The sequence below is a fragment of the Pteropus medius genome, unplaced genomic scaffold (genome assembly GCF_902729225.1).
Source record: "Pteropus medius unplaced genomic scaffold, Ma_sr-lr_union100, whole genome shotgun sequence".
NCBI lineage: Eukaryota > Metazoa > Chordata > Mammalia > Chiroptera > Pteropodidae > Pteropus > Pteropus medius.
Window position 1 is genome coordinate 9,996,075 of NW_024342474.1, and position 288,358 is coordinate 10,284,432.

Below are 288,358 nucleotides of genomic sequence, written 5' to 3' on the forward strand. Positions count from 1 at the left end.
CTATTACAGGAAATAATAGGAGGAATAAATATGGCTGTTGTTCATTATAATTCAACAAAATAATCTGGGATGTATAAACACCTTCCCTAAAAAGATGAAATGTGAAATTGCATCAAATAAAACGTGAAGTATGTACAAAATTTCTGGGGAAAGAAATCTCTGCCCAAATATCATGTTTGCTTGCTATTTTATTTTTAAATAACTTTCTTAGTGAACCTACTTCAAATGATATAATAGGATTATAATTGGATGTGATCATTGCCCATATCTTCTGCTCCAGGGGAAATAAATAAAGGGATTAAAACACCTCTTCTCTTTGAAGAGGTCACACAATATCCTGCTGTCAGTGTGGTTCTAGATGACAAGCAAATACTTACTTCCTTATTCCACCAAACAAAGCATAAATCCGTAAGTTAATGAAAAGATAAATTAATGTCATCAGTGGAAGGAAGGCTGAAACTAACATTGGGTGATATTACCTAGATGTTTTAGCATTGACTTGGGAAGAGCATAAAGAGAAACAAAGGTTACTTCTTTTAGCTGGTTTCTCTCTAAGTCTTGAAAATCTGCCTCACTATTTATTATTAAAAAATTAAAATTAGGCCTAGTCTGAAAAAGAGAGTTATTTTTAATTTTTGATTAACTCACAATAATCAAATAGTCACTTAGAGTCAAACTAGTGAATAACCTTAGAATAAGAGTAACTACAAAATGATGACTTTTTGTGTGACTCAGAATCTGTCTTCATAAACAGATACAGAAGCACAATTCCTTTTTAATTCTGCTAGCAAAGAGTTTTTAAAATGTGCACAGTCTCCTAAAAAGCCGTTTTCAGAGGTAGCACATGGTTGGAAATACATGTTTGGATAGTGTAGGGGAGGGGAAAAAAATATTTTGTTTTTAAAACATGCCAGTAATGTATTAAACAAAAAGTCATTAAAATGTTATAAACAGTATGGTGCCCGCTAGGTACTAGACCTATCAGGGGGATCACTCTGTAAGTTATATAAATGTCTACCCACTATGTTGTACACATGAAACTAATAAAATAGTGAATTTCAATTGTAATTGAAAAATTAAAAGACGTTTTAAAAAGTTATAAACAACTTAATGAGTTCATGTAGTCCCATGTAATTAATTCTTGTTAGCAATTTCAAATGTTTTCAGAGAAGAATCAGAGTAAAATAAGAACTATTTGGGTTGACAAAAGACTTTAAATGGTGTGGTTAAAGATCTGATAAGAATTTATTTAAATGTTATTGATTAAAAAAAATTGGCGATATCTGCGACATTTTAAGATATCTGGAATTATGACTGACAGATAACGTTATACCAGGACATATCAGCTTTCTAGAAATTTTATACTATTTCTGGAACACTTAATTAATAACATATACCCACACAAATATAACCCAAGGAACTGTTAAATGTCATTTTCATTTGACAATGTTTCCCATATAATTTAACATACCAAATAAACCTGATTAGTTTAACATTTCTCAATAAGAACAGAGAATAAACCTTTGAGATTTTCCAGAGGCCATTTGGGAGATCTCAAAGTCAGTTTAAAGTCAAAGAGAATTTATTCAAAATTTGATTTTAGGAAGTTATAAAAAAAATCAAAAGGGTTTAACACTGATTAAACAGGATCACAGGTTACTGTGAAAAAATAGTTACTTATTTAATCAAAGTGACAATATAAAATTTCAAAGGCAAGTATAAGAATATTGAGTAATCACAGATCTGGTGAAGAATGTAAATCACAGGTACTTCTCCCAATAAGACACAGAATCTTTGTTTCCCAGGCAAGTTACATACAGGTAAAAAAAAAAAAAATCTTTTACAATAATCCATGAAAACTTTGTCCTTTTAACAGAGAGAGAAAATTAAATTCTAGTTTTGCATAGGCACACTATTGCTATTAAAGCTTATTTTTAAAAACCCTTATAATAAATTAATTCAATTTTCACCAGTTTGATCACACAAGATAAGAATCCCTCCCTTTTTCTTTCTCAATTCCCTTTCTCTCTCTTTTCCTAACTTTCTATACCCATGTAGGTTTTGTCCTTTATCCTCTTCTTTCATAGTCTAAAATAACCTCTAAATTAGGACAAAATTACTTTCCTTTTCCCTTAACAAAAATTCATCCTCATAAGTCATACTTTTCATGATCAAAAACACATCTTACTTTCCTTGTGTATTTGGCATATGTTTTTTACCCATATTATTTCTAGTAGTTTCATTTACATATATGGGCTAGAATTCTTAACCTTTAGTAATCTGAATTTCCAATATAAGTTAAGAAGTAAGCAATTGTGAACTGTCTGCCACATACTAACATTTTGTAATACATTAACAAATTTATGAATGTCATTTTATAATTTCTGGAGATAAATGCCTTTTCATAGTATAATTTTTTAATGTGGCAAAAAAAAAAAAAACATGTTATTAACAGACCCAAATAAGGAGCCAAAAGTAGATAAACCTATGTTTAGCATTTAATGTCTTAGTATTTTCTCCTATTTGGGAATGATCTAGATAGTCAATGAATATTCATCATTTAAGGTTAAAGTTACAGAAAATCTTTGGAAACTATTTTTAAGCAGATATATTTTATAAAACATCATTGTTACAAAGCTCATTTATAAACTTTTATCCCACTTACATCCATTTAATTCAAGTTCTTAATAATTGTGCTTGAATTAACATGAAAATTTCGTGAGACATTACAAATTAACCATCAGTCTAAGTTATTTTCCTTGTTGACAAACCAGATATGTTGAAAAAAATCACAGAAACAAAACTTTAAAAGTTAAACTTATGGCTTTTTTTCCGCAGTGTTGATGTATATTTAGTAAATTGCTTTTATTGTACATTTCGTTCTTAGGTTAAATTTACAATTTTATAACCTCAAACATCTAGTAGAGATAATGTAAACTTATTTGACTAGCCTTAATTTATATAAGTGCTTATATTTTCTTTAAGCCAGTTAAATAGAACTCTTTCATAAATTAGTTTTTAGAAATACCATTTGTAGGGAGAAAAATATCACACACATATATATAATGTACATACATAGACATGCATAAAAATACCGACAGATGCAAACAGAGACTTTATAGCTTTCATTTTTAAAAGTTAGCTACAATAACACAGGTACAATAATGCAAAACTTGCTAGCTTATAAAAGAATTGTTGGATCTAAATGGTGTATCTGGCAGATAAAAAAGTTACCCACTCAGATGGCTAAAGTTTTTTGCCATTATTTGCGGAGAACACTTTAACGGTTTTTATTTGTCTTTAATAGGTAATTTTATGGAGGCTGTGGACTAAATTTTGGTCAAGGGAGCCCATGGAAATACGAAGCAGTAGTTTGTCTTTTAAAAACCTTTTCCCTTTCCTGCATCCCGCCCCAGTCTCAGGAGTTGCTTTAGCCAACGGTTATCTTCTTGGATGCTTACATTTCAAAGACATGATAAAGTTAATATTTCCAAAGGACTGAGATAGTAGGGTTCATCAAAGAAGGAACTCGGGGACATATTTTCCTATTATCAGAAACCTAGCGCAATAACTACTTAAGTTTTTCTTTCTTTAAGGGTGTGAGTCCAGTGAATTTCTTTTTCAGTAGAGGCACAAAATATAGGAAGTCCTGGACCTCGTGGGGCCTTACAGAGTAAAGGACAATAAATCAAGCCTTTCTGTATATTTTCTGGAACTTTGTCAAAGTTATTTCCTGGCTATCCGAATTTATGCAAGTTTTACACATGCTTCAATATCATTTGCTGTTTTTGACATTTGTTTTAAGCCTGATCTCCACCTCTTAATCTTATTTAGGAAGTGTTTTGTTTTGTTTTGTTTTGTTTTCTCACACTAGCCAAGGCAATCTTCTGTATCTATTTCTCTCTTTTTTTCTTCCTTCTTTTCTCCCTTCTTTCCTTTTCTTTTTTCTTTTTTCTTTCCTTTCCTTTCCTTTTTTCTTTTCTTTTCTTTTCTTCTTTTCTTTTCTTTCTTGTCTTTCTTCCCTCCTTTCCTTCTTTTTTTTAATCCAATCTTCTCATAGGTACCAAAAGGACATTTGTTTAGGATAAGAGCTCTTTTAAAAATCTTCTTAGATGTGAAAGTCTAGATCTTCAAAGTTATACCTATTTCAATTTTGACTCCAAACCAATAAGCCTTTTTATGGCCTAACCATGGACACAAGAGTTATCCTCAAAGTGTGCAAAAGATGCAGCCTTCTCAAGATGCAGAGCTGGTCCAAAGATGGCCTAGAAAAGCAAAGACCTTCATTGTCACAAGTGATAAGAAACTTCTAACAAGATGAGACACCTCAAATCACAGACCCATTAATTCGTGTTATCAGAAAGGTGATATTGAGATTGAAATTTTTCCAGCACAAGCAAGGCAATAAAGGTGGAGGTGACAAAAGCCTCTTATATACTAGGACTCTTTATTAAAACAATCTCTGCTGAAAGCTGGCACAGTTGGACAAAGAGAATGCTGCTTGTCACCACACATCTTAAGCTCCTAGCCAGCTGGCTAGCTGCCTGATTCAAGTTTGATATCCTGTGTCCACCTACCCAGCCCCACCAAGTGGCAGAAACCAGAGAATATTCTCGCTGGTCACAAAACCAAATTTTTGGTATATAAAATAAAACGAATAGAGATTCTCGTCTTATGGTTTTCATCTTTATAACAAATGACACAAAAGACAGAGACAAAAGAAAGCATGATTCTGGGATGCTCAGAATCAATAACCTGTGGGTACCCAAAACCAAATTTACAAGAGTCACAATTCAAATCTACTTTTACAAATGTTTTTCTTCTGCCATTATGAATTTGGAAAGGAAAAGACAAGGAGCAATTTTTATTTTCCTCTCTTGACTCAGGTTGGCCACCCCTTTGAGTCCGTAACAGGGACAGCAACCGCTTCGGAGACCGGTCCGGTCTTAGATCTCAGGGCCACTCCCTGAGATCTCTCTGAGGCTTCCAAATGTTGTAGCCGCCAGCCCACGATAGACACACGGACCACCAGAAACCAGTGAGTTATAGGAAACGCACTCTTTATTCAGCCAGCTGGGTCTGCCAGGGGTACGCAGACCCCAAATTAAGCAGCCCCGAAATGTAGAGGTACAGGGTTTTTAAGCCCTAAACCCCATTCTTCATACTGTTTGAACATACACATCTATTTTTCTTCTTTTTACTAACTGTCTACCCACAGGTCGGTTGTGCAAGCGGGGGTACAGAAGCAGAAAGCTTATTGTTAGAATGTTATGTTCCCATGGGCGATAGCCAAGCAGTAATTTTCCAGCCAGCACAATCCCATATCTCAACTGCAGTATTTAGGAAGAGTGAAGCGTTCCAGCCATTTACTGTCTTATCCTCATTGCCAGAACTGTAAAAGAGGAAAAATATATTTGTCCTTGTACTCTTTTAGGATTTTCAGCTGGGGCTCTGTAACAAAAACAGATCAACAAGAGAAGAAAAAACACGTTTATTAACACACACATCTCACGTATACTTGGGAGAAATGCAGGATTGAGTAACTCAAAGAGGAAACTAGAACTTGGGCTTACATAGCATCTTAACCAAGAATGACCCGTTTTTAGAGGAACAATACAAAAAATAGTCCTAGGCTTCCAAGGGCAGCAAACTGTGGGAAGCTAAATATTTAGGAGACTAATAGAAGATAATAGCTAGTCAGTAAAGTTTGTTATGTAGAGTCGTCTGCTGCCGTCTAGAGACTGATAAGCATCTAAGATTGTAGGTGGTTATAACTTTATGTTATAACATTATGTACAAATTTATGTTATGCTTTCAGACAAATAGAGCAGAGAAATATTCGTAGATCTGCTTCTTCTCAATTGCCTTCAGCTCAAAATAATCCTTATGGCAAAAGGGCAGATTTTCAAGTGGCGTATTCTGCTATTCTTCTGTAGATTTGATATAACGTTCCCCCACTTTATAATAACCCCTTATAGTCTAACATGGAAATCTGAGGTAAGGCATTGTTGAAAAGGAGTTGGGAATTGTTCACATGAGGCTTATTTATAAATAAAATATTTATCTAAGTAACAAAAGAAGTTAGAGTAGAAATCTGGCTGAGCAACATGGTGTTGTGCTACATACCTATTAAAACGACAGGCAATGTGCCATGTTCTTTTGTGGAAAGTATATATAAAATGATTTTTAGTGAAAAAGATGAAGACAACATAGTGAATGCACACAAAACAACTTAAGGAAAATAAATGTTAATCCAAGATCAGAGTTCATTTTCAGTTGTGAAAAATGTCCATTTTTTTTTCTTTACAGTTGCTAAAGTTAATAAGAAAATAGTTCTTGTTTTGAAAACATTGCTAATCCCATTTCTTTCTAAGCCAGGTCTTTTAAAAATGTCTATTTTCCTGCAGGTTAATTCTTAGGACATCAGAACATCTTTCTTCAAACAAAAAAGACCTTTCAAAGTCAGTGGACCAAAAAAATAGCTTCTGTTTTCCACATATCTCAAAGGGTGGAGCCTCCAAACCACTAGGAGAAGGAGGAAGTTAAAAGATGTTAAATAGTGGGGACCCTACCATTCTCAGCCTAGAGGTCTGGCTTCCCAGTCAACATGAAGGCTCTCCTTATTCTGGGGCTTCTCCTCCTTTCTGTAACCATCCAGGGCAAGGTCTATGAAAGGTGCGAGTTTGCCAGAACTCTGAAAAGACATGGAATGGATGGCTTCAAGGGAGTGAGCCTGGCAAACTGTAAGTTAACTTTTCTTCATACTTCCAAATAGTCAGGTAGGTGTGGATACTAATAGAGGATGGATAATAAGAAAAGGGCTTTGCGTGAATGGACCTTTTTAAAAAATTTGATGGTTTGTGTACTTACAATGGTTAAAAACATCAACTTGTTTCTTTAGAATCACATATACCAGATGAAGGAATGAGGACATGGGAGAGCAAATTCTATACCATTGAAAATAAACCAGGACCCATTGTACTCTTCTAATGCCACTAAATTTACCAGTTGCCTCAGACTTGGTGGCACATATAGCTGACATTCAAGCACCTGGGGTATCTCTGTCAAGTCTTTGGCACTTGACTCTGGCCATTTCCTGTTTGGAACTTCGGTTCTCCGAGCCTAGAGTAATGCAGTAATTTCCTCTTTTTGAATTCCCCTGCATGACATGGGGTTTTAAACAGCAAAGTTTTTTTTTTTTAAATTATGTTGAAATCTCCATACAAGGCAGTAGGAACCTATTTCCCCTCAATCACTGTTTATGTAAGGATCCCTGAAGTGCAGCATGAAATGACATTTTATTATTCTTACTGTAGTTGATTAACTGTTTTCATTTTCTTCCACACAATCCAAGATGTGTCCCTGCAAAAGTTACTTTATATTTTAGTCCATATTTGTTCATGTAATCACTGTATTTTCCAGATTGAGTTCAAATATTTTCCCTTAAAAACTATTTCTGAATGAATGAGTAAAAGGTTGGATGGATGCATGAATGGATGGATGGATGGATGGATGGATGGATGGACGGACGGACGGATGGATAGATGAATTAGTCTTTCCTGTTCTATAACTCTTGCTTTCCAGATTCTAATTTGATATCCAAATTCACCTTTAGGTATCAGAAGAAAATGACTTTCTCCAAGAAAATCTTTGTTTCTCCTAATAAAAAGCCTTTTTCCATCAGCCTAGGTATCTACCGTTAATTACAAAATCCAATCAACAACTCTGTTGATTTTTCTATTCTAGGCTGAATCTTGCCTGAGGGATAGGAGCAAGGGAAGGATAATAGCAATGGAATATTTTAATTTAGAATATTAATATTTTAAAAAGTATGTTATCTTCCTTCACTAGTATTACAAATGATTTGCTAACAAAAAGATTCTCTTAAAGACCCTTTAACACAAAGTGTTAAAATATTTAACGGTAAAATACATCTTTATATTTATAAAGTAAGTCATTAGTAAAATAGAATTAGCTGAATAGAACTGATTATGGTATGCAGTACTAAGTCATGTGTTGTTGCTATTTACTACTAAAATTAAGTTCTTTTCAGGGGTGTGTTTGGCCAAATGGGAAAGTAGTTACAACACACGAGCTACCAACTACAATCCTGGAGACAAAAGCACTGATTACGGAATATTTCAGATCAATAGCCACTACTGGTGTAATGACGGCAAAACTCCACGAGCAGTTAATGGCTGTCATGTATCCTGCAAGGGTAAGACAAAACATTTGAGTGATAACACAGGATCCATCTGGTTATACTTACAAGAATAGAGATTAAATACAAATGAAAAGTTTTGAGGGTTCATCAGGGACCGAGAAAAAATCTATCTCAACTTCTAGAAACTCTTCATTATCCTCCTCATAATTTCTTAAGGAAGAAATTAAGGAGCTGGTATCATAAAAGGTTGCTATTTTCTAATACATAAAAGTTTTGGAATGATCTATTAATTTATATAAAAGGACTTACTGATGCTTTGTCAAGAAAAATGCCCATTCTCCACACTTACTTGGGGAAGTTTAGGCATCATTTGGTTGTGTGGTCCTTTTTTAAAAAATTGTTTTTACTGTTTATTATGAAGTGTTTAATATATAGAAAATTAAAGATATTGGTATAATAAACAACCATATGCCCATCACATACAGTTGTTAACATTTTTTTATATTTATTTTTTTATGTATACATATATATTTTTTGTTGAGTGATTTCAAAGTGAATTAGAAACATTATGACATTTCATTTCTAAATTCTTTAGTTTGTATCTCCAAAAAGTACAGTTCCTATATAATCATTGTCATCTAACAAGTTAATTAATAAATTTGTTTAATCAAGGTTAAAGAAATGTTCTATTAAACTGAGGTAAAAATAGAAATAACCTGTGGAAACTTTAGTGCATAAAATATTGAAGAAGTATGTAAAATTAATGTTGTTGAATTTTTAAATGTTAAAATTTTTAATAGAGAAGATTAGTCTTAGAATAAAATATGTTTTATATTCAGTTAATTTATCTTTAAAAATATTTTGTAGCATATAATAATCTGTGGTCATTGAATAAAAATTCTTATAACAAGAGACTTATGACCACTGGTAACTTTTGGCATATATTCTTCTAGAATATATTGTCCATCACATATGTGAATGTAAAGCTGTATCATGCACATATGTACCCATGTACAAACATGTAAACAATGTATGTTTTAATAAAAATTCAATTGTAGTATATATACTGCTTTACAATCTGCTCTTTATTACACAAAATTATTTCTATGTTAACAAATACCAATCTTCATAATTTGTAAAGGGTACAAATAGAATTCCACTGTATAAATATTCCTAATTTATTGATTCAACTCTTACTGTTAAGCACTTAGGCTGTTTCCATTTTCCGATTTCATTAATTGCAATGAAACGCCCTGTGCATATATCTTTCAGTGCATTTCTTATTATTTCTTTAGAGAAAGCTTCTAGTAGTAGAATTGCTGATTAAAAATTGTTAGGCCAGTTCCTCTTTTTTTTTTTTTTTAATAATGCCTAGTGTGACGAAATCCTTCTGTCACATTAGTTAATAATTCCAGAGCTTCCAATGACTTTGGTAAACAAGACACAGAATGCTTTGTTTCATGCCAAGTGGGATGGAATGAAGAAAAGTTATTCCTCTAATATTCAGATTCATGGACTCATGGAAAATAATTTTAGTGTCCTTTTCTCAGTCTAAGAGAATAAAACTGGCTTAACCTAAACTTAAAATGAAATTTCTGTGGAAGTTGTTTTCATTCTTCACCACTTGTTTTACAGCTTTGATGAATGATGACATTACTCAAGCCATAGCATGTGCAAAGACGGTGGTCAGTGATAGACAAGGCATCAGAGCATGGTATGTTTTAAGCATTAAAGGGGAAAGCTATTTAATCCTACTGTCATGAAAGAAGTAAGGGATGATTTTCAAAGACCAAAGTGTGCTACTGAGAACTGAAAGTTGCAGCTTTCGACTTAGGCCAAACAATGCATCACTTAGAAATAATCTACTTTAACTAATTCAGAAGCTTCCTCTTTTACTCAATTAATTTTAAGGAATTTCTAGAATTTTTAAGATTCTCCACACTCTACCAGTTCCTTGTCATATCAAAGTGGAATGCACTTTGCAGTGGCTGTTGGGAAATGCATATGACTCAACATTTATGTTCAGCATTCTATGCTTTAGAAAGGGCTTTGGGAAGAAGTGAAATATTTGGCGTACATATCTTAATTTAATAAATAGCAATACCTGGATCTATCAATAGCCTATATTTATAAAATATTTTGTTCTTCCAAAGGATTCAAAGTATATATATATATGACAGTGAAGATAAGAAGATATGCTTTAACCTTATCACCATTTGTTTCACCTTTCCCTACAGGGTGGCATGGAGAAATCATTGTCAAAACAGAGATCTCACTCAGTATACCCAAGGTTGTGGAGTGTAACTGGAACTTTCCTTCTTCAGCTCATTTTGTCACTTTTTCATATTAAGGGAGTAGTAGTTGAGTGAAAGTTTACACTACCATTCTTTCAAGCAAATAATGATTTTACAGAAGCAGGAGCAAAATATGGTCTTTCTTCTAAGAGACTAAATGTTTTCTAATGTGTTTATTATATTAAGCCTACAACCTTTTTCATTTGGCTAATAGAACTAATGCTGGTGAAAATTTATCTAAAATCTTGATTATCAGATACATCTCCAGTAAATTTAGTTCTTAATCAAAGAGATAACCCAGACTTCATCTTGAATGATACAAGTGCTCCTCAATATTTGATAAATATGTAAGAAAAGACTACTTTAAAACACATTGATCTTAGGCAAAATCCCAGCTGTGTAGGTGTCTGATGTCTTCATCTTTCAGTCATCTCCAAAAACAGTAAAAGATAACCACTCTTTGTTGGGCAATATAAAATTTGCAAAGGAGCAGAATGCCAAATGGCTAAAAATGGAGATCGATTGAATTAAGAATTTTGTTTTCATAAAGTGTGACCTTTGGTTTAAGTGTTTTCCTAGAAATGTTGCTTTTATACAGCTTTAAAAATAAACTCACAATTTATATGCCAATCTATTCTAAAGAACCTTTTAAAGAACTCTTATGCATCTTGCTGATCATGAAGGAATATTAAGAAGGATAAGATGAGCTGTCACTGTTTTTTAATTTTATTAGCTTAAATTCATGCATTATGACTAAATCTGGAGGCAGATGAATTTGCAAGTATTGAAATAATTACTAATTAATCACCAGTGTGAAATTATCATGTCGTAAAGAAATAAACATTATTATTAAAGGCTTTGCGATTCATACCTTGTCTTTCTTTGTTTAGACCGATCTAGTGTCTCTGAAGAAACAAATATGTATTTGAAAAAAAATGATTTGGCACTCTTAATATTTCCTTATATCCTTACCAGTGCTGTAAAAAAAATCCACAAGCATGCTGACAGATCACACATTAAGTTCATAAACTTAAGTTCATATCTCAAGTGGGCCCTCAAGTCTGCCATTGTAGTCACTTCTCTGCAATTTTATTTCTCCTCCTCAGAACACAGGCCCGACCACTCACTTTCTACCCCTCTTTGCTCTCAGTAGATGACCTGGCCTCATATTACACTGAGAATAGAAGCTGCCTCATATGAAATTCTCCCCTCTTCATCATCATAACAGCAGTCACACCTTCCTTTTGGTCCATTTTCCCTTCCTTCCCCACTATTTCTGAGATGAGGGACCTCTGCTCCTGCAAATGGCAGTGTATACACATGCAGTCTTGGTCGCATCCCTCTCACTTCAAGTTAGGCTGAGTGTTTCTTGTATCCTTAGTTTCTCCCTCTTTGTTGAATCATCCCTGCCATTGCACAAACTTCCCTAGAAATCTCCCATTTTACAAGAACTCTCCATTGATCCTACATAACTCTCTACCTACTACATCATTCTCTGCTCCCTTTTACAGCAATACTTCTGGGATTAGATATGTATCCTCACCAATTCCACGTCCTCACCTCCCATTCTCTTTTCACCCTTCTGAATCTGGCTGCTGTCCTTACTCTGCTAACACTGTTCCTCAGTGACTTCTCCCATGACCCCTTGTGGCCAATTCCAGTGATCACTTGTTCTCTGTTCATCTTACTTGATCTCTCCACAGCATCTGGCAAACCACTTCATATTTTTAAAAAACTTTTTCTCCTTCAGCTTCTCCTCATTTAAGTCCTGCCTTACTGATTGCTCCTTCTCGGTCCTTCTTGGCTGGCTCTTTTTCTGCTATTTAATTTCTAACTGTGGGAGTGCCCAAGGGCTCAATCCTATAACCATTTGAAAGACTACATATTTTACTTATTTTTTTATTTGTCTCTTCTTGGTGAAATATAACTTCCAGAAGACTTTTTCCCACTTTTTGAAGATGTCAAAATAATCTAAATCTTTCCCAAAATTTGCAAGTACAGTACAGAGTCCTTTTGTTTTTTTCTAAATAGCTTCATAGTAAATTGTCAACATGGTGTCCAGTGGCCCTGAATCATTAACTGTGTAATTCCTAAATTTCAAAGCATCATTCAAATCAGGAACTTAACATTGATACATTACTGCTATCTAATCATCAACAGATCTCATTTGGTTTTATCAACTGTGCCCATATGTTCTTCGTAATAAGATCTAATTCAGAATCATGAGTTGTATTTAGTTGTCTTTTTTTTTTTTTTTTTTTTTAGTTTTCTTCAATCTGGATCATTTCTTCAGTTTTTTTTTCTTGACTTCTATGACTCTAACACTTTTAAAAACCACAGACCTGTTATGTTGTAAAATGTTCAAAGGTTTTTCTGAAGTTTTCTTGGTTAGGTTAGGTTATGCCTCTTTGGCAGAATACCACAAAAGCGATGCTGTGCTCTTCTCACTGCATCCTCTCAGGTGGCATGCAGTTTTGAAATGTTCTGTATGACCAATGATGTTCACCCTGATCACCTGATAACTAAATAGAGCTGGCTGAAGAGAGAAAGCAATGTTTATTGGAGATTTTCATTAGTGTTTTTGATAAAATATTATTTCTTACCTATAGCTGTTATTTCAGTAGAATCAAGTTCTCCAAACGAATTTCTACTCTTATTCTGCGAATGAGATAAAAATCAATATCAATGTTTGATCATTTTTAAAAGAAACTCAATTTCTATGTTGCTTAGTTTCAACTCCAGGATATTATTTGACATGTAGAATGATATTCCAGATGAAAACTGAGCTCCTAATGTGGCACTAATTACAACTAAACCCTAGGAGCACATTTCTTGCACTTCTATTTAGCAGACTCATTTAAAATATATTTTCTTAGAAGTTGCTACAAGGAATTACTAAAAATTATCATCAACAGTGACTAATATCTTTCATAGACAATGTTTTTCAATTAAAAGCATGTCTGTTATGCAAATTATCTTTTTAAATTGTTTTTAATTTTAACAAGTTTAAAAATTCTTAATATTTACAGAGTAAACAGTTTTACAAGGTTTGTTATGAAAAGTATATCTCCCCATATTGCCCCCTTCCCATGCAACCAGTTTCTACTATTTTAGCTTAATATTAATATTTCTATATTTACTTCCATGCTTTTAAATATTAGGTTTATATTGCTCTTTCTTAATTTTTCTTGGATTTTATTATATTGATTTCTCGCTACAGAAATTAAGGATTAAGCTCCATTTTCTCCTTCCTCATCTCCATTAAACATGGTACTCTTCCCCAAAGCCCATTTTCCCAATGTAATTATTTTATTTCTAGTGTATATTATTTTTTAATATGCACTACAAGTTAAATCAATACTACATAGTCATATATAAAATTACTTTCTTCTCTTATACAAAATTTTATTTGCCCTAGGGCTAATAATTGCATAATTCTTAAATGTGCTGTTTTCTGTGTATTTGTCATTATTTCAATTCCCAAACTCTAGGTCCAATATTTAAATCTTCTCTCAAGTCTTCAGATGCAGCTAGAATTTTGTCAATTTCATCTTTCTAAAGCAGTAATTCCCAAAGATTTCTGATCAACTCTAATTGGGACTGGTGGCTGTCCATACCTAATCCATAGCTATCGTCCCGTGCTCTTTCAACATTACCTTGGGTTTCTCTTCTTTTTCCTTCATATTTGAAATTTACTATGTTTCCTGTATTTCATAATTTCCTCCTTCTCGGTTTATTCTCTTATTTTGGTGGATCACACATCCAGAATCTTCCTACAGAAGGGTGCATGAGAGGGTTTGTTTGTTTGTTTGTTTTGAGACTCAACATGTCTGAAATTGTCTTTATTCTATTCATATACTTTCTTGATAGTTGACTGGGTATGGAATACTAAGTTGGAATTAATTTTCCTTCAGAATTTAAGGAACACCGTTGCTCCCTAGATTCCAATGTTGCTATTGAGCAATCTGAAGCCATTCTGAGATTTAAGTCTTTATAACTTGGAAATATGTGAGATCATCTCTTTATCTCCAATGTTGTGAAAGCGAGGATGGGCTTTGATATGGATCTGTCTTCTTTGTTCTGGGTGCTTGGTAGGATCTTCCAGTTTGGAAGCTAACATCCTTAAGTACTGGAAAACTTACTTGAATCATTTATTGATGATTTCTTTCCTTCTATTTTTGTTGTTGTTGTTCACTCCGGAATTTTTAGACTAGTCCTCTGATGTAGTTATGGACTGACTTGTGTCCCTGCAAAATTTATTTGCTGAAGCCCTTCAAAGAGGTAATTTAGAGTAAATGATGTTGTAGGGGTGGGGTCCTAATCCAATAGGACTGGAGTTCTTGTAAAAAGAGGAAGAGACACCAGGGATGAGTGCACACAGAGAAAAGGCCATGTGAGAATGAAGTGAGAAGGCAATCATCTGCTGCCCAAGAAAGAGGCCTCAGAAGAAACCAAACCTGACAACACCTTCATCTTGGACTTCTAGCCTCTACAACTGTGAAAAAAATAAATTTCTGTCATTTAAGCCACTCAGCCTGTGGTATTTTGTTACGGCAGACCTAGCTAATACAGATGTTCTTATCACTGTCTTTTGCTCTACTTTCTGGGAGATTTCTTTGATAATATTGTTCAATCCTTTTATTGAGGTTTTCATTTCTGATATATTTTTAATTTCCACAGAACTTTGTTCTCTTAATGTTCCTTTTTTTGTTTTGTATCACATTTACGATCTTATTTTATGTCAATATAGTAATAATAATAATTTGGGCTTGTTTTTTGTTAGTTTATCTGTTTCCTCTAATCTACTATTTTGTTTGTTTATCCTAGATTATATTTTTGATATTAAAAGCATTTGTTATTTGGTAATCCTTGGTTATCTATTTAAATTTTGGAGCAGGAAAGTAAAAAATTATTTGAAGTTTTGAGGGCCTATGTGGATTTGACTACGTGTACTTGGCTGAAGAATGATCCAGTTGGGTCCAGTTTCACGGGGATTATTAGATTTCTCTAATAAGAATGAGAGGGTTGGTGTCATAGTTGGAGATTTGAGAAAACTAAGGAAAAGTTGAAAATCTAGTTTTAAATAGAACTCCTAGCCAGCACCTAAGTCTTGAATTAAATTGAAGACCATTAATTCGGTCCTGCAGTAAATCTGCACAGCAGGTAGAACCACAGAAGGGCAATGGTGGAGAGGAGATTTGTGTCCAGTTATTCACCTGAATGCCAAACTAAGTAGAAAAGGAAGAGTAGGAAGAAAGGGATAAATAAGAAATAAGCGGTTCAAGCACTGAGGTCCAGCTGAAGACAACGAAAAGTTGTGCGCGTAAGTAGATTTCACGAACTTAATTTCAGAAATGGAATGCTTTGCCAATGACAAGATATTAGCTCCAAAAGCCATTTCTCGGTCATTACAGAGTTAAGGTGTCTAGAGTGGTGACACGCGAACTAGAGAATCTCGCATCGCAGCGTCGCCTGGCGACCCAGGCCCGGCCCCGCCAGCCCGGGCCCGGCCACAGAGCAGCGCCCCGGCGCATGCGCAGTGCGAGCGCGCGCTCGTTGCGCCTGCGCGCGGCGTCGCCGCCATCCCTCGCGCCCGGTTCTCCACCCGCACGGGGTGAATGGACGTCTGGGACGCCGCGCTCGGCGAATAGTCGGCGGTTCCTCGTCTCCCCGCGCGCCAGTGAGTCGCTCTCCCTCGGCCAGAAACCCTCCGCCGAGGCCCGTGCAGGAGGAGCGGGGCCTATAAGCGGAGCGGCGACCCCGCCGGCCTCGGTCTCTTTCCTTGGCGGCGGCGGCTTCTTCCGTAGGACAATATGTTCAAGAGAATGGCCGAATTTGGGCCTGACTCCGGCGGGAGAGTGAAGGTCAGTGCTCGGGCCGCGCCTCCTATCCGGGAGTGGCTCTCTGCCCCGGCTCCTCCCTACGCTGCGTGGGGAGGATGCGCTGTTTCCGTCTCGCGACTGCTTGCCTCGGGCTTGAACCGTGGCATCTAAGGAAGAGAGCGAGTCAAAGCCCTTGTGGAAAAACCAGTGTTTCGTTGGGCCCCAACTTCACAGTGTCACCACGTCCCTTTCATCTCCGCCCAAAAAAGTAAACATAGTGGTGGCTTAGGGAAAGCAGAATAAGGAAAGAAGCCGCTCCAAGGGCTTGATGCTGCCAGCTCGGGTCACTGGTAAGCTGCCACCGTCCTGATTGTGAGGATAATAGCAGTAGCACGTTTACTGTGTGCCAAGCATAGTGGCCAAAAGCTTTATCCAGTTCTCTGATTCAGTCCTTACAGCAACTTTACAAAGACAGTATTACCCACAGTGTTTACAAGTGCGATAACTGAAGAAATGGGGGATAGAAAAGGTCAGAAAACTGGCCCAAATGTTGCAGAAAAGTTGCAAAAACTCAGACCAGCGAGAAATCACGCAGCACCCGGAGGTTTAGAATAACTCAATTTCATTTCGCCAGCGATCCCAGAAGAGCTAGTGCTCTGAAAATCTGGGCCTCGAACTTAAAGGCAATTTTGTTTTTATACTCAGGTTGTTAAAGTTGGCATGGGCTGATTTACAGACCTCTGAAGTTGCTACAGGCAGTTAGAAATCATAGAACTTTCTAACAAGCGTTAAGTAATACATCTTTTGTAACAAGCACCAAAGCAATACATCTTTAGTGGAGGATGAGTTCTCAGTTGACCTTGAGATCTCTGGCCTTACAACAGGCATGTTTACAGAAGCAGAAGAGAGCTAATTAGAAATGTTGGCCAATTAAGAGGTAAATTCCTCTTCACAAATTCATGATGTTTCCAAAATTAAGACTAAGACATTAATCAAGGCATGCAGAGAACATTGCCTGGCACATAGAGAACATAAATGTTAGCTTTTAAAGTTATCATAGAGCCTACCATAACGTTCGAAATTTCCCTCCCACTTTCTTACGTTTCCTAGCCCGTTAATTTTTAAGGCAGGACCAGCTGGTTCCCGAAATAACATCTATTTTCACCCCTTTTTATCTCAGGAAATTTTTTTAAATCACTTGTTTTTGCACCAATCTAGTTAATATAGGTTTTTTTTTAAAGAGTCCTATGTATATCATATTGTTTTCACATGATTTTAATTATACCGTGTTTTACAACTGTCATACACAGTGCTTTAAGATCATATGTAAAGTGGGAGTTTTTCAAAAATTTCAAAACCTGCTGAAATTTAAGGGGGAAGATGCCAAGTAAAATTCATAGTACTAGAAGCTTCGTAAACATATATATTTTGCATAGGTTTTTGGGCAAGGTTTTGGACTGATAGGAAAGTACTTCCAAACAAAGGGTTAAAGCAGATTTTAGAGGAGACCTACAGGACTTTCTATACTTGTAATCGTGTTAGGTTCTAAAAGTTTGTAAATTTAAGTCCAGTGATTTGTGGAGATCAGGCCTGTAGTCCTCAAATGCTTTTCCACCAAAAAGGGGTGTGAGTCATGTAAAGCTTTAAAATTAGGGACTTATTTCTTCTCCATACTGATTGTTATGCTGTCTTATAGGCATCTGTTTCCAATTTAGGTAAATTTCATCCAGGTAGAAAGACTATTGACACATGAGCCCCTTTTTTTTATCATTGAGGAGCTCTAACTTCCTACCAACATGTAGCAGCAGCAACAGGATCTATTATCCACTCACCTGTTAGTCAGCACTCTTTGTCCTCATTCACTCAGGCCTTGAACCTAAGTTCCCATCTGTGGTTGCCACAAAAGTGTCAGACTCTGTGATTAAGTTCTCATGCAAACTGCCTTCTTCTAAACTAACTTTAGGGTGATAGGTATTGGATTTATTAGTTATCCAAACAAGTTTTTCCATTTGTTCACTGCTTTTCCTCATTTTTTTATTGACGATAACATTGCTACAGCACTTTTCACATGTGGTATATCTTGCTCTTTGACTTTCAGATACATTCTTAGTATTGAATAATTGGTCTCAAATTTATGTGCGACATTCAGTATTTTGTCTTCACTTGAATTTTTTTTCTTTTTTCCATAATCTGTTAACACTCACTGCCTTTACACTTACTGGATGTGATGAGAAACATATCCATTTCAGAACTGAGCACAAATGTAGCAAACATGCCATGCCATTGGCCAGTGTCAAACAAGCATCAGTCATCCAAGTGCCACTTCATCATTATCCGAATCCAACTGTAATATTTAACATTTTTATTTAGATCAATTTTTAAAACCCCATTCCTAAGCATTAATGTTTTTGAAATTGTGTGTTTGAATTGCTATAGTTGTGGTTTTTCTAATACTGATTAAACACGTAAATAATAAAGTGAAAAATGTTTGCTCTTATTCTACCTAAAATCCTCTCCCAAACTGCCTTTAATATTTGTACTGTGCTTTGGAAAATACTGCCACGAGCTGATAAATAAGGACATTGCTATCAGGTAATGGCAGTGGAAGTTGGTTCTTCATTCCAGAACCTCATTTTAAAGTTTGTAAATAAAGAGCCTTTTGTGTTTCTTTTCAGAAAAACTCTCAAAGTACTTTACATGTTTTAAAGAGGCATTTCAAAGTGAGAACATTGTAATTTGGTGTTATTTGTATTGATATGAAATGAGGATAATTGTCTAAAATTTTTTTGAGAGAAATTACTGTTATAAACAAACTCAAGGTTGTTAGATTGCCTGCTGTTTCTTAAAACAAGCTTTCAGAGCTTTTATTCTGTTTGGTGTGTCATTACCCAAATAAATATTAATTAGTGTTTAAATTATTTTTCATTTAGGGAGTTACTATCGTTAAACCAATAGTTTATGGTAATGTTGCTCGATATTTTGGAAAGAAGAGAGAAGAGGATGGGCATACCCATCAGTGGACAGTATACGTAAAACCATATAGAAATGAGGTAGGCACTGCTTTTTCTGATAACTTTTTTGAAGGTACAGTTTGTTTTGCTTAAGGATAAATTGTAATATTTTATAGTGACTTTCTGATTATAAAATTGGTCCTTTTTAGAAATGTTACTGATAAAGTCAAAAGAGTAAAGAGCTGTCATCTTCATGTAATTGTTCAGTAGAAATCAATTTCCAAAAATGTTTCCTATTAAAATTAAGTTAGTAACAACTATGCTATAAACACAACATGTATTCTAATCACCATGTCTTAAGTTAGCCTAGTATTTAATCATGTTTCAGGAATAGAAGTTAATTTTTAAGTTATAATTTGGTAATAAGACCACCAGAGAAGACGAAAGGCAAAACTGCTATACAGTTTGGCTGCTGGTAAATTTTGTTTTGTTGCTGAATCTGTAATACTTGGAATGAAGCCAGTACATAATAGGTGTTCAACAGATATTTATTGAATGAATAAACTATTCCTCTATTTAAACCTTTCAAAGCCCACACAAAAAGTTCTATACGAATGTTCATAGTGGCATTATTTATAATAGCCAGAAAATGGAAACAACCCAAAAGTCTCTTAACCACTAAATGAATAAATAAAATGTGGTATATCCATACAATGGAATATTCTTAGGCAATAAAAAGAAATAAAGTATTGATACATGCTACTACCCATGGAGGAATTTAGAAACATGGTAAGAGAAGGAAGCCCGACACAAAAGGCCACATATTGTATGAGTCTATTTTTATAAATGTCCAGAATAGGCAAATCTATAGACACAGATTAGTGGTTGCCGTTGGGTGGGAGGAAGAGGGATTTAGGAGTGAGTGCTAAGGATCTGGGGTTTCTTTTTGTGCGATAAAAATGTTCTAAAATTAATTATGGTGATGGACGTACAACTGTGAATATACTAAAAACCATTGGATGGTACACTTTAAATGGATGAATTGTGTGGTATGTGAATATCTCAAAACTTATTTTTAAAAAAATCCTTCAGTGACTACCTATTGCCCTCATGATAAAGTTAAAACAATCATATTTTAGAAAGTATGCCATAATCTTTCCCTCTACTGTCTCTTCAGCATTATACCTTATTTGTGTTTGCCTCATCATTTCCTTATACCCTACATTCTACTAATATTAAATTACTCTCAAATTCCCCAAGGAAATTAAACCTCTTCATTCATTCCTCTCCACCTACTCTATTCTTATTGTTCCCTTAGATCTTAGTTCAAGTATATTTTCTTTAGAACTACTTCCTTGATCTCCAAAGACTGTTTGTTAAGTGCCCTTCCTATGATCTTGTACCTCATGCTCTCACAACACAGATTACACTGAAATGCTGATTTTTCTGTCCCCCCCACTCCACTCCACAGCGAGATCCTGAGAATATCCTAAAAGATGCTATTTACTATGATGGTATCTGCTACCCAATATTGGTAGTCACTCATGTTTTCAGAAAGAAATGAATAAAAGTATTTCCTAAAGAGTCTGCAAAGATGCTTAAGGAAATCTGCCTCAGAAAAAATGTTCACAATATAATACTAAGTGATAAAAGCAGATATTAATATATCATTATATATAATTCCAATTTAGAAATATATATAGATAGTAAGCATGTAAAAAATTCCTAAAAGCAAATAAAAAAGATTAATGAACATTACTATTGAGTGCAACTTAATGGTTTTGCATTTTACTATTTTTCTAGAATGAATTATTTTTGAAAAAGCCACCTTCACTAGGGGAATCCATTTTACGTGCCAGAATGAATGACTATGCTCCTATGCTTCAAAATAAGAAAAGGAATTTTATATCCAACAGTTCTAGGTTACTTAGTTTAGTTGACCTTAGCTTTATATAATTTTGTTCTTTGAAGTTGCTTAGTTCTTAGATTTGCTTTGGTTTATACAGTTATTTCTATATATTTATATAGTTATTTTTGTGGAAAAATCAAAATTGATTTAGAGTAGTCTATAGGTATAAATATAAACAGGATTTGCAAAATAAGTGAACTGATTTGTATATTCCTATATATTGTGAATTATGAAGGAATTCAGCACAGGCTTCCTTGTTTAAAATAAATCTCAGTATAACTCATGGTTTTTAGAAAATTAGATTCTGTTAAAATGTACAACTGAAACTTACTGGATTTCATTAACCAATGTTACCATAAAAAATTAATTAATTAATTTTTTAAGAAAAAAGAAGAAAATTGGATTCCATATTTAAGGGGAAGTATATTTTATAAAATTAGTTACATGTGCTCAGCGTAGTTCCCTCCTAGTTTTTATGTAGATGAAAGAACTAATTAATTCCTTTGTATTTTAGGATATGTCAGCATATGTGAAGAAAATCCAGTTTAAATTACATGAAAGCTATGGCAATCCTTTGAGAGGTACAGTACAGTTTTTTTATTCTAATTTACAAATTTAAAAAGAGTTAGTAAACTATCAGTAATTTACAATTATAATTGTTTTATTTCTTTGTCTCTTCAGTTGTTACTAAGCCTCCATATGAAATTACTGAAACAGGATGGGGTGAATTCGAAATAATCATCAAAATATTCTTCATTGATCCTAATGAAAGACCTGTGAGTAATGGTTATCTTTGCAAATATAAAGTAGAATTTTTTAGTTGTGAAAATGTAACAATAGTTAATGAAGAGCTCTTCATATATTAACATTTTTATTCAAATATATTTTATATAAGCTTATGGCATGAGTTAAGATTTTTCATTTTTAATGAAGTGTTTTCTCAACTTTTATTTTTCAATATAGGCCATATTCTGCATAGGTAGGAATTTCTTTAGGCCATCTCTCAAATAAGAATTTCATTTGGACTTGCTATCTTCAGTATAGAGAGAGACTTATTAAATGAAATACCCTGTTCAGGTTGGGGTAGTTCTAGTTTTAAGAATGCTCTATTTTAAGCTTCCTTGAACTTTTTATTGATAACTATTCATACATTAATTTTCTTAATTACTATCAAATGTGACATTATTCTCTTGAATAAACATCTATAGCTCATTTAAACATTTTCCATGTGATAAGGTTTCTAGATCTCTTACCATTTTTTATTGTCCTTCTAGCATACCCTTACATTATATTCTGTTTGGCAAGAAATTATTAAATATCTATTATTGGCAAGATATTTTTCAGATATTTTAGTACAAAGATGAAACATTGCTCCTACCCTTAATGGAAATAGTCTATTAGGGAAAATAGAGCACAGAATTCAGCAGATAATTGAGAGAGAGGGAGAAGGAGAAGTCAGTAATGTTACTAGAGCAGAAGCTTTTTTTTTTAACTTTAAGATTGCTTTGAATTCATTTTTGAGAATATGTGGCCTTATCTGTCTGTCTTCTCATCTGTCATCCCCCAACCCCTCCCAGTTGGAAAATACTTTTCTGAAAGAAATCTTTATATCATTATGAGACAGCTCTCAAAGTCCACTCTTGGAAAAGGAAAGTAATGTTATTAAATTATTGAATAGGTTTCTTTATAGATCTACATAGGCCTGAATTTTATTCCCTTAAAGCTGTTGTAGTGTTCTTTTGTATAATAAAACCATTATACTTTTTCAGTAATTGGCTCTTGTAGAAAATAAGTGTCATGAAGATTTATTTAAAATATAAAAGGCACAGGTAATTTGTGATTTACTTTTGTTATCCAGTAACCTTTTATAGGTCAAGCCATTGTGACAGGAATGGTTGTTTCTAAAAGCAAAATGCTAAAATTGGGTTTTATGCCTAGAAATATCTCTGTGGCAAGTATAGGCATTTTTGTTGCTCTAAGAATCTTCAAACCGCTCAAAATTGAAGACACCTGTCTTGAAATTTTTGATTACCTGTATCTACATGAATGCCTCTGGGAGTCTAAATAATAAATTTAGGGCAGGACAGTTTTCTGATGTAGTTTTAAATTATAAAAGTCAGACATGCACATGGTTAAAATAGTTTTTAAAAATGAGAAGTACAAGTCTTTTGTATTAGTTTTCTAGCATTGCTATAACAAAATACCGCAAACTGAGTGGCTAAAGACAACAAATTTATTCTTACATTTCTGGAATCTAGAAGTCCAAAAACAAGGTGTTGGCCATGGTCTCTCCAGAGTTTCTAGAGGAGGATCCTTTCTTGCCTCTTCTAGTTCCTGGTAGCCCTAGGCATTCCTTGGCTTGTGCCAGCGTAACTTCATTGTCTGTCTTTTTTGTCACATTCCCTTCTCTCCCTATCTCTCTATCTCTTCTTATGAGGACTCTAGTCAAATTGGATTAGGGCCTACACTAAAGACTTCATCTTAACTTGATTACATCTGCAAAGACCCTCTTTCCAAGTAAGGTCATATTCACAGGTACTGAGGGTTAGGACTTCATATCTTTTGGGCGTGGGGGACACAGTTTAATCTATAACATCTTTTCTCTCATCTCTGGCCCTTTCCCCAGGAAAACCACAGTTACTGTTTTCAGTTCCTCTAGAAATTACTCCCGTGCATTTCATATATTTAAATACCTAAGTTTGAATTTTTCTATTTTAGATAGTGCCTGTCTACTCCTAATGATGACAGATAACCCTTTTTCTTATCTTTCCAATTTTTTTTTTTTACATTTTGCTAGAGGAATTTCTTAGGAAAGGTTGCCCAAGAAATAAACTTTCAGAGTTCTTGCTATCTGAAAATATCTGTATTTTTACTTCATACTTGATTGTTTGGGTAAAAAATTCTAGGTTCCACAGGAGGATATGCTCTCTTGTCTGTGAGTGAAGGGAAAAGAAAGGAAGGTTTACAGGCCCAGCTACCCTATAGCATTCTTGATTTCTACACTTGCCAGCTTTGAGCTTGAAACCTCTCTGGAGCTCCACTGGGAACACTGGCCCCCACCTCTGATGCAGTTCTCCTAACATTTTCAGGTTTTAGATTTCCCTGTTATGGTCTATCCATTCACATAGTTTCATCTGCTTTCAGTCTATTCCAGATATTTGTCAAATTATCTGCTTTAAATATGGTATGTGATTGATGCATGCTCCTTATAATGATTTTAGCTACATTTTGGAAAAAATTTTGAAGCTTCTGAATCGGTTTCTACAACTTCAGCATGAACTCTGATGTTTTGTCAGCTGGATTTTATTTTGCTCAAGTAATCGCACATTGTGCTGCAAGACTTTTCTTTTGATGTCTTACTACACCTGTTTTTAAGTATTTTGAAGATACGTTGCTCTTGACAAAGTGAATTATCGCTGAGTTTTTGTTTGCTACTTATGTAATAATCTTATAGATCACCAAAGAAATTATTTTTCCCACACTGAGCATTATAGTATTAGTCATTACTTTTGAAAGTATCAAATCTTCCCCCCCCACAGTAAATTTGTAAACTTTAAACTTCACAGAATAACTGTCACAACTGATCTAATTTCGCTTATATAAGTAAAAGAATTTATGTCTTAGCGATTTCCCAGTTTAAGTTCCATAGGTATATCTTATGTTATTTTTATATATAGTCACTCTCTAGAGATGCTTTGTAATAGATTTTTACTTAACCTTCTTCAAAACATTCATGTTCAGTAGATGTGGATGGATGGTAACACCTAACAGGAAAAAAAAGTACAGAATTTGGATGATTTGCCACAGTAAGTTGTAGTTGAGAAAAGATCCCGAATTTGATATGTTTACTGATTCTAGTCTTTAATTCAGTTACAGAAGTGACAGTGTCTCACAGTGATGATGGTAACCATTGCACAGATGCCATGTCTGTTTTTATTTCACAGGTAACATTGTATCATTTATTAAAGTTGTTTCAATCAGATACCAATGCGATGCTGGGAAAAAAGACAGTGGTTTCAGAGTTCTATGATGAAATGGTAAGAAGATTTTAGAATGAGAGTTTTAAAAGCATTTTAAATTGTAGAACTTTGAAGTTATTAGGCTTTCTTTCATTCTATCCCATTAGATATTTCAAGACCCAACAGCAATGATGCAACAGTTACTCACAACGTCTCGTCAGCTAACGTTAGGAGCCTATAAGCATGAAACAGAATGTAAGTGCAATGAGTTCATAATTCTGAAAAATAATATGTTCTGTAATGGTGAAAGGATTGTATGCTTAGTAACTATTACTTTTTTTTTCTAACACTGTATATATGTAAATTTGTCAAGAGCTAAAAAACAAGATATGTATTACTACAGAACATGTAAGAAGGCTATTTCACATTGTTCCCAAAGTAGGCCTACTTTCAAAAAGGTAAAAGACAGCCTCTCACAGTCTCTGACATACTGTTTGTCTTTTATTCCCTAATTACATTTAAGCATAGCTTTTCATTAATCTTGCTTAACCTGTCACTCGGTTTGCTAATCTTTGCTAACAAAATCTGTGTGAAGAACCTTGCAGAACATAATTATACTTTTGTGTACTGTGAACTAGTTTATCTTTTTTTAAAACCTATGTCATTTTACGTAGTTTCAGATTAATGCTAAGGTGGAGAATACTAGAATGCCACATTGATGATTAGTCATGGTATATTTTCCCTCTAAGCTGACCTGATCTCAGAATAGCCTACACGTCACTCCATACAGCTACTGCCATCATTTGTACTTGGTACTCAAGATGAAATCTATTTGCCATCCCTGTGTTAACATTTATATTACCATTCAGTTTTTCCTTTGATCTTTTATTCATTTGCCTACAGTATATATTGAGCACTAGTTATATGCCAGGCATTGTTCTAGGTTCTGAGAGCCCAAACCAGACAAAAAGCCTTGCCTTCATGGAGCTTACGTTCTAGTGGGAGGAAGACAGATTTTAAATAAACAGAATAATAAAGTATAAAGTAATGATTGGGTCATATGGAGAAAAATAAAGCAAGGCAGGTAACACCTTTGGTGGAAGGAGATGGTTAGAGTTTTAAATTTCAAGTCAGAGAATGCTTCCTGAGATTGTGGCATTTGAGCGAATAACTAAAAGAATAAGGAAGTGAGCCTTGGGGCTGTCTGAGGGAAGAATGTTATGTGTAGCAGGAGCAGCAAGGGCAAAAGCCCTGAGGTAAGAGTATGCCTGGCATATCTGAGGAACAGCAAGGAAACCATTTTGACTAGAGTGAAAAAGGGAACAAAGAATGGGAGATAAGCAGAGAAGTTAATAGGGTACCAGATCATATAAGAACTTATGCATAACCATGAGAACTTTAAATTATTAAACTGAAGGACATGAAGTTGTGTGGGTTTTGAGCAGAAGAGTCAAAGTGTATGACTAACGTATTAAAAAGTTCAGTCACCCTGGCTGTGTTTTGAGAATAGACTGTAAAGCAGAAAGGGAAGAAGCAGAGGCTATTCCAGTAATCTAGATATGATAGAATAGTGGGTGGTACCAGAGTGACAGCAATGAGGTGGTGTGAAGGGGTCAGATTCTGAATCTATTTTGAAGATAGGCTCAGTAGAATTTGCTGATGGTTTGAATAATAAGATGTGAGAGAAGGAGATGAATAAAGAATGATTCTTAAGGTGTAGGGCCCAAGGAACCAAAAACTTGTCATTGCTTTTTATAGAGATGGGGAAGTCTGGGAGCAGCAGGCTTTGGGGGAAAGATTAGGAATACAATTTTGGATATGTTGGATGTGGGATGCCTGTCAGACATCTAAGTGGTGATGTTGAGAAGGGAATTGCACCCCAAAGTCTGATATTCAAGGAGAGATATAGGCTGAAGATAAAAATTTGGAAGTTAATATATAGATGGATTTAAATTGTGAGACCCAGTGGTATCATCAAAGGAGTGAATAAAGATAGAAAGGAGGTCCAAGGACTGAGCTGTGAGTACTGCAACACTTAGAGATTAAGGCGATCACCCTCAAAGGAAATTAAGAAGAAACAGTGAATCTGGAGGAAGAAAAAAATAGATGCCTATAATATCCTAAAGCCAAGTGCAGAAAGTGTATCAAGAAAGTCATTAACCATATCCAGTTCTGCTGATAGGACAAGTTAGATGAGGGCCAAAAAATGGGCTATAGCAAGGTAGTGGTCCTTGATGACTTTTACAGGAGGAGTTGAAGGAAAATAGTACGGGCAGAAAATAGTTGAAATGGATCAACAGAGAATGAAATGAGAGAAATTGGAGACAGGCACTATAGACACCTGTGTCTTGGAACTTGTAGTGTGGTAGCAGAAGCAGAATATGGGGTCTAGAGGGTAGTGTTGTCAGGAGGAAATAAACTAGTAGATTTGTTGGCTGAAAGCCAGTAAATGCAGGGGCAAGGAAATTGCTATTTAACCATTATTGGTTATAGTAATTTTTTTTTTTTTGTATTTTTATGAAACGCATGACTAAGTTAAAGTATGTGAATACTCATAATTTTGCCACTTGGTAGTCATTTAAAATTTAAAATCATAGTGTTTTAGAATTTTCATGCTTCATTTTCTATATCTGCAAAAAGATTTACCAGCCCACTTTGTTATGAATATAAAACAGATATATATATGATCACTTTGAAAAGGTAAAAAAGTACTTATATGTTATTTTGTTATTGGTCGTTTCCTCTCCATAGATTTTCTTTCTCCCATACCATAAAATGCGCCCAATTCAGAGAAGAAACTTCTCTTTTAAAATTCAAGTGACCACATTTTTGTGTTTTCAACAAAACTATTTAACTAATAATTCACTTATGTATAATGTATTTAATAAAAAGTCTTTCCTATAAATTATTTTTATGTATTAAAGCTTATATATGGAGCTGTATAACCTTGGGAAGTTTTTATCAGTAAATTACGTGTTTTATATTATCTTTGGTTTACCTCTTAGCAATATCTAATCAGGAAAAAAAGATAATTCCAAAAGAGGTACTGGCACAGTTAAGAAACTTTTGAGAGGAAAATTTTATTTAGATCATTGCTTCATAGTATTTACCAAAACAAATTCCAGTTAATTATAGTTAAATGTGTTTTTTAAATCAATCAGCCTGTTAAAAAAATTTAGAGATATGATTGTCCTGGCTAGGGAAGACTTTTTAAATTTGAGATGTTAGAAGAAATTACATTAAAAGAAAGACAAACCTGATTTTGTAAAAAATATTTAACTTCTACATTTCAAAAGGGCAAAAAAGAAAAATATCCAGAAAATATGGCAAAGGATTAATATCTTAAAAACCCTAAAATGGACAAATTAAATAGAAAAAAATTTTAAACTTTAATTGATAAATGGACAAAAGACATAGACAAGTGAAAGAAGAGATCACTGGTAAATAAAATGGGGAAACATTTGGCCCTGCTAGTAACTTTAAAAATGCAAACCAAACAATAATGGGTGGCCAAATTTGTATTAAATTAGCAAAAGGAATCGTTAGTAATTGTACTAGTAAGGATGTGGTACACTTTGTATTCTCATTTAGAAAAGGAAACTGAGACACAAGGAGGTTAAGTAACTTGCCTGCGTTAACGTATCTAATTAGTGATAGAACCAGGACTACGTCCCAGGCAGTCCTTGGAACTTAGGCTCTAAAACTTAGTAATATTTTTAGATAGTGTAATATTCAGGATAGAGGTTGCTCATTATGAATCATATTAAAAGTTTATAAACATATTTGTGCTTGTAAACCCAATTTTACTGGAAATTTACTTAAGCACTAATGATCTAGCTTTAAATAGTAATAATTGCTTCTATAAAGAATAATTAAAATGGTAGTGAATACTTAATGAGAGCTTCCTGTGTACTAGACAAGCACTTTACATTTCTTAACTTATCGAATACCATAATAACCATAGGAGGAAAGTAGTACTATTAACCCCATTTTGTAACTAAAGATCCTTGAGCATAGAGTTAATAGCTTGCCTCAAATCAGAGCCAGGATTTAAACCCAGAGTCCATACTCTTACCCAATAAACTGTTCTCTGTGTAAAAGCCTTGTGGTCTGTGCTTCAAACCAGCTCTGCAAAAATAATTATTCTTTTTTGGATTGATTTACGCTAAGTTGAGGCTTCATTTGGAAGTTTAAAACAAATGTTTCTTTTTATATAAGCATTTAATATATAGAAAGCAGAAAACTGAAACAAGCTAAAAAGAGTTTTAAAATGTTTTCCCCCAGGATCTCATTGTTAATTAACCAAGGTCTTCTTCCAAATATATTGTGCCCTTTGCAGTCTTACGATTTGTCAAAAATAAAGTGTATCTACAAGACAAGTAATAGCAAGTGTTGGAGAGGTTGTGGAGAAAAAGGACACTTCATTTACAGCTGGTGGGAATATAAATTGGTACAGCCACTATGGAAGACAGTATGGCAGTTCCTCAAAAACTTAAAAATAGTTACCATATGACCCAGCAATCCCTCTTCTGGGTATCTACACAAAAATTTGAAAACATTTATTCGTAAAGATAGATATACCCCTGTGTTCGTTGCAGCATTATTTTCAGTGGCCAAGACATGGAAACAACTGAAGTGTCCTTCAATAGATGATTGAATAATGAAGATGTGGTACATATATACAGTGGAATACTACTCAGCCATAAGAAAAGATGAAAAAATGTAAATCAAACAATAAGAATCTGTATCTACAGTAAATGCTGTCCTAACAAATGAATTAAATCAGTTCTTCCTGACTAGATTTAAAACTGTTACAGTCTTATAGGACTCTGTTGTTTCCCAAATGTACATGTGCTATTTCTGGGGCCTGCTATGTCTTCATCTACCTAATTCCTTTCTCATTCTTTAAAATTAAGTTCAGCTTTTACTACTGCCAAGAAGCCTTCCTTGATACACACATACCCTTTCCTCTTGGTATGAATCCAGTCTGTTCTCATGGCTCCCTGTAATTATCTCATGATACTGTACTGCATTTTGCTCTCTTGTCTATCTCCCACCTCTGTACCCCAGCAATTAACAAAGTGCCTTTCACTCAGTATGTTTTTTCCTCCCCTCTTTAATCTACTGATTGGGAGAAAGTTTTTGCAAATCATATATTTGATAAGAGATTAATATCAAAAAATTTATAAATTAACTCATATAACGCAGCAAAAATATCATACAAGATCTGAATAGACATTTTTCCAAAGAAGACATACAGATTGACCAACAGGTACATGAAAAGATGCTCAACATCAGTAATCAGGGAAATGCAAATCAAAACCACAGTGAGATATCATCTCATACTTGTCAGAATGGCTGTTATCAAAAAGTCAACAAACAGATGTTGGCAAGGATGTAGAGAAAAGGGAACCCTCATACACTATTGGTGGAATTGTAAATTGGTGCAACCACTACGGAAAACAGTATGGAGGTTTCTTACAAAATTAAAAATAGAACTACCATATAATTCAACAATTCTACTTCTGGACATTTATCTGAAGAAAATGAAAACAATCATTTGGAAAGATACATGCACCCCCATGCTCACTGCAGCATTATTTACGGTAGCTGAGATAGGGATACAACCTAAGTGTCCATTGCTGGTTAGATAGAGAAGATATGGTATCTATACATACAATGGAATACTGTTTGACCATAAAGAATGAAATTTTTCTGTTTGTGACAACATGGATGGCCCTCGAGGGAATTATGCTAAGTTAAATAAGTCAGAAAAGGAAAGACAAATACTGCATGATTCTACTTAAATGTGAAAGTAAACACACACACACACTTATAGATACAGAGAACAGATTGGTGGTTGCCAGGGGGTGGGGAGAAGACAAAATGCCATGAAGGGGGCCAAAAGTTACAAACTTTTTTATAAAAGTAAAAATAATTTTACAAATAAAAGCAATGAAAAATTACAAAGAAAAATATGGGTTGTTTTGGCAATATAAATATTTACTTGTTAAAAAATGTATCACAGAAAAAAGGTGACCAGCAGTGAGCAAAATAGGAAAACAATGCATGTTTTAGATGCTTTACATATACATACTATCTTCCCCTGGTATCCGTGGGGGATTGGTTCTAAGACACCCTGTGGATACCATAATCTGCTGATGCTCAAGTCCCATATATAAAATGGTGTACTATTTGCACATAACCTATGCACATCCTCCCGTGTACTTTAAATCATCTCTGGATTACTCATAATACCTCATACAATGTAAATGCTGTGTAAATAGTTGTTATATTGGTTAAGAAATAACAAAAATGTCTGTATATGTTCAGTGCAGATATGGTCATCATAGGCCTGACTGCATATTACACATTAGCAACAACATAACGTTTTTTTCCCCCCAATATTTTAGATCTGTGGATGCAGAACCTATGGATACAAAGGGCCAATATTTGCTTAATCCTCATAAATCTTCTGAGAAATATAAAGCTTTAACCATATCATGTAGAAAGATGAAATTGAGGGAAACTAAGAAATAGAATTCAACTAATAAGGGTGTATTATTAGTTGAAAGCCTTTCGGATTTCAAAGTTTTTTTGTTTGTTTGTTTGTTTGTTTTTCCCATCACCAAACCATGCTACTTCCGATTAGGGATCATCTTGTATTAGCAGAAGTACATACAACCATGCTTTAATAGTCATCAGCAGCAATTACCTGAAATCTCCACAAGATGGAAATGTTGAATAAAGCTAATGCTATACTCTCCAGTGGAATAAATAGATGTAATCTCTTTTGCAGTAGTGATATTTTCTTTAGTTAATTTGTTATATTACTAGCTAGATAGAATGTTTTAAATGTCATTTAATGTTCTTCTGTCATTATAGTAATTAATATGACTTTTTATGTACTAGGTAATGTTCTAGATACTTATATACATAAATTAGCTTTAAATTTTCCTCAACAAATAATAAGATATTTGCTGTAATATTAATTTTAGAAATGGGGAAATGAGCATAGGGATAATAAATGCTTAAAACTGGCACAGCTAATGGTAGAGCTGGAATTCAAACTAGACAGTTATTGTTATCTTTTTTGAAAAAAGATATGGGTTTGTTTTACCAGTGTGATTCTGTTTATGTAAGTTTTACCTGTACATATATTTAAGAACACTGTATGTTTAGTGATCTTATTTGCTGGATATCTCTTGGATTATATGCCCCCTTATTTCCAAATTAATATGTATATGGAGAAAAACAAGAATAATAAATCTTAAAATTTTACCTAAGAATTAAAATATTAGTGGCCAGAATTTCAATCCTAGTTACAAAAGACACCTGAGATCCTCTCTTGGGAGTTCAGACTATCTCACCCACACCCCTGTGTTTAATGTTATATATCCTAGGTTGTCCACATTTCATTGTGGAAACATTGACCTCAGGAAATGCCTTATTTATTACTCTGTGACATATCTTAGACATGTAAGAAAAATTAAATAATTCAATAAAAGTATATGTTTTCTTTAGTTGCAGAACTTGAAGTGAAAACCAGAGAAAAATTAGAAGCCGCGAAAAAAAAAACAAGCTTTGAAATTGCAGAGCTTAAGGAGAGATTAAAAGCAAGTCGTGAAACTATAAATTGTTTAAAAAATGAAATCAGGAAACTCGAAGAAGATGATCAGACAAAAGAGATATAAACAGTTCTGAAGAGAACTTGTTAGTAAGCTAAACTGCAAATGGACTTTAAAGGAGAAATGGATGGCAAATGCCATGATGTTTCTTAGAGGAACTGTATTTATAGTTGTTGACCGTAGATTTCTCAGCAGTGAGGTCAAAGTATTTGTATTTTTCAAACAGTCTTTAATTGAAATATATGTGTATAATAAGAATGAATGCTGTATAGGCATTTTATCAACCCATTTTAGGGTAATTCTGTGATGTTAATAAGCACAATTAAAATTTTTTTATTGCATTGTATGTATAGCTTATCCTTTTGACGGGCATCAGAATTTCATTATAAAATATAACTTGCACAAATATTTCCCTCGTAGTTGGAATTAGTGATAAAATAATGTGTATATTTAATTTCTTAAGTTCTTACCTGCCTCATTCTGATTTGTTTGTATCTGATATGCTCAATACCCAGTAAATGCTCAATACATGTAGTTTACTGATGCTGTTCCTGCCTGGTGATGTGTTTCTTCCTCTTTCAAGCACCTAGAGCTCTCATTACGATTAATGTATCTTCATACTATTGTGATTACACTTCTCTTATTGGCACCCATTGTAACATACAGAAGCTCTTCAATGGCAAAAATCATATCTTAAGTGTTGTTCTGCCTATCACAGTGTCGTTAGTTTTCATGTAGACAAATGTAATCCCTCATGCATGTCCCCCAAACACGTAGGAAACGCTCTATATCAGCTTCACATACTACCCCTAATTTTTCTACCTTTTTCTCCTCAGCCTCTTCTGTTCAGATTCACATGGTGAGCCCTCTACTTTTGGACTCACCTACTATAATTTGACCATTCAGTAGTACTTAATCTAAGATCATGTCTCAACCATCTTGGCAACCTAGGGACAACAATGGATAGGAAAGTATTTTGGAAAACATGTAACATTAACATAAGTTACAAAGCTGCTAAAAATGGCAAACATGCTGCAACAACATGGATGAACCTAGAGGGTGTTATGCTAAGTGAATAAGTCAGAGAAAGACAACTACCATATGATTTCACTTATATGTGGAATCTAAAGAACAAAATAAATGAACTAACAAAACAAACTCAGATACAGAGAACAAACTGATGGTTGCCAGATGGGAGGGAGTTTGGGGGGCTGAGTGAAAAAGATGAGGGGATTAAGTACAAATGGCAGTTGTAAAAGAGTCCTGGGGAGGTAAAGCTTAGAGAATATAGTCCATGTCATAACTATATATAGTGTCAGGGAGCTGTAAGACTTATTGGGAGGGTCACTTTGTAAGTTATATAAATGTCTACCCACTATCCTGCACACTTGAAATGAATATAATATTGAATGTCAACCATAATTGAAAAATAAAAAAACTTTTTTTTTAAATGGCAACCATGCCTATGCCTAATGCAGGGATTCTGTATTCTCTGTAAAGTCCTAACTACCACTCTAGCACTTTAAGACAGTTTTTCTCATGGTGGATTGGTTACTTTTTGCTTTGTTGCTTTATTTTTTAAGTTGTGGCTTTTATAAGCATTATGGAAGTTGTGCAAAGGTCTTTGTGGTCTGAAGCTTCTGCCCAGGACCCTCTGAGGGTTGGGAGAGTAAGACTTCTAATTGTGCCAGGCATCATTCAGCTTGCTTCTACCTCTTACTCCCAGTGCCTACAGTATAGGATAGGGCCTGGGAGTAGATCAGAAAAACTTATGGAGAAGAGTCTCATTCTACTTGAGGAATCCTGACATGGGAGATCATGAAAGATGGAGATCATCCATCTTTCCATTATTCTAGTCAGATTAGCCCCCAGGAATGTATTGGTTCATAAAACTTAAGTTCATGGAGTTAAGTCTGACTTCATGCATGAATGAATACAAGAGTTCAAAATATGTCATCAGGGCTCAGTCTTACCCTCTGTCAACTCTTATTTCTGTGTTGGCTTTAATCTAAGTAGGATTTCTCTTGAATATGCAGAGAACTCATAACTCAAAAGTAAAAAGACAACCCAATTTAAAAATGGGCAAAGGATTGAATAAGCATTTCTCTAGAGAAACACAAATGGCCAATGAGTATATGAGATGCTCAACATGATTAGTCAATTAGGAAAATGCAAATCAGAACCACAAGATACTACTTCATACTAGGATGGCTATAATATAATAATTTTAAAACAACAAATTGGTATGGATATGGAGAAAGTGGAACCCTCCTACATTTCTGGTGGGAATATAAAATGGTATAGCTACTTGGAAATTTGGCAATTTCTCAAAAATCTAAGCTTAGTTACCCTAATGATCCAGCAATTCCATTTCTAAGTATGTACCCAAGAGAAATAAAAACATGTTCACACAAGAACTTGTACATAAATGTGGCAGAATTATGCATAATAGCCAAAAAGTTCCAACCCAAATATCCAACTACTAATGAAGAAATAAAATATGGTATGTCCATTCAATGGGATGTTATTCAACCAGAAGAAGGAAATAAGTACTGATTATGCTACAACATGAATGAACCTTGAAAACATGCTAGTGAAAGAAGCCACACATAAAAGCATGATTCTGTTTATATGAAATGTCCAGAATAGGCAAATCCATAAAAACAGAAAGTTGATTACTTGTTGCCAGGTGATGGGGAGAAGGGGATTTCCATTTGGGGTGATGAAATGTTCTGGAATTAGTGGTGGTGATTGCACAATCTTATGAATATACTAAAAATACTGAATTGTACATTTTTTAAAAGTTATTTCAATAAAATTTCTAAACATTTAAGTGACAAATTCTGTTTAGAATTTAAAAAATTTTTAAATATTCTACAGGTTCTTGATTTCTGTTTCCCCATTCTTCTATAAGTAAAAGAATATTTACCAAGGATTAATTACTTTTGAGATAAAGACTAAGAATAATTAAAGGAAACAGCTAATTACGCAGCGAACTTCTTTAAAGATCAAAATATAAGTCTCATTTTTCTAAACAGTATGGTAGATAGGTAGTGCTCCTTGTTATCCATATTTTACAGATTGATTAAGACTATAGCTAGCTGTTGACTCAAGTGGTAATATTCAGACTAGTAATCTACAGCCTTTCTGAAAGCCTCAATAATAATTATTCTCATGTTCAAAGCATTAGCTCATGCCTAAATACTTCTCAAATCTCTAACTAATTAGAGTAATTTTAAGACTATATCAAATATGAACATCAGGTGGCATGAATGCAAAACATTGAGATAAGAATCTTGCTAACCATTAGTAACATGTAAGAAAGTTCTGGTGTTAAGTCATTGGATGGAATATTAAATTCGAAATACCTTGTAGAAGACATTACAGGTACCTGTTACTTAGCATAACCCCCAATGTTTCTAGTTTCTTTTTTTAATAGTAATGGACTTTAAACTCTCAAGATTGAAACCAAAGAAAATGAGGTACAGCGAGAAAATAAAAGAGTAAATATTTTTTTGGAGTTGGAAACAACTTTTAAAGTACAATGGGAAACCCAGAAATCATAAAGTTCTGGATCTCAAATTGAACAAGTTTAAGAATCTCCTGAGATTTGCTTTAAAATACAGTCAGTCACATGTCACTTAACGAGATACCATCTGAGAAATTCATCCTTAGGCGATTTTGTCATTGTGCAAACACTATGGAGTGCACTTACACAAACCTAGATGGTATAGCCTACTACACACCTAGCCTATATGAGATAGCTTATTGCTCCTATGCTACAGGCCTGTACAACATGTTACTGTGCTGAATACTGTAGGCAATTGTAACAATAGTAAATATTTGTGTATCTAAGCATATCTAAACAAAAAGTACACAAGATTATGAGACTGCTGCTAGCATAACAGCATACTGTTTTACAGCAAACTTTTTTTTATAGAGTACACTCTAAAATGACAATAAAAAATGTAGTATAGTAAATATATAAACCAGTAACAGTCATTTATTATCATTATCAAGTGTTACGTACTGTGAATAATTGTATGTGCTATACTTTTATATGGCTGGCAGTGAAGTAGATTTGTTTTCACCAGCGTCACCACAAACACATGAGTAATGCTCCTACCTTACAACGGCTATGACATCACTAGGCAATTGAAAATTTTCAGCTCCATTATAATCTTACGGGACCACTGTGGTATACGTGGTCCATCGTTGACTGAAACATGATTACGTGGAGCATAACTGCAGATATGTTTATATTACTTACATTAAGGAACAATTCAACCGAGTAAATTTGAAGATTAAATTGGCTTTATTAAGCATTTCATGAATCAGGCAGCTTGCAACCCAGCAACTAAAAGGGCACTCAGAGGGGTTGTACAAAATGGAAGGTTTCTATAGAAAGAGTGGGGCAAGGGAGCTATTAACAAAAGAAAATAAAAAATTATTTTTGGACCAGGACATCTTTGGAGAAGCAAGGAAAGGCAAAGTTTTTATGCAGATTACCACTTCTTTCTATGGAGGAGGGATAATAGAGAGGGCCCATGTGACAGATTACCTCATTGGTGTTGACCAGAAAATTAGAGACATTTCTGGTAAAAGTGGAAACTGCAATTAGGTCATGATCTTTAGCACAAGTGATGCCTTTTGGGGCCTGTGGTTTTCTCTTTAACACCTAAAAATCAATGAAGTCAACTCAATAGAAAAATGGGCAAAAAGTATGATCAAGTAATTCACAAAAGAAAAAATACAAATGGTGGTCAATAAACATTTGAAAAAATATATTACAAGTAATCAGAGAAATGCAAACTAATGCAAGATCATTTCTCATTCATCATTGTGACAAAGATTTCTAATACAGAATGTCACAGAGAGTAAAGAGGAATTGATACTCATGCATTGTTGGTGTGCATAAAGATTAACAGCAATTTAATATCATCTATCGGAATTTTAAGTTAACCAATCATTTAATCAAATAATTGTACTGCTAAGAAACACACTCATGTACATAAGGATGTTCCTTGTTTATAATAGTGAAAAATAGATATAAGCTAAGTGCTTATCAATATATATACAATTTAATGTAAATACTTTAAAAACTTATTAACAGGAGTTACTTTTAAGGAAAACACTGAAATTGGAGTGGATGTTGGAGGAGACCAATAAAGGGTGAACAAAACCTTTTCCATTCCTGCATGAGAATTTGACACTTGGTTAACTTTCCAGCTCTGTTTCTCAAGGCAACTTGATAAAGATAGTGTGTCAACCATGCTGTTAGGCAACAGTGCACATGCAAGAGATGACCCTGTTTGCTAAACTATATCTGTAGTGAGAGAACTATCAGTCCCTGGTGGGAAGTCACATCTTTAGCCTTCTCTGAGTGCTATGACTTGAGTAACTGGTATGTCTCTCACAGAAACCCTGGAAACTATACCTATGAAGTTGTTACAAGAGATATCAGCTCCTGTAGGGAATGAGGCCTGATGAATACCTTGCTTCTTTGAATCTAACTGCACTGCTCAGTGGACTGCTGAGAGCACTCCCAGGAGCACTCACCACACCATGGTGGAGATCTGTGGTTCCTGTGCTGTACTAAAGGGAGTATCCCAGTGTGGTCTACAGTAGAGTTAGAAATTGATGTGTAATTGAACCTAAGAAGACCTCCCCTATTGGGCATAATCGGAAAAGCTTTCATGGCAAATTAAAAATATATTTGTAAGTTAAAAATTAGTTTATACGCACCCTCCATTTCAACCAATCAAATCTTCATGCTATTTCTTAAATGTACCCTGCACTTTCCCATCCCTCATACTCTCCATCTTTGTCCTTTATTAATATATTTCCTTCCTTCCAGGCCCAAACTTCCCTTTCCCTGCGTCCAAGTGAGCTTGCCTTCCTCTGAACTACCACAGGGATTGGCTTGCTTGCTTCTATTTTGTGTTGTAGTCCACTCACCTGAAAAGGGAAAACGGGAACTGATGCTCTCCCAGGTCCAGCTGTGAAGCTATGATGTTAACTCTATATTCATATTACCATCTTTCAGACTTTTCACTCTTGGTAAAGACGGGGAGTTAGTTTTGTTTATCTTGATAATTGTATGTAAAGCTCTTGGCATGCCAAGCATATAGGAAGTGCTCAATGATAGCTGGCATTTTATTGTTTTTTGCCACTTAACTTCCAGCGCCCACACTGGATCTATTCTACACTGAAACACAAGTTTAGTTGAGATTTTTGGCTTTCCCTTCATCTACTCTAGCCTGCCCCAGCGCTAGACACAGAGTCTTGCCCAACCGTGTCCCGAGATATCACAAATAATTACATGTAAATCAAAGGTGAAAACCTGGATTTGACCTAAAATGGGAGCTTTCATGTGGGTCTACTTATGCTGGAGTCGTTCCTATACTTAAGACTTCAGGAGATTAGACACATAGTATGTTTTTATTGAGTTTTGGTAACCAGAACTAAGCTATTTTTATATCTCTAAGAGCAACCTAAATTCCAAGAACTGCCCTGTCCAATCTTCTAGGATAGGGGATCTGCAAACATTTTCTGAAAAGAGACAGATAATAAATACTTCAGGCATTGTGGCTATACTGTCTCTGTCACTGCTACTCAACTCTGCTATTATAGCATGAAAGCAACGATACCTGAACAAATGAACACTGTTGTGTATACATTTAATAACACAGAAATTTGAACATTGTATTTTTTAATTTTAATGATATTGCCAAATTTTTCCTACCCCCTGGCCAACTCTTTGACGATATCTTAGGTGAAAAATATTTCATTGTTTTGATTTGAATTTCTAAATTCTGAATAAGATCGAGTATCTTTTCATACACTTACTGGCCATTTGCATTACTTTTTCTGTGAAATGTCATGTAACTGGTTTAATTTTTGCCTTTTTCACTTAATATCATAATGTGAAACAGTTGCCAAGAGAGTGAATCTTGAAAGTTCTAACACACACATAAAAAAATGTTGTAACTTTTTATGGTGAAGGATAGACTTGAGGTAGGATAGATAGCATAAGGATGCTCCCACGCCTCCAGGATATGGCTCTGGAAATTTTTCCTTTCTTTAGAACTCCCCCATTTTTGCCCCAGCAAACTGGATAAACTGAAACCCGTCTTTTCCAGCTCAGACACTGTCTTTGGCTAAGGCATGACCTTTGTCTAATTATAATATCATTATAATCTCACCTGCATTGCAAATATGATGGCTCCCATCATGCATCTGACACCACGACTGTTCCGGAAACACCATATAACTAAGAAAAACAGGATACTGAGCTCCTTGGCTACTGGGAGGAAACAATGAGGCTACATCAGTATCACATTTACAGGAACCTGGTCTGAACTCTCTAGCAACAGACACTGTGATGATCATTTTGCAGTGTATGCAAGTGTTTAATCATGACATTGTACACCTAAAATTAATATAATATTGTATGTTAATTACACCACTATATATATATATATATATATATATATATATATATATATATATATATATAACATTGTTGACATAAGAAATGTCCAAATCAGTACAGAATTTTTATGAGTTTATTTTAGCTCAAATTGATGGCAATTGCTAGAAAGCAAGATCTCAGTTGCACCAGAAAATGAGTTTTTCAGTTTCTTTTAAGTATTGAAAATTGAAGGAACGTAAGGAAGATACATGAGGGTGGGAGAATGCAAGGCAGGAATTAGTTTACAAGATTATGTGCTATCTTGAGGGTTAATATCTCCTTCGAGGGGTATTACTTTTGGCATTTCAAAAGTGTATTAACCTAGATGCCAATGGATAGGCCTGGTTTAAAACCTCTCACTGGAGAAGTGATAGGCCTGGGGCATGACTACCCACCATGACCTGCCCAGTTAGAAATTTATGATTTATTAAAGCACCAATTTTTCATCCACAGCATGAACTTTATCTAGAGCAGTGATATAAAGCAACATCATCACTAAGGACTGTATATCATTCCATGACCACCATAATTATTCTCTAATTATCGGATAGATTATTTCCAATATTTTCTTAACAGTTATAAATTCTTAGATAAGGAACTATCGGGACTTAAAGATGTGTTTTGTGTGTGTGTTGGGGGGGTGTAAGGCTTTTTGATACACATTGCGAGGTTGCCCAATGAAAAGTTCGTCTCCATTCGCACTCACGCCAGCAAACTATGAGGGTGCCCATTTCCTTGCACGAAGGTATTCATACAAAGGTATTCTGGAGTTTGTATCATGACTTCCACATTCAAGAGGATCCCCTGACCTGCGGTGGCCCAAGCAGTCTCCAGAAATGCAGGCTTGAGGCAACTCATGTCTCCAGCATGAGCAGATTCCTTTATCTATCATTGTGAAATTAAAACTATCGACCTGCCCTTTTTAGTATGGGCTCATTTATTCCACAACTATTTATTGAGCATCTGTTGTGTGTCAGGAGACTTTTTCTTGCCCTGGTGATCTCCCATCAAAAATGGTGAAAGCAACAGTTATGCATAATTAGAAATACCATATTTTTAAAATTTATTTTATTTTTTAATTACAGTTGACATTCAATATTATATTAGTTTCAGGTGTACAACATCGTGGTTAGACATTTATATAACTTACAAAGTGCTCCCTCCAATATTTCTAGTACCCACCAGACACCATACATAGATATTATAATATTATTGACTATATTATCTATGCTGTACTTTATGTCCCCATGACCATTGGGTATTGTAACTGCCAATTTGTACTTCTTAATCTCTTAGAGATATCATAATATTAAGAAACTGCTTGAGTTTTGGAGAAAGTCCAATAACAGACGGTGTGAACTTGGACAGATTGCTTAATTTCTCTGAGCCTCAGTTTTCTCTTACATACAATTGAGATTATAAAACAGATATCAGGGGGCTGATTTAAAAGGCCTTGCACATGTAGGTGTTAGCATATGGATTAAAAGTTGAGCTCTGAAGTTGGACTACGTCGTTTGAGTTGTGGCTCCATTGTTTATTGGCTTTGTAACCCCACAGACAAATTAACTTCTCTGTGCCTTACTTTCCTCATGTTTAAAGTGGGCATAATTATACTTTTACTTTGTTATTGAGAAGATCAAATGAAATGATATATGTAAAGTACTTAGCATAGTACCTAGAACCTAATAAGTGCTCAATTAATAGTTATTTTTAATAATTTTTATTGCAGTATAATTCACATATTGCTATTGGATGAATCGCTTCCCCCCCCCCCAAATTCTATGTTGAAGTCCTAACCCTTACTACCTCAGAATGGAACTGTATTTAGAGATAAGGTTTTAAAGATATAATTAAATTAAAATGAGTTTATTAGGGAGGACCCTAATCCAATATGACTGGTGTCCTTATAAGATGAGGACATTTGGACACACACATGTACAGAGGGAAGATGATGTGAGGATAAAGGGAGAAGACGATCATCTGCAAGTCAAGGAAAGAGGTCTGAGACAGATGTCTCCCTCACAGCCCTCAGAAGGAATCAACCTGCTGACACTTTGATCTCAGACTTTCACCCTTCAGAACTGTGAGAAAATAAATTTCTGTAGTTTAAGGCCCCCAGTCTGCGATACTTTGTTACAGCAGTTGTAGCAAATTAATACACGTGCCATAAAATTCATCCATTTTAATGTATAATTCAATGATTTTTAGTAAATTAACAGAGTTGTACAATCTAATATAAGAATATTTTCACTACTCTTGGAAAAAAGCTTGTCCCCATTTGCATTTACTCCCTATTTACACCTTTAGCCCTGGGAAACCACGAATTTTCTCTCTTTCTCTTTAGATTTACTTTTTCTGGACATTTCATATAAATCATCTGGACATTTCATATAAATCATTTCATATAAATGATCAGGAAATTTTACATATTAAGAGTCAGCCCATTCTACATTGTGATTGGCTATCTGTTAAAAGTTCTTATGAGTCCAAATCTACTGCCCTGTGCTTCTACACAGTAACATATTCCTATTATAGTTCATGTATAATAATATAAGTAAGACAAAAATTATTGTATGTACCACAGAATAGTTGGAATGGGATTGAAATATTCAGTCAAAACGACCACTGTAATTATAAATTAAGAAATTATCAATCAGTAAGGAAAAAGATTGACAAAAGATACTATGAGGCAGAGTGCTTTTTTGAGTCGCAGGAGGATAGACAGCCTGAGAAGGGTTTCAGTAGAGCTGGTAATGAGAAACTCTTTCTCCACAATGAGACCTGAACTGACTAGCTATTCCCCAGAGCTGCTCAGGCACATCTGATAACTAATCGAGACATTCCATCAAGACCACATGTTCAAGGCCACACCCAGACAGCAAAGCATCCAAACTGCCAAAGACAGTGTGGAGGCTGCACAAAGATGGGTCTTTGTGCAATGCCCCTTTTGTTAAAAAGATCCATTTAGATGAAATCTATGTAGGGCATTATGTCAAAACTGCAGAGGAAGAAGTCTTTGCTTTTCTCACCTAGAAGAGTTGCCCCACTAGCACCTCCGTTAACCTTACCAGCCCTCGGTGACTATAAATGGAAAACTATTGCATAGCTGTACATATGCATGCACATGTAACCATTTATTCAAGAATATTTATTAACCACCTCATGTGTGCCAGGAACTGTTCTAAGCACTTGGGAATATATCCATAAATAAAGAAAGGTCCCTGTACTTGTTCTAAGAGAGTACGTCAAAAATAAACACTAAACATAATAATGATAATAAATAAGTTAATTAAAGTGTTAAGTTGAAAGGTGTTAAAATTAAAGCAAGGTGAGAGAGTTAGGCCTGTGGGAGGTAAACATGGACAAGGTTGCAATTTTGTTTTCTTACTATTTTTTAAAAGCCACTTTACTGAGGTATAATTGACATACAGAAATCTGTACGTGTTTAATGTATACAACTTGACGAGTTTGGAGATAAGTATACATCAGTGAAACCATCGCAACTCTCTGTGCCATGAACATTCATCACCTTGAAAAATTTCCTTCTGCCTTCTATTATTTTTCTTTCCCTTCCCTTTCTTCCTTCCCTTCCTTCTTCCCTTCCTTTCTTCCTTCCTTTTCCTTCCTTCCTTCCTTTTCCTTTCTTCCTCTCCTTCCTCCTTCCCTTTCTTTCCTTTTCCTTCCTTCCTTTTCCCTTTTCCCTTTCCTTTCCTCTTTCCTTTCTCATGAGGCTGCAATTTTAAACAGTGTAATCTTTGTAGGCTTTATTGAGATGGTGGCATTAGAGCAAGACATGAAGGAGAGGATAGAGTGAATTAGCAGTTACCACTGGAAATAGTGGGCCAAGCAAAAAGGAATAGCCAAGGTAAACTCCCTAAAGCAGAAGCATCTCTGGTGTGTTGGAGGAACATTCAAGAAGCCAACATGACTGGAGCCAAATAAACTAAGGGAGGGTAGTAGGAGATGCAGTTAGGTAGCTAATAGGTAGTCAAGTCTCATAGGGTCTTGGTGTCCCTTGCAAGAACTTTAGTTGTTATTCCAAGTGAGATGGGAAACCAGAAAAGCAAAATGATCTGACTTAAGTTTGGAATAGATCCCTCCTGTCTGGACTGGAGGGGAGCATTGGTCAGAAACCTATTTCAGAATCCAGACAAGAGATAATGGTGGTTGGGGTCAGGAGCAGTAGACATGCTGTATTTGTGCAACTAGAGATTCATTTATCCAGCAAATGTTTATAGGCACTGTGCAATATGCAGGGATGCTGTGGTGACCAGCCTAGTGACAGTCTTTACCCTATTGCTGTAAACAAGTAATGGTAATGGTTAACATGGAGGGAGGGCTTGCCACAAGTCAAGTCCGCTCTAAGCAGTTGAAAAGTATTCTCTCACTGATCCTACCTCAAGGATTCAGGTGCCACGATAGTCCCCATTTAAAGGTGAGAAAAGTTAGACACTGAGAGAGTTAGTGTATAGCCCAAACTTGCACAATCAGACAGTCAGAATTCAAGAGCACAGGGTTAGGCTCCACAGTGCCCCCTTTAAAAATGGCCGGTGTGATGGGGGTTATAATAGGATGATATGGGAGGGAGGCAGCGTTGAAGCTGAGACTTAACAGGGGTTTCCCTCGGGAAAGTTGGGTGTAGGGAGAAGTGAAAGCAGGGGTGGGAAGGGAAGTGCTTTAGGTATAAGGAAGAACATTTACAAAGACAGACCTAGAAGTGAAAAAGCAGGACCTTGGAAGGACCGAGAAATAAAAAAAAGAAAAACCCACAATGTTGTTAGATCCTCAAATGTGTGAGGGCTGGTGATTTAGAATGAACCAGAAAAACAGTCAGAGGTTAGAACTTCAGTTTAATAAATTTATTGATCAATAATATACTAATTGCACATTTGTCTTTAAAGTTTTCTTCCTGGGATTTCACATTACAACTACATCAGTTGAAAGAGAGTAGATCTTGGAGTCAGAAAAGCAATGGCATCCCAAGAAGTAGCTTGCATTGGGGAGGTTAAAGGCCCCCTGATCTTCATCACCAACTAAATATAATAAGTAAATCAATGAGCTAACTATGCAAACACAGCTTGAAGAAAAGTCCCCTGCTCACATTTCCATCAGATAGCTGCCCCTAACCCTTCTAATGCAAAATTTTAGAGCCTCTGTTACATATAAGCCTAACTGAATGTTGCTCTATCATTTATGAGCTTTGAAATAACATGAGCTATTTCACATCTATAAATTTCATTGATCCATTCTGTAAAATTGACATGTTATTACCCATTTGATAACATTATCATCACTCTCAATTGAATTAATGAATACAAATTGCATATTTGACAGTTTCTATTTATTTGCAAAACTAAAATAGCTGAACAACACTTGTATGTTCTGATAAAGAGCACTTTTTTATTATCTCACGAATTGGACAAATGATTAAGTGATACAGGAATAGAAAAAGGATTCAAATGTTTGAGTTCTATAAATTCTACCCACTTCTGTTCAAAACTTTCTATTTAATTTACTTCAAAATAAGTTGGGAATTTCTTGTCATATCATGTCTGGAAGTAGGAGAATGCTCTGATTTCTTAAGCAGAGAGTACCCTGGACTTCCAGCGTGAGAGCTGGCTTGGCCTACTGAGGAGCACCCAGACTTTGAAGATGGACTGATCTGGGATTAACCAGGGCAATGTCGTTGATTGCTCATCAGTGGCATTGGGAGTGAATTTGCACTACCTTGCACTTACACGCCTCCCTTTCTTGGGACAGGTTACCATAAATTGTTTTGTGAGATATCAACAACTTGGCAAGGAATAAAGTCTTCTACAAAGTATTGCAGTCATTGGGAGAGCAAAACTGGAGAATCCCACCCAGATTCTTGTGGGATGCAGACGAGTGTCCACAGAGAACATAAGCAGAGCAGTTCAGAAGCCATAGAAGCATGCATGGTATAAGACTGCACTCATGTGTGTAAGGAGCAGGACTTTGCCCTCAGAGCCAGGGACCCAGAAGACAGCAAGAGAGGAGCATGAGGACTTGTTTCCCCAGTTGGCCTTTGAACCCCTCCAGTCCAGTATTTCTAACTTAAGTTGTTAAGTGGGCAAAAGTCCAGTGTACTCAGTGATTCCAAACCAATATTGAGTGTCACAAAAATATTTGGAGCTAGTAATGGGCGTAGGTGACAGCGACAATTTCAAAGCAAGTCTGGATCCAAAAATGGGAGAGAAGGCCTCAATGCCCGGTAAATAGTAGTATATCTATGAAAGCCAAGATTGTCTGTGTGTGGGGATAGGTGGTGGAGAAAACATGTGTGCTGGGAGATGACCACATGTGAAATAGATTCTGAAGAGAAAGATGTCTGAGAGGGCAATGCAGGAAGGGAGGGGCTAGGAGGAGACAGCCTTGGGGACAACTGTCCCAGAAGGTCACAGACGGAACAGCAGCCCTTCCTTAAATGTCATGTGCATCACTGCCTGAAGGCGGCATGTCTCGCTCTGAAGGATTCCTATGAAGATTAAAAAGCCTCGAAATACAGTTTTGGAAGGTCAGTTCACATCTGTTTCCTATTTGTCATATTCTGTCAGCACTTCTGTGAGAATAGAGCCATTACACCAGCCTTGGAAGCCAGAAATAGCTGGATCCTCCAGGCCTGGCACCTCTCAGGTCCTTGATCCCACCTCGGTGGAAGAAGAGTGTTAAACACAGATGTATGCCAGCCTCCATTCTGTTGCTGTCACCCTGCTAACTCTCGCCTGTACACCATGCTTCAAAGAGCAAACAGATAAGAAGAATTCAACCTAGTCAATCAGTTGTTCTCCCGCCCATAAAACAACAGAACGACAAACAACTTAGAGGCTTTTCAATCCTCTGATGTGTCTAATTTGTTATCTGACAAGCAATGAAAAGAGAAAAAATTCTCTTGATTTTTACATTTACAGTCCTCTGGCTAGGGAACTGGAGTTTTCCCATGGGCATGTTGCAAAGTGGCCCCAGGGAAAGACCCAGAACTCAGTAACACAGTGACTTAGTGATGTTTATCAGAATGGTGAAGATTTCCAAATGGTACTTATCAGTGTGTGCAGGCACTTATCACAAGTAAGGAAAGATTTCCATTGATTCGGTTCAAAGGGCAGCCCAAGACACACAGTGGGTCACATTCCCTTCCTACCTCCCTGGAAACTCCCATTACCACTGGATGACCTAGGCTGGCTTCACCAGCGTCTGAATTTGAAATTATAAGGCATCTATAACAGTTCACTCCCCTCTCAGGTCAGTGTGTAATGACCGACCTCCAAATCTTAATTTTGATGATAAGAATGCATTTGGAGGGAGATGGATGGTCAGGGTTCAATTAGCAAGATCTTGGCTGGATATCTTTGAAGCTTCTGAGCAGATGACAAAGGATGACCAAGTACTGATGCATAAAGGCTGTGTGGGTGGAAGGCTAAAACTCCTGTGACTATAAATCCTTTGCTTTCAAAGTTTAATTATTTGTGTTCTCCACTCGTAATTCTGTGGTGTTTTAAAATTAGCTTTAAAATGGGGAAATATTTAATTTTATTGATCACTATCCATGTGCTGTTTCTGTTTATTTATTGGAGTTTCTGTGAAAACAACAGCAACCCTTGCTATTGTGGAAACGGTCCCAGTGGAAATCTGCGGGACTTAGTTCAATGTTGGCATTTTTGTTGCATGCCTCCCCAGAAATGTTTGACTTAATATTTTTACAATAGAAAAAAAAAAAAAAAGCAATGAAAGCTTTTGAAGCCAGATGTCCCTTAAAAAATTGCTGATGGAGAATCTTTTCTCCTATAGAAAGATATTTTAGTTAAGATGATCAAGTTAAATCAGTTATCCTTAAAGTTTTCTGGCTTCTTTATCTTAGTCAAATAACGCTGTGTATTCTAGCGAAGAATTCAAAGGTCATTCTTCTGATAAAGGCAGATTCTGGGGATTGTCTTGTGTCAGGGAAGGGCATTTTAGTAGTGACTTCAGCCTTGGCAGGGGATAATGCTGTTCAAATCATGTTCAGAGGATGGAAGAGCTCCAAAATCTAAGTAGGTTTTGGACTGCATATACTGTGCTTGCAATTTTAAAAGGCAATTTTTACTAGTTTTTTGATCTGCATTAAATTTAGATTGCCAACTCTCCCTCTTTTTAAAACGTCAGTAATAAATTACTGCTAGTCTAAAACATTCACCTGTCAACAAAGTGGTGTACATGTTGGAGGGAGTCAACGACCAAGAATTAGAGTGACTTCCGTTGCCCACCCCCTCAACCACCACATATTTCCCTTGGTAGAACCCACCCCTCGTTGACCTGTTTTTTACCAAAATAAAACCTACACAATCTAAATACATTCGAGCTGTACTACCTCATCACCATTATAATTGCCAATAAGTTGTAAAGATAGCTGACTTAAGTTTCACTTCAATCATTCTCCTGCGCATCTCTCCACCATTATTCCTTTAATGACCGATTCAAATGCCACATTCTCTGAGGCCTCACTTTCCCACTCTCGATCACCCCTCCACGAATAAATCCTCCCTTACTTTGCATATACCTCCACTGTGCTCATTGTACTTTAGAGTCACAAATTTATATGTCATTTTCACTGGCTCAAATGAGAACCCCAACAGAGCAGGGCCTCTGCGTCATCCATCTTTGCAAGACAGCACCTGGTTTAGTGCCTGCTATTATAGAAGTCTTGTCTAAATGTTAATTCAAAGGATGCCACATGCTGGGCACTCTTGATGGGATAAAAAATGGAGAAGGAGTCAGTCCCTACTCTCAAGGAGCATGCAGTGTAGTCAGGCCAGAGAAGACCTGGCCGTAAATACAATATAAGAATGTGTGTAACATGTGGCGTTATCAGTGAAACATTTGAGATGGGCCTTGAAGGATGCTAGGAGGACCTTTCAAACAATGAACTTGCATCAACAAAGGGAGAAAGCATGTGGTATCCTCAAGTTATCTGGTGAATTTCAATTGTCTAGGTGACATTAAGTAGGTGTCAGGAAGCTATGGAAGATAAGATTAGAAACTTGATTGAGCCTAGATGGCTGAAAATCATAAGTTTGGATTTCCTTCTTCAAATGATGGAGAACTACTAAAAGTCTCTGATGCGCCAAAACTGGTGTGGTAACGGCGAACTGTCATTGCTTTGAGGTTAAATATAACTAGATTTCTAAGAAAAACGTGGACAGGAATCTCGATTAAATTTCATGTCTCATTGTTTTAGCTACTGAACATAGAGCAGTAGAAAGAAATTATCACAGCAGTGTTTTAGGATGATTTTGCCAGGGTGTAATGAGATTTGGATGAAGGGCAGGAGGCAGGGAGGCCAGGAGGGAGGCCAGGAGTTTTGAGGGCTTAGGAGGTCTGAGGAAAGCAGTAAAGTGATTTTTCATTCTGGGTCACTGTGAGAACTCCATCAACATTTAATTAGTCGGGAGGAACCTGGTTTGGCCAGAGGGAGGGAGTGAAAGATAAGATGACGAGTTGTGTTTCAGATGTATTAAATCTGAGATACTGGAAACACATCTAGGAAGATAGTTCCAGCAGATTGTCAGATATGTGAAAAGAACATGAGGAAGAGACAGAGAAAATTTGGTAGCTCTTCACATAAAAGTATGGGTGGCAAAAGCCACATAACTCAGTGAACCCACAGAGGTAAGTGGGTTTCAGATAGAAAGTTCCAGGACTAAAATTTAGGAAAAGATTTCATCTAGGGAGCAGAGAGAAAAAGCCAGCAAAGTTGGCATTAATGATCTAGGAGAACCAGGAACATAAGGTGCTAAGGAAGCTAAGCTGGGTGTGGTTTCTAGAGAGGTGATAGAGAGATGCAGAAGGTTCAAAGACAATAAGCATGGAGCAAACATCAGTGTTTCTCACTGCTGAAAAATCACCGTTGATTTTCAAGAGGGTACTTCCAGTTGAAAGATAGGGACATAACCAAAACTCAAGCAGAGGATCACAAGCTCAAGTGCTTACAAGGACCTAACAGGTAGTGGAAGTGAGTGAAGAGGGTCAGTGGAGACTGTGATGAGCAGGTGATCACATGCCCCACCCAAAGATAGTGGCTGTGCCCAGATCATTGTTGTCACGTGGAAAGGGTGGCCCAGGGCAGCCAGCTGTCTGATCTTTACAGAGAAGACAGAAATCCTTATTTTTAAGTGAAATTTTCCAATTTAAAACACCATAAGAGCCAAGTGAAACACTTTTATAGGCTTTATCTGGTATTTGAGCTACCAGTTCCAACAACCTCTGCTAGGCTTGAAAGGACAGGAATTTTCTGAGATATAAGTGCAAGACTATCCAGTCTGATGGGTGCTTTAGAGACTGAAGTGCTAGCAGGTGTCGAAGGGAAGATTGATTCTGGGGAGAGAAGTCCAAGGAGAGAGTGGAAGGCATATGAGTTCTCTAGGGAGAAGAGATACCTTTTCCTTTCAGATGAGAGGGATGAAGAGAGTAAGAAACAGAGAAATGTTAAATGTCAGGAATAAGGGTTGAGGTAAATGGGAGATTAAGGACCTGTAACTTAAAGTCATCAACAAACTTTAAGAAGTAGATCCTGAAATTACCTGTTGAGGATGAGGGAGGCAAAGACTGCAGTTGGGCCATGGGAGAATGAGTAGTGTTTGCTACAGTCTCCAATTTCAGGATTTAATGAATGACAAAACAAACAAATAAAGACCTGGTTAAGATTGATAGCATACATCCATAGGGATTTTCCATGTAATCAATAATTTTTAAGTGGCTTCTGCATTCTGGGCACTTGGTTAAGCTCTGGGGGGTTTCCAATCAAGAAAATAGATGAAGAAATAAGAACCACAAAATTATAAATGTCATTAAAAGGAGTATGAAGTGTGCTATTGATAAAAGAAGAGAAACATTCTGGAAGGCTTTCTGAGGAGGGGGCCTTTAAGTCTATGTTTGAAAGATAAGTTGTCGTCTTTATGAAGACGATGGGGAAAGTCAGAAGACACAATATATACAAAACACTGGTGGTAACAACAAGCATGGTGCATTCTGGGAATTTCAGGTAATTCCATGTATCTGAAATGAAGTGCCCTTGGCAGAGTGGGAGATGAAATTGAAGAGTTAACATGAAGAAGTGTGAATGGTCATGGAATTTGGACTTGCCCTATAGACAAGGAAAAGCCACAGAAGGATTTCAAGCATAACAGTTACATCATCAGCTTGTTTGTTAGAGCACACTGACTAGAAGTAAGAAGACCAAGAAAGAGGCCAATTTTGATGTGCAATTCTGTACTTAGCTACAGAGGATACATTTCGATTGATTTAAGTTAATGATGGCAATCTTAATATCTTTATCCACTGGTTGATCTAGGGTTGGGGCATACAAACCTACTTTAGGTTAAAAGGATGTCTACGAGGTGTAAAAGGATGTCTACGAGGAGCTTTCCGGGACACAGTTCTTTGATAAGGAGGGAATGTTTGAGGAGAAAACTTTTATTATCCCTTTTCTTCCTCTTCTTCGGGATGTTGCTCTCTGAAGATGTATGTTTGGAGCTGCAGCAATCATTTTGAGGTATGAGGCAATAAGTCTAAAAATGAAAACCAAGTTGAAGATGGAAGAGCAGAAGAAAGACCCTGGGTTCTCGGTGGTGGAGGAGGTCTTTGAGAGGATGTGACTGCCAGTTGATCCTCAAGCTAGACCTGGGCTACTGGAGACTCCTCACCGCTCCCATGTTCTTAGAATGTATATTCTGTCCTCTGTTTCCATAGTTAAGCTCTTTCAAGGACACAGCCTTGAGAGAGCAATGTGTTGTTGAGATCATCTGGACTATGTACGTGACTGAGCCCCGTTAAGGCCACTATATAAAATCTTAAGATTCTGGCAGGCAGACGTGGAGGTCTACTCATCTTGCTTTGGCTCAAGACAAGCCTTGTATGTAGCTTTCCTTGCTTATTAAAACTTCCACCTACCAATCTGAGTGGTCTACCTCTTTCTTTGGTCTCTCCTTGCCCTCCTTGCATGGGGGCCACTTCTGGATTTCATCCACATTGTGAACCAACACTTGGTAACGCTATTTTGTTTTCCAAATCACTCTAGGATGGCCAGTCTTGAACTTACCAAGTCAATAATGAGTGTCCTTTTGGTTTAAATTACGATTAGCTAGATTTTTTTGTTAATTGCTATACTACCCTATATGTGGCCATTACAGTAGAAAATTTAAAGAGAACAATATCCTTAACTCCTAGAGGGACTATACCCATGTATAGTCCTATTTCTGTGCTCGGGAAATAATATGTATACTCTTGGTTAATCTTCTACCTCTCACCAGCCTTTATCCTTCCCTTCTATGTGTTTTATCTGGATTAGAAAAAGCTGCCTTACTCATCTTTGTTCTCTTCTTTGTAGCTTTTTTTGCTCTCTCCCAAATAGAATTTATTTCTCTCATTTAAAGTCCCAGTGTCTTGGCATTTATTATGTTAAAGTATCATTAATTAAGAGGCCAGAGGTCTTGATTTCTTTGTCTGTATACCTCTGGGACAAAAGCTGGCAAATAATAGATGCCCAAAAAAAAAAAAGTGTTTTGAATGGAATTTTGAAATGGAGGCCTGAATAACATACAAAGAATTCTGGACCTATTCTATATGCTTCCCTAGATTTGCCTCACTGGCCTCCAAGCTGTTTCCTAAATGGAGAGTCCTGGTGGTGGTTACCTCCCCTGGTGTGAGAACTCTCTCAAGCATGGCCTCCATTGCACATACACAGTGGGAGCTGCAGTAGAACCATGAGTTTCAAGCCAGCTCAACCTGACTCATGGAGTTTCTGACTCCTCCCCCAACTTCCAGGCAGCAATGTGGCTTCCCCAATGGCTGTCTGGAGGTGGTTTTGTGTTACAAGCCCAAGAGTGCAAGGGCGTTATCATCCTGTGGGGTCTACTTTGACCAAAGAGAGACGGAAAGTGAAAAAGAATGAGCACATCAATTCCTCTCCTTGCCTCCTTGATGAACCACTGCACATGATTCCATATGGTCTGACCAAGCGACTTACTATGTTTTCTCGTGAAACCATAGTCAGTTGCCTTACACATCATTTTGTATTTGTTATTTCTCCATCCCTGACTGACTTCTTTTTACTCACTCTTGCTGCACTGGAATTGTATCCCCTTCTTTCCAGTAACATTAGCATATACCCTTGCCTCAACCTTTCTGTTCTAGGCTAAGACAGAGAATTAAAGCTATTATTCGGAATTGAGTTTCTTATTGTTTATTTGTGGATACCACTTCAGTTTAAATTCTCTTTCAAACATAGGCAGCCAGGGATGCCAAAACAGCACAGGATTTTTAAAAACTCTTTTTGTTTAAGTAAACCGTTATCCATGAGTGGCATTTCTTAAAAATCAGATTGTTCATTTTTAAAACACTCTTAAAGGAGGTTAAATGAGGTCTCAAGGGCAGCAAGTTAACTCCTAGGAAAAGCAAATATTTAATTGTCCTTGATTTTAAACACCGAGTTGTTAGTTTGGGCTTGATGATTCCTTTAAAGTGATATTATTTCTCAAGGCATCAAGCCTGTGTTGACAAGTTTCTTGAAAGAGAGTTGGAAGAAAAATTGAAAGACACATAATTATCCTTTGCTTGATGTTTAGTTATCTTAATGCCATCTAATAACAATAAAAGCTACAGTAAGTGATCAGAGTATCTGGGTTATTTCCTTTTGACAGACATGGAACACTATATTATTTCTTAAGCACTATTCTATTTATCACAGACATCTTTTTTGATGCAGTTAAATTTGTTTTATATTGAATACAAGTTGGAGTTATTTATAATTAATAGAAATGTCCTCAGGGGAAAAAAATGAAGCTACAATCTCAGTGGCAGGATAATCATCTGGAATTTATGGATGCCTCTACCTGTAGAGGTCTGAAGTCATTAGCCAAGATGAATGAAAAACATAATTTACAATAAAGATATTAACCTACACAATCTTGTCTGAGATATAAGAAACAAAGTCAGAAAATTTTAACATATTGCTATACTACCCAGAACAGAAGCACATGGGCAAACTAAAAAGGAAAAAAAGAATAAATATTGGGTCTATTCTGGAAAAGACCAATGGGAGAGTTGTGCAAGTTGAAAGAGACCCATCAAGAAAAAAAAAGGGATGTAATAAATCTGGCAAAGATTACATTTTTGATAAATTAAATTTCAAATTATTCAACCATACCTTTTTGAGAACAGAACTCCCCTAAATGAGATTGGAAAATAATAATAACATTCATGCCGAAATTCATATATGTTAAACACAGCCAACTCTCAACCATCCTACTAATGAATGAGGGTACGGTGGACTCCAAATCAGTTGGCAAATGTTTGTTAAATGCTAATCATGGGGATTTTGCCTAGAGACCATGTTCCCTGATCTGGAAATTGCCAGCCTCAACTATGAGCTGCTTTGTAACTGAGTTTGCCTAATCACAAAGATCCTCTGCGGGAGAGAATAACAAACAACAAAGGACTGTTAAAGGAGGTAGGATGGTTTAAGGTAGGAGAATCTTTAGAAGACAATAATCTAAATGTTGCCCCAAGAACAAGAGGAATATGGAAAGTTTTTGGATTTACCTAGAAGCGATCACTGGTATTCTTCAAAGAGCAATTTCAGACACTCTATCTTCAGGCTATAATGGAATAATTGGAACTGGGATTACCCTTGAAAAATTAGAAAAATGAATAAAATACACAAAATGACTGTTTTCAGACTTCGGACAACAAGTAGTGGGGGACTGTGATCTCTGAGAGAAGGTGGCCCCAAGGTCATTCTGGCTTTCTACCTAGAGACACGTACCTGGCCATGAAACAGGGTAGGGGATCCTGTGTAAAGCACAGTGGTCTTATTGAGTCGAGGAGATGAAGATCAGAGTCCAGAAGGGCTGAAGCTGCTGGAAGTTGTAGGGCAAAGTTGCAGAGAGAAAGAAGGTACCTAGAAAAAAGAGCTCCAGAAATCTGCATAGGCTCATTTTGAGATTTTGCCGAAGACCGCGAAACTCCACAGTTTGGATAAAGAGAGACTGGGGAGCTGTGAACAGAACAGTTCCTGATCTTATACAAGTCTGGGATTGCTCAAGTTCTGAATAGCAGGGAGAAGTGTCCTTGTTGATCACTAGGGACCTTCAACAGAGACCGTTGTCAACGTAAGAACCTCCAAATCCATAGAGAATTTTTATAAAAATTTGAGATGAACAGAGGATATGCATGGAAGCAAGATCTCAACAGATTGAGAAAAATTCTTCTTAGAATGGTGGTTTGCAGCATCTTTATGCATTTGAATCAAGGAGCAAACTAAGATTACATGAAGGCAGGAGAAAACAAGGCAGGGATTGAATTACAGAATAGTTAACAATATTATGTTAAGGGTGACTTCTGAGGGGTCTGAAAAGAGGCACTTCAAAGGTGTGTTAACCTGGATGCACAGAAACAACGAACAGGGCTTACTTAAGGCAAAGAAAAACCTTTTACAAAAATGTTACATGCCTGGGGCATGTCTACTTACCATGACCTGTCCAGTTAGAAATTTATGATAAGATCACTTGGTAAGGTTATTTTCCGTAGAACCTTTTTTTATCCACACCCTAAAAGGGTCATGCTTTAGCAGTGTTACTAAACTATTCCTATAACAAAGGTTACTTTATGTCTGCCCTAAAAAGGCTTAAAAGCGAGCCCCTAAAGGATACCTTTGGGGTACCTTTACTGCCTGCCACGACAAAACACCAGTCTTTTAAGGAAGACAACAAAATCCAGTTTTACTCAACAATTTAAAAACCACGATATCTAACATCCAATAAAAAATTACTAAATATGCCAAGAAGCAGGAACATGACCTATAACAAGAAGAAAAATCACTCAAAAGAAACACCCAGAAATGATAGAGATGGATAACATTAGCAGACAAGAATATGAAAGCAGCTATAATAAATACATTTGACTAATTAAGTGTAAACAAAGTGAGAGAAATGGAAGACATTAAAAAAAAAAAAGGAGGATGATTCAGCTGAGTGTGGAGAGAGATGCCAGACTGAAAAAAGGAAAGGAGTAAGGAAGGAGGACGAAATGAAGGGAGTGAGCAAGGACCATTTGTTCAAGAAGTATGGCTGCGAAGACAGAAAGGGGCAGCAAGATCTATCAAAGCCCTGGGTAGTGGTAGAAGGAGTTGAGAAAAAAAATATTTAATTGTTAGAGGAAATTATATGAGGATAATGGTTCTAGGAAGCTTTAGGAGAGAAAACTTTTATCTCTAAAGAGAAAAATGAATTTTCCTTGAGATAACAGAAAAAAGATGAATATAAAATAAAGACAGAAATTTCAAGGGAATTAGTCCAGATAATCGATGGAGTTTCAGTAAACAGGAGGCAAAATCATTCACTAAGAAGCTGCAGGATTGGGGAATCCAATGAGTGAAAGACTGAGAATAGGGAGCCTGATCCGGTGACTGTGGGAAGCAATCCTTAGTGAAAATGTAATAGATGAATAAAAAGATTGCAGAGGTATAACCAAAATGGCCCAATTTTCTCAAACATGGGGAATTGATTAGATGCCAGAATTAGTATGAAGGAAATCATCAAATGCAAAAGAGGAGAGATTTGAGTTTAAAGGTTAAAAAGAAAATGATTTTCCTTTTCCTTTTAGTGTGCTAAGTCCTAGTGAAAACCTTCTGGGAGAATAGTGATGTCGAGGAGGTTAGAATTGTGCAGAAACTATAAACTGAGAAAGAAGAATGGAAATAAGTGGGAAAACTCTGGATGAGTTGGACAAGAGTAGAATGGCTTTAATTTTCAGACTACTAAATTTTTATTTTTGCAAAAGTACATTTGTAAACTTGGATAATAAAGCTGCGCGTAAGTGACATTTTGTTGTAACAAAAACTATGAAGTCAGCTATATTTCTGTAATGCATGGTGAGGTGAAAGAGTCAGGCCAGGAGTCAGAAACATAATGTCATGTCTGGTCTCTGGCACCATCTTTGTGGGTTAGTCATCTCATCTCTCAGAGTCTGTTTCTGCATCTGTAAAATGGGCAAAATGCCTACTCTGGATGAATTGGTACAAATTGAAAGAGAATACATGAAAACACTTTGTGTGCTGCTAAATCCTATAAAACACAAGATATATGTTTTAGACCTTTTCAGGGTATCTACCTAGTTCACAATGACTCATTGACTCATCTTTCTCTGAGAGTTGCCTTCCTGTCCACTAGGATGACTCCCCTCCTCCCAGCTGTATTTATTACATCACTTCATCCACCTACCCACACTTGACTAAACCAGTATTGAACACCTGATCTTAGATGGGGCCAATCAGAATTTTCTCTCCTGAGAAAAATTTAGAATTCGGACTAACACTATCCAATTAGGACTGGTCGTTTAAACTCTGGAGCAATGGATTGGTCATCTTCTGCTTGCTGAGGGCATGGAGATGCAGAGAAAGCTGGTGCGCAGAGAGAGCAAAGCTAATAGGCAGGCGGAGGCTGAGAAGAAAGTAAAAGAGAGAAGACTAGTACTCTAATGCTGTTCAGTTCCAGGTTCTTCCTCCTGAGGGCTGACTGATTTGCCGCCTTGGGATGCCGTAAAACCCTGCTGTGTCCTATTTTTCATAATGTGGCTTGTGTTCTGTAATTTTTAACTAGAGTCTTAATGAAAGCGATATAGTGGGCCAAATGTTGCCCTCCACACCCCCACCAAAAAAAAATACGTCCATCCAGCACCTCAGAACGCAACCTTATTTGGAAACAGGACCTTTGCAGATGTAATTAGTTAAGATGAGGTCATACTGAATTAGAGTGGGTTTATAATTCAATGACTGGTGTATGTATAAGAATAGAAAAGGACACAAGAAATACAAACAAAGGAGGAAGTACAGAGAAGGCCATATGAAGATGAAGGTAGGCAGAAATTGAAGTTATGCTGCCACAGGCCAAAGAGTGCCTGCGGCCACCAGAAGTTTGAAAGACAAGGAAGAATTCTTTCCTAGATTCTGCAGGGGCTCCATGTCTCTGCTGACACCTTGATTTTCAACTTTTAAGCTACCCAGTTTATAGTACTTCATTGCAGCGGCCCTATGAAACTAATACAAGGAGTATATTATAGGACAATTTACCTCAAAATTTTTGTTTTCAAGCCTGTTGTTATGGAAAGAGCTAGACTTTACACTAGGAGAAACCCTTGAAGTGCCCTCTAGACCCACAGCCCCCTTCTGAGAAACAGGCCCCTAGTGGTTTGTTCTGCATAAAGTTGTTATATTTCTTGCCATGTGAAACCAACCTCACTCCATCCACACTCGATTGGAGTCAAAGTCCAAAGTCCCCTGGGAATGAGTTAGTCTGCAGGAGGCCAAAAGGAGCTTGGTGTTAAACTGCCTCATAGGGCCATTCTGTATTAGACAGTAACGAATCAACTCAACCAGGAAATATAAATACTAAATAAAGAGTAGGCAATATCCCAATCCATGCTGAACCTTTGTTTTGTCTCTCCAGGAACCTATAGATATCCCTGTCTAGGAAGCTCTGTGAACAAGAATGGCTGCCCAGCTAAGGAGATAGAGGCTATCTTATGCTACGGCATGACTCCTAGCAATGAATCCCATTATCAGGGATCATCTGGGCATGCTTCTTGTTTCAACCTATCTTAGTCTTCCCAGGCTGCCATAACAAAATGCTATAGATTGGATGGTTTAAACCACGGGTTCCCAATCCCCGGGCCGTGGACTGGTACCGGTCTGTGGCTTGTTAGGAACCACGCTGCACAGTAGAAGGTGAGTGGCAGGCAAATGAGCGAAGCTTCATCTGTATTTGCAGGTGCTCCCCAGCGCTAGCATCACCACCTCAGCTCCACCTTGGAGCATCAGGCATTAGATTCTTATAGGAACACCAGTCCCTGATGCCAAAAAGGTTGGGGACCGCTGGTTTAAACAAGAGAATTTTATTTCTCACCATGCCAGTCAATTCAGTTCCTGATGAAAGCTCCCTTCCCAGCTACAGACGGCCGCCTTCTTGCCATGTCCTCACACGGCCTTCCCTTGGTGTCTGCATCCAGAGAGAGAGATCTCTCTCTTCCTCTGCTTATAAGACCACTAATCCTATTGTGTTAGGACCCCAACTTTATGACCTCATTTAACCTTATTTACTTCCTAGAAGTTCTGTGTCCAAATACAATTACACTGGGGTTTAGAGTTTCAACATGAATTTGGGAGGAGTGACGCACAATTTAGTACATTTAGTCCATAAGGTTTAGCAAAACTTAAAGGATCTAACTAATACAGGCTAAGGCAAAGGTACTCATGTATGAATATGATGACCATAGAGATTTAATATACATTTTAGCAAGTAGGGGGAAGCAAATAAAACTTGTCCTAAGTTTTGCCCCCACCTCCTTTACACTCTGGTGATTTCACATAAAATTCCTGGTCCTTTAAGTTCTCTCTTCTAGAATGTATGCCAGGGAGCTTGTTTCATGGGATTAGCCCAGCCCTGCTAGAAGGAAAAAGGCATTCTGGGAGAGTATGCACAGAGTCAAAATTATTTTTTCTCTTTTACATCTTATTAGAATCTTCATCAGACAAACAATGGGCTCATTCATGATTCCAATGCAGGGGTCAGAATGAAAGAAAATTTTGGATTTTTTTTTCTCCTTGCCAAGACGCATACATATCTTCATTTATGTGCTTCTACTTACATAAATGAAGATATGTATATACACATACATATATATATACATATATATGTACACAAATACAAACATGTATATGAATGTGTAATTATATCACACATATTTATATATATATGTATATTTCCTATGTGCCAGGCATTATGCTAGAGTGATATATATATATATATTATATATAGTATATATATTATATATATATTCATTTTATCCTTATAACAATTTCATGAGATAAGTAGTATTATTATACTCACTTAACAGTCCAAAAAATTAAATCACAGAGAGGTTGAATAACTTATCCAAGCTCATACAGTTAATAAGTACTAATGCTGATACTCGACCCATACAGTATAGCTACTTAATGCCCTTAACTACTATAGTTTATTTATAACAAACGACTACAAAATATAAATGAACTACAGTGAAAAATGTGAAAAGTACTATGAATAGAGATTACGTACAAAGAGGTATGGAATTTTACTCTGAATAGAGATTAGGTACAAAGAGGTATGGAATCAGAAAGTAATTATTTTACACTCTTTTGGATGAACCATCTCTCAGCCTACTAGTCTCTATAGACTTTGGCGACCATGTAGTATTGACAGGCCCAGAAGTAAACACAACTTGCCTTGGAATAAGACTGTATCAATGTATGGCTCCATGTGTTAACTTGATCTGTCTCTGGACAGTGGGCAAGCCATATAATATATGTAGAAAGAGACGCAAAGTCTTCTTTGTCACATTCTGCCCATCTGAGCAAAGAGCTTCTCGCTCCGAAGTTTTGTCCCCAAGGCAGAAAGGGAAGAAGATTGTGCTCCTTCCCATCACTCTTACTAATCAAGTGCCCCTGTGTGTTCCAACAAGAGGTTCTTCTTAGCTGGATGAATGGATGTGTAGAGAGGCAAGAGGCCAGGACTTATGGGCTCAAGAATGTGTAAGATTTATTGGAGCTGCTGGTTAGAACACTGCTGTTTTCGTAAACTGGACCAAAACACTCTCACACCAAGCTTTCAGCTATAAAATAAGTAGCCTCAGGTGTCTATCGACCTAAGAGGACCTGCTTGTAGTTGATATACTTGCCAAACCACTCTCTGGGAACTTGACAGATGAGTCCTCTAGCTTTCAATCCAGGATGAGAATTTGCACCAAAAAATAAGACTAATGCTTTTTAAAGAGAAGTACAAATTCCTATTTTCTTAACTTTTCATTCATTCATTGAACAAATATTTATTGAGTGCCTACTGTTAGGCACTGTTCTCAGAGATTGGAATATATCAGTGAGCAAAACAAAGATTCCTGCCCTCATAAGACTTATATTCCAATACGAGGAGATAGATGGTTAGCAATATACATAATAAACAAATTATATAGTGTATTCTAGGAAGCTGTTAGTGTTATGGAAAAAGAAAGAAATAGAGCAGAGTAAGAGGGATTGAAAGTGTTGGAGTCTGGTTGCTATGTAAATAGAATAGTCAGGGGGTGGCTCCATAGTGTAGTGGTTAGCACGTCTGCTTTGCATGCAGAAAGTCCCTGGAGCTGCAGACCATACCCCAGGTGCTCCTGGCCCCAGGTGCATGCTGCGAGCGTGTGGGAGGGGACGCCCTGCCTTCAGAGATCCAGTTCTTAAGGGGAAATGGCAACATCCATGGGTCAGGGGTAGAAGTGAGGGGGGAATTAAAGAGGGGTACAAAAATAGAACAGTCAGGGTAGGTCTATTGAGAAGGGGGCATTTGAGCAAAGACTTGAAGGGATTGAGTGGATCAGCCAGGTGGACATCTGGGAAAAGAGCATACCAGGCAAAGGAAATAGCAAGGCAGGAGTGTGTCTGGTATGTTTGAAGAATAGCAGGAAGTCGGTGTGGCTAGAGCAGTGGGAATTGGAGGGTAGACTGTGGAAGATGGGAAGAGGTAACAAGGACTCAATCATATGCAGGCTGGTAGGCCACTGTCGAGACTGCTACTTTTTACACTGTAGGACTTTTACTCTGAATGAGAAGAGACTCTATTAGAGAATTTTCAGCAGAGGAGTGATACATTCTCTCTTATGTTATAACCAGATCACTCTGCTGTGTATCAAGCTGACTGTGTGAAAGCAAGAGTAAAACAGGGAAAATAGAATGCAATTGCAATTATCAAGAAGGGAGACAATGCTGGCTTGGACCAGACTGTAATAGTGGAGGTGGTGAGAAGTAGTCAGTCAGTTTTGGGGTAGAATTTAAGGATAGAGCCAGTTGGAGCTGCTATGGATTGGATTTGGTGTATAAAGGGGGAAAAAGAGGATGCATGAAATGACTACAACTATCAAGACAGAGAAGGCTATGGGTGGGGCAGGTTGTTAGTTATATGCATCTGGAGGTCAGGGGAAAAGTCTGGGCTGGAGATATAAATGTGGGAGTTGTTGGCATGTAGATGGTATTTAAAGCCAAAGCCCGGATGAGATCATTAGGATCTAGGCCTTCCAGCATTTCAACATTAAAGGGTTGGGAAAAAAGAGTATTCAGCCAAGGGGATCAAGATGAAGTGATCAGAGATGGGAGTAAAACTTAAATGCTAAATTAAGGAAACCAAGTGAAGAAAGTGTGTCAAGGAGTAGGTAGGTGTCAACTGTGTCAAATGCTGCCAAGAATTCAAGTAAGATGAGGACTGATTGATCATTGGATTTAGCAATATGAAGATCATTGGTGATTTAATGGCAAATATTTTGTTGAAGTCAAGGGGAAAATCCAGATTGGAATAGATTTACATGTGAATGGTGCATTTTACTATGTATAAATTATATTTCAATAAAGTTCATTTAAAGGCACAAAAAGAAGGAAAGTATGAAATAAAATAACCAAAACTTGGAAATAACACAAATGTTTATCAACATTAGAATAGATGAAAAAATTATGGCACATTTCTTAAATGGAATATTATAGACTAAGTAGGGGTCAGTAAACTACAGCATGAGAGTCAAATCCAGCACAGCCCTATTTTTTATAAAGTTTCACTAGGACACAGCAACAACCATTTGTTTAAGTATTGTCTGTGGTGCTTTCGTGGGCTATATCAGCAGAGTTGAGTAGCTGTGCTGAAGTCCCTGTGGCCCACAAATTCTAAAGTATTTACTATCTGGTTCTTTACAGAAAAAGTTTGCTAATTCCTGGACTGGAGCAATCAGGATTAATGAACTCCTGCTATTCATAACGACATGGACTAATCTCATAAGTATAATGTTGAGGGAAAGAAGCCAGAGACAAAAGAGTACACACTATATGATTCTATTTGAATGAAGTTCAAAAACAGGAAAACTAATCTATGGTGTTAGAAGTTAGAATAGTAGTTACCTTGGAGTTAGTGACTGAGAGAGGTCAGGACGTGAACCTCTAGGGTACTGATGATATTCTAATTCTTTTTTTTTTCCTAGTTAACATCTGTCACCATAACAACAATTTTTTTTTGTTGTAATGAGAACATTTAAGATCTACTTTCTTAGCAACTTTCAAATATGCAATACAGTGATATTCTCATTTTTGATCTTGGTGCTGGTTACCGGGATTGTTTACTCAGTGGAAATTACTGAGTGCTTAGGATTTTGTGCACATTTCTAAATGTCTAAAAAAAGTTCACTAAAAATTAAAAATTCTAAGAGAGGAACTAGAGACAGGGGTTATAACAACTCTTTCTTGATGTTTTGTTGCAAAAGGAAGGAAAGAAGTGAAGGGTAGTTCCAAACAAAGTAAGGTTAAAGTAAGGGTTTTCTTTTTTAAGTTGAGAGAAAGAATAACATTTTTATGTTTTGATGAAAGGAGATGGAAGATTTAGGAAAGAGGAGAATGCTGGAGTGATGTTCTCAGCTAGGTGAGAGGAGATGCGATCTGGTATACAAGTGGAGGGATTAGCTTTAAACAGGAGCACAGGACGTCCCTCTTTACCAAAAGTACATTTTGGAAAACCGAAGGTACCTACAACCTATCTTTGTACACAGTGAAAAGTAATTCTTGGTTACCAAGGAATTCCTTTATGAGCTTCCCAGAGCAGTTCCGCATTGGCCACTTGGTGAGTAATAATTTCCCCAATAGTCAATACTTCACAGGTGCTTTTACACAGATCTCATTTCACACTCATCTTGAAATAAATACAACATATCTTCTGTCTTTCTGATAAGATAGCGCAGTGCTGCTCGGAGTAGCTAAAGTGATATATCTAGGGTCCCAATGACCAGGCCATGATTGTAACCAAAGTCTCTGCATTCATTTGCTAGGGCTGCCTTAATAAAGTACTGCAAACTGAGTGGTCTAACCACAGAAATTTATTGTCTTACAATTCAGAAGCTGTAAGAAGAGTGAGATCCAGATGTTGGCAGGGTTGGTTCCTTTGGAGGCTGGAAGGGAGAATCTGCTCCATGCTTTTCTCCTTGCATCTGGAGGTTCTCTGGCAATCTTTGCCTTTCCTTAACTTGTAGATGCATCACCCTGATCTGATGCATCACCCTGTGTGCCTGTCTGCTTGTGTCTAAATTTCCCCTTTATGTAGTAAAGACACCACTCAAATTAGATCGGAGGCTCACACTACTCCAGTCTAACCTCATCTTCATTTAACTAATTACATCTGTAGTGACCCTATTTCCAAACAAGGTTGCATTCTGAAGTACAGAGAATTGGAATTCAGCATATGTACTTGGGGCAAGGGGACACAGTTCAATCCATGGCAGTCTTCTAATGCCACATTTAGTGTCAGCCTTAATGGTAGAAGATTAGGCAATTTCAGACCAGGTAGGATTGAGGATTGATGGGATCCAAAAGATCTTCTTTCTTGTGCATCTCTCTAATGCCTGCTAGGCCAATCATGTGAACCTATTGTCTTAGATGTGACTCTGATGTGACTGTTTTGACCTATATTAGAAGCAGAATCTTGAAGAATAAGGGGTAATGACTGGGAAGGTGAAGAATGAAGGAATTTGCAAGGGGAGTTATTCCTCTAAGGTAGCATTTCACAGTTGGTCCAGAACCATATGTATTGAGTATACGTTTGTCTTTTCCAAAATAAAAGCAGCTGCTTCAGCCTTCCTCCCTGAGATTCTGAACCCAGGAATCTGCATTTTAGCATACTTTAAATTAAGGTGATTCAGATGCCATACTTTGACAAAAATTTCCCTAGAGCCTGTGATTAGTGGTGTAGGGAAAATGAAGCAATAAAACACTGGGTTGGAGACAGACTGTGCCTTGCCTTCCGGAGAGAGTGGACAGAACCATAGAACCCTGAGATCTTAGCTACAATGGCTGGAAGGAACCATTGGATCACCTCCTCAGTTTCCAGAGCTGGTGACGCCAGGGCATTTTGAGCACTTAAAAGCAGACAGAAGCAAAAACAGGACTTCAATATAATAAGAGGATTACAATGGATAAAATGAAAAAAGAGAAGAGAAATGTGAGGAACTGGCCCTTAAGCCAGTGTCTAGACTAGGTGATGTCTCATTTTATTTATCAGGTCACAAATATTGTCCAGCTTCAGAGCGAGCCACTTCCTTGCTTCCGAGGCAGGCCTGGGTTCCTGAAGCAGGTATTTGCCCCTAGGATAAAGAATAGGTCTGTTTCTCATGGTTATTTGTTGAGGTTCACTGCTTCTGTTGGCACTGCATTATCCTTAGCATGCAAAGATGAAATAAGAACCCAAGGAAAACACGTGAAGCGTGTGATTAAATTGATTGATGATCTTCAGTTAACTCTGATTAGACTTTGATAGACTTCCTGACAAAATTTTGAGTATAATATCTATATCTGCACAATTTCTTTATTATTCTTTCATCTTCTTGACCTCATTTAGTGTTCACAATAACCCTATAATAGGTATTACCCTAACTACACTGAGCTTTAAAGATGAAAATCAGATCGTGCTCTTTTCCCACTTATAATTCTTCACTGCTTCCTCACTGTCCACCTATTGGCTCATTCATCCTTCCTTGGGGAAATATATTCCAAGTTAATAACCTAAAAGAAAAAAGCAATTTATACAAGAATGTATGTAATAGCTTTATTCACTGTATTAAAAAACTGGAAACAACCCCAAACCAGACAATAAAAGGCGGGGCTAAGCAAATCCTGCTCTATCAATACACTGAATTACCCTGTAATTACTGTAAAGGATAAGAATATGGTCTACACTGAGGCATTAGTGTGTATCTAAATGAGTGTGTCTCAAGGAGGTAAGTGTGATATAAACTTAATAAACAGGGTAATAAACAACCTGATTTTGATGCTGTAAAGATATGCACTGACAAAAATATAGACTGACAAAAGACTAAATAATGACAAAAAGTGACAAAATGTTTAGTATTATATGTGAATCAGACCTTCTGTTTGAGTGTGACATAAAAAGTTAAGTGTGGAAAATAATGCCTTTGGGATTTTCTTCTGGGGACACTTACATAGGATTTTATACTGTGAAGAGAAAACTATAGGTGGAACTTAAAACTTTAAGACCCCAGTACAGTAGGGTTGGCTAAAGACACAGCGATAGATTCATGTTGGGATGTAGGGTTTGGGTCAATTCAAGTCAGAACGGGGATGGGGCTTGGACCAGGGTGACATCAGTTACTGCTGCCACAGCAGTTCAAGGCCAGTGAGGAGTCACAGAGCAGGAAAAAACTGCCCTATTAACTGAGAGGAAAACTGGTTAGACTTGATCAAGTAGAACCGACCCTATGCACAATTTCAAAGAGGCTCCAGGAGCAGTTCACCAAATTCTCTTCTCTTTATTAACGTATTTGTTTTGGTTGAAAGTATAAACGCATAGTGCAGAAGCCTCACAAATAACTGAAGTACCTGAACTTTACTATCTATGCAAATGGGTTAGGTCTCTTCCTAGTCTTTTTCAGGGTTCTTCCCCCAATCTAAATCTCAAGGTATTTACCTTTTGTGCTTTTCAGTAAACAACATAATCATTAACTGAATTCTCTTTAGTTCACTGTGCACAAATGAGTAGGTTGATGGTCAGGAATGATATTGCCTTTCTAGATTTCTCTCAGTTTTCTGTCTTTGTACATCTTGATTCTCATCTTGGCTTATTCTGGCTTGATCAGGCCCAAGAAAGACTGGCTCATGCATCCCAAACTCATGAGAATCTGATTTGTATCTGAAAATCAATTTAATTATTTACAATGAGAAATGTAGCAGCCAAGTAGATCCATATATTTATGTTGGCTGGTTTGCAAGCTCTCTTCCCACAAAGGAAACTAAACAAAGATTTAGAAGTCTGTTGCTGCATGAGAATAAGTTATTAGTACAAGGATGAGGTCCGAGAGAGGTTCGTTTATGAATTGATCTACCTAAAATTCCCTGATTCCCATTGAATGTCTACTCCTCTAAAGGCCCAGCTTATACCTCACCTGTTCTGTGAAACTTCTTCTAGCCCTGAGCCTTTGGTAAAATTAATCACTCATTTGGCCAGGCCACCGTAATATTTATAAATCTCTTATAGCACTAATCACCTTATATTCTAGTATTTCTTGATGTACCTGTCATTCCTGCTGTTTCAACAATTGGGGCAGAGACTCTCTGCATGTTTGTTTCCCCAATGCCTAGCACGTAATAAGTGCTCAGTGTAGAGTTGCTGAATGAAAGAAGGATGAAGGAAGGAAGGAAGGAAGATGGAAGGAAGTTATTGCTCTATCTACCCTGATGACATTTCCTAAATCAGATTTTACTAAATGGATGTGGATAGATATTAAGAGCAGTTGGGGGTGGGCGGTATGTGGAAACAGACAGAAAGAGAGAGGATGCTGTCACTTAACTGTGGGAGACTTGTCTGAACATTATACCATGGGGAACCTATAAAAGCCAGTTATAGGCAACACTCAATGCTTTGCATTTTCACCCAGACCGATATGCTTATCTGATTCATTTATATTATGCCCTGGCCTCACTATAGGCCCTGGCTCATATGTGCCTTAGCTTGCCTTCCTGTTTTAGTGAACAATTTGACCACCTCCACAAGCATAACTCACCTCTCACCCATCTCCTCTGCTCTCCTCTGCTAATTCTCAGGGCACTTTAGATCCCTATTTCTCAAAGGACCAATAGCATCAACATCACCTGTGAATTTGTTAGAAACACAAAACCTCAAGCCCCAGAACTACTGAATCAGAATCTGAATTCTTACAAGATCTTGAAGTGACTTATAGGCACATTAAAGTTAGAGAAGCTCTGCTTTAAATCTTTACAATAACCACTTCTCCTAGCTCATGGTTTTCCTCTCTATCTTGTCTCCTGTTATTCTCAAGACATCAACATTCATTGTATTAGTTATTTATAAAATCACTCCAACTAATCAGCTTAAAACAACAAACATTATTGCCTCACAGTTTCTGTGCGTCAGGAATCTGGGCAAGATTTACCTAGATCCTCTGACTCAGGGTCTCTCACAAGGCTGTAATCAAGGTGTCAACTGGGGCTGCAAACATCTATGGCTCAGTTGGGGAGGAGCCACTCCAAACTCACTCATGTGGTTGTCGACAGGCCTCATGTCCTTCTGGGCTGTTGGACTGCGGGCCTCACGTTCTCACTGGCTGCTGGGGAGAAGCCTCCCTTAATCCTTACCTGATTGATTTCTCCATTGGACAGCTCACAACATGGCAGCCGGCTTCACAGAGTAAACAAATGAAAAAACAAGAGAGGGCAAGCAAACAGAAGCTAATCTTTTGATAACATAATATCAGAAGTGACAGTCCATCATTTCTGCCTTATTTTATCTGTTAAAAGTAAGTAACTAGGTCTAGTCTATGCTCAGGGGGAGCGGATCATACAAGAATGTGAATGGGCTATCTTAGAAACTGTCTGCTATATCCATGTTTATTTTTATCTAATAAATTGGCCAACTAGTTTCTGCTTCAGTTACATATCTGTATAGCCATATCTGGGACCTCAATACCATTTAGAATTTTACATTCTCCAAATTTTCTCCCTCTGTGCTTCCTGTCTTGGCTATGACTTATCATTCCCTGTACTGGTCCCACATTTTCGCTCCCATTAAACCATCCTTCACAACAAACATGACTTCCTATCCTTTTTAGCCTTGTTCTGGTCTATTAATGCTCTTCCAGTTGTAGGCAACACTCAATGTCTTATATTACACTTCCTTTGAGTGGCCAGTTATGTATGGACTTACCAAAAATCTAGAAACACCCACAGTCACCATTCGATTTGTGAGATTGTCATCTTTTCTTCCTTCACTTTAGGGAAAATTTTGCATTCTCTGGTTTTCTTCCATTTACAAGTCTTTGAGCATCCCTGAAGGAAATCATAAAATCATGCAGATTGGATTCACTATAAATGTATGTTATCTAATTTCATCTGGGCAACACCTCTCTTCAGGATTGCATCCCTACAGAATTTATCCACCAGCATTTTCAGAACGTCTAGGGTTCTGTGGCAGGAATCAAAATGCTTCTCCTAACCCTGCTCCTCCCAACTTGTGGACCCACTCAAGCTGCCTCCAGTGGTTCTTTTCCATACAACTGGCCTGTCTTGGCTCATGGTGCTGACTTTCTTAAAATCTCTTAAAGGTTCACAAAATAGCATCTGGCTTTGGCATGTCCCATACCTCTTGCTGAGAGCCTCAAGCCTGGCACAAGCAGCAGCCAGTCTTGGTTCCCAGATTGGCCTCTGGAGGCACCTCTAAACCCAGCACAGGTGGCAGCCATCTGCGGATTGCCTAGAGACTCTTGCCAGATGGCCCTGGGCAGTGCAGAGGCTGTGGCTGAAATTGGCCTGTGGCTGGGCCCCTCCCAGGAGGCCCTTGGGCCAGCAAGCCCGGTGGCCAGAGCTGGAGCACTGCCCAGGGCTGCATCTAAGAGGGACACACCCAAAGGGCAGACTGGGTAGGCACCAGAGCCCTGCTAAAGTGAATCCTGCTCTGTAAGGTCAGCCCTTCACCAGCCAGTCCTCAGAATCAATCAGCCTGAGGGTCATTCCTTCCACTGATGAGCAAACAGCAAACACGGCTCAACAACAACAGAAGGGCACATACAACCCATACAAGGGATACACCTTGGGCACGCAGCTCAGGTGACCAGGGAAGCCTGCATGACTGGACCCCACAGGACATCTACTACATAAAATCACTCTACTAAGACTGGGAGACTTAGAAGCCTAATACACAGGAAGGCAGCCAAAATGAGGAAACGAAGAAACACGTCCCAAATAAAAGAATAGATCAAAGCTCCAGAAAGAGAACTAAACAAAATAGAGTCAGGCAATCTACTAGATTCGGCATTCAAAATGTTTATTATAAGGATGCTCAGTGAACTTAAAGAAGAATAGATGAACTAGTAAGAACTTTAACAAAAAGATAGAAAACACACAAAAATAACCAGTTAGAAATGAAGAATACAATAAGTGAAATGAAAAATACATTAGAGGGAATCAACAGATTAAATGAAACAGAAGATCGAATCAATGATTTAGAGGATATGGTAGCAGAAAACACCCAATCAGAACAGCAACAAGAAAAATAATTCAAGAAAATGAGGATAGTTTAAGGAGCCTCTGGGATAACAACAAGGGTACAACATTCATATCATAGAGGTACTAGAAGAAGAAGATAGAGAGTAAGAAATTGAAAACTTCCCTCAGAGAGTCCCAAGATGAACCCAAAAAGGCCTATGCCAGACATCATAATCAAAATGCCAAAGGTTAAAGACAAAGAGAGAATCTTAAAAGCAGCAAGAGAAAAGCAGTTACCTACAAGGGAGCTCCCACAGGCTGTCAGCTGATTTCTCAACAGAAACTTTGAGGGCCAAAAGGGATTGGCAGGAAATATTCAAAGTGTTGAAAAGTAAGGATTACTCTACTCAGCAAAGCTATCATTTAGAATCAAAGAACAGATAAAGAGCTTCCCAGACAAGAAAAAGATAAAGGAGTTCATCTCCACCAAGCCAGTGTAACAGAAAATGTTAGAGGGACTTCTTTAAGAAGAAGAAAAAAATATATATAAAAAATATGAATAATAAAATGGCAATAACTACATATCAACAACTACTTCAAATGAAAAAGGATTAAGTGCTCCAGTCAAAAGATAGGGTGGATGAATGGATAAGAAAACAGGACCTTTCCATATACTGCCTACAAGAGACTCACTTCAGGTCAAAAGACACATACAGACTGAAAGTAAAGGTATGGGAAAAGAGGTATTGTGAAAATAGAAATGAAAAAAGAATCTGAGGTAGCAACTTAGACTAGACAAAATAGACTTTAAAACAAAGGCTATAACAAGAAATAATGAAGGACTCAGTAATCCCACTTCTGGGTATTTATCTGAAAAAAACTCAAAATACTGCTTTGAAGGAACATGTGCATCTATATGTTCATTGTAGCATTATTTACAATAGTCAAAATATGGAGGCAACCTGGGTGTCCATCAATGGAGGAATGGATAAAGAAGAGGTAGTACATATATACAGTGAAATATTACTCAGCCATAATAAATAAATATAAATAAATAAATAAATAAATAAATAAATAAATAAAATCTTGCCATCTGCAATGACATAAATTGACTTAGAGGGTATCGTGGTGGGTGGAGTAAGTCAGACAAAGGAAGACAAATGCCACATGATTTTATTTACATGAGGAATCTAAGGAACAAAATAAACAAAAAACCCAGAAACAAACTCATAGATATGGAGAACATTTTGAGGGTTGCCAGATGGGAGTGGGGCTGGGAGGTGAGTGAAAGAGGGGAGGGGATTAAGAAGTACAAATTGGTAGTTACAAAATAGTCAAGGGGATATAAAGTATAGCATAAGGAATATAGTCAACAATATTGTAATAACTATATATGGTGTCAGAGGGGTACTAGATTTATTGGGTGATTGCTTCATAAGTTATATAGATGTCTAATCGCTGTGTTGTACACCTGAAACTATTATAATATTGTATGACAACTATAATGGAAAAATTAAAAAAATATTTTTTAAAAGAATACCCCTAGACTTCCTCCTCTGTGGGCACATTGCATATTGGAGAAGGCGAAACCCCACAGTTACTACTCCTCCATGTGCTGTCCATCTCTTAAGATTTTGTTGACCTCTCTCATCTATTGTTGCCTCATTTTACATGTTATTGTACTTACTGATGTGTCTTTTTTCAATTCTCGTTTTTTAGACTGTTGGGAGAAAGAAGAAATAAAGACCTTTGCCAATCTACTTGCTCCACAGACACATCTGAGTGATAGGATATTCTCCCACATCCCTGTGTGAAGGATTAGGGTGACATTAAGATATACCAGCATACCAGAGTGCAGGTATTAATAATTTTAAAAACTCCCCTAGGTGATTCTGATAATCTCTACCAGGACTACCATTTTCATATTAGTTATTCATTGCTGTAATTGCTGTATACCACATTAATCTAAAACTTAATGGCTGGAAAAAAACAAACAAACATTATCTCACAAACAACAAATATTATTTCACAGTATTTGTGGGTCAAGAATCTGGAAGTGGATTATCTGGGTACTTCTGGCTTAGAGTCTGTCATGAGACTGAAATCAAATTGTTGGGTAGGGCTGCACACCATCTCCTTAGATAGACTCTATTTGACAGTATCATAACAGAGGCAATATATCAGAGAGTTAAAGTACAGTCTTTGGAGTGAAAGAGGCCTGAATTTGAGGGATGGATCTAGCATTTTTTCCTGTATGACTTTATGAAATGAACTTTCTCTAAACTCTAGTTTTCTATTCTAAAACATTAGGATTATAAGACCTACCTCATAGAGTTATTGTAAGAACTAAATAAAATGATGCATATAAAGTTGTTAACATAATCTCTTTTTCTTTTTAAATAGATATGCCTCCAGACATCCTTTTCCAAGCTAATATAGATTACCACTACCAGTTTATTTCTTCATAACATTTTTGACCAAATTATTCTCAAATCAAAACCTATTTATTGAAGTTAAGACTCCTTAGCATCCCTTTCAAGATTCTTCAATATAGTCTCAACCTTCCTACTTCCCCTTCTCATTCTATTCTTCTCTGCATTTCTCCTGTGTTTTAGTCCACCTCTACTGGATACTTTTTCTAAAACTCCCTTATGCTTTTACTATCACAAGTTATTATTCATGAGCTTTTCCCCATGTGTGTCCACAGAAACCTTAGCCATCTTCTAAGATATAGCTGAAATTCTTTCTCTGAGAAATCTGTTTGCCTCAGTCAGAAGCAATCCCCTTCTGGCGTGAGTTTCCAGGATATTTAGTATACTACTTTATGATACTATTTATTTAAATGAGCAAATGAAAGTGGCACTTCGTCATCATTAAGAATTGTCATTGAAAGTAGATTCCAAGCTCTCAGGGGACAGAGTTTACATCCTACACTTTCTTCTGTCTTCTATAGCACCCAACACACTACCTGATAAATGAAACGGGCGAATAGATGGGGTAGATAGTGGACAGGGAAATATACTGTAAAATGACAAACAAGATTATCCAAAAATAATTTCAGGGACTCATTATGTGTTGTCTGGAAATGGGTTGACTGGACCACAGGCCCTTCCACCTCACCAGCAAGAAGAGGCTGCACTCAAACCCAACTTACCACGTGTGCCTATCAATTTCCTATTTGCTCTTGGAAGCATCTCCCACCCTTTCCCTTCTCTGTGCTGTATCGCAGGGAACTACATCTGCCAGCCTCCCTTGCCCTTTGGCTTTTAGGTAATTTCAGGTAGTTTTCATGTTTTGTTTCACTATAATTTACTCATTTTCATTGCTGTAAAATATTCCATTGTATGAATGTACCAAGGTTATGTATTTATTCTATTAATGGACATTTGAGTTTCTAGTTTGGGGCTATCATTAATAATGCTGACATGGACATTCTCTTACATGTCTCTTGTAAAAAGACATGTTAGCAATTACTTTTTGGATTAGCACTTATTTCTAGGACTGGAATTGCTGGGTGACGGGTATGTGTGTTTCTAGTATTTACTAGATATTTCAAATCTCCAAAGTCGTAACAGAGTTGTATGAGAGTTCTTGATGCTCTACATCCTTGCTAATGTTTGATATTGTCAAACTTTTACAATTTCTGCCTATCTGATACTTATGAAAAGATATCTCATTCTGTTTAATACACTAATTACTAGGGAGGTTGAGTCCCTCTTCTTAGGTTTATTGATTCTGTGTGTCTTCTGTGAAGTCATTTGTATGCTAATCTTTCAGTTGGTTGTTTTTGTCTCCTTTGACATATAGGAATACTTTATATATTCGGAATATCACACATTGTTAGTTTTAACATATACTTATTGAGCATTTACTATGCTAGAAGAATACAGTAGTGAACAAGACAGACCCCAAAAACTTATGCTTCATGAAGCTTAAATTTCAGTATACGGAGAGAAATAATGAACACAGTAAATAAGCAAAGGTTGCAGTATATTAAATTTTACATACTCTGTGATAAATGCTCTACAGATTCTCCTTGACTCACAATAGAGTTACATCCCAATAAACCTATTGCAAACTAAAAATATCATAAATAAAAAAATTCATTTAATACACTTAACCTACTGAACATCATAGCTTAATTTAGTCTACCTTAAACACGCTCAGAAAACTTATATTAGCCTATAGTAAGGCAAAATCATCTTGCTGCTACTGCCCAGCATAATGAGAGAATATCCTACCATACATCACTAACTTGGGAAAAGATCAAAATTAAATATTTGAAGTACAGTATCTATTGCATGTGTATTGTTTCTGCACCCTCATTAAGTTGAAAAATCTTAAATCAAATGATTGTATGTCGGGGAGTGTCTGTAGAAAGAAATAAAGAAATAAAGGACTTCTGGGGAAGGGTTACAATTTAAAATAGGCAGTCAAGGAAGGCATCACTGAGAAAGTGACATTTGAATAAAACCCTGAAGGAGTTAAGGAAACAGATCATAGACATATTTGGTGGAAGAGCATCTCAGATAGAGAAAACAACAAATGCAAAGGCCCTGCAGTTGGAGCATAAATGGCATATTCAAGGAACAACAAGGAGGCCAGTGTGGCCAAAGCTGAATCAGAAAAATGAGTCATAAGAGATGAAATTTGGCAGCAAGGTGGGGAAGATGTCTGAATGTAAAGGCTGTTGTAGACCATTATAAGGACTTTTACTCTGGGTGAGGTGGGAAGCCATTTGAGGAATGGAAAATTTTGAGCAAAGGAGTGACACAATCTGACTTACTATTTTAAAAGGCCCACTCTAGGGAACAAGGGTAAAAGTAAACTGAGGGGCTTTCAAAATAATCCAGGTGAAAGATAATGGTGGCTCGTACTAAGGAGATACTGAAGAGGTAAAAAGTGATTAGATAAAATTAAAAGATAACCCGTGAGTAACTATGGCTTAGCTGAGGTCAGGTGGCATTTGTTGGTTAGTTACTGATTAATCTGTGTTTTTCTACTCTAGAAGAACTATCTCTAGTAACACATAGGAGCTGAGACTGTGGGTGGAGAAAACAAAGGTAACCAACTTATTGGTATGGCTATAACAGTAAATAGACAAAAATAATAATGACTCAGGCTAAGGTGGCACCAGTGAAAGTGATGAGAAGTTTTTAAATCTAGATTTATATTAGAAGTAGAACTAATAAGATTTATTGATAAATTGGGCAAGAGATATAAGCAAAAGTGAGAAATCAGGGATGACTGAAGGGGTGTTTATCCTAGAAGGTTAGAGTTTCTATTAGTTAATAATGGAAAAACTTTAAGACCAGATTTGGTAGAGAAATTCAGGAAATCATTTTTGGACTTTTTGGTTTGCGTTACCTTTTAGACATTCAAGTGGAGGTACCCAGTTGGCAACTGGATATACAAACCTGGTATTCAGGAGAATTTAAAGGGAGTTTTATTAGTCAACATTATTGATGTAATGAATGAGACCCAAATCTCAGTGGATTACCGCAACCAACATTTATTTCTTGCTCTCGTTACATATGAGCAACAGGTTGATTACAGCTCTGCTCTAGGCGGTGGGCCAACTATGTGTCTCATTCAAATATCTTCTAATTTTGGGCCTAGGCTGAAGAAACAGCCACTGTCTGCCACATGCCATACTCATGGCAGAGGACAGAAGCAAGAGTGGCCAAACTAAACAATATAATCCAATTTAAAGCATTTCCTTACATGTGGCTTAAACCACATGCTTTCATTCCATTCTATTCGCCAAAGAAAGTCACATAGCCCAGCCCTGCAACGAGACAAGGATATATATTGTGCATAGAAGAGGCTTTTCAAGACAAATCCAAAGGGTGTGGATGTATGGTCTTCACAGAGGGAGGGAGCAAATAGTTGTAAACTATCATTCAATCTGCCACAAAGTGAGTATAGACATCGAAGAGAAGAAATCAAAAGATTGAGATGTTCTAGTGTTCAGAGGTCAGGGAGATAAGGAAAAACAAACAAAGAAGACTGAGAAAAATCAGATAGTAAGGTAAGGAGAAAACAGGTTGGAAATCAATGGAATATTATTCAGCTATAAGAAGAGATGAAATACTGCCATTTGTGATAACATGGGTAGACACTGAGATTATCATGCTAAGCAAAATAAGACAGAAAAAGTTGAAAACCACATGATAGCACTTATATGTGGGATATAAACCTAAAAGCAACAAACAAACAGGACAAACAGAGACTCGTGGCCATAGACAATAGACTAGTGGTTGCCAGAGGGTGGCGGGGGGAGGGGAGGTAGATGAGGTAAAAGGGGTCAAATATGTGGTGATATAAAGAAATCTAACTATGAGTGGTGAACATACAATACAATATGTATATGATGTACTGTTCAATTTTACACTTGAAACTTACTGGATTTCACTAACCAATGTCACCATAATAAAAAATGGAAAGAAAAAAAAGGAAAGAAAAGTGTCTCAAGAAGAATAGAGGGAACAACTGAGTCACATGTTGCTAATAGGTCAAGCAAGATGAGGACCGATATTGATCATTCAAGTTAGCCATGTGGAAATCTTTGGTGAACTTGACAAGAAAATTGATGAATGGTGTGGGGCAAAAACTTGATCAATGTGGAGTCAAGAGAGTGGGAGGAGAAAAGTTAAAGATAGTGGGCATAAGCGGTCTGCTCTTTTAAGGACTTTTGCTAAAAGGGGAAGGAAGTAAATGGAGGAGTAACTGGAAGAAACAGTGAGGTCAATAGTATTTTTATTAAGAGACAAGAAATAAAACTGTGGTTTTGTGATGATAGAAAAGATCCAGTGGAGAGGGAAAAACTGGTGATGCCGGAGAGAAAGCAGAGAATTGCTGTATACTGATGTCCCTGAATAGGCTAGAAGGAACGGGATGAAGTGCACAGTGGAAAGCTGGTTTTCACGAGGAGTATGGACTCATTCATAGTAACAGGTGAGAAAGCAGAGCATATGGACATAGCACAGTAGGTGAGTAGATATGATAGTGTTAGCATATGAAAATTCTTTTATGATTTCTTCTATTTTTCAGCAAAATAATATGCAACTCATCAACTGAGTGTGAGGATAGAGAGAAGTTGTCAGAGGTTTGAAAGTTAGAAGAAAATATGAGTAGTCTAGAATGGGAGACTGAATGCACTAGGGAACAATGCTTGATAGGTAGCATTAAAGGCTTACTTGAGGACAGTGATGATTGTGTGATTTTTCTTCTCCTACCACAGTCAGCTGCAGTGGTGTGGGTGCAGTGTTGATTGGAGAACTGGATTTATCAGGGTAACAAACAGAAAGTTATACTTAACCAGAATTTGTCAAGTTAAAAAAGAGAGCAAGAGGGACGAAGCAGTTTAAGATGTCTGCAAGAGGAAGTTGATAATAGTTAATTATGGAATTTAAGTTAGACAATAATAGAAGTAGAGCATGACACAGGATGGGAACAATAAAATGATAGAAGAATTAATAGATGATCCAGGTAAATTTGACAAACTATTGGAATAAGAAATAAGCTTAAAAAGTAGAAAATCTCGGTCAGAGTGTGATCCTGAACATTGAGATTGTGGAGGAGTTGCAGTTATGGATAATGATAAGATCTAGAGCAGCTCCATCCAAGAGAACTTTCTGTAATGATTGAAATGTTCTCTATCCACCATCTAATACAGTAACATCAGGGGTACTGATCACAGGAAATGGGATGACTAAGGAAATGAAATATAAATTGTGTTTAATTTTAATAAATTTTGAATTAAAAGCAACATGAAACTAGTTGCTACCTTATTGGACAGTGCATTTCTAGAGATACAATCATTTTAGTGAGTGGCTAAGATGGAAAACAACAGTAGTAGAGAAGAGGAGGCCAAACTTTATTGGAAGGACCATATCAGTAAGTGAATATTGAAATTACCAAGAATTATGACAAGATTAGTATTGGACTGACAGTGAAGTACCAGCTAAAATCTTTAAGGAAAGACAAGTCTCAGGACAGGAGCATGGGTATAACAAGGAACGAGTGAGTGATATAGTCAGATAACATGTTAATCAAAACAGGGTTTTAGGAAGGAAGAAAAGAAGGAAAAAGTTTAGTAATGCAAAGAGGATGCCTATCCTTTGTCTACGTCCAGTGGTATAATACATGCTTTTATAATGTCTTCTTTCACTGAAAAGAGAAATTTGTGGATTGTCTTATCTCTTATTTATAATGTCTTTCGTTGAGTAAAAGTTTCACTTCTTAAATTTGAAAAGTTTATTCATCTTTTCTTTTATGATTCTGATTTTTGTATCTTAAGAAATCTTTCCCTATCTCAAGGTCATAAATACATTCACTCTCTTATACTTTATTCTAAAAGTGTTATAGGTTTGCTTTTGCACATTTAAATTTTTAATTCTTCTTAAATTTATTTTTATGTATGCTATGAGAAAACAATCTCTTCATATAATCTAATTTCTGAAGCACGACTTATTAAAGTCCACTGTTTCTTACAGTGTTACCATCATTATATTAATTTCTCTAAGCTTTTGAAGTTAACTCTTTATCCTAGTTGATTAAATTTAATCATAATGTAGATAGTTGCAGACTTATTATGATTTATCCTGTGTAGTACTTAGTGTGTGTGTGTGTGTGTGTGTGTGTGTTTCAATTCTACAATTACCTGATTATTATTTCTTTAAGTATTATTTCTTTATCATTCCCCCCATTCTTCTGGAACTTTTATTGAATATGCATTGGAACCTTTCAATCTGTTCATGTTTCTTTATCAACTGCTCTTTCATATATTTAATCTCTTTGGCTCTCTGTGCTGTAATTTAGATGTAGCTCTCAGTACTGTCTTCCATTCAGTAGTCATTCTTTTACTGTATCTAGTCTACTGTATCTTATCTCATTATTAAGTTTTTAATGACTATAAAAATTTATAAATTCTAATGGTTTCTAGGTGCATCTTTTTTTAATATCTAGTTGTTTTTTATTATTTATGTTTATTTTCATAAATTCTTATAAATTTTAATGGAAGTTACTTCTTTATTTATTCTTTGAATATCCTAAAATATTTATTATAAAATAATTGTCAAGTTGTTCTATAAAATTAATTTCAGTTGTAGTCAATTCATGTACCAATTGTTTACATACTTTTTTCCTTAGCCTTAATTTTATTTTCATGTGTTTGAGAATTTATGTTTTCATTTTGAGTAGGAGGTTTTTTTATTTGTGGTTTTTGGTTTGTTTCCTTATTTTTTCCCCCTATTTCCTTTACCTAACAGTTTTCTGGCTGCCCCAACTCGGAGAACGTTTCCTCAATTCAAAATCATGTCTTATAGTGGCGTTTCAAAGTTCCTGTCATACTTTGGGATATCAGGGTTGCTGCAAATCTAATCACTGAAACAGTGGTCAACTTTTTCAGTTCCTAGTACTGTGTCTTTGTCCTTCTACCTCCTCAGGCCCACAGCTCTATATAATACCATAGCCTCAGGAAAAGTCTTGGTATCAGCTTTGTTTTTTAGCCTGTCGTGAGTGGGTGAACTGTAGATTTGGGAGAGATGGGGTATATCAAAGTATCATCTTAATAAGAAATATTTTGGTAGTTTTATAATTTTATTTTATTTTTTGAAAACATCTAAATTTTTAATAGACAACAAGTTGCTCGTATTTACATTATACAGTTTGTATAATACAATTTACATTATTTATTATAACATTATTAACCATCTTTCCCATGCTACACTCTACATCTCAATGTCTATTCTGCAACTATCCATTTGTTCCTCTTAATCCCTTTGCCATTTTTTGCCATCCCCCCCAAACCTCCTCCCATCTAGTATCCCTCAAAATATTCTCTGTATTATGAGTTTATTTCCACTTTTGTTGTTATTTATTTTGTTCTTTATATTCCACATGTACATGAAATCATGTAATATTTGTCTTTCTCTATCCGATCCATTTCATTCAGTGCAATACTCTCTAGGTCTATCAAGGCAATATCATTTTCCATTTCCTTCATTTTAGTCTGTGTGTGTCTTTTAATCTGAAGTGAGTCTCTTGTAGGCAGCATATGCAGGGGTCTTGTTTTTTTATCCATTCAGCCACTCTATCTTTTGGTTGGAGCACTTAATTCTTTTCCATTTGAGGTATTTGTTGATAGGAATGTAGTTGTTACCATTCTTTATTCTTGTTTTTTTATACATATTTTTTTCTTCTTAAAGAAGTCCCTCCAACATTTCCTGTAATAGTGACTTGGTGCTGATAAATTCCTTTAGCTTATTTTTGTCTGAGAAGCTCTTTATCTGTCCTTCAACTCTAAATGATAGCTTTGCTGGATAAAATATTCTTGGTTGTAGATAAGACACTTAAATTTTTAATTGATCTGGAGTTTATTGTGGTTTAGTTTTAAAGTAAGTATCTAACTCTAGTCATCCATATAGCTAACCATTTGCTCCCACTTCATTTATCAAATTATTTATTGTCTTGCTAATTTCTGCCACTACTGTTTTGTACATAGCCTTTAGATCTGTCTTATTCTTTATATTTCCATTGTTACTGCCCTACATGGATATAGCAGACACTGTGGTAGGCTATGGGAAAACAAGAGAAAACAAGAAAGATAAGATTACTTCCCTCACACAACTTATGCTCTAGTAAGAGAGACAGACAATACTTAAACAAGCAAATAAATAAAAACAAGTGTAGCTTGTGTTAGGCAGAGTATAAACAGCTGGATGTGGTAAAGAATAATAGAGGATCCTACTTATACAGGCTGGCCAAGAAATTCTGCTTTGAGAAATTGACATTTAAGCTAAGAACTGAAGAATAGGAAGGAGCCAATAATTTTAAAAGCTGAAAGAAGAGCAAGTACACAATTCCTGAAACAGGTAAGGGCTTGATGTATTCTAGGAACTTTGACTGCAGAGTTGTAGCTGGTGGGATAGGTACATGATATGAAGTGGGAAGCCTGAGGCAGGTGGCCAGATCATGCAGGATCTTTTGGGCCATAACCAGGCACTTTTGGATTTGTTCTAACAGGCTGGAAAATCATAGAAGGGTTTTAAAGAAGAGAATGACATTCTCCAATTACATTTTAAAAGTTCACTCTGGCTGCGTTGATAATGGAATGTAAGGAGGTTACCATGGAAGTAGAGGGACCAGTTAGAAAGCTATTGCAGTAATCCAGGAAAGGTAAAATGGTGGCTTAAACTAGAACAGTCACAAGTGGAGACAGGGACAAGTGAATGAATTAAAAATAAGTTTTGGAAGTAGGACAATTTGGACTTGCTGATGAATTGACTATGAAGGATAAGGAAAAGGGAAAAGACGGAAAAGACTAGGATGACTCCCAAGCTCTGACTTTAGTGACTAAGAGAATAGTGTTACTATTTGTAAAGATAGGGACAATGGGAAGGAATGGCTTGGGGAGGACACAGAGAACTCAAACATTCTATTTTGACTATGTTAAGTTTGAAGTGTTTGTGAGATAACAAAGTAGAGATGTTAAATCAGTGGGTTGAATATTTTAATCTGGGACTCAGATAAAAGATATAGTTAACATATAAATGTAGGTGTCATCAGCATGAAGCCTTAAGAATGGATAAGCCCTCTCAAAGAACAGTCTATGTGGAGAAGAGAAGGCAGTATTTAGAAACCAAGATGCAGGCACTAGATCAGTTACTAGGCGTGTCCCTTCTCCCAGGTCTTCTCATTGGACTGAACTAGAAATATATGCATTCATATACATATACACATAAACATGTATTTACACTCTTACATTTATGTGCATAGACACACACACATTTTCATCTATATTTCTGTACCTATCTACCTATACTGAAAACCGTGAGTTCACACTGACATGTTCCATTCGGTCCCTTACCATAGGGCTCATGTAGCTTTTCTCCATCCATATTTACATCTCTCTTCTTTCACAGTGAAAAACTCGACTGTCATTATCCTCAATATTCTATTAATTTGCTTGATCTCCCTGTGGGTAGTCATCTCTTGACACATTTAGGCTGCCACCTTGCTAGAACACCCTCTGTGTACCGGCTCTGGCTCTCATGAGGATCTTCTGGTCAGGAAGGAAGGAAAATTATTTTCTTTATTTAGGTTCTCTACGTTTCTTATTACATATGCTCTTTGATATTTTATTTGTTTTGTTTCTATGTTGAAAAGGTGTTTTTTTAAAAAATTACATTTCTGTTTACATTATAAAAGGCTACAATATAGTTTCATTTTTTCATATTTGCCAATATGAAGTGAAAAAAAATTTTATTTCATTGCTTTTATTGGTTGTTAGTAACACTGAACATTTTCAAATGTTTATTAACCATTTTAATTGTTTTTGTGAATTGTATAAATCTTTTGTTTTTCTATGGTTATCTTAGAAAAAAATCACCTTTCTTGAGTTACTTATAAATTCAGGAGACTAATTGCCTCTTTGTTGCAAATGTTTTCCAAATTAATTTTTTTAATTTTATATTTTTTTAATTACAGAATTTTAATTTTTTTATATGGCAAAATATGTTGATCATTTCCTAGTTATTTTTAAGTTTCAAATTCCTATGTTTCTCTAGAGGTCAAATATTCACCTATGCTTTAAAGATTTTCAGAAATTTTACATTTTTAGAAATTTTGTTAAACATTTTTGTTAAACATTCTCAGTAATTTTATTAAACATTTCTTTATCCATCTGCAATTTTTGTTATATTTTTAGTCAATCTGTAGAAAATTCTAGGAATATTAATCTTTACCTTTCAAAGCTGTCACCAGTATTTTCTCCAGCTTTTTATTTGCCATTTAAATCTAGCTTATTTTGATTTTTGACATGCAGAAGTTTTCAGTTTTAGTAGTTAAATTTACTGATCTTTGCCCTGGTGACTCCGCCCCTTGCTTTTAAACTTAGAAAGAGATTTCTCTTATCCAGAGATTTAATAAAGATACGTTTAATTTTCTTTTTTCTCTTTCTCTCCTTTCTCTCTCCCCCTCTTCTTTTTCTCCTCCTTCTCCTCCTTGTCTCAAAGCCAGCTTTAAATAAAATGAACCACTAAGCTAGCCCCAATTGCTTTGGTCTCTTGGGGATCTCGTAGACCAAGAAAAACGTAGGGTTGGGATGGATTTCTCTACAACACAACCCCCTCCCTCTCCCTCCTACATAAAAAGCAATTCAGTGTCAAGCTCCCCAATAAGTGTCTGACAATTCATAAACCGCTGAAGTGAAAGGTGGCCTTTAGATATTCTGTATATAAATTTAGTCAGTTATACAGAGAGAATGAAAAAAATATGGCCTGATTCTGATCAGATGCTGCTTGTTTCTCCTTATACCATGGGGTTCTGTTCTATGTCATTTCCTTTGAAGTCAGTGGGAGCTCTGTGCAGGACGGCAAGGCGAACACCGGCCTCTATACATGAAGGTGAGAACTGCCATTACGATAAACTATTCGGCAATGCGGTGGAGGGAACATTGGTTTAACACACTTGGTGGCTACCCTGCAGATCCCACTGTCTGTGAGAGCTTTGTTCACCCAGAGCAAACAAGAACTTTTTGAATCTTGACATACAAGGGCTCATTCAGCAGAGCATCCCGTTATGAGAGGAGGCACAGTGCTGGGCAGACATTGCAGTTTTTAGCCAGCACACTGAGGGCATTTCTCTCACATTCTCTCCATCTGTAAAGAGACTGTTTTCCAGACCCCAACATGGTTTTCTATAGATTGGAGAGATGTATAAATATTTTTACATGTTTGTACTCACATATAATGGGGAACAAACTACAGTCATATCAAAATAGCTAGGCCTTTTCAATAAGAAATAATTCTTTGCAAATTTTAGCTGAGGTTGTTATTTGGTGAAAAGCAGAGCATGTAATAGAAACAACGAGAGGAATTTTAACATGGAGAAGATATTGGAAATGAAGAATCATGTACATTTGCTTTCTGTATCTCAGGGTTGTTATTTTGTTAATTAGCCTATAGAGACTTTCTCCCTTTCCCCACTTTCACAAAGAGTTATGCATCATTTTTTAGGAACTCAAATCAAATAATGTTTTCAGATTGTTATACTACAAACATTGGAATAAATAGAGGTCAAAGAGCAAATTGTGCGAATTGATGGGTGATATTTTTCTACCAATCCCATCCCCTGACCAAAATAGTGATGTCCCTTTACTGATTCCTTCGTCATACCATTCTGCTCCTGTCTCTAGGACTTGCTTATGCTGTAGCAGACACTCAGCTTCAAGGCCCCTCAATTCCAATGGCCCACCCCAGAACAGGACACTAGCATTTTGTATTTCTAATTTCTCCACTTTAATAGCATTAAGTGGAGCACTTTTTTAAACTTATGATTTTGAATTCTTTTTCAGTAAACTTGTATCCACCTCTGCATATAGAATACCCTTTCTTGCCACAGGCCATCATCAGGTGGCCAGCATAGGATGAGATAATCAGGGGAGAAAATATAGTTGGAAGAGAAGAGAAAGGATTAAGTTCTGGAGCATTCCAAATTTAAGAGATTGGGGACAAGAGAAAGTATATTCAGGAGATCATTCCATAATAGTACACAGGGAGCAGCATCACTTTTTGAAATAATACTTGTGTTGCAATGGAATAGCTATAAACTGTTCTATTCTGTGTGAATATGCCCTAATTTATATAAGCAATCCTCTACCGACAGGGCCTTATAACTGTTTCACCTGTGCTCAGTTTATTCTCATTCCAATTCACTCTACATACTGCTTAAGTTAATTTTGGATTATTTTCAGTTATTTGTGCCTGGATGAAAAATGGAAAATTGGGTAAGTAAGTATATTACATTTATGTGATGCAAGACGGTACAATTATGATTTTTAATAAGAAAATAGCTGTGAAATAATGTTGAGTGAATAATGCATAATCCCAATTTATACACAAACATGTACACACACATATACATACAAATATATGACCAGAAAAAAATTCTACAAGTTTATCCATCAAAAGTGTAGCATTTCTGGATGGTGGGTTTCCAGGTGACTTTTATTTTATTTTTAATGCTTTTCTGTGTTTTGCAAATTTCCTTCCTGAAAAAGTTATTCTAAAAGTGTACTTTACTTATGTTGCTTCACAGGCAGGAGACCAACTTTGATTCTTTACTGCCTAAGAAGATAATGTCCAAATATCTTACTTTAGTAGTCAAGACCCTTCAGACTAGAGGCCCAAACTTTTTGTTTCAGTTAAAAGGATCTGCTCAAAGACTTCTGGACGTGCTCTGTACTCTTCTCCCACACTTTTCTAAAAGCTAAGATTCTTTTTATTTCCATCCTTTTCCTAAAATTTCTACAAATCCTTGAAGACACTATTTGTTTCACCTCTTGTCTCTAAGACCATGAATAATGGAAGAGGTCTCCACATATTAGTGACTCTGTTGTTATATCCATTTAGTATTTACCACAGGGTATTTTGCATTATTATGGTTCCTTTTCTATGAGACCATAAGTTATCTCTCCAATTGGCATTTTGATTCTTAGAAGACAGGTTCTGTGACTTAAGCGTCACACTCTGTGGAGATTTTAAAAACAGAGCTCTCCATGTATGTTCTTGGTAACCCTTAACCCCCTGTGTCTTGTTCACAGAAAGTGTGTAATAAACATTTGCAGTCATTTAGATCGAGTTATTATAAATAATATATATAAAAAACATATACTATATATTTATATATGTTTAATGTGGAATAACTCTGGACCTTTCTCTTTATATACATGTTCGTATCTTCTAAGTGCATTGAACTTATTGAAAGAATAATAAAATTTCAGCAGTTATTTACAATAAAGGGAATATTTTAAAGACACGTAGTTATGAGCTATTGCTTAAGCATTCTTTCTTCCTTCACGAAAGGTCATTGGTCTTCTCTTTAGGGAATGTTCTCTTCTTCTTGTCTCTTGAAATACAGTGTAGCTTTACTTTTCTTCTTTATTCTCTGGTCCCAAATATAATCTCCACATGTGCACTATCTTTGTAGGTGATATACTTCCTGCTCAGTGAAATCTAGCTCCCAAATGAATTTCTGTTGGTTTAGAGAGCAACTTGAGGATTGTGCATTTGGCACCATTCGATTTCCTTGGCATCTCTCCACAGTTACCATTTAGAAAGCTTCTGGTCGGCAGGATTCCTCTCCATCGTACACTCTGTGGAGATTAAAAAAGGATTGTATTACATGGGCTTGAAAATGTGATGGAAAATGAAATTTGCTTTACCAAGAAAGGGAGCTTTTGAAACTCAAATTGTTCTAATAGGACGAGGATCGTTCTCAGTGGAGTTAAATGGCAGATATGGTGACAGTTCCTTCTTATTTAGATTTCCGCTAAATAAATATCACTATGTTTGAAATCACTCACACAAATAAAGCAAGTTACAAAACAATGTGATTATATTTATGTTCTAAAAAAAATGGGTGTGTATATACTTATAAAGCAAACTTGGATTAAGATCTTTAGAAAGGTTCTGAGCACTGAAGAGCTTATGGTGCATATGATATGATATCCTATTATTTACTTTAGGATTAAAACAATGTTAAAATTAAATAAGTATAAGGGAGGCCCAACAAATTCTGATTTTTTATGTCTATGCATTTGTAAAAAGATGTTGAATTTTTTATAAAATTTTTTTTCTAGTCTTGGCTTGCTGGTGCCTTAAGTACATACTTCCTCAGCCTATTATGAAATTCTGTTTCATTTATGTGGATGTAAATGCACAGAAGAAAGTCTGGAAAGGAACATATCAAATCATTAACAGTGGTTACACCTTCTGAGAGGAGTGGGCTGGGGAATGAGGAGTATTGTGCTTTTCCATTTTACTCTATTACTCCCAAATATCTATAACTAAAATGTAGTCATTTATTTCATGCACAATTATTAAAAACAAATGAACAAACAAATAAACACACTGGGAAAATAAAATAGTAAAATTCTTCACCTTTTCTTTTTCTATCAAAGTTTAATATTAAAGTGCTTATATTTGATAAATGTTAATGTAATTAGAGAGCAGCTCAAATCATCTCCCAAACTGAGTATTTTGATTTTTCTTCTCCTTCCATCCAACAACATGGTTATATAGCTGCCCACTATTAGTCTTTTTCCAGGTATTGCTGCTAGTCATCATCACCACTAATATTCATGGAGCTCTTACAGTCTGCCAGGCACTGGTACAGAGCTCTATGTATGTTAATTTATTGAACTCTCACAACATTCCTGTGAGGTAGGAATTGTTATTACTTTCATTTTACAGTTGAAGAAATAGAGGTTGGAGAGGTTTAACTATCTTGTGCAAACTTGAGTCACACAGCTAGCAAGTGATGGAATTGAGATGTGTTTCTGGCAGTCTGACTTCATATTCTGCATAGGAAAGAAGGGAGTGAAACTAATCTGTGATTTAAGATTTTTACTTTATTTCATCGTTGGTATATACACTTTTGTCTAACTGGGAGCTGACTAAAGCATCTGGGTCTGGTTGATGTTTGGTTGAAAATTACTATTATTATGAGGATGATTATTATAGCATTTAGTAATTATGCAGTGCTTTATACTTCAAAGAACTGTGCTTTATAATCATTTATTAACTATGACTCACAACATCTCTATGATATAAAAATGCACTTATCCATATTTTGCAGAAAGAGAAACTGAGGCAGAGTAAGATGAGTCACATTTTCATAAGAAAGAGTGAAAGTGGTATGCAACCTCTCAAATTCCTGAGACTCGATAACAGCTTAAATTGGACAGCAACAGAAGTTTAATTCTTTAAACCTCTTAAAGGTAGGTGTCAGTTCCAATATTTTTCTCAATATTTAATTACAAATTAAATGTAAAATATGCTAAAAATTGATGACCATTTCATTCTAGGTTCTCAGTTTTGGAGCTTTTACTGCATTCATGTCTATGTGACATTTTTGCTCAAATTCAACCTTGCCGTCTCCCATTTCTCCACAAGCATAATTTGACTACAGATATTGGTTTTCAGTGTTGATATTATATTGCTTCAAATTGCTTCCATTGCCTTTAAAAGATGCCTTTTGTTCACCACATGCATGGGATTCTTCATAATAACTTGCAGTAAAAACAAATTTTGTGCAAGAATTATTTGGAAAGGAAAGACGTCTTAGATGTCTGACAGTTTGTATACTTGATAATCGAAGATTATAAACACGTCATTATGACTTGGGGTGAGAGAGGGAGAAAGATGAGTAGGATCTCTGTGGGTTAATTATAGCACCCTATAAGGGGCCTAGAAGAAATACATGCACTCTTTGATAAATCTGGTAGTCTCTTTCAGTTGAGAGGCAGTCATGACCATAGCACATAGGAAAGGCTCAATAAATTTAATTTAGTGGTTAAGACTATGACTGTGGAGACAGACTACCTGGGTTCTAATCCTGGCTCCACTGCTAGTCACCTGAACTAGCTGTGCTTATGTTTCTCTATCCAGAGGGAAAACAATGAAGAAAGAAAGAGGATCACACTCCATAAAGTTAGTTATTATGAATTTTATTCAAGTTCTTGCTATTATTTGTCTTTTCTATGTCCAAGGCAGTTGACAAATCACATTAGCTATAACTCCATTTAAACATTGCTGGTAATGATATTTATAATTTGATGTCTACAGTTGCCTGGCTTGTTTAGAAATGGTGCAACATGGTACCCTACAATTTTCTACCCCAGAAAAACAATTTTAAATGACCTCATAATACATTGGAAGAAATAGTTATGAGCACATGTAAAGTTTATAAGACAAAATTTTGTACTTGTTTCTCCAAAACATCCATATGATCCCACACACCAGAGGCTTCAAACTCAGTGCCTATCATGAAGATTTCACATGTGAATGAGGCCAACTCACTATACTACTTGAATAAAGCTGCTGCATCTGAGCTAAAGACACTGATGTCTTGTGGGATGTACATCCAGTCTGCCAGTGTCTAAATTTTCAAGAGACCCCAGAAACTGGGATAATTATTATTATTTTTTAACGTGACATTTCTTAATTTAAAATTTTTGGCTCAATATATTTCTTGTTAAAAAACTGTGTAGGTCAAGCAACATATTTGAGGGCCATTCGTCAAATCTCTGCCAACTGTACTAGTATCTCCATATGAGTACATTGTGCTGTTATTCATATCAGCAAATGCTTTTTAAGGCACTCATACAAGGTGAAGAAGACAAAATATGACAGTCTTTATGAAGCTCACGAATTTAGAGAAGAGACAGGCAAAAATGTCACAGGAGAGAGTGAAAAATGCCATAGCAAAGTGTGAAACCCAGGACTTAAGCTTGGTGCTTTAAGTATTTGATAAGGCCCACTATAAAAAGAACTGAAAACAAAGAATCCCATTATTTGAAAGCTTGACAAATAGTGGATACGCAAGGAGATGGTTCTTTTGTTTAACAAAACACCTTAATGGATTTTAGGGGTGGGAGCTATGCAGGGACAGGGCCACAGCCTCACACAGTTCTAGGGGGACCATTCCTATTGTGGTCTGTGCAATTGGCACCCCTTCGAGCACCATTCAGGTTGTATTCTTTGTGAATGCTAACCCCTGGAATTGTGCAACTCTGCAATTCTGTCAATAAACACAGGCCTGGAGTCTGGTCGGAGAGGAGGATTGAAAGCTAAAACCTACATAATAAAGAGGAATTTTAAGTCTTCATCTAGGGAGTAGAGGCAGGAGGGTGGAGGGGTGCTTATAATGGGGAAAAGGGTTTGGAGGAAACATCTCTAGGATGAAGATGGGTCAGCCATTGGGCAACAACTTGGAGCCTATGAACCTGGTGAAAGATTCCCTGTAATTTTGCAAAAAGCTACATGAAATCCTCTGTCATCTTCTTTAGCCTCCAGGAGACACTGACAGATGAAGTCAAGCGACTTTTTCTTTGACACTAAGTATAGCTTTTGAACCTCTTATGTATAACTTAGACAATAACAAGAAAAGGCTCAGGCTCACATAGCAATACTTGGCTAAACATACAATACTATAATAACTTGCCTTTTTACTGTTTTTCTTCCAAAAGCTCAAAGCGCTTACATTTTTATTTCCTCATTTGTTCTAACATTCCAGTGTGGGAGGGGCAGATTTATGATAACATTATTTATAGATGAAGAAATAGAAATAGAGATTAAATCGTTTACTCAGTGTTGCATAGTTGGGGTGGTGGAGCCCACACTGGAATTTGGTTCTCCAAGCTCTTGCCACGAAGTGGAAAAATTATGAGTTTTGGAATTAGAGGGATCTTTGTTTGAACAATACTGCTTTCTGCCCCTTAATAAGAATGTGGCCTTAAGTCAATTACTTCATCTAAGCATCAGTTTTTCTCTTCTGTAAAATTAAGACTGTAAAACTTCATAGGAGTGTAGTGAAGATTAATTTAGAAAATGCACATTAAGTCCTAGCACGGAATAGTTCTCAAAGAAGATTAGTTCTACCCCTAACCTAGTATTATCTGATTAAATTTTGGTACAAATTTAAAGTAATAAAGAGTCCTACATTAATACTAATTTTTTTCTAGCCTCATCTCCCACTGATGGCAAACCATGAATAAAAATGTTTCACTACGTCATTTAATTCAATGGAAGAACTTTTGCTTCAGTAGAGTTCTTCATGTTGGGGGCAATTTGAAAAAAAGAAATATGTAGAAGACGAGATAGAGTGCAGTGGTTCTAAAACTTGAGAATGTACCAGAATCACCTAGAAGACCTGTTAAAACAAAGATTTCTGGACCCCACTCCAGGGTTTCTGATTCACAAGGTCTGGAATGGGGCCTAATAATTTGCATTTGTAATGAGTTCACAGATGATGTTGATGCTGCTAGTCCAGGGACCAGACCTCAGAGAAGCACTAGCATGGTAAAGTATAATTCTGGGGGTAAGGCCCTGCAATCTATATTTTACTAAGACCTCCAGGTGATTCTGATGCATTCTTAAGTTTGAGAACCACAGGCATAGCGGGTAAAGCATCTGAGAAGACAGACTCACATTCAGATTCTGACTGCACCATTTACTAGTTAGATGACCAGGTTCAATGACAAACTTCCAGCACTTTTGTCTTGCAGGGAGTTTGATAACTTCTGAGATTCAGAATTCCTCTCTCTCCTTCTAAACCCTTGGTGGTAAGAGAAGTTAGTGAGTCCTGCCAATCCAGGCTCTGTTTTTTACTTCTTCACACTCCAAAGTTCGAAAGGCTGCTTAAATTTGGGTATTAAGAAAGTATTTACAAACACTTCTGTGACCACAAAAATAAATAATATAGAGCTGTAAATAAAGCCAAGAACAAAGGCATTGTTTGCATCTTAAATTTATAACAGGTTCTGAACTATTTCCATTTTCCCTGCCTTTTTAAGTAGAAAATTTTAAAACTCTTCCTCCCCCCACAGTTTTAAGAGATGCTTGTAAATTTGTTTTGCAGATACTATGCATGCTAAGACGCTTTATACTCTCCTGTATCTGGCCTGATATAGAGTCTACCTCAGATGTTTGGTGCCTTCCTGATTTTGAGGCATCCCTTCCTGCCTCCTAACCTCATCTCCCTTTCCCAGCCTGGCAACTTACCCTTTGGGTCCTAATATTGTCTTGGCTCACAGTGTACAGGTATCCAGGTTGGCCTCAGGACATTCTTTAGCTCACCTACCTTCATTTTTCCCATTGCAAAAACCTCTTCTCTTTATTTCCTTAACTAACCTTTTCTATTGCCTGTTGTTAATCCAGTTTTCCAAATTACCCCTTGCCAGAGCGACTCCACTGGAAGAGAAATTGGTCCTAGTGATAATGGTCCTAGTGATAATGAGAATTATGAGAATTGTTGACCTTTACTCAGTCCTGCATTGCTATTAGATACATTGAAGTGTTTATCATGCTATTAGATACATTGAAGTGTTTATCATTTTCCTTTTGAATTCCTACTACAAGCCAGAGATGATTATCTATGTATATATACCATACATATCAAATATATTACAAATGAGGAAACTGAGGCTTAGAGAGGTAAAGCAACTTGCCCACGGTGAAGAAGTAAAGTAAATAACAGGATTCAGACAATAAGATTCCAGAGCTTCCAGCTCTTGGCCTCTGCGGAAGTTCCAAGTGATGATGGACTATAAGAACATAATTTGGTCCCTGTACTTAAAGAGTTAAAAATCTTGTTAAGGGGTGTATGAGATTTATACACACGAGATAAAATCAAGAGCCAGCGTTTGTGGTGTTGGGTTTGGTATGTGACTGCTTTCCTCCTCTTCAAGATGTACATAATAGCACCAATCTCAAGAGACTTGGGGATGGTCAACTGAATTAAACACCCGAAGTACTTAATACGGTGCCGACAACGTAGTAAGCGTTCAATAAATGTTAACTATCATTATTTTTTTAAAATGCGGATTGGAGTGGAGAGAATACCGGAGAGAGACGGGAGGCCAGAGTATACGCTGGACCCGCACCCTAGGCACCTAAATTCTCCGAGCCTACGTTTCCTCGTCTGTAAAATTAGGTAGCTGGAATGGCACAACTCAAAAAGCAGCGTTAGCCTGGGCGGGAGGGGTGGGAAGCGAGAGGGCCGGGGCCAGAAAGGGTTATAGACCCGCCCAGGGTGCGAATTTGTGGGAGCCGGACGGGAGAGGCCCCGCCCCGCGCCGCCTGGGAGGCCCGGGCAGCTCCAGCCCACGAGCAGTTCCGGTGCCAAAACCCTTCCCTCCTCCTCTCCCCCGGAAGTGCTTTTCCAAGGTTCGGGCCGGAGAGAGGCCTTGTAGACACAGCCGCAGAGGTTCCATCGGCTCGGAGTAGGGGCTCCTGCCCGGATCGCAGCCCGGGGGTTCGCGCCCGCCGACCCGTGCCCTGACCCCTACCAGTGTCCGGGCCGATGGTGAGTGGCCGGAGGAGCGGACTGAGACGGCCGCGGGCCGCGTCGGGGCTGGTGCTCTCGGGCCCCTGCCCGCTCCGGGCTGCAGGCTGGGTTGTCGCGGTTCGGGGAAGCGGGTTGTCGACCGCGGCGGTCTTTGCCGAACCCGCGGGGAGGGAAGGAGCGGGCGGCGGGGCCGGGGGGTGGGCGGGGCGGAGTTGGGGAGGGGGTTCCCGGAGCTGTTGTTGCTGTTGGGACTTGAGAGTGGGGATGGGCTGGGCCACGGTCCATCCAACCCCCTCTTTTCTGCTTCTCCAAATCTTTGCGCTGCTTTTGGGATTTGGTTTTCTCTGTCCGACGTGGGGCTGGGAACCGGGACACGAGACTCAATCTTGGTCTCCAGTTCCCGACTTTGGCGTTTTCTGGGTCTGTCTTCGGGCTCAGTAATTAGCCCGGGTCTCAGGGGTGTCGTCTCCTCGGTCCCAGGGCGGGGCGTTGCGTGAGTAGATGCCGGGGACCTTTTGCAAAGCGTTTCATCTAGACGCGTTTAGGGGTTGTCCGGAATCCATTTGGACTGCGCCCAGGACCGGTTCAGGATACGTAGGTCAGTGTGGCACCAGCGCGCCTCCTATGATCTTTACTCACTGGAAAGCTTGCTCAAGCTCTTGTTGAAATCACCTTAAAACAAACAACTTGCTTGAGGAAAACCAGTGGTTCAGACAAGTTTCCTTATTTTCTTGCAGATGTGAAAAATGATGCTATTCTCTAATCTGTATTCCTAATTCCTGTGGCTATCTGAATTCACAGTTGTATGATGAGTTCAGTTTGCGGTTGCGCGAATTGATTGCAGAGGATTGGAGTATTATTAGACTTCCTGTTCCCCGAAGTTTGTATACTTTCATATTTGGAACTGTCATTTTCTTAACTTCTAAAAAATTGTTCGCAGTAACTCCCGAATGGTTCCTTATACGGTTACAGCTGTTGCTGCAATGCAGAGGTTCACACAGGTGGGCAGAGGTGATTTGTTCTCTCTCTCTCTCTCTCTCTCTCTCTCTCTCTTATATATATATATATACACACACACATATATATGTATATATATGTATATGTATATGTATAAAACTCATGAAGTGTTTACCTTGGATAAATTGAGAGTTTCTTAGATATTAAAAATAATGTAGATATTTTTAGTGAACGGATTATAGGTACTAAACTACTGCTGAAGGGTTCGTAGGAAATAAAGGTTTTCCACACTTAATAATGATATTTCAGCCATGATTATAAGGGAATGCCGTTACTGCAGATTATGACTATCAGTAGGTGACCATTGTGTTTGCAGTGTAAAGTGTACACAAACCACCTTTGTGAAACCAGTGACACTTTCCTGCACTTCTCATCTTGTGCTTATAATAGGACATACTTTAGTTTTTTGGGTATTTATCTCATCCTCCTCCCACCTCTGGCAGGGGAGGTGATATCATGAATTAGGGAAAAGAGACTGAAATGACAAGTTCAGTGAGCTCTCCTATGCAAAAGAAAATTTATTTCAGGGTTGTTAATCTTCAAGAGGCAAAGAGTCCCTGGAAAAGATTGTGGAGGGAAGATTAGTTGCCTGAAATTTACGTTTAGATGGAAACTTACCGTAAATTCTTAGCCATTTGAAATGGTTAATCGTTTAGAGCACATGGTTGAAATATTGGAATTGAGAGACTCTGGAAAAAGAGTCAAGTTAGATATGGTTATGGATCTGTACTGATAGTAATTAACATATTTTGAAGGGAAATATTTCAAGAATTGTAACAGCAGAAAAGGGTACTTGGGGAAAATCAGATACCCTTAGGCATTGTAAATTTTATTATATTCAAGTCAGTTCAGTAGATATTACACATTTGCATTGTAAGTTATATTATTCTAGTCAGTTCAACAGATATTGAACATTTGCTGTTAGGCAATGATGTAGGAGCAAATAAAGATAATAACCCTTATAATTAAGATTCATATTTTGGCAGTAATTTTCTACAGCGTGTCAGAAATCATGAAGAGGTGAATAATATTGTTCAGTCATATTCAGAACTTTTTCTAATAGGAAGTGGTGGTGCGTACTTTATGAAAAACACTCTTAGGCTTTTTAGGATACAAAGATTAAGTCTTTGGTCATTAGGAATTTGAAATCTAGAAAGGAATGTAATATTTTGTATAAAAAATCTACAACATAAAGAAATATATGTAAATATGACATGAGTGGTTTGACCTAAAGGTTGGAGTTGTACTAAAGGAAAATGGGTTCATTTTTTGCTAGAGTAATGGTGGAGATATAGTAATAATACTTACTAATACTTACGAAGTTAGCTCTGAAGCTATTATTTATTGAGCATATTTATGAAGTTAGCTCTGAAGCTATTATTTATTGTGCATTTAGCACCGGGCTCTCTGCTGATTGTGTTAACATACATTTTCTAAGCTTCACAATATATAAGCATCTTTCTTAATGAGGACTCTTGTGTGCAAATATGTTAAGTAACTTGCTGCGACTATGTAGCTCCAGGTAACTGAATCCTGACTTGAATCCAGATCTGCCTAGTGCCCAAACCTGTGTGTTTCCACTACATCATGTTACCGCCCAATAAATTGGTAACCTGAGTTCAGCATTTAAGAGGGTAAGACTTTTCTAAGACAAAAATTGAGAAATTGGGAGTAGATGGGTGAAGAAGGCTTTTCGAATAAAAGGAATGATGTGAGCAGAAGTGTGGAGGTGGGAGAGTTCATTGTGTACTCAGAAAAGTTAAGTGGACCAAATTACCTAAAATGTAGCGTTCATTTTTGGGAATAAGAGGAGGTTTGAAATTTAATTAGGAGCTGAAACATGTTTAGATGCTGTATTTAGGAGTTCAACATTTGGGAGTTAATGAGAAACTACTAAGGTCTAATAGTGTGTGTAGAATGATTTGTAGAAAGCTAACTTTCAATATAGAGTTGACCCTTGAATAATGCAGGTTGGAACTGTGCAGGGCCACTCGTGCGGTTTTTTTCCTTTAATTATGTACAGTACTGCAAATGTATTTTCCTTATGATTTTTTAAAATAACATTTCTCAAGTTTATTGTAAGAATACAGCATAAAATACATATAACATACGAAATATATGTTAATCGACTGTTTATGTTATTGGTAAGGCTTCTGTCAACAGTAGGATATTAGTTAAGTTTTTGGGGAGTAACAACTTATTCGTGGATTTTGGACCGTGTGGGAGGTTGGTGCCCCTAACCCCCATGTTGCTCAAGAGTCAGCTGTAGTGTAAATACTAGGCAAGCATAATAGCATTGGGGTGATTTAGTAAGTAGATGAGAGAAGGGATTGTTGGGAAAGGTTTGGAGGAAGTGAAAGTTGAAAATTACTCTGATTTTAAGTGTAGATGATAGTGATGGTGGGTGCCATTACTAGAAATATGGGCAAGGAAATACTTAATGAGATTAGTTTTGAATATATTGAGTATGTTTTTTGTATACTTGCCAAACACTGGAAGTGCCCAGAGGCTTTTGGAAATGTGGATTTGTAGCTCATGCAAGAGGGCAGTGATAGGCATGTATTAAACATGGGTGTAAACAGTAATACAAATAGATCTACTCCTTGAATCTGTATACGGAGATGAAAGAATCAAGGGAGAGTTTATAGGGGAAAGGAAAAAAAAACCCCTTTATTTTAGATGGTGTCTGTTTAAAACAGTGAAAAGATACTAAAAAGATTATATAGTGGGTAAATAATTGATTACTGCTCCCTCTTATTGCGGATTCTGGTCGGGTGGAAAGAATGTGATCATTGAAAATCCAATTGGGAATAAAATTTTCTTCCAGTGCTAGCAAGAATATTCTGCTGTCATTGACATATTTCAGGGAGCTTGAACTATATCAGAATCATTTTGTCCAGACTGTCAGACTTTGGTTACTTAAGAGCTGTTTGCTTGTTTCTTTCAGACATTTGCTGGTAAATCATATGTGAGGGTTTCGAAGCAAGTCTCTGATAAACAATACTATTTATTTATGTGTGTAACTTTAAGTTTTGGTTTTAATGTCAAGAACCTCTAATTAATACTGGCTGCTAATAGTGCCTTTCATATGAAATTATTTAATTATGTATTTTTCTTCTAACTAGGTACTTTTGATTAACATGAGTAGTTTCTGTCTTAGAGGGATAGAATAAGATACTTTTAACTGTCATATAACACATATATAAAAACTACATGTTTTAATTTGGAAACTAAGAACTATAGATTTATAGAATATTGTGTGGCTTTTTGTTTATATATTAAATAGGGGGAATCTGTGTACGAATATGTAAAAGATTGTAATAGTTTGCAGAATGAGGCTTAGAATTACAACTTTTTGAGGGCAGGTTTATTAATTTTAGACTTAGTTACCAAGGAAATGTTTTTTCCTTCTTGAAATTAGTACATTCATTTTGTTTTTTAGGAATATGTTTTTCAGTATTTCACAGGCACTTGGGAATGTCCTAAGAGCCCTACGTCAGTTTTGTTGGAGGCAGGGGATTTTGTGTGTGCTTTGTCTGGGCTGGTTGGCTTAGTTGCAGTGAGCCTGGTATTAATGAGGCAAAGGTCAGGAGTTCCATTTAGCTTCAGTCTGAATGATGGCCAGAGAGTACACCTCTCACTCCTGCCAGCTGTCTTGGAAATTCCTCAGTTGTCATTGGTCACAAAGGTGACTGGCTTAGGGTGGACCTTTATAGCATTGGAAGAATATTAGCGGAAACTTAGTATAATGGTTAGGAACTCTGACTCTGGAATTAGACAGATCTGTGTCAAAATTCTTGGTCTGTGACCTTGGGAGAGTCCCTAAACCCCTCCAAACCTCTAGTTCCTCATTATTGAATAGGTTAATAATTGGCATGTCCTACTGTCGTTTTATTTTTCCAAGTGGGAGTTAGTCACTAAAAGATATTTTTTCTAAAATGATCTTTTACCATTTTAGTGTAAAGCATATTCTTTTATGAAATAATGTTGATGGTAATTATTTTCTTTTTAAATGTCCTTGGCAGAATTAAAGGTGGCAACTCTATACTGGTCCCTCAAATTTTTTTTTTTTTAAGATTATGGTTCTGCGGAATCTGATAATCTTGGCTTAAATAGAACCAGGAGGTTGGGAGAGTACTCATCCAACATACTTATGCATATTCAAGTTAGGTTTGTGGTACATTCTGCCCTTATAATACCCTGCAGGGGCTGTATTGTGTTTCTCACCACCATTGAATTGAATTTTGTCAAGTTTTACATTAATACTTATAGCACATTTCAAAGAGCAGTGCAGATTGTTTTCAGTTGAGTTCAGACAAGTTGCTCCAAATTACTTATTTAAGGCTGTTTCTCAGTCAGAGTCCTAGGAGGAAACTGGTGCGCTGTGGGGGCTGCTGGGGGTGCTGCTGTAAGTCATTACTGTGTTGATTAGCCAACAAGATAAATAGCTCGCCTTTGACATAGTGAAGTAGTAGAAATTGGCTTTCCTTTTCACCTCTTTCGTAGGAAAGATCCTTGAAGTTCCAGCGAGAAATCTTTTTTATTTAATATAGCAAGTAAACCTTGTACAAATATCAGCACTCAAAATACTTTATAGAGAAAGAATAGTTCAGCACTTTGCACAATGGGTTATGTAAGTGGAGCCACAGAAGTCCTCTTGGGGGGACACAAACCAATTATTAGCGTAAACGTTTCTTTAAATTACATTCAGTTGTCTGGATAAGAAGCTTATTGACTCCCTGGTTCACTTAGAGTGCGTGTTGGTGGGGTGAGGGGAGTTAAGGTCAAACCTAGCCTAGGTGACTGTTAAATTAAGGCTTAACATTAGTTTTGTTTGATTGTTTTTGGTTAGGTAATTTTAAAAAATTAGGAGTGCTATATAAATATATATAAATGTATGTTAGAATGCCTAAAGCAAAATGTTCATGTTAGGTTGAAATAGCTTAGGCCCTCTTTCACTTTTAAAGAAAATGGGAGGTTTACTGCTTTTGATAATAAGGATGTTATTGTTTTATAGAGTTTTATCTATATATTTGTTTCTGGTAAAAAAAAAAAATTATGTAGGATTCATTTTTTAAACCTGGCTTAAAATTTTTCTACAAAGTGCTCCTAATGGCAGAAATGAGTAGTGTGCCCAGAAGTCTAGCGATACAGCCCAAAGTGCCCTGCTGTAAGTGTTACCAAACAAGGCCTTGCTGCCCAACGAGCATAGAAGCCAATACTATGGCACCGGCTTTTGAGCAAAAAAAAGCTTTTATTGCGAGGTCTACTGGTAAGGAGACAGGAGACAAGGCTCAAATCTGTCTCCCAGGTCCTGGGTTCGGGGCCAGATTTAAGGAGTTTTAGCACCAATCTTCCTGGATAACAGACCGGACTCTGCTTCTGAAAGGGTTCTCTGTTCAGGTTCTCTTCATGTCCCAGTCCCTTGGTACTGTGGCGTGGTGGAGGGAGCAATTAAAGGTTCACAAATATCACTTGTGAGTGATGTATTTAAGGTTTAAACTTTGGTTCCGGGTCTTGTTAGAAACAGGATAGGATGCCCAGTTTGATCTCTTTCTGCGGTTACATAAGTAGAACATTTCATGATGCCTACAGGATTTTATTTTTAAAAATTCATATGAATTTTGCACTTTGCTATTTTATATGTATGTAAACCATGTTTTAAAGACCTGTCAACTAAAATTGGTGCCCCTCAAGAAGGGATGATATGTTCATCCTGTAGATTTTTGTATTCCTATGGCATGGTTTGTATTATAATTTAGCACTGTGCTTAGCTATTTAATTTTGGCTCGTTAAAAAAATCCTTTGTTCTGATGGTTTTGGTGGAATGTAGGGGATGATGAACAATTCCTGACACTTTATATTTTAACAAACAGCAAACTTTAAAAAATACTAATGTAGAACCGTTTCATAGAAATAAAGGAGTTTCGTAGAAATAAAATGACTTTAAAAGGAGTTTTAATCAACTTAAAGATGTTATTACTTTTATATTTAAGGTTATTCAATTATTAATATATTTCTAGTGTTATAAAACTATAGCAGCACTGTCTAATAGACCTTTCTGCAATTATGTAAATGTTCTATATCTGCTAGTCAATGTAGTGATTTTCATATACTGAGCACTTAAAATGTGTCTTGTTACAGAGGAACTAAATTTTAAATTTAATTTAATTTTAATTAGTTTAAATGTGAATAGCCACATGTATTAGACATTGTAGCTCACTAGGGTTAGGAAGGCAAGAGGGAGAAGAGAGGTTAGAAATCTTCATGCCACCCCTCAGTGCAGTTACAGGCAAAAATTAGGCACTTGATAAGTGTTGAATGAAACAATGGATTTTTATTGTTTCAGTTTAAAAAAAAGTTTTATGAAGTATTCTGGATTTTTAAGGGAGTGATCACTAGTCATTTGATTTCTTCTGTGTTGATTTCTTAAATTTACTTTTATTGCAAAAAATATACAGTATAAAAATGTACAATTTAAATAATTATAAAACGAACTACCATATAACACTAACTAGCTTAGAAAATAGAACACAACATCTTTGAAGCCCCTTTATACTCACCAGTTGTGTTCTCTGACATACTTCCTAAATAACCGTCTGAATTTTGTGTTAATCATTCCCTTGCTTTTTAAAAAATTTTAATGTACTTAAAATTTTTTCATTTCTCTCACCAAGTTTGGAATTTAAATTCTAATTTTCCTTTATTTTAATTCTCCCTGTCTCCCCAAAATTAGATATTATTGTTGCTTTGATATGCCTGTCTATTTATAGGTGTCTTTGCTTATCATTTCTCTTTGCATCTTAGATCTCCTGTCTAGGATCTGAGATCATTTTCTCTCTGCTTGAAATATATCCTTTAGAATTTTCTCTAGTGATGGTCTGCTGTTAGAACACTTTTCATTTGTTTGAAAATATCTCTTACTCTCATTCCTGAAGATGGCTTTTCTGAGTGCATTCTGTGCTAGCAGTTATTTTTTTCTTTGTTCATTATTTAACTTTCTTCTTTTCTGGCTTTTACTCCTGTTGAAAATCTGTTATCTATGTAATTGTCATTTCCTTATAGGTATCTTTGTTTCATTACAAGTAGTAGTTTTTGAATCTTTTCTTTGTTCTTGGTGTTCTGCCCTTTCATTTTGGTATGTCTGGAAGTTAATTTCTTTTTATGTATCACGTTTGGAATTCACCAGGATTTGGAATCTGAAAATTGGTGTCTTTCAACAATTTTGGAGAACTTTTGGCCAATTTTCTCCTCGAATTTTATCTTCCATATTTTCTATCTGGAACTTTATTCGAAGTATGTTAGATATTCTTGCTCTGCCCTCCATGCCTCTTAACCTTTTTCATTTATCTTTCTGTATTGTTCTGGGTAATTAGGAAGAAAATCCAGTTAATTCTTGGTTCAGCTGTGTTCAACTAGTTTATTGAATTTTTTAAGTTATTTTTTCACTTTATTTTAACTATACATTTTTTATATGTAAAATGTACATAAATAGAATTTATTATTTTAAGTATTTTAAAGTGTACAGTTTGGTGGCATTAAGTACATTCATATGGTTGTACAGCCATCACCATTATTCATCTTTAGAGCTTTTTTAATCTTCACAAACATATCTGTACCTATTAAGCAATAATTCTCTATCCTCCCCTCCACCAGTCCTTAGCAACTCTTTTATTTTATTGTGAATTTGACTATTTTAGGTACCTCATATAAGTAGATCATGCAATATTTGTCCTTTGTCTTATTTCACTTAACATAATGTTGTAGCATAGTCATTGAGTTTTTAAATATTTTATGTATTATAATTTTTGTTCAGTTTCATTTAGTTCCTTTTTAAGACTGCTTTAAGCTTTTTTTGCAGTATTAGTCATTTTATTGATCATGTGCTCAAGATTTTCTTAAAAATCTATTAAATATATTTATTTTATATATTTGTATCTGATATTTCCAATATCTTTGCAGATATCATTCTGCCGTTTGTTTTGCTGGCTTTTGCTGATGGTGCCATGGTTTCTTGTCTGTTTAGTAATTTGACTGTAAAGTTTGTTAGAACTTACCTGTGTTAATTTTGCAGTGCTTTTCAACAGTACATTAAAATTTTATTGCTTAGAGCTTAGAAGTGAACTCCTAGAGGTAAGTATCTTGTTTTCTTAAACATTTTATTTTGTAGTAGTTTCAAACTTATAGAAAAGTTGCAGGAATGATATAATAGATGCTTCTATACCTTTTACCCATATTCACCAATTTTTAACACTTTGCCATATTTGTCTTATGGCATACACATTTATTTTTGTGAACCATTGAGGACTAGATTGCATGCCTTTTTACCTTTTTATACTTCAAGATGTATTACCAAAGAATAAGGATATTCTCTTATGTAATCACAGTACCCTTATTAAATTCTAGAAATTTATCATTGATACTCTACACTTTATATTACAATTTTGTCAATTTGACCATGTATTTGGTTGCCATTTCTCTTTAGTCTCCTTTAATTAGGAATTGTACCTTAGCCTTCCTTTGTCTTTCATGCAGTTGGAGAATACAGGTCAGATTTTCAATTTGGGTTTGTTTTGATTTGCCTTGTGATTTGATTCAGGTTATTTATCTTTAGTCACTACTACACAAGTGTCTTGGCCCTCTCAGAGTATCACATCTGGATATACATAATGTCCATTTGCCCCTCATTAGTGATTTAATTTTGGTCAAGGTATTACCTGGTTTATTCACTTACATAGTTACTACTTTTTCCCTTGAAACTAATAAGCAATCTGCAGGGAGGTATCTTAGTGTTTTGTTTTTTCTTAATGAAAAGCTAAGTACAGTAATAATATACCTTATATTGTATATTGCTTTTTAGTTAGCCATCCATATTAATGTTTTATGATATTTTAATCTTCATGACAACAGTATCTAATTATAGTTCTGGAAACTAAGACTCAGAGACACAGTTAATAAGATGTAGCATTGAAATTCAGACCCTGCTTTTCTTAAGATTCCAGTTGTCTTTTAAGTTACTAGACAGTCTGTAAACTTAAGGCATGGTCTGTGTCTTGTTCACTTGTTTACTTGTTACATTGTCAGTACCTTGGACTGTTGAATAAATAACAGACATGAGTTGCTATCTGATTTAAGTGTTTTATAAGGTAGTTCTAGTGTAATTGTTTAATTGTGTTGTTTTATATATATTTTATAATATATATTATAATATAATTTATATGTGATATCTATTTTAAAAATATATTTTATAATTATATTTATAATATATATTTAATAATATATAATATGTTTAAGTATATATAATATATATTATTGCTGAGAGCTTAAATCATATGTGGAAGGGGTTTTCGATGCTTTGCATAACTAGCTAAGATTTTTCAGATGGAAAAGTTGAGAGATTTGCACATAGCAAAGAAATTTTGGCTTTCTCAAAAGCATTAGGTGATGAAGATTAGTGAGACAGATTTTCTTATACTAGTTCAATTCTTTTTCTAGTTATTAAACAAGTCTTTAAGATTTAGGTGATCAGAGGAAATGATGTAAGACGTTCCTAAGGCCAGCTTTTACATTGATACCAGGATGTAGTGTTGGTTAATGTAATCTGTTGACCTGGGAATTGGTGGATGCTGGGCCCTATCCCAATTTGCCCACGTTTACATTCTACCTTCTACCTCCCATTCTCAGTTAAAGCTGGAGGAACTTGGGCATTGCACCTTGGCTAGAACATGAATTCATCCATTGACTAGTTGATTCAGTAAATAGTTATTGGGAGCCTGCTAGGTATCAAGAACCATGTAGGCATTGAGATTAAAACGGTGAATTAAGATAGATGTGATTACTGTCATGTAGTGCAATCCAGAGATGATGAACTGTTGTATCCTTTGTCTTTATTAGTTATTTATGTATTTAAGTTGGATATATGTAAGGAAATCTTATTTATATTTGTTGAAACTTTTGTAGCAAGAGAGAAAATTCTGAGGGCTATTGCTTAATGGATTGTATAAGTATACGATTTGAGATTCAAAATCATTCAGTTAAGCATATTCTGAAAATTGACTGGTCATTTCATTTAAATTAAAACTATTTTTTATTGAAGCCTGACCTAGGTAAATGATATTTAATCTAAAGACTGCCATTTGGTTCCTCTGGGGTTTTGTGAATAGTTACTAGGTAGTAGTGCCTTGGAAATTATATATTACAAAGGTCATTTTACATTCTTTTATCTCCTATCCACACACACAAAAAGAGCTCAATATTATACATGCAAGCACATTTTTTTTTCTTTTATTTTGAGGTAGAGATTCATACATAGGAAGTTGCAAAAATAGTAAGGTCCTATATACTCTTCACTCAGTTTCCCCAATGGTGATATCTTACAATATGAAAACCAGGAAGTTGATATTGGTACATTACTGTTAACTAGACTACAGACCATATACAGATTTTACTATTTTTTAAACCTGTATTTCTGTGGGTGTGGGTGTGGGTGTGGGTGTGGGTGTGCAGTTCTGTGCAATTTTATCACATGTATAGTTTTGTGTAACTGCTGCTAATCAAGATACAGAACTGTTCCATTACCACAAAAGAACTTCCTAGTGCTACTTGTGTATTCACACATGCCCCTACCACTAGTTTTGCCATTTAGAGAATGTTACTTGAATGAAATCATACACTATTTAACCTTTTTAGATGCATGTTTTAAAATGTAATTTGTTTTAATCCTAAAAGTAAAATAACATTCAGAAAGATTAGACAATATAAGAAACATATTTTGAACTCACCACTCTAGTTATCATTTTGGAGGTTTTTTTTTTTTACAGCCTTTTTCATCTGATATTTTATGTTTTAGTTATAGAACATCTTAATTTTGTTTTGCTGCTTTTTTTTTCTAACAACATATTAAGTACGCTCTGTGTCAACATTATACTTAATTTTTTCTATTATAATAAATGTTGCAGAAAACATATACATTTCTTCCTATTTTTAGTTATTTCCTTAGGGCAAATTCCCAGATGTGTGATAATGAGCCAAAGGATATAAGGGTTTATTAGTCTTGAAACATTTGGTCAAATTGCTTCTCCAAAGGATGGTATTACTAGTAGCGTTTCACTGTATTTTTGTTAGATTGGATATTAGTGGTCCCCCGCACACTTAATAGGTGAAAAATGTGCTTCATTGTTCCAATTTTAGAGTGTCTTTCTTTATGTAAGTTTTCCATGAAGAGTAAAATTGACTGTAGTGTCAAAATGACATGAACTTTTAAAAATGAGTTTTAGCTTTTAAGTAATTTGGAAAAGCATTTTAATATTTGTGTCAGTGTTCAACAGTTCTGAGCAAGAGGTTGAATTACCAGATTTTCCCCTTTACCTTACCTGTAATCTCTTTAGTTTACAGGTTTGTTACCTACAAAATGATTGCCAGTTTCTGCATTGCTTCTCTCTGGCCTCTGCCATTATCTCCTAGTTATTCTCCTCAGTCTGGATACTTGACCTTTTCCTTTGTCCCCTGTTGAACGAGCCGCTGCTCCCTCCACTGGTACCGCACCAACAAGCACCTCATTCATTTTTCCTATATTCTTGTCAGCTCATGCATTACCATACTGTTTCCTTACAGTTAAGTGTAACCCCGGGAGACTACACTCTCCTGGGGCTTTCAGGAATATTGGACGTCTTCACTTTTTTGGTGGCCACCACAGAAGATATATAGTTAATAATGTATGGAGTATAAATAATTTTCATTAATACAAAAAACAACAAAATAGCAAGGACGTTGTGCACCTTTTACTCTTCTATGTGTTTTCGGTGGACCAATGGACCATTGGGGTAATAACAAAATCCTTAAAGTAAAGCATAAATTCTTAATTGAGTGTTACTAAGTGCCAGGCACTGTGCTTAAGTATTTTATTTAATTTAGCCTTTACAATATAAATTTTTGAGGTAGCTACGTATGAAGATTTCATATGTAATGCTGAGTAGGTAGTTGAAAAGTTGGTTAGGGAATCATAAAAAGGTACATAGTTTTTATTTTAACTTGAATATACATTCTTTCACCATTTTCCCCCAGTAGGCTCAAGGTTTTTCTATGTGGATGGGTCCTTTGGTTAGAGTTCTGGATTGTCTTTTAGTCATAATTTACACTCATGAGGCATTATCTGTTAAGTATCCTAATAGTGTCCCTTTTCTTATAGAAGAGAGACCTAAAAGGCGCTTTTCAGTGTGTTGTGTAAAATCCTACAGTTTTATGCTATTTCCTTATTCTTTTAAAGCTTTTACATACACCTAATTCCATAATAACTTAAAAAAAATAATTAGCCTTTGAATCTTTTTGAAATTTTCAACATAATTTCAGAGAAATAAACCCCTTTCACTCATAGTTTGTCAGTTTACATAATCTTAAATTACATAATTACAATAACAAGTACATTAGGCTTAAACTGGTTTGGGAACAAACAGCTGGCTCTTGTTTAGTGTCCAGGTAATTTGGTGAGAGCAGAAGCGTAGAGACACATGAAGAAAGTGGTCTACTTAGAAGACTGTACCAGGTGCAAGTGATCAACCTGTGGTGGGCATCAGGGAGTGATTTATTGGAGGGATGGGAGAACTGTATTTCTATAAAGTGATAGAGGTCTGTTAAAAGAGTTTCTAGTGAACTATTGTTCTTATTTCCATTTTACAGATGAGAAAACTGAGGCATCAGAGAGTTTCAGGCAAGTAATAAGTGATGGAGCCCCAGGATTTGTATCTAGATCTTTATAGGTTCAAATATAGCATGTCCTCTTACCTACTGTGCAGATGGTAGATGCTTTTCAGGTCATGATTTACCCAGGCATGAAGTGCTCTTGAGTGGACTTCAGTTCATATTTGGGGGTAATGTTCTTTCAGTTATCCCATATCTTGGGTCTTAGTTTCATTTTGCTCCTAATGTTTCTTTTGTACTAACACCATGTAAAAAATGAGGGTACATTCCAAGTTGAATATTAGGCTTATAATTATTTGTTTTATTTTATATTGAACATGTATATATGAGAAATGTTGTTAAGATCTTGGAGTGTTGTAACTGCTGAGGTAATTGTGAAGTAAGAGTAAATGGAAAAAAATGGAGTTGGAGAACACAGACATAGACTCATAGAATCTTTCTTTTAAGTTTCCTTCATTGTTTGGGATCTGATCAGTCATGTTTATCTATGTCATTACTTGTTATTTCGTGAAGCATCAGTTGAGCCATTAGAATTTAAAGAAAAGGACATATATATTTTTTGTAATTCATAGATGTCTTTCCATCCTCACCTAGCACACACAAACATTTTCATGATAAACTTAAACATTTTTGTCAATACCTAGAGTCTGGTATGTATTTTTAGTTTGTATTTGCTTTTTTAGAATATTAAAAAACACTAAACTACTCTATTTCCATTACTTTTCAAGTGTTAGAATCCAGAGGAGTTTTCCCACAAAATAAAATATTTATTACAAAGCTCTATTTCAGACAGTGTATAAGGCTATTAGGCTATTTTTAAATCTTGAAAATAGCTTAAAGCACTCTCAGTTCCTACCTTTGGTGGTCCTGGACTCAGGATTGGAAACCATTGATATGAATTTAAATGTTCATATGTGTAGTTGTTAATCTTTGACATCGATATGATTATAGTTTATATTATGATCTTTCATTTACTGAGGTATATTCTAGACCTCATGAGACTGTAATCGATTATGACAACAAATCTTTAGGCTGTATAGTCTGATTTTTTTAAAAAAGTTATTAAGCTTATAAAATTAAAAATCGTACATAGTGATATAGCAGTGTGCTTACATGGCCAAGTCATAAATTGTCAACAAGAGACATGATAAAAAGATTTTTTTTAAATAAAAATAAATATAATCCTCTTCCTAAATGTCATTGTTATATACTGCACTGCTTCAAGATTTTTTCCCTAGTTTTCTGATTTTATCATGTCAGATTGTAATAAACTTTTGAATCAGAGGAAGAAGGGGACCGGATTAGTATTAGCCACTTTTGTAGTGATCTTATTATCTAGTAGCAAAACCGAAAATCATATTAAATAGCAACATTTAAAAAATACTTAAAGAGTTTGGTTTCTTTCAATTTCTTGAGTTTTAATTACTGAAAGACTACTGTGTTCAGTCTTACTTGGAATTTAAGAGATAAAGAGAAAATTTCTATTAGAAAAATGGTATCTTAAGAGTTCATTGAATTGGAACTTAATTGCAAATATATCTAGTAGTTTAAATTTTAGAGGTGGAATTTCTGTGCCATTAGATACATGCCAATAGACATGCATTTTGATAGATATGCCAAATTGTTCTTGGTGTATTCATTTCAAAAGTCACAATATTTTATAAGGTACTTTTGCAAAAGTATAATCACTTGTGGGTTATATGCTGTTTATTACTAGATTTTGTTATTATTATGTGATTGCAAGCATGGATCACTCATGTTACACAGGCTGTAGGCATTCACTTGTTTACTTTGTTAAAAAGTATTGTTTTAATTTCTATCAGTCACTGTAGATTTACTCTTATATAGGTAACCTCTATCTTGTAAATGGTTATTTAAAAAGGATTTTGGCTGGGGGTAGGGAAAATTGTGAGGCAAAAAGAGGAATTTGGAATTAGGAGCCTATTTTTCCAATAAATCGTATAAGAATGGTGTTTAGCTTATTACTAAGTTAGGCAAAAAAACGATAACCCATTATGTCTCAGTATATTCGAACCCTTTATAATTCTGGTGGAAACTCAGTCCATCCTGCTGTATTCCCTATCTTAGGAAACTGGGTCCACCCAAAATCTAGACCCTTGTTTGTAACTTTCATTACCTGAAGCAGGGGTGGAGGGATGACGTAGGGTGATGATGCCCAAGGAAGAATGCCCAGCAGGAGTGAATGAGTTAGAGGTAACCATTGAGAAATAGCTAAAGAATGAACTTGGTTTATTCCTTCCATTTGTTGCTACTCTGCAGTGCTGGGACAGGGTAAGAGAGGGAGCAGGGAAATGGCAAAGATGGAATTTTTCTTTCCTTTTCCTTTGTAGTAACTTTCCTCTTGTTACTAGTCCCATTCAGGGGGGATCCTAGTATCTGGAATTCAGGTGAGTTGAGATGAATTATGGCATGTTTGAGGTGATGGAGAGGGATGAAGAGTGACAGTGTCCAACTTTGAGGAAGGTTGATAGAGTCTGAGAATAGGGAAATGGAATTGAAAAGATTTCTAGTGATAAGACAAAGAACCATCTATTTGTATGTTAAGCATTTATAATTTGTTCTTTTTTTTTTAAATCTTTTTATTTTTGGAGGCAAGTGGATAGGCAGTGTTGAGGGCATTTTAAGCATTGTTTTTGGGGGAGAGGACAGTAATATCTTGGCTCCATATATATATATTTTTAAAGGTACTCTAACCATTTTCCCTGAAGTGAAAACACATAGAGGCCTTGACTTAAAGAGAAATGTTCTGTCTGTTATATCCCAGTTGGTTTGAAGATATCTGCGCTGGTCTCACTTGAAGTAGTAGCAATAATTCTCTTTCTATTCAGTTGCATGGTAGAGTAAAACAGAGTTGACTATACAGCTGTGGTCCTTCAGACATGTCTCGATTTCTCAGTCTGTTTATGAGCATCAACAACCACTTTGTGCATACTTCTGCTATGGGTTGAATGCGTCTCTTTTCCTTTAATTTAGCTTAAAACTAGTAATGGAATTCCTGAGGTTTTGAGAGGAATAGTGTTGGCAAGTTTAGTTTTGAAACTAAAGGCAAATTAAGATACCAAGCAAAACGGAAGGAGACTATTACTTCAGAAAGGGATGTTAAAACTCTGCTGACATTTGCAAACCTAGTTTCATATTTATATAAGCTTTAGCTAGGAGCTACTATTTTTCTAAAATTGTCGGTTTAAAAATAATTGTTATATTTGTGCATTTTAAAAGTTGCTTCTAACATTTTGGGTATGCTTTGAGCTCAGCCTTTCAGCAAAGGAGTCAGACATTTGGACATCAGCCCTTTTGTTTGGTCTTATTCTGTCTCAGACTATTTAAGATAAAAGATAGATTATGGATGTCAGGAGTTTGATAAGCTTCCATTAAAACCTAATGTGGTTCAAAAAATCACTTAAAATGGCATTTGAACCTATTAAAATAAGCTACCATCATCTGAATTATGAAATTTAGCTGAATATTGCTAAAATGACAAATGTTGTTTTGATGTTTGTTCTTTAAGTGTACTGTTTCATTGCTCTTGGAAGATACTAGCTTCTGAAGGATTATACTAATTAAAAATAGCCCCCCCCCATTAAATCTGTTTAATTTAAATTTTATGCACATCCCATTAGTATTGATTCGTGACCCCAGCTATTTATGAGAGTTTTACCCATCAATCTGTGAGCTTTTTTTGAGAGTCTACTTTTTGTTAAATTTAACTAGGCGTCTCTTACTACTTTAAAATTTCTCTAGGACAAGAATTATGCTTTCACATTTTTCGATATTTCTCTACAATTTAGTTCAATAAATGCTTTGTTGTAACGGGTAGATACTGAGAGCTTATTTGCCCACTTGGCCATTTAAAAGATACTTACCCAATGCTTACTTTGTTCTAGAGGCTGAAGATACAAAGTCCAATAAGGTAAGGACTCTGCCTTCAAGTTGCTTAGATTTTGATAGGAAATTCAGAAAATAAATTATAGTGCCATGTGACATTCATATTTTGAAATTATCATTGTAAGGGCCAGAGCTCTACCTCTGACAGAGATTTCATATTCACTCTGAAGAATGGAAACTAACATTTGTAGAGTGTCTGTCTAAAGGCTTCTGTATCAGTTTATCCTCCTAAATCCTTCAACATAAACATGTTATCCATTTTATACATAAGGAAAGTGTCTTTGAGAGGTTGTATAATTTGCTGAAGATCACTTGGCTAATAAGTTATAGAGCTAGGATTCTCAGTGTTCTTTTATATCAGGGTTTCTTAACTTTAGCACTATTGACATTTTGGACCAGGTAATTCTTTGTTGTAGGAGACAGTCCTCTGCATTGTAGGGTGTTTAGCCATCTCCCTGGCTCTATTCCGGGCCAGGACTAGAGTGAAGAAAGGAAGCATGTAGGGCAGAAAATTTAAGGGATTACTCACTCTCAGGATCTTTAAGTGCTGACCGGGCATTTAATCCTCACAGTATCTGAGAAAGTTCTCCCATACCAGCCTGTTGCTTCTAGGTTTTGATTCAGTATTTTCTGGTAATGATATGAGGACTAAATCTAAACATTTGGATGTTCCTTGGGAGCTGAAGAGAAGTGATGAGCAGGAGGTTTTTGTGTGTTTTGTGTCTTTCATCCCAGAACACATACTCTTGAGCAAAAGTGACTCATAGGAAATGGCATTTATAAGCACTAAGTAAATACTTTCTAAATATTACAGAGCTTAGAACCTTAGGTGATATATTATAGAAGAAAAAGCCAATTGCTTCAAACTAATGAAAATTTAGGGTAAAAACTATATATTGAATATACTCAGCTTAATTTATTTTGTGCCTGGCGGCCTGGCACTTACCTGCTGGTATTGATTTTATACCATTAGAAATTCCATTAATTGTTTCTCATGTCTCTGTTTCAATATAAGTATATCCTCGTATGGTTACATCAGTTAATAATACCTTTTAATTAACTGGACTGTAGCTTGCATCCTAAACACAATCTAGGTTGTTTGTGCAGCTCTCTAGAATAGAGTCTTTCAAAAATAGATATGTAATAAAAACTTGAATTTTAGTAGTAAGAAATGGTTCCTAATAATTAACGTATGCCAGATTTTGAGTCTTAAGTAGTTTTAACTTATATTTAACTTTCTGATAAAGAATTTCTATTTGACTCATGATAATACTATTGTTTCTTTTATTTTTATATTGGTAAGATTGGGTCTAGATTATAGAAGTCCCTGAAAAGCTGGTAGAGTAGGCAACTTTTATTACTATAAGCATTAAAGATTGTTGAGTTTAAGTTAGTAAAGATAGCTTTTCAGAAATATTCTGGCAACTGAATGTTTAATGTTTTGGGCAATGATTTTCACAAAGGTCAGATGAGAGTCCAGGTGAGAGGACATAATGAGAATTTGAGCTAGGATGCTTTAAATAGGAACGGAGAAACGAGTCTGGATAGGAACATTTTTTGGAATGTATTTTTCTTGATTATTAAAAATATAGAAAAATAATAAAATACAGGAAAATGTGAAGATGGTACTCATCCCTATTTGTACCATGTAGAAATCTAACCACTGTTAACTATTCTCAGCCATTCCTTTTCAGGTCTGTACCATTTTATGTCCTGCTGTTCTCACCTGCCCCCAAGTTTTGGAGAAAGAGTCCACAAGGCTACGTAACTCTTCTCATAGATTATAAAATTTTTAAAGAAATGGCTTTCTAAAATGACAGTCTTATTCGTATGTTTGTGGAACGAATGAATTGTAGAATGAATTGATAACTGCTGGAATAATAAATAAACAAACAAATAATTTGGCTAGCTTTTGATGGTGAGGATGGAAGTGATGGTAGTGGTGGGTGATCCAGAAAGAATGAGTTTTATTTGGAAGTATCAAATGTGCTTACACAGTATCCTAAATTGAAATTTGGAGCTTAGCTGGGAATTTGGGATTATCACAGAAGCAAGAAAATCTGGAGAATTGAGTTTAATTTTTTTTTTTAAATGAGAATATAATAAAAGAAAAAATTATCTACAGTTCTGGTCAGAGCATTGTTTCTGACATCTGTTTTTTGAAAACCACCCCAAAATGCAGTATCTTTCTTTAAACATTTCCTTAATATCTTTCTTTAAATGACTCTTTTACTTAAATACATTTATTTTAAAGGGAAACTTTATGTTGGCACTATAGATGGCAGACGAATATCACTTGCTTTAAATAGTTGGCAATGGAAACTTAAAGTGATGACAACAAAATAATAGTATTGAATTTTACCTAGCTACTACTATTGCTTGCTAAATCCTCTGGGCTGGAGTCTACTCAGTTTAAATGGAAAACCAAAATGAAACGAAGAAATAGTAAGACTTTGTAATTACAGGGCCTAGGGGCTTGACAAGCTAATAACTTTCTCATGATGCGATTCATTATACATATGCCACCTACAGTGGATATAAACCCTATGCTTTGGGAAACACTGAGGTATGGAAGAGGTAGAGGAATATGCTGTGGAAAGAGGCAGCTAGTGATCAGACAGATGAGAACCAGGAGACAGTGATGATGTCCTGGAAGTCTTAGGGAGGTGGGAGTTTTGAAAAGGTATGTGTGATGCTGTTGAAAATTCAAGGAGAGGTTCGTGATGGCGTACATATCAAGATGTGTTACTGTCTAATAATATACACCAAGAAGTTTCTGCATTCTGGTGATTCTCATATATTTGAGTTCAGCCAGTTCCCACTGATCAACATATAGGAACTGATAAAATACTTCTTGATATGTTAGCAAGTTTTATCTGGAATATAAATGAGTGAATGAAAATGTAAAGGCATATGACAGTGATGAGGAAAATACATTCCTGGCATTCAGATAAGTAACTACTCTGCAGAGCATGGGATAGTTGGGTAGAAAGAGGCGATAACTTGAACTGCTTCCGTCAACTGAAAATAAATTCCTCATCTTAATTAGTTTTATGTTGGGATTTCATTAAACTGTTTACTAAAACACCATTTTATTATTGTTGACATATTTGCCAGGCTACAAGCATTCTTTACTGAGTGGCATCAGTGTAGACATTTGTAAAAACCGTGTATGAAACAACTATGTATGGAGAAACATGTATCTGTTCTGTTTAATAAGAGAGATTATTTGTTATGATGGACTTTGTTGGATGCAGCATGTCCAGTTGATAATGTAGTTATTTCAGTTCCTTATTCTAAGCTCAAATATAACACAATTTGCTGTGATTTTTGGTTATTGACTATTCATTTAGGAAATATGTATTGCATGCCTGTGCACCAGGCATTCTTTAAGGTGCTGGGTATTCACCAAAGAATAAGAGACATATCCTTGTTCTGACAGAGCTTTCATTCCAGTGGATGAAGCAACAAAAAATTAATATACCAGTATGGTAATGATAAATATGAAGGAAATGAAAGCAGAGCAGTTTCTAAGCACGTTCCCATTACGGTGACCCTTCTTTAGTTTTCAGGCAAATTTATGTTCTGTGTTAGGTTTTTCTGTTGTGGTATTGCTATTGCAATAGGAAACCTACTGCTGCAGTAGTAGCCTACATTCTTTCCCTTCAAAGAGTTCCTATATTAGTTTTCTATTGCTATGTAACATTTTACCATAAACTCATTGGTTTAAAAGAACACCCATTTATTAACTCACAGATTTGTATGTCAGAAGTCTGGATGCAGTGTGGTTGGGTTTTCCACTCAGCGTATTACCAGTCTGAAATCAAAGTCTCACCTGGGCTGAGTTCTTATCTGGAGGCCCTTCCAACGCTCACATTGTTGGCAGTACCCTATTCTTTGCAGCTGTAGGACTGAGATCCCATTTCCTTGCCGGCTGTGAAGTTGGAGCCACTCTCAGTTTATAGATATGGCTTATATACTTTGCCACATGGCCCCCTCTGTCTTCAAAGCCAGCTGTGGAGAATATTTTTCATGTCCAGTCTCTTTTACATTCCAATCTCCCTGACTTCTCTTATTTTTAGACCCAGATTTAAAGGATTTGTGTGATTAGTTCAGGCCCACCTGGATAATCCACCTTAAGTCAACTTTCTTAAAGTTAACCTAATTGTGGGAGTGAAATCCCATCAAATGCACAGGATTTTGTGGGGTATATACACCAGGGAGCAGAATTCTTGGATCTCAGAATACTGCCTACCACACACAGCCCCCTTTATATGGCTGCCAATAAAGTGTTTCAGTTGCCACTATTGTGTGTGAAGAGGAACATCAGTAGCCCTCCTAGGAGGTTTATCTGTGACCAGAGATCATGTGCTGTGGCAATGGTAATAGATTTCCCTTTGGGTTCTCTTCTAAGAGGAGTTTGGGCAAAGTAGTAAGAAATGACCTACCTGGTGGAGTGGTGTCTATATTTGCCTTTCCAGTGTTAAGAGTTAGATGGGGAATAGTGGCTTGGGAGAAAGCAATGTGGAAGAGTAGGTTGAGAAGTCCTACTTCACTTCACTTCTGGGGCTCAGAGCTTAGCTGTTTTACAGAACTGAGAATGCCAAGGGTTACCCCCCCCCCACTGTCAATGAAAATGAGTATAGTTTAATGTTTTTACAAATTTAAAAAAGAAATACAAAGCTTTTAAGGGAATTGAAAGCATAGATCTGAGAGATTGAAATGAGAGTTTATTTAGGAAGACTAATGAAACAAAGTATAAATTGTAGAGGAAAATAACCTCAATCTACTGTGTTAGCAATTACATCCCATTATAAAATATATTTTTTCAGATAGAAGGATTCTTAAAATGTAATAATGTCCTTTTTGTTTAATGCATATTATTGTAACTTTAAAAACATGCGTGTAACTTTTTCTTCTTCCTCAAAGTAGAAACACAGAGCCCAAGTGGAGTATATGGATAAACTTCAGCCTCACACTTTTTCAGTTGTTCACAGTTGTGCATCTGGTTGTAGAACTCTTTTAATTCTTAATGTTTCCACTTTGCATTCCTGAAAAGTATTGGATATCACGTGATACCTAATATTACCAGTGAGGAAATAGAAGCAAAGGAAGAGTCAACTTTCTTTTGTAGTAGACAGTTTTGGCTTAATGTATTGGGAGTCTATTTCTGTGGGAACATTTCCCTGCTTTTACAATGGTGGGAAAGTAGGACTCACTGTGTAGCTAAACTAACCTTGGAAAACTAATTTTATAAAATGAAGAATATACATAATATGAATTAATTTGTTTAATGATAAGATTTAGTGATAAATAAGTACTAACACTGTATTCTCATACTAGGGAAAGATTCAGATTTGTTATCAGTGAGCAATGTATCCCATAAGTTTTGATTTTTATTTTAAAATATACAGGTGGTCTTAGTTACATCTAAACAAGAATACCACTTAAAAGACTTGTAGTGGAGCATAAAAGTTCTATTAGACATGGAGTTATGTTTCTGCCAATAATTCAACATTTTGAGGACAGATAGCATCCCATTTCCAATTTGAGATTGGGTACAAAAATATCGTAGGGCTGAAAATAGGTGTAGTAAATGCACCAACAAAAACCTTTTGTGTATTTGTGGTGGAGAGAAAGTCTTCACTGGGTGTGCATGGAAAAGTTATATAAACTCTATGCTTTAGCACAGTAGGTGGGACCTCATATTTTATGATGATTACTCTGTATGATTGATTTTCAGTGCAGATTCCCCAAATGTTTCTGCACATGAGTTCCTTGTCTTTTTTTATCTTCATCTTTAATTAGAATCACACTCCACTCTCTGTTCCAAAAGTGTTTCATTAATTTTTCTCCACTTTTATCATCATATTTTTTAAATTAATGTTTTTATACTACATTAACCTTAAATTTCCTCTCAGTGCTTTAAAAAATTATTGGACAGTAGAGTTGTCTTCAGATGTCTTTTATTTTCACTCTAACACTGTTTGCGTTGGCTTTTAAGAAGTGCTTATTTTGCATAAATTTCTCTGCATTTCACTTTGAGCATTAACACTTCTGGGAGTTATTTCAAAATTTAGTTTATTATCTTAATGTTAATAAGACTTCCAGAAGTCTGGTATTTGGTTCTATATCCCCAAAGAATATATTTGATTTTGTTGTTTTAATTGGGTTCTGTATCGTTTGGTTTGAGCCTAGTTCTTTCAAAAAGTTATAATTAAAAAGATAATTTTAGTCTTTCTAGTTTATCCAGTATTTTAAAAAAGTACCTCAAATACAGTTATGCTGATAAATTAGGCAAATACTGATGTCTATTCTTTAGGTGAAATAATTTTAATAAAATATTAATACTATTAATAACTTCAACATATTTAAGAAGATTGTTTAATAAATGTTAATATTCTGTTCAACTATTAGATAAAACTTTGTGGTGGCAGCAATAAAAATTATATGATATTATTTTTAGTACACTATAGATATTTGTATAGCCTATTTTACAGTTATCAGTGAAATTTAACTGAAGTTAAATGGTATCTAACTGTCCATTGGGGTATCTTTTGTTGGTTGAATATTTAACTAGTCTAATATATGATCATTGAAACAGACTAATACATGATAGTCCATGTTCTTTGTGTTTGTGTGTGTGCATATGTGCACACAGGAACTGATGCATTTTCAGAGAATTAGAAATAATAAATTGCTGAATGGTTGATGAAATACTTTAGTGAATGTTACTATTCATTATTGATTTTCTGAATATGATTAATAAAACACTGATTTCAGTTTCTGGTTTGCTCTTGATACCCACTACAATTACTTCCTTGGTGATAAAGGCTCAGATAATATAGTTTTATTTTTTTATTTTTTTAATTTTATTATTTTATTATTATTATTTTTTTAGATAATGTAATTTTAAATGTTAATCTAAGACATAGTCAGGAAGATGTGTGCTAAAAATCACATTACGAATCTAAAGGTAAGTGGAAATAATGATCCGTCCTCAACCACATGGCTGCTTAGTGGAGTGGTTAGGAAGAGCATGGCTGTTATCAAATGAGTGGCAGATCTGAGATAAAACTGTTCCTCCACTCCAAGCGGTATATTGCTTTTTCTGCTATGCCATAGCTACTTTATAGAGGGCTGAACGTTGGTTGTTTTTGGTTCATTTGTGCCTCCATTCAAAATTCCTTTTCCTTGCTCCTCCCAATCACACATAAACACATAAAAATATTGGAGAAAAACTCAGTAACATCTTTCTATATACTAAGTAAATGGGATCAGTTAACTCAGTAGTGGATCTCTATGGAAAGGGGAAGGAGGGAGCACTTGGCTACCCCTCAGGGGTGTTTCAGGTGGGAGAGCATGAGACTCTTCTGCCTTTGGGTGTGGGAAAACAGAGAAGGAAGTGAGAGTAAAATAAGGGACCAAGGATTCTAGATGCTGGACCAATGAATATGTTTCAGTTTGCGATGAATGTTAATATAATTTGGAATACACTAATAAACATAGATACCAGTTGTAGATGTGGAAAAACTAATAAGGTCTTATCAATTTAGAGAATGGAAAAATTTGAGTGTTAAAAATAATATTAATGATAATTCCTGAGAAAGCACGTAATAAGTTTGTGACTGATGACCATATGGCATAATAACTTTTGCATTTCATGATTATGGTTATTTTATAGTATTTCATTTAGATATATTAAGTATATATTTTTCTTTGCTTTTCAATTCCTATTTGTGTAGCTGTCAACATACAACCAAAGTAATTTAGCTCAAACATTGAAAAGTGTTATATATGAATTTCTTGGAGCTATGACTTCAGCTCTGAAGTTTGCCTGAGCATCACCCTCTCACCTTCTGACCATTTAGAATGGCCTGTTGGTTAGAACAGTGCTCTCCAACCTTTTTGGCACCAGGGACCTGCTCCTCTGAGAATCTAATGCCCGGTGATCTGAGGCAGAGCTGAGGCAGTGATGCTAGCACTGGGGAGTGGCTGCAAATACAGATGAAACTTCGCTGGCCTGCTGCTCACCTCCTGCTGTGTGGCCCGGTTCCTACCAGGCCACAGACCAGTACTGGTCCGCTGTCTAGGGGTTGGGGACCTTTGGGTTAGAGGACACACTGGAATAATAACATCTCAGTTTATTGGAAAGGCCACACGGTTCTGGTCATAAAAGTTTTGTGGTTTAAATGAGACTCATTTGGCTCTTATGTAATATAGCACACTTTAAAATGGGCATCTTTTTTTAAATAGTAGCTATAGCATTGTAATGTTTTTGTTTTTTATGCGAGATTGAGGGGTGATAATGAAGTAAATCTAGTTTAAAATACTTAATACATAAAGTAGTATGTAGGATAATGGATATTATAGGACTGGAAATAAGGACTTCTCAGCTTTCCTTATGTAGTTATGTTGCTGAGCAAAAGTTTTTTATCAGTTTCTTATTGTGGAAAAATGGAATTGTAATGCTTATACTCTTATTCTCCATCAAATAATGGAAGGAGGCTAATCAAAATAATGTGAACATTTATTGATTCACAGGATATATGGTTGTTTATTTTTTTCCCTTTTGTTTTTGATTTTTTGAAGTTGTGGATAATTTTTCCTGTTTACTACTTCATTTATTTTCCCTTTCTGGATCAGTTCTCTTTCAGATTATTTTCCTTTTTCGATTTTACTTACATTTGCCCCCAGAATTTTATTACGAAAAAAATTTAAGTATACAGCAAAATCTAGAGGGAGGGAGTGACATTGATCTTTCTGTCATTCAAATGCTTTTCTAATTTTTTGAGACCCACCCAGTTCAGTGCTTACTTACTCTTTCAAGCCTGCTATTATCTTCCTCTACTCAAAATTTATAATTATCCTTCATATTTTGTAGTTTAGTACTCAGTCATTTCACTGTTTTATATTGCTTGAATTTTTTTTTCATGTCTTACCCTTGGCAGCCCTACCGCTACACACTTCTTACCCCTTCTCTTGCACTGCTAAATTTCAGACTCCCTGAATGCAGAAGTCTTTTCTCCTGTGCATTTCTCGCTCATATTTTCTGACAGGTGGACATTTAGTGATAAATACTTGAGGTTTCTTCAGTTGCTGTATCTCTAACTCTGTTTCTTGTTTGATTATATGGGTGTGCAGTGTAAAATATTTTAATGCTTTTAAGGCTTTGTAATAGTTTAATTATTTGTAAATTTGTTACATAGTCGATAAGTGCAATTGAGCAACTGTGTTGTAGATCAGCACAGTCCATTAGTACTGCTGGAAAAGCAAACTAAGTCTCAGTTTTTATCTTTATATGAAAAATTCATTAATTTTTTTAAAAATTCAGTAGATTCTGATATAGTTGCTCATGGTTTTAATCTTGTGCTTTGAAGGGTTCTTTTTTTTGAAGGGTTCTTTTTTTTTCTTTTGGGAATGAAGTTCTTGGTTTTGACTGTATAGAAGAAATATGTTAATTAGATTATATTTAGTTTGTGAATTTGCGCCCACAAGAATGTGACTTTTAAAAAGTTGCAAGTTGCTACAGTTCTTGCAGATAAGATTATTTCCTGTTTTCTTTTGCATATTTAGTACTTTGTATATTTTTCCATGAGGTAGCCTTTCAGTTTGTCCATTTGTGTAGTTTGACATTCAGACTGTAATAAGTTCAGCTACCGTGGTGCTTACAAATGCTAGTCATTCAAAATGTCAAAATTTGGATTTGACCCAAGAGTTACAAATAATATAAGCTTTTATATAAATACATCCAAATATATGTTCTTAGGGGGAAAGGAATAAATAAAATACTGTTTTTATGGAGTGGTTTTAAACAGTTAGGCTTTAGAATTGCTACATGCCCAAAGTATTTCTCCAGTGAATTGCATACTGTATCAGTTCATGAATTGTGTTATAAGTAGTTAGTACTGTTGATTTCAGTACTACTGATAATTCTAAGAATTAACAGAAATCAATATATAATAGTTTGGGGAAAGTGGTATATACTCAGTTTAGATAATTTTAGATTTTTTAAAACATGGCAGTCTGCTTTACCTCTTTAAATTTTTATTTATTTTAAAATTAATATTTGTACATACATAGTGTTAAAAGTCAAATAATTTTTCAAGGCTTACAAAAACAACAGTTCTCCATCTCTCTTCTTACTACCTCCAATTCCCAATCTTTAAGGAGGCAGTCAGCTTCAGTTTTTTTAGCTATTTATATTGATATGTTTCTTTATTTTTCTAAGTCAGTTTCTTTTTGTTGGCTTTTCATTTTAGACAGTAGCTGTTGACTTCCTTTTAAGAAAAACGAGGATGTCATCTTAATCTTCCTACCACCTGCAAACATTTACACATGCTTCCCTTTCTCCCCGCTTCTTTTTATAGGATACCAGTTTGGGGGATAAATTCTTTATTTAATATTTAAGTTATAACTGTGCAAATACTTTTCACAGCTGAGTCAGAAAATTCACTGATAATATTTTCTTGCTTGTCCAACTTACGTTGTTTGCCCAAATAACTTCAAATTTAAAATTTTATGTATTTTGCGCCTGATAATATATAATTCTCTGACAAATCTAAAATATCTGTCAGCATGGTTGGACACATCAGGTAATCAGTCTGTCAGTTCTGTTTTATTTTTCCATGCCTTCTGTGTCATCCTGTTTAGAATCATTTTCACATAACTCTCCCTTTTTTTTCAGTAAGGCATTTGTCTTGCATTCAGTTGACTTGTGTTCCTAATACCAGGGTCTCTGGTCCATCCACTCCAAAGGTGCATCTGTAGACTTTGATTGGAGATGGACATAAGGTTCATTTTCAGGGTGAGGCCACTTAAATGAACTTGCAGCCAGTCATCTGGTTTTCAGCCCCATCTTGCATTTTTGTCTTCATCATGCTTCCAGTACGTGGATCTCTCCAGCACGGGTCAGCTTGTTGCTTCTTTTTTTGTTGTTGTTGTGGTAATGTGGTAAAATATACACAACCTAAAATCTGCCATTGTAACCATTTTAAAGTGTATAATTCAGTGACATTAAGTAGATTCACATTGTTGTGTAACCATCACCACTATCAATCTCCAGAACTTTAACATTATCCCAAATGGAAATTCTGTAACCTATTAAACCATCACTGCCCTCACCCCACCACATCCAACCTCCCGGGCTTTGGTGACCATTATTCTACTTTCTGTCTATATCAGCTTGCCTCTTGATGGCTGCTGCTTCTCAGGTTTAGGTTTCAGCCTTAACACATTTTTTCCTTTCTGGCTTCCAAAATATTGTTGACTTCTCTCATTTACTGTTGCGTCTTTACCCATTCTCTGTATTCTGTGGGTTTTATACTTCTAAAACCGCCTTTAACCTTTTAAAGTGAGGTTTCAGGAAGGTGTCAAGGTCAGTCATACTTTTATGAAGGTCTGCATTCCCCCTACATTCCTTATTATAATTTTTTTAAATTTAGGGATTTTAAAATTAGGAATTTAAATAAAGATATGCCAAACAAATAAAGGCAGTTGTACAGCTATATTCGCTCTATAAACTTGATAGATGGGCTCCATCTCTGTCACTGGTTGCCATTGTGTTGGCAGGGATTTGATTCCTCAGACCTGTTGCAACCCTGTAGTCCCCTCCCTTCTCTCCCTAGCAAACCTTCACATGGTGCCACTTTGCTAAGACATGTTCTGTGCTACTGCAGCAGTTTTCATGGCAGTGAGAACCTGGCCTTTCCAGGTGATTTTGGGAGATGGACTGTTACCAAGAAATTTGGTAAAAGTCTTTTATTCAAGCCACAGTTGAAGTATTTCCTCCTCTGTGCAACTTCTGTGAGTGCTGTAGGCAGAGTTAATTACTCCTATGCCAGGACACCTATGGATAATTCTGTTTTATTCTGTGTTAGATCTAGCTATCCACACTAGGTGTCTAAATTATATGATCTGTCTTCATCTTTCTTAGACCTAGTGTTTCTCAAGGTTTGGAAAATACTCACACATGCTGGTAGTTTTTGGTCCACAATAGGTAATAAATAATAATTTACTAAATGAATAAATAATCCACCTGGATTGATTGCATTTTCTGTTTTCTGGCAAGCATACTGTCATTGAGCCCTTCATCACCAATGTCCACTGAAAGCTGTGCCAGAAACTGTTAAATGCTTTTGTATGTTACTGAGAGTCAATTCTGTGTAGTGATTTGAGGTGTGACCAGAATGTCTGGATTCAAAGAAACAAACAAGTTTCTTAACCTCTCTGTAATTCAGTTTCTTTACCTATAACATAGAGATAATAATAATAGCTACCATGTAATGTGAGGATTAAATTAATATACCTAAAGTGCTAGATCATGCCTGACATGTTTGTAATGAATCTTTTTCATCTTTATCGGGACATTGCCTTCTCTAATGGCATTAGAACCTGATTATAACAGATGATGATTTTCGATAGAAAAAAATTTGGATCTAGCTATTAAAATATTTAATATTAAAATATTTAGTTCTTTAAACTTTGTATATGAGCATGTTCTTAAATGAGCCACATGGACAATGACAGATTATGGCATTTAGATCATAACTTAAACTGAGAGAAAGAATGTCTTCTGTTTGTTTTATACCTATTAAATACTGTATTCATTAAATGTAGAATATCCAAACTCTTTTAAACATATGGAAATATATTGAATGGTAGTGTTTATTTTATGCTCTTCTCTCTCTAAGAGTTTTATGCAGCCCATTATGAACTTGATTTTGACATGATTTTTGTCTTCTAATTGGGGAGAATTTCTGTTTAATTCTCTATTTAATTCTCCCTTCAGACACTGTGCTGAGGGGAGAGAAACCTTCATTCGTCAGTCATTGAACGTTTGCTCATGTGCCTAGGCATTGTGAATATATAGGAGAATAAGGCATAGTTGTTTCTTTCAAGGAACCATCATCTCTTCATCCTTTCGGTAATATTAAAATCAGATGTTCTGGCAGAATGTATTCGCAACTCTTTGACCCAGAATTCCATTTATAATACTTTATAAATGGAATAAAAATGCGCACAGAGATTTATATGTACAAGGTGTTCATTAAAATATTAATTATAAAAGCAATAAAAATTTATAAGTTTTAATACATCCATTATATTTCCAGACTTTAAATTAGAAACATGGTATTACTTAAAATATTAAAATTTTATTTTAAAAAATCTGTCCTGGTGGATTTACATTGGTGGATGAATAGAGGGTTAGGTCAGTTGAATTCCATGATCTATCAAAAGGAGTGATAAAGTGCTTGTGTCCACGTTAGAGCTCCAGTTCCACCACTTATTGTATGTATGACTCTGGCAAATTAGTTGTTTAAAATTCTGTAAACCTCAGTTTTTTTCCTGTATGTAAAATGGGCATAATAGTAGTTACGAAGTTTGTTGTGAGGATTAAATGAATGAGTGCATGTAACCTGGAAATATAAGAAATAACTCAGTAAATATTTGAGGCTCTTACTATTACTGTTTTTCCTTATACCCATACCTTCCTTAATGATGTTCTACTTAACCTTCCTCCAGTCAGTCTAAACCAGGAATGGCAATGTTTTGTTTGGTCTGAGAATTCCCATTGCTTTGTTATAGCCATCTAGAGGTTTCTGAGGCCTTTGCCAAGCTCCACATAGCTGTCATCTATTACCTATATTGACTGATTTTGGAAGAGGAGAAATAGAAATACATGTGCATTGGGGTTGCCATACTTGCTATAAACCTTGTGTTGTCTCTTTATACACATATTCTCTTCCCGTTCTCGTTTGGGTTTCATGTACTTTTTGTTCTTGTTCCTTATATTGCTAGGAGTCTCATTAGCTTTTTTTTTTTTTTTAAATAAATGTTTTGGCTGCTACTGTTGCTGTTTCATAGCATAAATTAGGGTAGTAATCCAGAGATAGCCTTGGGTCCTTTTTAGCCCTGCTGCTTCTAGGCCTCTCATAAAATGCAAATATAGCTAGTTCTAAGGCTGAGTTGGCTATGCCTCATTTAAAGAAGAGTTAGATTTTTGTGAACTTTTTCTTGTTAACTGCCTTGAGTTGAAAGCTTCTGCTGTATAAGGTAACCGAATGCAAAGGAACTTTTCCATAAGGGATATGGTGTCCTTTTAGGGCAGATAGATTATGACCCCAAAACTTTTTTTTTTGTTAAATGGCCTAAAGTTTTAAATTCACACTGTTTAGGTGTAAGTTTTGTTCTGAGGGCATGCAGTAGATAACAACCAATAAACTATAATGAGTAATTAATTAAATAGCTCTTAACACATAGGCAAAATGGTTTTACTTTATAACACATTTTGTGTATTACATATAATGAACTATGGACACCATAAAAGTTTGTACTTTTCTTGATGACTTTGTGATCTACATTGATAAGTCCATGGTATTTATAAATTATCATAAATCAGAATTTTATATTAAAGAGTATAACAGTTGAATTTTGAAATCACTTGTCTTGGATTTAGTACTTTTTGTTGTTATTTTAAATCCAGGAATTAATACCATATGGTGTTCAGTTAACTTAATTTTGACTCAATTTGAAGGACAAGCTGAAGATATTTTAATGATATCACCCAGCTAGAAATCAGATAATAGGTTTTTTGAGTAAGTTGCTTTACTCTCAAGGCCTGAAGTACTTCTGTCCTTTGGCCAAGTTCTAATGCATGATTGTCACGAACCCTAAAACTCTATGGCCTTTTATTCCCCACCAAATTTCTGTCAACACTTAGGTTTTTTCTGTTGAATTTTTAATATTTGATATATAGTGGACATCAGTATACATTTCTAGTGCTTCATCTTTTTTCTTAAATTTTAATCTGAAAAGGTTGTCAATCTAAAGGTTGGTTTTCTTTAGATTGTTCTTTTATTCATTAAGACATAGTTTCAATTCTATATGGTAACTTGGTCCTGAGATTTAGAAAAAAACACATTTAATCCCCTAGTTTCACCCTCCCAAAAACTTTGTATCATTTTTATATTGACAACTAATAAAATTAACAGACTTGAGCTTTAACATTCTAGGCAGTGGAAAAAGCATTATTGAACTATAAAGTAGCCCTGAAGAGAAATCTGGCAGAGGAAAAGGAATGTTATATACTGAAAAATCAGCCTACAGCAGTCAGGCACTGACTTGCTATGTATGTCCTGTTTTAACAGAGAATTGAACAGTTTTGTTATATAGTTAGTTTTTGAGTTATTTGTTGAAAGACGACTATTTGAGTTATTTGTTAAAAGAGGACTATTTATTTTTTGATCATTTAAAATTTTTTACTTTAAAATGACCCTCAACAGGCAGAGGGAGAGAACTCTTTGGTTATAGAACCTCAAGTGAAAAACTCCTGCTGGGAAGAAAGCTGTTGGGAATACACAGAGGGTGGTTTTAGGCATGTTGGAATAATTTCTGTTACCTCAGTGATAGTTACTCTTTGCATATAGGTATTTTTCCGTGTCATCACTTTACTGTGCTCCTTTGAACTAAATTTAAAATCGTTACACATTTCTCATATTCTAAATTAGGAAACTTTATAAAAACTTAGTTTTCCAACACCTCACAGGATAAATTCATTGATTAAACAATACTTTTGTGGTTTCTTTAGAGAGATTAAAAATAACCTTTTTTTCCCCTGTGGGGGTGGGACAGGTAAGAATCAATGTTACCCCTACCTGATGTGTCAGTCAGAATTCTTGGCAGTAAAAACCAATTCAAGCATACTGTATATTTTAAAAGGATATTGGGTGGAGCTCTGTTTAATCAAATTGTTGCAAGAGTTAGAGAACCAGATTTAGGACTAAGCAGCCAGAAACAATGCCCTAAATCACATTGCACAATGATTCCCATGAGGATGCCAGTACCGTCTAGAGACAGACTGACAGACGCCACAGCCTGCCCCAGTGACACTAGCTCTGGATGACTCTAAATGCTGCCACCTCTGCCCTGGACTTGACCTTGCTGCAATTACTCCACCATTAGGAGAGTTCTTTCTGGTCTCTAATTTCCTATTTACTAGTTGCCCATTCCTAGTCTGGGCTAGGCATGTGTGTTTGGCAGAGCCCATGTCCTAGATGTATGGGACATGTGGGAAAGGGTTTGTCCTTTTGAAATCATAAGATGAAGGGAAGTTCTTAAATTTAAGATGTGGGAAACTCTTTGACCTTCTGAAGTCATGAAGTGTGAAAGTTCTGAAACTGAAGAAAGGAAAGTTCAGATGTTAGACACACAAAAAGAATGAGACATTCCCTGCATCTGATATTTTAGATGAACCTTCACTATGTTGAACCTTCACTGTGTGCTAGGCACCATGCTAAGTATCCTGCAGGCATTATTGCAGGTCATCCTCACAGCACTGGACATGAGGTGATAGGCCAAGAGAGAGTAAGTAACCTACCCAAGATCACACAGTTAATGCAGAGCTGGGACACAAACTCAGAGCTATGATTCTAAAGCCTTTGTTCATAACTTCTTTATTAAACTGACACTTAATATTTCCCCCTGATATATTTAACTGAAAATCCTGTAAATAAATCTGTTAGATTGACTCCACTAACTTTTTAAAAACCTTATATATGCAATTTAAAAGAAGCTGAAACTTTGTGACTTTAATTTTATCCATTTTTAACTAATTGCATAATTTTTTATTCTTTTTCTCATTTTGACTATTACTGTAATTCGCTTTGCCACAGGCTACAGCCTGATAAAATGCTTTCTTTCTGAGTATCAGTGCTTGTAAGCCAGTTATTGAGTGTAAGAGAGACAGATCAACAAGGAGAGGGGACATAGAATGACCAGGATCTATGCAGAGAGGGAGAAACATCATGTGCACACATGCACACACACACAGGCAGGGACACAGACAAATGCATATGGAAAGAATGGGAACACACACATATCCTACACCGCAGCATTCTTTATATCCTTTGTTATTTGTAATGGTAGGTTGAAAAACAATGAAACTCCCCCTTTGCTTCAGGAAAGTCATTAAGGCTCCCCCTCACCCCCTTTTTTTTAAGTTGGAATGAATGCTGTCTCTAGAGTAAACAGTAAGTTTTAAGTCTTTGTACCAGTTTTCATTTTAAATTGATTCATGTACTTCTGTTTTAAAGCTAAAAAATGTAATATCTAGGAGTTATAAACAGGAGCTATTATTTAACTTGGGACATATCCAACTTGGTTTTAGGGAAAAAAAGATCATAAAGACAAGCTCCCATAGTTACTATGATTTCAACCAAGCTAGAGTATTTCTTCATAAACCACAACTCTTGTTAATTATTCTTTAGTACAAGTCTGTCTGTCCTGCAGATTTTTCTGTTACCAAAGCAGCACTTTCTAATAATGTTATGTTATTCACTTGTGCTTTGGGGACTAAATGGGCAGCTATAATTTTTGTGAAAGTGAGTAGATTAAGTGCCCTTCCACACACATACTGTTGTAAGTAGTCTAAATGTTGGTTGGGTGCTAGAGAAAAATAGCTGATATAAGCTAAATGTCCATGAAATTAAAAGTGATTTTTGTCTGCTTTAAGCATTACATTTTTAATATTGAATATACTGTGATTTTTGTCCTTACCTCTATCTGATCTTTCTTAGGATATAAATTTTAATTTGAGAACTCTCATTTCCATATGAATTTTGTTTTTGGTTCAATGCAGGCTGTAGACAAAGGATTTTTGTATAAATGCAATTGATGTTGTATACTCTGCTATTCTACTTTACTTGATACTTATGCCTCTTTTATGAACTGTTTTAGTGGACCAGCAATCCTCAAATGGGCAATAGTCCTTTTATTAAGCTACCACGTTGAAAACAGGATGTTGGCATATACATAGTTGCTTATCTTTATGGACGTTAACTAATGAATTTAATTAGTCAGCTCTATAAGAAATGTCATGCTGGAACAAAGCAGTGATCCATCCAGCCCAGACTGTCCTAAAGAGCTACACCAAGAAAACAGGTTACTGACTGGAGTTCTGTCATTTCTAAAGGACACATGGGCATTTCTCATTTCTCTTAACTCACTCAGAATTCATGCAGAATACACACTCAGAATTCATGCATTCAAACTCTTCGACATTGAAGTCTGTTCTGGTTACGTATGTATGTATTGAGCTAAAATACCTATTAAGATTCGTTGGAATCAATAATTCTGCAGACAGATAGCATTTATAATGTGAACTCCAGTTCTTTCCTTGCTAATAAGCTACTTCAGTTTCTTCACCTGTAAAATATAAAACAATTTTACAGGTTTTTTCCCCTTTTCTCTCTAAATCTGTTCTGTAATTCTAATATGGTCAGTTTATGAGATTTGTCTTTTTTGTCCTCATTCCTAGCCTTTTTCCCCCTACATGCTATTTAAATATAAAATATGAAGCAAATTCGTTATGTATAATGAAGGAGGCATAAATTATGGCGGGCCTCTGAATTCCTTTGAATTATCTGATGGCTGTAACTAAAGGTTTTGTGGATTTTAGGAGAAACTATTTCATAGCTGTAGTTCAGAGAAAACAGATATAGCTTGTATTGACTATTTGGGATATGGATTTATTGAAGATCTGTTTATGAGACATAATTCTACTTTTCAGTTTGTTGGAAACTGGTTGAAAACATTGCTCATTTCTCCTTTTATTGTCTCTTATACAATGTCTACCATGAGAAATTATCTTAAGAGTTTGGTTGTGGGGAAATGTCTCTGATACTCTGCTGAAAAAAATTAGAGCCTACCAGAACTATCAGAGAATGAAGACATGAACGGCAGATGAGTGAGCAAAACTTTATTTGTATTTGCAGCTGCTCCCCAGCAGTCGCATCACTGCCTCAGCTCCACCTCAGATTGTCAGGCATTAGATTCTCCAGTCCCTGGTGTCAAAATGGTTGGGGACCGCTGCCACAGGTGGTGCCCCAACATTGATCTTTATTTAGTCTTAGTGATAATATACAGAGTGTTTTGCTATGAAGAAAGGAACACCAAAATCCTAAAGGTTTTTTGTTTTTTTTTTTTTAAATAAGGTTGGTGTCTTGGTGAGTATGTTCTCCCTTTCTCTCTGCCTCTCTATCTCATTCTTAACCATCAATACAATGAATTACAATTGTGAGGGAGATTTTTTTTTTGTTGTGTTAACTTATGCTGAGATTTTATAGGACACAGTCAAGTACAGGTTCCCCCCACTATCTCAAAGTAGAGCGTTCCTATGAAACCTTTTGTAAACCAAAAAGATGTACAGCGAAGAAACAATTATCATTAACTTATATGGAAAAAATTTTGAGTGTTCACAGATCCCCAGAATAGCCCACCAAATCATACCAAATAATATGTAAAACCTAAAATAACAGTAACATATAGTAAAAGCTGGAATGGTATAAATATACCCCATGCCAGGGGGCTGGGTAAAGGGATTAAGGGATAAAACATTGCTAATTACAGAAGTCACAGGGATAGGGAGTACAGCTTGGGAAGTATAGTCAATAATATTGTAAAGGCTATGTGTAGTGCCATATGGGTGCTAGACTAATCGGGGGACCACTTCATAAATTGTTTAAATGTCTAACCATTGTGTTGTATACTTGAAACTAATATAAAATAAAATAAAAATACATGCCATGCTTTGTACACCCATAAGTCCAGTCAAACAAGAGACTTTGCATTTATCCATTATTGAATACTGACTGAAGGAGACCACTTCGCTCCTAGCAGAACCAATAGTTACTTGGGCATCTTTCAAAATTCTTTCTCTCTGAGTGTAAATAGTATGAAGGGTGGATGCAGGCAAGTTCAATACACATACAATGTCTGATTTGTTCACTGCGGTTGAAACACCTACTACATGCAGTTTTATGTTGTTTAACACCCTTATGAACTCTGTTAGGCTTTTCTGAAACCTTAGGACACATCTTGCTAATGGATGCACAAAATAAATTGAGATAAAGCACAGATGCTCACAGATGCCAAGTGTGGTTTCCGGGGAAGGAGCTTGGCGGGGCCACTCTTGCCACTCAGGGTGCCAGTTGCCTCTTTCTGATGGCTCTCTTCAAAACAAATGCTGAATGCTATTTTACTTTTTTTTTTTTTTTTTTTTTGGTAAAAGTGAAAACCCTCTTTAATTTCCCTTGGTAAGCAGGTCCTTGAATGACATTGTTTTCTTCAAAATCGTTTGTTGTAACATTTATGAGATGCTGTAGCAACTTAACTCTTGTTTACATCAGTTAGTTTGTGGTAACATTGGTTTGTTGTATATTCTTTCACCACAGTTTCAAGAACTTATCCTCAATGATAAGTGAGGACTTAACTGCACTAATAATGTAAGTCTTTCAAAAAAGCAAAGTGGAATAACACAAACTTTCAAAAAGCAGGGGATACTTTTACCTAGAAGACTTACGTATGCATATTTAGGCCTTTGGGAAACTTTAAATCATCAGTCTTTTGAGTCTCTCCATAAAGCAGTAAGTTGTTTAAGTGACATGTTTTTAGTCAATGGGGATAATTTGTTCCAAGGAATTTTTACTTTCTCCAAATAACTGAGGATATTAGTATAGCAGGGCTGTATTTCCTGGGTAATGTGTGTTGATAGTTAAATAATCGCCTTTTTATTTTATAATAAGGATGTTAACTTTTACTGCATGATAAGCAGTGCAGGCATCTAGTAATAAGTTTACAATTTAGAAAGAAAATATCCCTATAAAATGATTTTTTGATTAATAACATCTTAAAAATCAGATTCTTTTGAGTATAAAGGCCAATAAATTTTATTCCATAGTGTTAGGAACTAAAGTGTTCCACGTTAAAGAATTTTCCAGAAAAGGAAAATTAGTAATTATATCTCTAATTATGTTGTAAATTTTAAGAAGTAAATGGAATACTTCAATGTGTGTATGTATATTTATCTATATATTTATTATCGAGAGAAGTATTTTAAACATCTAGAAAAAAATACAGAAACTATTTTGATAAACACCTGTGTACCCATTCTGTTAAATCTTAACATTTCTTCCCTGACTTCCCAGTGTGTATAGAATAGCCATCACTTAGAGGTGATTAAGGTTAATCATGCATGAATACTAATTAGTAAACTGTGCTATGCCTACCTTACTCTTGTTCAGTTCCCTTAGACCTAAGTGTAGCATATTCTTCTGGTTTATTCCTTAATGTGCCAGTTTTCTTAACAATGAACCTTCCCCTTTTGTCCTCTTATCTAAAGCAACTTTGGAAGAATGGAACAAATTTCTTAAATGAGCAGCCTATATTTATGTTACTCCTATGGGGTAAATGTAATATTTGTAACTAATAATTTTATTCCAGATGATAATAGTGAAAAAGGAAGATTATAGTTGTGAAAAAGGAAGAAAGATTTTGCATCCTAGAGATGTCCCTTTCTGATTTGTACAAGTTATTCAACCACTCTGTTATTTGTTAGCATTCCCATAGGAAAATCTTGTGAATTAAGTGAGCTAATGTAAATATCTGGCACACAGAAGTTGCTCAGTAAAGGTTACTTTAATATCACTGGCTTTCTTTCTAGTGGGTGGACTTGGTGAAGTCTGATTTCCAAATGAGTGGGGGCATTTCTGCAAAAAATACTCGAGTTCCCCCCAACCCTGTCCCCAAACAAAGCAGATTTAAACATTATATTTCATCATCCAGCCCTTCAAACCCCTGCTAATTGTTTTCATTGTACTTTTGGGGAGGGGGCGGGGGTTGTACCTAAGGTCTGATAGGCACATAACAAGTGGTTTGTGAACCTTAAACTAAGTGAAAATAAATTGTTCAAATGAAAGATATGTGGATAAGTCAGTTTGGGGGCAATTCTAGAGAACTCTTGCCAAAACTGGTATCTTTGTTTCGGTCTTCAGAGACTATTAAATGTGACCACTGAGTCATACTTGCTGTTTTCTCTGTCTCTGGCTATCTCTCTTAAGACCCTGAAGCTTGCCAGCCACAGTATGTTTAAAACACAGAGTAGGTCTTAACCCAGGGGGAGTTTGTTTATTTAAAGAAAAATAATTAAGTTCAAACATCCCTACCATGTCATAGCTAGTCATGTTAGAGTTAGTGAGTTCTTTTGATTCTTTTGTTGGTCATGGTGTCTAAAGTAGCAGATACATTTGAAAGTAGTTAAACTTTTCCTGAGATTACTTGGAACTTTATAATTCCTAACAGAAATCCTTAAAGGAGTGAGAGGAAAGGGAATGCCATTTATTTTTCTAATTGTTTTATAATGGGACTCATTTAATTCAAATCTTTAACTGCTCCTTTCTCGTGTTATAACCAAAAAAAACAACAACAAATAAACAAACAAAATCCTACACACTGGAGTAGCTATATCTTCATTAATTATTTGAAGTTAGAATCATAAGAATCTTTTAAAAGGGACAGTATAGTTCTATAGACATTTATACACAAAGATATGAAAATGACTTCTGTCTTTCAAATAATTGTCGTCTCCAAAATTTATTACTTATTCTAGCATATTCTCTGCCAGATAAGAAAATCTGAGGCAGATGTTTTGGGCTTTCCTAGGATACCAGGGCATATCTCTTGGATGAGTAACTTGTAAAAATTGAGTCCTAAAGGAGGTAGAGGAAGAGTAAGTCAGAATGAGGTCTAATGTGCCAGGCAGAGGGAAAAACAAGTCCTGAGGCCCTGAAAACATGTTTGATGTGTTTAAGCAAAGTAAAGAGAACAACCAATATAGATAGAATGGAGTGAACAAGAGGGAGAGTGGAAGGAAATTAGGTTAGAGAGTTGGGGAAGGGAAATACCAGATCTTAGTCCTTATGGCCTTTATAAAGATTTGGCTTTTAGACTGGTGAGATGGACTCAAAGGGTTTGAGCAGAAGAATTACATGATCTTTCTTTTGAAAAGGACTTATCTGACTGACTGTTGAAATGAACAAGGGGAGAGGCTAGGAAATCACATAGAGAACTATTACAGTGATGCAGATGACAAGTAAGGTGGCTTGGACCATGGTAGTAGGAGTGGAAGTGGTAAAAGGGGAAATATTATGGATCTCATTTGAAACTGGAGCTCCCAAGATGAATACTTAATGGATGGTGATGAATACTTCTGCATGTAATGTCTGGTTGACCCGTTTTTAATGTTGGTAAGATTAATCACTGGGTTCAAGTTTTGTCAACCTGATTTATCCATTATAAAGCATCTTCTCATCTTTTACTCAGTGGTTTTGACAACCACTGATCATTTTTTTGGATTCATTTTTTTACTAGGGGTTAAAAAATGGGTGATTCCTACTATCATTCTTTCGACATTTATTGCTTGAAATACTATAAAAAAAGGCTTTCATGTATTGATTGCTTGGTTATCCTTGGGTGTTTTTCATATAAGAAAGCCAGGATAAATGCTTGACTATTTCTCTTTATCAATTTTAAGGTAATAAGTTAGTGCCCTAGCAACTTTCAAAGATGATAATGAATTTTTTTATATGTTTAATGTTTCAATCAGTGGTAGTCATTATCATTTTTTTAATATTCCAAATATCATCATTTGGTGTTCATTTGATCTTAAAACATGGTATATTCCGAATAAGAACTATAAATCAAGGTGTATTCTGAGAAGTCTGTCTTCCATTTCTGTCCCTTCCACTTTGCTCTCTCTTTTTTCCATAGATAACCATTTAAAAATTATTTTGGTTTATCCTTCCATTGCTTCTTTTTGAGAGAAAAACAAGTCTGTATTAGCAAGTCTGTATTCCCCCAATTTTTTACAAAAAGAGTAGCATTTTGTGGAATACAGATTTAGCTACAGGATGGGAAGTAGGGAACTACTGGGTTCCTTGAGAGTTATTCTTGAGAGTGTCAACTTTTCATTTTTATGAAAGATTTTCTCTTATATTCTTAGCTGTCTTCACAACCAGTACCTCAAAGAACACATCTATTTAAAAAAGAAAAAGACCCCCAAACCCCAACTTACACCATTTCTCAGTATTTAGCAAAATTGCACATCCAGCAGTTCTCCTTCTCAGAATCTTTCCCAGAGATTGCAGTAACAAAATTATGAAGTGGTATCTGCCTTTGTTATGTTCCTTGAAGGCTAGGTTCATGTATTGATTATCTTTTAATTATGGGCTATGTTTATTGAGGAACAAAACAATAAAGACAGTATAGTTGGCATGAACATCAATGGTATATGTGTGGGAGAAATGTCATTTTGACACTGCCGATTTGAAATACTGTCAGGGTAGATATCAATTAAAGTTAAATCATTAATTTATTCATTCTTTTAGTAAATATTTACTAAGCACTTAACAACATGGCAGTCATTGTCTTAGGTGCTTGAAAGATACCAGTAAATAAAACCAACCAAAATCTCTGGACCTCACTTTCTAAAGGTGTGAAGAAGAAATAGTCAAACAAGTATAACAAATAGGCAATTAAGTTATTGGTTTCAAATGTGCAATTTTAGGGCTTCTCTTCTACCTCTTTTCTTTTTTCTTTTTCCAATCTATAAATGGCATTTTTGGGAACTATAAGACCCCAGTGGATAAAAGGAATTGAGGACTGAAAAGATTATAGATTTTGATGCTCAGTATATCTAACATAACTATAGAATTCTGATCCTGTGGGATGATAGCCTGCCTATATTGCATCCCTCCCACCTTAGCCTCAGCTCTGTTACTGTTTTTATTAAAAATTGCTCAAGAACTCTTGATAGTTCCCTCTAATCACTTAAGTATAATTGTCCTTAAAGATTTTATGTTTTTGTTGTAATATATTCTTAATTACTACATCTTTATTTCAGAAATGACCATTAAGAAGTAGATGCCCAGATGCAAAAGTGATGAAACAGTCAATTTGTCATAAAGTAAGATGCAGCTGTGGCTTTTCAACCAGATTAGTAAGTGTGGCCAACATTTTTTTTAACTTTCTACTTATTTTATCTACTTTGAAAAACATTTAATAAAAATATAGTGGACATTTCTTAAAGTGTCAACTTGTATTTCTTTTTTAACTGTAGATTATAGTACAAATTCTATATAGTTCTAGAAAATGTATGATGTCTGTGCTGTACCTTTTAAGAACCATAAAGGTAATATTCTAAAATCATAGCTTTAGAGGAAATATATGAAAGAGTCACTATAACGCCATTATCCAAACACAGCTACTCTTATAATTTTTGGATATTTGTTTTCCTTACCAATCTTTGTTCTACACATTTAAAAAAACATAATTTTGATCATAGGTATTGTAAAGAGTATGCTTCTTGTAAATCTTTTAAAATTAAATTTCTTTCAGATGTCTCTCCCCCAGGGAAAAAAAATGTACGCTTCAATACAGAGTTTTTTTATTGGGGCGACGAAAATATTCTGGAATTAGATGGTGGTGATAGTTACACAACTCTTTGAATATAGTAAAAACCACTGAATTTTACACGTTAAAGGATGAATTTTACAACTTGTGGATTATACCTAAAAAGTACCATTACCAAGAATATCAAATCTTGACTAGAGTAAAACCCAATTGAGTACTGATGTTTTACAATGTGAAAATATGCCACACATCATTATGTACCTAGCAAAATGATTTGATCTAGTCAGTAGAATAATACATATTTTTGTAATGCTGAAAATAATAAATTTTATAATATTTTAATAAAAATAATATACTTTTATTATTAGAGATTATCTTTAAAAAGTTTTGGTAATACCAAATGTCATAATTTCTGAATGTACTATATTAGCATTTTGTAACCTTTCATTTTCAAGAGATTTTCTATTTTAAAACTAACATTTTAACTTTTCTACCTGAAATTTTTTAGGATCAAAATTGTATCTATTTTTCTCAGAAGAGAATTCTACAAGGTAAGAAATTATTAATATAGCAGTAAAACAAATGTAGTTGAATATGGCCTTATATTGCTCTTTTTTTAAAAAAAAATCCTTTCCCCTATATTTATTTCATGTCTTTTCTTGATTATTACAAGATTCTCATAAATTTATTAGCAAATCTTTACTACCTCAGAATTTGCTAGCAAGTTAGGATTAAAAAGGTATTGTAAAAGTAGTCACTGTTGAAACACAAATATTGCTTTTCATGGTCAGAGCTTATTCCTAGTGTCTTTAGAAGTGGGTTTGTTCATTTGAGGAAAAACATTTGTTTCCGTTGGGGCCCATTGACCTTTTACCTCAGTGGTCATTACCTAAATGACTTTGGGGAGTAGAGGTTTCATAGAAGCTCTCTTAGGGTCTTTGAGTTCAAATTATTTAGCAATGGAAATTGTATAACTCCTATATTTAGTTTAGAAAGTGGAATGCTTTTTACCACGTAGATAATACAAGATTTAGTAACATCCAGTATTTTTTAAAAAAATCCTGAATGATCACCTTTACAACGAATTTAAAATCATCAGTGATTTACATTATTATACTCTTTAGACTTCTGAAGGACGAAATATGTTCAAGTGAACAGATAGTAAAATCTTATTGATGTGCTTACCTAGGTGAGGAACTTAAAATCAATTGCTTGGCAGCGTTAAGAAGTTAACTTTCGTTAGTTATATTTTCTTAGGAACTTTTTGGAATAGGTAGAAGTGACAACTACAGATTAATTCGGTTTGTCAACTAGAAATGCTTATAAAGTGAATTATTCAGATCAATAACTATTTCTCATTTATTCACTTTTTCCAATATCCTTGGAAATTGAGAACTTGTGTTCTCAAACTCATCTTTTCTTCCTAGTTTTGAGACTGACACAGATTTAGTTAATCAGGTCAATTTTTATCTTGATAACTGAAAACAAAGGGTTAAAATAAAGGGACTGATGAGGAGTAAGGGAGGTCAAACCACCAGTAGTTTTCATAAGTTTCTTGTGAAACCCTTTTTCCCTATTTTTTCTTCTTCTTCTAGGGAGTTAAAGAACGTGGTCCTGAACCTGTTTGTAGCACTATCTTATCTTCCAGGGCACTGCTTAGAGTTTTCAGGAGAAATCTAGACCAAAATGCTTAAAGCAAAAACAGAAACTTCAAAAGATTTAATTTTAGCAAACTTGGTCTGTTACATCTTTGTCACTGTTCTTCGGCAAATGAACTTTAACTAAGTCTTTGGCATTAATACAATGTTTGATGCAATGACGATGGATCATAGTGTTTGGTACACTTAGGGCTCCCAATAAATGTTCAGTAGATATTTATTTTTACAGATACCCAGGTGCTTTTATAATTTTTTCAGAGTAGAAAATAATCAAGATTATTCACATTTATATAATATCACCCTACTCTGCTACACAAAGGTAGTAAAAGGACAATGACAACTTTTAAAAATTGTTAACCGTACACATAAAAATGGTTGAAATGATAAATTTTATGTATATTTTACCATAATTATAAAAATTATTGTTTAAATTTTGGGGCAACTTTGTTTATTGTGAAAGAGGATGGCTTTGGCTGAATTATCAGTTTCCAACCTCAAGTACAAGAGTGTTTAGTTAATGATGTTCCTCAGTTTGTGTCATACCCATTGTCATTGGTTCATTAAAGGACCATTGTTTTCTTTTATAACTAGTCCTTATATTTAATGTGTTTGATATATATCCTTTTGTTTGTGTCTTATAAAAGGTTTTATTTTATTTGCCTATATTTTAATTTACATTAGGTCTTAATCTAATTCTTGTAATCCCTTCCACCCTCCTCTCTCTCCTTTTTTTCCTAAGATCTGGCCGTGTTGCTGAGTGTTCCTCTAATTTGTTTTGTCCTACTGGTGCATTGTATTCTAGGTTGTTTATTAAAATGAAGCTGTTAAATTCCTAAATATATAAGGCACATTAAAATGAGCATTTAAGAACAGGCCAATTTGTGCTCATTCTTTATATTAGAATTGAAGTTAAAGAATGTATTAGGTGCTATGGAATATTTGAGGAAATACAAACATCTGTTTAGGAAGGCTGTCTGAGTCTCTTAGAGAAAGCAAGGGAAAGAATTGTGGGATGTAACAAAAGCATGTGTTTTTTCTTAACCTTAAGGCTCACTAAAACATTTATTTTTCCTTAATTAAGCATTTATTAATATGGATTTTGTCTGCCACTACTGTATAGAAAATTATTTCATAAATATTTCCAATTCAGAATGAATGTCATAAATTTAGATATTTTTTAGTTTTGAACATGCCTATATACTTTCCTTAGAGGTTAGCTGTCTAATTTTGATGGATGGGAGATTAGAATCCCTTTGTGAGTATGGAACAAGCAATTAGATCCCACACATTTCAGAATATGGTAATACCTTTCCTCCAAAGTATTTGTTTGTAGTATGAAAATCATGCAAACTGTATTATAAACCTGTATCTTTTATCCCAAGAGACTTAACTTTTTCAAGCCCAGTTTTAGCGATATAAGCATTAGATCAAGATTGGTTTTGAGTAATCCAGTGCTATTCTAGGTCATTTTAGATCTGTGGAGTCTTCAGATATACTAGCCATTTGGTTTCAATAGCTAGTTTACATTTGAGTGTGTGGGAAGAGTGTGAGAGATTTTACATGTAGGTGATGGAATAAATCCATTGACTCGTAGTTTATTGCAGAGGTCCCCAACCCCCCGAGTTGCAGACCGAGTTGAGTTGCGGACCGTGGCCCTATAGGAACTGGGCCACACAGAGGTGAGCGGCATTGCAGCCACTCCCCAGCACTAGCATCACCGCCTCAGCTCCACCTCAGTTCCACCTGAGATCATCAGGCATTAGATTCTCATAGGAACACCGGTCCCTGGTGCCAAAAAGGTTGGGAACCGCTGGTCTACTGAATATATTGGAGTTAAAGGACTTTGAAGTTAGCAGTGTTTTTGTTCAAGCATAGACTCGGTTGTTAAAAAGACAGGCCTTCTGACTCTGATTTCTTATTGTATATTAAAGCTTCAGATGTTGTAGTTCAATTTAAGTAAATTTGAACTTTCAAAAATGTGGCTAGCTTTCTCGTTTTTTAAAAGAATCTAATTATTTCAGACACCTTTATGTTTGATGTTCTACTCTTCCTTAGAATTTTATATGAGCTGCCTTGATTTTATTTTTTTTAGCTACTTGCTTTTAGATTAAAAAAAAAAAAACAGCTCAGATTTAAACTCGACACAACTTACTGCCACAGAACAAAAGTGCTGATCAAGTTAAATCAACCCCTGTAATGTGTATTGAAAGGAAAACCTCTCCTCTCTTCCCCAATTTGAAGAACAAGCATTTTCCCTGCCAAGAAGGGCTGACTTTAAATGGACCAGCTGTCCATATTAGGAGCATAGGGTTGCTAAGGTGACCATGGCTGTTTGGAGAAGAATGCAGCTGAGAGGGCAAGTTCTTGATGTGTGAGCTGAGGGAAGGAATGTGGTGTGATTGTGCATCATTCCTCCTAATCACATGCTCACAAAGTGCTGTGTGGGCAGCACATAGAAACTACAAGTCTGAGTGCTGGAACTTGTGTGGTTAAAATCATTTTGTTTTCATGTGAGCCAGAGGCTCACAGTTTAGATTTTCCAAAAACATCTACCTTGTATGTATGTGTGTGTGTTTGGTAAAGGGAAGGGTGTTTTGGTGGTGTATGACATGGGAATGAATTTTTTGCTTGATGGACAAATGCTTTCATATTGTAAAAAAAAATTATCTTAGGATAAATGTTCTTTCCAACTAATTCCTTTTAGTCATATATACAGTGTTAATAGTTTCCCAAATGAATGATGTATTGTGCTTATTTTTTTGGCACTTTTAATTTTAGAATTATTTAAAAGTCTTAAGAATATGTCTGTTTGCTCTATTTCTTGCCTTTTCTTTCTTTCTTTCTTTCTTTCTTTCTTTCTTTCTTTCTTTCTTTCTTTCTTTCTTTTTCTTTCTTTCTTTCTTTCTTTTTTCTTAAGTTCTTACTCTTTCCAGTGGAGCTCTTATCTTAATATATTAGGTGTTTCTTCCTTGAAGCATCCAAAGATTGATTCTGGCTTTGGTGAAAAATATGATTTAAGGAGCAATGGGAAGGGTCAAATCCACACCCCACTTACAGGAAACACTGTTTAGATTTTACCACAGGCATCAGTGCTAATATTTGAAATGAGGTCTAGCCACAGATATTGATGTCGACACTTACTGAACCATGAGATTCTTGGGGTTTTTTATCTTTGTTAACAAATCCCTAAAATAATGTGCTGATCTTAAACGAAGGCATAAATGTGTAATATATTTAAGATGTGAAGTAGTTTTAACATTGGCAGCTGTGTATTACATTAGTATCATTTTTTCTTAATCATATAGTCTACACTTGCTTAGCATGATTGCTGTTTTATTTATAAAATATGGAGGGAAATTAAAAGATTAGAATAATTTTATCTTTGAATTCAGTTGGTTATTTGGCACATGTATACCTTAACAACTTCTGATGGGCATTCACTATCAACTAAAAGCTTTATGGTTTTGCTTTTCACATTTAATTCTTAAATCTCCCAGTAATTGATTTTTGTGTGAGAGAGAGAATATGATTCACTCTTCCCATGTGGATAATTGGTTATCCCAACATTATTTATTGAAATGAATAAATAATCCTCCGTGATAGGAAAATCTCTGTGTCACAAATCAAATTTTCATATATGGGTAGTTTTATTTCTGTAATCTCTCTTCTGTACCATTGGTCTGTTTTTTTACCCCTGAACCATTACTGTACTATCTTAGATACATTTAGATACTCAAAGTTTTATTTCTTGTCTGTTCACAACATCAAAGGAAATGCTGTTGAATTTTGCCATTTAAAATGATACTTGTAGATTTTTTTTAGGTGACCTTCATCAAGTTAAAGAAGTTTTATTCTAATCTTACCTTGCTAAGAGTTTTATTTTGTTTGTTTTAAATCATGAATATATGTTGAGTTCTATCAAAAAAGGCTTTCGTGTAACTTTAGTGGTGATCAAAATTTTTTCTCGATCTGTTAATGTGATCAGTTACATTGATTTTCAAATTAGGGTAAGAAAGCATTCCTGGAATAAACTCAGTTTAGTCATGATGGATTATCTTTTTTGTAAATTATCGAATTTGGTTTACTTACATTTTGTTTAGGATTTTTACATCAGTGTCCATGAATCAGATTGGCTTGTAATTTTTTTCTCATAGCGTCCTGGTTGGTTGGCTTTAAAAAAAAATCTTTATAAATGATTGAAAAATTTTAGATTGTAGTAAAATACACCTAACAAAATTTATCATCTCACACATTTTTAAGAGTACAGTTAGGTAGTGTTAATTTTTTCACATTGTTGTGCAACCAATTTCCAGAACTTTTTCATCTTGCAAGACTGAAACTCTGTACCCATTAAACAACTCCTATTCTCCCTCCCTGCAGCCCCTGGCAACCACCATTCTACTTTGTTTTTATGAGTTTTATTACTCTTTGATTACTTTAGTATCTCGTATAAGTGAGAACATACAGTATTTGTTTTTTGTTTTTTTGTGTGTGTGCCTGGCTTATTTCACTTAGCACAATCTCTTCAAAATTTATTCACGTCGTAGCATGTGTCAAAATTTCTTTTTTAAGGCTGAATAACTTACCATTGTATGTATAAACATTTTGTTACCTGTTCATTTATTGGTCAGTGGACACTTATGTTACTTTCACCTTTGGGATATTGTGAATAAAGCTGCTATGAACATAATTGAACAGGGTCTCTTTGAGAGACCTTGCTTTAAATTCTTTTGGTTATGGATTCAGAAGTGGTATTGCTGGATCATATTGTAATTCTATTATTTATTTTTTGAGGAACTTCCATATTGTTTTCCTCAGTGGTTGCCCCACTTACATTCCCACCATCAACATACTTGGGTTCCAATCCATTTGTCCACATTCTCACTTAACACTTGTTTTCTGTTTTTGTTTTGTTTTGTTTTTGCTTTTGGTATTAGCTATCCTAATGGATGTGAGGTAGTATCTCATTGTAGTTTTGCTTTCCATTTGCCTAATGACTAGTGATGTTAAATATTTTATGTGCTTGTTGGCTGTGTGTGTGTGTGTGTATGTGTGTGTGTGTGTGTGTGTGTGTGTGTGTGTTTGAGATATGTCTGTTCAAGTCATTTGCTCATTTTAAAGTCAGGTTTATTAGTTTTTAATTTTTTTTTTGTTGCTGAGTTGTTGTAGGAGTTCTTTCTATATTCCAGCTATTAACCCCTTGTAAGATATATGATTTGCAAATATTTTCTTGCATTCCATAGGTTACCCTTTCACTCTGTTAATTGTTTACTTTGATGCACAGAAATTTTTAATGTTGATGTAGTCCTTTTTATCTGTTTTAGTTTTGTTGCCTGTGATTTTGGTGTCATATCCAAGAAATCATTGCCAAAACCAATGTTAGGTAGCTTTTCTCCTGTGTGTTCTTCTAAGAGTTTTATAGTCTTAGGTCTCTGTTTAGGTCTTTAATTCATTTTGAATTAATTTTTGTACAGGTGTGAAGTATGGGTCCAAGTTCATTCTTTTGTATGTGGATATTTGGTTTTCCCAGCACCATTTGTTGAAAAGACTGTCTTTTGCCCCATTGAATGGTTTTGACACTCTTGTTTCCTGTTTGGATTTTGATAGGAATTAAAAAGTGTTTTTCTTTTTTTATTATTCTGTAGAAGAATTTTTTTAAGGCTATAATTATTTGTTGTTCCTTGACTGTTTGGTAGCACTTACCTGTAAGACTATCTGGGCTTGATAATTTTTTAGTCAAAAGATTTTAAACAGCTGCTTTTCACTTTCTTTAATGATCATTAATCTAGTTAGATTCTCCTATTTTTTATTTTTAAGTGGTCATTTGATTTATCTTTTAAAAATTAATATGTAGTTCACATACCACAAAATTCACCCCTTTAAACTATAAAATTCAGTGTTTTTTAAGAGAATATTTCAAAGTTGTAAAACCATCACCACTGATTCTAGAAATTGTCATCAACCAAGAAGAAACCCTGTACTGATGAGCAGTCACTCTGCATTCCCCTTCCCCTATCCTCTGACAACCAGTCAGTCTACTTTCTAGTTCTAGATTTGCCTATTCTTGGCATTTCCTACAAATAAAATCATATAATATGTGGCCTGTTTTGTATGGCATCTTTCACTTAGTGTAATGTTTTCAAAGTTTGTTCATATTGTAGCTAGTATCAATACTTCATTCCTTTTTATGATAGAATATATTCCATTGTGTAGATGTTACCACATTTTGTTTATGCATTAATCAGTTGTTGCACGTTTGGACTGTTTCCATTTTTGGCTGTTATGAATAATGCTTCTGTGAACCTCCATTTACATATGTTTCCATTTCTCTGGCGTATATACCAAGGGATTGAATTGCTGGGGTCATAGGGTAATGCTGTATTTAAATTTAACCTTTTTAGGATCTGCAAAATTTTTCCAAAGGAGTTGCACCATTTTACATTGCCATGAATAGTATGTGAAGGTTCCAATTTCTCCACATCCTTGTCAACACTCGCTGTTGTCTTTTTTATTATAGCCGTTTTAGTGGGTGTGAAGTAGAATCTGTGGTTTTGATTTGCATTTCTGTAATGACTATTGATGTTGATCATCTTTTCATGTGTTTGTCATTTGTGTATCTTCATTGGAGAAATGTATAATCACATCTCTGTCCATTTAAAAATTGGGTCATTTGTCTTTTGTTGTTGAGTTGTAAGAGTTCTTTTTGTATTTTGGATACTAGACTCTTTTCAGATACATGGTTTTGAACATTTTCTCCCATTTGGATTGTCATTTTACTTTTTTGATAGTGTCCTTTGAAGCACAAGTTTTTCTTATTTTGATGAAGTTCAGCTTAGATATTTTATTCTTTTATTGCTTGTGATTTTGGTATCATATCAAAGAAACTTTTGCCTAATTCAAGATAATGAAGTTTTATGGTTTTAGCTCTTACATTTAGGTCTTGATCCATTTTGATGTATAATATTCTTGGTTTTGTTCATTTTAAAAATAATTATTTGTCCCATGCATTATTTCAAAGTGTACACTTAATTTCAGATATACAACTTTTATTAAATATTTTGTTATTTGATTTTATTATGGTCAGAGACCATAATATAGTAACTTATAAAGATTACCTTTAAGACCTAGCCTATGGCTAGTTTTCACACATTGCATGTGCATTTGGAAAGAATGTGAATTCTCCTGTTTAGTACAGTGCTACATATATTCCATGAGCTTGTTAATTGTTCTATTCAGATATTTCATGTTTGTCTAGATTTTGTTTTGGATTTGGGTTTTTTATTTTTTTTTTTGGAACTTCTGTTTTTCTGATGAGAAAGACATATTAAAGTCTCTCACCTGATGGTAGGTAGACTTGTCAGTTTCTTCTTCAGTTTCTTCTTGTAGAGGTGATAAATTTTATTTTATTTATTTTGGGTCTTTGTTAACTACTTATAAAATTAGAATTGTTTTATTCTTCTGTTGAATTGAAATTTTTATCATTGTGAAAAGGCTTCTAAAATCAAAATTTTTAGCCTTATGGCGTTTTGTTGTTGGCTGTTTTCTTGGATTAATACAGCTATTCTAGTTTTCTTTTGGTTAATAGTATTTTCCATTCTTTAGATTTCATTGGTTTTATGTTTTGGTTTGTGTCTTGTAAATGGTATAGTTGAGTTGTGTTTTTGTTCTGAATGACAATCTTTCTTTTTTAACTGAAGAATTTTAGTCACTTTCGATTACTAATAAATTTAGGTTTATTTCTATCTTCATATATGTTCTGTTTGTTTTACTCCCCCGTCTCCCTTTCTTTCAGTCTTTTTTATTGAATTGTGTGTGAAGCCTTCATGTAGACACTTTTTTCCTCATTTTATCCCTACCCCCAACACCTTGTACGTGTGCACACTTCATATTCTTCCAGTGGTTACTCTAGTTATTTTAACGTGTTATTTTTTAAAAGGAAAAGACTCAGTCAGTATCTTTAATCCACCTTTGAATAACAAAATACTCTGATTGTCCTTCCAACCTGTAACAGTATTGTCTGTTATTTTAGCATATTTCTTTCCTGCATACATATAGATTTTTATACAAACTATTTTAGATAGTCAATACTTGTTTAAATTTATTTACTGTTTTCTTGACTGATTATCCCTTTTTTGCATCTGAGACCTTCCTTATGAGATACTTTTTTCTACCTGAAGTACATCCTTTAGAATTTCCTTTAGTGAAAGTCTTTTGGTGAAAAAGACAGATTTTTATCTGAAGATACCTGGAGTTCATCCCCATTCTTGAAAGATGATTTCTCTGTGTATAGAATTCTAAGTTATCTCTTGAAGACATGATTCCAGATTTTTGACTGTCATTGCTGCTGCTGAGAATTAAAATCGCCCTTCCTTTGTAAATAATCTATCTTTTATTTCACTGTTTTCAAGCTTTTTTCCTCCTCCCTTTGGTGTTTTACATTTTATATAATACATCAAGGTGTTCCTTTTTTTCATTTCATTATTTTATTATTCGTAAGTCTACTTGGGATTCTTTCAGATTTCTGGATCTGAGTCTGTCTTTGAATAATTATGTTAAATTCTTGACCATTATCTCTCTGAGTAATGTCTATTTTATTTTCTTTATTAACTTTTTTTTTCTTACGAGGACAGTTTTTCTTCAGTCTTTAAAGACTCAGCTCCTTAATATGGGCTTTGGCAAAAGTCATGGGGCATTATCTGCAGGTCTAAATAAGTGTGAGGGTATTTGGTCCCTCTGTTCTTCATGAGAATGATTTTTGACTTCCTTGTTGTGAATGGTACAACTCACACGGTAATGTTGTTCCACATACAGTTTGGGAACCACATAGTCATTGAAGACACTTGCTTTGGGAATGTTTCCGAGGCTTCTAGTGTGTTTCCGCTGAGGAACTTCTGAATGGCCTGTTCTTGGGCACACATTGGATGCAGTTAGTGCAGTGAATAGGCTGTACGGGGCTGTAGTTCTTTCTGGCACGACCATTGTTCCTTTTCTTTTCTTGGTTGTCTTGGAAGCAGGAACTCTAATTAGACCTATATTAGACCTTCTTAATCGATTTTCCGTGTTTCTCACCGTTTCTTTCCCCCATCTTTTTCCTTCTCCACAAACTCGTTTAAGAGCTGGCTTATAGTTATAAATTCTCACAGGGGAATTTTTTTCTTTCTGCTGGCACCAAGGTCAAGCAGGCAAGTTTGCTTGCTGTCACCTGCTACATAGGTTTACTACTCATTTAGATATGCTTTGCAGGGGTAGCCTTTTCAATTTTCAGCCATATGAAAGGTTCTTTGATTACATTCCTCATATTGAGGAGTCTCAGAATATATAGCCTATCTCCAGCACACTGTAGTTTTCAAAGCAGCATTATGAGGTTACCTTAAGGTCAAGAACCATCTTCCAGAGCTGCTTTGCACATTTGTGTCAAATTAAGAAGTTTAAAAACATGTTTAAAAGAATTTATTCAATATTTTAGATTTAGGCAATAGAGCCTATCTGGGCATCTAACGTACCATGTTGCCAGAAATGGAAATCCTTTATCCATGTTAAATAAACATACATTTTAGGTGAGATTTATGTAAGAAATATGGCACAAAATTCCAATCAGCAGGCACCCATTTAAAAAGAAAAAGTCTCTGACACACAATTTAAAAAGAAAAGTCTCTGACGCACAATTTCCTGATTTAACCAACTAACTTTCAGGGCTGTTTTGAATTGGATAAGATGGGTTTCACTGAACTTAGTATCTGTGCCAGTGGAAACAGTGCTTCCTTTAGGTAGGGAGCCCTTGTGTGGGTACCAACGAGACAGGGGAGAAAGTAATCATACCCAAGTATTCTGAACAATAGTAAAAGAACGCTTGGTTGTTCGATTCATCTTTCCTTTAATGCAGATGATTAGTAGTGAGTTGGAGGCCAAGATTGTAGGCCATCTTCGTCTTATAAATTATTATAAAATTTTGTTACTAGACTGTCAGAACAGATATATGAGGGCAACACCAAGCATTACTGCATTTAATATGAAACATAAAAGAAAAACTTGATTAGGATTCTTGACCCTAATTTTTTTTCTTTTGGAAAAAGCGATAGTAGTAGCACCTTTGTGATGCAGAGGCTTCTTTCTTTGGGTACTGCAGCTTGATTTTTCCTTGAATGCAGGTACTAGTCTTTTTAGTCTGCTTGAATCTCCCCAAACAGCCTTATAGCTTTCTTTACCTGTTGAGAGAAAGTTCTGAAAAGATATCTCTTCTCTGAATCTATTAATAATGATATGATTTTTTTTCTTTTGTTTATTAATGTGGAGAATTACTTTACTTTTTCTAATGTTAAACCAGCCTTTGAAGCCTTGTATGTTACTGGACTCAGCTTGCTGATATTTTAATTATTTTGCACCTATATTTATTAAGAACATTAGCCTATAATTTTATTATGCTGTGCTGTCCTATTGATGTTTTGGTATCAAGGTTATACTAGCCTCAGAATGAGTCAGAGAGGGTATCTTCTTTAACTGTTCTCCAGAATACATTGGGCAAAATTATTTCTTTCTTGCGTGTTTGACAGATTCATCTGTGAAGCCATCTGGGCCTAGAATTTCTTTATGGGAAGATTTTTTGATTCCTGGTTGAATATGTTCAGATTATAAAACTATTCATATTTTTGTTTCTTCTTGAATCAGACTTGATATTTTTTTCTAGGAATTTGTTTTACCTAAAATCGCTAATCTTCTGGTATGATACTGTTGTAATATCTTTGGGATGTCTAATTTTGAGCAGTTTTTAAAATATGTTTTGTTGACCTGTGTGGGTCCCTGAGACCAGGTGGTCTTGGAGCTCAAAACTAATTTCATAATACAGAGTTTTTTGTCTTTTTCACTGTTGACATTTGCAGTGATGCTGCAAAAGCAATGGTGGGTAAAACTGCTAGCACCTTAGCACAAATTAAGGTGATGGCACCAGACTGAACTATTATGTTCTTCATTGCCCTGCATTCATAGTTATTTTTTTTTTTAATTATCTAGTTTCATTTAAGAATGTCCTTGATGAAGCAATAAAAATTAATTTTATTAGAATTTGACTTTGAATATATGTCTTTTTTATATTGCGAGTGACAAATGGGAAGGATTTATAAAGCACTTCTGCTGTATACTGATGTACAAACAGTTGTCTTCAGAGAATAGACCTGTTCAGTTGAGTTGTGAGTTGAATTAGCTGCTTCCATCTCTTTTTTAACTTGAAAGAACAGGAGAGGCAAATTTTGGTTTTTTAAACTTATGTATTTAACATTTGTTTTTCTCAAAAAGGAATTGAGTGAATCTATCACTCTGATATAAACATCTGTATTTGTAGCCAATAATTTTTTTAAAAATCAAGTTTCAAAATGAAATTTACAATTTTGGAAAACTTCTATCTAACATTGTGAGCTTGACAGCTTCCCAGATAGGCTTTTCTGGTGAGATGGGTAATGATATTAAAGAATAATTTTTTTTCTTGATATTATATTCCAAATTGCCAATTTGGAACATTTACACAATTTAGTGAACCAGTATTTACCAGTTGACCAATGTATGATGTTACAAAATCACACAAAGTACAAGATAAACCAATGGATTTTTTTTTTTTTTTGTAATAGCGTGCAATATGGTTTTAGAATTCACATTGTAACCAACTTTCAAGAAACTACCATTGATCAAGTTTAGGTATAGTATCAAAAATATCGACAGTTATTTGAAATGATTACTAAAATATTGTCTTTTCCAACTATAAATCTGTGTGAGGCTAGATTTTCTTCATATCATATGCTTATATACTTTAACCAAAACAACATATTGCAGAATCAGTCATAAGAATCCATTGTCTATAAAGCCAAACATTAAAGATATTTGCAAAAATATAAAATAATGTCACTTTTCTCACAAAGTTTTTTGGAAAATAGGTTTTTTATGTTAATGTGTGAAAGGCTTATTATTCTTTCAAATAAATTAATAAAAATTTTAAACGTTTCTCAGATTTAACTTCTGATTTGGTAAATACCAATAGATAGAACCCAGTTAAACAAAAGCTCTTCGAAAAATTCTCAAATAATTTTTAAAAATGTAAAGGGGACCTGAGACAAAAAGTTGGTGAACTGCTTGCTAATCTACAGAAACAACAATGTTTCTTTTTTTAATTCCTGACGTTATTCATTTGCCCCTCTTCCTTTTTCAAAAGAAAAGAGAGTGTGTTCCAGTCTTATATTTTAAAAAAGTGATTGTCTTTATATTTTTAGATTAAGTATGTTCAAAACACATCTATAAAAAGTGATAAATATATCTCCAGTTGAATTAATTGATTTTAAAACTCAACAGGCCTAGTCTAGTATCTGTAGGAATTTATTTCTATATTTTATATGCAAATTCCTCACAAAATAACATCAAATTTAGTTAAAAACTGAGACCCTCCCAGAAGCAATGACATCCAGCTGCAAGAGCACAGGTAGATCCCAGATCTTGATCTCTGATACAATGTTCCAATAAAAGGAACCAAGACTACTTGGAGAAATGGCTGATTCAAGGACTGAGGCAAGGAATAGATGTTTAGCCTGGAACATCTTGTAGTGCCAAGAAGTATGAAAATGCTTAAAAAACCCACAATGATGGGAATGTGTCAAGGGGACATAGGCGCCGACTGAAAGAGCTCCCAATGGCCAAAGTTGGAATAATTTGAGCAAGAAAATAAGTATTAAGTAATATTGGATTATAACCCAAAGTATAAAACACCCATGGCTCCATACTGATTAAGTAAATAAATGGAGAAGAGACAAGTCTCCTGTGAAGAACGGCAAATAATTTATGTTGATACTCTGTCTTCAACAAGATGGAGCATAACCTCCCACTCAAGTGTGGGCTATCTATAATGACTTTCTTTCAAATAGTACACTAATGAAGGAAGATTAGGAGTAACTTTAGTAGAGAAACCTGACAAAAATTACCTCAGCCAGGTGATATGGATTAACATCAACAGTCATACTGATAATGTGCTTAAAGCAATATGATGTGATAAAGATGGCACTTTATCTCTGTGCTCTTCTTCCCCAAAACCCATAACATAACCCCAGACTAATCATGAAAAACCATTAGACAAATTCCAGTAGAGAGACATTCTACAAAATACTTGACCAGTATTCCCCAAAACTTCCAGGGTCATCAAAAACAAGGAAAAATCTGAGATACTGTATAGCCAAGAGGAACCTAAGGAGATATGATGATTAAATGTAATGTGGTGTCTTGGATAGGATCCTAGAACAAAGAATAAGGACATTATGTAAAAATTAAGGAAATTTGAATAAAGTATGGACTTAATAAGAATGTATCTATATTAGTTTATTAATGATAACAAATGTACCATACTAATGTAAGATGTTAATAGTAGATATATGGTAACTGCTTATGGGGTATATGGAAAGTCTGTGTTATCTTCTCAGTTTTTCTCTAAATCTGAAATTGTTCTAAAGAATAAAGTTTATTTTAAAAAGATACTGAGTATCCTAAGTATTTTTTTAAACCCAGAAATCATGTTCTTCATGACTTTTAACATATTTTTTCCTCATTTTAATTTTTAATATGTATTACTCTTGGAGCAACCCAGTTTTTAAAAAATTTGGTAATAGAGTAATTTGCTTGAGGGTATTGCATAACTGGTTCTTGCAAAACAGGCCCAACATTTATTATGCTGCATTTGCTGCCAGCTGAAGGTCTACTTACAAAACAAGCTGTGTTTATTATAATCTTAAGTTCTTTACTGTCATTTAAAATTTTTAATGAATTCAGAGCAACCAGAATTCTTGTAAAAAAAAAAAAATTATTGACTATACCTTTGAACATAATTTGTTACTTAAAAGTTCTTTCTTATTCTTTGATATAATCTTAACACATTTTTAATAATTTAAAGAGAGAGATTGATTTCAGATAAGTAATTCTCTATTTTTCAAAATAATTTTGTCTTAGACACTTGAATGATTGGTTTTATTTTCATTACTAAAGCAAGTGTCTCCAAAGCCATATATTAGGAAAAGAGCATTTATTGCCTCCAACCCAGATATTTTCTTGTGGTAGGAGGTTGTAGTGTGTTCTGGATATTTTTCCTTACTAACAGACATACATAGTATTGATAAAATAAACATTAATTTGTAGAATTTTAATTAAAAAATGAAAATGTGTACACTAGCAAACACAATCTTAAGTGAAATTTAAAGCCTTAACTTTGTTAGATTTACCTTTGGTTTATTTTTAGATGAAAGAAGAGAAAGATGAGTTTTTTAATTCCTTAAAATTTTAAACATTTTTTAGTAAATTAGTATAAAGAAAGAAAATATTTGAAGAAACTAATGGTATAATAGCTAAACCATTATTTTAGCCTGTGACGTTTCACACGTGTGCTTTCCACTTACATAATCATATTCCTGTTTTAGCTGAAATAACTATCAAATAACTAGAGCAAAGAAGTACCAAATAATTAGATCAAATATGTTGGTGTTGGAATTGCAGGTAATTCAAATGATATTCAAAGAAAATACTAGTTAATATTAGGCACCTTTTAAGGTTAAATTGAAAGAACTTAGGGAGAGGATTAGGATCAGAAATCCAACATAAACAGTCTTCTAAGAAATGGATTTGTGAGCAAACACCTGAGCAGTTGAGGGTGCAAGCTCTGTGGGTATCTGGTAAAAGAGTGTTCCAGGTAGAGGGAACAACAGTTACAAAGGCACTGAGATAAGAACATGCTTAGTATGTTAGAAACAGCAGGGAGGACGGTGTGGAGTGGGGAGAGTTGTAAAGTGCATGAGATCAGTTGTTGAGCTGGCAGAGTAGGAGACAATACCAAAATACTTAGGGCCTTATAGGCCAGGTCATTGCAAAGTCTTCAGTTTTTACTTTCAGGAGAAGAAGAGATCCGTGCAAGATTTTGTCAGAAAAATTGTGAAAGACTTCTAAATCGGCAAAAAATGATGAATGAGTGTCTTGTCTTGCTCATCCATTGTTTTATTTTCTTTGAGTTGTTTTACAGTTTTGTACTTTTTAAAGAGCTGGTGAAAATGCACATGAGTCTTTTCCATAGTAGTGCACATTAATCATGTCTAGCGGATTAATAGTAGTGCACATTAATTGGGTCTAGTTGATTATTGCCCTGAATAAGAACCATTTTACATCTATTTGTAAATTCATTTCAGAATTCCTCATTCTCTTTGCGGTTCTTGGAACTTTCCTTTGAACCAATTGTAACATTGTAATGATTCCCTCATCAGTTAATGAGTTAAATAATATCTTTGACATATGTTCATTTTACTGTTTATAGGAGTCATGATTTTTACCAATAAAAAATATATTCAGTAGCACTTTTCAATGGAACTACTCTGGTTACTCTATTGAGAAAAGACTGGAGCTGGACAAGAGCAGAGGCAATAATAAAGACTATTGCAAAGATTCAGACAAGAAATGATGGTACCTTAAACTTGAGAAGTAGTGGTAGAGATGGTAAGCAGCTGTTGAATTTGGAATATATTTTGAAGATAGGTCAGAAAGGATTGATAGATTGGATATGGGATATGAGAGTGAGGTGTCAAGGATGATTGTAAGATTTGGGGATATTAACCTTAGTAAAATTTACATATAATGCCTTCCTTTTAACCATTTTAAGTTGATAATTTTTATTTCCTATTCTTAGAGAGGAATTTAGTTAGTTTGACTAAGAAATGTAAAGGCTGGTGATCATGGCTCTTTTCTCATGAGGTATTTTGTCTATTGGTTATAGTGTAATATATTACTATATTGAAAACATCTGTAACAACCTTATCAGTCAGGATTCTGGCAGAAAACAACACTGTCTAAAACAGTGTTAATAGAAAAGAATTTAATGAAAGGATTATTTGCAGAGTGGTAGGCAGGTTAAAGGAAACCAGCAACCAGTGATGACCAAGCTAGCTAGCAACAGCAGGAAGCTGTTGCCACTTCTGTCTAAAAGGGACAGGGGAAGGGAATGATCACCTGAACCAGCAAGAGCTATAGGTATAGGAGAGGAGTTCCCTGATAGAAGACAGTAGTAGAGAAACTTCAGCAGGGAATGGAGCCCCAGCCAACCTGGTCTGCCAGTGCTCCTTGCAAGTTAGGCTTCTAGGGCACAGAACAGGGTGGTTCTGGAGGGTCAAATGGAAAATATCCAGCACTGCAAATAATTTTTATAAACTTTCATAAAACAAAAATAAACATTAAATAAGCAAACAAACTGATGTTCCTGAACTTCAAAACAAAGAAAAGAAAGAACATAAATTTTTAGTAGTAAAAAGTTATAAAAATTCAGTTGGGTGGGTTTCAATGACATTAAACAGAAGTATGCATTATAGCTAACATCAACCATAAAAGTTTTTATATCATGTTAAGTGTTTTACTTTAGACTCACAAGTTTATAAAAATACCTTTATCTTTATGTATTTTACTTAGAATTAATTGATTCTAATTTTTAAAACTTCATAGAATCATTACTTTATATTTTAAGTATTTAAAAGCTTTTTTATTGTCTTATTCTCTGTTCTTTTTTAACATAAAGTGTTTCAGATTTAATTTGGTTCTTGAAATTTACTTCAATTGAAAGAAAGCTTAAGTCCTCTCATCCAGCTTCTTAACTAGTAGTAGAATTTACAGAACATTGCTAGTGATGGGAGCTCAACATTTGAGAGTGAACTCGACTTTTTGTTACATAGATGTAAATCTGTTTGATTCTCATAGACTTATATGGTTTGTTCCAACTTCTGTTTCAGGAGCAAGACAAGTCTATTCTATAAAACAGAGAGATTTGAAGACAGCTGATTATCTCTGCCCCACTCTTCCTTACTGCTAAGTATTATTTTCTCCAAACTAACTTTCCATTGTTTCTGCAGTTATGTCTTACTGATAGTGTTCTTATTCATCTCACCTTGAGTTACTCTCTTCCCGAAGCCTCTCTGAGACCACACTCTTGGGGATTTTCTTCCTGTTTCTTGGACAGTGCCTATTTATTTCCTTTGTGAGTTTCTCTTCTGCCGTTCCCTTAAATGTTGGTGTTTCTGAGTTTCCGTGGGTCTTATTTCTTCTCACTGGGCAGTCACTTTTTGTCCTTTGCCTTGCATCCATAAGCCTATGACTGTCATATCTATGTCTCCAACTCAGATCTTTCCCCCACCTCCATACCTATATTTCTGTTTGCCTGTTGACCATTTCCACATGGATATCTTACAGTCACCACAGTACATTTAAAACTGAGCTTGTATGCTTCTCTAAACCTTGTGTCCTTCCTATGTTCCCAAGCTTAATAAATGTATTGTCACCTAAATGGAAAATAGGGGTTTGTTTCTTGACTCCTGCTTTCCTTCCCAGACTAATTAATATGAGGTGTTATTGATGCTAACTTCTAAATATTGCTCTAATCCTCCTCTTTTCTCCATCTTCATTGTTTGCTACCCGAATTCAGGCACCACCACCCCCCATTTTATTACTGCAACAGCTTCCAAACCTAACAACCATAATGAGGTAGGTAGTGGTGGTGGTGTTTTTAATGCACCTATGAGGAAACAAATTAAGAGAGGTTAGATAAGAGCTCAGATCTCTCTAGCCTTGCAGTGAAGCCCATTATATTTTTATGTACCATGCTGCCTTGCTGGTATTATCAGAAATTCATATTGCCTTCTACTGGAGGAATTTAGAATGCTAAAAACAAAGCCTTTTATTTTAGATTCAAATATGCTGTTTTAAAATGCATTTAGATAGCAGAGCTGTTATAGGCCATTTATCAATTATATGAGAATTAAAACCTTGCCTTAGCCACATTCTACCTTCTATTTAGCAGGGTTAATAGTTTCGTTGAATTCAGATTTAGAATTTGCATGTGGAAAATGAAAACTGTTAAGGCTTTGATAAGAATATTTTATGTACATAACTTTGAGACCAATATTCTTTGTAGCCAACTGTTGAATTAAGTTCACAGATTTTTTTTTTTTTTTTTTTTTTTTTAGAGGATTTAAAGTAGATAGCATTCCAGCCAGTACTGGTAAAGAAACAATTTGAAAGTGGGACAGAGTAAAATATCATCTTAGAAATTCTGGCTGTTTTCTGTAGAGATTTTTTTCCCCACATTTTTCTTTAAAGAAGAAAGAAAGAAAATATTTTCACTGTTGCTTTCAAATTATAGTTTATCATAAGTTGTGCTCAGAGTGACTAACCTCAGTGACCCTAGCTGTACTTTTGAATATAGATCTTCAGAATTACCTTCACCATAGATGATTGATATAGTGAGTTTAAAATCAAGATAAGTCTGAAGGAAAACAAACCATGAAATCTTTAGGGGAACAGTACATATTGTCTTTGTTAAAGCAATAGACAAGGAAACTGAAAATTCTAAATTTGGCTTCCAGTAAAATGTCGATTAATTTTTTCACTTCATTTCCCCTTTTGAAGAATGGTGAAAACAATATCCAGCAGTCTACACTACAAGATCATTTCCTAGACAAATATTTATCATGGATCAGAAGAGCACTGGGTCTTAGACACTCCAAAGTCCTATCACTTGGTTGTAACTATCTGGGAAGGAGCAAGGGAAAGATTTTTAACATCTTTTCATTAGTGTTATTTGTAATGAGTTCTTAGTTTTCATTGACTGCATACTGTATTTCATCGATCTAAGAGATGTTCACTGAAATTTAGGTATATTTTGCAATTGGTGCCATGTCATAGTTTAATTGGTTAATTTTTTTTCTTAGTGGTATATAAAATGTCTTTAAAATCAATTGTGTCTCATCTTTGATGATAAACAGTATCTGTCTCCATTAGTATTCAAAATAACAACAGTAACAATGTAGTAGCCTCCATACTTGAGGATCACTTTTTGATTGAGTGTTTATTTTCTTAAACATGATTGTGAACTGGAAAATAAGCAAAAAAGGCTTCTGATGCTTAAAATTGCTGTTATGAAGTTAATGAAATAAAGATTATGTACTTTTACAGTATTCCTTTGTCTCTGAACATAGGGCCTTATTTTGCACCTAATCTTAATAGGCTTAGGCATCTGATTACAGAGTCCACAAGGAGTCAAAAGAGTAAACTTAAAAAAACAAACAAACAAACAGTAAAAAACACACATACACGTTTATTAAGTGACCATTCTACTCTCTGCTGTACAATCAGCCGAGAATGAGGATGACCGACAAAGTAAGAATTAAATACTATTTTTAAAGAACAACATAAAACCCAGAACTGGCCACGTAGCCCTGTTTTAGTAGGGGCAAACAGCCCAACACACATAAATCATCCTGATTACAGCTTGGAAGAGATTCTATATCAAAATACAGCCTGTCTGACTCCACTAGCACTTTCTTTAAGGGACAGAATGTATTTTATCTTTTCACTTTGATTGGGGAACATTTGTTGTTGATTAATTTCCCCCTCTCATGGCTTAATAGACTTACTAGAACATATTTTACCCTGAAAGTGTTAGGGGGAAAACCCCAACTTTTGTGATAACTGTCAGATATCTGAAATAGGATTTGGTTCTATAATCCTAATGGTCTCTGGACTCTGATCATCTACCCGTGTTGATAAATGGCCGCAGAGTGCATTTTTAGGTCCTAGGGCTAAGGACTTGTAGGAAGGTATTAGAGAGGAAAGAAGTAATGGAGGAGAAAAGGTTAGAGAACACTGTGTTTCTAAAGAGTGTTTCTAGAAGCTGTCAGTGGGCAATTCTGCACCAGATGGCCAACTGCATTATTTTTGTTTGGAATAAACCCAGGCTATGTATATCCATAAATTCTTAGTATTAGGGACTTTTTGAGACATTCCCCTAAGACATGTGAATTCTGAGAATAACTTTGCTGGCTGCGATCACCTTTAGCCTGAGAGTGGATGTTAAGTACTATGTTTTGGCAGATTTCCAGCATTTACTAATTAGGTTTTGCCTACTTAAATTCTCCTGGCAGTTTCCCTTGCCACTGTATTTTTCACACTCTGCCCTAACCTGTTTTGTATGTAGTCTGCCTTTGGGCTCTGCTTAGACGTTTATAGCTTTTCTTTCTAAAGAAGCCTTTAATAAAGTATTGATTTGTATGTTCTTCAGCTAATAATTTATTGTTGCTTATAAAAGCAATTCACACTCTATAGAAAATATAAAGAGAAAAATGCTTTTCATCCTGCCACCAAGTGTTCACCAATGTTAACATTTTAGTGTGTTTTAGTGTAGTTTTTTTTCCCCTTGTGTTTATGTATTTTGTGTAGGATTGGATGAGAAACAAATATGTGTGAAGGTTATTTTTTCTTATAATGAGAATCTTCTCAAATTTGCTGTTGGTCACTAAGAGTCATTTTTAAAATAAACATTTTTCCAGAACAATTTTAGAATCACAGAAAAGTTGGGAAGATGGTACAGAGATTCTCATAAACCCTTTACCCAGCTTTCTCTAATATTAATCTTATATTATGGTGCTTATATTATGGTGCATTTATTGAAACTAAGAAATTAACTTTGGTACAACATTATTAACTAAAAAACTACAGGCTTTATTTGGATTTAATCAGTTTTTCCACTAATGTCCTTTCTCTGTTCCAGGATCCAATCCAGGATACCATATTGCATTTTAAAAGAACAGTTTTGTCTTTTTTTTTTTCTGTTTATACCATGACCATCTTTCTTTGTCATTAAATATTCTTTAAACATTGCTTATTAATGGCCTCAAAAGTAGATCAAATAGATAGATGTACTCTGATGTAAATATTTCTGATTAACCTTTTTTTTTTTTGGCATTTCGTAAGGGTGGGGGGTGTTAGAAAACACATATACATCAAACATTTCTATTAGTGGTGTATTTGTAGCATGTAAGTTTAATGCTAGATTGTAACAGTAATTTTGAATGCATTGCTCTAAAAGTAGTAAATGTTTTTTTTCCTTTGCGAGTATCTTAAAGAGCATTTTAGAATGAGTTAAATGCAGAAACTGATGAGTTATTCGTGAAACAATTTGTTTTGAGGGTTATTTAGAGTTACTTGGTGTTTGGCTTTACTTATTTTGTGCAGATTATGCATTTGTGTATGTACATTTTATACATACACAGTCAAGTTTTAAGCTTTTAATATGAGACTAGTAATGAGTGTGATAACTACCTGAGTTTAGGAATACAGATTTATGGAATATTCTACCTATACACTTGTATATTCAGTTTTGAAAATTACCCTTTTATTTACTTTTCTGTTATCCTTAATGTTTATTTAGTTCTAGGTTAAGCATATTATATAAAAAGTGAAGATGCCTGGAGATTTTTCTGCATGTCTTGTATTCTTGTGCTGATTGTTATAGTTTGACTGATATTGAATGAACATGAAGTGTGAAGTCAGAGTTACTTGCATTTAGTGTTTTGTTGGTTTAAAGAATAAAGCCATGAAGCCAAACACCTTTAAAGAATTATTAGGTGTACCATACTAAGGAAAATACTGTAAAATTCATTCTTGGGTTTTACCCCTTACTGTCTTCTAGTTCAGTAAAACCTCATAAGCTAAATATTTATTGTGCTAGAGTTTAGTCTTTGCTAGTGGACTGTTGTCTAATAGTAAATTTATAAACTAGAGATTTATTATGAGAGTTGAGCAGTCATTTGTTAATTTGACACAATTATATGGATTAATATATAGAAATAATAACTGAATTGAAGAATCAAACATGGGATTCTGATATATAATACAGAAAATTGAATGTGCTGTCTCCATAAGATCACATATATTCGTTCCAGTTTTCAGAGTTAACAGTAAACACTTTCAGGAGAATGCTTGTACTTTCTTCTGTTATCTTACAATCACTTGTCTTTTTATGGTGTAGTCTGTGAACTTTTAGTGGAGAGAGCTCCCTTCATGAAATCACTTGAGCCTACCTTCCCACTTATCTCCTAATGTTTTCCCATGCATACCCTACATTCCAACTATAAGGAACTACTTGCTGCTTCTGTCTACAGAATGTTCATCACTTTAATGTTGCTGGAAGGACAGTATTTGATTTCCTTGTACATATTTTTACATTGCAACATAAAGCACTAAATTAAGAGTTTCTTTGAGAGTTTCCAAGGCTGCTGATATTTTTCCCTGTGATGGAAAGTGCTGGGATCATTGCCATTGGTACTGATTACATTATTGAATTAGCTGAGACAGAGTGACTCATCTGCTGGGTTTGCATATCTGTAGGTGTCTTTTTATATCCTAGGGCAGAGATTATGGGCACTCCAACTTAACTGTGTAAATTTTCATCACCAGTGTTTCTGGCTGTAGGTATGTTCCAAGATTATAGATGATTCTAGGATTGAATTATGACCAGTATTATTAAAGGTGGAGCTGTGTTTTAAATCACCTTCTATTGCTTTCTCTTGTTTTATTTTTAGCAAGCCATTTTAGTAGTTTCCTCAGTATTTGCTAAGTACACACAATTGTTGACTAATAGATTGTTATATGATAGATAAAGATATAGATAGATATAGATTCTTTTATTTGTTTCTAAAAGCATAAGATGCATGATTGAAAGTGACTATCAAATTCATTATGAAATATGAGGTTAAAGTAGGTGACTTTTTCCAGATCTGGAAGGAGTATCTGAGATTCAGGTCATCCATCCTGCAATGACACTCATTGCAGGTCCAGATGCTGTTGAACATTTGTGTTTGTAAATTGATACTGTGACTTATAGGCTAGATTTTGGGTGTCATACAATTAAATACCATTAATTGTATTCTTAGAAATTAGAAGTTCTTCTTGTATGTACTCTAGATTTTTTTGCCTCTCTAAGAAAGTATTTCGGTTAGTCATTAGTGTGATGTCTCTGATTATAAAGGAAAATGTGAATTGCCCTTCGTAGTGCGAACTGACCCTTCATGAAATCACTTGAGCCTACCTTCCCACTTATCGCCTAATGTTTTCCCATGCATACCCTACATTCCAACTATAAGGAACTACTTGCTGCTTCTGGAACAAGCCATGCTCTTTTGGACTTCTGTGCTTTTGCATGCACTCTTCTTGACCTGGATTGCCTTTGCCCTAGCAAACTCTCATCCATCTTTCAAGATTTGACTTCTCTAAGGAAGCTTCTCTTGTCACTTCTCCTTTTTCTTCTACACCAAGTTAAATGTTTGATGGTACTGGCACATGGGTTTGCAACTCTGCCATGTGTTCTTATTCTTTTCTGTCTGCCTCACTGAGCAGTAAGCTTAGACTAAGGGAAGTGTTTGTTATCTTTATTTCTAGCATTTAACTCGGTGCTTGGCAAAGAGAGTTGGTGCTCAGAAAATACTTGTCGAGTGCTTCAGTGTGTAGATGGAGAAAAGAATGAATTTATTTTTTATTCTCTCCTTAATATTGATAGCTTTTACAAATCATTTTTATCTACTAAGTAAACTTGTTAGTTTAATTCAAACAACTATGTCTGAAATACAGAAATGTTACTTTATTAATATTTTAGATTTATCTATAGGAAAATGAATTGATGGCAGTTTAAATAAACATAAGCATGTGCTTAATCTTTCGTGATCATCCTGGTTTTACTTGTCTCTTACAGAGAAAACAGAAATGAGAGGAATCTGGTTTAAATTGCAGTACAAAGAATTTAGATTAGACATAAAGAGTTTCCAGAAAATAAAGTACCAGATTTTGAAGAGATTTGTAAGTAATGTAATTGATTTTTTTGAGACTTAAGAAAAGGGGGGCTGTGTGGATAGAGGGTTATGGATTGCAAAGTGGTTCACAAACATTGCCCTTAGTAGAATAAAAAACCTAAAGGAAGAAAAATATTTGGGAATATGCAGATATAACCATATTCATGGATAGATACTTAAAAATAGTTGGATACTTTTTTGATTTTGTGTATACATTTGTACTGTAAATTTTCAACTAACAAGAAAACTATGTTGCAGGTGTCCTTTTCACAGGACGACTTCAATCTAGATGACTAGCAGAATATACTGAGAAATCACCCTCCTTCACTTTTTTTTTTAAAACTCTTGTTCCTTGGAATAATATAAATAATGAAAAAGCCTTAGCAGTGTTAAGAATAAACAGAAAACTCATCTGAAACTAATATAATATTGTATGTTTTGTATATTTTAATAAAAATCTTAAAAAAAAAAAAAAACAAAACTAATGTGTACCAATAAAAAAAAACTACCCAGTAGTTTAAAAACAATGGAGCCAGACCATTGACGCAAAGAACAAGGTTTTTGAATGCCATTCTCTTCATTGTTTTAATGTAATTAAACACGGCAGTTAGCTGTGGCCAAAATTTAAGGTTATATTGCTATGCTTCTAACTATAGATATTCTGTCCTGGCTATATTTGAACAGAACTACTGTAGTATAGGCCAAATTCACCCTCAGTGCTAGTCAACTAAAAGAGCAAATATACCTTCCTGAGCACCAAATTTATAATCACACTCATGAATAGAGTTCAGTGTTCTTTCTGCTTGTCAGTCTGCAAGGATCATATTGGAATAATTTAGGACAGCTTTACTAAATTTATTAATGTAACTCTTGTTATGAGGATGGTGCTTAAGTTCTAGGATTCTGTACTTATAATGCAAAAGGCTTCTTTGTGATACAAGAGACAGGATTTTACTGGTAGTGTGATACAATAATACTTTGTCTTTTTAAACACTGTATATTTTTCTAAACATCTTTATAGCCAGAATTTATTTTGTTTTCAGAATACCTCTGTGAAGTAGGTGTCCTAATCGTATAAATGAGGAAATTGAGACACAGAAAGTTTAACCAACTGCCAAAGTTTAACCAACATTGTTATAAATAAATCATCATTATTATTTCAATAGCTAACATTTACTAAGTGCTTACTATATACTAAGGACTGTTTTAAGCTTTTTACATGTATTATTATTAAGAGCTTGGGCTTTGGAGTCAGATCTTGATTTAATTTTGGCTCTTCCTCTTATCAGCTATTGACTTCGGGTAAGCTGCCTAACCTCTTCAAGCCTTGGTTTCCTCATTTGGAACATGGAAATGATAGTACCTACCTCATAGGGCAGTTGTATGGATTGAGAGATTCCAAATGAATCTGTGTCTGGCTTACAGTGAGGGTGTTAAAATCAGTTTGCTATTGAAAAATAGAGTATAAATAGATTGTATTTTGTATAATTTTTTAGCTACTTGATAATTTTCCTGGTAAAAATCATTGTATTCTTGAGTATAAAATCACAGTTATATGATTCTACTATAAATACCTGTTTTATAGTAAAACATCCATGTTACAACAAGATTATAGATCCATATAGTGGCTATAACTACCTCCTCCCTTTATCTTCCAGTCACCTTTTGGTTCTAAGACTTTGATTAGTGGGAAGAAACTGAAGAGAGTTAAGAAGTCATGGAGAGTATCTATTGCATCTGTGTTCCAAAATCAGTGTCAGGACACCTGCAGGGCATTGAATTGTGTACATTCCAAGAGTGCTATGGTATATCAGTTATTTGGAACTCAGAATGTACTTTCTTGGACAAAGATTCCTTTTGAATGAGGCATATAAAGTCTTTTAGTTCCTGGTACAACTGACATGCTGGATATTTGCACTGAAAAACAATAAAAACAAGCAAAAACTTTACAATACTTTGGCAGTGCTAATAATCAAAGTAATTAAAAACAATAAAACTGAATATATGTTGATCCTCAGAAAGGTCTGGAGAGGATTCTGGGAAGATGGAGTAGGAGGCATCAGGATTCTGTCTCCCTACCTAGACAACCGTTGCACTGGCAGAATCTGGTATAATTATTCTGGAACTTTGGAGTTACTGAAGACTTGTAACTGCCAGGAGAAGGCTTGAATGTAAATTGTGATTAATCTCAGTCAGTTTCAATTCTTAGCACAGTGGCAGCTACCCATCCTCTACTCCCAGCCCTATGCAGCTTAGGCATAGCTTATGGGAGCCAGGGTAGGCAAAAAGACCCTTTTGTCCAAATAGCAGGGATCTGTGCTTGGATCACTGATTGGTGCTTTTGATAACCAGGGTATAGGCAAGAGGCAGGCAGCCATTGTTGTTGCACCTCCCTATTGTTGCAAGCTCCTCCCTCTCCAGCAGAAGTGACTTCCAGGATATTTTACTACCCTCTTTTGCCCCATTCATTGCACATTATTGAATATATTTAAAGCTACTTAAATTATATCTAAAGGAGGGTAAGAAGGCTACCACCCTCTTTTGCCTCATTCATTGCACATTATGGAATATATTTAATGTTACTTAAATTATATCTAAAAGAAGGTAAGATGACCAATTTTATGTTCAATAAAAAAATGGAAAGAAAAAGGTCCGAAGATAGAACAGAATAAAAAGTTTTCAGAAATTCTAATGGAGGCTTAATATTTTCAAGAGCTTTATGGGTTGGTACACTGATTCTTTAATATGTTTCATTTCAAAACTTAAGATTTTTTTCTTGATACAAAGTTATATAGATAGATTACTCTCATTCTCATATATACTGTGATTAAACTAATTTCAGGATGGGAGTTGTGGCATGCTTATAAGTGGGATGAATAAAGAGGAAGAGAGATTTTCCTGAGGTAATTGGCCGAAATCTCTTAAAAGAGAGATGGATAAACAATATGTATTCATATAAGAGAAATGGATTATGGTACAATTAGATGGACAGTTTTACAAGCTAGAGACAAAGCGCGATGTGTGTTAAGCTTCTGGAGAAAAGAAGGGTGTGCTGAGGAAGAGGTACTAGGTAGCTGCCCATCCTAACGTGGGGTGTCACGACAGCTTATGAGGGGCATAGCAGACATGTGGCTAAACCACTGATTTTATATGTAGGTTGGAAATCTCAGAATTGAAATTTTTGATTGAGGGTGGGTTTGCGGTTTTGGAAATGTTCGTTTTGGATATCAATCATATCTGTTAACTCTAATAATACAGATTAAAATGAGGCAATTCACAAAACCCTTAACATAATGCCTGATATGGTATAGTTATTTAGTAAATGTCAGTGCCTTTGTTTGAGTTTGATTTTTTTCTGTGCTATAAAAAGTGAATAAATTGACCAGGAAATTTTCAAAACTGTATTAAAATCTCTTGAAACCCTAGATCGTAATTGATTGCTATAATTTATATTGTCTTGTAACTCTGTGGTATGCTTGTTCATAGGGTCTGTTTTCTGATGACTGACTCCTCTGTTTTGGTTCTTAGAGGATCTTTTAGAATAGGAAGATACGGGTGGTGGGGGGAGGGTGATTCTAAAAAGAGTCAGCTCTTTGGGAAGAGTGATCGTGAGATTTAAAAGTGACTGGAGGTGGAGAATTAGCCAGCCACTGGCTTAAAAAGGATTTTGGAGCTCGAAAGGAATCTTGGAGGTGATTTGGTCTAACCTCTCATTTTATGGTTGAGGACATAAATATAGAGAAGTAGGTTGTCCAGTGTCATAGCTATAGTGGAGAAGCCAGAATTAGTGACTTCTAAAGGTCTTAATATCCAAACATCATAGAACTCAGAGTATTGCATTTTTACTTTTTCTTTTGAAAAGGCAATCTTAATGATAATATTGATACATTGTATTAATTTTAAAAATATTTAATCAAATTTTTAGGTGTTTGAGTTTAAGTAGGTAATTGAACAGTGCTGCCAGAAGTCTCATAAGGAAAATTATTATTTTTAAAAAAGTAAATGTTCAACTTTTTTCTGCTATTTCTAGGTTATGTCATCAAACAAAAAAAAACATGGTATTTTGAAGTATGATTAAACTCCTGATGCTGCAGCAGAGGCTAAGAATATTAATGGCCAGATCTAGGTAAGTTGAAGTTTACCTTTAAAAAAATTATTAAGTCCCCAAATGATATTTTTAAACAAGAGGCTTTAATGTTTTCTTGAATGAAGTCATCTTGCCTCCTGATTTGCTGTCACCTCCCAGCCCCAGAGAATAAGGGACAGATGGCTTTAATGAATCTAAGACAATGTTGACTAGTATAAAATATTCAGCCAACTTGTTGCGATATTGATTCTCCCAAACAGTAGCTACCTTTTGTTCTTGAACGTACCCTAGTTACTTTCCTAAGTTGCTCTCTTCAGGGAGCATTGTAAGTCTATCTGTGTTTTTGCTGAGTTATGAACTTGGCGCTGTGAGCTCATGAGATCATATGGTTTCTCATCAACTGTTTACAGTATTAGTGCATATTATTAGGTCTTACATAACTCAGATGTGGTCTTCAAATATTAGTCTGGTGGTCATAAATGCAGAATATCTAGTATCTTGCCTTTCCCCTTGCCTAGGAATTTGTGGTTCAGGAAGAGGAGTCAGAGATGTGGATGAAAACTCCACATTAAAAAATGTCGTCTTCTTTGTTGGAAATTAACCACAACTGCTTGTTGTTTGAAGTGTTTCCGTCTCTCACTCATACTAAGCCTATTTTTCAACCTTACTGAGGCCTCCTCTTCCTTTTTGCCTCCATTTTCTCCCATTTTGCCAGCCCTCTTTTTTTCTGACCAGACCCGATGATCCATCATGTCAACTCCCGCCCTTCTACCCCTGTATTGCCAATATCCTTTAATCTTGTCCTCTTACTCTTTGACCCTGGGACATTTGAACTGTCTACCCTCTGGACCGCTGCGCACAGCTAGAAAAAATGGCATATCCTTATTTTCCAGCCTCTGTCGCACTCTCAGCACAGCCTACTTAATAATCCTGCTGCCTTTCTTGAGTAGCTCCTCAGTGAATAACCCTGTCATTCTCCTCATTTTGCACACTTGTCTTCTATTTTACAAAGGAAATTAGAATAATAGATGTTAATTCATTTCATTTTCTCTTCTATATTCCACCCATCTTCATTTTCTTTCGTCTTTCCCCTGAGGATGACGCATCTCCTTCTCTGGTCAAACTTCTCAGTCTGGACCCTGGAATTCATCCTTAGTCTTCCTCTCTGTCTTGATCCATCATGTAACCCTTTTCTTTCCTGTATTTTTAAATCTTCCCTGACCTACTGATTACAAACCTGCATAAATCTATGTCATCTTAAAACAATGAACAGCTGAAGCATCATATTTTCTTTTGAAACCATGTCTATCCATACCCGAGCATTGTACTTTCACTTCTTCAGCCTGTTCTTGAAAGTGTACTTTCCATTCTCTGGGGGCTACTTACTTATCTTCTACTTGCTCACTACAGTTTGGCTTCTGCTTCTACCACTTTATGACTTTAAATACCACATGCATTCCAATATTTTTGCTTTCTTCAAACCCATACTCATTTACTTAACTCTCTTTTGCATATTTCCATTTTATTTTTTTCTGAAATCTGAAATAACATGTCTAAAAGTGAACTAATTACCATCACTTCCATTTGATGACTACCAGTTTTTCCGATCTTAGGTAATGGAGCCAGTACCCTTCATGTGCCACACTGGAAACTGCCTCTGCCTTTCCTTATACCTGGCCAGCCACTCAGTGTTGCTGACGTGTCTTTGTAAATATTTTAAATTCATTTTTTTTCATCTTTATTCCTACTGGTTTTTGTTTTTTAACATATTTCTTCTTTCAATAATCTCTACCTGGTTTCTCTTCCTCTGAGCTAAACTCCCACTTAAGTTTGTGCTGCACATGAATATATTTAAAATGAAGTCCTGACCACCTCACTTTCCTGCTTAAAATTCTTCAGTGGCTTTCCATCATGTGTAGAATAAAATCCTTGGTATGACATACAAGGCTTTTGTGTCACAAGTTAGGCTTTTCATTAATTATTGTTATACTGAACTAAAACATTCCCTGTGGATAGAGTCCCCAAGTAGGTTGCCTTACCACGGGAAGTGCTGCCTTAGCAGGTTGCCTGTGAAGAAGGTGCAAGTGGAAGAATAATTTTTCTACTTATTTTGAGAAATAGTTTTAAAATATTCCTTTGAGGCATCATCTTTTGAGGCCAAAGCCACACTATAGTACTCTTTTAACTCTTTATATTCATGAGGAGGTCAGCGGTGAGGATGGACATGTAATTTCAAGAAGACTTCTTAAATTTGTTTCTATCGATTATCCTTCTTTAATATAAAGTTTTAAAAATATTCTTTTGCCTTCTCATCCTATAATTTATTAAAATTTTATTTTTAAAAATTAAATATTATGTAGCATGTGCTATGTCAAGCAGTATGCTTAGTGCCCTAGAAAATTAAGAAAACAAGATTCCTATCTTCAGGAAGATCACAACGAAGTGGGTGGCGAGGCAGACGAATATTACAGAATGTGATAAATGCCATGATAGAGTCATGTCCACCTGACTGTTGGGGACACTGGAGGCAGGCTAGCTTTAAGTTGGTTGGAGTTGTTGTCCAGGAGACTGTATGGCTTGGCCCTGCTTGTGTTACGGCCTACCCTGTACTCTACTTGTACTAGGTGCCTCACTTTCTCCTGAATGCAGTGTAACTTTTCATGGCCTTTTCTTTGCACATACTCCGTAATCTGTCTCGAGTACTTATTTCTATTTTTGGCCTAGCACATTGTTTCTGCTCACCTTTTTAAGTACCAGCTCAAGCAGTGCTTCCTTGCCCTGCCTAACCCATAAGGTTAGTTGCTCTCTTCTCTGTGCCCACAGAACTGTTCTCATTCTAATACAAGGTTTATGATAATGTATTATCTGTTTACATCTCTATCTCTCCCTTTAGACTCGTGGCTCTTCCAAGTTATGTACTGTGACTTAATCATCTTTACACCATGATACTCAGTTGGCAGATAAAAGTAAAATATCCAAATGAGTCTTAATTAAGTTTTCTATTTTATTTATCACTTTTTTTTTGTTTATACACTGGTATACTTTTTTATCTTCTTACTACTCATACCTGTCAGACATCCTTTACGTGTGTTTAGTACAGTTCATTCAGCTCACAGGAGACTTAAAGCACCTATTATGTGCTAGGTGTTATATGTTAAGTATGGGAAATGCAAAAATAAATAAGGTTCATCTCTGATGAGAAGGAGCTCTTGGTGGAGGAAAGAAGATAGATAAATAAACAGACAGTCTATCACAATTTCTTCTAAGTAAACTGTGTGAAAGATGCTATGATATGGGGAAGCCCAGGAGGGTTCTTTGGGCGGGATACATAAGAAGTATAACTTGCCCAGTTGATCGGAGTCAGAGAAGGCTTCCTGAAGGCACAGGGCTCTGGGTTGAATCTTGAGAAAGTCAAGAAGCAGAAGAGGAGCAGATAGATGGATGTGAGAGAATAAGATGCTCTGGGGAAACTGTAGTGTGATTGGTTAGGGTTGAAGCAGAGAGAAGGAGGAGTTTAGTCTAGATCTGTAGCTAGGGACCAGATAGGAAGGACTTCATGTCATACTGACAAGTTTTGAATCTTTCCTGAAGGTAGTAAAGAGCCACTGAAGAATTTTAAGTTTTAGTCAGATTTATGTTTTTAATGTTTAGTAGCTTCTTGTGCTGCTTTCTTCTCCTTTTTTCAAATATTATCACATTCATTCTGATTCTTCGTTAGTGATATTTTGAACTCTTCTTTTGTTCATTTGGAGTGTTCTTGAACACTTAATGTCACCTATAACCTCTTCTCTGTAACCTTCTGTTGTAAAGAAGGATTAGATAGATATGTTGTATCAGTTTTGCCAAAATTCGCTCTAAGTTACTGCTTGAATTTTGAGTTGTCTTTCTCTGTTAATGAAATATTCCAAATTTGTTTTTGTGTCTTATTTACCAATGAACTCTTGTCTGGTATAGTACATAAAAAATACTACAATGAGTAATAAAAACAAAATACCTGCCAAGCCAGAAGTCTAGCATCCCTTTGGAAGTTTATTAAAAGAGGGACATGAAATTTCTGATAAGCCATAAAGGGTTAATTCCATGACTATCTTTGTTTAAATAGTGTTATATATGAGACCTTAAATTGGTTTGTTTTTTAAGATGATTTTAAAATAGTTAGACCTTTGCAAACTAAATGGAAATTTGTGAAATATACCTCACAAAATTATTCTTGAGCAAAATTCACCAGCTAGGTGTGTGAAATCTAGCCCCAGCCATATCCATATACTTTTTGGGCTTAATTTTCCTCATCAAAATAATTTCAGGGCTTGTGTTAGATGATTTCTAAAATCTTTTTCTATTTTATGATTTTCGTGTTCTACATCTAATAATTTTTTCCAAATTATCTTTCATGTAGCACTCACATGGTCTTCTGAAAGAAGCCATGGGTAGCTGTTGTAGCTGTCCAGATAAAGACACTGTCCCAGATAACCATCGGAACAAGTTTAAGGTCAGTAAAACTGGTTGAGTTGTATCTCTCACTGCCTATTTGGATATTCTTTTACTTCACTTAATATATCTTGCTTTCTTACTTTTATCTCCAACCTTTTTGTTGCCCTTTTTGTCCACTCTGCCTTTTCTTGCTTTGACAAATGACGACAATATTTTCTTACAGCGTGGAATCCTCTTTTACTTTCCCTTTGGTCCTCTATATTAGCTACACAGTTGGTATGACTTTCTTCAGAATGCCATTTTATAGGCTTTATGCCTGGATAATTTCTTAACTGGACTCTATCTTGAGTCATCTCCGTGATTCTCTTGCAGTTGACATCAAATTAATCTTTCTCTTTCATCATTCTGAAACTTCTGTGGTGTTCTGTTACCTAGAAGCTAAATGCTCCATTCCTTACTCATCCCCACAGCCATTTAGTATCTCTTGTATTCTGACCCCAGTCTGCTATATATCATAGCCTCTGGGTCACACAAACTGAGGTGTAGGTCACAACCTGTTGCTTCATAGCTTTATGACCTTGGACAGGTTACATTATCACTCTTTGTTTCATTTTTGTAGATTGAGAAAATAGTATTACCTGCAGTTTAGGAGTGTTGTGAGAATTAAATGGGGAAAATACATCTCAAGTGCTTTGCCCAGTTTCAGGGGTATAGTAAATTCTCCTCAAGTGTTATCTATTCGTCATAGTCTCTGGCCATTTTCTGAAATTCAGTAGTGTAAGGCCTTCCCTTAACATGAACTCTGTGCCAGTCTTATCTTGGTCTCTCTGGAACATACCTTTTTTGTCTCTGCTGTAGCTCTGTATCTCAGGGATATTCCCTATAATTCCTGACCCACCAGCTCTCCCTCTTACCTTCATTTCCTACCTAATTGTACCCAAGACCCAGCTAAAGTCCCTTCTCTTCTTATGTGGAGGGTTCTCCAACAACCTTAGGCCACAGTTCTGCCTTTTGCAGCCTCCGTTGTACTCATTTGTCAATTAATCATATACTGTTTTGTGGTTTTGACTTTGTTTATATAACTTATCTCCCCAGTAGGAATGTGAGTTCCTTGCCTGTATGAACCGGATATTATACTGCTACGTAGTCCATGCCCTACACACACATTGATTGATGAATGAACTAACATAGAAGCCAGTAACTGAATCAGTCAGCAACAGTGTATTTTCCTGACAAATTAGTGAAAAATGTGTATGACTGTCAAGTGAGAGCATTAGTTTAGCACTGATTAAACTTTCTTTTTTAGGTCATTAATGTGGATGATGATGGGAATGAGTTAGGTTCTGGCATAATGGAACTTACAGACACAGAACTGATTTTATACACTCGCAAACGTGACTCAGTGAAATGGCACTACCTCTGCCTGCGACGCTATGGCTATGATTCGAACCTATTTTCTTTTGAAAGTGGTCGACGGTGTCAAACTGGACAAGGTAAGTAGGGTCTTTAATTTTTTTTCCTCCAAATATTGTCACATTTGAAATACTGTTCTACATACAGTGTTTAATATTTTACTTTCTCCTGATAGAAAAAAAATTAAATGCATTATTAAGAAAAGAGATACAGTAAACTGTGGTTTCATTTATCAAGCACATTCTCTATGGGCAGAATTTTGACTCATACTACTTTTAAGATTTTCAGTAAATGATTAGTCCCAGTAAATTGACTATGTATTTTTACTGTTGTAACTTGTTGGGGAAAGAACCTAAACTTTGTAGTCAAATGGTACATAGCTTGATTTTTTTGCTACCTACTACTTGAAGGTCCTTAGGCAGGTTATTTCTGTCGAGCATCAACTTTTTTTTCTATCAGAGGTAAATGGTAATTCCTACCTTACAGAATTATAATTATTAAACAGTAACAAAGCCAGGCCCTGTCAGATGGTAAAGGGTCCCCTCTGTAATGGTGAGTCAGGCGCCCCCTACTGTTAGCACAGTGAAGTATGCGTGCAGATTTTATTTTTGTCTGCCTTATTTTGGGCCTTTTTCCTTAAACAAATGAAAATTATTCTGTGAACTTTTTTGGGAGGGTCATTAATTTATCAGACATTTATTTAAAAGGCCTTTCTTATTACTGTTACACAGCATGATTATTTTACAATTTTGTTCTTTGACAGGTACTCCTGTATCTTTTAAAGATGTGGTAATCACTGTTCCCTTCTGGTTTATATTTGTAGGAATCTTTGCCTTTAAGTGTGCCCGTGCAGAAGAATTATTTAACATGTTGCAAGAGATTATGCAAAATAATAGTATAAATGTGGTGGAAGAGCCAGTCGTTGAAAGGAGTAATCATCAGACAGAATTGGAAGTCCCCAGAACACCTCGAACACCTACAAGTAAGTACCCATTTTTCTTCTTGTATTTTGAATTTTAGCTGTAATTATTTTTAATATGTTAACTATAACATTAAATGTTACACATTAGCTAAGATGTGAATGGAAAATTGACATGGAGCAGGGTGCTGTTTGTGCTCTGGTTTCTGCTGTGTCTTGCCAGAAACACCTTCCTTTATTCTCTCAATGCAGATTGGATTCTCATTCATTTTTATTCTCTCCCATGTCCCTGTATCATGCTTTTTTTTTTTCTTCTTAAACCAATAAACAAAACTCAGCTCCAGGGTTTGCTGCTCAGAACTTACCTAATGGATATCCCCGATATCCCTCATTTGGAGATGCTTCATCCCATCCTTCAAGCAGACATCCTTCTGTGGGAAGTGCACGCCTGCCTTCAGTAGGTGAAGAATCTACACATCCTTTGCTTGTGGCTGAGGAACAAGTAAGCATGTGCTTCTGTCTATCAGGATAATGACTGTGTAGAGTTAAAGTGTGGAGTTGACGTTTTAGTCAGTTTGAATTTTAGATTTCACTGTGTGTATATATATATATATATATATATATATAGATATAGATATAGATATAGATATAGATATAGATATAGATATAGATATGACTTGTGTAGTGAAGAATCAGAGGAAATAGTATATATTTGCAGACATATGCTTAAACATGTACAGGTGTTGAAGGAAGCATTACAGTAGTTTATGGGTTCACAGGAAAGGTGCATCTACAGATGAAAACAAATAACTAATGGCTAATTCCCATTATAATAACTTTCAGTTGATTAAGAATTTATGCTGCTTATATTACAGTTTATATAATTAGTGGACTACTAGCAGGAAAGTAGATTTTGTTGCCGATATTTTTATAGAGCTGTTTAATATTCCTGACTATTCTACTTTCATTTGAGGAAGAAAGTATTTGGTTAAACATTGGCTGTGTTTTAATTAGTTATGCTTATATTTTGTAAACCATATGGTCATTTATCATTAAGAGATTTTTGTCATTTTAAAATTTATTTCTTTGTTTTCTCTACCTTGTACACGAATTCTTATTTACTATAATTACATTTCCCTCAATTTTGTATTTTATTTTTGAGTTCTTCAAATTTTATGTGTAGCCTTCAAAATGTTTTTTATATTGTCCCCCAAAATAGCATTGAGCTTTTTATAATCATATTAGTGATTATTTCTTAGTAGGTGGTTTTTATTTTCTATCTATGCATTTTTTAGAACTTATTAAATCTAGTAGGATTTGTCTTATATCGTGAGGTCATCTGTAAATAGTGATAAATTTGTCTCTTCCTTTTTAATACTTGTTATTTCTTATTTCTGCATCATGTTTTAATGCATTCATGAGAATTTCTAGAAGCACATTAAAATGATAATCTCTGTTCCTGATTTTTTTTTTTTTTTTACAGAATGCTTCTCATGTTTCACTATAAGTATAATGTTGCCTGTTAGAGTAGTTTAATTCTTTTATCAAGTTAGGAAGATATATTTCTACGTTCCTCTCCCCCGCTTTTTAATAGTAAAAACAGGTGCAAAACTTCGAAGTGAGAGTATTTTTAGAGAGAAAGTTAACAAAATTAACTGATATGGTCAGACTTTTTTTGTTTTTATTTTTTAAGCAAATTACTAATTCACTTTCCTGTTTTTCTTTAGGTACACACTTATGTCAACACTACAGGTGTGCAAGAAGAGCGGAAAAACTGCACAAATGTGCATGTCCCATTGGAGACGAGGATTTCTAATGCTGAAAGCAACACACCAAAAGAAGAACCAAGTAGTATTGAGGACAGGGACCCTCAGGTTTTTCTTGAACCCGAAGGAGTCAGATTTGTCTTAGGACCAACCCCTGTTCAAAAGCAATTAATGGAAAAAGAGAAACTAGAGAAACTTGGAAGAGATCAAGTCAGTGGAAGTGGTGCAAATAACACAGAATGGGACACTGGATATGACAGTGATGAACGAAGAGATGCACCCTCTGTTAACAAACTGGTGTATGAAAATATAAATGGGTTATCTATCCCTAGTGCCTCAGGGGTCAGGAGAGGTCGTCTGACATCCACCAGTACCTCAGATACCCAGAATATCAACAACTCAGCTCAGAGAAGAACTGCATTATTAAACTATGAAAATTTACCATCTTTGCCTCCTGTTTGGGAAGCCCGCAAGCTAAGTAGGGATGAAGATGACAGTTTAGGACCAAAGACCCCATCTCTAAATGGCTACCATAATAATCTAGATCCAATGCATAACTATGTAAATACAGAGAATGTAACAGTGCCAGCAAGTGCTCACAAGATAGAATATTCAAGGCGTCGGGACTGTACACCGACAGTCTTTAACTTTGATATCAGGCGCCCAAGTTTAGAACACAGGCAGCTCAATTATATACAGGTTGACTTGGAAGGTGGCAGTGACTCTGACAACCCTCAGACTCCAAAAACGCCTACCACTCCCCTTCCACAGACCCCTACCAGGCGCACAGAGCTGTATGCTGTGATAGACATCGAGAGAACTGCTGCTATGTCAAATTTGCAGAAAGCACTGCCACGAGATGATGGTACATCTAGGAAAACTAGACATAATAGTACTGATCTGCCCATGTGAGCCTGGAAAGCATTACATTGTTTGCACCTTTGGGAAGTTTTAAAAGAAGATGCAAGTGCTTCATTTTCATTTCTAAACACTAACTCCTTTTATAGACTGATAAAAATTTTTTTTAATATTTCACGTGCTTCTTTAAAGGGAATTAATGTAGAGCAGGTACTCATTAAAGAACACTAATTTCATTATATACTACTCATTACTGTACAGCAGCATTCCCATTTTCACAGTGCCTATTTAAAATGAGAGTCGAAGTGAGTGACATGCTGGTTGATTTTTATCAATATTCTGGACTTAAGCATATCATTCATGTCTAAGTCATGGTTGGCATTTAAAACATTTTATAAAGCCTCTTGATAGTGTGCATTACTAACAGATAACTCTAGGCTTTGAAAGTAATATTTGTAGATTCACTATTCATGGTATGTGGCATCCAGCATGTAACATGAGGAACCCTTTATTTCATTAATTGTAGGCTTTTTGACTTGAGCCAAAACATATGTAAAGGAAATAGAATTACCGCACCTTCTTATATACCAGTCAGTTCCTTTGCCTTCAGCGTTACTAGCAAGAGTCCTGTGTCCGTGAATATGGTTTGCTGTTGGTGTGTAGAAAGGCAGGAAAGAGACAAGATTTTCTGGTAATTCATCTCATGATGTCATTTGAAGGGCATGCCCAGATATCTTAATCAAAAGTACAATAGGCTCAAGAATCAGTCTCAGGTCACTTTATCCAAAAACATTTAAAAATCTGAACCATGATCTCTTGAAAATGTCTCTCCTATGGATTATTAACAATAACATTGTTTTCTGGAGGCATTTGTGCCATTAGTTTGCCATTTACCTTCAGTTTTTTCCTTTGGTGTTTGGGATGTCTTATTTTGTTGTTTAATGTCTTCTTCAATTTAAAATGTTTGAGTTTGTATATAGTTTTGAAATTGGATTATGTGTTCATTGTTGTTTAGTTTGCATTTTTGTCAAATCGTGGTTTTGAAGGTTCATTTGGAACTTACTGTTATTCTATAACAGGGTTGCCCTTGTCCAGTATTTATTTATATGGTGTTTACTTTTCAAGTTGATAAAAGCATTCTCAGTTTTAAATTTTACTTGTGTCCATAGGTGATCTCTTTAGCCGCTGAGAAAAAAAAAAAATAGAAGCTACTTTTAACATGCAAAGTTCCCTAAAGGTACTGTGTTTTCTCTGTGGGCACTCCCCCCAGCACTTTAGAAGTGATTCCCTCAGTCACACAGCTGCAGTTGTACTTTGCCCACTGTAGTGCTCCTTTTACTCATAGCTGGATCTTTGATTATGCTTTGATTTCAATAGAATGTTAAGATTGTTGCCAGCATAGCAGGTACAGTGGAAGTCTTGTAGCAATGAGATTGTGTCGTAATTTAGCATTTAAAATGAATTGAAGCTTATAGAAACTGATGGGAGGTCATATGTCTAACTCTTGGAAAATCAAGAATGTTCTAGTTTCCCAAACACTCTATAGAGAAGACATGAGAGGTAGTTTTGGAAAGAAGGTTAGGTAACCTTGCAAAATATTTTACCATTTTCTCTAAATGTGAGGAAGTTTGAGAATATGATCTGGATCTACCAGATATGACTAAGGTTAATTTAGCATGAAAAAGTTTCAGTCATATAGCATCCAACCTGTTCAATAAATAACTGATTACAGGACAGTGAATGGATTAGGAAAACAATAGAGTGGGACCATTATAAAGAAAATAAATTATTAAAGGTGTCTTTATCATTTTCAGTGCCATTGGTTTATATGCATAGCAGAATTTCTTTTTTTTTTTTCCTGTGAACTTGGTGCTTACTAAAGTGTTCACTGTTCTCTAAAAAGAGAGCAGTGGTACAGGCGTGCAGTTTCCATTCTTAATATATTGTTGCATTTATGTTTTCTTCTGAGTAGATTGCTAATCGTGCCAAATTTATGTGATGATTTTTATAATGTGGAATTGTGATGGAATTAGTACACATGGTTTTCTCTGAAATAAGCAGTCAAGACAGAATATTAACCTCCAAATGGAAGGGCTGACCTATTTATTCATTTTGGAGGTTGGATACTTTCTTTCTTTATCTTATCCTTTTCATTTTCTTTCCAGATTCTAATTAGCTTTTATATTAGGTAACTCCAGTATAATCATTGCAGTTTATGCTTTAAATATTGTGTGCTTTAAAAATGAGAATGGGACCAATTTGTCTGCTAAGAATTTGATTTTAGGTACTATGAGTATTACGAAGATGTATACATACAACTGGTGTTAATTTCTAGATGTCTCTAGAAATCACCTGTGTTCCTATTTAATAAAAAGTAATGTAGTAGGATACTACTTGTCCTTTGCAGTAGTCTAGTAATGGGCATTAAGCTCTATTCCTGGAAGAACATACCTATTACTAGGTGCATTTTAGAAAGAGAGATTTTATTGAGATATAATTGTGGCCATATGTTTCAGATTTTCTGAGACGGACCTAATTTTAGACATTCTGTTCTGTTGATAGACCATGTGATCCCACTTTTTGGTTTTGGAAATATAACCATTATTCATATGTTTTTTCACAAGTAGAATCCTCTTTTATCCATATAGAACATAACAGCTTTTATCCCAGACCAGGGTTGGAAACCGATATGGATATTACCTGTGTTTTTTCTTACTGTGTTTTTTTCCCAGTTTCATCTTCCTTTAAAAATGAAAATATGGTGCCTTCTCTCCCTCCAGGAAGATTGGCAAATAGTTCCTTTTATTTACTGCTGCTGTGGAGTGATGAGATATGCACTTTACTCTTGAAGACTCAGCAAAAAGCTTTTCACTTCCCAGTATATCCAGAATAGATCACATTCGGGACTTATGAAAATTTGCCAAGCAATCTTTGTTTTTATAGATATTGATATTGACCCCACAGTTCAATGTTACAAGTCAAGCTAGTGTTTATTACTCCCCCTACCCCCGCAAAAAAAAAAATCTGTGGCACAACATAAAAAAATGTACCTCAATATTGTTCTATTAAAAATGGGACAGGGGCCTTATGTTTTCATAATTTCCCAATAATGTGCCACCATATTTTTGCCTCAAGGTAAAAGTTTTAACAAGCTGAAAAGTACTTCCCACTTCCCCCTGTGCTATTCCTAATCCATAATTCCCAAGTGTTTTGTGCAATGTGTACTATGTGTGTATGTGTAAATATATATGTATATATGTATGTATATACATATATATATATATCCTTAAAATAGATATACCATCAGAGACAACATTCAGAGGTAACTGATATATTGGCATCTCATTCATATTTCTGGTATGTGAGGTATATGGTACTAATTACCATTTCCCTGTTGTTTGCCAAATTTGAATAAAGGCATTGGTACGAAATTACAGAATGTATAGAAAATGTTTTTGGCTTGAAAAATTAATAACTGTTTTATGACATACCACGATATACTCTGCCCAAACCAGCACTGTATCTTTCTTCTTCTTTACATCCCCATTCACTATTCCTACTTCCTCATTTTTTGGGGGTGTAACACAATTCTTTTGTAGCATCATTACAATTGCAGTTCTATGACAATTAGACAATAATAGCATGGACATGAACTGGTATTAATAGTACAGTAGTCACCGGTGTGCCACATTTGCATTAGTAAATGCAAAATATACATTTTATAAAGGACAGATTTTGTGTTATGTTTTTATTTTCATTACATTGTATAATATTGTAAGATTATTGTATGTCCTAATTTGCATTATAAATGTTTTTTTCCTACATAAAGGCATAAATATAGCAACTTTGTATAAAGGTAGCTTATTAGATTTTTAATTTTTTTCTTTTATAAAAAATTGTCTAACAGTGGGACTACCATTGCCAAATTGTATATGAATTATAAATTTTTCCCCCTCTGGTTAATTTCTTTTATAAACATTCCATATTTCTCTAATAAGAGACATAAGCGATACTGTACTATGCATAAATTGTATTTTAATGCTGTTTCACATCAGCATTTTAAATTTGGTTTGCATTTTTAACATTGGCAAAATTTACCACTGTTGATTAAAACCTTGTTGTATATGTTAACAACATCCTTTGCCCTCTGTCCCTCCCCACCATTTGTTCTCTATTTCTCCCTATCAGTGCCAACTTCATAACATTTTGTAGCATGGCAATAAAATATAACTTTTACACTGAGGCCAAGTGTGGCTTTTTGGAGGATGTGGAGATGGGAGGATTGCCCTCTAGTTGTTCTTTGCATATGACTTTTTGCCATATGAACCATGTTTCCAGGCGTGAGAAGTTATCTCATAATGATATAAACATGCTTTTAAGGACAAGTGTGAATGTGTTTTAAGCTTAATTTTTGTCATAACAAATAAGGACTAATTTTTTATCTTTGGAAAAGTCAGAGTTCTTGAAGTACTATCAAACCTTTGTTAACTGGAGTACTTAAAGAATAAGCTAATAATTGAATTTAGTTCAACAAGGGCTAAGCAACACATTTTAAAAATCATATTTATTTTAGACTATTAGTATACTGTTCTAGAAATTATATGTAAAATAATGGTGATTTAGGATCTTGCGATGCCTAACTATTGTCATTCTGGCATAAATTTCCATGATGAAGTACTCAAGTTGATACTGGAAGCTGAGCTGACTATATACACTGACCCTAAGCATTCATGAAAAACTACTTTGTTGAATAAAATCTGACCAGAGTTCTTATGGTTACTGTCCCCTTATTTCTGAAAGTAGATTGCAATAAAACCCCAATAAAAGTTTGGTTGGATACCTATTTAAAGTTTTACTGTATTTATATTTCACACATTTGAAACTTCCATTTCAAAGTGATCATATAAGGATTATGTCTCATCAAAGTGAAAGGAAATTTTAAGTATTTGACAGACTCAGTTTTATCTGCGTGGTCATTCAAACTAGTAGTTCTGGGTCTTCAAACCTATTTTTAGTCACTGAGCGATACTACAAAGCCTATTTTGATATAACTAAAGATGGAGATCATTTAAACAAGGGGAAAGAAGTCTACAAATGATTGAGTGTTTACTATGTGCTAGACACCATGAGACACAATTGATTAAGATGTGGTAGAGACCAAATCTTGGAAAATTTGGGATTTCATTCTAGAATTTAAAAATTTCTTTGGATTATTTTTTCTTTGAATTCCTTTAAAGACAGTACCTGTTCACATGTTCTTATTTAAGGAATGAACATGAACTAGGCCCTACGCTAGAAATGAAGATAGCAATCTTTGTCCTCAAAAAAAAAAAATTGTAGTTTAGAATAGCCCTTCTAATGGAAGTAATGCCCTTTCTCTCCCCACCCCCAGAGGACTAAGTCCTAAAACATAAATTGTATATGAAGAATTCTGATATCTTTAGAATGGAAATAGTTATATACTGTAGGAGAACTGACAAAATTGTCACTCCAATTCATAGTACAGATGGTGTGATTAAGGCACACACACAAAGGAAGGCCACTTAACAGCCTGTGAATGGAGGTTTCAGAGAAAAGCCTGGAGGAGTTAATCCCTGAGGTGTTTGATGAGAGCCTTCAAAGATTAGAGAAGGGGAGAGGATATTTTAGGGAGAAGGAATAGCATGTGCAAAGACACGGGTATAGAAATTATGACGTTCAGTGGTGGCAAGGGGTTTCATGTGATGGGCATGAGGTACAAAGGCAGGGTGGGGAGATAGAGAAGGGAGAAATGAGAGTGATCAGTAGCTGTCAACTGCTAAGAGGTGTTTGTTTGAGATGAGAAAATTTGAAGGATGTTAAACATTGGAGAAATAATTTAGATTACTCTGACACCAACATGGAAGATATATTAGAGGACATCTTAATAAAGAAGGGAGACTGGTGAGGAAGCTCTTAAAGAAATGGAAGCGAAACTGGATAAATGCCTATTCAAAGGAGTGTTTAGGTTATTTATTGCTGTGCAATAAACCACCCTAAAACTTTGTGGCTTAAAGCATCATCATTTATTTCTCACACTGCTATAGATCAGTGTGGGCAGGCCCATTGGAACTCACCTCAAATCTCAAAACTAGTAAATGGAAGAGTTGAAGTCTAAACCTACACAGCCTGGTTCCAGAAGCTGGGTTAACCTGTGGGGTATGAGGGTGACACCAAAGGAGGTAGGAAAGGAGGAAGACAAAAACACATGCAATGAAGAAAGGACAAACTGCTGAGCATCCCTCATAGGGGTCTCCTGGCTGTCTCTGGCTTCATCTCTACTGGTGGCAGGGCTTGCCTCTCAGTCCTCATCCCAAAGGCCCTGGCTATGTTTCCTCCACTCCAAAGCCCAGCAAGGAGGGCGTGTATTGAATTTTAAAATGCTGTTTTTGAATGGACATTGACTGTCCAGAACAAGGACTTGTGAACTCTGATGGAGACAGAGTTCCTGCCAGAGGACTTATTTCTTTCTAGGTATGTGATTTTGCCCACAATAAAAACAGCAATTTTCAATATCATGCAGATATCTTAGCTTTTCATTACTGTGACCTCTCATTCTAGTGTGCGATTTGGGATATGCCTGTTGAAGGGTATTTCCTGAAGGAAGAGCAAATCTTCCCACAAAGAACACAAAACTTTGGTAGATTTCAAATAACAATTTGTCCAGTCTGAATATCCCTTTTCGTGAAGGGCCTTGGGAATAGTGTAAACCAGGCTCAGCAAACTTTTTCTGTAAAGATTATAAATATTTTAGGCTTTTGGGCTATACGAGCTGTCACAACTACTCAACTCTGCTATTGTCTAACTGTATTGTATTGCACAGTATAAAAATGAATGGGTACGCTTGTGTTCCAGCCAAGCTTTGTGGACACAAAATTATAAGTTTTATATAATTTTAATTCATGAAATAGTCTTAATTTTTTTCAACCGTTTAAAAAGTAAAAACCATTCTTTACTCTCCAGCCATACAAAAACAGGTGGCAGGTGAGATTCGACTCCTGATAGTTTGTCAACACCTGGTGTAAACTAACCCTTTTAGAGTATATCTGGAAGGTAGAAACCATTAAAAATTGGAAACATCTATCAATGTTAATAATTGCCCAAAATTCAAAAGCTTGCTAATAGATCAGTTAGTCAAGGAGAAAAGGGAATCAGTAGATGTTAGAAAACGAATAGTTTTTTTTTTTTAAGCACAAAAATTTTGCTTTTAACTGTTCTAAGGGGTCGACTCAGAGAAACTAGAAAACTGTTTTTGATAAACTGAAATGTTTGCGAGTGATCTTGATCTCTACGCAGACATTATACATTAGTCATCTCTACTACTTGGGGAAGGGGTTGATGAATGAAATGAAAAAAACCTGAAAATGAGCAAGCATGACAAAGATAAAGTAAATGTCTCCATCAGAGTTCACAAGTCCTTGTCCTGGACAGTCAACGTCCATTTAAAAACAGCATTTTAAAATTCAATAAAAGGAATGTAAGTCTTCCTTCGTAATACTCAATAAATAATATTTAAAATGAAAATAGCGATAAAATTATTTAGGAATGTGATGGTAAATAACCCTGCACAAGACAAAGCTAAAAACGTTGAGTGTCCCTGGGGAGAGGAAGTGATGAGGTTAGTGAATTGTTTTTCATTATTAGTATATAACACTTTAAACTGTGTACATGTGGTACCTAAAGGCAAATCTTTAACGATTAACAAAAACGTGCAAGCCCTAACTACGTTACTATGGCAACTTCCTGGCGCAGCACCTCCGGCACTTCGGAGGTTCGACTCCCAATCCGCCCAGCCCTGCGCAATATGTCAGCCCTACCCGTCCCTCGTCCAGGGCAGAGGGCACCCCAGAGGCGGGACGCGAGCCGAGGCCCCGCCCCTCCAGTGTGAGGGAGCTGCGTTTACGACCCGAGGGGCTCGACTCAAAATGGCACTCCTTTCCTTCCCCCACGGGAGGCGCTACGCCGTTGCACCGCTCCGGCAGAGGCTCCGCCCCCCACGGTAGAGCGTGTGGCGTCACTTCCGGCTTCTCTTCCCTCTGGTCCTGAGCGCGAGCCGTGAGGGAGTAGCGTTTGTGCCGAACTCCTGGGAACCATGGTGAGCCTGGCCCCGCTCGACCTGCCCAAGCCCTGCCATGCCCTGTCGTGGCTTCCGCCACGTTTTCCCTCTCTCCTCCTCCCAGTGCCGCAGGGTCCCTGTGTCTGTTCCCCGGGCCCGCCGCACATGGTGCGAGCCGCGGCGTGAGGCCTGCTCCCGGCCGGCTGATGAAGCCTTCCATGTGGGGCAGGGGGAGGGGTGGGCCTCCAGGCCAGCGGCTTGTTCTGACACAGCCTCAACACAGCCCCAGAACTCCCAGGCTTGGGGCTCACCGCTAGCGAAGAAATTTCTAGTGCTTCGGGCGGGTCGACGAGGCAAGCCCCGCCCTCTCTCAGGGCAGAGTTGGAGCGGCCTGGTGGAAGCTACGCCGCCGCGTTCTCTCATCCGCCTGGCGGTTGTCCCGTGGGTGGCCTACAGCGCCTGCCTGCCTGTCGTTGGATTAAAATCAACTTTAGTCTTGCCATCCTTAACAGTCATTCTCTTTAGTGTATAGTTTTTATTCCTGGAGGACTTGTAGATCTAAAAGGCAAGGTCGCGTTATACAGCTTATAGAAGTTTCTTCTTCTGCCTTAAATGCCACCCTCCCCAATGATGGAGAGCTTCATTTGTTTGAAAAAGTACTTTATTCTGTAAATTAATTTTATGTTAGATATTACTTGTAAGTCTAATGGAAAGGCATCTGTGCATATGTGTTAAAGAATATTGGCATACAAACTGATTCTTGATTTTCCTTTTTAGGCATCCCTTTCCCTTGCACCTGTTAACATCTTCAAGGCTGGAGCTGATGAAGAGAGAGCAGAGACAGCTCGTCTGGTAAGCCTTGTTCTCCCTATTTTAAAAATACAATTGTACTTTTTCAGTTTTAAGACTAAAATTGATTTTGACAATCTCTGATTTTTTTTATTCCAGTCTTCTTTTATTGGTGCCATTGCTATTGGAGACTTGGTAAAGAGCACGTTGGGACCCAAGGGCATGGTAAGAAAACAGGGAATTTTTGTTTTGATATTCTTTTAGAGCCCTTAGTGGAAATAAATGTAGTAAATAACATTTTTTGATGCTTTTCAATCTTTAAAACAACTCTTAATTACACAGGTAAGATATGAATCTATTCTCCTTACTAAAAATCAAAACAGTACCTATATGGCTGAAGTCCCATTTGATCACCATCCCCAATCCCACTCCACTCTCCAGTGACAACCACTATTACCATTTGGATGTAAATCTCCCAGATTTCTTTGTTCACTTATGTAAATATATGTGTTTCTTGTGTATTGCATATTTTCTTATGTACTGGTAATATGTAGTTTTTTTTGTAGCTTGCTTTGTTAAAATTCTTTTCATTGTAAATGGTGAACTTCTGTAAGAGTCAAATGATATTCGGCATCCTGATTATAGTTTGTATTTATGACTGTGTTGAGGAACACTTAGTTTTCATTGTTTTGGCTTTTACATTGTTGAAACAACCTTTTCATGTTTCCCTGTTCTTGTGTTTTTAGGGGTAGATACCAAGGTTTGCTTGTGGGGTATACACATTGAAAAATTTTAATGGATACTGTCAAATAGCCATTCCAGGGTATTTACACATTAACAGTATATGAGAGTACTGATTGACCCATGCATTCAAGATGCATTCATATCTTAACTGGAGCCAAATATATTCCTTTTAGGACAAAATTCTGTTAAGCAGTGGAAGAGATGCATCTCTTATGGTAACCAATGATGGTGCAACTATTCTAAAAAACATTGGTGTTGACAATCCAGCGGCTAAAGTTTTAGTTGGTGAGTCTAAAGATGATATATTCTGTTAATATTTTGAAACGTTTTTTAAATAAGTTATGTTGACTAATTATACTTTAGAGTAGCTGTTCAGTTTTTAATTGATTATTGTCACTTTAAAATAAAGGCTTCTGGAGTGCCATGTAATTATTGATAGTAAAACTATTGCATTTCAGACCAAAAAAATGCCAAAGAATTTGTCAAGTGAGGAAACCTAAATGAGTGAGATTTAGATTGATGGGTATGTTTGTAGAATTCAGTAAGCTACAGAGAAGCAATTTAAAAGGCGGAATAAACTATAAGTGAGTTAATTACATTTTTTTCTAGATATGTCAAGGGTTCAGGATGATGAAGTTGGTGATGGCACTACCTCTGTTACTGTTTTAGCAGCAGAATTACTAAGGGTAAGACTATCTGAGCAACTTTAACCTTATTTTATTGTTTTTTGTTTTTGCGGTTTTAAGTATTAGAAGTAAGTCTTTGCTTCCTACATCTTTGCTCTTGACAAGTGTTTTCCGCTGTTTCTTAATAGGAAGCAGAATCTTTAATTGCAAAAAAGATACATCCACAGACCATCATCGCAGGTTGGAGAGAAGCCACCAAGGCGGCAAGACAGGCTCTCTTGAATTCTGCAGTTGATCATGGGTTGGTATACCAAAATACTACTGTTTTAAACATTTAACATTCTTTCCAAAATACACTCAATGCACAACGTCTAAAGAACAGCCATATCCAAACATCATCCTGCTGTCTTATCCTGCCCCAACAGAAAGACCCCACATTACCTTCCAGAGGTAGCCACTAAAATTAAAGTTTGGGTTTCCAGTTTTTGTCTATAGATTCACAGTAAACAAAAATAATATCAATGTGTAGAGGATTTTTTAGCCCCTTCAGTGTAGTTGAATAACAAGCACATTTCCGGGTGTCAGTATTTTGTACAATGTTTTTAATTGAGGTATGCATTTGATTATATTACTGCGGTATAGTTTACCTGTCTATAGTTGGAGATTTGTGTTTTGACAATTTTTAGTTTTATAGTATGACAAACTTGTTACTCCAAAAAATGTATCAAGTATTGCTGGGTCCAAAGCTATGCGTGTGTTCTAAGGTGTTTTTATTTACATTATAAATAATTCTCCAGAAAAAGTTTATTAATTCACACTTCCACCAGCTATATAACAGTACCTGTTTCTCCACGTTCTAGACAACATTTGGTATTCTTTGTGTGCTTGTGTTTTTTTAGTAGTTTGCCATTTTGGTGAGGGAAAATAGTATAATTTGGATTTCTTGCTTACTGATGAGGTTTAATTTCATGTGAGCTCTGACTGGTCGAGGTGGAATTATGTATATTGACAGATGAGTATGAATAAATTTTGAAAAGTAAAATAGAGTTGACATCCTTGAAAAGCATTTTGAGAATAAAGAAGCAAATTTATACATTTTAAGAAAGTCGTGAGTTTTTTTGTTTGGTTGTTTTTTTTAGCTCCGATGAAGTTAAATTCCGTCAAGATTTAATGAATATTGCAGGAACAACATTATCCTCAAAACTTCTTACTCATCACAAAGATCACTTTACTAAGTTAGCTGTAGAAGCTGTTCTCAGACTGAAAGGCTCTGGTAATCTAGAGGCAATTCACGTCATCAAGAAGCTAGGAGGAAGTCTGGCAGATTCCTATTTAGATGAAGGTATGTGTATATGTTGAATATAAGGGGGCAAAGCTTTGATGGGATGTTGAGGGCTAAATACTGAGTGAATCCTGTTTTTAGTCAGGACTACTGACGCTTAACAAAGCTTGTCTTTAAGGACAAAAATTATATTGTGACCGTTTTTGTCATTTTAATTCATTTTTTATATTGAGTGTGCTTCATTTTCTTATACCACCCTGGCGTTTCTTTGATAATATTTAGGTTACTTTCTACCTTAAAAATATTTGCAGTCTCTAGAGAAATTATAGTCGTTTGGGTTTTTTGTTTTGTTTTGTTTTTACTAGAGGTCAGCTATTTTCAATGGTCTGGGTTAAGTCAAATCATTTAGTTGGCAGGTGTTGAGGGTATAGTTCTTAAATAGTGGTGACTCTTAGTGAACTACTATTTCCCTAGTACTGGTATATTTTGGTCATGAAGTAGGAATTTTCCAAGTACCTTTACATTGTATTTACAAAATAGCCTATAGAAAGTGGTGTAGGCATTCTCTTCTGTAGAGAAGGGAAAAAAGGAATAAATCGTACTTTACAGTTTCCACTTTGCCAATGAGAGTCCAGGTTTTGCTGCCCATCATTTGTGTCAAGGGAGTGACAGTTCTGAAAATACTCTTGGTAGAATTTGTATGCACGGACTGTGTAGAAATTTCTAATAGGGGCTGGTGTTAGGGAAAGATAATTAAAATAAGGATAGGTACGATTTTTGAACGTCTGTTTTGTGCCAGGCATTCTAATAGGGATTTTACTTAAAATCTCATTCCTTGTGATACTGGCCCACTGAATGAGAATTTGGTTCAGCTTAATAGAGCAGAAAAGCCAAAATGATAATGGCTTAATAAGATAAAAGGTACCTGCTTATCTAAAGCTGGAGAGAAAGGCAATACTGTGTCCCTGTGATAGTTCTAAATCAGCCCTAGGCTGGTAATTAATATCTCTTCCACTGGTTATAGTCCTATTTTATGGATGAGTAACTAAGGTTGGATAATTTGTCAAATAGGCTGTGTGCAGCAGGGGTATGATTGGGGCCAGGTTTGTCTGATTCCATTGTCCATGGATTTTTCATTTTATCACAAGCCTCCGTTTTTCTAAAAGTTCAGTAATACCTCCATGTATCTGAATCTTCACAGCTTCTTTTCTCCTGTGTTGTTTTTAAGCTAATGGAAGTGGACTTAATATTTTTATACTGCAACCTATATGTATACCTGTGTATGTAGTATACTGTATAGCTGAAATAAAAGTTTCAAAATACTGTGTTTGTTCTTAATTGTTCTGTGCACTCATTTTCTATTTTGTATATATATTTTTAAATGACCCGCTAAATTGATTTTTATGATTACTATGAAAGCGGAATAAAAGGGTCTAGGAGCTTGGTGAATTGTAAATGCATTCTTTGAAAGTAATTTGATAACTCAGACAACTTTGTAAGATGTATTAACTCAGCCTTGAAGCATTTAATAAATACTACCCTTATGTCGTAGGCTTTCTTTTGGACAAAAAAATTGGAGTAAATCAACCAAAGCGAATTGAAAATGCTAAAATTCTTATCGCAAATACTGGTATGGATACAGACAAAATAAAGGTATGTTTATATTTCTCGGAACTCTAATTGCTAGCTGTTATAAACTGAGGCCAGGAATCAATTGCACTAAAAAGCTTGGAATATATAAATATAAACATTTTTTGGTGTATTTACATAAAAGTGTTTAAATACAGAGTAATGAAAGTGGTACAATTTTTATGCTTGCTTCTGTCTTAGATATTTGGTTCCCGGGTAAGAGTTGATTCTACAGCAAAAGTTGCCGAAATAGAACATGCAGAAAAGGAAAAAATGAAGGAAAAAGTTGAACGTATTCTCAAGCATGGGATAAATTGCTTTATTAACAGGTCTGTGTGTGCTCTTGCCAACAATATTTGTTAACGACCTAAGAAAGAATTTTTTTTCTAAAAAGGCTTATGGAAATACCTTATATTGAATTAGTGACTTATTTAGGAGCTGCTGTTTGTTCCAAATGTCAATATAATTGTACAGCAAGGCATTTGCATTACAATGATTTAGTGATATTTTATGTTGTTATACTTTACTACACCTTTTTATGCTTGACCAAACTGTTAAAACAGTAAATTTTCTGACTTGGCAGTTAATAGTTTTGGCTATAGTATACATATATTTGGATGAGAGTTAATTTCATATTAAATGATGGGAGTTTGAAGTAACAAAAAGCTAAAAGAATAGACATGAAACAAGAGTGAAGAGTTGAAAAGTATTAAGAGTTTTAAGGCTTTCGTTTGTATGAAAAAATATGCGTAAACCTTTCCCTTGTATTCTATATTGTTAGTACTTAAGGCTTTTATGGATTGTTTTGAATGGTGAAAATAAAAACATTTCAGTCAAAGAATAGACTGTAGTTGAATTTAAAAGATAATGTTGATGAAGAATAATTGTTTTAGGCCAGATGTTTTGTGGGCTTTTTTAAAGTAAGTTTCTAAATTCTATGTGATCTGTGAATCTGTTAAGTCACATTTTTCCTAGCAATGCATTATTATAATTATAAAAAATTGGGGGCGACTTTTTTAAACTTAAAAACTTTTAAATAGATGTCTGTTTTGCTCCTATTGTAAAAATAGTATCTACTCATTTTTGAAAATAGAAAATTTTAATAAGGAACCAGAATCTGAGGTTTTAACTCACAAATTCTTTCCTTTATTATAAAGTTGATTCTGTGTGTGCGTTCAAGTTTGTTTTTCACTTAGTTGTGATCATATGCTATAAACTTTTGTAACTCTCTTTTTTAATCTAACAGTGTATGTTTTTTAAAAATTACAAAATTTTTATAATTGGTAATTGCACATTGAGGTCATTGGCAAGTTTTGTTATTCTCTTTAAAAATTCTTACATGTTTTAATATCTGATTTTTTTGATGTAGATTCTCAGGAGTGGAATTAAATCAATGTGAACATTGATACGGTTTTTGATGCATTACTACTAAATTGCTTTTCCAGTTTATCAATAGCAATATAAAAAACAACATCTGTTTTTAATACTAGCATGGATGCACTAGGATTATAATTTATTATATAGGTAAAAAATGCTATCTTGTTCTGATTTGCATTTCTTGGATTACTGGTGAGATAAAAATTTTTCTTCTTTTAGTCTATAATGTATTTTAGCTTGTGAAGTAACTGTGTTCAATGTATTTTATTCACAGACAATTAATTTATAATTATCCGGAACAGCTCTTTGGGGCTGCTGGTGTTATGGCTATCGAACATGCAGACTTTGCAGGTGTGGAACGCTTGGCTCTTGTCACAGGTATGGGGAAAAAACAAACATAGTAATCACTCTTGGATTTATTGAGTGTTTGTACAGTTGACTCTTGAACACTGCGAGGGTTAGGGGCGCTAAGGATTAGGGGCGTTAATCTCCCACCATGTTTAGTTGAAAATCCTCTCTTGACTGCAAAAACAACTGTAGTTGGCCATCTACACCCATAGATTCCCATCCACGATGGAAAAAGTTGACCCTTGAACAACATGGTTTGCATTGCCCAGGTCCACTTTTTTAAAGCCCATTTATAAGTGGACCTGTGCATTTCAAACCCACATTGTTTTAAAGGATCAGCTGTATATGTAACTCATTGCTGAGAATACAAAGAAACGCCTTTAAGGAACTTAGACTCTAAACAGTTATTCTGAAATCTGGCTTATACTTTTTGGATATTTTTTGTTTAGTTACATTATTTTTAACGTACCAAATTGTATGCCAGGCTTGCCATTGATACAGATTTCTTTTTATTGTGTTTTAAAGAAACATACTACATTATTTCTCGAACCCACAGGACCATTGTTCTAAACATAAAGTCTATATAAACTAGAGCTTAAAAAAAGGAATCTTATGTCTTACCTAGTTTGTTCATTTAGTTATTTCTAGTGCTAAGTGAGTAGTTTAATGCTTTGAGCCCTGTACGATTGTACAGTTGTAATAGTGGGTCAGATAGTTAAATATTGCTTTTGTTAATATTTTAAAATTTCTGAAAGTAGGAAATGTTTGAAACAAGTATGAAACAATCCAGCAATGTTTGATGAAAAGTTAGTACGTTCCAACACCCTTTAGTAGAGGAATGAGTAATACAATCTCAATTGTGTAGACTAGAACTTACGTTTACTAATAAGATATATATACATCAAAATAACAGAGTACAACTTGTTTACTTTCTGTTCTAACAGTTTTTAAAGTAACTTCTAAGTAGCCCTCGAAAAACTAGGTACAAAAACCTTTATCCTCTAACATTCAGGTTCTCGAAAATGAATGAATAGGTTGGAACGTTGGTTTGGAATCTGGCAATGAAAAATAAGAGTAGGGTTTGAGATGTTAAAGTCACTAGAAATATTGAATTCAGTTTGGAACTGCCATTTATAGAAGAAATGAAAGGATACTAATTAATATAGAGGATAGAATTGGTCTCATCTCAGAATAACTTAAGCCATTTTTAATAATCAGAAGCATAATCTTCTGACCTAAAAAGAGATGTTTTCCTTTCATTAATCAATTCGAAGTGGGTTTACCTGCTTTAAATTGGTGGTGTTTAAAAACCCCACTGCATACTGGATGCTTAAGGTGATAAAACTTAATATGCTTGTTTGTATGTATTTCCTTCAATACAGTGAAATTAAAGACGTGACATAAGAATTGTGAATTATAGCACATTCATGGGATAAGTTGATATAAGGACTTCATACATGAAATTGCCATGTACTCAGAAGAAAATTTACTGATCAGGCACACTAACCGAAGTTGATCTAGTAGTGGCTCCCATCTTTATTAGCTTATATGTTGTTGAAGTGTGTGAAATTGGTTTTTAAAAGTGTTAAGTATCTTGTAAGTAGGTATAAATGAGTGAGTGTAAGATAAGTGAAATTTTTCAGAAGCCAGATTAGTCTCATTTTGGGGATGTGATGTCCCAAACATCTGTTCTGTCTTACTTCTAGGAAACAAAGCAGTCTCAAGAATTTGCGAGTCTAAAAGAGCTTCAGCTATACAGGTTATGAGTATAAATTAGTAGAGTTAGGAAGACCAGAGATCTTTTTATAAATGTGTTGAAAATGTATTGAAAAATACATATAAAGCCTCAATTATTCAGATTTATTAATAAGGAGTAGGATAAAAGGGATTGGTTGTGATAGGAGGAATCTACTTTTTTAAAAGTGAGAGTAATGAGCTAGAGAAAAGGATTTTAAAATGGAAACCTAACTTTTGCTAAATTAAGGACCAGGAAAAGAAATGGCTGACCCTCTCAGTTCGTAGTATGGAAGATGGAAAACAGGACTAGAAATAAGACACAAGGAATAAAATGAACTTATTTTTTGATGCGTCATTAAGTTTGCTCTGGGAAATTCTCAGTATACGTTTCCCATTTTTCTAGACCTTACAGGGGCTTTCTGACATTTCAGTTATGGTAATTCACAGCTATCAAATACTTACTATTTTAAACTGTTCCTAAAGTCCGTATATCTATTGACATAATGCTAGTCAAATATTTTCATGTTTCATTTTATGAAATTAGATCATAACAGTACTGGTCTTCTAGACTGGATTCAGAAGAGAATCTCAATTTAAATTCTGACTTTAGAGGTAAATGTTAAAATTTCAGTTTAACCTTTGGTGGAGGGTAGTAGTATATAGTGTGCATATAGGTCTGAAGCTAGACTCCTTGGATTTGAATCTCGGTTTCACCATACTTGTTGAAGCTATATAACTTTGGATAAGAAACTGAACATCTCTTTGCCTCAATTTTATCGCTTCTAAATGAGATAATAGTGGAACCTATCATTTGGGTTGTTGTGAAGACTAATCCTCCAGTTCATATGAGGTACATCCAACAATGCTTGACCCATAGTAAGCAATCAACTTAAAAAAATGTCCATTACTGCTTGTTAAACAAATTTTAAATCTGTCATGCATTTAATGTACACTTATATTCATAGGTGGTGAAATTGCATCTACTTTTGACCACCCAGAACTGGTGAAGCTTGGAAGTTGCAAGCTTATTGAGGAAGTCATGATTGGAGAAGACAAGCTTATTCACTTTTCTGGGGTAGCCCTTGGTGAGTGTTCATGTAGATCCTGTTTTAGGTTTCTAAATCTTTGCAAAGCTCTGTTGAAGTGAAGGAAACAGTTACTGTTGTTACTAGAATATGCTGTGTCTTAATTCTCGTGGAGCATGATGTTTGCTAATTTTGATCTCTTTTGTGGTCAGCCTTATCATAATCTTGTCTCCGTGAATAGAGAATTTTCAACATAGTTGTTCTCTAGGTAACTTAACACTATTATGACATTAATTGTTAGTGAAGAGAATATGTAACAGTGGAAGACTTTAGCTTTCAAAACCAAATAATATAACCAACACCTACACAAATAATAGAAGGCAAATTTTATCTTTTATAATTAAATGCTCATTGGGACATAATATTTTTTAACATTAGGTGAGGCTTGCACTATTGTTCTTCGTGGTGCCACTCAGCAAATTTTAGATGAAGCAGAAAGATCTTTGCATGATGCTCTTTGTGTTCTTGCCCAAACTGTGAAGGATTCTAGAACAGTTTATGGAGGAGGTAAGCATTTGGAAAATATTAAACATTTTATTTCTTAAAGTATGGTATAAATCGTAAATGCTTTTAATGTTTCTTATAGAAACTTTGTATTGCCTTTGCACTTAAGTTTTACATGTCTTAAGGGAAGTCAGTAATTCAGTGTCTTTAAGTATAATGATTTTTATTGGATTTTTAATCTGTAGGCTGTTCTGAGATGCTGATGGCTCATGCTGTGACACAGCTTGCCAGTAAAACACCAGGTAAAGAAGCTGTTGCAATGGAGTCTTATGCTAAAGCACTGAGAATGGTAAGTTAATAAAAATAAGAGGTCTGAACTTAAGTTTTGTTGGTATTGATAGGTTTTAAGTGAATATATTTTTCTGTCTTGTCAGGAAATGTTTATTTTGTTGCTTTAAGAAAAAGAACTGGTTAGTTCACACCACTTTTAAATTCAATTGGAGTTTATTCTCTCTATATGAGCAGTAATTAAAAGGAAGTAGATTTTATAGTGTTTCCAAATGTATAATTTTAAAAAGCTGTGCTGGTTAGGAGTAAATTATACTAGACTAGATCGTTAACCATTTTCTCTTTTACATCATAGTTGCCAACTATTATAGCTGACAATGCAGGTTATGACAGTGCAGATCTGGTGGCACAGCTCCGAGCTGCCCATAGTGAAGGCATTATAACTGCTGGACTGGGTAAGAAATCAGTTGGAACCTTGTAGTTGTTAAGAGTGACTCTACCAAGTTCTTTACTTTTTTTTGAAGGATGAATTCTCATAATAACCATATAAAAGACTCCTATGGCCCTTGCTTTTGTAACCATTATATATTCTTGGAACAGTGTTTAACTTGATATCCTAGACACTGCCAAACTTTGATATTTTATAAAGGGTATAAATTTAGTTAGATTTGTAACTAGTTTGTTACGTTATGACTATAAAATAACAGTACTCATATTCTGAAATAAGGGTAAACTTTACTGTATTTCTTATACAATCAGTATTAACTCTAATCGCACAATAAACTTATGCTGAGACATTCTTGAGTGTGCAGATCCTCATACATAGATAAAAGTGGCCAAAAAGGCAGATTTAATTCAGATTGAAAAATTTCCCAACAAACTATCCCCAGGACATTATAGGAAAAGTTTTAAAGGATAGACAATCCTGTCACAGGACAAGAGAAAGCTGATGTATAATCATCTGTCTGGAGATGAATTAGGATTCTCACAAGAAGAAAAATAGATGACTTCTAAATTCTCTCAGTTCTTAAGAATCCATGGTAAATAGTGGTGAGAAAATTTTCTGTAATAATTTTACATATATAGATAAGAGATCTAGTGTTCGGAATAAATTTTTCATTTGACATAGTTGCCCTCCATTAATAAAAATAATTAGTAGTCAACCTTTTGATTGTCTAAAAGACTTTTTTCGAGTGGCTAGAGTTGAGTAATTAGGTGTTGTAATTTTATTTTTCTTAACAGCATTTATTTTATTTGTTATAAGTCATTAGAGATATATCAATATTCTGGTTAAAACTAGTTTATTTAGTAAATACTTTTTCTTTATAGACATGAAGGAAGGTACTATTGGTGATATGGAAATACTAGGTATAACAGAAAGTTTCCAAGTGAAACGACAAGTACTTCTGAGTGCAGCTGAAGCAGCAGAGGTGATTTTACGTGTGGACAACATTATCAAAGCAGCACCAAGGTATTGTAGCACTTTGTAAAATATTTCTGAGGAAAAATTAACATAGAAACAAAGGTAGCTAGCTGCGTATATTCAATAGCCGTAATCGATAGAAAATATAGCATTTTTGCTTAGGCAAAAGTATTATGTAAGTTATTTAAAATATGTAATCACAACTCTTAGATTTATGCCAGAAAAGCTTAGTGGGAGCAGGGTGTGTTGACACAGGTTAGTGCTCAGGATTGAAAGGGCACAAAAAGAGCCAGGCTTGGAAAGGTCAGGAACCAGAGAGCCTGGGGGAGGCAGAGGTGTATAGTAGTAAGAATTGACTCTTTTACTGTGAAGGGTTGGCTCCAAGTCATTTTCTGTCTTGGGTGTACTTTTCCATATGCACAATCTTAAGCAGATAATGTGCAGAGTTACGTGTTCCTGTACCAGCAGCTTTTGTAAGATGTCAGATTCTTTAAAAACTCACGAAAATGGTTAAATAGCCAGAAAATCTTAACTTTTGAGAATTTAGTTAATTTTAATTCTTTGTAGTAGTTCCTAAACCCATGCGGTAGTTACCAAAACCATTTATTTTATCTGTTAGTGGTGGTTCAGGAAATGGGAGAGGATGATGGCTTGGACCAGGAAATAGAAGCGAAGGTGGTGAGGATTGATAAAAGATATATAAGGTTATCTGAGTTGGGAAAGGCTTTGGGAGGGAAGAAGGGGATTTCAGTTTGGGATAATTTGAGATGTCTATTGATAATTGAGTTAGGTAGTCGAGTCTGTAGTTTAGGAGAGAAGTTGGAGCTGTAGTTATAAATTTAGGAGTTGTCAGCCTATATGTGGTATTTCAAGCCATTAGACTGGTTGAGTGTCCAGAGAGTGAATGTAGTTAAAGAAGGAACGTAGTTTTAGGGACTGAGCACTGGAGAATTTCAATTACAAGGGCAAGATTCAGAGCAACCAGCAAATGACACTGGTATGTAAAGTATGGATAATTATTAAAACGATGATGATTACATGAAAATTAATGATACACTCTCAGCTTTTATATATATTTGAAATTTTCTCATAATATAAAATTTTAGAGATTGGGGATGTATGGAGTAGCCACTGAGGTCCCCAGGGAGGAAAAACCAAGGGAATATGTGTCCAAGAGCCAAATGAAGAAAGGATTTAGGAAGGAGGAGCTATCAGCTGTCAAAATTATGTATATAGGTCAAGTAAGATAAGGACCGAAAATTGACCTTAAAAATTGGATTTAGTAATAGGCCATTGGTAATCATAACAGGCAGTTTTAGTGGAGTGGAGGTGGGGCAGGAGCAGAAGAATTGGAGAAAGTGGATGTTGAGAATGGGAACAGAAGTAGAATATAGTAATTGGAGGGGATGTGGGTCTTTACTGTGAAAATTCAGTTTGTTTAAGTGGAGGAATTTCCTAGAGAGGGAATGATTGATGCAGAAGAGGGGAGCTGTTCACTAAGTAGCTATGGGAGAGAGAAGAGAACAAGAGCAGGAGTTGGTTTTAGGCAGTGGTACCCGGAGTTCATCTGTAGTAACAGGAGGGAAGTAGGAATGCTACTAGGAAATTACACCTAAAATGGACTTAGTTACAGAGGATTTTTTTTGTGCAGAACCTTGCAGTACTCATTTCATTGGCTTGCTTCTATGAGTGCCAGCTATCCTAATACTATTATTAGGAAGGAAACAGTAGAAAGTAGTGATTTGGTTTGGAGAGAACAGATGAAATAATATTTAACTCTACTGTGCTGTCCCGGAAAAAGGACTGGGCTGAAAAATCTAGAGATTCCTTGCTCCTGGTACTGGGAGGATAGGGTAATGCAGAGCACTCATATTTTGAAATGGAAAGTTGGTGAGGGAAGAAGTTGACAGCAAGTTTTCTTGGAAGCAATGCCACCAAAGATGGTTAGGTTAAATGCAGTTAATGTTTTCTACTGTCTTTAAGCAGAATGATGGCAAAAGAAAATCAAGTTCTGTAATTAAGATTTTCCGACTTGGGGTTAAGGTTTCACAGCCACACTCACCCTCAGAAATCTTCACAATAATTCAGCACCCTCAGTCACATTCGAAATATACACTATATAATACCTCACTTGATCTGGTAACACTGTTTTAGAGATTTGTGTCTATTAAATATGTCAGAAATATATACTGGGCTTTGGACTTCTTTACATACTAGTTAATGACCTCCAGGTTTGTTTTCCAGATCAGTCAGTGCCCTGTGACAGCTGCTTGATAACTTTTTCTGTATTGACATCTTTTAGCATCCTTTAGTCGTACTCCATAAGCTGCCAAGGTTGGAAGCGTTTATCTCTATATGATCCCAGTGTGCTCTTTGGGTCTCCTCTTAATGCTTTTTCTGCTTCTCTTAACTGGTATGCTTGCCTCTAGAAGCAGTGTTTCTCAAGCCCTAGCTCCTTGAAGAGGCATTAAGGAAAAAATTGCACTAGTACACCTACCATGCTCCCTTCCTGAGGGATTCACTATGTGGTTACCTGAGAATAAAAGTTAAACATCTAAGATACGAGAGGTGCTATTGGCGTACTTTAGTGAGTTATTCAGCCCCATCACCAGCTTACCTATTAGCATTTGTTTTCTTCATTTAGAATAGTGATCCAGAGATTTCCATGTAGAGGCCCCAAAGCCTTGCCATTTTACAACTGTCTTTGAGCTAATATAGTAAAATTTCCTAACATAATATTGAAAACATGAATTTACCATTTTCTGGAGAATACATATTTGTTAAGTAGGATGTTTGGATGAGAAGTTGAGAACTGCTAAATAACTACAGGCTTTCATATTCCACAGATTTTGTAATGTTTCCTTCCTAATAAAATAATAATTGAAGGATGGTAGTTATGAGGTAGAAACATTTTGTTTTAGAGAATTGGGTTATGATGGTCTTAATGAAATTAGGATTCTAGCTGTTTTGCATTTAACATAAACCTTTGGTTACAGTTGTGCTTTTCATTTTCACCATTAACTTTTTTCTTAAGTGTATGTTGTGTAATCCTTGCAGGAAACGTGTCCCTGATCACCACCCCTGTTAAGCATTCCTATATGCTGTTATGCTCCGGACCAGTTCATTACAAAGTTGTATTTGAAAGACTTCGACTTCTTAAAGAAGACTGTGGAATTGAAGTTTGTCTGTGGTTCTTCTTAAGTTTGGACGTTTAGCTGACCTTTTATTTTAACATGGGTCTAATTTATTTGATGTTCCTTTTCCATAAAATTCAGTTGATAGAAAAGTTCATTTCTCATACTGTTTACCAATAAAAATTTGAACAATTCCTTAGTTCTTACTGTCTAAGTGATCTTTGCCCTGTCGTAACTCTACTTAATGGGAATGAATGATTGTACTTTCAGTAGAGTTGTTCCAGTTTAACTAGTGATCGACCTTATACAGTTATGAAATAATCATCTTGATTAATATAAGTCCAAGTCTAATGTGATAAACCTAACACTAATCTTTTGGTTCTCAATTATACATAACATTTATTAACTAACCATTTATTTTTATTTAGTGAAAGTACCATAGTCTTTAGTACTCATTTAATTCTGTATAGTCTTAACTACTGTCTGTCTTAGGAAAAACTGATGGTGGTTTCTGTTACTTTAAGTTTGAAAGAGTCATTTTATTTTTTTTATTTTTATGTTTTGAAAGAGTCATTTTAAATGTTGGTTGTTGCAAGCTTCTTCAGGTACCTCTGATGCTTTATAGGGTAATGTTCTCTTAAAGAAAATGGGTATGATTAGATGTAAGCATTTTTATTGCTTGTTGCTAGGGTTTTTTTGTTTGTATTTTTCTTTTCGACAGATGGATTCTAGAGAGAGAATGGAGATGGGTATAAGTATGTACTGAGTTTAATGGTGAATTTAGATTTGCAGGTTATTTATACATCAGTATACAGCAGAACGTGCAAGAAATAAAATGAGAAAGATCTGCACGAGCTTTTACTGGGTATCTTGGAGCTAGCATCATGGGAAGACATTTTATTCCAGAGAGGAGCAAAAGGGTTTTCAAAGAAACTAATAAACCAACATTTTTTTGTTTTGTTTTTACCTAAAAGTTTGTCTCAACATTTTAAGACTTTATAGAAGCTGTTAAAACTGAAGAAAATGGTTTTCTTCGTTGCGATACTAGTTTATGTCTTGCAACATTCACAAAAAGGAAAAACTTCCTGAAATCATTAAAGAGAATTATACTGATATTTTTTTCACTTAGAAGCAAAATACTTTTATCACACATGATTACATTTGTTTTCGTCCCATAACTCAAATGGACCAGGTGACCATGTCATGACCAAGAAAACCTGCAGAGGTTTCAGTAGGAGAGGTGAGTTTAAATAAACATTTATCCTGAGGGACCAGGTATCCTGGAGTAGGATTTTAATCTAAAAGTGTACTTGGACATTTTCTCCATAGATCTTAAGGCTACACCAGTTAAAAGTTCATTTAAAAAGAAGACACATGGGACCTTATTTGTTAATCCAACAATATTCTTTGAATTCATATCCTTTGAAGCCCTGGCAGTTGTCATAGCCTTAGACTATTCCAAGTTAAATTTTAAAATCTTCCCAGTTTCAGAGGTGAGAGTCCAATGTAGGCCTCTCTAATTCCTCTAATTTAGAGTGGAGTTTCTGTTACTCATAAACAGCAAATATGGAAGCAGTGGTCTTTATTTTCACCAGACTTTTGTGATACAGAAATAGATTTGGAATATACATTAATAGTTGATACATAAAAATTGTCTAGATGTTCAGGATTTTAAAATCCTAGTAGTCTCCAGTTTTTCTGTTTTTTGAAGGAGAATATGTGTGCTGGTTATTTTAACTCTCCTCAAGCCAGGATCCGTTCTTTGCCTGCTTAGAGATCATGGGACTTGCCCTCAAGTGTCTCACAATTCCCTGTTTACTGGTTTACTGTGGTTTAACTCAGGAGGCACTGGCAGGATATGAGGAGAGGAAATATGTTCTCATTTTTGCTCTTTGCAAGTGGCTGCATCCCTGTGAGACCTACCACTACTATTGTTTTGCTGGGCAGCCCCTCTTATAGCTCTCAGCTCTTAGTGGGTAACATTTCTGTTTCCTGTTCATTCAGCCATATGGGTGGTGAGAGCTGCTCCTGTTGACTCTTGACTGTGTGCGTCAGTATTAACCACCTCAGTATCGGTCCCTTACCCCTCTTAATCCTGTCTACTAATAGTTCCTTTGTTAAGGTTTCTTCATGTAAACCATATTGGATGAATGCATTTTCTTGCCAGGACCCTAACCCCTGACTGATAAAAGTCAACAGAATAGTCTGTACAGAATCTTTTTCTAAAGTCTGCCGATTCTCAGTATGAAGAATAAGGCAAATGTGATTTCAAATTCCTCATATTTTTTATAAATAGTGCATAACACTTCTTTCAAAGGGGTATTGAAAAGGTTATGTGAATTAACTTACACCAGACCCTGAGGATAGTACCTGACCTACAGTAGTGTCCCCTGCCTGTTGGCTGGGTGCATGATAAAATCTCTAAAATTCAGGTGACTTGGTGGAGGAGTAGTAGGCATTGGAGATTCAAAGATAAATATCACCTGTTATCTGTTCCCCAGAAGTGGATAGTCCAGAAGGGAAAAACATTTAAACTTTGTTTTAATATTCTTTCTGTGGTAGTGAAATTGCAAGGGGTATGCATTTTTTTTTTAAATAATGACAGCATGTAGCAGATACACACCCATGTGTTCAGTTTCATGCCTCGTACCCCTCATGACACATCCGTTTAGTGCCAAGGAATAGTCATGTTTTCAAGTACAAAAGTTCCTCAAGTAACTTTTCTTCAACATCGTTTCATTGTAACTGATGAGATGCTGTAGGAACTTCTATTTATATTAACTGACCTATGGTAAAATTGGTTTCGTTGCGTCGTTTCATTTAAAGTACAACCTATTGACATTAAGTGAAGACTCACTGCACTTGATTTTGCCAATTCTAGAATAACAGAGAAAGGACAGTATCTTCATTTAGAAATTTAAAAGCGAATCCTTGGTAATCATGTTTGTGTTTTCTTATCTAGGTAAGCCAGAGAGAAGCATTTGACCACATTGTACTTTTTCTTATATTCAAGACTATAGTAACTGTTGCTGAAAATTTTGTTGAAAGAGAAAAAGTTTTTGGTCTATTGCCCTTTATGTTTTTTTCCTTCAAAGAATTATACTGATTATAGGATAAAAATAAGTATTGTGCTGCATGGTATAACAATAAAAGAACATGGTATATAAACATTAGCTGTCACCTGTCAGCCACTATTCTGTGCACTTTATGCACGGTAATTTCTTTAATCCTTACAGTGCTCTGAGAGATACTTACCATTTTAATGATGAGAAAACTGAGATGCACAGACAGTAACTGACCAGAAAATGGCAAAGCCAGGATTTGAACTTTGGTAGTTTGAAGGCCATTCTCTTAACCATTATACTACAGTGCCTCCAGATAACTGTATGATATGTGCTTTTAGTTAAAATTTGAGCCTAATTGATTTTTAGGGCACAAGCCCACTTTTTAAGTGTGAAATTACGGTGATGTTGCATTTTAGGATAGAAAAACTTTATTTCCATAGAATTCATTAGTTAAAGATTTTAGTTGGCATTTGTGTTAATGGAAGCTAAAATTCTATACAAACTGGCAGAGATTTTCCTCTTGATGCATACTACTTTGGGTTTCAGGACTTTTAAAATCATGAGTATAGTTACTTCAACATTTCCCCCTTTTTAACTTTCTAATCGTATTAGAATTTCAAGAAAACATCTCAGAGGGTAAAGGAAATGTAAACATGTATTTACAGAGTTATTTCATAAAATTGATTAAAACCCTATAGTGAAAACATTTTTGGACAGTAAAATCAGGGGTGAATTTTTAATCATTTGGGAAATGTATGCTTAATATGTATTGATTATTTCAGAAGAAAACAGCTTCGCTAAGCAAAAATAGTTTATAATATGACATTTGATTCAGGCCAGTTAGCTTATTAGAACTCTGTATAGATAGATCACATGGCTTCACTTTGTTTTATGGGTATAACCATTAATCTTGGGAGGGATAAGGCAGGGTCAGAAGAAAGTCATAGCCATAATAAGGCTGGCTGTAGATACAGGTCAGAAGGCAGTTCTGTTAGCAGAAGGTTTCTAACATCAACTGAGGATGGTTTGGTTTCAATCATTAGGAATGAGAAAATAGACTATAAATCATAGCTGTCTCAGAAATCTAGACTCATTACTTGAGTTAAATGTTTGACCAACGATTACATTTAATGGTTAAAGAGACCCTTTGGCAATCAAATCAGTGGGTTGCAGATATTCTGCAGACTGGGGGGTGATGATAAGGAGATTTCCTCTGGCTTAGCGAGAAATAGTTGTGGTAGGAAGACACTTGAAAATAGCCTGCTGTGTCATGTAATTTTAGAACCAAACTTTGCTGGGTTAAGATGCTTTTTTATGGCAAAAGTACATTTTAAAAGCTAACTATACTATGTTCTAGTTAAGATGACACTTCGTTGCTGACAACGTTCAAGAATATGAAGGATTGTGTTATTAAATCACCCACTGACAGCACTTTCTTTAAAGTCAATGTATTCATGGGAAGAAGAAATGGTCACAATTTACATACTCCAAAAAAAAATAGTGGCTGAAATACCTAGCTTTATACACTAACCATCAAAAGACCTTATCTACAAAAATCAAAACAGATCAGAACAAAAGCAGAGATACTGAGGCTAAAGAGGCAGAAGCTTTTTATATACACCACGACCTGCAATTCAAATTTCCAAATGCTTGTTTCAAGTGATTAAATTTACCACCTACTACCATTAACCTGGTATGAATCTGAACATGTGGTTTCCCTCATGGAAGGGGATTCAGTTCTGCTCAGGTCCATTAACGTGAATAAACAGAAGAGCTCTGCTCCATGGAAGCAGCCAAGGGTTGCAGCTGGGCTTGGTTTTAAGGAGACCACGTTGCCAAAGCTTCTGCTTTCTAGGTGACTTCTATTGTCGGTGAGGGTGAACAACTGAGAGCAGACCTTGGGTCAAACCTTTCAGGGAAAATGAGCTAAGTCAGCACAAACCAGTCATGTTTAAAGTGACAGCTATGTCTCTTTAAATGTCTCCACCAGGAGACATTCTCCATCAGGGGTCTTCTCAGCATTCGTTAGAAAAAACTTTATCTTGTGCTTTTGTAACAACAAAGTCTGAGTCTGACCGATTAGGTAGAAAGGGTCCTGAATTAGTAATGTTTTCATACCATTTATGGTCACTCGTAGTAGAAAATATATCCTATAAAAGGCTGGAGACAGGCCATCCGAACTTTTAGGTGAGTTCTATAACAAATAAGGTACCTTAATTTGAGGAGCTCCTGAGCATCATGACCAACTACTCTTTACTCTTCAGTATTTTGAAATACCTTCTTGGAGAGGCTGATTTTCTGGCAAAGAGTTGTCATGCTACTTATATCACACAATTTCCCTTTGGGAGAGATACTATTTGCCAGAAATTTTTCTTCTTGGTGTGATTTAGGGATTTTATCTGACTCCATCAACCCCCACGGGCAGAGATACCCCAGATATCCCAGAGCAATCTTTGTCACTTTAGTGGAGAGGTCTCCAGAAGATGCTGGAGTTGGGTTCTTGGCGTCGACCTACCACTGAAGCCTCTCAGGAGTCGGATGGAGGAAGTAGATGAGGCAGGGTTGGTGCCTGTGCCTCCTGGCTTTCTTCCTTGACCAAAGCATAGCGCCTGGCTTTTCTGGGATCAGGTTCTGGTGTCTCCTCTGCCCATCTTCCCACACGGCGCACGCCTTTGGCCACCTTGGGTGCATTCCTGCAAGGATTGTGGTCGTAGATAACCACCTTCAGGCTTGACAGGTGGGCCAGGCTGGGGAAGTAGCGGATACTGTTCCGGTCCACATCGATCACCTCCAGAAAGGGCATGTGAAGCAGCACAGGGGGGAAGTCTGTCAGCAGGTTACCCGAGAGCCAGATGGTCCTCAGCTCCTGGAGGCGTCGCAGCTGGCCTGGCAGCAGACGCAGGGCGTTGGAACCAGCATGCAGAGTCTTAAGGAGACTGAGCTCACAGACCACATCTGGCAGCTGAGTGAGGCAGTTGGCCTCAACCCACAAGGTCCGGAGATTCTGGAGCAGGCTCAGTTCATTGGGGAGATCGCAGAGTTTGTTGTTGCCCAGGTAGAGAATGCAGAGCTGTTTCAAAGTACACACCACCTGAGGCAGAGCCTTGAAGTTGTTGAAATCCAAGGCCAGAATCTGTAGATTCTGCAGCTGCCCCAGCTCCAGAGGCAGGCTGCTAAGGTGGTTGTCACTCAGGTAGAGCTTGACCAGCTCCCGGAAGGAGCACACGTGCACAGGGCAGCGGCGTAACTGGTTCCCACTCAGATCCACCATCTTGTCTAGTGGCATCTCCCGAAGGTCTCCAACCACGAAGTTCTGGCAGCAGTCAGCAGGAATGAAGGCCACGAGGGCCCTGATGGTGTTCCCCATGCGGAGGCTGGAGGCATGGCGAGCCCCAACCACCAACCCACAGAGCTGCTGCCGACTGCTCTGAGGCTTATCCTCCCCTCCCATTATAACCTGGAGATGGCGTGACAAAAGGCAGTCACTTCAACAGAGAAAAGTGCTTCTGATAGCAACTTGAGTGTTAAGTGACAGGTCCAATAGACAGGCAGGGCACAGGAGGCCAGTCTGACTCACACTCACTTTCAATCCCCTAAGCCCCAATACACTTCATCTACGTATTTTAATGTTTGTTTCAAACTGAAAATAGCTTCATTGTTTTTTTATGATAAAACATTGAGATACTACATAAAGGTGTAAAAGAAGAAAGCAAAAACAACCATAGTCATACTACCCAAGGATAAATACTATAAACATTTTAATATATGTCCTCCAACCTTTTTGCTCTAAGTAATTGATTTGTTTTAAACAATTTTTTTACACTATTTTAGGTGTCTTATATTTTATCATAACACATATTTTTAAGTTTGCAGGTATCTACGTAATTATTACAAGCACTTACATAGTATTCCTTATTTGTTTGAATCATAATTTAAATGGGACTTTATTGTTGGGTATCTAGGTTGCTTACACTGTGTCACTATTATAAATATATTTGTACACAAAATATAAGTAGTAATTCACTAATTTCCTTAGGAAACATCCTTACAAGTGTCCCTGGGTCAAAGATATGCATCTTTTCAAGCCTTTTCATTGATAGTATCTTCTCCCGATCCCCACCAAGTCTGAAACAGTGTACATACTCTATCTATTTATGAGGTAATGGTTTTCCACACTTTAAAAATTTGCCTTCAGCAAAAGACACGTATAAAAGCAAAAAAGAGAGGAAGAAAGCCAGTGTCGTAAAGCTTAAGTAAATGATATGTTCCTACGGTGCATCTGTGGCAGATGTAGCTAACGGACCATCAGAGGTTTGTGCTTCCTTGCCATGATGTTGGGTTGTAGGAACCAGCGGTCCAAACCAAGACATTTTTCCTGGTACCGGTCTAGAGCAGGAAGTCTAATTCTGGCCAGTGGAATGTGGGCAGAAGTGATATATGTCATGTCTAGGCCAGGCTCATTTAAAACAAACCACACCTTCCTCCACACTCTTTACCCAACTGCTAGCTGGATATCAACACCCAGAGTGACCTTAGAAGCCACCAAGTATGTGGAAGTCACATGTGGAAGTTGGCAGGGGTTTGCTTATCCTGGATCCCTGCATAAGTGCTAGAACCAGAACACTTCCTGCCTCCCAATATGCACACTCCCTACAAGTTGGATTTAGGTGAACGAGAAATAAACTTTGATTACGTTAAGCATCCAGATCTGGCGGCTTATCTATTACATTATATTAATGAATAGAGCAGTTGTTAAAAATAGGTAAAACTACATATATTAACATGCAAAAATATTCAGGATAAATAAAGTAGAGAAAAAAGCATGTTTCAGAAGTTTTTTATGATCCCATCTGGGAAAAAAAAAAATGCATCTATTCTTGTATATGCATAAAAGTGTCTGTGAGAAATAACAGTGATTTCTCTGGGGAATCTGCCTGAAGCTTTGGGGGGTAAGAGGAATGCTGACTTTTCTATTTGTACCCTCTCGTAGCTTGATTTTTTTTTTAAGCTATTGACATAAATTCCTTTTAAATTTAAAATCTTGAGTCCAGAAGAAACAATCCATCGGCCTGCCTGCTCTCTGGATGAAGTGTCCATGTTTGGAAGGGAGGCTTGGCACACCCTTTAGCGTCCTCCAATGCTTTTACTGAACAGAGCAATAGAAAAGTATTTCATGTGAATGGCCATCCTACAGAGCTATTTCGTGATGCAGCAGTCACTACCCACCTTCTTTCCACTCAGTCATGACTGAATCCAGTGTCCTTGGACTTTCTAGATGCTGAATGTCAAGGGCTATTATCTTGGGTCTTCTCCTTGCTTTGTTGATTTGTACTATAATAACTAGCCTCTCAACAGGTACTATGCTTTGCCTCTATATTTAGCGTGGCCAGTGATGACCACAAATGGTCATGAAGCAGCGGTTCCGATGTCATCCCTAGAAATGGCAATGATGATAATGATTGCTACTCGTTATTATTTATAACTAATCTGCTAAATACTAAGCACTGTGCCAGGAGCTTTACATATACTATTTCTTCTCGCAAGGCCTGCCAGATAAATATTTTTTTAATTTCCAATTTTCAGATGAGAAAATGGGCTTGGAGAGGTTTAATAATAACATCAAGTATTTATTGAGCACCCATTATGTTCTAGATGCAGGGGATCTGATGGCTAAGAAGACAGAGGACCCTGATCTTACAAAGTGCACAATTCTGTCAGCGTATGTATGTGGTGGGTGCTCTTCCTGGAATTAGGTCACACTAGTTGACAAACTGCCCTCACACTCTGAGCTTCCTCTAAGCATTTTGATGCCAGCTCCTAAACATGAGAAGGTGGCTAAGGATAACCAAGGAGTTGAGAAGGCCTTTTACATGAAAGATGGAGATCCTGGCAGGTTTCCAAAGGGCTCCACGCTCACATTCCCCCATCCAATGTTCATGGCTCGTCGGGTTGGGATTTTGAGGCTTCAGAAAAAGAGCGCTGACCTCTTCATCTCTGCTCTTCATCTCCATCATGCCCTCACTGACCCCCACTCTACTCCTCTCCCACTTGTCAGCTGCAGCTTTCCTCCTAGATCCATGCAAAGTGTTGTCACTCCCCACCTCTAACCCTGGCAGGGGCTTCTGGTTCCTGTAGAATGAAGCCCAGAATCCTTCATGAGGCTGACAGGACCCTCTAGCATCTGGCCGCTGCCCATCTCTCCATCTCTACTCTCCTCTTCCTCCTCCTCTTGCTCCTGCTGGTTCGCCAAATGTGCCAACCTTCCTCCCCATCGGGGCTTTCCCACAGGCAGCCCCTCCACCTGGAATGCTCTCCCCCACTCACCAGCCTCTCTTCACTCTTACTACTTATTGCTGTCTCACTTTACATGTCATTCATTTCCTGACCTCTCAGACTGGGTTAGCGATTTTATAATGTGCTGTCAGACCTCTCTAAACGTTTGTTGACTGCCCATCTTCCCCACTGGACTGTCATCTCCACCAGGCCAGAGGTCTGCCGGGACACTCTCCCATTTGTGTCTGTCCATCTCTACCTCAGTGCCTGGTACCTGGTAGGTCCTCAGCAAGCAGAAATAAATGAGCTGATGCTAACTGGTTATTGAAGTAGGCATTGATTTGCACACATAAATTTTTTTTAAATACTTAAAGACAGCACTAAATATAGAAAAGAACAGATTTAACTTATTATCCCCTGTCAGTATTGCTACAGATAGTACCTTGGGTAAAAACCTTGAGTTTTATATATGTGATTATATTATATTTATAATGTATATATAATATATAAATTTATATTTTATAATATATATGTAGCTTCACTTTATAAAAATAAGGGTTTCATTGGGAAAAGAGGAGTAGGTCGATAGTTTCAGATAGTGAATAATCAACAATAATGAAGTCACTTTTCTGAGTGGCATTTTAATCATAAAATTTTCTTTCCCCCTAAATAACAAATAGTCATAAAACTTATACATTTGGAAGTAAGTCCAAGGTTAGGCCCAGGGATAGTCTTTTGTTTTGCTATCACCTCCAGCACCATTAGTAGTTAAAGATCTGACATTTATATAACCCAGTGTCATGGTAAATACAATTGTTCTGGAAAATACCTTTTTTTTACTGAGTCTCAAGGCCTAGACTCCAACTGCTGGTGGCCAGTGCTAAAGTCTTTTCCCTCAGCTCTGAACCGTTCCCTTGAAGCAGAGAGTGTCTCTGTGTGTGCATGTGTGTGTGGTCCCTGAAAACCTTTTCAGGCCAATTCTTCATCTTGGAGCCTCAGCTCAATGCTGTTTCCTGGAAGAGGGTCTCCCTGACGACCCTATTTAAGCGAGGCTGCTTCCTTCCATTCCCCAGTTTCTCTCCATGTTAGCTCTTTCCACAATTCTTGATTGCCTGATTTATTTCTTCGTTCTCTTACTCCCCTGTTGGACTGTAAACCCCCTGAGGCCAGGGATTATGCAAATCCTGTTCACTGCTGTATTCTTACTACTAATGACATTACCTCAAACAAACAGGGCATTAATTTATTCAAATAAGTGGTGAACCATGGGCAAAATTCCCTGCCCTCCTGGAGTATTTGAATGAATGAATGAATGAATGAATGAATGACTCTGTATTACTCTCGGTTTGAAAATGTAAACTCAAATTGCTGGTGGCTAATGACTTAATATATGTTCGTGAGTAAATAAATTCTTTTTCTACCATTGATCATCATTGAAGTAAGAGAGTGGTTCTGAGATTCAGCATATACAGATATATATGTACACAGAACCCAGAAAGGAACTCACATTTTCTGGTGACCTCTAGGATAAACCAATTTTATACTTTCCTGAGCATAATGCCAGGGTGGAAGCTGAGGGTTTCCCCTGAGATTTCAGCCTGTTCTGTGGACCTGTGTAAAGCTGGGTGCTGGAGAAATCTCAAACATTCTGAAGTTAATTAGATTCTCTTTCAGTGTTCAACTGCTGGAATCTGTTCAGTAGCAACTGCTGAGCCCAGACAATTATTCTGAGAAGAGGTAGCTTCAAAAGTGAGCAGTGAAATGAAACACGAACCCTGAAGGAGTTCCATCACTCACACATTCGATAGAGAGTTGGGGAGGAAATGAGCTGAAGTGGGGAAAACAGTCTTTTTATAGTGTGAGTGGGAGGGAAAGAAACCAAGTTCAGGAAAAGTCCTTGAGGAGATTCTGCCTCACAATCTCTACTAGGAACCAGCAATCAGGGGATATCCTTTCTGAAACTAGGTTTCTTGGTGGCCCAGATAATAGGCTTTGTCCATGATTACAGCCAAAGGCCATTTCAGTGACCATCTGCTCCCTACTTTATGTGGGGTGGATTTGCAATCGGAAGGAACACAAATTAGTACTGCTTGCTTCACTGGATGTTTCATGGCTCTGTCAGGTTTAATGCAACCCCATAAGTAAATAGGTTCTACTAATTTATCAGTCTTTATCAGTCGTTCTTAATGTTCTTGCCCCCCAGGAGACAGTTGCCAATGTCGGGAGAGTCTTCGGGTTGTCACACTGAGAGTGCTGCTGGCATCTGGTGGGTAGGGCCCCGTTGCTGCTATCTTTCTACAGTGACCGGACAGACTCCACAACTAATTGTCTGGTCCAAAATGTCAGTGGTGTCGAGGCTGAGAAACACCGGGCTTCCCCGATGCCAACCAGCCCTCTATCAAGGAAATGCAACGCTGTAATCCTGAAGTGGCCGCGACAGCTAGTGTTTTGTCTTCTCGTCTGGAATACGCTTTTTTCAGTTGTAGGAAAATCTTTCAGTCAACTTCACAAAGTCGGGTAGGATAACATAGAAATACCTCATATTTAGCTATATTTTCAGGAATTTGCTTTGGTATTCTTGGGATTCCCAGATCTTCCAGATTAGTGAGTAAACAGTTGATAACGAGAATGCAGCTTTGAGTCTGCACCTGTGTAACTTGAACTGATTATAAACCTTATGAAGGACTCATGAAGTCTCTTGCAAATTGTCAGATTTTTTTTTTTTTTTGGCTAGGGATGGGAAGGAGCAGAGGGTGGGTAGATCTTATAATGCATTCTCCACTAGAAACGGAGCTATAAATGATGGTTTCTCAGGTTAATCAACACGAGTTGGTGTGACCCACAGAACAACAGAGTACCATGACAATACAGTGACTGCAGTCTTACTGACCACTGTGCGTAAGATGGTTTCTATGAGATAACAAACTCTGAGCTGCAGCCAAGCATCAGGCACAGTAGCTAGAGATGAGTTTAGAAGATAGTAGAAGCTACTAAACTCTCTGGCCTCTGGGAGCTGGGCACATTGCTGCCTTGATGCAACCCAGGTGCTATCAGGAAGGAAGAAAAGAAAGGTTAGGTAGAAAACCAACAGTGTCTGCCATGGGAACATCTTGTGTGTGCAGGTTGGCAGTTAGGTGGACCTGGAGAAGAATTTTAGTTCTGCCATTTCCTATCTGTATGGCCTTAGAGAGGTGGCTGAACTTTTTAAAAAGTCTTTCTACATTCGTCAAATGAGGATAATAGCAATGTCATGGACAGGATTAAATGACAGTAAATCCCCAGAACATTGTAGAAGCTTAATAAATGTTAACTTTGCCCCCTCCCCCTGCAAACTTTCTCTCTTATCAAGATTTGCTTGGTACCACCTCACGTCTTTAAGGAATGTCAATATTTGCCAGCTCCAGCCACATCACTAAAATTGCTGCCAACTTAGAATCTCCTGGAATTGATGGAGCAACCTTATAACTTTGGGAACTAATGAGCCATCAAAAAGCCTGGTGAGTGATGAGCAGCCACTAAACAAGGACAGATCCTCGTGGTATAAAGAGGTAAGGGAACCTTGGTACAGCCGGAGGTTATGACATCGCCTCTTCTTGACTGTCACCTCTCATGCTCCCACCCACTGCTGAACTGACTTTGGAATGAGATAAATTGAAAAAGGGGATGGGACTGACACCACACGCTCACTCATTCATGCCTCTCTATCTTGTCAGGATTTCTCCAATCCGAGTTAAGTCCAGTAGGCATCATCCTGGAGAAACAGGGACCCTGGAGTTCATGAAAGACCACCAGCTGCAAGTTTTTGCTCGTAGATGTCTGTGATGCTCTCCTCAAGAAGTATATTTATGTGAGAGGGTGACGAAAGATGTGGTTATGTGAGTAGATTATGTGAGTAGATCGGGGATGTGAGGACATCTGGCTCTGAAAGGCCACCAACCCACCAGGATGAGCTGCGATTTTCTCTTGTTGGACAGTTGTTCCCATTTACTTTCGGAAGGAGTGGCATTGTTTCCATATTGCCCTATCTTAGGTGTCTTTCAAATAGTAGGACTCAGTTTGAACACTTGGCTGAATCCTGTCCAGATCGAGTCATATTGATGGGTGGGGGTAGTATTGTGGGCAAGTTCCCAGACGTGGACTCTTAAGATCTGTGCTTGAATTTCTCTAATTGCACTGTGACCTTGGGCTAGTTTTTTTTTTAACTTCTCATGCTTGCCTTTTCCTCATCTGGAGATAAGAGAGGTGGACCAGATGGTCCCTAGAGTTCCCGTCAAGCTTGGCAGTAGGGACCTCCCACTGCATGACTTCGTGTTACTAAACATGTTGTGTCACAGCTGCAAATGTATGTTAGGGGTGGGGCAAATGGGGAGAGCGTGCTTGAGAAAAACATTGTCGTTTGTGTTTTAGTTTAAGTTCTGGAACACTAAATTGGCATATACCTTGACCCAGCCTTCCTTTTGTGTATCCCCTTTAAGAAACCTGGAATGGCCAGTATGACAAATGGAAAGACAATGCATGGGCTTTGGAGTGAGAAAAATTTGAGTTTGCATATCAGCTCTGCCATTCACCAGGGTAAGTTAAACAACTTCTCTGAGCCTCAGATCACTTACCTGCAAAATGACAGTAACACCCACCGCCGGGGGTTGTCCGGAGGTCAATAAGATAATGTGCTTCAAGTATCTTGCACACAGAAGGTACTTGGAAAAATGATATTATTAGCCTTTTGTTTTTAGTGTTATTATCAGCTAGTAGGCTGGGATGATTCCAAAGAGTCCTTAAGGATGCTCAAGTGAGTTGAGTCCCAGGCCAATTCTAGGGCTGTTTCTCTCGATTCCTGGGCCCTACCTGGCTTCCTGGTTTGGTGTTGGGAGGGCCTAATGCTGACTGGAACAACTCTATAGCCTTCGGGGTCACTACCCCAACTCCTCCTCCCACCACAACATATTAAAACATAACTTAATCATGCGATCTCCTGTGCAGATATTTGCTTTCTTACAACAAAAACGGCTTTCAACGGACCTTGGACGGTATTCTTTGAAATGCTGACAAGATGCTATTTTTTGAGCAAGACAATGTCTTATGTCCTCCTCCCAGGGCAGAAAGCAATATCACATAGGATTCCCCCAGCTGAGGAATGGTAAAACATTTTATAAATTCTTTAGTCAAAAGCTATGGGTGGTGGTCCACAAACCCACAGAAAATGAGCCCTAAGTCAGGCAAATGAGTGGAAGCGGCTTGCTGTTCACGGGCCGTGCCTTGGGACAGAGCTGGCTTGCTCCTTTGTCAGAAGCAGAGCTTGGAAAGAATGCCTTTCTCTAAAAATAGGACAGTTAGAGGCATAGCTGCACCAGCAGATAGTCTGCCCAGCAGCTTTGGGACAGGCCAGCTGATAAAGCTTTCTGCTCCGGTTGCCCCAGATTACTCACAGCTGTTTTCCAGACCAAAGGACCCTGGGGATGCTGGCCTCACGCCACACGTCAAGTGCTTTTCATCACACACTACACGTGAGGCAGGAGTTGGCTTAATCAGCCTCGAAAACTTGCCTGGCCTCTAGAAAGGATTAGGAAGGGCTGGAAACCTGAACCGTAAGCAATCTCTCTGTATCGCTTTACATGTACGTATTTTTTTCTTTTTAACATTTATCAAAAGTTGGATTTTTCTTTCCGTTAGAATTTGGGGGCTAGTATAGCATAGTGGTTAAAGGGATGTGCCCTGGAGCCAAACTTCCTAGATTTAAACCTGGTTTTTCTTTTCTTAATTAATAAACTTTTTTTTTTTTTTAGAGCAGTTTTACGTTCACAGAAAAATTGAGCAGAAAGTATAGAGAGTTCCCATATATCCTCAAACCTGAGTTTATTTGCTATCAAGGTCCAACACTTAGCCCCTTGTGACACTGCCTCCTAACCTGTTCTCCCTGGCAGCCCACGCCTTGGGCTTGGGAATTTAGTTTTACAGGGTTATACTCTTTCCAAAGCATAAATAAGAAGCCAGGCCAATGTGTTCGTATTAACTACACTTCAAACTGGACACATCAAAATGATTATATTGATGTTCAGGTTAATCGTTTTGTTCTTCTCATGGCTCGGCCAGTCTCTGGTCTTTGCATGTGCTGCTCTGCCCTTCCTCCACCTCATCTGGCCAGCTCCTGGACTTGGCCTTCAGGTCCTGGCTTAGGCGTTACTTCCTGCAATGAGACTTCTCCATCAGGTGCCCTGCTTTGCTCTCTCAGCACCCTCAGCCCTGTAGCTCTTATCGACTTTTATGGTAATTTTATGTCTGGCTTCTCTCCTAGGCTGAGCCCCATGAGTGCAGCTCACTGTTGTATGCCCAGCCCAAAGGACAGCACCTGGGACCTAATGCGAGCTTAAAAATATTAGAGGAACGAATGACTGAATGACGGAGCGTGAGGGGCTGGTGTTGGTCTGCAACACTGAGGTTGGTGTGTTCTTCTTCCGAGCCCAGTACTGTGTGGTTGTCGGCACTGGCGCTCACCTCAGGAATTCACCAGGGTGTTTAACTCGGGATCGTGCAGCTTCTGGGGCTCTTCTTCCTTTGGCACCAGCAAGGCATGTGAGAAGGAATGATGGGAATGGGATAACACTGAGCAACCTCCTGGGCTCTAAAGCCCTTTCATCCAACTCACTCATGCTGCAAGCAGAGCATGAGCCCCAAATGGGCTTACTTCATTCTGTGGTCCCTTGTATTCATCACAAGAGTCCCACAGTTACTTTCTCAGGGTCTCAACTGGGGATAAATGAGTAGATACATGACGGTTTGCCATATTGTCTGTTAAAATGTCAATGCACTTCATGTCAATACCAAGAGCCCTCAGCCAGAGCCTTCTCCTCATCGCTCCAGCTTCCACGGCCCCCCTCCTGGGACCCCTGACCTCCACATAATTCAGGAAATAAAGTGGTAGCTCCTGATGCAACAGGAGGCTCCCAGAACACTGTTTGAGCCCGGCGGCTGGCAGAGTATTACTTTAGTTCAAGTCTTTACGTAATTTGAGTATTACCCTTGGTGTAGTCTTCCCTGTGTTCTTGGGAAATGGCGCAGGGAAGAGGGGAGAGGTGAGGAGGAGCGGGAGAGGACTCAGGCGGTCTCCTTGTTCCTTTGGCACTTGTATAGAACTAAAAGGATGAAGGGATTGGGACATTCCAGATGAGTGATGAGTTTTTTATTTTTGATTTTTTTAAAATGCCAGTTTATTTATTTTTTTCATACTATATATACATAATTTTTTTAACATTTTATTTTTTTATTTTCCTCTCCCCTCTTTCCCTTCCCTTCTAGTTACCACTAGTCCCTTGTCCATGTCCATGAGTCTCTGTTTGTTTGGAGTGACGAGTTTTTTAGATGTGGTGTCCAGCTACCCGCTGCACAGAAAGCTGCTCAACGCCTTTCTTTGCAAGCCATCTAAATGAAGTTTTCTAGAACAACAGCCACCATTTATTGAGCTCTTACTATGTGTTTGGTACTCAACTAAATGTCCATTTTCTTCTCCTAACAGCTCTGTATGAACAATTGTTATACTCATTTTGCAGATGAGAAAACAGGTCTGAGAGATTAAGTGGTCCCTGTGTCACAGAGCTACTAAGTGGCAGAATTGGGAGTCTGACTCCAGAGGCCACAGCCCCACAGGGACTGCATTGGTGGTGGGAGAATCTTGGACAGAGGCTTGTGGCAGGGGGAGGCACAGTGCACGAAAGTGAAACAGATTCTTGGCGAGGGCTGCCACATAACAGGGTCCCTCTGGCAGCCAGAGAAAACCTTACCAGGAATCCTAGGCCCTGTGGATGGCTGCCATGGGGTTTTCCATGCTCTGAGCCTCTGTGCTAACCTCTGCTGGAAGTGAGTCAGCCACAAGTTCCCAAATGTCCCCTCCTGGGACATGTGCCCTGAGGGCAGTGCACCGAACTGTCTCTGTGATCTGTCCTGAGGTTTCATGTCCACACTCAGTCTCCATAGCAACCCTGGCTTTCTGGGAAGCACACTGGGGCAGTCTGGGATACTACAGAACCTCTGGCATGAAACTCTGGGTCAGACTCTTCCCGAATGTCCCAGCAAATACCTGTTGCTTTGACTAAAAAATGTGGAAATCACATGTAAGAATAGAAAATTCTTAAAGGAAAAACGATCTTCCAGAATGTTCTTCAATGGTGAATTTATATTACACCTGGATTACAGTTATAAAAAAAAAAGAAGGAAAGAAAAAAACAAGATCTGTTAAAATACTAACAGTAGTTTTGATAATGGGAGAATTATTTTTCTTTCAGATTTTTCCAAGGGGTTTACTTTCATAATGGAAAACATATATATTTAAATTCCCCCTTTCCTTATGATATGGCTTATGTCTACCTTGAGGAATTAGAATGGGGTAGATGACCAGGAGGAGACAAGCCAATCTCTTTGTGATTTCAATAAGTCACCTAACCGCTCTCATCAGTTTCCTTATTTGTAAAATGGGGGAAACGGCAGAACAGTAGGACTTCATAGGGTTAAAATGAGCATTAAATGGATCATGATAAATGAGCCATTATAGTGTAAGTCTGGCTCATGATAGATGCTCATGGTAAGTGCTGTTCAGATCACGAATTAGATGATGGTGTTACTCTCACGAGCGTCAGTGTTGCTGTGACCACCAGAGGGCACTCCTGACCCAGGGAGTCCCCATTGCATGGGACTCCAGGATTCCCATATGGTGCACCTGTCCTAGGTAGCTGGATGTGAGGGAAAAGCACAGAAATGCCCCTTCGTTTGCTGACCTCTAAGTTTGCAGCCATGCGCCGAGAGAGAAATCAGCTTTAGAGGTGGAAGTGGCTGACTTTCCCTGGCAGTAGTGGAAGCTGACCTCGTCCCTCCCAAGAATGCACGATTGGTGCAGATCTTTCTCCTGGAGTGCCAGCAGGACAGCGGGGCAGGCCTTATCCCCTCAGCGTGGGGTGGGGATGGTGGGGATAGAGAAAGGCATGGTCAATGAGCCTGAGGTCTCTGCTTACTGAGTGAAGGCGTGGGGATGGGGAGAGGCCGATGTTCTCTGTTCCACTGGTCACTGGCTCTGGCAGGCCCCGTGGAAAGAGGATGAGGTCCTGGACTAGCTGAATTCCTAGGCAAGTTCATGCAGCAATGTGGCTTCATTCCTCGTGAGTCGGTGACTCCATGACCTCTCTCCAGCCGTGACCTCTTCTCTAAGCCTTGGGCTTGTCTGCATATTCAGTTGTCATATTTGATATGTCTACTTGGATGGGCTTTAACATACCCAAAATAAAACTGTCCCTCCTGACTGGTAACAACCACCACCAACACTGACTACTACTACAACTAGAACAAAACAGAAAATCAGCCTCTACTCTCAAAATGTCACACAGTTATTTAACGAATACTCCAGTGCCAGACAGTGGCCCAGTCCCTGGGGTGCAGTGGTGAAAGCGCAGGCATGATCCCCTCATCATGGGGCTACGTGAATAGAAGTCAAGTGTCTGTAACAAGGAAGCTGATTATGCCGCTCTACTGTGCACTGGTGAAACACACACACACACACACACATACACACACACACACACACACACACAAGGGAGAATTATGCCTGCTTCTGGGCACATGTTTGAATAAGGCCATTGTGAGATTACTGGCCTCATAGTAAGAGATGGGGTAATGAGAGTGTCAAGATCATGAGGATACTTCTTGGTTTGTGGAAGATTTGGTCTCAAGAAAACTGATGTGTGTGTGTGTGCTATTATTGTGTGTGTCAATGTCTTGATATTATGTGTATGTGTGTGTGTGTTTGAGGGCTTATATAGAAGCAGGATAATGGCATTTTTCAATGGTCTGAGGCTGGTCCTGAGTGTGGAGAAGGATGAACTAGTTGGATATAGACCCAGAGGCTGAAGGAGAACCAGTGGGATCTGGTTACCAGGAGGCAGCTTTCCGCTCAATGTAGAGTGTGATATTTCTGCTTGCAGTGGGTCACCTTGGGAGAGGCAAATGGTCTTTCATTGGAGGGTTTCCTGCTGGATGGATTTTGGCTGGGAGAGTGTAGAGAGAGTTCTATCACACAATTGGACACTGAACGAGGTGACACCAAAGTTTCCTTCCCACCACAAGTTTCTAGGCACTGGCAGGCAGATCGGTGACATGGAGACTCAATGAGAATGCATTTATTGTAACCAGCCTGGTACCAGTGTGCTCTCAGCAGCCTCCCAGATATGTTCTTTAGTGTCCTGCCAATGAAGAGACTCTGTGGCATAATGTCACATTGATTAATAAAGAGAGGACCAGCTGGATTTGAGGGGCCCCAAGATGTGGTGAGTCTGAAGTTCCCTAGTTCCACTCCGACTGGTGTGTTAGACCCATTGAGGCAGCCTTGCCTTCTGTCCCCATCCTGACCTGCCCCCTCAGCTTGACTAATGTCCCCAGGTGCTGAGCACACCTGGGAGGGGCCTGTTGCATCACCTCCTTGATTTCAGATAATACACTCTTTATTGTATTGTTTTCCCTCCGAATAAGATTCTTAGCTGCCGATTTCTTGGATTCTTTCTGGTAAACAACCTATTTGGAAGAGATTTTAAATGTTAACGAAAGTTTTCAGAAATAAAATATGCGTGACTGGGCTGTCCTCCACCTCAATCTGGTATCACCCTTGGATTATAGGCGGATGTTTGGACCTTCTGTCCAGAATTTAAGGAGAAGGCAGCCCACCCATGCACTGGGGTTATTAAGTGGACCTGGGAGATTACGTGCCCTCCTCCCCACATTTTTGCCTTTCCCCTTTCCTCCTACTCCACCCCATGCTTCCTTCTTCTATTTTCCCCTCTATAACCTTAGACCCAGGGACGAATGGCGCCTGCCACCAACTCCCTCCTTGCTTTGGAGCTCCTTTCTCTAAAGTTTCTTGAGTTCAGGTCCCTCCCAGGTGCTGGAACTGGTGGCGGCTGGTGATGCCATCCTGGCAGTAGGTCCAGAGGCTTATAGGGTTGTCCTTCAGCTTGTCAGGTCCTGATTCCAGGAGGGACCTGTCTAGTGAGTGGATCACTCCTGGGGACAGTGTAGGGTTTTTTTTCCTTCTTTTTCTTTTTCTTTTTTTTTGCATGAGATCAGGCCTCCAGAAAGGACACACAGATTTGGGGTGACTCACACTGTTTACATAGATAGGGGCCCCGCACACCCTAGGCATGGCCCTGATTACCATCCAGACATTCCTATGTCCCAAATCTCCAACCTCAGAGGAAATTTCAAGTGCATCAGAGAACATCTCTCAGACTCTCGGTTTTAGATGGGTTAAACTGGAAGATCTGATCCGGGGATTTTCAAGGTCAACATACTGAAATGCTGTCACCTGGAGGCAAGCTGGGCTGGGTCATTTGAGAATTCCCCCCACTTTTGTCCCCCTTTTTGGCCTTTGCTTCTGCATGTGGAGTTTGCTTACATACTGTTTTATCAACTTGGTCTACGGCAGGGTATTTAAGAAATTACCACACTTAGCTCTTTGACCCAGCAAGTCATTTTTGTACATTTCAGGGACGTAACATTAAACATTCAAGTATTACTTTTGCTCAAAAGTCAGGCCCTTCTCACTAACTAATAATAAAGATAGTGAACAATTAGTTGTAACTTTGCATCAGACAGTGTTAATTGCTTTACATTTCACTTAATTTTTAGAACAACCCGATAAGGAAGGTACTGGCATTCAAGGCTTTTATTGTTGATAAAATTGAAGCTAAGGCCCATCAGATAACTTGCCCTAGGCCACACAGCTAGGACGTGTCTGAGCCCGGATAGGACCCAGGGCCCTGGTTCTCAGTCACCATACATTTAATAATGGTGGTATAATAATGACAGCAAACATTAAGTGCTTACTATACGACAGGCACTGTACTATGAGTTTTGTATGTATTAACCCATTTAATACTCACACTAATAGGTATTACTATTATCCCCATTTTATCTGTGAGGAAACCAAGTCACAGAAGGTTAAGTCACTTTTCACAAGCAGTGGTAGAGCCAGTGTTGGAACGAGCGATTTGATTCCAAAAGTTCACATTTTTACCCTTTATGTTCAGAAGCTTCTCCTCTTGAGAAAGGTTGATTAGGCCACGTTTGAAGTTTGGTTTTATGAGTCGACTGTAAAGTAAAAACAAGAGCTCACCCTGCCTTCTGCACCTCTGGTGTACTGTGGACTAGACAAGACTGTTGATTTGTCTTATTATCAACGTTGCCACTGACCAACAGAAGTACACGCTGTCTGCTGAAAAATACATCAGAAAGGTGTGTTCCCGGTTCCCAGCTGGCATTGTGTCATGGATGCAGGGTGGCATGGTGCCTGTGCGATCTCCATCTGCTCTCGATTCCAGGGGGGACGGGATTGTGTGTATCAGCAGTTTTTAGTTCTAGATGTCACCACATACTTTGGACAACTCTGCATCTTAGGAGCTGTGTTTATAGCCAAATTTTACTGTGTGTTCGATGGAGTAACAACAGAGTGGGGTTTGCAAAAGCTGTGCACGGAGGTGGCATTGATCTCACAGATACTGGTGAGACAGAGGAGAGAGAGAGAGTCATTTCTGATCAGATGTTGGGCATCCTACTCTTTGTGCTCCAACTCCTCAGGGCTCCTCCCCCAGGTTGTTCAAGTGTCCCTTGAAGTATATTCTGAGGAAAGTGAATTTGCATTTAGTATCAGCTACACACGAAGCCGGTGCCCTTCTGGGAGCGAACACACACACAGGAATGTTCTTGCTGTTTGTATCTGGTGTATCTCCTGACGGCCTGTCTTCTATCAACTTCTGGTCCCTTATGGCTTTTGGAGATTTTATTTCCCAAGCAGTGAGCAGGTTTGGTCTCCTCCCTAACTCATTTCTTCCCCACACCAACAGAGTTCACCAACTCTTAGCTGTTTCTTCTTCCTCTGCTTACTGACTCACTCTTTCCTTAGGAGGGTGAAACTGGCTTTTAAAAATGACATATTCTTTCATCTCTCTGATCTGTGCAGCTGCCCCTGCTATTCAGAGCTTCATGCCACTTGCTCTGGAGCTGACCTCAGAGTGACTGATGGGTCCTGAGATTGATGGCTGGAAATAGCAGACTCTGGGCTACCTCTGTTCATGGCAAGAGACAATCGGCCCGCCAGGTATTGCGAACAGCAGCTGTGGCTACACGAACCCGAGTGGAGAGGCTCGAGTTACTCCGGTGGGAATGACATAGAAATGACATGCTGTTCCTGGGTTGTCTGGGATCTGACTTCCCTGCCAGGCCTGCTGCCAACGGGGCCTGGTCAAGCAAGGTCAGTGCTGAGAGTCCCCGCATCTCAAATGATTTGCGCTGTCGAGCCAGGGAGAATACTAAGACTGCACAGTTTACCCAGAGAAGCAGTCAGAAAGAGAAAAGAATCCACGTTTAACGTATTTGAGTTGTAGCGTGGGGCTGCTGGGAGATTATAGTAATAAGTAGTGAGATGACCTGAGGCCTTTAGCTTTGCAACTTATTTTTTTCCTCTTTGAACAGTTCGGGGAACTCATAGTGGTTGAAGTCTCCATGGAGCTGGTGAAGCTTTAGTAAAAGAATCGAAAACTCAACATACCCACTAGGGCCAACTTAGTGAAGCAGGCCTAGTGTAGGGTGATAGGGAGTGGTGGAGACTGTGGTAAATTGGAGAAACCCGGCTAGGCAAGAGCTATCAGAAAATCAGATTCAGACTACCAGCCACCAGTTTTCCACTGCAGACCAGTAGCTGTATATTTAATTTTGTCTCAAAATGCTAAGTAAAAGAACTTATTAGTAAACATTATTCTATTTAATGTTAAAAAAAAAAAAAGGACCTAAAAACCAGATCCGGTAAAACAGCTTTAAGCACTTCTACTATTGTACTTTCTCTTCATGGAAACTGGTACTTCTGGAACGCCCCGGTATAAATCCTTGGGTAATGAATGTATCACAGCGACATCATGCAGGGGTTAGGCCCTGCAGTCAACACATGATGAGAAAGTTGGTAAAGTGAAAGTTGCCATTGAAAATCTGTTACGAAGGTACCATGTTGGGCACTCATAAGTTGTCTTTCTCAGGAAATCCTTATGCCTGGATGCTAAAAGTCAGTGAAGATTTTACAGCTGAAATGGTAGGCTTTTGTGTTTAGGAGCCAAGTTGTTTGAAAAATTCTAGTGTAGTGCCTTTAAATACCAGAACCACTCAGCACATCAGAACTGAAGCTGACTGAGTGGGATTTATCTTCCCTCTCCCACTCACTCTGAGGCGTATGTTCCCTGGGGATAAGGGTGGGTGTAAGGAGGGTCTTTTCTTTATGCGCGTATACACGTGCTTCTCTTTTCTTTGCCAAGCTCACATAGTTGAATAGGTCAATTTAATGTGATTCCAGCATTCTGAGTGATGTACCTATACACCTCACCTGTGCATAGAGAAGAAGGAATTGGTGGTCTTGCACTGGCTCTGCAGACTGGTTTAAGGTACCCAAACCTGCTTTGACTAATGACAGAGTATGATCCTATATTATCCTGAGTTTAAGCTGTTCCCCCTGAAGGAGGGGATCATGAGAATAGGTGTAACTACTGGGGAAGTGTTTATAGAGAAATAGGCTCTAGGTTTGGGCTATCCTTCCGGGAAATGGCACATTTGCGTTATGGTTTCTGCGCAGGCCTGAATTTGAATCCCAGTTCTGCCAATTATCAGCTCTGTGATATGAGTACACCATCTCACTTCCTGAACCTCAGCTTCCTGTTTATCTTCAAAATCAACATAGAGACACCCACGGTTTGCTATGAGAATTAAAGATGATAATGTATGCATAGCACTTGTTTTAGCACCTGACACATAGTAGGTGTTCAATAAACGGTGGCTTCCCAAGGCGCCCCGCCAGCCTTCCAAGGAGAGGTCGGTGGCACTGGCTGAGTGCTTATCGTGACTGACTGCTAATCTGTTGTATTCTGCAGACAGAAATCTCTACCCTGTCCTGGTTGATGGTTTTTGATCGCAGTGTGGAATAGTTGAATCAGCAATGAGCATAGATCTGGGTTCGAATCCTAGATTAAAATTTTAACTGTTGTGAAACCTTCAGCAAGTTATTTAACTTCTTTATTGCCTACTATACAAAGGGTGATAGTACTTACTAAGGATCGAGTAAAGCAATATATGAAAACACTCAAGTACCCTATAGGTGTTAATTCTGCCCTTCCTATACCACCCCTCTTTTTGATTCTTTCTGCTGTTTGGGTCTATTTTCTCAATAGTTATCAAAACCATCTCTTCCTTCCTCTCTCATGTGCAGAATCTCCAGAAATGTGATTGGAACAGCAGTTGAGAGGGACCTTAAATCACTTAGTCTAACCGCTCACTTTATAGCTGAGCAAGATAAAGCCCAGAGTGTTCAAGTAACTTGATTGAGACCACACAGCTAAAGTTGTAGTCTTATTTAATTGGGATTTCAGGTCTCCTAACTTTGGATCTAAATCTAATTTGGTTCATTCATTCATTCTTTCTTTCAAGAGTTCATTCATCTAGTATTTTTTTGAGATGTGTCAGGCATGGTCCTAAGCACAGGGATATTGGTTGAACAAGCTTACATCTCAGTGGAAGGGGCGTGGTTGCCCCACTTCCGATATACCCATGAGAAAGACATCATCCCACCTGACCTCCCGCAGCTAAATCTGGACCTCTTCCATGGCAGAGTAGCAGGGGGTGCATAGCCTCTGAATCAGAGCCAGGAGGGACGAACTTGAAGAGAGGTGAATGTGTCATTTGGGAACTTGCCTGTGTTCTCACATTTTTTAGTGATGGAAATAATTGAAATCCAATTTTACTGGGAAAAAAAAATATGACTGCCTCTTTGTCTGAAAGTGTTTTCTAATCTTGAAAAGTGCTTTTCCCTTTGGAGTTTGTAGGGTCCAATGACCATGGAGATGAATAATGAATTTTCATTAGTATCAAAAAATGCTACATTTCAGAGGGCTCCGTTTCTTGAGGAATGAAGAGAAGAAGAGACAAGTTCTCTTTTGAAACCATCTGCAAATGTCTCAAGCATGACAGTAAACACCCAACACCCACCCATCTTTGAGCACAGCCTGTTGTAGGAGAGTAAAGACCGACTGTGGGAAAATCCCAGAGCTAGGGCAGATCTCAGCCAGCAAGAACAAGTGATGCCAGTCTCCTGGTATAAAACCTCCACCTCCACTGATCCCGGCCCTAAATATAGTTTGATGGTGGCCTCCACCTCTCTGGATTCAATCCTGCTTTCTTCTGAGCGTTGAAGGATCCTGAACTAACCCTGTAACACCATCACTATCTCTTCTTTAGCAAGAGAGAGATCCTTATGTATCAGGCTTTACTCTTGTAGTTTAGTATCAGCCTGATCAAAGAGAGGCCTATTTTTATTGAGCTTTTGCGTAGAAAAGTGCAACAGTTTACACACTCAGGGCACCAAAAAGGGAGGCGGGGAATCGCCAGTTAAAAGATAACAAGTGGGGATGCATTTTGGAGTACGTTTGTATTTACTGGGGAGGAGCTTGAGTTTTATGAGATTAAGGTCTGGTTTTCTTTTTTCCATTCATACCACCCTATCTTTTAGTTCACTCAGATACCATTTTATTTCATATCAGTACATCTGATTTACGAGAAATACATGGACTTATAAACTGGTTTTTTAGTAGGGAAGTATTATGGGAAAACTGGTTCACTCTATAAAGAAAAATAAAACTGGATCCTCACCTAATGTTGAAAAGATAATAGGAAAAAAGGTAGGATAATATCATGACATAGGAGTGGGAAAGGATTTCTTATCCAGTACTTCAAAAACATAAAACAAAAAAATCTGAGGAACTTGATTATATCAAAATTGAAGACTTCTATTCAACAAATGACACCATGGACACTTTTAACAGACACACAGAGGACTGGAAAAGACTGTTCCAATGTCCAAAATCAACAAGGACCTATTATCATTCTAAAATGTAGAGGGAATGCCTGAAAATCAATGGAAAAAGTACAGAAACCCCATTACATAAAAGGGCAAAGAATTTGAAAAGGCAATTTTCAAAAGAGTAATTCCAACAGAATTAAAAAGTATATGAAAAGATGCTTAATGTCATTAGTAAATCAGATAAATGTCATACTACAGTAATCAGTAATGCTTAATTGGCAAATAAATGTCCATAATAAATAATTAGGTGTCACTTTATACTTGTTAGACTGGAAAAATTAGAAATCTAGGTGGTAGCACGCAAGGAGCAGGGAGAAGGGTAGTGGAGATACGATGTGTTGCCGGAGGAATGCCAGTCGATGCTGTTATTCTGGAGCACCAGCTGCAATATGTGGTCAGGCTAAATATGTTCAGACCCTCTGACCCAGTGCAGCTCATGGGTCTACACCCCAAAGAAACTCTCCTATGGGGCCATAAAGGGACACGTTTGAGGGTGCTTGCTGTGGAGGGGGGATGGAGTCAATAGATAAGTAAGACATTTTAGAGTATTAGAAGGAATTAGAAGCAATGGATTAGATGTACACAAGGCAACTTAAAAACATTGTAGTGAGTGGGGGAAAAAAAAGGAACAAAAAAACCCCAGATGAGAACTATAATATAAAAACATTTACATAAGTTAAAGACACATAAAACAGTAATCCACACATTGTAAGAATGTATACAAACAAAGGGCTTTACAGTAAACAAAATAGTTGGGAGGGAGAACAGGACTGGAGATGAAAGGAAACAAACAAATATACAAACCAACCAACCTGCTGAACTTCAGAGGGCATTGTTATCCCCTAGACCTGCAGAAGAGTGACGGATGGATGAGGGAGCTCTGAGGGGCCCAATTCCTACCCACTCGGCTTTAGCTGAATGCCTGACACTCAGTAGTTGCTTAATGTTCCATGAATCACTATGAAGAAAAGTCCAGCTGGTGATATCATCCAGGACCTTACCAAATCCCTGATGTTATTCTCCTGGAAGTGCTAGGGAATTCATAAAGCGGGGCAGTCCATGAGTTTGCTTGGCCCACGGGGAGGAGGTACACTGATCAGACCCACTGTAACTATTTTCCACTAACAAATCTCTTCTATAAAAAACAAAATGCCAAATTATTTCTCTAGAAGATATGGTTTATTTGTTTGGTCTGAAGTAAGACATAAAAGCTGAAGCTGGATCAGGTGTCTCCGTGGTTTAGCAATTTACTGGCACAAGTTCTTATATGATGTTTAGTGTAATATATTATTGTCACTCCTTATGTAAGTTGCACTCTCATGCTAGCAACGGCATTTCTTCATCTGATCTGGGCAATCGCTTGCTCAAATTTATAGTTGAATTCAACCTCATGAGGTTGTTGGATGAATCGTTATACAGTTTTCAGTGCAAGGAGGAAATGGGAGGCCACCACAAATATTGATGAAATATTGAGGAAATTGAATAATTCTCTGGACAAAAGTGCATAAGGGATGGGTGGAAGCAGAGATAAATGAACACTGTCTTAGTTCTCCACAAGATGTATGATTCCACTTGTATATAATTTATCACCTTGAATTTAGGAACGAAAATTGATTGTATTTCAAAAGCAGCTAAGTAGGAACTTCTTTGAATTTGAGCAATAGATAAAGCCAAAGAGAAGAAAAAGTTGAAACATCCAGAAGAGCATTAAGAGGCTGGGAGAGGGTTAAGGTTCCTACCTTTTCGAAGTGTTATACTAGGACTCGATCCCATAGTCTGGGAGTATCAGTGCCTTCCCAGGTGCTAACACTGTTAACTATAGAGAACCGTTGGCATATAGCATTTCTTCCAATATTATTTCCTTTTCGTCCTTGGAGAAATGTCAGTTAAAGTAAAGGTCACTCCTGTCATGCAGCTGGGGTGACCCGGTTGGATGCTGCTTTGCCTTGTAAAAAGGTGCTAATTACAACATTGTGCATCAGGAGGAGTTGGGGAGGGAAAGGGAGGGTCCTGCCAACTTTCTTCTTTCAGAAAAAATGAAGAGGACTGTGGTTGGGACTCAAAGACAGAGCAACGCCCTCCTGCATACATTCATAAAAGACACAGGTAGACTTCAACAGAGAGGCCTCCAAAGCTGGAGAGATTTAGGCATGGCTCCCTTGGGGCATCCTCCAGAATTCTGGGCAAATTGCTGGCAGGGCCTTGCAGACACCATAGCACAGTGAGGGAGCACACTAGTTAAGAGTATGGGCTTTTGAGTCAGATAAACCTGTTTGAATCCAAGCCTTGCCACCTCCTGGCTATGTGGTTTTAAGCAAATTACGTTAGTTTCCCAAAGCCTCTGTTTTCTTCATCTTGAAAAATGGAGACAGTGGTGTATCAACTCATATGATTCCTGAGAGGATTAGTGAGGTCATCTGTGAACTTTACACGCTGCTGCCCGGAACACTGAGCTCTCAACAAATGGTAGCTATTCGGGTTATTTTCTTTCTTAAGCCGTATGTAGTCAAGCTTCATCATATGATGGAAATAGTGAGTGCAATACTCATACAACATAGCCTTCCAGACAAAATTAGAGCCCACAACAAACAGCCACCCAAGAGCTCCTTGTAGGGAGTTAGTCGATGTCCCATTCCCATCATGTAGTCCTGGATCCCCTTGTCCACCCAGTTCCAATATCCTACCTCGTCTCAAACAACCTGGCAGACACAGTGACTGGTCCCACGTTGTGACATGACTGGGATTTCTGCTTTAAGAATTTGAGTTAAATATTCAAGCCTTGTTATTCTTTGGTTCCACAGCATTTGGTTATGTAAGTTTCATGCCCCTCTTGGCTTCAGTTTTCTCCAAGATTCAAGATCTAAGAGTGGATGCAGAAAGAAATGGCCACAGCTGCTGAGGGTGTGGCAGGGTAGCATCAACTCCCACACCCATGCCACCGTGGGGCTGAAAGTTTGTTGCATTTGTCGCCATCTTCGGTTGCTCTGTAGGAGGTTTTGCCGGTGCCTCATAATTTGAAAAACCATGACAAGGAGTATGAAAGTAAGAAACTGAGTTGGTAAGAGAAAATATTATGACTTGAAAGGAGAGACAGATTAGAGTCACCGGAGAAGGAGCAAGACTAGGAAGAAGGGAAGGACACGAGAGTGGGAGAACAAAGAGGGAAGAGAGAAAAATGAAGGCCTGAAAGCAGAAAAGCAAATTGGAGAGAGATGGAGCTTTCCCATGCTGATGAAGCGTAAGAATTTGGAACCGATAAGAAGTTTAAAAAGTGGGGGCGAAATGGTTAGAAAGCCCCAAAGAACCATAATTAGGAAGGAGCTTCTGAGGCATTATATGATTCATCTTCCTGTCTTTATAATTAAAGAAGAAAGAAAGAAAAAAACAAAACAGAGAATCCTTTGTCTCCCTATTGGTAAAACTGGGAGACTGGATTATGATCTATAAGGCCCTTTCCAAAGCTAACAATCTAAAATATATAAGTCATATATATATATATATATACACACATATATATATATACACACATATATATACATATATATATGACTTATATATATACATACATACATACATACACACACACATACACATTTAAGATTTCTTATTTGGTTAAGATACATCACTATGGTCTGTATAACATCCACGAAAGCACTTTCTGATGGTGATGTGAATGTGCTTGATTTTCTTAGTTCTCAAAAAGTCAGGATCATAATGCCCTTCAAAGTTTTAAATAGCTTATACAGTATGATTGTTTTTTTTAAAAAAAAAACTTGGCTAGCCCCCAGGTATGTTCCGGAACTAATGCTGAACTTTTGGGAAAGGAAGAATTTAGACTAGATATCAGGTCCTAGAACTTTCTGGCATTCCACTGGGCGAGTCCTTTGTTTGCTCATTGTTAAATTCTATGATATCTGTTTCCTTGGTGTCCAGGTTTTCCATTAAATACAGCACATCAGGAAAGACTTGAGAGCCAGCCACAAAGTTGATTCCACTGGTCTCTGAGGATGCTTCCGTGTCAAGTAAAAGAGCCGGCTCAGGGTTCGTGGGCTCTGGGCTTAGACTTGCCACGGAGGTGTGGCTGGCCTCCAGAAACCCAGGGAGGCTCCACCTTTTAGGGAACTCGGCATTCTCATCAGGTTCTGCCTCGGGGGCAAACTTGAAGATGTTTCTCTCAGCTTTGGCTAAAACAGTCTGGAGACTGGGGCTTCGAGGAGGTGTCCCCTTCTCCAAGGGGAACAGGATCAACCCTGTAGGGTCCTCCTGCTGTCCAGGACTGCTTGGCTGAACCCCAGTAAACTCAAAGCTCTGGATGGAGGCGGTGGAGTCATGGTGGTGGTCATCTGATGTGGGCCCTGGGGCAGTGACCAGTACCTCGGGGACTTGTGGCAATTTGGTGGGGGAGGCCCTCACACTGGTCTGCGGGCTCAGGCTCTGTAATGTGCTTGTCCGGCTGGTCTCCCTGATTGTGGACAGTTCTCCCAGGCTGGAGTGCAGCGTGGGGCTCACCTCTGGGGAGCTGAATTGCTTCCAGGAGGCTGAGGCACGGTGGCGGCTTCTCGAGGGCACATCCAGCAGATCCCTGGTTGGGCTGAGGTCGCTCTGAGGAAGGAACGTGGAGCTATCACTGGCCTGCCTCCTGTAGCTTCTGCTCCTGGGGCTGGAGGGGTGTTCGTGGGCACTCAGGAACCTCTTGACTCTCCTAATCATGGAATGGCGACGGCCGTGCTTCTCATAATCCCATAGCCAATCCTCACCAGGTAAATCGGACCCAGACAGCCTGAAACACATGGCAGCAAAATGTAGGCAGAGCAGCTTCAGGGGCCTAACTTTGGGAGCAGAGTCTCAAAGTTAAGGATGAGAATGGCATTTTTGCATTAAAGATTATAAAATGGGGTGGAGAGGGTGACTTTGACTTGAAAGAGTCTAGCAGAGGTTCTCACATTTTTTGGTCACAAGATCCTTTTAAACCTTAAAAATTATTGGGTATCCCAAAGAGGTTTGTTTATGTGGGTTATAGCTATTGCTATTTTCTCTATTAGAAATTATAACTGAGGAATATAAAAAACACAAGAATGTACAAACACACATTCCATTAACAGTTAAGTGATGACATCACCACATAGCATGCGGTGTCTGGAAAATTCCACTGTACATTCATGAAAGAATGAGAATGAAAAAGGCAAATGACATCTTAGTATAACAAAAATGGTTTGTTAGAGCTAACACTGCTATATGATATATAGGGAAGTTGTTAAGAGAGTAAGTCTTAAGAGTCCTAAATCACAAGGAGAAAACAGTTTTCCCTTTATTCTTTTCTTTCTTTTTTAAAAATAATTATAACTATATGAGAAGATGAATGTCTGCTGAATCTTTTCACAATGTATATCAAACCATCATGCTGTACTCCTTAAACATATATAGTAATATATGTCAATTATTTCTCAATAAAACAGGAAGAAGAGAGTTTTGTCCGTAAGGACTTGGGTCTTGGAATCTTACGTCTTGGGGACCTGCAAGGGTACCTAGACCACACTTTGAGAATCACTGATCTATGTGCTTGCTTCGGCAGCATATATACTAAAATTGGAATGATACAGAGAATCACCGATCTGGAGACTTGGACATTAAAAAATGATATAGTATATGTTCTTTCTTCCTTATTGCAGATGAACTAAAGTCATGTTTTCCCAGGACCCATAAAAACCCCCTAAACAAGGAATCATAGCTAAATTCAAGACAGTGCAAATAAGAGCTAACATTTACTGACTTCCCATGCATTAATTCACTTAATTATTACAGCATCATGTGAGCGGTATTGTTTCTTTTTAAGTTCACTGGGGTGACATTGCTTAGTAACATTATATAGGTTTCAATTGCACAATTCTACAATACGTCCTCTGTATATCGCATCGTGTTTTCACCACCCAAAGTCTAATCTCCCCTCATCACCATAAATTGGACCCCCTTTACCCTTTTATTGTTTGTGTCTATGAGTTTGTTTTGGTTTGATTGTTCATTTGTTGCTTTCTGTTTTATGTCCCACACATGAGTGAAACCATGTGGTTCTTATCCTTTTCTGTCTGGCTCATTTCGCTTCGCATGATCCATCCATGTTGTCGCAATTGGCAGTATTTCATCCTTTCTTATGGCTGATCAGTATTTCATCGTGTATATGTACCACATCTTCTTTATCCAGTCATCCATTGAAGGACACTTCAGTTGTTTCCATGTCTTGGCTACCATGTATAATGCTGCAATGGACACAGGGGTACATATATCCTTACGAATAAATGTTTTCAAATTTTTTGAGTAGATACCCAGAAAATAGATTGCTGGGTCATATGGTAGCTCTGTTTTTAATTTTTTTGAGGAACATCCATGCTGTTTTCCACCGTGGTTATGCCAGTTTACATTGCCACCAGCAGTGTATGAGGCTTCCCTTTTTCTCACATCCTCTCTAAAACTTGTTATTTCTTGTCTTATTGAAAATAGCCATTCTAACAGGTGTGAGGCAGTGTCTCATTGTGGTCTTGATTTGATATTGTTATTATTATTCACACTTTACAGATGGAGACACTGAGGCCCAGAGAGATTCATTAAGGCTATGTAGCTAATGAGAGCCAAACCCAGAAGTCTGACTCTAAAGCCTCTGTTTTTAATCACCTTGATACAAAGTGTGAAGAAGAAATGTGAGCCTCGTGGAAAGAGTACGTCCACTGAGGTGGTGAGGACCCACACTGTGGTTGGGCTTCCTTTGTGAGTAAGTTTGATGGGTTTGCTATTTCAAAGACTGCCCTGTTGAATTTTTAACATTTAAGACATAAAACAAACAATCCTACTATTTTTAATCTTCTCCTTTGAGGCTGAAATAAAATAGATAATTGAGATAACAGCAAGAGCTACTGGGTTGTAAGACCTGCTCCTGCCTCTGCTGGCTCTGGGAGCCACAGTGATCAGGCCAGCCTGATCCAATGTTTGTGCTGACATCCATGGTGACAAGGTGCTTTAACTATGCCAGGTGCATTTTATTTGACATAAGGAAAAAGTAAGGGCAACGTAATATTGGTGTAACCTGAAAGGGCAAAGTGAGTGGTAAAAGAAAACGTCGTTCCTTATGTCCGTGAATAAAACATGGGTGATTGGAATGATTAACTGGCTAAATGTTCCAGGATGGCATCCGATTACAGCCTCATGCTGTTATTCTAAAGCCCCAGCAGTGCCCTTGGCTGCCAGGTAGCCTCTGGCCCAACCTCCGCTGGGCACGGCTCAGATTCTGTTACATCGACTTGAGAAACGCAGACTCATGCTTCAACAGCCTCGGTGACCCTGCTCGTTGCATTTCATTAGGTCACATCTGCAGTCACACTTCAGGGCTCCATGTAGTTAGGGAAGACACCAGAGGTGCAGTGAGCGCAGCTGTTCACCAACATTGCATCACCGACGTGCTCTGGGAGTCTGAGGTGGAGCTGCCTGTCTCTCTAGGGGACAGGCCTCTGTTCTCCATTTGGGATCTTGACTTTTTGTTCAAGATTTGTTTTTTTCTTAGCTCCTTTGAAACTACACAGCCTTGTAAGAATGACCCAATCTTCTAGGAAAAAATGTTCGTATTATTATTTCTTCAAGACTTCAGGAATCCTAAGGAAAAAACTTTCTCATTATGCACCAATGTGGTGGATAAGTACATTCAACTGCGACGAGATTAGGGCCCTGCATCACGAACTGGAGGACAACAGATCAGTTTGCAAAGAGCAAACTGCCAAAAGGCCAGTGCTCTTGTTAATGTTCTGACACTGGGCAGGTTTGCCAGTGAGACCCCACTGCACCTTCCTGCCTCAGGAAACTATAGTATGGATGCATGAGGCTTATCCACTTACCCAACCAAATTTATTGAGCATGCACCATGAACAAATTTGTTGCAGTAAGTACTGTATAATATAATTTAAAAGGAAGGAGAGAGCATGTATATAAATGCTAAATTCGGGACAAAATAAGTTTTTGAGCTAGACTTTTGACACAAAGCAGGAATCTAACAAGCAGAGAGAGGACAAAGTATTCCAGGTGAAAGAAGTGACTTGAGCAAATAAGGTAACAGGAAAGTAAGGAATAGGACATGCACAGTTTGTGTGAAATACACAGGATAGCTGGACTGTGTTATGATGACCCTTATGTGCCATGTAGAGGGATTTGGACTTTATCCTAGAGGCAGTGGGCAGCTCTGGGCCATCTTTGAGAAGGAGGGCCTAGTTAGAGCTGTGTCATTTGATAGTAGTGTCCAAACTGGAAAAACTACATGGAAAGCAACATTGATGAGAGTTGTCAAACAGAAATGCTTTGAATAAGCAATATGATTAGTCAGAGCTTTTCACACTGTTAGGCTAGAAATGAGTCTTTGGAAGAATACTTTGTGGGCTGTGATCTGAGGGGCAGTTTTATGAATCTCATGCTGAAGTGACGAAGGAAGCCCTCCAGTCTTTATGCTGCTAAGAGCAGTGTGAACCCCCCGCAGGATAAACCTAATGAACTTCCTTCTAAACGAAACTTCCCATGAAGGATTCATTGCCAACACACAATGCCCATCTACTTTCTCCAATAGTCATGGCTCCCAATATGACAGCAGGAACTGTGGTTTAAGAACGAAATACTTAAAGCTTAGAGCATACAGAACAGAATACAGTTAAGTCCTCATCTAACATCATCGATAGGTTCTGCGTCTTTGAAGAAAACGACAGGTAAGGAAACCAATTTTACTATAGGCTAATGGATATAAACAAGAGACAGGTTCCCACAGCATCTCATAAAGGTTATAATGAGATGATATTGAATGAAATGACATTGTTCAAGGACCCGCTGCACTTGAAAAGATTATTTCCCAGGCGGGAGGCTTGCATGTATCTTTCAGGTTCTTATAGACTTTTGACTTCTTGTTTGATGTTGAAAGTGTGTTCTTAGTATAGGATTAGTACAATTCTAAGGCCCAAATATAATACTATTAAAAATGCCCACAAACAATTAGAGGAGAAACATTATATGATAGAATGTCAACACTTTCATTATACTGCTATATATTAGAGAAGGTCAGCTGACAAAGCAAGGTCTTATATTCTGGAATTCACTTGGGCTGAGATAGGCAGATAATTAGAGATAGGAGGACATCCATGGAAAGTGCCATGCAGCCATCAGTGACCAGAAGAAGGAGTCTGAGAACTGCCTCTGTGGTAAGAAAAAAGATTGATTTGGGGAGCTTGCTGCCTAGGCTGACACCAACTAGCTGTGTGACCTTAGGAGATCCACTTAACCTCTCCATGACTTAGCATCATACTTGGTAAACTGCTGACAAGTTTACCTTACTCTACCTTCCTTACAGGTTGTTCAAGAGTCCAAAAGCAGTAATATATATGTGGACAAGCCTTGAAGAATAGAAGATATAAAAAGGAGTCTTTCAACGACTTTCAGTTTTTTTTCCCCCCAAATCATCACTGATTTCTTGAACATGGTTGGAGGAAATGCTAGTGCATGCCTTTTCTCCAAGAATGATCTGTAAGCATGCTACTATACCCACCACCTAACAACTAACACCTTAGAAGGCATGACTATTACAGCCATTTAAGGTAACACTAGGGTATTGGGTGAATGGAGGGGAAATATAAGGATGGGAGGAAGCTGGATTATTCAAGGGTAGGAAGACAGGGCTGATCAGGTGGTGGGACTGCCCTGTCCTTGCCTCTCGATATTGTGTTTTGTGCCCTTTGCAGACACTGCCAAACCCTGCAGTACACAATATAAATAATCAATTCAGAAATATAGAAAAAGTGAGCATGGGAAAGGTTGCGCCATGCGCAGGGCTATTTTTAAAAGGGAGCAATTTTTGAAAGAATGGATGGGGGAGAGAGAATAGGTTATCCTAAACCAGCCGGGCTAGGTGGTTATAGTCGTGTCTAGAAAAAGGAAGAGCATGCATTGTTTCTACAGGTCAGATCATTGTCTAGATTGATGTCTGTGTTCTTATTTTAATCTCGTGTTAGAAAAACAACGACTCCACATTTTAAAATATCTATAGAGCACCTACGAAACCAACAACCCCACAGTTTTCCTCGCCAATGACAAATCTGAGGGCACAAGCAGCAGTGATTTAATTAAGGGCTCTTGAAAAGATGCTTGGGCTGGTGAGGGGTGCAGAAGAGCACTTTTTGCCTCCTGTTACCAGAACAAAGAAGAGGCAGGAGACAGGACCGCTGAAGATGGCAGTGTGCTTTCAGACTTCCTTAGGTATGTTCAATATAGAAGGGCCAAAACAGCCCTGATGACGTCAAAGATCACATGTATTTTTTTTTCAAAACAAGCTTTTTGCAAAGTAACCCCCTTCTCTAGTGTGTGTGATGAGGTAAATACAGAGCTTCAAAAGACCGAAGGATAAAACTGGATGATGCTTGCCTTTCTTTCTCTGTGCCACTTTGAAAGTGGTGTTTCGACAACTTACATTCAAATAATAAGAGGTCATTTTAACAGGATCGAAAGGAGGAATTTAGGAAAATGATATTTAATATGAATTCTACTTCTCACATCAAATTTATTGTTTGCAAATTGCTAGTGTACTCAAAGTCAAGCAACTGCCTTGGAGGGAGCTGATAATTTGTCTGAAAATCTATCAGGGCAAAGGCTCCACGTGTTAGGGAGCATTTATTCATGGAGAAGGCAAAATGTACTCTTCAAACCCATTAGGGGCAAATGCTGTTATTTTTAACCTTCTGCAATGCAGAATCACTGTCACTGCTGTAGTCAAGGATTTAGAAGATAGGCAAGGTAACCTTCACGCTGATCTGGAAGGTCTGGGACCAAGCGTTGTGAGAAAAATCCAGTGGACAGAAGGTTGTATTTACCCAGCCCTCTCTACTCCCTGGCTGGGGACAGTTTCAAGCTAGTGGGACATCACACGAGGTGTGCTTAGCTCAGAAAGCTGCATTAAGAGCTGGTTATTCTCCTGTTCTTTGTTGCCTCTCTGCTAGTTTGGACCAAGCATTATGGCAAATCTGGTTAAAGAATAGGCTTGTCTAGCCTCACATTACCACCCTGGTTATGCTCACCTGGTCTCCGCTAGGTGACACAAAAAGAAATTGTGGCCCAAAGTAGGGGTTTGTAAAGTCCCTCGCCTTTTAATACTGTTATGTTCTATAGGAGTTTTTTTTAGAAAAAGAAATTAAGCCATCTATATCTCTCATACCGTTTAGAAGGTAAGAGCACCAATGGTGGCTACATGTCAGCATATGAAAGAATCCCTGAGTAAGTTCTAAAATTATAAACTTAATGCATATTCATCTCCTTGGGAGGTTCCATCTCTCCTTCCTTTCTGATACATTAAGTGAAAATCGATGTTCCAATAATACATTTTTGTTGAGGTCAGTAATTCAGAATTCAAGATATTTTTGGTTGTTCATGACACAAGCATGAAATAGTATAGATCAGACTATAGATTTTCTTGTAAAGCTAAAATATTTGCCTATAGTTGGCTAAGAAAGGATTACTAAATAAAACATCCATCTAGTATATTTAACCAGACTTTAATAAAATCTTGCCTTGCTAAAATACATATTTTGATATATTTGAACTAATATCACTAAGAATACTTCTGACCTATATCTTAAATGCTTTGTGCACATTAAATACATATATGTATAATTGCCAAAAAAGTAATCGTATTATTGCTCTATATTGTCGGAATTTTTCAATGAAGATAGATAAGTAAAAGTCATTATTTCTGGTTAACTCATTGTAGTTTCATAGTAACAGATAAATCTTAAGTAAATTCCTCAACTCCTAACTAGAAGGAACTCTTACAAAAATTTGAACATTTCTCCTTTTTGCTAAGTGGGTTCTTAATTGGCTTCATAGACCCATAGCTTAAGATCGAGGACGTTTGACATATTTGAATCATGGCAGAATGTCTAATAAAACAGTGCTCTTTAAATGGATCGCAGTCAGCCATTTAGGGTTTGCAGGCTGAGCAACATGCTTTTAGATTAGGATAGTTAGAATGAGCACAGTCCCATGTGTGCACCCTTATGACACACTTGAGTGACCATTTCGTAATCAGTGACAGCCTCTCTTCTCCAGAATTTTGAATCCTTTAGCTGCTATGGATGGATATTTTATTAGAGCTTTTCCAATGCCTTTAAGGGATTATTAAGTCTACTGTTGGCCGTTTTGATTTTCGAGACAGGATTAAAAGGAGTTATGAGACTTCAGGTCTTTAATTCCCATTTTTTTCATTCCTCAGAAACTTAAACAGTTGTGCTAATGGATAATCTCAAGTATTTAAAAAAACTATAAAAATTTTGGAGTGACTCACGATGGTATAATGTGAAGACAAGTATTCTACCTCAAGCTTGCTGTGATGGGCTAGGCCTGGACCTTATTTTTTGTTGTTTGTTTTAAAAAGAAATTTATTCTCAGCAATGCTGGCTTGAATTTAAGCATTCTACGTTTGTTTTGGTAAAGTGAGCTTTATCAAGCATTAGGTGTTTACTCCTGCCCAAAGAAGACCCATTTTCATTTTAGGGCTTGGGTGTATTTTCCTATTGTACATCTTATGGACAACTCTTCTTCTGGCTGCTTGAGGGCATTTTCTTCATCTTGGTTCATAGTGTCTCCATGGTTACACTAATGAAAAGATGCCTTAATTAAAATATCAGATCACAAAGTGTTCCATATTATGACAAAAAAACTTACTAAACGCATTTAACTGAAATCGTCTCAGGTGTGATAATGGGAAAAAGAGTTCAAATAGGAAAGATTTTTTTTTTGTTGCTCAGCTAATTCATAGGATGGTTTATTAAGTGGAGAGTACTAGCTATACAATAATCAAAACTATTTATTAAATGCTCAAGACAGATATGTTTATAAAAACATTTCTGTTTTGGGTGCTTGGTTCAGATTTTCGACTGGCCTTTTTACTTAAATTAATTTCTAAATTAAATTTATTGAGGGAACATTAGTTAATATCATGTTTAATGGTAAAAGCCACAGAACTCTGTTAAAATGGTGGAATATTTAAAGTATATAAAAAGCCTTTAGGAGGGAGTCTTTTGTAATTGTTACTCCCTCTTCCCCCAACAAAAGGTTGAAGAATTCAGAAGGTGGCTGGCTGTCTCATGCCTGGCTTGTTTTCTGGCACTCGGACAACTTCCTCCTTAGTTTCTTTAATAGTGCAGTGCAGGAAAGACAAGTTTGAAAGGCCCACCACAGCGTGGAGACTGGGGAAAAGGTCTAAACTCTTGCCTCTAGAGCGTCTCCTCACTTTGCAAGTCTAGGTAAAGGGCTGGCTGGCAAGGATGTTTTTTTGTAAAGAAAAGGCATGTTGTAATACATACTTAGTATTTTTTCATGGAAGAAATTAGCAAGTTAACATGCTTATTCCTGCCCCTAAAATCAACATCCTAATTCAGTATTCCCTTAAATTTACTATTGAAGTACTCGTAACTGCTAATCAAAGAGACCTTTAATGTATATTTGAAAACAATTATATATATACACATATATATGTGTATATACATATATAAACACATATATACATATATACATATGTATATGTGTATATACGTATGTATATACATATATGTGTATATGTATGTATATACATATATGTATATATGTATATGTATATATACGTATATATATGTATATATGTATATATATGAATAGAATGTAAAATAGAAGAAGAAACTTCAAATAAAATTTGCAACTCATTTCAGACAATACCCGGATATGTTTAGAGTTCAAGGTCAGCTGGCATTTTTTTTCGTTAAAAGTAGTCATTCTAAAGTTGATTTTTAAATTCAAAAATTGGGAGGCGGAGATTCAGCACTCATTTAGTGTTAGAAATTATAAAACGTATTTTTAAAACAGAATCTTTTTGGTTTGGGATTGGACAGAGAAAGACGGCCCTTGTCAAAACGTTCTTTGGATGAAGACATAATGATGACTGGATGTGGTGAGAACACTGGTTCCCACTTCATTAGCTGAGGCACCATCTTCCCCCACCACCCCTCACTACATCCATCCTGAACTCCTTCCTTCTAGCTCGGGCACTGAAGCCCAACTCCTTGTGACCAGTCCCAGCCCCTGCCATCCTCCATGTTTTCTCTGGGACCTTGCTCTGTCACTCCCCTTGCTCCTGTGTCTTCCCTGTCTTCTGGTGGGCTCCTTTTGCTTAGCCTGTCTTTTTCCCTTCCTTTTCTAGAGCAAGAACATTTATCATTTTGTTTGTTTACTACATCTTACTTCATCTTATAAAGAATATGAGGTGACTTATAAAAATACATACAATGCAATAGTATATAAAATTAAGTTACTGTAGGAGAGCTAGAATAAGGAGCAATAAGAAGATGAGGCCAGCAGACACAGTACCTAGACATACATGACCCCAAACCACACAGATTTACTAAAGGTGGGCTATGAATTTGGTTTCCAGCTTTCAGCAGCCAAAATAAAAAGGAGACCATCATCAATGATAACATTCAGTCTGTAAGATAAATAGTGTAAGAGTTGTCCAGAAGAAGCAAAGCTTTCTTTTTTCCCACTAATGTCTGACATAAAAATTTCCCTGTGTGTCCTCTGATGAAAGAGATGCTAAGTCATACAGTTGACAGTCCCATATGGGGTCTATCATGGATCTGCAAATACCATATGGGGTCTTCATGGATCTGTCGAAACAAGACTGGGGCATAAAGTGAAATTCAGCAGAGATGGTGAAAATAATTCTAAGGAATGGTGGCAGATTGGGGGAGGGCAGCTTCCCCTTTCCCATTAAACACGTTTAAGGCGCTCTCGTCATAAAATATTATAGAACAAATAAAAAAAATACGCTATTACCTTCAACTCTGTGACAGTCACTGGATACTATCCAGTCTCTCTCCTCCCCCCAATCCAGACTTCTCAAAAAAGTAGTCTGCAGACTGTTAATGAATAAAGGAATTATTGTGAATTTAAAGTTTTGTTTTAGTTTCATTTTTTAGTAAATGGGATTATGGTTATATTTGCCTCACAATGACCCAGTGTCAGGGAGAGTAAGGCTGGGTGGGAGTGTGGACAAAACGACGTTGGCCCCGACTTGATAAGGGAGGGTGGATGATGGGTTCATGGAGGTTCATTATGGTTTGTTCTCTACTTTTGTATGTGTTTGAACTTTTCCATAAAAAGATTATTTTTTAAAATAGTTTACACTGGAGTTCTTGATCTCTTCACCTCTTATTAACTCCTCTACTTACTGCAATTTAGCTTCTGCCCAACATTCTCATTTATGTCTCTAATGACCTTAAAATACAAACTCCTATGATGTTTTTCAAGCTTTATGTTGAAACTTCGCACCCTTGGCCTCTAGGACAGAGAACTCTCCGAGTTCTTCTCCTGTATCCGGACTAACCATTTCTACTCTGACTTTCACGGACTCCTTTTCCTCTGATCACCCTTTAAGTGGTGGTATTCTACCTTTTGCACTCACTTGACACTCCCACATGGTTCTAATGATCATGTACTGATAATAGTCAAACGCATTCCCTGCTGGCTATCTCCATGTGAATTACCCACAGGAGCCTCAAATTCAAAACATGCAAAAGGGAGCTCATCAACAGCTTCCACTCTCTACCCTCTATCATCCTTTGTTCATTATCAATCACCCAGTCATCCTTAGCTCCTCTTTTCTTGAATCTGTCCCTTATGCCATCTCCACTGTCTATATTCCTTGTAATGCTGCCAGTTCAGGCCCTTATCTTCTCCTATCTAAATCATACACAGACACACTACACTAACAGCCTGCTAACTGGTCTCCCCGGCTTTCTCGTCTTATCCCCAGCAATTTATCTTTCAGTCAGCTGCTAGGCTAAGTAAGCTATCTAAAAAATAAATGTGCTCATGTCATTTAATAGCTTTGGAAAAAGGCTGAAGCCCTTTACCCAGACTATAAAACTCTCTATAATCAGCCCTTAACTCCCTCTCCAAATACATTTCTTGGCTCTTCTGCTTTGCATATCAAATTGTTACTTTACTAGAAACAGAGAGTAGAAACCATGAAAAGCGGTTGCCAGGACCTGGGGAAGCGGGGGAGGGTGGGGATAGGGAGACGTTGGTACAAGAATACGAACTTCAGCTATGAGATGAATAAGGTCTGAGGGTCTAACGTAAAACATGGTGACTATAGTTCATAACACCATATTGTGCAATTGAAATTTGCTAAGAGAGTAGAACTTATATGTTCTCAACCCTGACTTCCTACCCAAAAGATAAATATATGAGGTGATGGATGTGTTAATTAACTAGATGGAGGGAATCCTTTCACAATGTATATAAATATTAAACTATCATGATGTATACTTTAAGTATTTTACAATTTATATATCAACAATACTTCAATAAAGTAGAAATTTTGAAAAGTTGCTACTCTAAAAATATTACTTATTATTCCTTTCTCTCTTTTACTCGCATTGGCCTGGAATTCTGCTGAATCCACTATGACTCTCCCATCTGTGTGTTAACTCCTAATTCATTCTTAAGGATGCATATTAGAGCTCTCATCTCTAAGAAGCCCTCTCCGATTCACCAGGCTGGGCGAAATGTATCTGCATTTTGCTCCCATAAGATTCTGAGCATTTCTTGTTTATCAAATTATAACTTGTCTCCGCATTATGTCTGTGAGATTAAGGGGTGTCTTTTTTTCTTTGTTTTGTTTTGTTTTGTTGTTGTTTTGCCTATCTCTAGCATCTGGCATAGAACCTACCACATAGTAGGCCTTAAAAAACATTTTACCTGAACAAATGAATGTGTTTCCTATGTGACAATACGAGGGAAAACACAATATTTGAAATTTGTTCTTGAGATTTAAAAAAGGGGGGAAAACCTACTTTATTTCAGTAATGAATATTTGGTACATGCAGAGAAAATAGGGCAATTTTTTGAACATGTTCCTGAATGTAGAGAACAATGGAATTGTCTCCAAGGAGTTTCCTTTTTATGTGGAGATGAATAGTGTGCTGAATGTGAAAGGAAAATGAGGCAGAATAATTTCTCAGGTTGCTGAGTTATTGAAGGGCATTACCTTGATTTTAGAATTTCTGGGTCATGGGAATTGTGATTCTGAAACTAAAATGTTGATATAAAAAAGATAAGGGAAATTTAATTTCTGAGTTAAATATACTGAATTACCCACCTTAAACTCAGAAATTAAATATATCCTTACTTTTATCTTCCCTCTTCCCTGAGCCTCAGTCAAATAGATCACTTGATATCGACCTTGTATTTGGTGAGCGAATGATCCAATGCTTAGGAATCATCTTTTACAATTTTAGAGGACACCTATTGTTTTTGCCAGCTCAGCAAATTATTGACCCTTCTCTTGGTATTAACACCTTGATTTTTCTTGAGATATCACCTATGGTTGGTTGGGGCTGACCAACTCAGTGGTCCAAAGATGGGCACGTGAACCAAACTCGGCTAATGAAAATATTGAGTCTAACTGTTGATAGTGATTGGTTCAGGAATGGATATGTTAGTCAAGTCCAGCCAATCATAGCAAATCCAGTATGTTACTTTTAAGAATTGGAACAAAGATGTCCTCTTTTCACAAGATTTGCTGAGAAGATAGCTTCTATACCTAGAGCTGCCGGCTGCCATCTTGTCATTTTACAATCAAGAGGGGAGAGCCTGCCTGAAACTTGAGCCACAAAGAGAAAAGCAGAACTGAGAGACAGAGAGGGTATTCATGAGTCCTGGTGACATTCTGCGAGCCTCTGGATCCAGACACACCCAAAGCCAGGTTAGTATCTAGATCTGATCCAAGAAGCCCCTTTTTGCTTAAGTTAAATTTTTTTTTTTCGTCACAGACAACCAGAAACATGTTGTCCAATACTACAGTCATGGAAAGTAGTGACACTAATGGATCAAAGAGGGCATTCTTGTGAACACTAGCTTCTAAAGCCTGTGTTCCTGCAGCAACTTTTCCTGGATTGTGAGGCTCCCTGTCAATGGTCCTCATTCACACAGAAAATCAAGATCAAGTGCTCTTCTGATTATTGGTTTCTTTGATCATTTGGTTCTAGTGAAGTCCAGTTAAATGTCTTGTGAAAACCTCCCCTAATAGACTCTAGCCTTTGCTTGTGCTTGTCCCTGTCATGCTAGTAAATAGGCCATCTTAATCAGAAGAGGTATCTCTGATAACTGGTAACTTTTGGCTGCATTCTTCCTTTAAAAAATTTTTAATTATAATTGATATACAATATTATATTAGTTTCATGTGTACAACATAGCGATTAGACACTTATATATTTAAATACCTTACAAAGTGATCACTCCAATAAGTCTAGTGCTCATCTGGCACCATACATAGTTACTACAATACTCTTGACTATATTCCATATGCTGTACTTTATATCCCTGTGACTATTTCTATAACTGGCAATTTTACTTCTTAATTCCTTCACCTAATTCACCCATCCTCCCAACCTCCACTCCTATCTGGCAACCGTTAGTTTGTGCTCTCTATCTATGAATTAGTTTCTGTTTTGTTTGTTTATTTTGTTTTTTAAAATTCCACATATAAGTGAAATCATATGGTATTTGTCTTCCTCTGTCTGACTTATTTCCCTGTCTGACTTATTACCCTCTAGGTCCATCCATGTTGTGGCAAGTGGCAAGATTTCATTTTTCTTTATGGCTGAGTCATATTCCATTGTATATATGTACCACATCTTTTTTCATCCATTTGTCAATCAATGGACACTTAAGTTGCTTCCATTCTTCAATACTGTATCTCCTATTTTTCTTTCAAGCATTTTATCTTTCTGTCCCAAATTTTCAGGGTGAAAATTTAATATGAAAAATAGCCTAGCTTTATTTGATTTTTCTGTGCATAAGTTTGACATCCACAAATAAAAGAGCCATACTAGTTGGTAATAATAATGCTCTATAGTTATATCTAGAGTGTTTTATGTTTACAATCTCATTTAATCTTCTCAATAATTGTTTGGCTTACATAATTTCTCCTAGGTCTCAGAAATCCCTAATTCAATGTTTCTATATTTAGAAGTAGGAGAAATACATACTTAATATTTGCTAAAGAACATAGACACTTACATAGAAATGTAAGGTTATGATAATTAGGATGGATATGCATATCAAGACAAAAATCTTGAGACCAAAAAATAATTTTAACCATCCTGCTAAAACTACTAAATGAACATTAGAAATGGAGCACAAGCAGCACTTGCAGTCTAAATAGAGTTATCACAATAATTTCCTGACCTCATCAATGGTGCTGGTCTCTTTTCTTTTACAAGTCTTAAAATACTATGCATTAAATAATGATGGGGATCGAGGGGAAGGTTAAAGCATATTTAATTATCTAAAAACAAATTCACAGAGAAATATCTGTTAATTTTAAAAATTGAAAAAGTTGCCAGACATCCATGAAACTGCCACTGTAGAATGCATTACAAAATGCTGAGAAGTGCAAACAACAGGAAATCACTATTTATGGAGACTGAGCAATCTGCTGGGGTGGGGATGAGCTGGCCTGGAAGAAGCCCTGGGCAGGAGGGTCCAGGCTCAGCAGGCTATCCAGAAGCAGAAGCAAGTGTCGCCTAGAGTAAGAACCTTTTCTAAGGTGTTCTTGAGGACAAAAAGGCAAAGCCCCTGGCTCCTAAACTGTCTTATTTGCCACACTAATGAAATTCTACTTTGTCATCTGTCTTCCTTCTTTCTCTCTCTCTCATTATTATTATTATTATTATTATTATTTGCCATTCATTTTCTTTGGGTCTTGAAAGTGTTTCAGCCTTAGAGGCTCCTTTGGAGGAAGAACATCACAAACCACTATTTATGATGATTAAGAGACACATGGCTAAGAATAAAGCCTTATAGGAACAGGTCTGAAGCTAGATATCCTGACAGGGAAAGAGGACACTGTGGATGAGGGAAAAGAGGGGTCACACTTAGCTACGGGACACTCAAATCTGCTTCGAGCTGGCCTCAGGGAACAAGGAGACATAGTTCTACCAAAAGTTAAAAGAAAAATTCTGCCAAAGTTTTCCCTTTTTTTACAATTCTTTTTGAAAGGGGTTCTTCATATTTTTCTAAATTTGTCCACACTCTTCTTTTTAAGTTATTTAGAAACTGTGGCATCTGTCTTCAGCAAATATGCTTAAATTCTCCCACATTCACACATTTCTCCAAAATCAAATACATTATCAGATTTAATAAAATTATTCAAGAACTGTGCATGATTTACTGCAGGCCCCAGCCCATCTATTTAAAGCTCATAGTACACAGGGACAGATTGTTATGTTAAAACCATGGAACGGAGACTGACTTGTATACTAAACATAGTTGGATTGAATTATAATCTTAGGGAAAACGGATGATAAAATTCATCTCATTCCTTAAGATTCACTTGTCTCCAAGTAGTCTAACACAGTGCCTGCACATGGTACATGCTCAATAAATAAATACTTGTTAAAAATTACGCTTAATTATGATAGTCATAAATAAATAATAAATGACTACATAATTAAATAATTAAACTATTCTTCAAGTTGGAAGGAAAAAAGAGGTTAGTTGCACAACCATTGGAAAAGTTTGCTGTGGTATAAAAGCAAGGTAAAATGCAAATGACCCCTAAACAAACACTTTCGTACACATGTGTGTGAGTGCGCGCGCGCGCGCGCGCACACACACACACACACACACACACACACAATATTTAAACCAAAAACTATAGTCTCTTTATAATTTCCTTTGGCATATTAATTATATCTGAAATTTGCAAAGGTTACTGTTATATTTAAAACTTGACACTTATAATAAAAGTAACTTCAAGACCAGGGCAAAAAAAAAGATCAGACTTACTTACTTTCTAAATACTGATGATCTTTTAAAAAATGCACTTACCCCATTTCGACTGTTGACCCTAGAAATGAGGGTATGCAGTAGTCAGCAGCTGCCACTGTATACGGTGGTCGAGCAGCAGAATCGTCCCAGTAAATGTCCTTCTTCATCTTGGGTAAGTTCATGTGCATTTCATCCACAGCTAAAAGAGAGACCTAAAATCATTGTTACAGTGTTAGAATAACTCAGGTGTGAATTGTATAAAGAGAATAAGTTCCACAGGGTGAATGGAGTTTGGAGTGGGATGGGACACAGCCCGAATGAACGAATATACGATGTCTATAGTTTATACTCGCTGCAACCAGGGCTGCTGCGGAGAGCTACACATGTTGTTTATTGCACAAGAGCCCTTGGCAATGGGGGTAAGTAGGGCTATAAAACTGCCCAGACCAGGCTCATCAAGCCACATGCCTCAGAGTGGAGCTGCATCTTACCTGGAGGCAAGAGAGGCACCTTTCTTCTTTGCTCAGGGTTATCATATTGTCTAGTGGCTCTCCTGACAGCAATCACATAAAGCCAGTTATTACAGGAAGCTGAAACTTCTCAATATCCTATTCTGTTGATTCCATTCACATGTTTATACTTGATATAATTTTTTTCTGTGTCCTGAGATTTTTGTCCTTTTGTTTGGAAAAGTAGAGCAACAAGCCTATACTGCTTGGGGCTATAGTGGTCTCTCCTCTTGACTTTGACAAACTGATGCATGAATAAATTATTAATCCTCTGGGGATCCAATTTTTACAAAGAGTGAGTGACCCAGGCATTATGCTTCTTCCCTAGCAGACTGATAATGTGATTGCTGGAGGAGGTGACAGAGAGGCCGTGACCGCCAGTTGACCCATGAGCCGGACCTGGGCAATTGGAGGCTCCTCATCCCCCTCCTCAGTCTCTGGAATGTATGTTCTGTCCACCTTTCCTACAGTGGAAACCGTTCTTGAGGACACAGCTTGAGAGAGCAATGTGTTGTTGAGAACATCTAGATGATGTAAATGGCTGAAGGCCTTTATGCAAACTTCTAAGCTTCTGGCAGGTGGGTGCAGAGATCTACTTGTCTTGTTGCCCAAGACAAGCCTCATTTGTAAGCTCCCTGGCTTATCAATACTGCCACCTACCAATCTGGAGTGGCCTGCTTCTTTCTTTGGTCTTGCCTTGCCTTCCTTGTATGGGGGACAGTTTGCAAACCAAGAGATCTGTGGTGAAATGTTCAAACCCGTTTAAGAACTGAGTAAGGGCTTGAAATAAATAGACAAGCTGAAGGCCTTTCTCAGAATGTGGTTCTCGGTGTAGAGAATGGTCTGAGGAGAGTCTGGCTCCAAAGAAAATTTTTTCACATTGGTTCTTCACGCGAAATCTCTCTGGAATGATGAATGCTTCAGGGAAAAGGCTCTGAGGCCCATTTGGTGTGATTCGGGCAGAGCAGGTCAGTGTGGCCTGTGCTCCCAGCATGCAGCTGCTGGACATCTATCTACTGCACAGGACCTACATGAAATGAGTTTGGGAACTCACATCGGACTGTGTCTGGCTACCATTTTGTGTCATTGTTAACCTCTCTGGGTGACAGCAAAAAAGAGATTAAAAACTGAATTAAAATATTATTCTACACTGAGGTAGAAGAGGGTGGGTAATACTAATACTACTACTAATAATAATAAAATGAAAACTGGCTTGAAATTCTACTTAAAAGGAGCTAAATTTCATTGAAACTGAAATCTAGGATCCGTGAAGATCCAAAGAGACCTGAGACAACATGCTGAAGAGCCTAATCTCCCTTATTTTTGGCTAAAGCTCTGAAATTCAGGGTCCTGCATTCAGTGTCTGCTTAGATTTGCAACTTCACAAGTGATTATTTATGTTTATAAAGGAAGGAAAAGATCCTCCAACCTGCAAATTTCTGTCAATGCACCAGTTGGTTTCAAAATCATCATCATCTTCTCCAAAAGGGTTGATAAGCTGCTCAGCGACCTGCAGTGGAGAACGTAGAATAAGTCAGCCATGAAGCTTGCCATTTTCATAATATGAAGTCTAGAGGGGAGTGGGTTGTTCTACAGACACAGATATTTATCAGCAAGTGAGACCCTAAAGGACTTACAGTTATTTAGTAAGTTTTCCCACTGGGAAAAGTTTAGGTAGTTTTTTTTATCATGTATCCTCTAATAGTTGGTCAATATTAGATGTTCTTACTGTGTTCTTGAATTGAATAAGCTCTTGATGAGAGATTTACATGCCAAATATGACTCACTTATTATTCTCATTTTGAATAATTTTCTTTGATTTTAATTATCTGGAAGTGTGTGTGTATGTATGCACGTGTGTGTATGTGTGTATGTGAGTGTGTGTTTTTATTGGGACTAGATGGTAAAAACTTACAAGTGTAGAAAATAAAGGCACCATTGATTAGTTGAGTTTCTAGATTCTGAAGCAATTTGGTAGAAAAACCTACCTACTTATTTTTTAGGATTTGAGTCTAATCACTTAGAGCAGTTGTTCTCAACCTTGGCTAAATATAAAAATCTCCTGGGGAGCTTAAAAAAATGTGATGCCCAAACCCTTCCCTCAGAAATTCTGATTTAGTGGGTGTGAGGTTGAGACTAGGCATCAGTATTGGGTGAAGCTCCCAGGAGACTGTAATGCATGGCCTGGTTTGAGAACCACCATCTCCCTTATTCTAAGGGATAGGCCTGGGCAGAGGGCTCGAACAGCCAGCCTCACGGTACATGTTGAAGTCCTTTACTGCAAATTGCTGGGGACTATCTACTTTTTCTTGCCTGGAGTTTTCCTTAAATTACATGGGCCACTGAATGGGTTCTGAAAATATTTTTGTTATACCCGGAATTTCACTTTTATGAGATCAGTCCTGCATATAGTCATAGAGTCCACATTTAACCACCAAAACACCTATGTCTCTGAATTAACTATCTCACAAAAATATGTTTTACTTTCTTGGAGACTCCATTTCTAGAAAATAACTAAATAATATACTGTTCAAAAGGTTAAGATGGGTCTACGGCCATGGTATCCTGAGCAAGCCCGATCCCATCTGATCTCGAAAGCTAAGCAGAGTAGGGCCTGGTTAGTACTTGGATGGGAGACCACCTAGGAAGACCAGATGCTGTAGGCGTAAAAAATAAAAAAATAAAAAAATAAGGGATTGTAAGCCGACAAGGTCCTTGCAATCTAATCTGTAAGGTCAACCAAAGGTTGCCTCGCCTAAAAAAGAAAAGGAAAGAAAAGAAAAGGTTAAGATAGGTTTTCTGCACTTTGAAAAATATTATAAATATTAGAATGGTCAAGATAAAACAGCTGTTTAGAAATTGAGATACAATCCACAGTGGGAAAACTCACTGCTCTTGGGGTTGCTTATCTCTTAATGGAGCAAAATTGTCATTTCATTGTTGCCTTTAAAATATTTTGTAAAGGAAAAGGAAAACATGTCAGAAGGCAGAAACGAACTGTTCCTTAGAGGTTGGCCAAACACCTCACTTGGACATGAAGCAAAGACTAAAAAGCTCAGCACTATTCAGAGGGGAAAGACAATAAAAGGCCAGAATGATTGAGCATTTGGGCCATTTTAGTGATTTTCTGTTTATAAAAATAGTCGACTTTTTTCTCTAATGGTAAATGAGAGCTGTTAGTCTCTCTTGCTCTTTCTCTGCCTTAAATGGGTAAAAATATTTAAGAACCACAAACATTTGAAAAAGATATGCCTCTACTCTTTGAAGTATAATTTGAAATGCCAACATAATTAATTTTTCCTGGTTAAGATTCAAACCAATGAAAGCCAAGGCATCTGCAGGGAAAATGCATCTGTAACCTGGAAGGCCTCAATGGTACGCTCCATCATGTGGCGGTTTAGAAGGTCAACATTTGGAAATTCTGTTTTATTAAAGTCATCTTCGAAGTGTCGTTAGATTTCAATTAACCTAATGTAGCCATTGTCTCTGTTTTTTTCCATCACATACTGTACTTCTCTTTTTGGAAATTCACAAAAGAGGTGGAAGACCTCGGATATTTATTTACACATACATCTAGGGAGGGATGAGAGGAAAGGAGAGATGGTGGTGGCGGGAACACTTAAAATTCCACACTGATGATTGGACAAGTCGTCCTCACTTCTCACCTGTTTTTAATTTCCTGACAAACCAAATGTTGTCATTAGTCCTGGTGTTTCTGGTTTTGATTTCGATGACTTCTTTTCTGAGGCTCAGTGCTGGTTTTGAAAATGGGATGCACTTAATGTTGTGGGAAAGCTAGTGGGATTTCAGGGAATCACAGCTAACTGCTTCCAGAGTTGGGCAGAGCCATAATAACAATACAATATTAATGCTTAAGTCTGATCACACAAGACTTCTTATTTACTCTTATTCTGACTAGTTGCTTATTGTGGTATAAAATATCAATGCAGGTACAGTTATTACTTACATTATCGTAAACCTAATGGGAGCACACAAAAACTTAAAAAAATCAATAGCCATGAAAGAGTATTCTTATAATCTCTTTGCATAAATGAACTGCTTCAGAATGCTGCAATACAGTACTCACCACATCCCTGACACTCGAATCCATGGTTGAAAAGTAATAAGATCTCTGAGCTATTAAATGTAAAATCTTCCTTTGACTCACTCGGAATGATTTTCTAGACTCAGTAAAGGATCAGAATGCAGAGTTTGGAACATGACAGAGATTACAGAGTGGGTCTCATGATACTGAGACTGTTAGCTACCTTGAGCCATCCTGCATAGAAGAAGAACTGCAGGAGAGTAAAGATTGGAATGTAAAGATCTAAGTCATGCCCCGCGTAGCCTTCAGTGGGATCCAAGAACTGGCGTCCAATGAGGCACGCAAAGAAGAAGGTGTAGACAGCCAGAGTGACAACCTGGAAGAGAGAGAAATCCAAATGAGAGCCCAGTGCTGTTTGCCAGGCAAGCACCAAAGCGGGCAAGTGGAAAGAAAAGTCACATGCACGGTGTTGGATACCTGGGTGTAAACCAGCGGGATCCCAACCCAGTCATAACCGAATAAGAGGCTGCACCAAGAGCGATACCGGTTCATTTCCTAAGCCAGAAACAGATAAAACACAATTGACTAAAATGATGGGTGTGGGAATAAATATTTATTAGGATTCAAAATATGAACATGTCTTTTATGATTATGTCTGAAAAAGATGAGACTAACCTTGTCAGGCTAGTAAATTGGTTGTGAAAGCTACCCCAAAAGGAAAATTCTGAAAATGGCATGTAATGATCAGCATTTAACAATGTACAAAAAGGAGTACATTTGAATATATACTTAGTATTAATACAAAGCAGGACTTTTTGGAAGTATCTCCTACTCTACTAAATCCACAATTTCCAACATGACATTGGTCCAAAGTGGTGATGGGGAGGCAGTGGTTAATATTTTAAATAAATCATTTCTAGCCACTTTAGTAAATTATGTGGAGAGCAGATTACTATGTTCATTTCTGTCTTTTGAAAACATGCTTACTATAGATCTTAGAAAAAAGAAATAAAATCCACTCCACTCCCCATGCTTATATTGACAGAAAATCTATGTTTCCTTGGAGCAGGAAGAACTGGGATCCATTGATTTTTTTTGCCCTCTATCGAACTGTAAGTTATTATCTGAGACTGGAAAGAAGAGTTCACATTCATTTGGGAGCTATTTTTAAATCATTCACTCCTTCTAGTCTAATCCAGGCAGGAGACTGTCATGGCACAAATCTATCTAGCCCTTACATTAATTTGTTTCTTAGATGAATTCAGGGTTATTTCACTGAGTGAAAACATAGTTTTGTTTGCCGGAGCATCGTAAAAGCTTCCTTAACCTCAGGTTATTTCAATTTTGGGGAGGTTTATTTCTACTCCAGATTTTACTCTAAGATCCTGGAGCCAGGGATACAAACATGCTGCATGGGCGCCAGATTTTCAGAGCCCTTGGCAGGCATTGCTAATCAATCAGGAGACACTTTCTAACAGAGGGTATTACAAGCTTAATTCTGTTTAAAACAGAGCTTCCAAGTCAATCTCTCTGAGTCAGAGCCTGTGTGCCATCCATGTCCTGTGCGTTGAGCGTTCTGACACCAGCCCAGTCTTTCCGGTTCCTTCAGAACCAGAAGTGAACAAAGGGATTCACTTCAGTCTGACTTGTCACATCCGGGTGCCTCTTGCTCTCTGCATTAGCATCTTTCATTGACAGTTTATGATGTACTTACAGTCATCAATGATTGCAGATCAACACTGTCTCTGATTCTACCTTCATTCCGGGCTTTAGCTGCCAGATTTCCAAACCAGATGAATGGAACCCAATATTTCAGATGAGGAGATTTGAGGTGGTCAAATAATTTTCTTTCATCTGCTGTCATAAAACCTTTACACAAAGTAAAAATAGCTGGGTTATACAGACCTAGTTTAGCACTAATATGTTACCATAAATATTTCGGCGTCAACTGTGTGAGCATGTAATGGAGGAATATCAAAGAAATATAAAGTTTCCTGTCTCAAGTAGTCTACACTTATATGAGACATAGAGAATGTGTATGCGCAAGCACACACACACTTGTGGTGCGTGAACTCACAAGCTACACATCAATATATGAGGCAATGCATGTCGGCAATCCCTAACAGAGATGGCCGGTAGGAAGTAAGGCAACTAGATTAAATGTGGACTAGAACATCTGGGGAAGGTTTCTTCCATAGGTTTTGATTTAGTCATCTAAAATTAAGAGCAAGAATATTTAGAATGGTTAGGATTCGTGAATCACATGACTTTTCTCCCAACCACTCCCTTCAGATTGCTCATTAACCAGGTCCTCTTCAATGAAGCCTTCCTGGATTTCTTCCTTCTCCCTCCCTGGGATTTCTCTCCTTTAAAGTTCCCGCCATGAGCTCTCTTTTGCCTTATCTTAGTGTGTTATGCATAAACGTATCCCCCACTAAACCCCCTTGGAAGGGCAAAGAACGTTGGTTAATAAAATCAAATAGGTTTCAAGTGTACAATTCAATAAAACGTCATATTGCACTGTTAACCATCCAAGTTAAATTTCCTTCTGTCACCAGACCTTTCTTTTTTTAAAAAAATTTCATAAAGTAATTCAAATGGTACAAAAATCCAAAAAGACCAGAAGAATATTAATGAGGAAAGTGCGAGACATTTTCCCAGCCTCACGGTTTCCCTCTCTGAAAGAAATCACTGCAACCAGTTTATTGTGTATCTTTCCAGAGAAATACCATGAATTGCATATAGGCCTAATTTTTAAAAATGCAAATGGTTTTTATACTACATACGTATGTAGAATTGGCTTCTATTTTCAGTTATATCTTGGAGATCTTTTCAGTTAATATATATAGAGAGAAGCATCATTCTTTTTAATGGTTGCATTCTAGTTAATTGTATACAGTATTTTATTTAACTAGTCCTCCTTTGAATAAACGTTTCAGTTGTTCTAAAATTTTTGCTATTAAACATAATAATGTAATGACTATCCTCGTATATTTACTCCCTTGACTTTTTTATTTTAAGTGGACTTTTAAATGTTCATTATGGTTTAGTATAAATAATATATTTTGAATTAAAGTTTATTTCTAAAACTGATTTTTAATTAGATGTTAATTTTGAGTTACTTTTGTCTCAGAAATATTTATGGAATTCTGATAAAACATTCAGATGAAAAGCAACTTTTGCCCTAATGTAACACTTAATATTCTTAAGCATCTTAATCAGTTTATAAATCTGGTTATCCTGCTTCATTCAAGTAATCCTCTCTCCTTACCATGCAGACTGAGTTTTATTTAAGGGTTTTTGCTATAACAGAAAAGAAGTCTAAGGAGAAGTGAGACATGTCCATTTCGAGAGTCATGGATTCATAAAGCTTTGGAGTTACATTGAGTTTTGATAGGATCTAGGCCAGTGTGTTTGAGAAGGTCTATGGAGCATGGGTTTAGAATCACATATGACACCTATTATACTTGGAGGGGACTGGGCCCCACCCTCATCTACCAAATTACACCCTCCGATTGGAAGGGCAGAACTTCTCGACCCAAGTCTCGTTTGGGTACTTTTAGAAAATATCAGTGCCTTGGCCTTATCCCCAGAGACTCTGATTCAACTAGTCTAGAGTGAGGCCTAGGCATCAACATTCCTTTCAGTCTTCCCAGGTGATTTAATGGAACTGGGTTCAGGAAGTTATTTGCATGTTTACCAAGTTCTGCAGGAAATTCTGACACACAGCAATGTTTGAAAATCACTGCCTATGAGTGAAGATTCTGTTTATTCATATTTGAAATAAACAGAGTAACAAGTACAAAGCCAATATTTACCAAGAGGAAGCTATTTAGATAATAGTCAGGTTATTCACATTAGCTTAGCAGGGTTCTGCCTATGCCTGGGGAACTGGAGCCTGATAATTCTCTTCTCGTTTCTCAGTGCATCTTGAAGTTGTTGCATGATCCAGATAATGACTTTTTTTTTTTTTTAAAGACTTGCAGAGCATGATTAATTCTTATTACAAGAAGTTAATAAACTTGACCTGTCTTGGCTTTATGCTTAAATACTTGTTGCAGCTCATCATCTTTTCCCTGGAAAGCTTGTCTTAGACATTTCATATCAATTATCTAATACTCATATTCTTGGGATTTACAGTGCAATTTTAAAAAATGACTGCATTTATGTACTGGCTGCAATCTTTGTCATTTGACCACAGAATAACTTTACCTCTGGTTATTTTTTATTCAGGAGCATGGATCAAATTGTGCTGGCAAGACCTTTCTTAGGCGAAAGCAAATATGCAGAGTGAGGGTTTATTTAGTGCAAACGCCAAAGGTAGAGTTGGGTCTTCCGCTCCATGTAGTGCACCCTCCGATTGGAAGGGAACATGAAGAGCAAGGAAAGCTGGTGATTTTTACTTTTCAGTCCAAATTTATTAAAAACTTTGCTAGGCGTTGTGAAAAATGAATGATGAACCAGACATTAAAGTGTCCTCCAAAAGTGTACAGGCAGAATGGTTTTGTTATTCCCCGCAGGGTCACACATCTTATCCCAAAGTAATGTCATCTTTGGAAATTGAGTTTTTGGTCGCTTGAAAGAAAATCTCTAGATTGTTGGTCAAATCGATTCAAGGAGCATTTGTTATTAAATGAAATGTTATCCTCAGCAGCACTTCAAGCTATTTTAACCAGAGACCAATTCCCTTTTTCAGAATGTGGTCATTATCCTCATCTCTCAGGCAATGTTAACCACAGGTATTGATTTGCTACAGTTTGGCAGCACTACCAGTCGGCTGGTCCTCACACTACTCTCTCTCCTTCACATGTCTGTCTCCTTCACATGTCTGTCACATGTCATGCCACGCTCCCTCAGGCCCTATCCATACCCTTGCCATTGCTGTTTTATCTTGCCATTGCATCTGCCTAGACTTTCTCTGGCTATATCTTTTCCTTCTGGCCTCCTGGCAGGTTCAGCTCTGCTGAGCAATTTACCTACTGCTTATCCCAAAGAATCCTCCTTAATATTTCAAATCAAAGTAAATTACATATATAAATATATATATATTTGTATTTACTTGCAACCCGAATTGTGGTTTGTTGGAGTAGTATCTTCTACTTAAAGGCTACATTTTATTGCCCACAAGCCAAAGAACCAATTAAGTCCTTCGGTAAACAATATTCCAGTCATCACAGATTTCATCTGCTGTACATCTATTTTTCCTCTGTTGAAACCGAGGCAGATATCTTTTGCTTTTAAGGCAGAGTGTGCAAATGAGGCTTTATTAGCAGAAGTAAAAGCTCTGCATCTCAAAACTTGAAGGCAGAATGGGTTTGTTGCCAGTTCTTTCTGAAAGAGAAAGTTGTGCATTCAGCATCTGAGCCCTTCTCAGAGAGATGACTTTTTCAGGAAGATTATAACAAGTCTGGCTCATTTTCATCTCTGTGTTTTCAAAATAGATGGAATGAAGGCACCAGATTCAACTATAGCTGTCCTTGAAATCTGATGGTAAAGGTTTAGAAATTGCAACTGGAAAAACCAAGAGGAGGCAAAATGAGATTGAGAGAGAATTGGAATCACATTGTGAAGGCATTGTGTAGGGCTGTATGTCAGATATTGTTTACTATGAACCAAGGAAGATATGTGTGGTTTACAAAGCAGTTATTGGCTCTTTTACATAATGTGCTTTTTGATCTTTTCTGTTCCTTTCCATCCCATTCCATTCCATTAAAAATGCTGGTTGCCAGCCATTAAAAACGATTTAAGAACCCAGTAGTAAGTTACAACCCATAGTTTGAAAAGCTTGAAATAGGAAATGGTTGACCGAAATCAGTTTCTGAGTTAGCAATGCTGAACAGAGGCAGGGAAACTGCCCTGTTTTCCTGTGAGCAAAACATCTCTAGTCAGCCATACCCCGCCCCATTTACCAGAAGGTAGTTTACTGCCTTCTTTCTACACGTTACACGCAGAAAATGTAATACGAAAAATCAGTGCTCTTAACTCCTCACCTGCCCAGAATTTCATTCGGCCTTAGTAAATAGATCTGAGGTGATCGGCAGGTAAAGTTGGAGGAGTTAATGGATGTGCCCTAGTGTAGTGGTTCCTAAACTTTACTGCATATATTAGAATGATCAGGGGAGCTTTGAAAACCACTGATGTACCCTATTCCTATTGGATCCTAATATCTGGGAATGGGGGCCAGGCATCCGTATTTTCAAAACAACCCTAGTGATTCCAACTTGTAACAAAGTTTGGGAACAGCTACCCTTGTATAGAATCACATAGCAAGCTGGCCATTTCAGCATTTTCTTTCTTTTTTTTTTTTCTTTTTCTTTTTTGGCCTGAATCAAACATCCTGCAGCACTTCTGGAGAGCTTGTTTAAAAATGTGGATTCCTAGGCCCTATGACACAGAGATTCTGATTCTGTAGGTTGCCTGGGCATCTATAATTGAAATAAGTACCTTGATAATTCAATGAATGTGGTCTACAATCATACTTTGAGAAACATTGAGTAGGTAGCCTTGATTGAACTCCTAAACAGAACTGGGGAACCTTCAAACACTGACCAGCTGAGACTGTCCAGACATGGCATTCGTGCCAGGAGGGCTGGTTTTATGGTGCACTTCCTCTCTTAAGTAATGCAAGTGCACATAGGTGAGTCAAGTTTCACTCACAGGATGACATTCTGTCTGTCCTGAGTTCATCATGTGAGACTATTGGGTAACTGACTCAGCCTGTAAAAGTTCAGCCAACAGAGGAAAAACTGGCACAGCTGTGAATACCACTGTTCCCTTGATCACCTCTCCTGTAACACAGAGCAGTGGGGGATTTCAGAGACCACGTTGCCATGGAGTGCATCAGAAAAACCTTGAACAGGAGACCACAGAACAGAAAGCCAATATACAAAATCCATTTGATTTTACTTGAATTGTGGTTTGATGGAGTAGGACGGAAGAAGATCACAGATTAAATGATCTAAATATGCCAGAAACTCGAATGAGACTAGCCTTCTAGCCAGTTATTATAAAGTTAGAATTTTTATCTTGATAGTCACTTGACAATTGAATGCTTGCTTAGTTGTTTTAATGTCTGTCAACTATAAACATTGATAAAATTTCTATGGGTTCTCATCGAGCTCTCTCTAGTCATGGAAGAAGCTCAAGGGACTTCATGTCAAGATTCCAGGACTTTAAGAAAACTAAAGGGCGTCCTTTCCTCAAACTTTGTTCTCTTCTAACCACTCTTATGGGCTATGAAGCACAGAAGGAAAACATTTTAGAGAACTAGAAATGCAATATAGAGATACGAAATTTAGCTGTAAAGAAGCTATGTTTGTCTCTGAAAACAATTCATGTAAGAAAAGGCTTGTCCTAATTTTTACTGACTATTGAGGACAGAGACTACATTCGTTCTCCCTTATAGCCGTACTCCAGTGCTCAGCGCAGTGCCTGGCATCCCGTATACACGCAATATATCTTTGTTGGATGAGCAAATACATGATAAATTTAGCAACAGCTTTAGGAATTTTTTAGAAGAATGTATATAATTGTCTATCTTTGTGTCTTGATGAGTAATTTCAAAGAGAAATATTTTCCTCTCCTGACCACTGTGAAACACTAGATAGAATGTTTATGACAATTCCATACCATACCATAATGTCACCACCCAATTAAGGCCGTCATTTGAATCAGCAGAGATCTAGAATTGTGTACTCAATTTGACTTGGATGAGTGGCATCTTTTAGGGCAGGTGATTGGAATGATCAGACTTTCCAGGACAGGCTCGTAGCTAACGGGCAAAATGACAGAGACTATATTGCTACTCCACTGGTTTGATAAGAGACCAGTTCCAGGAATTTTCAGCATAATAGACATTATTTAGCATTCATTCGTTATATTGCTATTTTCATGTGAGCAAAAATAAAATTACTTATTTTTAAATTGAGAAATTTAACCTGTAATATCAAAGCATATGTATTTCCTCAGTAGTAAGCATTTTGGTCTTTTTAATTTTACAGAATAATATAACATGACTGTCCAACTTAAAAGCACAGAAAGTTCAAGGATCACCAGATGAGTGAGCTAGCTCATCAGGCCCCAGTCAAGTGATTGTCAGATGCTTCAGAAGGAAGGGCATCTCTCTGCCTTCCCACTCATTTTCTTCTCGCCAGCCCTGAATCTTTGTGGCAGGGAACCTCCCTGAAGCAAGGAGAAGAGGCTGGAGAGAAGCCCTGGTTACTTTAGAGCCCATCGTTTCTCAGAGTATGATCCAGGACCCACCGCCTCAAAGTCTCCAGAAACATCTTAAATACACTCATTCCTGGACCTCACCCCAGATCTACTCAATCAGAATCTCTGGGGCCATATTTTGGGATCTGAATTTTTAGCAACATTGATTTTTAACAATATCTAGTGCACACTGGAGTTTCAGAAGATGTGCTTTTCCGGGCAGGTGATATTATGTGGGGAAGTCATCTGACAAGAGGTTTTATTGTGCCCTCAGCATTGCATCTTACCTTTGTCCCCACCCCTTTATGGCCACTGCATTTTACTTCCTGCCCTCTCTGCCCTCAGACAGTGCAGGTGCCCTGGCTCTGGGCTAAGGGGATCTGCCAAACATTTTCCGCCATCCCTGAACCTCCTGTTCTTCCCAAAAATGCTGGCACAAGCAAAGGACAGTCAGAGTGGTGGAGGCATGTGCCCAGTTGGGAGAGCTTGGAAACTGACCCCACGTGCATACTAAGTCAGCACTCTCTGCTGGGGAAAGGAGCAGAAAGTCAGGTGAGTCAGTGTTGTCTGTGCACAGAGAGGGGCCCACTCACATGACTGGCTGTGGGGCAGCCAGATAGGAAGGACCCCACCTCTGAAGCTTCTCGCTCAGCCTCGAGGGCCATGGCTCAGAACCTTTGCCCCACCACTAACACATAAACCTAATGCTCCTGGGGGCACAAGCCATTCCACTACCCCTTTTTCTGCTGTTTCAAGAAAACACTTAGGACTGAAAGAGAGCAGTAGGGACCTTTTTATTGCGATCATCAGCGATGGCACCAGAGGGCGCCTGCAAAGGCTTTAGCTCCCTCCTATCTTCTCCAGTTCTCTTCCTCCTTCAGCCCCTCCACACAAACCAACAAAAGAATGGAATTCAGAATACTTGTTATATTCAATCAGGTCTAATTCAAATCCCCGAGACAGTAGTCTCTGACCAGACTGCCCCCTCAAGACTCTCTATAATGCTGGAGTCTCCAGCATAGCCAAACCCTTGCATTCACTCTCTTAATCATTGCTACTTTGTTAATAGTAATGAATTACTTGGTGGTTGCTAAAGGCTCTTACCTCAGGAGTGAGAAAAAGGGTTCGAAAATATAAGCACCCTAGAGAAGACTCAGTACTTCTCAAACTTTGGTTTATAAAGAAGCATATCATAGGAGCATGTTTAGATGCAGGTTTCCTAGGCCTTACATCCAATGGTTCTTATTCAGTAGGTCTGTTTCAGTAGGTCTGGGGTTGGGCCCAGGAATATGCATTTTAAATAAACAACTCAAGTTATTCAAGATGTAAAGGGCCTGTGGGTCTTCAGATCACACCTTGAGACACTCTCGCTTAAATGCATTTCAAGGAGGGAATGACTGATCTCCAGATTCCCTTGGAATGGTTGGGGGTTTTGGTGGTTGGGGAGAGAAAGTATTTCAAATGCCTTGGAAAACAAAAGAGGGTAGACACAAGCACATGACAGGTATTTGTACAAGTTTGACAAGGAGTAAGTTTTGCTATTATAAAAATTATACCTAAAGGAAATAAAACATGTCATTCTCCTATTCACCTCACTTCTCTACTTGCCCCTCAGACCTGAGCACAACTCAGCCCTCTTCAGCTCAGGTCTGACCAGAGGTCCCAAAGGCCTCTCCAACTCCAGCCATCCTGGCTTCCTCCTTATTTGCTTTTAATATAAAGGTGACGCTAAGAGGTTGAGATTTGCTTTGAGAATTGGACCTGGTGTCTGGTTCTTGGAATGTACTTTCTTCATTCCAAGGATGCATCAGGACTAGAGAAATATCATCTTTATTCATCCAAGTAAACTTTAGCTCTCACTCATCTATTTGGAATGGGTAAAACCTTTCTTATTTATTTTTAAGTCTTCAGAAGTAGTAATTCTTATTGCATTTGATCCTATAGATATTAAGGTAAAAAAAATTAAGTTATCAAGCAGCATTTTCAACTTGGTTATTATGAAGCAGTATTCAACTTTTAAATTTGGAGGAGGCGTGGCAGTTAATTTTTTTGTTTGTTTGTTTCTACTGGTTTCACATCAGAATACATACACCTGTGCATTTACCAGGCCATTAGTAATGTCCACCTGAATCTTTAACCAACTCACTGCACCCCAGTACTTTCTCATATCTGTACCCCTAACAACATCCCCTACAATCCTCCTTCTTTATTTCCACTTTGACTTTCCCAACCTCCTGGTCATTTAGATCAAGAAGATCTGGCATGTCATTTCAAATGAGTCTTCTAAAGTGACCAAAGAGCATCTTACAGGGTAGTACTAAATGATTTCATTATTAAGACCAAGGACTCATGTAGCATTTACCATGTGCCAGGTATTCCTCTAAACACGTCGCAAATGTTAGTTTATTTAACCCTCACAACAAACTGATGAGGTATATGAATAAGTGGTATTATAAATTACTATAAACTTATTTTATGGATGAGGCAACTGAAGCATAGAAAGGTCAGGTAACTCATACAAGGTCATATAGCCAGTAAGTGGTAGAGTGAAGATTCGAACTCTTACATTGTGTTCTTAGTCACTATGTATATTGCCTATCGAAGAAGGCAAAACCAAACCAAACAAGGGCCAAAATATAACCCCTCCAAAAACAAACAAAAGATCTTATTCTTTTAAAAAGTCTGTTTTTAAGGACATTTCAGAGAAAGAGACTATATACAGCAAACTAATTTGAGACAGTACTCAATATAAAGGCAGAACCATATCATGATCTTTGCATATTCTATACATCCATTAATCCATTCCAACATATGAATAGTCTATTAACGACAACCTAGCACACACACCAACATTTATTCAGCACATGCTGAGAATTATCTCGTTTAATCCTAATCCCATTGAAGGCTAGTTTAACAGCTTCTTTGCTTAATTTAACACACCAAAGAGAACCATCCTTCCAGCATGATTTGTACTCAGTACAGTATGTCTAGGAGCCCAGTAGCATAACTGCATCTACTTTGAGGAATAGGAGAGACAACAGACCCACACTGCCACCCCTCAGGATCTGCCTCGATGAAACCCACATCCTGGTTCCTAGCAGAATCTACTTGTGTTTTTGGGAAAGGATTACCTTAGGATTTTGGAGCCTGAATTTTAATGTGTGCTGTGTGATCCAGAGCAGGTCATAATTTCTCTGAATCTGTTTCCAACTTCTTTCTTTCTTTTTTTTTTTGAAGTCCAAATGAAATAATATTAATGAAAGTGGATAAACTGCAAAGTGCTAGAAATGTAATATCACAGATGGTTTTAAATAAATATGGTTAATTATTATTATATTTCCCTAAAGGTCATGTGACTATCTGCAAACTAATTCGAAGTTGACTGTCTGCTTCTCCTCCTCCTCCAACCCCCAAGTAAACTTCTTGAGGGCGGGAACCATGTCTTGTTTATTTTTGCCTCTTTGGACTGTTTCTGGCACATAGTAGGTAATCAATAAATGTTTCTTGGATGAATAAAGAAATAAAAAAGAACTTTCAAAGGAATTTTGAAGATTCCCATCTAGGTCGAGAGGAGGCCATGGAAGGAAAAGCCAGTCACAATACCTGCTTCAACCACATGGTCCATCGTTGGAAATCTTTTGTACACAGCCGTGCTCACCGAGCGGAAGATGAGCAGGGACGTGAGATTGACATAGCGCATCAGCGTCCTTCTGAGCAGGCGCCCATGCTCGTCGCTTCCGTGAACGCTGCTGGATATGAGAAACATCAGTCTGTCCGGCCAGGGCAGGTTCACGAACTGGTTCCACCATCGGTTCACCACCAGAGTAACATAAAACCCTGTAGAAGAACCGGAAACTATAAAGCAATTTCTTACAGCAGACACATGGTTGATGCTGATGCTTTTAGCAGAATTTTAGCCTTTTATAGGGACTGGGATGTAAAAATATGTTGTCATTCATATCTTATGATTTTGCCGTCCAGAAAAAAACGTAATTTGTGCCTGGCAATGCCGTAGCACCCCGTAAGTGGGTATTAGAAGTCAAATATTGATAGCAAAATTGGAGAGTTAGTCAAGAGAAAGCTTCGTTGTCCAATAGCAGATTATTACCTCAAACTTGTTTGGTGTTAATTTAGCGAAAGCAGCCCTGAAGGCAAACCTTATGGTTGATTCTGCTTCTATTGCAAGCGGTGGCTTCTCAGGCATGCCTCTCAGCTTGGAAACACTCCCATGCAGAGTCATCGGTGTCATCCTAACGGAGACAGCTGTGTGGCTGCATTCTGCGTGTGACCTATACTTACCAAGCACAAAGGTTACTGGAATTTGTTCAGCATATCTGTCACAGTAAATTGATAATTTTTCAAAGTAACGTTTTTGGGCTCCTGTAAGTAACAATCTGGAGCAAAAATAAAATGCACAGCCCTTTATGATATTATACTTCTGCACCTGCTCTGCAAGTGACATTCAGTGCAAACAATTAAGCACAAATCATCTTAATTTTTTTTTTTAAGGAGCAATAACTTTTTCTTTTCTACCTAAGCTAATGTATCTCAAAAGCTTTTTAATTGCTATTTCAAGTACTAACATTTTTAGTACATAAATGTTATTGGTCATTAGTGAGATTTATTAACCATTTTATTTTTAGATACATTATATTAAACTTTATATGGTTAATGCATTGAATTTGGAGCATGATACCTTATAAAAGAGTTCGTTTTTCAATTATTCGTCAGTTGTACTAAAAAAAAAAAGAGCGTCTTGATTAAGTGGATTACAGTTATTAACTTATTATTAATAATAGCCCTGAATTTGACATCTCGATCTTACTTTCTCCTAAATATGCTACTTATCACATTTTTGATTTTCTGTGTTGTACTTCAAGGGATACTATAACTTTTTTTTTTAAAGCCTGCATTTATTTAAAATAGAAAATAACATCTAACAATTAGAAATGAACATTTTTATTATTATATTTGGTGGGTTTATATTAATATGATACAAATATCAAAATTTATATTATAGACCTGACCCAAATCCATTTCATAGTATTGTTAAACATAAAATCATTTAATGGAACGATTATTAATATTTATGTTGTAGGGAGGGGATTCAGAGTCAGAAGAAATGTCTCAAGGCAGGTTAATAATAATGGCTAAAATCCAGAAAGAGAAGTAATAGAGATGAATTTGCATCAATGAATGAGTACAGCTGTTCCAAAGGAGAAGGAGTCCCTTGGAAAGATCCATGTTAATGTGTTTCAAGGGACTATTTGGGTCGATAGAACTTTGATAAAGGAAGCAGAGGGCTAATGACCTAACAGTGAGCCACTGATCAGACTGCAGATAAAGAACTGGGAGCTGGTACTGACAAAGGGGGTGTAGGGTGCAGAGCGGGCTTGGATTTCCTGCCTCTGCTTGGAGGAGGTGTCAGACATTCTGCAGTCAGGAAAAGCTGACAAGAGAGGCTTCAGCTGGCTGCACGGGCCTATCAAGGTCATGCTGATGACAAGTTACAGCCAGAATGGTTTCTGGTACTCAAATAGAAATGGTCAAAGAGGATTTAATTGTAGAAAGCACAGACCATAGGATCAGATAAAGTCAGCTTTGAATCCTAGGTCTGCCACTTACAGATTTGGATTTGAATATATTTTAAAATCTCTCTGAGCCTCAGTTTTCTCATTGTAAATGGGGATAATAATACCTATGTATCAAAGATGTTATGAGATTTAAATAACATATTATATATAAAAAGCATTATAACTTATGGTGTCATACTTAATAATAGAGTGATTGTTACTATTAAGTGGTCAAAGGAAAAAATATTTAGCTAATAGACACTTAGAAATTTTACTACCTAGAAAGTACTACAGCCAATTATTTTGTCAAATCCATACCAAAAAAAAAAAAAAAGAAGAGATATAATCAAATTAATGAATTCTAGTGCTGTCTTATGATTTTTGCTAAGTATAATTATTTGCTTAAAAAACTTAGGGACATTAGTAGACATGAGAATTAAACTGTGTTTAAATTGTGCTATATGTATGTTTGATTTTCTTGACAAAGTCAACTTATAGTTCTTGGTGTATCTTTGGTCAAGATGTAAGGATCTGTTTTAACAAGCTTTTACAGTTGAACTTTAAAAAATGAAGAATGACTTGAACTAATGGTCATTGTTATAAATGTAAATACTCTTTGGTCTTTAGAAAAAATATATGTATATAATTTTGTGGGGTATAAATAAGATATTGGAGCAAAAGTTAAAGCCCCATGGAGCATTTCTGGCTACAGTGCAACTGTTCTAAGGGCTATTCTATTCTAAGCAGCAGTAGCAGCAATAAATTCACATTAGTAAAAATAAACTAATGAGACAATTATCCTGAAATGTCACGTGTCTTCCATCATTTCACATTCTGAAGGATTAGGCAACACAAATAAATTGTCAAAATAATATCATATTTATAAGACATATCTGAAAAATTATTAGAGGTTTTAAAGAAAACATTCCCTTTGAAGATATTTTGCCAAAATGTATATCAATATATACATTTGTTTGGAACAGTAATTTTGGTATGTAGCAAAATAGCTCTTCCTATTCTACTTTTTATAATTATCAGTCAGCCAAATTGATATCCTCCTTCTTCAACTGGGGTCCTGTTGCCGCAAGGACGAACGTAGGTGAGAGTGATGATATAAAATTTATTCATCTGTATGCAGAAGAAAAATAACAAACTGATGTACATAAAAAAGGTGGAAATACAGCCTCAAAAACCTTTAGCTTTTCTATTTTAAATTTTAATTTCCCCCAGAGAAGAAATGTGTGCAATTAATTTTAATATAAAAACACTCATAAAGCTTCCCTTTTATAATACTGATAACATTTGATTAAGACTATAACTTTTAGTCATAAGAATATTTCTTGGACATAACATTGCTCAAATTTTCTGTCAGTCTGACAGGCACAGTTTGTGATGTTATAAAGAATAAACATCTCCTTTTGTGACTATAACATGCCCCAAACTCAGAAGACATAAAGAAAATAAATCAGTTTTCAGGCCTTTTCTTTAGATGAAGTAAGGTTGGTAAGGTTGGTGGGAATTATCCTGGATAAGTTCTTGTCATTCCAGGCAAAAGGAAAGAAAGTTCCCATATCAGGTGTATATGCCTGATAGACTCCATCCACAAACATGTTAATTATGTAGGTAGTTGCTACAAGCTGTCAGATCACAAATTCAAACTATGAGTGACATAGTCGAGAGGGGCATAAAGAATTATTCATCTGTGGACTTTGCCATTCAAAACGATCACGTAGTGAGGATATAAGTATAAATCTTCTATTTTATGCCTATAGCAACATTCTTGACACACGACTAATATCCCACATTGATCAATTGATATGGGGCTGGAACGGACACCACTTGAACATAACGGTTTAGAGTCTAGTTAACATCCTACAAATGGTTAAGTGTGGAGTAAAACACCCTGTCCCAGAGAGAAGAAGGCGACAGAGAGGACCATGCCAAGGAGGAGGTTACATAACGTGAAAGTTGGTGGCACCCGCAGGGCTCAGATTTTTGAGACTGTATTCTCACGTGATATTTGATGGTCACTGAAGGAGACATGCAAACGAAAGTACCTGTACACCAAACTTATTGCTGTGTAAAAAACAGCAAAAACAATAAATTCCCTGTACAGTAGTTTGTAGATGCTGCCTCTCCACTTGAGAAGTAACCTATGAAATCCAAAAAAAGTCGCATTGGCTACTTTACTGGAGTAAGTAACAGTCATCTTGGATAGTTTTTCTAGAAGAGCAAGAAGACAAAACACAAGTAAGAAGCAACATTTAAGACAGAGCATAAACTTGTATCTCAAAGAAAACCCAAGCCAGCCACCAGTCGGCCATTTCTCCCTTTTTTTTTTTTGCCTTTCTCATTTGTACAATTTGAAATTTGGAGAACACCACCATCTTGGTGCTAAATCGTTTAGTAGAAAAAAGGAAGAACGGCATCTCTGGAAAGTAATATTAGAAATCGTAAGCTCGTCTTAATTTCTTTTTCTTTTATTTATTTATTTATTTATTTATTTATTTATTTATTTATTTATTTTTTATGGTGATATTGGTAATGAAATCCAATAAGTTTCAGCCGTACATTTTAACAGTAAGGCATATGTATATTTATACTGTTCGGCTTGTCTTAATTTCTAAGTATTATTTTTAGATTATGTAGCCATTGCTCCATCAATATATAAATGAACAAATGAGATATATGAGGTAAATTGTAATGTTACCTATCATATATTTTCTTAACCCTTAGGAAGATTTAGGATATTGATATGCTATATGCATTGACATTTTCAAAAGCAGTGGCCAAACTTATTCTTTGGGCCCTTATTTGCTAAAGTATGTAAAGAGGTATTTATGTCACCCTTAAATTTTCTAAGGAGAAGTTATGGCTCTCTTCTTAGAAATCAGGAGATGTTGTTGGAAAGAAGCAAGACCCTGGGAATTTAATTGATGGGTTATTTTTGGTGGGTTTAGTTGGATGTGGTGTCCCTCTAACAGAGCTCTGAGTGCATAGTTAGTGCTCTGTGCACTTCACAAGGTGGACAAAATGTTGGGTCACGTGATACCAAGAAAGGTGCACTTTCCCAATGAAAAATGTAGCATAAAATGCTTAGGGATGGTTCACTTCCTGTTTGGAGCCAAAAAACAAACAACCAGAAAAAAGAAAAAAATCAGGCCATTATTTAGGACTCTTTCTTTTCCACTTGGATTTGTTCAAGGATCTGGGTAGGATGAGAATTGGGCCCTGAAGCCCAGGTTTCAGTGAGATCTCTGGAATTCTATTGCTTTCACCAAGACATTAAACATTCGAATAGGTTTTGAGAATATGGCCCAAATCTAATTTTTGTTTGAAAATCCTGCTCAACCACTCTCTAACATGGAACACGCACAGATAATATGAGATTTCTTTGAAACCTTTTAGTTTGCTCAAAAGAATCTATAAGGAGAGTCTTATGGAGCTACTTAGGCTGAAATTACGGAGCTTTTAAGTAGAACTGTACTAGATACCAGAATCAAATCTCACAGACAATTTCTTACATAAAGTAGCCTATAGTACACATTTTACTATTTTCTGCCTTTATCCAGAGCTGTGAAAACAATCTAACTCTAATTTGCCTATATTCCCTAGGGAAATGAAATGGCATTTTTTCATAGTCACAAACTTAAGCTTTCGATATTACTGATTAGAATTAAAAAAAAAAAAATAAGGTCTTTGGCATAAGTAAGTGGCATAATGAAAGGATGGGACTCGTGCCACAAAACTGGTTTCATTTTTCCATCTTCACCTTGTCTATTTATTTAATGTGAGTAAAGCCAAAATTGGGAGAGGAACATAATAAATTAAGCCCATTTCATAATTTGTTCTCATAGTAGTTTTAAGTAACAGTTCTGAAATAACTTTCATGTAACAGTTCAGCCTTCTATTTAAGCTCTGTCAGAAAAACTAAAATCAGATAGAGTAAAGGTCAGAATTAAAATGTGGAGGTATTCTCTTCATGCACTAACCTATTTATTTGGTTTGGAGTCTCCGACGAGAAAGAAAATCTTCGGGCTCCCCCTGAACAGGTGCCTCCAGGTCGGTGTCAAACTCGCGGTTTCACCCTTCGCTCATTCACAGTCAGATTTTCTTTCTGTTCTCTGGCTACTGAGAGGATCCAGACAAGCACAGGGGTTAAATGATTTTCCACTTGTGGAGGCCTGTTTATGCCAGTTTGCCCCACCGATGACAGTTACAGCCAGGAACAAACAGAAGCAGCAGCTGCTGATGTGGCTTTTTTCTAATCTATAATTATAACTCCACCTGCTATCCAAAGTACCCCTTAGAATGAGAAGTCGGAGGTGACGTGAAGGAGGCTGGGCCGTTTAAGTCTGTTATTTTCATTTTGACTCTGCCCTGGGATCAAGGAAGAAAGAGCCATTTTCCCCCTAAAGAGTTCCAAAGAGACTCCGCCAGCCAAAAAAGGGAATTAGGACAGTCTGTGTGTGCTCGAAACGCAGAATAAATTCTTGTGAAGCCATAAACTGGGGCAGACACGAGTATAAACAGGATTCACACTCATTGGAGAGGTACTTAGAATGCTCATCCATTAAAAGCAACGAGCATGTATGCTTGAGAGAGACAGAGAGTCTCTTAGAAGGGCATAGAGAATTATCGTGTGTGATGGCTTAGTATAGTGCAGAATGATTGCACGCTGATTCATTACCTTTGTGATCTTTCCATGGTCAGCTGGGAAAATTTTTTTATTATTCAAAATGTTTCCTCTTAGATTACGCCTCCATATTTTTCTTCTTGAAAGAAAACATAATTACCTCTGAGTTCAAGTGAGCATTTTTAAAATAATGAAATAAATAGGACCTTTTTTTCCTAGGACTTTTCCACCTTCTAAAGTAACATGTGCACCAAGCATTGCTCTTTAAGCTTAAATAAAATGACTACCAAAAGAAAAAACACCCATATATTTTTGTGGAGAAAGATATAAAAGAAAATGCTTATTCAGTAGTTGCAAATATACACATTTAAAAGTTTAGTACAGTATTCTTAAGTTTCACATGCATTATACTGGTTTATCAAACTATAAGTTCTTTAGAGCAAAGACAGAGTTGTAGGTATCTGATTTCTTGCTTCACGCCTGTTGATAGTTCCAGCAAAGAGCCCTGTGTGTAACGGATATTCAATATGTATTTGTTGTTTATCACCTTATCTTCACTATGATACTTCTGTTAGTCCATTTGGGGGAATTTGTGAACATTTTAGAAGCATACATATGGTGCCACACATTTTATATTTAGGTTGCCATGAAAAATAGTAGGATAGACCTGATATTGCTCTTATAGAGCTTTGCAAGACTGACCAATGTTATAAAATTTGAGTAAATCTAAACCCAAGTGCTTATGAAAGAGAAACGTTGAAGGTTTTTTGTTTTGTTTGGTTTTGAATTTCACTCTTGCATCTCCTACTGGATGTATGGTAGCCCAGAAACATAGAATGACTGCAAGACCGGGGATCTGCCTCCTCTGTGGGGCACTTTTCGCTGGCTTCACTTTGAAACAGAGGTAATTATGTTTCTCTCTCCCATCAGGCTGTTTTGAGGAATAACTAATTAATGGTTGAGATAATATTCTAAATTCAATTTAGTCAATAATGATTAAATCGAATAAACAAACTCCAACTGTTGAACTTTGAGTCCGGTGGCTATTTCTAACAGGTAATAAAAGATGTCATTGAGAAATTAGCTCATTAGAGGGGACAAGCCACTGCAGCCTTTTTCAAAATATTTAACAAACACAAAATTGCAAAGTTAACTGTTCATATAGCTTTTTGAAGAAAACTTTAGAGTTGATTATTTAAAATAGACACTTTTTTTTCCAGATTCTAAAAGTAACATACGTTTATTAAAAAATAAGAAGTAAAGCAACATATAGAGAACAGAGTGGTACTCTACCATGCCATCCTAGAGGGGTGATATCATTTGGCATAAAGTTCATCTTTCCAGACTTTTGTGGAAAATATTTTAATTCCGACAATTAATAACAAACAATGTGATAGACGCTTAGGTAATTTCAGGGCACTATGAAATAACTATACCAGTCATATTTTCTTTTGACAGCAAGAGTCAAGTTATGTGATCCTGACCACTCCGATATTCAACAATCCTAATAAACACATTTGTCTTTGATTCCCGTAAACCTCTAGTGACAGGACAATTCATAAAACAAACAAGCAAACGCACAAACAAACAAACAAACCTGATTATTTCCAAATGATGGGAATACTGATATTCAATTCATAAATGTCAAGACAAATGACCCTTTGTTCCTAAAGGGAACAGAAACAAACAAAACGTTTAGGTAGCTACTAACTATCGCTTTCTAATAAGTTATTTAAAAAGCTCATGTTCATTTTAAATTGATCTACTTATTCCATTGACATGAGAAATCTTTTGCTAGATTTATTTTGACTGCTTGGTTGCACATAGTCATGTGTATGCAAAGCTTCGAATTTAAATGTTAACCAAAGACCAGAAATTATTGTATTTTGGTGGATTTGATTCTGACTTTTGGACATTATTAAATGGAGAATAAAGAATCAGAAGATATTTTTGAACAGGAAAAGGGCTTGAAAAAAATCCGTGTTGCAGAAAAGTGAGTCTGTGAGAAGAAAAACTGGTGGATTTGAGTAGGCAGGGATTATAGGAAGGGAATCAGTTTGAAGGTTATTATGGTTGTCCTAGTGTGAACTGATGTGGTGGGTGAGTAGAATGCAGAGGAAGGGTGGCAAGAGAGAGCCCAAAAGAAAACCACCACTGGAGGACGAAAGAGAAGAGGGAGGTGGGGGGAGGGAGCGAAAGAGGAGGAAAAAATCTGATATGACTCTTGCTTTGCCCTTTGAGTCCATTCGCTCATGAAGAACAAGAACTACAGAACACGATTTCAGATTTGTTCAGGTGACACAGTTCTTTGTAGGATGTCATGTAATTTTGATTTATATTTACTTTGATCCTGCAAATAGGAACATTTTATCATCAAAAATCGATGCAAAGTAAAATTATAATTTGGAGCTCATGTGTTAGATCTCTCAAGATAAAGGACAGTAGTCAGTGCTAAAGTTTCATAGAGTAAACTTTCAATTGAGAATATTCATTCATTAATTTTTTTTCCACAGCAAAATACTTTGGTTCAGTTGGTTTGAGAACTACTTGCAGTGATATTTTTTCCCTATATGTAAATTTTTATTTGCAAATTTCTTGATAACTCATGCCTTACTTTTTCTTGGTTTTTCCTATTTACTGGTTGCCATGATGGATCAATATCTGCATAACCAACAACTGATTGGGATAACTCGTGTGTCTATCCAGATGTGTGGAGGCTTCTGATATATGCTGGAGATAGAACTCTGCCAAAAACCAAACAGCAGGTAGGAAACTTTCTTAATTAATTTTTTCTCTTTGAATTCAGGAGAGACATAGTAAACCCCTAGGACTAGAAAGACCATTGAGTTTTATTACAGCTGAAGCTTTAAAATCATAAGAGACTGGATATTTGAGGAGTCATCATTACTCTCCTTACACAGAGTAATTGCCAACTCAACAAAACAGAAATGCATTAGTTCAAATTCTGAAGGTTATCTTTTTCTAATGGAAGGTACAGAAAGTTTGTTCTATTTTAGGGATGAAAGCTTAGCATCTAGATAATTATTACTATGGTGCTTAAAGTGTATCCTGTACTTTATAATCAATAATATTTCTTAAATGGATAGTATTGCTTAGCTCAGATACATTCCAGATCACTAAAAAAACTGCAACACAGAGCCAATTAAAAATCAGTTTAATTTCACACAATAAGGCATGCAAATCCAAGTATATCGTTTATTCCAAAGAGCTGTGACGTTCTGTTACTTTACCATCATCATGGTAGGAAGTAGCCATTCTGGAAATTACATTACCGTATGGGTAAAAGGAAGATATAGACAAACAGGAAAAAATTCTATGCATAAATCCTTGGACAATTCTAAAATACCTTTTCTTATGGGATAAAATGCATGTGGGAATGAAAAACAATTGTTGGTTTTGTTTCTCTAATACGGTGCATTGAGCATTCTGAAGACATCTTTTTAGTTTCTTAATATCTTTTTAGTTCCTTAATAGTGGTTACTGCTGGGGAGAGTAGTGTGTTTGGAGTAAGAGAGTGAAGGAGAAACTTCAGTTTTTGTTCCATATAATTTTGTATTTTTAAAGTAACATCCATATTTTCCTATTTAATCACATGCAATAAAAAAATCTTATTTGATGCCACTTCCAAATTTAGACCTCCAGCCCGGATCTTTCACCCAGCTCCAGACTTACACTTGATATTCTCATTAAACATCTCAAACCCAACATGCCCCAAACCGGTCTCCTGATCTTTCCCCTAAAACATGCTCCACCTTACAAACATTCATCTCAGTTGATGAAAATTCCTTCCTTTTAAAAGTTCAAAAACCTCAGCTCCTGTTTTCTCTTATACCACAGTCCAAATCTTTCAGCAAATTCTGTCGGGTCTGCCTTCAAAATACACTCAGAATCTGTCACCTCACTCTCTCATGTCACATCCCTGTCTCCACTACTCCCACCTCCTCAGAGCCACCATCATTGTTCTCCCAGCAGCGTCCCAGCAGAGTCCCAGCAGCTTTCCCTGTTTCTCCACTTCAGTTGTTCTGACAAAAAGGCAGAGTCATCTTAATCAAGGTAAGTCAGGTGAGTCAGGTCACTCCACTGCTCAAAACCCGTCAATGGCTCCTGGTTTCTCTGAGAGTAAAAGCCCACCTCCTTAAATGGTCTGCCAGGTCTTTCATAACTTATTTCCATTTCATCTCTGGTCTCACTTCCTATTATTCTCCTCTATCCTATGGGTCCCTCTGCAGCCGCACTCATCTTTCCTTCCTTGAGCATACCAGACATGGTCCCATCTTAAAGCCTTAAGTATGGCTAACCTTCCTGCCAAGAATGCTCTTCTTCCAGATCTCTGAGGGGCTGTCTCCATCACCCTTTTTGAAGTCTTTGCTCGGATATCTTCTCAATGAGCTAATCACCCTACTTAAAGTTGCTGCTGACCCTGCATGTATGGGGAGTGCTCCCTCCTCATAGCACTCTCAATCCCCCCTTACCCAGCTCTGCTTTTGCTTTTTATTCACACCACTTATCTCCTTTGAATATACCATATAGTTCACACATGTATTGTGTTTATTGTCTATTTATCTCAACTGGAAGTTTCATGAGGGCAGGGAGCTGTTCACTGACAAAAACAAAGTACCTCTAATAGTGCCTAGTTTGATAAATACTTATTGAATGAATATATTTAAAAAGAGTCTAGAGAGACTTCCACTTTTTCTCATGATTGTAAATTTCATGAGGACAGATTCCATGGCTATTTTGTTAGTTGTTTTATATCCAGTGCCCAGAAAAGCATCTGGCAATGAGCAGACACCCAATAAATATCTGTGGGATGAATAAGTGAACATATTTTTTATTTGGAGGTTTGGCTCATCTTTTTCACACAAGTCATTTTTATAGAATAACCAAAATAAAGGACTCAAAATTTTCCTGCAAAAGTATAGGTTTTATGGCACTCCAGAAAGCTAAAGACAGGTATCACTTAGGGAGCCCTGAGTACTGACTGCATTCCATCTGTACTGTGGATGCTATGTCTGCACTCTGTGTGATCACCTCTCTTCTGAGTTTCTGTATCCTTAGCTAACTCAGGACTGAGAGTAGGGATGTGAACAGTCTCTTCCAGGAAATCCATCTGTAACACTACCTCTCACCTTTTCATTTTTCTACCGACCTTAAGGAGATTCCCTCACATTAAATAGCAATAAAATATTTCAAAATGGATAGAGGCAGGTAAAATTGATTTATTCTACTTCCTGTTGACTGCTCCATAGCATCATTTTGTTCCAGGCATGGCACTGAGCACTCACTTGGCATTAGATACCCCTTAACATAACGGTGTAATGAAAAGACGAATACAGTAAGTGTCCTTTGATGGTGGTCTAGGTGGTGGTGATATTGTTCTTGTGGCTCAGAAGGTGCCTTGGGGTTCTTGACTTTGAATGTCCTTCTGGGATAGAGGATATGATTCTTGATGAAGATTAAGTTATAAAAGTCCTTTAGTGGAATTTTAATGATGAAACGCATTGTTAAAGTGATATCCCAGAGCACATTCTGATATATTTTAATATTTCTGTGACATAAAAATTGAGGATTAAGCATACCTCCTCTCTTAACTCACCACCTTCTATGTACCCTGGTAATTTTGAGATGACTCATGTTCTTGCTCAACTTTTCTCACAAATTCATAATTAGATTAAACTAAAAACACAAAATTGAGTTGCAAAAAGCACACTCTTAGGATCCAGCATCTTCTAGACTTCATGCCATCCTATAAAAACATAAATCCTACCTTTAGCATCATGAGATATGCTTGTGTGCCAATAAGGCTACTTTCCCTTAGCATAGCATTATCACTTTATAAGAAGATAAAATGAAAAAGGTAAATTTTATCCAAGTTTCCTTTCCCTCATGGTACAAAACTAGGGGATTGTTTTTTCCTGTTGGGCTTCCCTTCTGCAAACTCTTTAAGGAAAAGTTTAATTTTTTTTTTTTTGTATTTATCAATAGACTGCTTAAGAGAACCAGCATTGTTCTTTGCCAACTTTATTAATACCTAACAAAATTAGTATCTAACATATGAATTTACTTTATGACTCAGCGATCCCATTTCCAAGAATCCACCCTGAAGTATGCCTCCGATAATACAAAAAATACATATGTACCAAGTTATTAAATACAGCATTATTTATAATTGCAAAATGTTAGAAAGAACCTAAATGCCCAAACATAGGCAAATGGTTGAATAAACTATGGCAATGCAAAAATGGAGTACTATGTAGGTGTGAAAGGAATAAGAACATTCTTTATGAATTCATATGGAGTGATTTCCAGGGTGTATTGGGTGAAAAAAACAAAATGCAGAAGAGTATCTATAGCAAATAAGCACATAAAAAGATACTCAACATCATTAATCATTAGGAAAATGCAGATCAAAACCACAATGAGAAACCACTTCACACCCACTAGGATGGCTGTAATTAAAAACAAGCAAACACTGCAGCTAGGTCCTGCACAAACAAACATGGAAAATAACAAGGGCTGGGGAGAATGTGGAGAACTCGGAACCCTGGTACATTGCTGGTGCCATTTAAAATGGTGCAGCTACTGTGGAAAACAGTTTGGTCATTCCTCAAAAAATTAAACTTAAAATAACTATATGACCCAGCAATTCTATTCCTAAAATATATATCCCAAATTATTGAAAATATACCAGATTGAAACAAATACTTGTACATGAATGTTTACAGCAGCACTATTCACAAAAGCTAAAAGGTAAAAACAGCCCAAAGGTCCATCAATTGATGAATGAATAAACAAAATGTAGTACAGCCATACAATGGGATTATTATTCGCCATACAAAGGAATGGCGTACCAATACATGCTACAATGTGGACGAGCCTCAAAAATATGCTAAGTGAAAGAAGCCAGATACAAGAGGTCACATATATTGTATGATTCTATTTATACTAAATATCCAGAATAGATAAATTCATACAGAGAAAACAGATTAGTTATTTCCAGAGGCTATGGGGAAGAGGAAAAGAGAATTAATTTCTCAGTGAGTGTGCAGATTCTTTTCGGGGTGATGAAAATATTGTGGAACTAAGTAGAGATAGTGATTGTACTACATATGAATATACTAAATACCAATGAATTGTACACTTTAAAATGATTGATTTTATTTTATGTGAGTTCTACTTCAATAATCAAAAAGGAGTACCTATATTATACTCCTTTCATGAAGGGAAAAAGGGAAGTTAACAAAATTTAAATATATGTATATATTCATTTATGCAAAAGAAATACCAGAAGGATTAAACCTAATGTGATCGATTGCTCAGGGATTGGATGGGAGTAGGGTGAAAAGAATGAGAAAGTGGGAACTGGGTGGTGAGGACGGGGAGTGGTGGAGACTGACATTTACCTGATATTCCCTTTTATATTTTTATAGGCTCTGACTCTTAGAACCACGGTAATATTTCACATAATCCCCCCAAATAATTAAAATTAATTAGTACGTCAGGAAGCCCAAATTAGAATACAAAGAGTAACAAATGGATGTACTATATTACTAATAAATATTGTAACCATACTAAAAGAATTGAAGAAGAACCAACTAACTTGGAAAACAGCATTTTGATTGTATAACGTAAGGCTAAAGACAGAACTATATGCAAATATTATACTTTAGTTAGTAAATTTTTTCTTTGGGAGTATGGGTTAGCAATTCTCAAACTACTTCATATGTGGACTAGGACTGAGCAAATAAATAATGAGCTTCTTGGAGAAATGACTGATGCCAGGGAAAATATGAGAAGAACCTGGAACATCTTACGATGCCAGGAAGTAAGGAAGTCCTAAAAAATGATGGGGTACGTGAAAATGATACGGGAACCAACTTGAAGGAACTCCTAATGAAAGCTGGGACAAGTTGAGCTAAAAAATATACAGGATAATAATGGATTATAACCCAGAAAACAAAATAAATATCCTTGAGTTTATACTGATACAAATGAATACTTGAATAAATAAATAAAGAGAAGCAGCAGCTCTTCTTTATCATAGAGAGAATGATAGAAATAGAAAATCACCATAAGCCAAAGACAAGAATCAGTAATGGAACCTAAAAGTAGTTAAGGTAAGAATGTTGAGAAATAGGATATTTACGTAGTCTCAAAGTATCTCCTCACACGATAGTTTTAATTACAAAGGGAAAAGTAGTGACTTTATAGAGATGAAAGCTGATCAACATGGTATCACCAAGTGATCAAAGTCAACTTCATCAGTAATAAGTCATATTGGCATCAGGACGCTGAAGATGATGCACTGAGACGGGCATAACCTCACTTCTATGATAGCCTTGCCCCAACCCAATCTAATTATGAGATAACATCAGACAAACATAAATTGAGGGACATTCTACAAAACAATTTACCAGGACTCTTCAAAAGTGTCCAGATCATGAAAGACAAAGAAAGACTGAGGAACTGTTACACATTGGAGGAGATTAAGAAAACATGACAACTGGATCTTGGACCAGAAAAAGGACATTAGTGGCACAACTGGTAAAATTGAGATGAGGTCTGCGCATTCATTAATAGTATATCAGAGTCGACTTCTTGGTTTTGACCACTGTACTGGATTTGGGTAAGATGTTAACATTAAGGGGAGCTAAGTGAAGGGTATATAGGAACTCTGCACTATTGTTGCAACTTTTCTCTAAGTCTAAAGTTTTTCAAAATAATAAGTTAAAAACAAACAAAAAAATTCTTCCTCAATTAAATTTTTGTTTGTTTGGTTTTGTTTTTGCTTGCTTTCATATTTAGTTGGGCCAAGATTTTGAAAATATGTGTAGAGTGACATCATTAATTTCCCCTTTTAAAAAAATTTTAAGAGATTAAGGAAGGAAATTAAGAATATTAAGTTGCCGTTGGTCCTCTTGCCTTCCTAGAAAAAAAGTTTAATCTTAAACAGGAAAGTGGTGGGTCAGGATGTGGGTGAAGGGATCCAGTAGGATGTCATCTGAGAAAATGTTACCATGCCTAAGCCTAAATGAGAGAGGGGAGGTAGAAGTTAATGGAACCTGGAAAGAGTAGCTTAACAGAAAGAATGCTGGATAGAATCTGTGGCCTTCAAGGGCAGGACACGGCCAATCCATAATAACCAAGCAAGGGAGCCAAATTTCCACCCTCTGCCTTCCCAGCTCCTACCAGGAAGTCCCACTGGCTGTACCAACCCAGAAGTCAGAGGTCGAGGGAGCCCAGTGATGCAGTGTAAACACACCCACCTCTAGGAGCCCAGAGAAGAGTAAAGAATTTTGGAGAGTGACTTGGGAGGAATAAAAAGAAAAGGTATCTAGCACTGAGATCAGCTAGTCTGTCCCTCTCATTTTGCAGATGAGAAGAAAAAAAAAAAAAAAGCCTTGAAAAGGGAACAGATTTATCCAAGTTCACAATATAAAAGCAGTATGGTAAAGCTGAAAACCTATAGGTCTGTAAATTGGAAGACTTAGGCTCTAGTCTTGGCTTGGCCACTGCACTGGGCTTCAGTTTCCATATCTATGAATAAACGAGGTGAAGTAATGCAGTAATCTTCAAACTGGGATTCACATACCCGCTCCTGCGTATACATGAGCGTTTCTAGGAGGTAAGGGATGGATAGTTAAGTGAATCATTTTTCCAGACCCACAACGTCCTTAAATATATATTTTCTCCTCAAATTAATCTGCTTTCCCTTTCAAAACTGTACCCCCACTTGACAAAAACGTTCATCTCACCCATCTCAAATATTACTATAGGGCATTACTCCAGGATGTGAAAATTTGAGTACACCAAATAATGAGACATTTTGAATGCATAGCATTTGAAGCAGATTCCTGTGACAGCAAACCAGAGAGCTCCAATGAAGAAATACTGAATTATTAAAAGACTGCAGCACTTACTTGTGGCAAATGTGCATCCATACCTAGTCTCTCTGAGAAAGGTTTGAATCTCACATATGAACCTTTCAAACATAAATTTGAAAGTGAGTCTTTGTCCACTTAGGAGGAAAGAAGATCCTAATTTGATTCAGAGGATGAGCAGCTTGAGTTCTTCCAGAAACTGGTTATACCACATTCCAGGCTGACTGGTGCAACCACGTGAGATGATATGCAATTATCTCTACCTCTGATACACTTGGTTTTATCCTTGTATGAAGCTTTTGTGTCCTCACAGAAAAACCAGCTCATGATGAGCTATATGAGCCAGGAGCTTCCGAGACTGGTTGTCACTTCCTTTAAACATGCTCCAATCCAGACATGGGAATTGCCATACTGCTTCAGCCTTATGATTCATTCCCCTCTGTTTTCTGCTTGGAGAGCAGAAGTGATCACTTTGATGCCAACTTTAAGGTTAATAATTTCAAAGTTTCTATTAGTTGCCAATTATGGTTCTGCCTTCCCTATATTTCTCTAAATAATCCATCCAGTTCTTGAAAATGGTATTATTGTTTTGTTGAATGACAACATGCTCACTGTAAAAATTCAAACAATTCAAACGTGTAAAAAAAAGAAACAAAAACATCCCAAATTCTGTGAGTAATAACTGTTAACATCTGGTGACTGTCTTTCCAGACACATTCTATGCCTAGATACACAGGCATGTTATTTTCCATAAATGAGACCATATTATACATGCTGTATGGTAATCTGTTCTTTCTCTGAACAATATGCTGTGACATACATGCTGCATACCACGCATGTTTTATGTATGTGCTCGATATTCCCTTATCGAAGTCCATTTAGATGGTTTTCCATTTCTCAGTTTCAAACAATGTTGTGATGAACATCCTTGTGCATCTTTCTTTTTTTCATGTTTCTGCAAGGGTCTCTTTCCATTTAAGGATTGTATTATTTTTGGATCACAGACACCTTTGAGAATCTAATGAGAACTATGGATCACTTCCCTTGCAAAATGTACATATTTATATACCTCATTTTGACTTTTCTCTCAGTGGTTCATAAATATGCCTCCTGAATTTCATCTTTGGACTTGTTAAGGATCTGTGTGTACCTCGAATTAAGAATATCTACTTTAGGGTTAAATCCAAGATATGAATTTTTAATAGCCTTTAAAATTATTTATATTAATTTATCGCTTATTGTGCGAAATATTCACATGCCCCCTGTCTCTTTTAATTGGGTCAACTCTCCAGTCTGTGCCCAACTCTGGACGTTTGGTGACATAATAAATAATCAGATTACATAAATTTCCATTGACTGCCAATGGGGCCGAAGGGATTTTTGAGCACAAAACAGTTATTCCACCTTACTTTATAGGCTTTAAGAAAAGTTTCATAAGCAAAAATTTTTTCATAGGTTAAAAAATGTATCTGAGCATTTCATTCCTTCATTCAACAAATAGATATTGATTAATGGTTATGTGCCAGGCTTGGTGCTAGGAGCAGGGGATACAAAGTGGATAAGATTTCATCACTTCCTTCAAGGAATGGGAGACAGACATATAAACAAATCATTGTCAAGCAGAGAGAGAGATTATATGCTGCTATAAACAAAGGTGTGAATAGCACGGTACTTGAAACTTCAGGGGTCAGTGTCACAGAGGGGTCTCGGTCAGGAGGAAAAAGGCATCCTCTCTGAGGTGTATTAGCAAACCTGGCCCATTCTTTATCCCCAGCCATCGAATCTTCTTCCCTTCTCTCTACATGATATTTATTTCACTTCTCAGGGAGACTCAATACAAACTTGAAATTTGACAATTTCTAAGATGGCTGAAGTCAATCTAGGAAGCCAGATGGTTTCCTAGAAATACTTAAGTCACATCCAGAAATGTAGCTAGGCTGTTTGATGATAACATTCACTTCTGTAGATTTCAGATATAGATGTCGTAGCTATTAAATCACTCCAGTAGTTGAGAAGCAGGAGAAACCATAGGTCGAGTTTACATATATAGATAAGTAGATTGCTTGCTGCCCAGTGCAGTGTGTAATTATTGTAAATGCAAAGCAGTAGGCTATCTAAGAAACTCTTTATTCTTCTACTTTTTGCCATACTCTATACCTCTTGGTTTGGACTTAATATTTCAGTGCTCTTAGAAATAAGTCATTTCATTTATCTCCACCACGGCTTGATTTCCTTTTGAAATGGGTGAATCTTACCTATTTGCTCTAGTATTTTAATCCTCTGTCCATATCCATTCTTCTCACTTTTTCCCCAGGACTATATTTTTCCTCTTTCGTTGATGATCACCATCTCCTCTTTCTCTAGGCATCTCACAGTTGGATTACCATTCATTGGTAAATTCTTCTAGGTCTCCATATTTGCAAGAATCTTCAATCCCCAGTTACTTATCTCCCTGACTTGGGCCTCAGGGTTCCTAAGACATGGCAGGAGACCATTGCTCAGCTAAAGTCTTCCCTTGTATTGGAGAAAGATGAAGGAAGAAGAGTCTAACTATTTTCCCCAGTGTCATATTTCTTAATGACAGCACTCATAGAAATATTTTAGTTATATTGGCTTTCCCTAGGATTTTGATGTATGGTTATTCTCAGGATAAAGACTGATTAAAGAAAAAAGTGGGTGTGTGTGCATTTTTCATTCAAAATGAAAGTATGTATCGTTGCATAAAATATGTTTTTAATATATTTATTATTTACAAATATGAGGCACAGGCATTTGAAACCAAGTATTCAAGCCTATTGAGAATAGAGATAAGTGGTACTTAAATAGTACAAAGGAGGATGACTGCAATATCTGTCAGCATCTCTGTCACCCCTCTAGGTTATTGACAGTCTTTTTTCTAAGACTTCACGATACATTTAAAAATCTCTGCAATATTTTTTGCATATTCGATGTTGATAAAAAAGCTTTATATTATGTCTAACATGACTTATTTTGTTTTCAATGCAAAACGTAATTTATTTCCCTTAACTTTTTATATTTCACTGATATGAAAACACATTGTACTATGTTTTTCAAATCTGGTTCACACCTATAGCCAGGGATATTTTTTTTAAGATCTCAATGGTACCTCATGTTATGTTTTTATAATTAGTATAGCTTCTCTGTTTTTTCATCATAAAAGGGGGATCATAGAGGGTTGTCATAGGGTCACGAGGTTGTCAAATAAATTAATACATATAATGACAGCAACAACTAACATTACTTGAATATTTCCCATGTGCCAGGCATCACTTTAAGTACTTTATGTATATTACCTCATTTACTCCTCCTTACGCTATGTGGTAAGTACAATTAAAGTACCATTATTATCATACCCTGATTTTTTTTATTTTTATTTTTTTACGAATAAGGAAATTGAGGGCACTGAGCATTTAAGTAATGTTCCTAGGTTACAAGGTGGCAAATGGCAAGCTGGGATTAAAGCTCAGGCAGATGGATTCCAGAGCCTGCACTCTCAGCCACTGTGCTAAATTGCCTTTAAGGTAAAACAGTTGCTAAAAAAAACAGGCTGTGGATAGGTGGGAATTTCTATAAAAGTTGAAAAGTATAATGTAGAGCACATGAAATGAATGTTTTCATATTACTGATGCTCAGTGTAGTCTGGGTAAGGCATCTCTAACATTTAATGGCTGCTATTTCAGTAAAATTTTCAGGTCCCTTGCTCCTACCTTTTCCTGAATGCTTTTAAACATCTGACTTCAGGTAAAAGTATGTTAATGGTAAGAACAGGAACTTTTGAATCAGAAAAGTTTCGATTATTTACCAGCTATGTGATCTTGAGCAAGTTACATGTCTCTCTGAACTCGTTTTCTTATCTGCAAAGATGGCAGTAATATCTGCTTCAGCTTTCACAACGGGAGGCATAAAATGATTAAACATTTAAGCACTAAGAAAGACAATCAGGAGACCAGACAACGCATACAGAATATGACACATGCTCACCAAGACTGAGAGCATTGCCTTAGCTGCCTCCCTGGCTCAGAGTTTTGCCAAGTCTCGATGAGGATGACAATTAACATCAGAATCTCACGGAATATCACTGTTTGTTGCTTATATACTTATGTTTTAAATTCTCTATATAGAAATTTGTATATTGTTTTCACTCTATAATTCATGTAGTAATTCTTAGTGGATCTTTTTGTTACTTTAATCATATCTGAACATGAAGAACTTTTAAAGGTGTACTATACATATTTCTAATTTGTGATTTTAGTAAAACTTCCGGTGTATAAATGATATCAACAATTCAGGTAATAGAAAATATAATTAGTTAGCATGTATATAGGAAATACTAAGCCTCTTGGAAATCAAAGAAATGCAAAACAAAAAACACATATCCTGTTTCACATATGAAAATATTCCGTGCTGGAGAGGGTCAGATTCATGGTTAATATATATATATTAACATACATACATATATATAAAACATATATATGTGTGTGTATATATATATATGTAACATATATATAATATATAAACTGGATAAAAACTTGTTGGAAGGCATTTTGTAAAATGTTACAAGAATCTTAAATATGTTCATATATATTAAGATAGTGTCTAACTTCAAGAAATAACAAGAAACACAGAAAAGGCTTTTAAAGTGTTCACTGTGGCATTATTTATAATAAGAAATTGAAAATAACCTAAATGCCCTACTTGGTAATAGTTAAGTAAACAAGATGTTCTCCACCTAATAGATGACTGTGCAGTTATTTAAAATTATGCTTATATATAATTTATAACAACATGGGGAAATACATGTAATATAATTTAAATGAAAAGCAAGATATATTTTATATATAGTATAATCACAACTAAGTAAAAAAAGTTGTATAAATACAAATATTTGGAAATAAATGTACCAGAAAGCTAATAATAGTTACTTGTGAGGTGATGGGTATAGGTAACTTATTTTCTTGCTTTTAACTTTTCTATATTTTTCAATTTTTTTCACAATGAGTGTGTGTCATTTTACAATATTAAAACACAAAGCGAACACCATAGGAGTAAGGATTTTGTAGCTAAAGTGGGCAGCATTATCTGTTCAGTATGATGCTTAATTAGGCAGAGTTCTATCAGGTGTGCTCCACATTACACTGCCCCATAGGATTTCTGTGAGAATTAAATGTTCTATTACGTGTAACCATGGCTGGTATAGATTATTATCTAGAAAAAAGCTATTATAGAGAATTTAAATTTTACATTATGAAAGGATTTTCTTACATTCCCAAACAGTTCAGTTTCCTTAATGAGCAAACTTTCCTATGCATTCCCTAGCCTGCAACTTCTCAGGAATAGTTCCTTTTTGTGTGACATAAGGAGTTATTGGTACATCCTGGTTCCTTTATCAGAAGCACCCCAAGAAAAAAAACAAACTTGAAATCAGTCAGTTGTTTTTTAAGAAGTTTTCACCTCTTATTTGGTGGTGATAAGTAGGGTCCTGGTTTACCCGGGACAGTCCTGGTTTACACCTGTTGTCCTGGCATAATTGTTAACAGCGCCCTTTTTTTTTTTTCCTAAAAATTGCTCAGGTTTGAACAATAAATGATGTGGTCACCTTAGCAACATCCGATATATATACAGAAGGGAGGAAAGAGTGGTACCATCTGGATGCTGACTTGAGAGGGGGTATGTGTTGGGGTGAGGAGCTGTTGGCTCCTTACCTCTAGCATGCAGGAGAGGGAGCCAGCAGCAGCACTGGAAGGGACTGAAAGCAGCCCAGCTTTAAACAAACACTGCCCATGGGCTGTATTACTTAGTCTAATTAGTGGTCTATCTATTACTTGATAGTGATGCTTACAACATTGGCTCTACCTGAGGGTGGAACAGAAAATCTAGCTGATTTAAGATACTGAAGACACACCTGGCACAAGATTCTTTGTCATCCCACTCTGGTGCCTGGCATTTCCACCATTAGAGTTATAATGAAATGTTATCATAGTAATTCAAACTCTTATCTGGAGAGAACAGCATAAAAGGACAGGGAAAACAGCACAGTTAAGTTGGAAAGTTCTGCAGGCTGACTCTGCTCTTCCCAGCTGAACAACCCTGGGCAAAGGACTCAACTCCTCTGAGGTTCAGTCTCTTTAGAAGTTAAAAAAAAAAAATAAAAATCTAATTTGCCTATCTCTTGTGGTAGTAGTGTGAACAAAATGGTTACTGTATATGAAAATGCTCTGTTAATCCATCTGAAATTGTTAATAAAACAGCATTCTGCAAATATCAGAGTATTAGTATTCTGATGTTATTAAAATAAGGTAACACATTAGCAGTGAGCATGTCCTGGGGGAAAAGACTCAAACTGGGTAAATTTTGATGGGGGGTAACAAGGAAGAGAGAGAGGACTGGAGGTGTCTGGCTCATCATCTGAACTATCTGGAGAGCTTTTTAGAAAAAAGCAGCAGCAACAATAACAACAACAACAAGTAAACAGACTAGTGGGCTCCATCCCAAGAGCTTGAGATTCAGTTGATGAGACAGACGGCCCAGAGTAAGTAGCTTGGGAGGTTGAGAGTGGGGAAGCTGCTAACCGTGTTGCAAACGGGACCCAACAAGGCTAGAAAGAGAGTGATGGGGCAAGAAAATAACAGAAATTTGTTGCTTTGACAAATTTCTTCAGAGCTAGCCTTGCTAGGAAACAAAGGGCTAAAATAAATTTCTAAAATTTTTGGTTACTACCCCTCCCAACCCACTTCCCCCAATTCTAGAACATAAAATTCACATGGGTGGTGATTTTTGTCCCATTGCTTCACTGCTGATACCAAGCACTTAGAACATATCCTGGCACATAGTACCAGGATATAAAAATTACATAAATAAATGTCATTTGCCTGTGTCAACTGTTTTCCCCACCTATGCCTGTAATTTGCAGTTGGCTAGGTTTTGTTATTGCAGTTCTGGAGCTCCAAGGAAAGGTTGTCAGAGCAGGTTTAGGGGAAGGGCCTTGATCTAGGTCACAAAATGGTGGCTCTCACATGTGGTGTCGTGTCTGCTACCTCCACCACCAGCCTTAATTCTTTATTGGCGACTCGTCAGGTTCTGTTGTAATCTCTGACATATGCTCTTCTTTTCAAACACTAGGATTGTCCTACCAAGAACAGAATTCTTTTTAAAATTGTGTTTAATTTTTTATGTCTGGAAAAAGTATGAAAACAGGAGTCTGATCTTTCAATTCTCACTTAAATTTGTTGCCATCCTTTGGAATATCTGGCACAAGATGATAATGATTTAAATAATGCAGTTTGGTGATTATTTTTGATATTTAATTTTACTGATAGCCTTACACTTTTTTTTTTTTACGCCTTTAGCACCTGGTCTTCCTAGGTGGTCTCCCATCCAAGTACTAACTAGGCCCCACCCTGCTTAGCTTCTGAAATCAGCCAAGATTGGGCTTGTTCAGGGCGGCATGGCCATAGACATGCATTTTGGATAAGAAGTGATTTGGATTTTATTTTGTGTACCCTCCCTTCTCTGCTATTACTTAACCTCCCACCAGATGTGTACTATGTAAATTGCAGGTTGAGATGAATGGACCTAATCAATTCAATTCTAGAAATGTTTGTTGAGCACCTACTATGAGCAGGTGTCATATTAGGAGCTGAGGATATGAAGATAAATAAGATAAATATTACCTCTTAGTCTTCAGTGAGATACATGACACCAGAATATATGTGTTTTATATATATGTATATATAAATATAATTTTATGTATAAAATTAGATACACATATTCATATAAATAGTCAGCCCAGGATACTTTTGAAAGCAATACCTAATTAAAATGTCTTAAATAGTGAGTACATTTATTACTCATAAATCAAGAATTTTGGGGGCGGGGGTTTCCATGGTTGCGTAATACACTGCCTTGATGGTATCATGGCTCTGGGCTGCTTCTCTGCACTGTATTTAGCTTATTTCTCATATCCCAAGATGACAAAGGGAACAACTGGAAAGATGAATACAGACATAACTAGAGTCTGCCAGCAAAGAAAGATTAAAGTATCAGGGGTGGTGGTGGCTGTGTGTGTGTGAGTAGGAGGAGTGATCAACTGTCACACTCAGATGAAAAAAATTAAGATTATAGACTAATTTTGTCTGAGAAATACAATGGTTTATTAATATACTAAAGCCTGCAAAAGAATAAAGTTGGGAAACATATGCTAGGCTTATTAATATATGGTTTAGTTTAATATGAAAAGTAACACATGCTCACTAAAAAATGTAAGCAACAAAGGCAGACTATTGTTTAAGGTCTGATGTGTAGCTTTCTCACATTTCTATGCATTTACAAACAAAGGCTTAAGTGAATGCCTGTGTATATTCATTCATTCATCAAAAATGTATATATCCTCAATATCTTGCTTGCTTGTGATCTTAGCTTGGATTCCCTAGACAGGAGAACCAGAAGCAAGGATTAAAGTGTGGTCACTTTATCGGAGAAATGCAAGCCGAAGATAGTGATTGATGGTGAGGACACAATGCAAGCAAGATAAAAAGATGCAAAGCAATATGATGAGATGTGTTACCGCACTGGCCACCATTTCACAACAGGTGTGGCAAAGACATGGCAGGTGCTTGTCAGGTGTGTCCATCTGGCATGCCGCACTTCCCGGAACAGGCTGCAAGAAGAAACCACACTCAGAAGTCTACTGCAAAAAGGAAGGAAAGGGAATCTTTCGGCTCGGATTCTTCCTGCCTCTCATTTCCCATTGGACAAGTTTCACCCCATAGAGAGGTAGCCCCCAAATTTTCAGTCCTTAGGAGCCATTCAAGAAGCCAGTTCCCATGCTCCGCAGTGTGGCATTTCATCCAAATCTAGAGTGACAATTAAAAGCTAATAGGGCTCCTAGAGGGGAGGGGGGAGGGCGGTGCAGGCACAGAGTTCCAACTTGAACTCCAGCCATCTCAGGGAGCTCAGCAAAGGCAGTGGTCGTGGTCTGAGAAGGTGCACAAAAACTACATCCAATATACTTGCTTTGCAAATTGAAAAGTTTTAAAAAATAGAGTAGTATACATTGTTTTGATACTTGTTTTGTCAAAAAAAAAAAAAAATCAGCCAGTATTCCCTGTCAGTATTTTGAAACCAAATTCACTCTTTTAAACAGATGCCTAAGATTCCGGAGAATGGATATGCCATAATTTATTTTGCCATTTCCTTACTGATGGACATGCAGGTGTTTCCCAGTTTTCCACATTACAGAAATTATCCTTAAGCAACATGTACAAGGCTTTCTGGAGGACAAATTTGATGTGCTAAAAGTAAATGGAAAAGAAAGATCTTTTTTAAAATCAGTCACCACGCTCATCTGGAGCTTTACTGATTTCTCCTTTGTGGCTGCATTAATTATGTCCCATTGCACTTTGTCCAGGGTCTGGCAGCTGTGAGTTTCTGCCCCTGACTGGGATCTGCTGGCTTTTTGAAGGGGGCTCTGCAGCACAGATAAGGCATGCTACTCTCTCAGGAGGCTCCCAACACTGAGAGGAGATTACTTTTCATTTTTGCATATGCCCAAAGCCTTTTCCATTTGAATAATCTTGTCCCGAATAAATATCTTGAATAAAAAAAGAAATGAAATTCTCTACATTCTGACTTTGCCCTGCCTGGGTTTCCCAAGCCCTATCAGGGAGGCAGATGTACTTGGTCAGGTGATGGCCTAGGGGTGAGAACTCAAGGAGGATACTGTGCCTTCCCTGAGAGGGGCTCAAAGTGCTCGTTGATGAGAAAAACACCTCCGCATGGGAAATTTTACATATCTTTCACATCAAAAATCACCTCAGTTTCAGGCATGTTTTAGTGGAAAACTCTTTTACTTCATATTTTTGTCTTGTTAATGCTTGGACATCTTGACAGTTTTGAAGGTCATGACCCCTTGTGAGAAGCAAAAGGGACTTCATCTGCTTTTCCTCTCTTCTAGGCAGCTGTACCCTCAGTCTCCTGTAGACTGCACAGCCTCTGAATCTTACTCTGGTACCCTTGCCCCACTTACGCTAAAATGGTTAATTATGGTGTTTCTGAAATTGCAACTTTCCTGACTTTCATAAACCCATCACTTTAAGAGTCAACTAACTAACCCCTTCGGACAGTGGATTTTGTTATAGAATACAAAATATTTGTTATTCTAGTGCTATTTTTATTTCTTTTTCAAAGAAGCTTAATAACATAGACCTACTGTAAAATAAAAATCAAATTCTGCATGAAAGTATGTAAAATATTGATGAGACCAGACAGGATAGAAGAAATTATTAATGTAACTTAGTCCTTAAAGGTGCTTGACTGGCAATGTTGACTGAATGAAAGAATGCTTCAAGAATTAAAAAAAAAATTGAATCTGACCGCTGAATTTAAAATCAGAACAATATATTTTTATTTTACATGATACTATTTAATATTTTTAATGCAAATATCTCATATCACTTTATTGATTATCACATTAATCCTGGAGTCAATAATTCCATGTGAACAAATGACAACATCTGTATTTTAGTTATCATTATTC

General features: G+C 36.7%; 6 protein-coding genes, 2 long non-coding RNA genes and 1 pseudogene across 19 annotated transcripts; 6 read left to right on the forward strand and 3 right to left on the reverse strand.

Moving 5' to 3' along the window:
- Positions 1-3,964: 3,964 nt before the first annotated feature.
- LOC120605051 (uncharacterized) lies at positions 3,965-12,689 on the reverse strand. Its single transcript, XR_005653498.1, has 2 exons — positions 12,002-12,689; positions 3,965-4,265 (listed from the first exon to the last, which is right to left on the reverse strand). It is a non-coding gene; the product is annotated as an uncharacterized LOC120605051 (long non-coding RNA).
- LYZ (lysozyme) lies at positions 6,558-11,315 on the forward strand. Its single transcript, XM_039865974.1, has 4 exons — positions 6,558-6,743; positions 8,054-8,218; positions 9,800-9,878; positions 10,402-11,315. Exons 1-4 carry the CDS (start codon positions 6,608-6,610, stop codon positions 10,466-10,468), a joined length of 447 nt encoding a protein of 148 aa, XP_039721908.1. The 5' UTR covers positions 6,558-6,607; the 3' UTR covers positions 10,469-11,315.
- Positions 12,690-16,026: 3,337 nt separating the features above from the next.
- On the forward strand, positions 16,027-33,275 carry YEATS4 (YEATS domain containing 4). Its single transcript, XM_039865975.1, has 7 exons — positions 16,027-16,322; positions 19,211-19,330; positions 21,655-21,721; positions 21,822-21,916; positions 25,085-25,177; positions 25,267-25,354; positions 32,624-33,275. The coding sequence occupies exons 1-7, from the start codon at positions 16,272-16,274 to the stop codon at positions 32,791-32,793; spliced, it is 684 nt and encodes a 227-aa protein (XP_039721909.1). The 5' UTR covers positions 16,027-16,271; the 3' UTR covers positions 32,794-33,275.
- Positions 33,276-71,776: 38,501 nt separating this feature from the next.
- LOC120605057 (uncharacterized) lies at positions 71,777-91,935 on the forward strand. Of its 3 annotated transcripts, XR_005653501.1 has the most exons (5): positions 72,140-72,159; positions 75,313-75,364; positions 77,104-77,258; positions 87,945-88,086; positions 88,174-91,935. It is a non-coding gene; the product is annotated as an uncharacterized LOC120605057 (long non-coding RNA). The 3 variants fall into 3 exon arrangements; XR_005653500.1 differs by lacking the exon at positions 75,313-75,364 and having other exon boundaries at positions 71,777-72,159; XR_005653499.1 differs by lacking the exons at positions 72,140-72,159; positions 75,313-75,364 and having other exon boundaries at positions 76,771-77,258.
- Positions 91,936-93,020: 1,085 nt separating this feature from the next.
- Positions 93,021-179,660, forward strand: FRS2 (fibroblast growth factor receptor substrate 2). Of its 8 annotated transcripts, XM_039865979.1 has the most exons (11): positions 93,021-93,173; positions 135,511-135,606; positions 136,528-136,570; positions 154,456-155,203; positions 161,247-161,350; positions 165,374-165,469; positions 169,827-169,919; positions 171,168-171,354; positions 172,098-172,256; positions 172,532-172,695; positions 173,921-179,660. In XM_039865979.1, the coding sequence occupies exons 7-11, from the start codon at positions 169,854-169,856 to the stop codon at positions 174,869-174,871; spliced, it is 1,527 nt and encodes a 508-aa protein (XP_039721913.1). In that variant the 5' UTR covers positions 93,021-93,173; positions 135,511-135,606; positions 136,528-136,570; positions 154,456-155,203; positions 161,247-161,350; positions 165,374-165,469; positions 169,827-169,853; the 3' UTR covers positions 174,872-179,660. The 8 variants fall into 8 exon arrangements, with proteins under 8 accessions (XP_039721913.1, XP_039721912.1, XP_039721918.1 ...); XM_039865978.1 differs by lacking the exon at positions 154,456-155,203; XM_039865984.1 differs by lacking the exons at positions 154,456-155,203; positions 161,247-161,350 and adding an exon at positions 167,044-167,137.
- Positions 179,661-182,772: 3,112 nt separating this feature from the next.
- Positions 182,773-198,910, forward strand: CCT2 (chaperonin containing TCP1 subunit 2). The gene is made up of 16 exons (XM_039865977.1): positions 182,773-182,930; positions 183,669-183,743; positions 183,840-183,905; positions 184,598-184,709; positions 185,034-185,110; positions 185,239-185,351; positions 186,190-186,392; positions 187,885-187,985; positions 188,163-188,290; positions 189,613-189,716; positions 192,389-192,508; positions 192,887-193,015; positions 193,198-193,301; positions 193,596-193,695; positions 194,570-194,711; positions 197,721-198,910. Exons 1-16 carry the CDS (start codon positions 182,928-182,930, stop codon positions 197,749-197,751), a joined length of 1,608 nt encoding a protein of 535 aa, XP_039721911.1. The 5' UTR covers positions 182,773-182,927; the 3' UTR covers positions 197,752-198,910.
- Positions 198,911-203,247: 4,337 nt separating this feature from the next.
- Positions 203,248-204,595, reverse strand: LRRC10 (leucine rich repeat containing 10). The gene has a single exon (XM_039865578.1). It carries the CDS (start codon positions 204,311-204,313, stop codon positions 203,390-203,392), a length of 924 nt encoding a protein of 307 aa, XP_039721512.1. The 5' UTR covers positions 204,314-204,595; the 3' UTR covers positions 203,248-203,389.
- A 23,054-nt stretch (positions 204,596-227,649) lies between these two features.
- BEST3 (bestrophin 3) lies at positions 227,650-267,422 on the reverse strand. Of its 3 annotated transcripts, XM_039865988.1 has the most exons (10): positions 267,258-267,422; positions 265,323-265,488; positions 261,992-262,086; positions 261,296-261,529; positions 251,196-251,350; positions 249,959-250,036; positions 249,705-249,857; positions 246,866-246,946; positions 244,988-245,139; positions 227,650-228,836 (listed from the first exon to the last, which is right to left on the reverse strand). In XM_039865988.1, the coding sequence occupies exons 2-10, from the start codon at positions 265,472-265,474 to the stop codon at positions 227,900-227,902; spliced, it is 2,037 nt and encodes a 678-aa protein (XP_039721922.1). In that variant the 5' UTR covers positions 265,475-265,488; positions 267,258-267,422; the 3' UTR covers positions 227,650-227,899. The 3 variants fall into 3 exon arrangements, with proteins under 3 accessions (XP_039721922.1, XP_039721920.1, XP_039721921.1); XM_039865986.1 differs by lacking the exons at positions 261,992-262,086; positions 265,323-265,488; XM_039865987.1 differs by lacking the exons at positions 265,323-265,488; positions 267,258-267,422 and having other exon boundaries at positions 261,992-262,144.
- Positions 247,984-248,102, forward strand: LOC120605085 (uncharacterized; annotated as a pseudogene).
- Positions 267,423-288,358: the final 20,936 nt, after the last annotated feature.

Bases quoted from the DNA above. Each gene is read 5' to 3' on its own strand.
- YEATS4 (XM_039865975.1), top strand. From the start codon at position 16,272: ATGTTCAAGAGAATGGCCGAATTTGGGCCTGACTCCGGCGGGAGAGTG. The intron at 21,917-25,084 runs GTGAGTAATGGT...TTTATTTCACAG, and splicing joins TTGATCCTAATGAAAGACCT to GTAACATTGTATCATTTATT. The intron at 25,178-25,266 runs GTAAGAAGATTT...CTATCCCATTAG, and splicing joins CAGAGTTCTATGATGAAATG to ATATTTCAAGACCCAACAGC.
- FRS2 (XM_039865979.1), top strand. From the start codon at position 169,854: ATGGGTAGCTGTTGTAGCTGTCCAGATAAAGACACTGTCCCAGATAAC. The intron at 172,257-172,531 runs GTAAGTACCCAT...AACAAAACTCAG, and splicing joins AACACCTCGAACACCTACAA to CTCCAGGGTTTGCTGCTCAG. The intron at 172,696-173,920 runs GTAAGCATGTGC...GTTTTTCTTTAG, and splicing joins TGCTTGTGGCTGAGGAACAA to GTACACACTTATGTCAACAC.
- LYZ (XM_039865974.1), top strand. From the start codon at position 6,608: ATGAAGGCTCTCCTTATTCTGGGGCTTCTCCTCCTTTCTGTAACCATC. The intron at 8,219-9,799 runs GTAAGACAAAAC...CTTGTTTTACAG, and splicing joins CTGTCATGTATCCTGCAAGG to CTTTGATGAATGATGACATT. The intron at 9,879-10,401 runs GTATGTTTTAAG...CTTTCCCTACAG, and splicing joins AGACAAGGCATCAGAGCATG to GGTGGCATGGAGAAATCATT.
- CCT2 (XM_039865977.1), top strand. The intron at 185,111-185,238 runs GTAAGACTATCT...GTTTCTTAATAG, and splicing joins TAGCAGCAGAATTACTAAGG to GAAGCAGAATCTTTAATTGC. The intron at 193,302-193,595 runs GTAAGTTAATAA...TTTACATCATAG, and splicing joins ATGCTAAAGCACTGAGAATG to TTGCCAACTATTATAGCTGA.
- BEST3 (XM_039865988.1), bottom strand. From the start codon at position 265,474: ATGACTGTTACTTACTCCAGTAAAGTAGCCAATGCGACTTTTTTTGGA. The intron at 261,530-261,991 runs GTAAGTATAGGT...GTTCTTCTACAG, and splicing joins TCCAGTAACCTTTGTGCTTG to GGTTTTATGTTACTCTGGTG. The intron at 245,140-246,865 runs GTTGGAGGATCT...CAATGATTTTAG, and splicing joins GCATTGACAGAAATTTGCAG to GTCTCTCTTTTAGCTGTGGA.
- LRRC10 (XM_039865578.1), bottom strand. From the start codon at position 204,313: ATGGGAGGGGAGGATAAGCCTCAGAGCAGTCGGCAGCAGCTCTGTGGG.